The 239,494-nt window shown below is 44.7% G+C and overlaps 2 protein-coding genes and 1 long non-coding RNA gene across 9 annotated transcripts in view; 1 reads left to right on the top strand and 2 right to left on the bottom strand.

Moving 5' to 3' along the window:
* Positions 1-5,696: 5,696 nt before the first annotated feature.
* Positions 5,697-135,128, bottom strand: PDIA5 (protein disulfide isomerase family A member 5). The gene is given in 19 exon segments (XM_084642897.1): positions 5,697-5,961; positions 10,716-10,850; positions 19,077-19,147; positions 38,862-38,992; positions 41,045-41,208; positions 43,221-43,291; positions 65,781-65,917; positions 76,429-76,500; positions 76,608-76,699; positions 83,850-83,917; positions 90,507-90,567; positions 91,930-92,022; positions 96,384-96,429; positions 97,211-97,294; positions 115,129-115,216; positions 120,220-120,346; positions 134,993-135,027; positions 135,030-135,065; positions 135,068-135,128. Coding segments are annotated over 19 exon segments (1,647 nt in total). The 5' UTR covers positions 135,123-135,128; the 3' UTR covers positions 5,697-5,880.
* A 48,490-nt stretch (positions 135,129-183,618) lies between these two features.
* LOC311528580 lies at positions 183,619-195,800 on the bottom strand. The gene is made up of 4 exons (XR_014713639.1): positions 195,710-195,800; positions 185,633-185,779; positions 184,643-184,881; positions 183,619-184,544 (listed from the first exon to the last, which is right to left on the bottom strand). It is a non-coding gene; the product is annotated as an uncharacterized lncRNA (long non-coding RNA).
* Positions 195,801-196,771: 971 nt separating this feature from the next.
* The window catches only part of SEMA5B (semaphorin 5B), a 362,976-nt gene continuing 320,253 nt past the window's right edge, over positions 196,772-239,494 (top strand). For 4 of the 7 annotated variants that reach the window (XM_084642529.1, XM_084642523.1, XM_084642528.1 and 1 more), the window contains exon 1: positions 196,773-196,987. The gene's annotated coding sequence lies outside the window, so the exon portion shown is untranslated. Of the gene's footprint in view, positions 196,988-197,377; positions 197,397-198,863; positions 198,883-239,494 lie in introns of those variants that run through there. The other 3 variants (XM_084642530.1, XM_084642527.1, XM_084642526.1) reach the window with 3 other exon arrangements.

Below are 239,494 nucleotides of genomic sequence, written 5' to 3'. Positions count from 1 at the left end.
TCACAGATAAAAGGGAAAATTTATTTTGGACCCACTGGTTTGCAACTCTACTGCTGGAAAAACTAAGGGAAGGTAACATTAATGTAGGGAATCAAATGGCAAAGAAAACAGATATTTGACTTAAAGATCACCTGGTGATAAAGACTAAATTTCTTTCTTGCTGCTTTCAGGATTTCATCCTGAAACCCTTCCTCAGGGGGTGTAGTCCTTAATTACAGATTTATGGGACTATTCACCATTAAATTAAATGGAGTGTATGCATAAATAAGTAATCTCTGCTTCTTGGATTATTTTGAATGTAAGATTACTCTGTCAAATGTTTCTCAGCTGTAAAATGCATGTTGGCAGGGATCTTGAATTACTCTAGTAAATCTGTATACATGGTGTTTTCTCTTTTACATTGCTTTTCTATTGATTCACTGCTACCAAGAATATTAAGATTGCTGCAGATAGTCTGTTTAAAAAATAAAATAAAATCAACTTGTAAATTCCTGAATTGCTGAGTGGTGTTTCTTTCGAAAAGCTATAAACCTCAAAACTCATTAAATCATCCATGAAATGATTTCATAGACTACCTCAGAAATGTACTTCAGTTTTATCTTAAATTTTACCATCCATGCAGGATTTGCCTATTCAGAGATATGTCTATATAATCCTTGGATTAAAGATTTAAACATACAAACTTCCTTTCTCCCCCTAGTCACTTTTCATTCTTAATGATAGAGCAGTTAGCCCCTAGACAGAGATTAAGGCTTGGATTTTTAAAGTAACATAAGGGAATTATCCAAAATCCTACTGAAATTCACCAAATTAAGTGGAATCTGGGGGCATGAATCCCTTAAATTCCTCTGAAAAAAGCATCCCACTTTCCCAATACAGGTTCTTGGGCCAGTAAATGAGCTTCCCTTACTAACTTGTACATAAGCCCCTTCATTTTCAATTTAAACTAATTTTTACCAAAAAAATCCCAGGTTTTACCATAAGTATTTGGTTTTTTTCCAATTTTCACTCTACTGTTGAATCATTCAAATATGTAAAAAATGACTTTTTATTAGGAAAATACAATATATTGCATGAAATATGTATTATGATAATACATTAGTCTGTGTGTATATGCAAGTAGGCTATGTATTAGTCTAGAAGATACACACAATAAACAAACAGGCACGCACTCAAAATGTGAAGTGCGTGCATGTCTGAATGTACGGATTAATCTCACCCCCACCACGCACCCATTTCAAAATGTTAGCAGATAATGGTTTAAAGATGTGACGCACTAAAATGGGAAGAAAACAAAAACAGGAGAAAAGGATGAAGTTGAGTGTATGCGTCGCAAATGGTGTGCCCCAACTATTAACTGCAAATACTTATAGGCTAATAGTTCTAAGTCTACAACAGTAAACTGTTTATTCAAATGAAAAGTTTTATTTAGGGATTGGAGATATGTTTTTCTTAAATTCAAAGGTGGCATTGTGTTTTTAGTTCTGCAGCAAGCCACACTGAAGTCCATTCATCAAAGAATTAATCTACTGAATATGTTTTCCCTGTCCTTCCTTCCACCAAAATAAACCCAGATATTTACCCATAAAAAGGATTAATAGTTTTTTCCATTGATTTTCACCTGTTGTTGTAGTAACAAACACCAGTAAATTCCTGCAAAAAATTAAAGAAAATAAAAACCAAAAATGAAAGGCTCTACCTATACAGTTACATAGGGCTTTATCCTGTAGCAAAGAAATCTAAGGCTCTGCAGGGCCAGTACAAGGCCTATTTTGAGGAATTAAGTGGTACATAGTCTTTGGCTGGCCCTTTGCACAGTGGGACATGAATTTTGTGTATAGTTTACCAAACACATACACCTTTTCTTTTGATTGTTCTCGGGGGTTCCACATACCTCACAAAATGGAAAGATATCCCTGAATAGATACAGCTACCTCCACTAACTGGTTGCTCATATTGAACTATATTACCTCTAACACACTGAGCTTGGCTTCTCTATGCACAAAGTTTCGTTTTTTCCTAAAGAGACTTCGGCCTGGTCTACACTGGAGGGGGGAAATCAATCTAAATTACGCAACTTCAGCTACGTGAATAATGTAGCTGAAGTCGACGTACTTAGATCTACTCACCGCGGTGACTTCACTGTGGTGAGTCGATGTGTGATGCTCCCCTGTCAACTCTGCCTGTGCCTCTTGCTCCGGTGGAGTACCAGAGTCGACGGGAGAGCACTCGGTCAATTTATCACGTCTAGACTAGATGCAATAAATCGACCCCCGCTGGATCGATTGCTGCCCGTCGATGCAGCGGGTAGTATAGCAAGCCCTTCACCTATATTCAAGGAAAAGAAAAGTCTTAAAGGACTCTACTTCATAACAGCATCATGGCTGAAGGAGTCACTGGGAAGCTTGGTAGTCTGGCCAGGTGCACTACATGTCCAGTAGCCTTTTCTAATCAGGGAAAATAGACCAGCTGGGCTCTCCCCCAGCCCCCCTCAGCTATCAGAACACAGGAAGAACTTCAGCTAGTAGCTCTAAAATGAGCGGCTGAAATGGAAGAATTAAAAAGAAAATGCAAAGATAAAATGCAGAGCGAAACTTGTGAACCAAAAAAGAATGGCATGGCACGTTCTAGAAATTAGTCTGGGGAAGTTCTCTGGTCTCTGTTATACAGATAAGACTAGATGATCACAATGGTCCCTTCTGGCCTTAGAATCTATGAATTCTTTATTCACATCATTAATCTCAAAGGAACTGCTCCCGTGGATGACTTGAAGGGCCTTTGGATTATACCGACAAGGGCTGCAGGATCAGGATCATGGTTCACAAGAGCAGCAGCCTCTCTGACTCACTGCAAACCATTAATGACAAGTAATTAATTTATTGTTGATACTTGATTTGACAAGAGATTGTTACTCATCTTTAACAGTACATATTCATGCTTGACTATCCATACCTTCTGCAAATGGCTGGGTATGATAAATATGTGAAACTGGACTTCTATTTAAAGAACGTGACTCAAATCTTTTGTCTGTAAAGTAAGAGTTTGTTAAACAAACAAAAAAGATGAGATAATTTTAAGTGTGATTTTAGAAAAAGGAAGTTGAATAGTCAGTGTAACTTCAACAGGTCAGAATAGGATTTTATTTGCCCTGGTGTAAATTCAGATTAACTTCATTGACTTCAATAAATTTATTCTGGATTTACACCAGTGTAATGGAAATCAGAATCAGGCCCAAATGTTACCTAATTAAATAGGCTAGGAAGTAAGCTTGATATACTCTGGTTCATAGTAGGCAATGCTTTTGTTAGCCATTAGATTTAATTGTTCATCTTGTTCAAAATCATCTCTTTCAAAGACATCCTGACTATAAACCAGCTGAGTAATGACCTTATAACAGTAGGTAAATTATTTTCAAGTATTTTGTATTTGTACATTAACACACAATTAACTGAGGAAAAAAGCCTCTCCAAGTCCAAGAAGCAACATGACAAAACACCAAAAGAAAAACTAGGCGCCTTAATTTTATTATCGTGTAACCAGCTGTAAAGAATTACTGGTCTAAAGCACAGTGTGTAATTGTCCTATTCTAAACATTTACTAAAGCCGATAAATCACAGCAGTCCCAAGAAGTGATGTCACCATTGGCCAGCTGTGATCTTATTTTTAAAAAAGTCTAAAATTCTCTGCTATTAATGCAAATATAGACATATCCCACAGCTTAGGATTTCATGGATGTTGTATTTCCTTTCCTCAGTGACAACCACTTAGAGATCAGGAAAATTACAGTAACATGTCTACAGTTTTGGACTTATTGTATTAGTTGCTTCATACTCAGCCAGAACCGAAGATCTTCCCTCTTGGAATCTAAACACCGTATATAATTTTTTTTTCTCACACATAAGGCTGAATAGGCCCTTAAAGGATCTGATCCATAGCTACCAATGAGCATGGGACATAAAGCAAAACAATGGCTATGCCAAAAAAAAAAAAAAAAGACCAACTAGTGGGAGGGTAAATAGAAGGTTGTAATAAATTATTAGGTCATGCAGAATATCCATGTACTTGCTTGACAGCTAATTTTGGTGGTGGTGGGAAGATTCAGGAGGTGCCTAATAAGAGGAAATATTTGGCATGGCATCAACATTGCTTAGATTTATGGCATGGCTAACAAGCTGGCCACCACACAAGATAAATCAGCCTACCAGCTCTTACTTCTGATTACTCAGTGATGGCTTCAGCAGCTTAATGAGTGGCAAACGTACAGTCCCATTAATTGGGCAGGAGAGAGAGGAGGAGGAGGAGGAGACTTGCACCCAAAAACAGACAAGAGTGTGAGAAATCCCTTAACCTCTACACCAGTGTAGTGAGAAGTTGCTCCCTATACATCACTGGTGGGGTGAGACAGGCAAAAGAGATACATTTTATATATATATTTATAAGTTATGTATTCATATATCTGCAAACTTCTAATAGCAATAGAGAAAGTGTTCAGGTCCAAGTGATGGTTCTCCATTTAATTAGGATGCTATGTCAACTTGCAGCTCAATGTCACCAGAGGGTGTGAAATGTGAGACTTAGTGCCACAAAGGATACACTAAAAAACAATCTATAAGAGCTAAACGATGGGCTTGCCCCTTACTCATCAGACAGGAAATGACCCTTGTTCATGGAACCTGCAGTGGCTTTTGCTTTCTTGTCACCAGCTCTTACGGGTGCTAGTTACATAGCACATTGCCTGAAAGAGCTGCAAAACAAGGCTGATTCACGATTAAAACATTTTCAAATTTTTTTTATTGATTTATTTTTAGGTCAAAATGAATTTTAAAAAACTCGTCCTATGAAGACATAACCTCCGGATGAATGTAACTTTGTAGCATGAACAGCACAAGCACAAATTTTTAACATGCTCGCTGTAGTGATGCTATATTTGTTTACAGTGATTTACAGTCTTTAACATGACTGCTAAAGAAATAGTTTTAATGCTATAACTCCATTTTTAAATTGTTATTTAATAAACATATGGACAAGCATTTGGAATGTACACAAATCATGTTGTATGTAATTTTTGCATATCAAAAATATTACACATCTGTCAGACATACAATCAAATATACTGCTTTTCAATATGCATTTCATATGGCCTAAACATAAAAAGACAAACAGCCTACATTTGCTCCCGTATTTACAGGGGCATTTGATGACACAAATGCTGAAAAATGAGACTGATTCTGAACTTAATCTATGCTGTGCTGATTTTTGACAACTTTGTTTAAAATGACTCAATACATTCTATAAAGCTATGTAAACAGTTCCGGTACAGCGGATTAAAAATCAAATCAGTTAGATCTGGAATGGTCAATGCTAGTGTCTTCATTAACTCAATTTCCCTATTTATCCCTGAGCACCTTAAAATTGTTCCCCCAAACATCTCTGAAGAACATGCAAAACTGCATTTGAACTGATTTTTATGTTTCTCAAAAGTCCCATTTTCCTCCACCGATTTAAAAAAAAAAGTTATTACATGAATCGTAATACACTTCCAAAAAAAATGCAGAATCACCGTATCAAACATCTTCACCTACAGACACACTACAGATTACAAAAATATTTGTATTTTTTTGCATAGGAGTGTTGATGGGCATATTCTCACATCATGAGAAAATGCTAGTTTTTAAACAGAATATGGCAACAATCTGTTTTCCTTTAAAAAATCAAGTAGTTTCACTTTATTTCAAAATTGTACAAAATGGCCATGGCTGTTATTTTTTATTTTTTATTTTTTTTAAGTCTCTGTCTTCAGAATATGTGAAATCTCAGGCGCAGTAACAGTGGACCTGGGACCATTCACAGTGCAGTGGAAAACATCTTTTGAGGCAGAAATTACAGTTCATCCTTCTTCTTCCCTACCCTTTCATGGTCTCTTTCTCTAAGGGTTCGCATGAAACTGGCAAATCCAGACTCCTGTATTTAAAGAAAGAAAAATGTTGGTCAAATTTTTAAAATAAGACACCAAAACAACGTTTCAAGACTCCCAACACCAAGGAATGGGTATGTATGTGGAATGTGGACTAGAGAACAGAGTCGTTGCTTCTGTACTGTCTGATCACAACGATGTGCTGGGGCAGGGCTCCGCCAATGAAGTGGAAAAGGAAATATCCACAGAGGCTTTCCAGGGGCGGCCAACCTGCGGCCCCGGAGCCCCGTGCGGCTCTTCAGAAGTTAACACGCGGCTCCTTGTCTAGGCACCGACTCCGGGGCTGGAGCTACAGGCACCAACTTTCCAGTGTGCCGGGGGGGGCCCACTGCTCAACCCCTGGCTCTGCCACAGGCCCCGCCCCCTCCCTGAGCCTGCCACATGCCCTCATTCCTCCCCTCCCCAGAGCCTCCTACATGCCATGAAACAGCTGATCGGGCGGGGGAGGCGCTGATCAGTGGGGCTGCCGGTGGGTGGGAGGCACTGGGAGAGGCGGGAGCTGATGCAGGGCTGCTGACATATTACTGTGGCTTTTTGGCAATGTCCATTGGTAAATTCTGGCTCCTTCTCAGGCCCAGGTTGGCCACCCCTGCTTTAGACTCATCAAGTCTCTCATGAAAAACTGGCAGTGGGAAGGGGAGAAAGAATACAGAAGGCAACAATGTAATGGAAGAGACAGGGCAGGGAGCTTCTCACAAATTTTGTCAATGCTTTTACATTAATAAACTCTGAAACATACATTAGTGCCATATTAATATGCTGTATGCACCACTTCAAAACTAGCTAGTAGACATGTGATTGCCACCCAGGAGCACAGAGATTTGTCACAATTCTTTATTCCATGATATTGCTCAGCATTGGTTGTCTCAAGGGCTCTCTCTTAGACCTTAGATCACAACTGACTCCACATGGGCATGAAGTGCCATACATGAATGTAAGGGACTTGCTCACACAGAATCAGTTACTAGACTGGGCCCTGGTTAACAAAAGGTGGTTCTTTGTGCAACCCAGGGAATTAATTTACAAGTAAAGGTTTCTTTGGCAGAGTCAGGAACAGAATACAGGCTTCCTGACTCCCAGTGCCTTCCTCTAACTGCTAGAACTCCTTTGCACGATAGGAGGCTATCGGCCAAGATTCTTCAACCTTTGACACAGAAAAGGAATCCAGGATCGCGGTAATTTTTGAAGTGTTTTACTGCTTTAGTAACAACATCCTTTGCTATCATATTGCAACAAACCCGTAACTCTATGCACTTCATGGTTGTCACTTTGCTGCATGCTATGTCTATTCAGGACTTCATAATGGCAGCAGGGACAGAAATCACATTCGCCAGCTCCAAAAGCAGATGGCCATGCCATCAAACTAAAGGAGAATCTCCAGTACTTGTTCAAAATAGAGAGACACTGTAGAGTAATTCTAATTCTATCCAATAGTCAGTTGTACACAAACACACTAGCTAGAACATTTTCCAACAATTGGACAATGTCTCCCTTAAGTCAGGTGATTCTAGAGCTGGAATCCTTTCCTTTATAAATCTCATAAGAACAGCCACACAGGGTCAGAGCAATGGTCCATCTAGCCTAGTATCCTGTCTTCCAGCAGTGACCAATGCCAGGTGCTTCATCAAGTGATCCATCCCTTGTCGTCCATTCCCAGCTTCTGACAAACAGAGGCTATGGACTCTTCAGACATGGTTGTGCATCCCTGTCCATCCTGGCTAATAGCCATTGATGGACCTATCCCCCTTGAATTTATTTTGTTCTTTTTTGAGCCCTGTTATAGTCTTGGCCTTCACAACATCCTCTGGCAAAGAGTTCCATAGGTTGACTGTGCATTGTGGGAAGAAATACTTCCTGTTTGTTTGTTTTAAACCTGTTGCCTGGTAATTTCATTTCGTGACTCCCTAATTCTTGTATTGTGAGAAGGAGTAAATACCACTTGCTTATTTACTTTCTCCACACCAATTTTATAGACCTCTATCATATCTCTCCTTAGTTGTTTATTTTCCAAGCTGAAAAGTCCCATCTGCTATTTTCTTGCCCAGTCCCCCAGTTTTGTGAGATCCTTTTCTATCTCTTCGCAGTCTGTTTGGGACTTAACTATCTTGAGTAGTTTTGTATCATCTGCAAATTTTGCCACCTCACTGTTTACCCCTTTTTCCAAATCGTTTATGAATATGTTGAATAGGACTGGGCCCAGTTCAGACCCCTGGGGAACACCATTATTTACCTCTCTCCATTCTGAAAACAGACCATTTATTCCTATCCTTTATTTCCTATCTTTTAACCAGTTACTGATCCAGGAGAGGACCTTCCCTCTTATCCCATGACAGCTTATTTTGCTTAAGAGCCTTTGTTGAGGCACCCTGTCAAAGGCTTTCTGAAACTCTACGTACACTATATCCACTGGATCACCCTTGTCCACATCCTTCTTGACCCCCTCAAAGAATTCTAGTAGATTGGTGAGGCATGATTTCTCCTTACAAAAACCATGTTGACTCTTCCCCAACAAATCATGTTCATCTACGTGTCTAATAATACTGTTTTTTACTACAGTTTCAACCAATTTGCCTAATACTGAAGTTAGGCTTACTGGCCTCTAATTGCCAGAATCGTCTCTGGAGCCTTTTTTAAAAATCGATATCACATTAGCTATCCTTCAGTCATCCGGTACCAAAGCTGATTTAAATGATAGGTTACATACCACCATTAATAGTTCTGCAATTTTACATTTGAGTTCCTTCAGAACTCTTGGGGGAATACCATTTGGTCCTGGTGACTTATTACTGTTTATCAATTTGTTCCAAACTCACCTCTAATGACACCTCAGTCTGGGACAGTTCCTCAGATTTGTCACCAAAAAAGAATAGCTTATGTTTGGGAATCTCCTTCACATTCTCAGCCATGAAGACTGATGTAAAGAATTAATTTGGTTTCTCCACAATGATCTTATCTTCCTTGAATGCTCCTTTAGCATCTTGATCGTCCAGTGGCCCACTGGCTGTTTAGCAAGCTTCCTGCTTCTGATGTACTTTTTAAAAAATTGCTAGTACTTTGAGTCTTTGGCTAGCTGTTTTTCAAAAAAAAAAAAAAAATTAGGCCTTTCTAATTATATTTTTACACTTCACTTGCCAGAGTTTATGCTCCTTTCTAATTTCCTCAATACCATTTAAGTTCCAATTCTTAAAGGATGCCTTTTTGCATCTAACGGCTTTTTACACTTTGTTGTTTAGCCACGGTGGCACTTTTCTGGTTCTCTTACTATGTTTTTTTAATTTGGGGTATACATTTAAATTGAGCCTCTATTATGGTTTCTTTAAAAAATTTCCATGCAGCTTGCAGGGAGTTCACTTTTGGCACTGTACCTTTTAATTTCTGTTTAACTAAATTCCTCATTTTTGTGTCGTTCCCTTTTCGGAAATTAAATGCTGCCACGGAGATCCTGGACTTCAGTCTCTTACCTAGCTGCCTAAATTTGGCCTCCGAGATCTCTCACCTATCTTTCCCTATGTTCTTGGTACCCACGTGTACCATGACCACCAGCTCGTCCCCAGCACTACACGTAAGTCTGTATAGATTTCTCGAGAGATCTGCAACCTTCACACCCAGCAGGCAAGTCACCATATGGATCTCCTGGTCATCGCAAACCCAGCTATCTGTGTTTCTAATGATCGTCCCCCATGACTATTACCTGTCTCTTCCTAATAACTGGAGTTCCCTCCCCCGGAGAGGTATCCTCCGTGCGAGAGGATACCATGACATCATCTGAAAGGAGGGTCCCAACTATGGGATTGTTTCCCTCTGCTCCAGTTTGATGTTTTCCTTCCCGGAGACTTTCATCCTCCTTAAGAATACAGAGGCTCTATTACTCTATATTTTCAAGGTTTATAACAGCAACACTTCCAGGGCCAGGCATTTCCCTGCCAATAATCATTGGCTGGGTTGAGGACACCTACGTTTTCTCCTTAGTCCTTTATTTCCTCTACGCAGTCATTAATTTTCAAGAAATGATCTCTCCCTAGGCTATTATGACTGAAAAGATACAAACCAAACAGCCAGTAGATTGCTCTGTCACTTCTACTCATTTTATAAACCCAGAAAAGTGTTGCACCATATCTGCACCTAGCTGTCAGGGTGTATGATCAACTGTATGTAACACCATGGGAAAGTGGAACCAGCCATGAGCTAGGAACCAACTGTTCACTCCTGAAACTCGGGTTAGAATCCGATTTAATGAAAACAAGTGATTTGGTCCCCTTCTACTCTAAGGACGGTTTTGTCCACATCACAAAACCAACGATCAGTCATGATTTGGCAGACTCATAGACTTAAAACATTTGGGGTATGGCAAGTCCAGATTCAGATGCACTAGTAGAGCTGAGTGGAGCAATTTTCACATCACCTGCCAACTCTGGGACTGATTCTACTTAATACAATTCATTCCCCATTTTCATTAGTACTACATCTACCCACAGACTTTTTATTAAACAGAAAGACATTAAATTCACTCCAGATTTCCCCAAATAGACCAAACAAGTTCCAGTTCACAAGTGCGTATGGGTGTGGTACACAGTGATTCAGCCCAGTGAATTACTGATGGGAGCAGAAAAGTTAAAGCCTTTTGCAATACACTGAAAGTTTACCCTGTCCTGTTCATTTACAACAAAAATGGAAAGACACAAGTCATTCCTCTCCCCATTGCGGTTATTTTTTTTAAATTGCAACCTGTTCTTATACTTACCCCTCTCTCTCCGTTATATTTTTCTACAAACTTCCCATAGTTGTAATAGTTAAAGGTCGGGTAACCATCCACACCTTCCTGTTTACACAGATCATGGTTCTGTTCTTTGGCACAGTCCACTGCAGCATAGGCTATCTGAAATACAAAAGGAACAGCACATAAGAGATGAAAAACCATAACTGTCTGCTGTTTCAAATAGCGGCACCTTTAGTGGGTGAGAAATTGAAGAGGTGTACACCCTCTGCTGTTGCAGCCTATATGTGTCTGGAATAGGAACCACCACTTGTACCAAAATATGCAATGCTTTTATAATCTCCAGAGATGGGGAGAACGTTGGCTTGCACAACCCTTAGGTAAGACGTGAACTCTGTTCTCTAGGGGTGCAGCAATTCATTGTGCTGGCTAGAACTGTAGCTCTTAAACTTCATTAATTAGGACTACTTGGCTGCAAGTGCTAATAGGGTAAGAAAACCATCTTTGTTATCCCTAAATATACTACTGTATCTGGCTGGCTGCAACGTCTTCTTCCCTCTTTAGTTTAGTCAGAGAAAAGTTTATATAGAAAGATGGTGCAATGTTTATTAATTAATTCATACAAGTGTAAAGGGCATTAATGATGTATGCGCAAAGCAGCTGTAACAATCCTCACCCCGTTCCCAGGTTAAGTGAGATGTGAGTAGTGGGTAGGGCACCAGAGTCAGATGACCTAGGATTTAATCCTGGCTCCGTTACTCATCTTCTGTGTGCCTTTAGGTAAATTGCCTTACTCCTCTGCCACCCTTTGTCTGTCTTGTAGTTTGGACTGCAAGCTGTTTGGAGTAAGGAGTGTTATGAGTACATACAGTGCCTAGCACCATGGAGTTCTGATCTCGGGTAAGGTCCCTAGACGCTACAAACAACAGTAATAGCCAGAAAGAGTGACCAGCATGGCAACTCTCTGCTGATCTACTATAGACTGGCTTCGTCCCTCTTTACGAGCTCTCTCTGTAAGCAGGCAACTTAGGAGCCAGAGTATGTCGTCCCAGACTAAACAGGGTTCACGGCTACTTTACCACCCTGCGTCCTATCACTGGGAACCTGACTCTGAGAGGTACTAAGAACCAGCACTTCCCACTGGCTGCAGTGGGAGTTATGGATGCATCTCAGGATCAGGCCTTTTTTTAAAATGTTCAGCTGCAGCTCTTTTGGAAAATGGACTTTACTTACACTGGCCCAATCCCACTGTTACTACATATACATAGCACCACCTGCAGAAGTTATTCTGAAGTTCTATTGCAATTTACACACACTTACCTTTACAATTCCATTATGCATTTGCTGGAGACTGGGAGGGTTACACAGTGTTAAATCTATGCTACACAAAAGCCAACCAATTAGAGATGAGATTATTGTGACTACTGGCTACAGTGTTTCAAAGCTAATTTAATACCAGGTGCCTTTTAACTTTAACTTTCCATTCCACTGGCCTACTCCAAGCAATCTGAGCAAAATACCTTTTATTTGCCTGATGTCTGTGCTTCTGATGCCCTGTACACCCATAATTAAAGATCACTTACTATGCACTATGTCTTTTATTTGTTTGGTGAGGCAGTCAAAACTACATCAACTGATCTCAACATCTGGGCAGCAATTAAAGAAACTGGAAAATCTATCTTGGGTTTTATTGTTGTTCTGGATTTGAGATCCTCATAAAACAATGGTTTAGAAAGATCAAACTCGACTGTATTCTCAGATGAAAACTGCTACCTCAATGCAGAATATCACTTCTTTATTTGTGTGTTAAAACAAGAAAACCATTAAAGTGGCCTTAAAGATCAAGGATTCCTGAAGACTATTTAAATAAAAGAATAAAAATCACTAATACATTCTGGTTGTTTTTGAACAACAGACAGAACTCACAATGAATTAGGGCCACTAAAGACAAATGTTAAGAATAATCTGCAGCAAGAACTCTTCATCTATTTTTCTGTCAGGTATTTATACATTAAAAGGCATATTAAAAGAGCATTATTTAGGTTGCATGTCAAATAGTTGAAGAGAAAAGCCAGATTTATGGTTGTGCAAGCTTATTACTGCCTCTTTGTGCAACCATTCTGTGCAATAAAATGAGGCAGGAGTCCTGTGGAAAAATGTTGTATCTGACCATGTAATTAAAGACTATATCATAATGTACATGCAAGAGGGCAGAATTAAAGTTGCATGGGCAACCGTAGACCTGGTATTTCCTATCTCTGGAGTTCTTGAGTTTGCAGCCTTAATGTTCTTTTACTGAAGTTTCATATGTAATTTCCTAATTGTTTTTTTTTAAGAAAAAAGGCAAAAACAAGTTCTATTAGGTGCAACTGTAACAATCTCTCTATTGTGCATCAAACTGAGTTTGAATCCTAAACCCTCAGCATTGTAGCACAGACTGCCTCTACTTGCTACATTAGCTGGCAGCAGGAGAAAGCTGTGATTCAGAGGCAAGGGGGTGCAGTGGAGGGAAATGTGCTGGTGAGGCCATATGTTGCGTCAAAGGGTGGTGGTGGTGCTCCATCTCTCTCCCCCTCCCCCTTTCCATGGAGAGCTGGGAGCTATTACTCCTTGTGATGTCCCCGGATGTGGCCGGGGGGAAGGCGGGGGCAGGGACTCGGGCACAGGGGCATCTGCTGTGCAACACGTTATGCACTTTAGAAATCACAAGCTGACAGAGCGCGTTACTCCGCTGCGTAGACAAGCCCTAGTACATTACTATACTTAGCGTCATTGTTTTCTTCAGGGGAACCACTTCCCAACAGAACTGTGAAACAATTTTCTATTCTAGAGTGATGTTACAATTTAAAAAAAAACGTGCATGTGTTAAATGGGTGTGTGGGAAAGAGACAATGGAATCTCCTTTCCTTTCAGGAAATTGTTCCCCTTCTGTTTTTCATTTCAACAGTCATTGTAAGATGATGTAAAATATCTTCCTTTGGTAGCAGTTGCTCTCCTGTTAAAATATGTACCGCCACGCACAGGTTTATTGATTCAAGCAAATAAATCTCTGCGGGAGCTAATATCGACTTTTTGTTATGAAAATGGAAGTGAATAACTGAATATTGATTGGAGGAAGGAATGATATGGGACAGACTTATTTCAAAAAAATAAATTAGGGATAAAATTTCAGTGTGCAAAAGAATGGTACTAAGCATCTGGCTTTACAGAATAGTCAACGACAGGTGACAAATATGATTATAAAAAAAAAAGTCTGTTGTTGCCAAGTGACTTAAAGGTTTTGATAATACATCTGAATTAGACAGGGACCCATTCTTCCCTATGTTTACTGTACAAAGTTTTATTTATGTAACTCCAAAATACAATACACCCCATTGAGGTTAGCCACAATTCACTCGCTGTTCTCCACGAGAATCAGTTTGCAAGAGAAGAAAAATCTTTAGTTACCATGATGTACAGCACCAACATTACCATGAGTCTTTTTTTCTTTTTTTTTTTTAAATTCAAGACATGCTTGAATCTCCAAAGTATTAGTTTCTTGTTTCCTTAGTGCATTTGTATCCCAATTTCATCACACAGAATTTTCTTGGATTAGGACCTGAAAGTGTCATTCAGCCTAAAAACTGTGACTGCCAAAAATAGCATGGTGGAGTTCCATATTGAGATTCATTAAGTCTCACTGATTTCTAAAGGTTCTGCAGACCACAGCAGATCTTCCTTCAGTGACAGCTGTGCAATCCCAATTTCTTCAGATTTTGCCCTCAATGACAACCCACTGTTACCTGACTTGTGTTCTGCTTTATATAGATGCATAAGAGTACAAGTGTGTTCAAATATATAAGTAATTCCAAAGAGGCTTGCCCAAATAGCAGCACCTTTTGCAGAATTCTGGATATTTCTTACTTTGGGGGCATGGAAAAAAATCAAGAGATTTCCTCCACGAATTTCAGAACAGAGCACCATAACTCAATTCATTCCTGCTGAACTTTGGACTCAGCTTTTTGGGGCTCAGCTGAAAATGAGCCTGCGGACTTCTAAAGGTTTCACTGGAGTCCCTAAGAGTCTCTAGAGTACTGACTGAACAAATCTTCATGCTCCTCCATCTGTTCAGCAAAGGGACAACTGTCACACTTGCAGCTCTTCAGCATCTGTTGGTGAGCCGGAAGGTATGAACGGTCTCTGCTGAAAGCATCCATGAAGAGAGCTGCAGATACAAGTTTAGGCCTAGGGTTCTCTCCTGGCAAGTCAAGGTCATAGCTCCCCAGGCAGCTGAAAACAAGAAGGTCCCAGGACCCAGGTTTAATATTTTTAAAGTACCTGACAGTAATATTTTGTCAGCTGGTGAAAAGCAAAAAGTGACTTGCAACTGGCAGAGAATGAAGGAGTGAGGGCTTTGCAATGGGGGATGTCTCATTGGGCCTAGCAGAGTTGGTTGCATAAGAACCCTTCCACAAGTTACCCTGAATGCTGTACAGTCAAGATGTGCTCAGCATCTCTAGACTTCTCTCCTCAGTGGCCTGCTCTTACCAGTACTCCAAAGACACTAAAGCAAGTGAAGGCGCAGGGGCCGTGGGTGGTATGCCAGGGCCAGAGCCAGATATTTCCAGATCTATCCTCTGTAATGCATAGACACACTGGACCAGCACATCAGCTGGATATTTCTGCTGAAGTAATCAGCAATGAGACAACCAATGAAAAGTTAATATTTGAGGCCAAATTTTGAAATGGTGACCTTCATTTCTGTGCATGTGACTTTGCATGCACAGATGATGGGCTTTGCATGTGCAAATTCTGTTGTTAGTGCACAAGTATTATGCAATTGAAAAGTGCACACCAACAGATTGAGTTCTCTTTGGAAAAAATCTGGCCTGTTATGGATCTTCAAAATTATTGATACCAGTCACACCTCCGAGCAGTCTGTTTTCTGTCTCTCTACAAACTTGGGAGAGCTCTGTCAGTTGACCCTTTTGGATATTTTTTGCGACCATAAGGCCTGGAATCTTTTGTTCCTTTAATTTAAAAAGTTAAAATTTTCCAGAAGCCAAGGGGCCACCCTTATTGAAAAGTCCATGAGAATTTAACAGAAAATGATAACATTTGAACCATCTGTTAGCATCGAACCTCTTCCTGCTACAGAATCCTATAGGACAACAGTTTAAAAAATAGAGACAGCTTAATTATTTTCTATTACATTCTGTACATTTTTAAGATTAATACCTTTGCTCCTTATTTTTGGAGTAACGTCTACTGAACACTTTTGGTTTAATCCCTATTTAATTCCATAGGGTCACAGTTCAACAAAACATTTGAGGATGTGTGTAACTTTAAACACAGGAGTTGTCTCATTGAAGTTAGTGGGGACAGTCACATGCTTAAGTCCTTTGCTGGATCAAGGCCCTATGTCTTTTCTATAAGGGCACCAACAGGCAGCAAGAAACATCTTGGTAGCATATGGGTTGCGCATGACTGAAGAGGGTTCCCCAACATGATCAATCCTTAGCACTTTCATGAATTAACAAGGGGAACGAAGCTGTTTTTGCTGCGTGCCTACCTTTTGGAAACTGTACAAACCTCAATATTCTCTATTGGATCTTCTGTTCCACCTCATTACATTTTATACCTCTGCAGTTCAGCCTTAAATGCCCTCAGCTGAAATAAAGAGTTGCAGCCATCAATCATTGTCTCCGGGGCTTTGAGTCCTTTCACAGCCGCCTGCAGTTGTGAATCAAAACCTTCAGATGTTTGCATTCAGCACAACCATGATACATGCTAAATTGTGATCAGATGTTTTATTAATACATCCGGATAAGCAACTCTCACATTGTTTTGTACATTCACTTAATAATTCCTAGATGGAATAAAATTGCAGGGAGCTTAGGAAAGAAAGGCCTGTCTCAGAGCTAGCAGAAGGTGGTGAGAAAAATGACACATTTTTAGAATTCTTGAAAACAAACCAGTAACCACAAGGCAACACGTTGCAAAAGTTCCAGCAGCAGGGGAATTGAGAGCGGTGTGCCACTAAATGCTGCTACATGCCACCTGAACCCAAGGGCATAACACCACCATTCTAATTCCATCCGTAAGCAAGACAAGAGAGCAATTTGCCTCTCTACAGTTCATCACATGTAGTTCATAGATTGACTAAATGCCCTCCATAGAAACTCCTCCCCTTTCCCAGCATGTGCGCACACAGATGCACCCACAGTTGATTGAGGTGTCTCCAATATCTGTAAAGTCTAAATGGCAAGAGGTTTCAAAGCTAGCCCTTAATTTCCTGGTAAATCCCCCAAGCCATTTCCACATTAATGGAAAAAAGGTGCTGGGTTGCAAAGACCGGAAAGAAATAAAGGGAACTAAAAACAAACCAAAAAGGGTTTTTTTAAATAGCATCTTTCATATAAACCATATCCTGAAACACGTTACAGATCACAGAGACAAGAGAGAGACTGACGTTGTGCTAACAAAGGAGAAATGATAGGGACCAACAGTACAAGCCTTTGCTTATATGAGCCAATAAGGCGACTGTATTTGTGTGAGCAAGGACTGCCCACGTTGCTAAAGGTTTGATAGATCTGACACAAATTGCAATTTCCCAGTTTATGGATTAAGGATGGAGTTTTCAACAGCCTGGGACTTGTGCTCCCAAGAGACATCAATTGGGTTGTCTTGTAAATCACTTAGGCTCTTTTGATAATCCCCTGTGCGTTTCTGCCCAGAGTCAGGATATGTCTACACTACAGCCACTACGGTGCACAGCTCCAGCGCTCCACCTGTGCCGCTGACGGGCCACAGCATAAATGCTCCTGACGCTGATGGAAAGAGTGTTTCTGTCGGTATAATTAATCCACCTCTTTGAAAGGTGGTATTTGGGTTGATGGAAGAATTCTTCTGTTGACCCAACTGCGTCTACACCAGGGGTTAGATTGACATGTCAAACAGGGAGCAAAATTTTTCAATGCTCTGAACTATGTAGTCGGGTCAAACTAATATTTAGGTTAGCCCAGACCTCAAACACACACACTTCTTCCTATAAAAAGAAAAGGAGTACTTGTGGCACCTTAGAGACTAACCAATTTATTTGAGCATAAGCTTTCGTGAGCTACAGCTCACTTCATCGGATGCATACTGTGGAAACTGCAGAAGACATTATATACACAGAGACCATGAAACAATACCTCCTCCCACCCCACTCTCCTGCTGGTAATAGCTTATCTAAAGTGATCACTCTCCTTACAATGTGTATGATAATCAAGTTGGGCCATTTCCAGCACAAATCCAGGTTTTCTCACCCTCCGCCCCACCCCACACAAACTCACTCTCCTGCTGGTAATAGGCCATCCAAAGTGACCACTCTCCTTACAATGTGTATGAAAATCAAGGTGGCGTAAGGAGAGTGGTCAGTTTGGATGAGCTATTACCAGCAGGAGAGTGAGTTTGTGTGGGGTGGGGCGGAGGGTGAGAAAACCTGGATTTGTGCTGGAAATGGCCCAACTTGATTATCATACACATTGTAGGGAGAGTGGTCACTTTGGATAAGCTATTACCAGCAGGAGAGTGAGTTTATGTGTGTGTGTTTTTCGGGAGGGGGTGTGTGTGAGAAAACCTGGATTTGTGCTGGAAATGGCCCACCTTGATTTTCATACACATTGTAAGGAGAGTGGTCACTTTGGATAAGCTATTACCAGCAGGAGAGTGAGTTTGGGGGGGGGGGGGGAAGAGGGTGAGAAAACCTGGATTTGTGCTGGAAAAGGCCCAACTTGATTATCATACATATTGTAAGGAGAGTGATCACTTTAGATAAGCTATTACCAGCAGGAGAGTGGGGTGGGAGGAGGTATTGTTTCATGGTCTCTGTGTATATAATGTCTTCTGCAGTTTCCACAGTATGCATCCGATGAAGTGAGCTGTAGCTCACGAAAGCTTATGCTCAAATAAATTGGTTAGTCTCTAAGGTGCCACAAGTACTCCTTTTCTTTTTGCGAATACAGACTAACACGGCTGTTACTCTGAAACTTCTTCCTATGTCCACCCCACTAATTATAACAAGACTGTAAGGAAGGGTGAACAAGAAAATGTTTAAAATAATCTATTTCTCATTTGTAAAAATTCAGAGTTACAACATGACTTAATAGGGAAGATTTCACCAAAGAAGAATTAAAAGGGAAAAAATAAAGAAAAATCAGAAAGAAGGTTAAAAGTTCAATTCAGTTTGGCCAAAAAAAAAAAAAAAAGACCTCCAAGATGCACACACATTTTATAACTGATTAACTTGTTCAACAGCATTCTTCTGCACAAGCCTTATCATTAAATGAACTGGATCAAGCTTGTTAAGTGAAAAGGTGGCAGAGGCACTTTAAACACCTCAGAAACTATTAAAAAATGGGTTACCTTTCGATCTTCTTTAAAGAGTTCTGCAGCCGTTGTGAAATGTGGGATGGAATTTTTACAGTGTGGACACCCTGTGCGGCATGGGAAGAAAAGGAAAAAAAATGTGTCAAATTCATTGCAGAACAGGACATTAAGGCAACTGAAAGACAAGCCTGTAGGTAAATTAAGAATCAGCATTTAAAAGAAAAAACATTATAGACGAGAGGTTCTCAAACTCTGAGCCCAGGAACTTGGTGGTATGGGGAGTGATTGCTGGGCAGATGGCCTCCAGTTCAGGAAAGTATCCAAGTTTAGGAGAGAACTTAAATATCTGCATAAGTCCCAATAAGCATGTGCTTAAATGTTGTTCAGGGATGGACTGAAGCTTAAGCGCCTTCCTGAATTGGAACCATAGCGCAAGGGTCTCCTCCTTATCTCCAGTTGCTTTAAATAGCATTAAAAGACATCTATAAACAAATTAAAGATTTTCATATTATTCTGTTTTCAAATATGTAATTAGCGTAGTTGCCACAGGGATGTTATGTGATTGACAATGGGAGGACTAGAGGTGGAGGCAGTTGTGAATAGGAGGAGAGGTGGTCTGTATGCTTGAAAATTGGAAGGGAGGTGTCAATGAGACAATCTAGGTATTAAACATCAAGCCCACACTTTGAAAGTTCTAGAGCCACACCCTGGGGGTGGCAGTGAAGTACGTCAGTACACAAGCTCTTCACTTCTGGAGGACAGACCTCCAATTTGCATTAAGATTACAAATTCTTGCTTTTCCATAGTTTCCTCCCATTTGCTCACACAGCAAACACCAGGCAATTTGAAAGGATGGGCAGCCTCTGCTCAAGAGTGGGATAGGACTGAAGGAAAAAAAACCTACACACAGGAAGGCTATGCAGTGTATTGGCAAAACTTTGTGGGGAAGATTGGCCTATTCATGCCGGTATCATAGCAGTGTCAAACTAGAGGCTAGTTAGTTCCTCACTTACGTGGACAAAAATTTCATTCATATTTTACAAAAAAGCAAACCGGGGAAGGAAGATCTGCCCTTTTCATTAGAGAGCTGCTTCAGATTTTAACTGTCTCAATTCAGCAGCTCCATATATAGTCTGTGATGAACCTGAGGTACTCTCAAATACTTGGCCTAAATTAGATAAATCTGTGTGACCAAAAGTAACTAAATATCTGCAGTGAACTATTCTTCCTAACTTGTGGAGATTGTGCACAAGGGAGTTGTCAGAGCCCTTCTCTTTTGATTAGACACAAAGGAAACTGGTTAACTTCAACCAGCCATGCACTGATCTAATATAAAAGTAAAAAGCTATCGACAGATAATCAAAGTATTCCTGCCTTTGCCTTCAAATAATAAAGAACAGCATGCAGGCAACTGCATGTTCACAGTACAGCTCACATTATTCTTACTGTCATTTATCACTAAAATATTTGTAAATAGGTGGCACTCTTCCCGTCTTAGTCAGTATTGAACAGATGCCCTAGCATGATGTTAAAAGGTACTTTGTTACTAGGGCTGCTGTCTTTTAGATGAGATATAAAACCAAGGTTCTGGTATCAAAGATTTCATGGTCTTTTTCACAAGTGAAGATGCTTAACCCTGACATCTTGGCAAATTGCAACAGTGATTACACCGTTGGCCATCCTGCCAACTTCAGTTTGAATCGTACACAGTCTTCTTCCTGCAGGGAGGGATTTTCAAGAGCACAAAGTGACTCAGGAGCACAAGTCCCACTGAAAGCCAGTGAAGTGGTAGGAAATAAATTTCAAAGAAAGTCAATGGGACTCGTACTCATAACTCATCCAGGCATTTCTGAAAATCCCGCCCTTACTGTCCTCAGCTACTTTGTAATGTTGCTACATTCCATCCCAAAGGCAGCTGCACTTCGGCGCTCAGTGAGGAGATCCCTGTGCATACACAGTATAGTCTGAAGATTATTTTGTTAAGTGCTTTGGTGTTGGTCAGTGTCATAAATATAAAGGGAAGGGTAAACCCCTTTGAAATCCCTCCTGGCCAGGGGAAAGCTCCTCTCACCTGTAAAGGGTTAAGAAGCTAAAGGTAACCTCGCTGGCACCTGACCAAAATGACCAATGAGGAGACAAGATACTTTCAAAAGCTGGGAGGAGGGAGAGAAACAAAGGGTCTGTGTCTGTCTGTATGCTGGTTTTCTGCCAGGGATAGACCAGGAATGGAGCCTTAGAACTTTTAGTAAGTAATCTAGCTAGGTATGTGTTAGATTATGATTTCTTTAAATGGCTGAGAAAAGAATTGTGCTGAATAGAATAACTATTTCTGTCTGTGTATCTTTTTTGTAACTTAAGGTTTTGCCTAGAGGGGTTCTCTATGTTTTTGAATCTAATTACCCTGTAAGATATCTACCATCCTGATTTTACAGGGGGGATTTCTTTATTTCTATTTACTTCTATTTTTTATTAAAAGTCTTCTTGTAAAAAACTGAATGCTTTTTCATTGTTCTCAGATCCAAGGGTTTGGGTCTGTGGTCACCTATGCAAATTGGTGAGGCTTTTTAGCCAACATTTCCCAGGAAAGGGGGGGGTGCAAGTGTTGGGAGGATTGTTCATTGTTCTTAAGATCCAAGGGTCTGGGTCTGTAGTCACCTAGGCAAACTGGTGAGGCTTTTTACCAAACCTTGTCCAGGAAGTGGGGTGCAGGGTTTTGGGAAGTATTTTGGGGGGAAAAACGCGTCCAAACAGCTCTTCCCCAGTAACCAGTATTAGTTTGGTGGTGGTAGCGGCTAGTCCAAGGACAACGGGTGGAATATTTTGTACCTTGGGGAAGTTTTGACCTAAGCTGGTAAAGATAAGCTTAGGAGGTTTTTCATGCAGGTCCCCACATCTGTACCCTAGAGTTCAGAGTGGGGGAGGAACCTTGACAGTCAGGCTGAACCAGCTAGTGCCCTGTCCCCCGGGCCAAACAGACTGGGACTCCAGACTGCTCGGTTCTGTTCCCAGGCCTGTAACCCATCTGATGGGTGACACTGGATAAGTCACATCACCTCTCTGTGCCCTTATTTCCACTCCCACCATTTGTCTGTCCTGTCTATCGAGGTTGTAAGCTCTTCAGGGCAGGGACGGTCTCCCAGTATGTTTTTGTACTGGCACCTAGCACTAGGTTGCTAATGCACCTAGCTCTAGTTAAGATAAGCACATAAGATAATAATCAGTGGTGGGGAAACGCTTAAAGACATTTCAGAAGTAAAAAGGCAAGAAATCACACTCACAATCAAAGAGCCCCCTCCCCGAAAATTATTTAAATACTAGCTTACACTTTGACAGCATTACTCCACTCAGTCACTCTAGAAGATAAGGGTCCCCCCAATAACTTACCCTAAGAAGTGCTTTGGAAGGTTCTGGGGTTATTTTGAAGGACTTGAGTTTGATTCTTCAACACAGTTTTTATTAAGTGACCCTTCAGATTGAAAATAAGACACCCCAAAACCAAAAATGCAACTTGATTTTAACTTTTCTCCCCCAACAAGCAAATGTCTTCCAGACAGCATCCCTCAGGTGGCTTGTACCACTCTCTCTGCCTGGGGAGGGAATCTTTAAAGCTCCCTGCTACAAGCCCCCACTTACGTGCTGACACATAGCTTTGATAGTTAGGATTTAGAACAAGTCATTCTTTTCAAGTAAATCCAACTGAAAGCCAATAAACCATGAGTGTCCCTTTAGACACAGAAAAGTCCACTTCACATTAAAAATGCAACCTGGTATTTTACAGTGGTCAACAGATGGCAGCTCGGAATACCAAAGAGCAGTTTAGCTGATAACAGGGGATTAAGAAAACTGTCAGGCATGTCAACAGTTGCTCAATTGCCCTACTGTCCTAGCACGTCATCATGACATATACTGCAGACTAATATCCAACAGAGGGCATCAAGACAGCTGTGAGCAAAGATTCATAGATTCTAAGGGCACAAGGGACCATTAGATCATTTGGATCATTGCCTGTATTTTCCAAATGCTATGACTAATGTGTTTGGAGTTTTTAGGCAACATAGAGGAGATAGCTAAGCCACAAAAAATCCAAAATCATTGGTAAAGGAGTGTAAGCCTCCCAGTTTTATCCTACCACATCTTACACACTCTTGGTAGTTGCTTTCACGTCTACACTCCTCCCTTCCTATGTCTAAACAGAACCCCTCCCCCATCATGGCTTACTGGTGTGTATCTTACATTTCACTTCTGAATTTGACCCAGTGTGTTTTATTTAACTTATTCTGGTCACAAACCTAAAAACACCAACGTATGGCTTTTGGCATCACTGTTCAATGGGCATTCTGTTAACTTTGGCCATCTACCCATGGAACAGATGTGAATTCCGTGCCAAATTCTGTGCTGAATGCTCAAGGGAGTTTCAAGAAGTCATTGAAAAAGATGTGGGAAGGAGCGCCTCAGACGGAACAGCAGAGCTTCATCTGTTACAACTTAAAAGGATTGCCAACTGCAGAAAACTGAAAATCACCCAATTCAGTCATTCTATTTAAGGCGCGCACCCACAAAAAAGCAGAGGATGACATCTTTCTTTTGACAGAAGGAAAACTCATTCCCACCACTCCTTTTTCACACTTCCCATCACACTTTTATTTTAAGCGTTCATGCTGTCGTGGAGATTTGAATGTAAAAAGAACAAGTGTACAATTACTGTGGATTAAGATATGAAAGTACACAGGCTGCTCAGAAGAGATCTTCCAGATGGGCTGGAATGGAAAGAGATTAAACTTGAGGCAACTTAAGGTGTCGATGAGATGTCAAGAGTGGAAAGGTTCTATACATCTTCCTTAAGTATTTATAGGGCAGCAATCTTGAAAAGATGAGATTTTAATTGCAATGGGAAATGGGATTCAAAACCCCTCCAGTATCTTTGAAAATCTCAGTTGTAGTATCAATCTGGATGGGGGTGGCAGCATGGCAGGAACATTTTTGAAACGGAAAACCTATACCAGGGGAGATGGGTTCCACCTTATTCAGTTTGCTTGAAAGTAACAGGCTTTATAAGGACAGAGAAGGGTTATTTACACTAAAGAGTCTGGGGAAAATCAGCAGAGGCTGAGATGCCCTGTAAGGCTGCACGACAACCGCTGTAGGCAGCTTTGGTTGCAATGAAGTGCTAAGACGAAGGTGTTTGTTAAGAAGAGTTCAGTTTCCCATGGCAAGGTCAACATGGTCAAAACACCAATGTTTCATTTTGAAATAGGAATACCCCACACTGGCAGAAGTAAATAAGGCTAAAACCCAAAAATGGGCAAGCTGGAATGATTCCCTTAGATGACCTACAGCTTACGGCATTTAAAACCAGAATGGACAAATCACTCGAAAATGTATTGCAGGGAATAAACTGCAGAGGTCACCAGGGAAGAAACTAGATCAAGGATTCTCAACCAGGGGGTGGTGACCCCCAGGAGCATCACAAACAGATGTCGGGGGTTGTGACCACCCTGCACTTATTGTTAAATAGGGTTCCTGGCTAGATGGGACAGGTGTCCTGGGATGATGATGGACTAGATAACCTAACAAAGAAGTAAGAGATAGAAAAGACCTCACAATCTATGAAGAGGAGGTTTAGATAATTTAAGATGTAAATGAATCATTTTAAAAAAATGAAAGGGGTATTACCAGTTCATTGGCACAGATCGAATAAGTCACCAAAAGTGCTTGGGTAGCATTACACATAAAAGAATGAAATAGTGGCTCTTGTTGGTTCTGTTCCTAGCATGTAACATTTCTCAAAATAGATTCTGTCACTGCTCATCTCTCCCAGCTGCTTAACCCAATCCTACACCTTCACTGCAGCAAAGTTTTGGTTACACCCTTGGAAAGTATGAGGGTCACAACATGAAAATAAACTCACTTAAACAGCACAGATGCATTAATTAATACAACTGCATTAATTTCCCCCACAAGGAAATTTTACTGAATCTCCCCTAGTTTCCTACTACTGTTCTAATCTTTCAAGATTACTGCTGTTTGATTTTGGTTTCCCAAAGCTTACCTCTCCACTTTTAGTGTCGCTGGCAAATTTGATCCTGGCTGAATTTACATGGTGGTTGAGTTTAGCAAAGGACAGGTTTAAACACAGTTCAGACAAGATTTTCAGAAGAGATTTGTGATTTTGGGTGCCCAGCTTGAGAAACCTTAAAGGTTTTCAGAACATGCCAAGCATCTGACCTGTGGAAATCAAGCCCTTTGTAAAGGGTTTCCAAAGTTGGCATCCTAAAATGGAGGCAAACAAAATCCTTGAATTGCTTTTAAAAATCTTGACCAAAATTCATTCCCTATGCAGAAACCCCAAAAAAGCTTTGAATTCTCTGGCAGGAACACAAGAGAGCCCTGCTTAAAGTACAATGACATCTGATACAAATCCCCATCTACATCTGATCTGCGGAGGATTCAAGTGTGTTACAGCCCCAGCCAAGAAGCTTACGCTCTTTAGCTCGAGCTACAGCAGCTCATGCTTTTAGTTCTGAAGGTCCCCAGTTTAATCCCTGGTGTGCTGGCCAAAATGGTGGCTGCTGGATGCCATGTTAGAACCATTGAAACCTCCTAGCATAGCAGCATTGCCCATTTGAATCATATGTTTTTTAAACTCTCTGATGGAAGCAGATCTGTAAACCACTTGGAAGGGCCCCACTAGTCACTAGAGGTCCACAGATTGACAACTACTGCCACAGAGCATTCCAGAGTGGGCACGGCCAAAAGAAGCTGCCAGATCTGCCCATATAACAAGTAACACGGTGAACTGCAACTACCCAGAGAAGGTTCTTGAAGAGGGTCCATCAATTTTGGAATTGACTCCACCACCCACATGCTGAAATAGCTTGAATTTGTTGACTTTTGGGGCACATGGCAAAGCTCATCTATTTGGACAGGCATTTGGGGAGAGATTGGGGTTTTGTGGGAGCAGAGGTGAGGAAATTTTGCTTTTCTGGCCCGGTTTCTTTAATGCGGACTGAATTTATCCACAGTATAAATGACTGCATTTTAGAGTATCTTGTCTTGGCATCTCTAAGGGGTGATGTAACGAACGGATTTAGGTCTGTGCAATACACAGCTCTTTATATAGGTTGTGAGAGCTCTACTGGGGGACAGTGAAAAACTGGGTTTGGTATAAAAGCAAGCTATGCCCTCATTAAAAGACAGATTTTAAAATTACAAGGAAAATGGTTAACAGCAGGCTGAAGGACAAACTTAGGAACTACTGAGTTGGTCTGGGGGCTGTTTAAGAGCATCATGTTAAAGGCACAGATGGTTTATATACTTAAGAGCAAAAAAAATAAAAAATAGGCAAAGCTAAATGTTACGTGGGGATGTGGGACCGAATGCACCCCTGTATTCAAACCCTACACACTGTTGTAATAATCTCTGTACAACATATGTCTGGTGAGGTATCATTTGAAAACTAATGACTTGCAGGTCAGTAATATGGTGAGGTTTATGTACCAGCATAATAAGTAAAGTTATGATCATAAGCTGAAATCATGGCTGAGGTGTGTTTGCCAGACAAGTCTGAGGAGTGTGAAAAGCAGTTTTTCAGAGGCAAAGGACAAGCTGATGCCTCTAGCCAGGTGTCATCAAAGCTGATGGGCCATCATCTATCAAGTAGTTATTCTTTGGCAAGGAAGGGGGGCAAGAACAAACAGACCTAATATTTCTGGACTGTCCAGGAGAGGGCTGGAACACACATTTTTGGGGAAAATCCAGGACTGGGCATGTGTCACCCTGCAAGTGGTAACCAAGGCCGGTGAAAGACAGAGTGGCTGATGTTTGCTGACAGGCTGCTCGGGTCAGAGTTGCTGGATCAAGACTAAAGAAAAAGAGTACTTGTGGCACCTTAGAGACTAACCAATTTATTTGACCATAAGCTTTCGTGAGCTACAGCTCACTTCATCGGATGCATACTGTGTAAACTGCAGAAGACATTATATACACAGAGACCATGAAACAATACCTCCTCCCACCCCACTCTCCTGCTGGTAATAGCTTATCTAAAGTGATCACTCTCCTTACAATGTGTATGATAATCAAGTTGGGCCATTTCCAGCACAAATCCAGGTTTTCTCACCCTCCGCCCCCACACACACAAATTCACTCTCCTGCTGCTAATAACCCATCCAAAGTGACCACTCTCTTTACAATGGATCAAGACTGTGGCTATACAGAGACACCCAGGGTACAACCTGCATGCTGTTTGTGAGTGGCTCAGGTCGGAGCTACAGCACCAAAGCATTGTGAGGCATCCAAAGTTACAGGACAGGGGTGACACAACCCCTCACTGGTCTGGATTGCACCCTGGATGTATGTGAGTTTACTAAGGCTAACAAATGCCCTTTTGCAAGTGAAAATTTTGCCATAACAGTGAAAAGATTGAAGAAAATAAGAACAAAATAAAAACCTGTGCCAGGTAAACTGTGACTTGGAGAAAAATACAAAGCACATATTAAGAACAAATTGACCAAAAAAAAAAATCAACCAAATGATTGTAAGTAATCATTCTGCTACATCACAAATAGAAGACAGCATGTGCAACTGTAGGCCTTCCGCACTACCAAAGGGAGATGGGATAGGATGTTCAAGCAGTGAAGAAGTGAAATGAATTTCTTGCTTCCATCTTTACTTTAGGATAAGGAAAATCTCATTTTAAGGATTTTTTTTAAAAACAAGAAAATGTACTATCTTTCTTAACAGACATCAAAGCCTTGAAGGAGAGAGTCTAGAAACTCAAATGTAGTAAATTATCAGGACCAGATAGTTATTATCCATTTGTCCAAACAACAGTGTGTGCAATAGACAATGACCAACAAAGAGCATTCACAATATTGAACTTATAATATATATGGGTTACATTTTCAAAAATGCCTGAGGCTCAGATTTTAACAAGTATTTAGATACTGCTGTGCTCAGCCTTGCAATACCTCACTGATTTAGTAGCCTAGATCTCGTTTTCAAAAGGGTTTAAGGCACTTAGGCACCTTAGTCACTTAGGCCCACATTTTTAAAGATATTTAGGTGTTGCTGTGCTCAGCGTCAAAGCTCCTAACTGATTAAGGAGCCTAAAACTCATTTTCAGAAGGGATTTAGGCACTTAAGAGCCAAAATATAGACCCAGAAGTCCTGACTCCCTGTCTGCTGGTCTAAATAATCACCCTCTAAATAAGACAAAGACGTTGCCTTCCATTATTGGTTTTAAAACAACCACACTTCCAAGCAAGTAAAAGACACATATTAGAATCCATCAAAGCCGACAGAGGAGCTGGCAGAATGCAGAAGGTAAAAAAGGCTGTTTCCATTTTGAGAACTGAAGCGATTCACTAGAAGTAAAAGAAGGCTATTCCTTGGCCAATCAAAAAGTTAGACCATGTACTATAATTGCAGAGATAAGAGCTGAAAAAACAGCCAGTGCTTATACTAATATAATTCATACAGCCACACAAGTTATTGAAACCACAGACAAATTCAAGAAAGCCATTTGGAGATATTATTGAAAGGTTAATTTGTTTTTGTTCCACTGGTAAAGAACTGGAGTGCCTTTTAATACAATATCTGGGACCAAACCTTTTTTCATAATACGATCTGACACAGCATAACTTGTGGCTTGGAGGAATGATCATTAATATCTGAAAGGAAGGGATTTGTCCTTTGATTTGAGAAGTTTGTGGGGTTTCATTTAAGTGTCAGGTCAATTAGGCCTTGCCTCATGGCTCTCAGCACTGACAAGCAACCTATTAATAATTTCACAATGCACTGGTGTTTGCTAAGATATTTGAAGTCTATTTTATCAACACTTTAAAAAGAGCAAAAAAGAAATTTTCCTTCCACTTGCTGGAGAATTCTCTGCACCTTGAAGTCTTTAAACGATGATTTTAGGACTTCAATAGCTCAGACATAGGTGAGAGGTTTATCGCAGGGCTGGGTAGGTGAGATTCTGTGGCCTGAATTGTGCAGGAGGTCAGACTAGATGATCATAATGGTCCCTTCTGACCTTAATATCTGTTAGGATATAGATATTCAGGCCTGTCTGTAAAGGCCTGTACTCGAAGAATTTAGGTGTATTCTTATCACTTAGCTAGTTACAGAGGTATAAAAGAAAGAATCAAAATCACTGTCTGCTGGTGTAAGGGCCTTCTCTTACTGTGACAGTCTGAGGCCCTGTTCTTAGACTAAGATCTTTGGCTAAGCAGCAGAGGCAGCCTTAAGCTGGGAAGCGAATGGTCAGATCTTCACATTCCAAACTAGTCAAATTGAAATAAGGTGCTATTGGGCTGTTAGGAATACAATCCTGTCCTGATAATGCCTATCGCCTCCAGAGAAAGGGAAGTGCCTAGAAGATGTAAAAGGAAACTTAGTTTGATAGCATCCTGTCTGGCAAGAACTCACTTATCAATACTTAGAATGTGAAATCCTCATTTCTTTGTCGTTCTATCACCGTAGTCCCCATTTCCCTATTGTTTGTCTGTATAATCTCTGTCTGGTTCTGTGATTGTTTCTGTCTGCTGTATAATTAATTTTGCTGGGTGTAAACTAATTAAGGTGGTGGGATATAATTGGTTAAATAATCATGTTACAATATGTTAGGTTTGGTTAGTTAAATTTCAGTAAAATGATTGGTTAAGGTATAGCTAAGCAGAACTCAAGTTTTACTATATAGTCTGCAGTCAATCAGGAAGTGTGTGTGTGTGGGGGGGGGGAAATGGGAACAGGGAATGGGGGTGGGGAAATTGGAATCACGTTTAGCTAAGGGCAGGAATGGGAACAGGGACACAGGTGTAAGGCTCTGTGGTGTCAGAGCTGGGAAGGGGGACACTAAGGAAGGAAACTGGAATTATGATTGCTGGAAGTTCACCCCAATAAACATCAAATTGTTTACACCTTTGGACTTCAGGTATTGTTGCTCTCTGTTCATGCGAGAAGGACCAGGGAAGTAAGTGGGTGAAGGAATAAGCCCCCAAACAATATCTATGAATCAATAAATAGGTAGTGGGCTAAAAAAAATTTGAGATTCCTGTGCTATAATCCCAGCTCCGCCATCAACTCATTGTGTGCCTTCAGACAAGTCTCTACTTCTCTGCCTCAACTACCCGATCTGTATAATGGAGAAACTTACACCCTACTCTCCAGGGATGCAGGCAGGATTAATTAGTCTCTTGCATAGTCTAGGAAGAGCTATGTGAGTGTTAAGTATTAATTCTTATTCTTACTAGTACTTCAAGAGAGCCCTCTTTCACCAGTCGAATGGGGGGGGATTTTCAAGAACATCTAAGGCATACCACAGACAGTCAATGGCAGCTGTGTACCTAACTTCCAGAGGTGCCTTTGGATACCCCACCCTAGATCATCAGTATTCATCGTAGAAGCGCTCCTAGCTTCCTGCTCCTAGAATAGAATTCATAGATTCATAGAATATCAGGGCTGGAAGGGACCTCAGGAGGTCATCTAGTCCAACCCCCTGCTCAAAGCAGGACCAATCCCCAATTTTTGCCCCAGATCCCTAAATGGCCCCCTCAAGGATTGAACTCACAACCCTGGGTTTAGCAGGCCAATGCTCAAACCACTGAGCTATCCCACCCCCCCAAGCTTCCTAGCTTGCTGTCATTTGGCAGAGCAACAACATGCACTGCAATGGTCATTGCGCACTCTCGGAATCCTTGCCTGTCGGTTTCTGAAGTCCTAGCTAGTTAGAATTCTGTCAGGTATGAAACTGGCACAGAATCTACTACTGGCTATGGAATATCATTAACCCTTGAAGTGCACTTGTTCAAAAAGCATGCATATCGCGTGTTGAAAGGGCACCTAGGTAACTATGGCTACAGCTCTGCCTACGCATTTACTGTCTGCGTCCTGTATTTATCTCATTAGTTTGTCAAATGCTTGAGATACCTGGAGTGCAAAGGTGCTGCATAAAACCAAATCCTTTGAAATTGCTGCCTTTAACAGAAACGTGAGGAGCTTTGAAAAAAATATCACAGGCCAGACGTGGGTTCCCTGGAATTTGGGGATGGGGAAGGCAAGGAAAGAGGAAGGGGTTAGCAGCAGAGGACTTCTCGGTTGGATCTCCCCCTACAGCAGGGGACAAGGATGTGATTTTATTAAGAGTGGACTATCACCACCACCAGAGTAGTTCTGACCCTTGGCACATGTAATCCTGCAAAATGGAGAGATGTACCGTGAGCACGTCTGAACTAGTTTAGAACAGAAAAGGATTGAAATAAAAGACACTCCAACCAAAGCTGGTGCTTAACTCACAGAACACCTGGATTTTCCCTGCATTTTTTGTCAGTTCCAAGTGGCATTTGACAAAGCCTTTGTGGTCCACAGCTTCATGAAGCTGTATTTTAAACACAGGCCTCAACCTGGCCTCTGATTTGGGAGGCACAATTAACTCCAACCACACTTCTGTGGCTGCATTTAACTGCATGAGCAAACAGGATCTTGCCATGCAATCACTTGACTTGTAGGCACAGTTGGGCAGTCAAAAGGTAAAGTCCTATACCTGTGCCTGCAGCTAGTTGCAGATGAAAAAATAAAGGGGCAGTTAACTGCAGCATCAAAGTTATACCTCCTAAATTACGGTCTGGCTCAAAATCAGGCCCATTGTAATATTATGGTATCATCCGAAAACAGAAGTTACAGCGTTACCTAGTATGAGCTTGACCCCACAAAGTCAAGAGACTTTAGAAGAATGGTAGTATATTAGCCATCTGAAACCTTCCCTATTCACATCTTTATATTGCAGGATAATGGTGGTACTTTTGGGGGCGGGAGAAGGAATATTCTGCAGCAAATGGCAGACGTGGTACGACTGCTAAATCGTCTGGCGTAGCTGCCGCATAATAAATAAATAAATAAATAAATAAATCACATTAACATTTTAAGGTTATTAAAGATTTAAAGCAGGAATCCTGTTTCAGAGAACAAGAGAGCTTTATGAGTGTGAACCTGACTAATTTATCTTTCGGTTTAGTGCCATAGCTGTATTCCCAGCTTCTTCCTCACATTCCTTCTTCAGCTGTGTTCAGTCCATTAAACTAACTCATAACTTCTGAAGTAAGAGTAATGGATAAACGATTTTCAGAGCAGTTCTCTCCACACTAATTATTATCCTCAGACACCAAGAATTTAACAGTGTCTGTGCCAGCTTGATCACGGAAGCCTCTGTACAGATTCACCCATTAACAAAACAGACCATTAATGGATTCTCCGGACAGCACTGTCATCCACACTACTTACACCAATTAGCAGATACTTGACTGACATGAGAGTAAATAGCAAGTTCCCCACTGATATACAGAGAGAAATTAGGTACAGGCAGAGATCACATAAATCATCAAAACTCTGAAATGCATAAACCCACTAGATTTAATGCATCATTATCTGAGGGCTCAGATCTAGGTCCTGGGTATTTTCCTCTCCTTTCAGTCAACAGCCAGTAAAACCGTCCTGCAGATGCTTTTGCCTTTAAAGGGATTCTTTGCTGTGTGCAGCAGTAATTTGTAAGTGGGGTGTGTGTGTGTGTATATATATGTGTGAGTATATATATATAATTGATACCTATGTCATGAAGACTCCTGAAGGATTTTGGCTTATGTATACACACCCACTTATGTAGTTACTCTGCAGGGACAGTCTGTAAGGAACTAAATACCAGTCCTTTGCACAAAAGATAAGCAGTCTCAGTTACAGCATAAACCAACCTCTAACTATTGGGAAGTTAGGAAATGTCTCCCGCAGAGATTTATGATGTCATAAATGCCTACTCTGAAAGAGTTGGTGCTGGTCACTGTCAGAGAAAGGATACTGGAGTAGATGATCTGATCCAGTGCAACATTTCCTACGTGCTTATGGGATACAGAACTGATCACACAACTGTTGCCTTCTTATGCATGTTTGGTTCTAGCTCACCCAACAGTTGAATATTTCAGACAATTTTTCACTGTGGTTCCCTCACACAGGGATCAACTCTCTCCACATCTACAGTGATGAGCTAGCTGACGGGGGGATGCCACAAAAGAAACAATTCTATGACTCCCCAATTCTGGGGCTAGTTCTCCATTGGTCCTTGCTCTAAGCTACGCTGGTTGACTGTTACACCAGACAGGGATCACCAGAGCATGGTAGACTCGACTACACCCCTACATGAGAGGGACAAAGAAGGGATAGCAGAGATCTGGTGTAGCCAGCTCCATTCCAGCTAAGGATTACTCTGCAATGAGACTGGGAAAGGGAGATCCTCAGTTATCTTATTAGGGCAACTTTCTGGCCTGTTTGTGCCCCTGGAGAAGCCCAAATGTGTTCCACTCCTGTGCACCAACTTCCTGCTCACCTGTGTCATTCTGTGTATTCATGAGTGTACAGATGAGACGAAACTGGGACGTTTCCATTTTCGGGGTTGGGGACTTGGGGGGGGGGAGAAGGGGTATAATTGGTGCAGGTAATAAGGCAGGAGGCTGATCTTTGTTTCTAGCAAAGTCTGTGGGGGGAAATTAACGTGTGCCTGTTGCAGACTTCAGTGTCCCACACAATATCAATGAGATGGATACAGAAATACAGGAAATAACTGATCTAATCTATACAAAGCCATGTCCCCATCTGATTTCCTACCACTATGCATAAGCAGACTGAGGTGTTCCTGGCCTAGCTGGTGACAATGCCTCTCAGTCAGGGTACATCTTAATAAGGACCCTGCGGCCTGAAAAGAGTGTTTGCACCACTGCCAGGAGAAGGACCTGCTGCCATGCCTCCCAACCACCAACCTACAACAATATTAAGACCCATTTTGTTTTAACCAAGATTCAAACCCCTCCCAAAAATCTCTTCAGAGATAGATTTCACATTCTAACTCACCCACACCACAAAAAAGAACAATGCAAGTTTGGGGAAACTTTAGGAGTTGAGAAAAAGCCAAAGAAGAGATTAAGGTCCTAACTATACATATAGAGGCTGCCCAGTTCCGACTAGTTCTCTATAAATCCCTTTCATAGAAGTGTGTGGTCCCTAATAATGTTTTTATTCTGGGTCATCTTTGCACAACCTCTGTGGGTTACACTGCAATAATACTAAGGAATAAACCTCACCAGCAGACAATCATTTCAGGTTAAATTGAAGTTTCTCTGCTGATTAGTAAAGCCAACTGAAAATCAGCTCTCAGCAGTGAAATATCTATTAAAAATGTCCATTCTGTGAACCCTGTTGAGCCCTACAAATTGAAGTCCCTTGGAAAGTTAATAGTGTTGGCAATGACCATCCTTATGTTGGGGACACTGGGCATGGCCATTAGGTAACTCAAGGGGATGGAAGACCACGAGTGTCAATGAAGCCCCCTCGCACTAGGCCCAAGTGTCCTTGCCCCCCCTCCCCCGCCCCGCCTGGAGGCACTCGCAGCAGTTATGCATACTAGGCCCAAGTGTCCTTGGCCCCCCTGCCTGGAGGCACTCGCAGCAGTTATGCTGAGCATCTGCAACAATATGTTGCAGAGTCAGACTGCCTGAAACTAAACAAGGCCAAACAGGGCAGATATGGAAGAACAATGCTGAATAAAGCAGCTTTATGTATGGTTTAACAGATGGTACAGAGAACAAGGGAACTAGCTGGTAACTGGATTGGCTGGCTATATGGATACTTAGGGCAGCTTGCTATTGGATAAGTATGCTGAAGAAAGGATGTATAAAAGCCTGTGTAACTTCCTGCTCTGGGTGCAGGATTTGAGATTCTATTCTCCCTGTACCTTGTTTGCAGCTGCAAATAAACTTTTCTGCTTCTCCACCCCGTTGTGATTATTGGGTGACGCACACCGGGCAACGAACCCCTGCTGTTGTTCGCCTCTGGCACTGGGTGCCGGCAACACTTACAAGCCACTAAAGGGAACAGTGAATCTTTTTTCTTATTATTACTTCTTGTTTCAGCTGATAGGACATATTTGTTAAAGTGTTTGTCCTGGTACTTTTTAAGAAGAGAAATCAAATTGGTCCGGGAAACACCAAACCCTTGCACTAAAGCTGACCAATAAAGAAAAATCCCAAAGAACTAAGACACTTCCATCACCATCCAACCCCATTCCCAATCTGGTTGATTCCTTCATATAAAAGTCTTTTTGGAGGTAGTTTTTGACCTCCATGATAATCCACAAAGAAATGTGTTTCCATGCTAGTTTTTGTTTTTTAAACAACAATATTTCTGTTGGAAAGAAAATAAATGTGGGTTGGGTTTATCTTTCCTTTTGGAAACTCTTTCGTATTTGCAGAAAACCCTTAATAGAAATCCTAACTAGAAGAAAAAACTGGAACACTACTCTCAGTAATAAACCTTATAATGCATTCTTGTCTGATTCACTGGGAGTTACCCAGTGAAACATTCCAAACTGAGATGATACTCTATTGCAACTTGTCTGTCCTTTGTGGCTCTGACAGCTAATCAACAGCTGGTTTTTATTGTGCAGAGTTTACAGAGAAGGGGCATGTTAATACTAACAAATTGTGGTATTACTAACAAACTGGCTGCTGAAAATGCCTGCAGCCATAATGCCATTTGTCACCATTCAGAACCACACTGCTCTGGGTTGGATCTGCTTAGTACCAAGATGAAAGACCAGTGAAAACCTAGCTACTACAAGTAGCGTTGTTTATATTGTGGGTGCTGCTCTTCCACTGAGTCAGCACTGACTAATAGCCCAATATAAATTAGGACTCATTACGCTGCTAGGCATGCCATCTTTTGGATGAAACGTAAAACCAAGGCCTTTACCACTCAAAGCAGCGTGATTCAAAGTCCACTGAGGTCAGTGGGAGTCTTTCTATTGACTTCAAGAGGCTTTGGCACATGTTCAAAGTCACTAAAGATCCTACGGTACTTTTTGCAAGCACAGAGGTGTTAGCCTCTATGTCCTGGCCAAATTCTTGATGGGGGAAGTTATGCGCTGCCCACCTAAATTCCCCCCGTAGATTCAGTTTGGTTCACTGTGCCTTACTTCCTGTTTTAAACTACTGTGAGGGGCTGCACTGTGCTCTTCAAACACTGCCACATTCCGACCCCACAAGTGGCTGTATTTCAGTGGGGTGAAGGGATTCTTAGATACATTAAGTGCTTTGGGTTATAAGGTGCTATATAAATGCAAGCAATTATTTTGAAAAGGATAGATGGTAGGAAATGACTGTGGCCTTTGCCTAAAGGTTTATTCGTCATACTGAAGGCTTTAGAAAGGTCAGAACATTCAACCTATTGTTTTAGATCTAAAACCTAAATCATGTAAGAGGTTCACAATTCTTATAAAAAAAATAAAAAAAAAATAAGACAAGCTCCTTCATAGGGCACTCACTGAATACAGTAACACACTGCAGGACTGCACTGACCTAGGATGTAGCGCTGAATGGAGAAAGAAAATTATTTGCTCTAACGAGGCCTGGCAATTTTAGCAGTGCTCTTTCTGCACTAAAATAAAGAAGTTAACATTAATTAGCAAGCATGAGCACAGAGAAGTCCCATGACTGAGGAAATGGTAAACAAAAGATAATCTATCAAATTTAGCAGAAGGCACATTGTCAGTGCAGAAAAGCAGCCAACTCTGTATAGGATGATTTGTACTGTTCTGTTTCCTTAATAATTATCTTGCTGCAACCAGAGATTTAAAATATTCATCAGTTCTTTCCTACCAGGCCTGACTAAAAGCAGACTTGCTGCATGTGTGTGTGTACCCTCCCCCCACCACATGCACACAGACACACATTAAGCAAAAACAAATCTGCTGAAATACTGTACGCCCTGAACATGGGAAATTGTAATGGCAATTCAGTCCCTCTTGACTGTAAGTCATAAAAAGCCCCATAAGGATATTTAACAAACACCAATCTATCCTCTACGCAGATAGACTCACGTACAGATAGACACCCAAAGTGTGTTGTAAAACTACATCTAAAGAGTAATCCAGCTGCACCAAACAGCACTGAGTTATGCCAACCCATTAATGCACTTAGGGCCGGATTGCCATACCCTTACTCACAATGAGATTAGTACCTTATTTCATACTTAGCCCTGTTGACTTCAGTGAGACTACATATAGTGTAAGGTACTATCCAACACGAGTAAGAGTATCAGTAAATAGCCACACGCTTTTGACCTCTGGAGTTGCATATTAATGAGTCTGTAAACCATCCCCTTAGTGACTTATAAAGACTAAAATATTTTAAATGCATGCTTTTAAATAATTTTATTTAAATTTAAATTTTGTTAAAATGACCTAAAGATAAGCAAATCTCACACACACACACAGTGTGGGGTGGGGGAAGAAAAAGATCTCTTCCCTCCATGGATTATGTTCACACTGGGAAACTAGGGTAAAATCAACTAGCTGGAGAGAACAATGGCATATGCCTTACTTTTACTATTAAATGTATTTGCTTTTAAAATAAAATTTCATTCTTAATCAATAGGGATCCATGTAGCAGTAATTCCTGGCACAATTTTTAGTCAATGGGCGGTGGGAACTAGAGTTGAAAAAGGATTCAATCTCTTTTCCCTTTCTTTTACAATCTCCCAGGAATTCCCTTCTCTCTGCGTCCCACATCCAGCAGGGCTGCATGGGAGCCCAGAATGCATTCATGTTTAATTTTCTTACAGAAAAGCAAAATAAGGAGCTGTTTCTCCTGCCTGATTAAACATTAAGGGCCTGATTTCTCAAAAACAGTCTCCAGTTGTGTGGGAACAAATCTGATTGAGATAATTACATATCTAAATGCTATCAATTAATTGCAGAGACAGTCATCTTATGGCACAGAATTTTGCACACAAAATTGGGTGGGCGCATGGTCAGGGCCCTTTTAAAACAAATCAGACCATAGATATTAAACAACAGACTCCCCCCAACACAAACCAAAACACCTGCCCAAGACTAAAAGCTGAATGGCGTCCAGCCACCTCTGGACTAATACTGACAATGGAAGGGATCACTGCTGGTTTAAATAACACAATGCAAATCAGAAAGAAGGCCAAGCACCAGTGTTGGTTGGAAACATTTCTAGCACTGAACGTATTTGAAAAAGAGTTATTTCAAATAGTCGGAAAAATTGGCTTCTCTCCCCACCCTGCACATCTGATTTACAAAGGGCCTGATGCAAATCTCCGTTGACCTCAATGGAAAGACTCCCTTTGACTTCTAAAGGGAGCTGGTTGGAGCTGCTCATTTATATGTAAATGAGATAATCTGGTCATGAAGTTGTTAAAGTTGGACTCTCGTTCCAGGCAGGGATTAAAATGTGAGTTTAGATTATTCCTGAAATGGTTCCATCAGAATTTAGATTTGGACTACCAAGGGATTGATTCACCCCTGCATTACTCCATTGATTTCCCTGGAGGTACCATGGCAAATAAACTGGAGTAACATACTAAGAAACATACTAACATATCCATCACTATAATATAAGGAATCACATTTTGTTATGCAGGCCATAAAACGAAGCAGAGGAAAATAAATGCACTTTGTTTATTCATCTGCCTCCTTTGCGATCCCTTGTAGTAGTCAGTCAGTCTCTGGATTAAAGCTGTAGGCTGTTTCCTCCATCCTGCCCCCCCTACAGATTCATAGACTATATTAGGGAGGGTCTCAAGCAGCTAAGTCAGAATGAGATATGAACTACAAATTTAGGGTGTTCAGATCCGGAGGTTTGTTTCAGGTCTATATCTAAATTAACGACTGTTTACAAAAGTATATACAAAGCACAGGATTTCAGAAGCTACAAGGGACACAAAAGCTATATGATAAACAGAAACACAAATACTCACATGGGGCATAGAACATGACAAGGGCATGCTTCTTCTTCTTTAAAGACTCCCTGAAGTCTTCTCCGGCTAGGTGGATAACGCTCGTTAGCTTTTCTTCCCAAGCCGGTTCAGGTGGAGGTGGTGCTTGTGGGCTAGAGGAGAAGAAAAAACAATGGATCTCTTAGATCTTTTTAGAAGCATGCCAAGAGGCCTTATGGCTCTGTCATCTCTTGCTTTGAGGAAATGGTAGTAGAGGATCCTTATGGCTATTTGTACCATAGAAAAATGCACTTAGCATTTCCATTGCCAGGAAAGACAAGAGTTAATTTTCAGAAATGAGTAAAAATGTGATTCTGAACATGACTGGTTCAATATAGGAAAACCTTTATTTCAGCAAAGATGTTACAGAGTGGACTTTTGTTCCAGAACCATTCAAAATGACTGTGGGAATTTATAGTTCTGAAACAAAGGTCAGGCTGAAATAAAGGTTTCCTGATTTGCTCTAGTCACACCAGTACGGCTGTGTTTATAGGCATGCATATTGAACATTAGGGTACAGCAGGTGGAATCAAAAGGCAATTGACATACATCAATCACACCCACTAAAGCAAACAATGTACTGTATATCACCATAATGTAAACTTGTTGTCAAGTCTTTCAAGACAGCTGGGAAGTACAAAATTCTAAAAATGAAACCAGGATACAATAATCAACACAAACCCATTTTGGAGGGTAGGGAGTAAATGAACTGCAATATTTGAATAAAGAGAATTTCATTTATCAACTGTGATTGCATACAGTGTCCAGCTAACAGCAATCCTGTACCTGGAGAGTACCCCTAGAAAGCTCTTGCTATTCACCACCTCATGGACATGTCTCAAGACTCATTCCTGCTGTATCTTAAATAAGTGATTACTTATATAAAATCATCAGCGTGAAGGCATATTATCAAGACCTTCATTTGTCACTGCAGTATTAAATTACAGTTTCCATACTTTCAAAATGACAGGAATGGCACTGTTTTAAATACAGTCAGCTATGGATAAAACAAATGAAAACTCAACATTTTAATTCCATTCAAGGTCATTCGCTATATACCAACCATATTTCCATCACTACTGAGTCACCCAGTTGCTAACAAAGGAATCAGGATACCTGAGGGCCAGATCCTCAGCTGATGTAAACGGTCATAGTTCTACAGACTTCAATGGAGCTATGACAATATATCCCAGCTCAACCTCTGGATACTGGTTTGGAGAGCGTCCAGTGATTACAGCAGGAAGAGGGAGTCTGTATTCCCTCACGGTCACTGACTTTGTGTGTGAACTTGGTCAAATCACAATCTCGCTACCCCCCAGTGCACCCCGGTGTAAAACTTACTTTCCACACAACAGTCTTGTGAGACCAAATTAATCATTTGATGTAAGACATTTAGAGAGACTTGCATGCCCAACAAAATAAAAATGCCAAGTATTATTAACCAAACTCTTCCGTTCAAAAGTCAAGGTTGGATGCCTCATTTCACAATTAGATGGTGAAAGCACAACTTCAGCAAATAATCGCAAAATATAGATGAAACCTCTTTCTGTGGCACAATACAGCAAACAGAGTAAACACGAAGTTTCTGAGAAAAGAAACTCTGTACGTCAAAAAAAAAAATTCTTTATATTTTTCTTCCAAAACAATGAAGAGACAATTCTTCCTTCTTGGAGCTACATTCTTCTCAACATGCATTCAACCTACATCTGTATGTTTTACTGCAACTCGTAAGAAAGATGCCAGTTTTGATGGTCAGAAATTACTTCAGAAAGAAAAAAGTACAGCTACAACAATTTGGCTGCTAAACAAGGAAAACTACTGGCTAACAGAAAGAGGGTTCAGCAAATTTGATCTTATTTGTTTGAGCCACTGTTAGGCCCCCCCTGAGAGAGACTTAGGAGATATTTTAAAAATATTTATTTTGGGAAAGAATTACTGAGACACGTATTAAAAAAAAAATCCCATAGCAAACTAAGGATTTTGTGTATTAAAAAAATATAATGAACACCTCTTTGTGTGGCTTTCAGTACTTTCGATTTGGTTTTTGTTTGTAAGGGATTTAAGTAGGAGATGAATCTCAGTTTAAGATTTACTTTTTCACAGAAGCAATCTTCAGCGGCTAATAGCCAGAAATCTGGATGAAAATTCCAACTCATACAACTTACTTTTGCAGCCAGTCAATGATCTTCTTCTTAGTTCTGAGTTGCGGCAGAGTGTACCTCTCCTCTCCATCCTGAAAGTACTTCAGTGTAGGAAACCCTGAGATGTGAAATCTTTCTGCCACAGCCTTGTTGACAGTAGCATCAACAGCTGCAAGGACACCAGGACTCTGAAACAGAGAAAGCTAACTGCAAACCATGGCATCGCACTCACTCTTAGCCAGGAGACGGTACAGATTCAGAGGCACCCATATGGGTTTAGACTCCAAATGCAAACTACATGTATACTGAAAAACACAGCTGGCTCCACATAACACTATGAAGGGATGGATATATTTTACCAGGTCATACAGTCAAAGTAACGTAAGACCTTGCAGCTCAGCCTAATGCACACACCCAGCTTCAGGTGCCTACCTGAACACTGACCAGGTGTATTGTGGTCAGGGGTGGGGAGACAAATGGGAGGAATTCTCCCTTCCAGGCTGAGTGGCTGTGAAGCCGTTCAGACAAAGCTACTTCAGTCCAATGGCTTCAGAGGCCATCCACAGCCTTCATATGCCCTGGCCACAAGAGAGCTGAGGACAACGACTGGAGGACACATGCATCAGCAGATCCTCTGGTCCTGCCTCATCCCTCCCTGTGCCAGGGTGGCCCACCTGCGCAACTCTCATCCCCACATCCAGCACAGTGGGACTGTCTTGGTTCTATTGTTATGCATGGCCACATGGGGGAGCAGGATTTTCCCTTTGCCACATAAATTATTAAATATGGGTGACCTTGATACAGTCTCTACCCTTCAATTACCCATCCTCAGAGCCCTCTCTCCACCCCACCTGCCTTTTGCCCAGTCCCACATCTCATCTTGGATGCCCTCCCACCAACTGAGAAGCAGCATGGAGCAAACTGAGCTCCTGATCCAAACCCCTCCCACTGAAATCTCCTGTCCGCCGTTGTTGAAAACTCCACTTTCCTGCTCCCCTCCCCAACCTGTCATTATGGTGCCAAGATGCTCCCCTGCCTTTTCCTCCTAACCCGCAGGCAGTTGTTTTTTCCCTTACGACATCGCTACAAACCTACCCTGTTGTCTCCAGTCCTCCCACTAACTCACTGTCCATTCCTTGGTCAGTGCTTGCTTCCAGTACTGCAATCCTGCCTCTTCTATATGGCCTCCCATACTTCCTCCTGCACCCTTCCAATCAATACCAAATGCTGCTGATAAATTAACCACTCTAACCATGTCACTACACTCTCTGAAGCCCTCCTCTGGCTTCTTCTCATATTCTGCATCAACTTCAAGCCCCCATTTCACTTTTAAGTGTCTGCATCATCCTCTCCTACATCTATTCCCCCACTTCCTCCTACCTCCTCCCCCCTCCGCATAAAACCTCCCAAATGCCCCTTTTACGTCTTCCTCCCATTCTCATCTTCATGCTCTCTCCCCTCAGGTCTTCCCCTGCAATTCCAATACACTCTTGTGCCAAATAACCACTCTTCATTCAAATTCCCCCTTAACTGACTCTCCTTTCTTTGGAAGGGCTTGGTGGGCTTCAATGGAAGGGAGCATTATTGAAGAAGGACCAACTGTGCTTTGAGACAAAACCACTGTCTCCGAGGCATTGAGTGTCTAAACTGCAATGACCATCTCTTTCATTCCTGTACGGCCTGTCCCATGATGGTGCTGAATCAACAACCATGATTATCATCATCACTGGGCCTGAGATTCTCCTCTTATTTACATTGATGTACAGTGGAATGACACCAGTGTAAAATCAATGTATGCAAGAGGAGAAACAAGTCTGTTAAATTTTTACATCCACACCATAAACGAAACCTCACGTCTTCTTAATTTGCATTTAGCATGAGGCCTTTAATTAATGGGAAAATAAACATTTCCACATTATATTTGGGTTTGATCATATTGTGTATAAATAAGGCCCTACAGCAGAATATATAATCACTTGGCAATTTTGTTTTCACTCAAGACAGAATGTTCTTGCTAACACTTTGGCAAGGCTCATACATTACCGATGAGACTGTACTTTGGAAGCACATCATGGAGGGCCCTGTGGGAGGATGAGAACAGCTAAAATTGTGGCAGGGAGGGATGGAAAAGTCATTTATATTACTTCTGGTATTTATAATGGATTATTTGAAAAGGGGAAAATAAAGGAAATTAGTTTACATCACTGGCTCCGTGCAGCATCTCTGCGGCCGTCTCATACTCTGGCTTCATTTTCTTACAGTGCCCGCACCCTGCCAGAGAAAACCCAAATTAAACTCTACATTACGCAATATTCGCAGTTGGATTTAGAGCTTCACTAAAAACAAAGAATCACTCCATGGTTAGTCATTGCCCCATCCAGCCACTGTCAATGTCCAAAACCATGTAGTGGAGATTTACTCGAATTCAGAACGTGTTTCATTTTTAAAGCTTCAGCAATATTTAGGATCATTTCCAAAATGGTCACTAGAATTTAGACTGTTTAAACAAATGCAATGGACACATTCTGCAGGATTCTGGAAATGAATCAGAAGTACAGAACACACAGTATCGGTCAAGCCACTGACATGCAGTGTAGCCTTGGTCAAGTCACTCAACCTCTCTTGCCTCAATTTTCAAATTCTTATCTAATCTACTTAGAGAAATGATGTACTGGGGTAACTTCATCAATTTAAAATCTGGCTTATGCTGGTGCATTTTAAATTAGCAATTTAATCTGGATTACACTGCAGTGATACAAGTCCCACTTTATACTGGTGCAGCCAGCCTACATTAGGAGTTTGCACCAGGTTAATCACTTCCATGTAATTACACCAACACATATATTCTTAATGAAGGCAAGGCCTGTAAAATGGAGATAAAAGGTACTTTCTGTGCTAAGTTATTTATTTATTATTTTATTACTGTAGCTCCTAGGAGCCCTGCTCATGGACCCAGGACCCAGTTCTGCCAAGTGCTGTACAAACACAGAGCCATTCAGATCAATAGATGAAAAGCCTCACCTAAAGAATCATTATCATAACATAGTACAAAGGCGTATTATGTTCGGGTGATCAGACAAACTCATTTACACCTAAGCAATTTGTTTAAAGCTGCTTTTTAACAGTACAAGCCCTTCCAAGGCCTCCATGCAGGTTGAGCACCCAGCCAGGACATGAAAGCTCTGCCCTGGGCATTTGTAGTTGGAGTCCTGTATACAACCCTTCAGAATGGCCCACTTCATTGCACTCCCATAACTCTTTCCATTCCCCCCAGAACAGGCAAACACAGAGTAGGTTCCCTCTGGCCGGGGGAAAAGCAGAATAGGGTTGGCCCACCATTTGTTAAGGGGCGAGAGCTTGAAAGCACTAGAACTGGTTATCAACAGCTTTAAACGGGCAGAAACCCTGAAGGCGGTTAATGTACTGTGCTGCAAAAGGGATGTATTGCATTTAGATACCTGGTGGGAATCAAATCCCTACAGGTGCTTTATTTTCCCCCTAGGTTGCTGTCAGTCATGTTGTTCTCCTCCTTTGCTTCTTGCTGTAATAGGCACTCAAAGGCCCTGTCTTTACTGTGCTTTGAATACCATATTTGAAAACAGGGCTTGGTGTCCATTTCAGTAAGACTCCAGCAAAAGTGGTTTTCTAGGCAGCACCGGGGCTATTTTTAAACCATTGTCAAAGAGTGCACTGAGACGAAGCTGGGCCAGCTGAAGCCCAGTGGAGGGATTCTGGAGGAAAGAGTCAAAACCAGAGCAGTCATGGACCTAAGCTTGAACATGTTGTTAAAACCTGGCCAGACACCCGTGTTTGCACCCATTACAGATGGAACTGTGGTTACATTAGGTTCAAAGCCCATCACAGACAGGACCTAAATCACAACATTATGGCGTAACATCTATGAAACAATTAGGTACAGCCCCAACTGCTAAAGTTGATACCAAGAGACACTTTGAATGTGAGTAAAACAAATGAAGTTTTAAAGCCATTAAAATGGCAGAATCAGATTGGTCTTGCAACTGAAACTCCTTGCCTTGGGGAGCTACAAAAGCTTTTGCAGTTAGAAGAGCAGAAGCCCTGAGCTTGGAACCAGATGTGATCCAATAAGAGGTGAAATTCTATTCAGAAAGAAGTTGGAATAGCCTAAAGAGTTACTATCTTAGCACCACTGTCACCGCTCATCCCGTTTCTAAGAGTATGCAAAAAGCTTGTATGATGATTTATTTGCCACTGCAGAAATTCTGCAGTCACACAGCTTTCTGGGAGGGATTGACAGTTCTCACTGACTTAGACTTGGATTGATTGATTTAACTTTTTCTGAGTAGGGATCTTTATTCATTTTGTGTTATTTCCCCCCCCCCTGTAAATAAAGAGAACTTTGAATCACAGCTCAGATGCACTTTTGTGTTACGTGTATATTGACATGAGGTGCCATTAAAAGCACAAGACAACACAAGGAAAGTGACCTATCCAGTCCCAGAAGAGGAAGAGAGGTCACAATCAAGTGCAAGGATGTCTTGATACCTGCTGCAAAAACTCCTTCGTCGTCTCCCCTGGCTGGGGCTATTGGGAACATCTGAGACACGGGAGAGAGTAGGACTGTAGATAAGTGAGAATAAGGATAACTGGGAGCCTTAGGGTATGTGTACACTGCAAAACACACACACACACACACACACACCTGTGGCAGACAGTCTCAGTGCCTGGGTCAACTGACTTGGGCTCACACTATGGCACTAAAAATAGCCATCAACATTCCTGCTTGGGCTGGACCCTGGCTCTCACACTCAGTAACGGGGGAGGTGCTCAGAACCCCGTCTCCAGCCTGAGCAGGAATGTCTACACTGCTGTTTTTAGCCCCATCACACAAGCCCTGTGAGTCAGTTGACCCAGGCACTGAGAGACACTGCCAGAGTTTATTTTTTGCAGTGTAGACGTATCCTTAGACTCATATCACAGGATAAGAGGAACTCCTGAGGAAGTGAAAATTAGTGACTCTCACCCCACAGCTGGAAAACCAGACCTGGGCTCTGTATATTTGCAGAATCATCTTCGGCAAATGACTTGACATTTCTGTGCCTCTGTGCCAGGTGATCATCATTAATGATTTCAAGTGGTCAGAAACTCTCCATAATAGCTCACCTGAAACACAGCACCTCCAATATTGACACCGTGCTGAGCAATGATTCAGGACTGACTCAGACAGAAGGACACCTTCTGTTGAATCATCACCTGCATTTCCTGCAGCCCACTGGGGTTTTCCCTGGAAGTCTGAGCAGACCTGACCCTGTTTGACAAGTATGATCTGGAAAGATCAAAGCCTGCCTGAGGTGGTAGGGCTGAATACTGCAGATGAGACACAGAGCTCTGTCTCATTACTGTATTAACCCCAAGCCCCCAATATCTGAGTCTTGTCTCTGTGCCCCATTACTAGTTCCCTGAATCATGTCCTGTCCAGAGGGAGCAATCTGTTACAAGAAAGAAAAGGAGTACTTGTGGCACCTTAGAGACTTTTCTTTTTGCGAATACAGACTAACACGGCTGCTACTCTGAAACCAGTTACAAGAAACAATTCAGGGTCTCTCTCAGATTGTTTCCTACACCAGTGGTTCTCAACCAGGGGTACGTGTACCCCTTGGAGGTATGCAGAGGCCTTCCAGGGGGTACATCAACTCATCTAGTTGAGTTGCCTAGTTTTACAACAGGGTACATAAAAAGCACTAGCGAAGTCAGTAAAACTAAAATTTCATTCAGACATCTTACCTAGTCCGCAGGGCTTAAGAGAGGTGAAATGCTTTGAGCCACTGCAATGAAATGTGATACATAAAACAAATGTAAATTATTAATATTCCATACTGAAAAGAGAGAGGGATTTAAACTTTAAAAAAAAAGCTACAAAAAATCAAGTACTATACACACTGCGTAAAACAAGCCCTTGCTAATTGTTTTAAAATACCTGCATGAACAGAGTTCCAGTTTCCTTATTTATAATTTATGTTCTCAACCGACTTAAGTAACCACAGGAATAAACAACTTCTTCCTCCAATGCAGTTGCTGTTAATCAGGAGTCAGAAGGCTCAGTGACAACAGCCAGAATCATGATGTTCAACGTCCTCTGTATCATTCCAGGGCAGAGAAAGCATAGGGATTGGGCATGAAAACTGCAACAATCAGGAACCCAAAACCCCACTGTCGGGCAGATAAGACTAACTTGGCACATTCCAATTGCTAGCAGTTGAAAGCACTTTCAGATTCAAACCGATGGGATGATACTAATTTGGAAGAGGTAGAAGTATATCGACAAAGGGATGGGTTACTAAGAGACTTACATCATCGGTGACCAACTGAACATTTCCATACTACCTAGGTTCTGCTCCAGTCCAGGAAACCACAGTTACAAACAGAACTAACAAGCAGGCTTGTAGGTATAGGAGGGAGCTTTTATCACAGACAGCACGCTGAAGAATTTTGCGGACATATGCCTAAATCGGCGGCAGCTGAGAGGTCCACCTTTGAAGATGCCATTACCAACGTTTCAGTCTTCTTGTGATAATGCAGCAACAGGACAGTGCTCTGTGAGCTCTCTTCAAAATAGAATAAAAGCACCTTAGAGCAGCAGTTCTCAAATGGTGGGTCAGGACCCCAATGTGGGTTGCGACCCCATTTTAATCATTAGACTTGCTGGGACCCACGACTGAAACTGAACCCCGAGTTCCACCACCACCCAGGGCAGCAGGGTTTGTGCTGCGAATCCCTTTCACCCCACCTAGGGGGGCAGGGCTCGGGATCCGACACCCCCCACCCCAGGGGTCATATAGTAACTTTATTGTCAGAAGGGAGAGTCACGGTGCAATGAAATTCGAGAACCCCTGCCTTAGAGCCTCAGGGGCCAGATCTTCCTCCGGTGTAAATCCATGTGCCTCTAGTGAAACCAAACGAGCCATGCCAATTGCTCTTGGGGGAATTCTGTGCCACCGCACAAGTGCAGAATTCATGTGTACCACAGATATTTTTTCCCCCCCACAGAAAATACATTTTGACAGAAAGGTTCTGCAGTTATGCCTTTTTCCCACCAGGGGCTGCTGTGGTGCCAGAACAGAGGCAGCTGGCTCACCACTCGTAGCAGTCAGCAACCCATAGGGAGAGCAGAGGCTGAGTTTATCACAGTGCCTAGCCTGTGGAGCCAGGTGAGGAGGCCTGGGATATGGAGGGGGAGACAGAGAGGGTTATAAGGGCTGCCTGGCAGGGTCACACAGGCTAGGGTTCAGAAGGGCTATTGTGGGGTACAGAATGGAGCGGGGGTGCAGAGCTACATGGAGACAGGGGTGGCTGAGTGGGGGCGCAGAGATGCATGGGGATGGGGGATAATGGGTGGATGAATGGGGATCTAGAGACACTGGGGGGAAAGAGGAGGACAAGGACACATGGGAACAAGGGGAGGCTGAGTGGAGGTGCTGGAACACATGGGGATGGGGGGGTTGAGGGTGGCAGGACACCAGGGGGATGGGGGAGGGTACAGGGACACATGGCGCAGCTGAGTGGGAATAAAAAGAGAGATACCTGGGGACAGGGGGTGCCTCAGTGGGGGTGCAGGGACACTTGGGGACAGGGCAGATGTGCCTAACTGAGTGGGAGAGACTAGGGGTCAGCCAGGGTTTGCATGGGGGAGGCTCCCCAATTCTCCCTCCACCCTCCCCAAAAAAAGGTTCCATATTTACTTACACACACACACACACACACACACACCCACCACCACCAACCCCAACCCTCCAGGTTCACCCCCCAGGCTCCTTCCCAGCAATTACTTCCCACTCCCTCATCTCTTCCATTACCCTGGACTCCCCCTTTGCATTGCTTCTGAGGGGTGCAGGAAATATGTTTCTGTACTGTGGTTTAAATGAATTATTACTCCAAGTTCTGTATTAATTTGCCTAGTAAGGAATCTATTTGTCAAAAAACATTTCCTGTATTTTTTTGTTGTCTGTATTGTTACAGAAATACTTGCTGACAAATATTTTGACATAAATTACCAAAAAATTGAAACTGGTGTGACTACATTGTGTTATTTTGACAAATAAAAATATGCAGCATTTTGCAGAATTTTAAAATATTGTCCACAGAATTTGTAATTTTTTGGTGCAGAATTCCCCCAGGAATAGCCAATTCATGCCACCTGAGGATTTGGCCCCATAGGGCTAAGGGACAGACTGGCCCTGATTCACCACTGTGTTACTGCATCTTTATACCAGTGTAGCTCACCACCGTAAAACTGGAGTCATGCGGCATGGACTGAGGCCCATTGTTTGCTATGATGAAAATTGGAAGTATCTGAGGGCTAGGGAGGAGATTTTCAAAAATACCTAAGTGACTTGGGAGCATAAATCCTACTAGCTCTCAGTGGGACTGGTACTTTAGATCCACTTTGATACATTTGAAAATGCCACCCTACACTCTTATCTGGATCTCTAACATGCTACTTCCCACAATAGAATAGTAGCATTTAGCAAGTGAAAATAAGGGACAGCAGAATGGTTCAGACATCACACTGCAAAGGAGAATTACTGAATGAAGACATGAACATACAATTTTTATGCAATGAAACGATCTATTCTGCCACCTGGCTGAACTGACCTGTAATGAAAAATCTAAGTCACCGTTATTAGCTGTGGGTTATCTGATGGAACAATCTCGCCTTTAAAATAAAAATTAATCATGGATGCACTACAGAGATGGCAACGTTCATATTCCACAACAACTGCTGCAATTATCAAACTCATCTCCAAGTGGAGTAAAATGCTTTCTACCTGTAAAGATTGGAAGTACCTGAATTTTAGCCTTCAGCTAATAATAGATTAAAATAAAAGACCAAAAGCCCAGCAGGGAACATGCTAAGCTTTACAGGATAATGAATCAGATGGATAACTAGTCTGTTCCAGTGCTGCAGGTCTTAACTCAAATTCACCAATGCCCAGTACTGCACTCTGCTCCCTCTTCCATACATACACGCCCTCCTACACAGTAAACCCAACCCTGTGGTCTAGAGAGCAAGAGATCAGGAATGGAAACTGAATCTAGACCTTTTACATGGCAGTGTAGATCTTTAACTAAAAAGAATTCCTTCCCTCCCCCAAATAAACAGCACTGTTATTTATTATACATGACACTTGGTACCATTAAAAAGACACAAAACTACAGTCTATTGCAGCAAATTGTTTTCAAAACCACTGCTAAAAATGTATATATTTCTACCCCTGAAAACTCACAGTTCTGCCTATAGAAGACATGCAGCAAACCAATTATCCAACAACCAAGCTACTGCATAGACAGTCTTACTGCTGCCCCCAGAATACAAATATCACTGCTTCTCCATGGCATTTATTTACGGTTAGTTTCTCTCAAGTTAAGGCTATATAAATATCACTATTTTGGTCACAGCCTCTCATTTCCACACAGCATTGTCTGAGGCTGTCAAGAGAAGGCAGGTACACGACAAGCAAGAGATAAAGATCATCACCAACCTCCAACTGATTGAGAACAAGCAATTTCCGATTTGCAGAACCCTAGAGACCAATTAAATTGTGAATAAAGATTCTAAAGAATCATTATTAAATTCCTTCTATTGACAAGCTATTCAGTCAACATTAGCATTTATCAATATTCATTAGAACGTGCCATTTCTGCATTCCCCTATGGCTGCATACTATAAATATTTCTGTTAACCTAATGGGAAAAAGAGAGGTTACTCGCCCTGTGCAGTGAGTGTAGTTCTTAGAGATGTGTGTCCCTATGGGTGCTCCACTTCATGTGCACATATGCCCCATATCCTGTCTATCAGATCAAGGCTTTATCAGGCCATGTGGCCAAACCGTCCCCAGTTCCTTCTCCATCGCCAAGTCTCAGAAGGAAACTCTGAAGCAGAGGGGAAAGAGGGTGAATAGTGGAGCACCCATCACGACACAGCTCTGAGAACTACAGTTACTGCACAGGGTGAGTAACCCCTCCTTCTTCAAGTAGTGTTCCTCTGAATGCTCCACTTCAAGTGACTCCTGAGCAGTATCCACGTAAGGAGGAAGGAGCTGTGGAATCAAGTCCAAAAGAGAAGAAAGAATTGCATTGCCATCTGCCGCATCAGATCTAGAGGGTCGATTAAGGCGTAGCACTCTATTAAGTTCTCAGCAACTGAAAACATGGGATTGGAATGGTATGCAACTCTGACTGTGGCAACCACTGCTGCTTTGACTGTAATACCCTAAACTTTAAAATACCCTAAATTATCATCGCCGCAGAAGGAGGGGAAATATAGTTGAACTGAAGGTCAAGAATTGGATTTCCTTTCCTCTTACGAGCACTACGGTGCGCCTGAAGGCACAAAAATCTTGCAGATAGCAGAAAGATTCATGATTGTTTTTAGAAAGGTAATCTAAAAGTTTTGCTAAACGGACTTACGTTTAAAAAATGGGCTCGGGTGATCACTGTCTTCTGTGGAAGAAATCAGATAAAACTAGAGAGTTTTATTCAATGTTTCTGTCAGAAATCCTTTGTGCATTCACCCATTTTCACAGTTACAACATCAGGGCTAAATTCACCCAGGGTAGATCCTGGCAAACGAAAACTCCCAAGTGGGAGGGGCAAGTGCAGAAGGAGGTAACAAATTCCACCCCATTGATCAGGATAGCTCAACACAGAGGTGGTACTAGGGGAAGAGAAGGCTTAGTCAGAGCTCCTTCTGCAGATCACATTAATAGAGTTTAAGCCAGAAGGGCGCATGATCATCATCTAGCCTAACCTCCCGCAGAACTCAGGTCATGTACTTTCACCAAGTGACTCCTGCAACAAACTCAAAGCTTCTGGTTGACCTACAGCCTATCTTATCAAACTAATCTCGATTTAAAGACGTCAAGCAATGGAAATCTACCACATCCCTCAGCAAGTTGTTCCAATGGTCGATAACCCTCACTGTTAAAAAAAATTTGACAGGTTTTAGAGTAGCAGCCATGTTAGTCTGTATTCGCAAAAAGAAAAGGAGTACTTGTGGCACCTTAGAGACTAACCAATTTATTTGAGCATAAGCTTTCGTGAGCTACAGCTCACTTCATGAATACATCTGATGAAGTGAGCTGTAGCTCACGAAAGCTTTTGCGCAAATAAATTGGTTAGTCTCTAAGGTGCCACAAGTCCTTTTCTTTTTGTTAAAAAAATTGTGTCTTATTTCTATTCTGAGTTTGTCTTGCTGCAGCTTCCAGACATTGATCTTGCTATGCCAGAGCCTTTACATCCCTAGTCTCAATTTTTTGAGGCCACATGGTGCACCCCATGGAAATTAAACAGATTCCCAATCTGTGGGAAGTGTTGATAGAGGTTGGTACCACAAACTTCTCTCCCTCTGAGATGCACTTTGTTCATAAGTCATAAAATGATTCCCCCCGCAACTGCCAGCCCTGCAAACACAAACTTGTCTTCGGGGGGAGGTTAAGTTGTATTCTTCCTGACCTGTTATACCACCAGCACCAGGACAGATTCTTCATTTAGGATTTAGCTACAACACAACACTACAGAAACAGAGTTCAGGCCAGATAGCAAAAAGTAATGTAACTCGCTGAAATTGCCAGGGGAGTTTAAGGGAGCAGAACATCATAATCCAAGATGCAGTTTGCTCAGGACATCAGGGTTAACATCCTGTAGCAGGACAACAGGTTCTGGACCCTGTATGAAAATGTGGCATTCCTCAGAGTTATCCTGATGTCAGCAGTTTGACCCCTGTAAGTGGGACTGGATCCTCTCTCAGAGGCTGAGGGAACTAGGGTGTGGGACACAGAGGTCCTAAAGGGAAAACTCTAAGAGAAGCCAAGCTTGGAGAGAAATTAGAGTGATGTTGGATTTGTGTTGTTACCAACAAAGGCAAACTCCTGGAAGGGGGTAAGTTTGAATTTTATGCGGACTGTGTATTTTCTGTTTAGATTCAGAGCAGGGTGGGAACTCCACCTGTGTGCGCACACACACACACACACACACACAATTAGAAAAAGTGCTGTGGGATACTTAGTAACCACAAGTGAACAGTCAAATATCTCTTCCAGAAACCATCACCTTCCCCCACACACTGTCCCCAACATCATATTGAGGTACTGGTTCATTACTAAGTCAGAAGAAAGAACAACACCAACACCAAGTCATCCCTTGGAGGTGGCCCCATCCAACCACTGACCTGGTCCATTCCCCGTTTGATTGGAACCTCTGAGAGGATTACAGCAGAAAGATGGTAGGCAGGATGGCAGGTCAAAGAGAATCCAGATCATTCCTCTACAGCTGTAGATCCTCTCCAGTGCTAACAGGGTTTTTGTCAGCAAAACTAGTAAATACATGTCTCAAACACCCAGGGAGCAGATACATGGAGGAAGAAGGTACCATTTTGATGGTCAGTTCCCTATTACTTTACAGGGTTGGCAGGCCAAGTTCCCTATTTGCAGAGGACAACAGAAAATTGAGCAAAACCACACAGTATTTAGGAAAATGAACTTAAACAAAAAAGTCAACCTCTTCCCTGCCCCCCCGCCTACACTGATTTGTCTAATCTAACCAGAGATTGTTCTTAAATTCAGTCTAGAGGAAATGATGCAAGGCCCAGAAAAAACAGAGAGTGGCTCTAGCATCAAAGCAATGAGAGACTCTTAGTTATCATGTGGCACAGATACTATAGGGGACCTTATGACTGGAAATTTTGCACCGTATATCAAGCTAATTGGTTCTATATTCTGGGCAAGGGAGGGAATTCATTCAAAATGAAATAAACAAATGGCTGCTTTAACGGTAAGAAATGGTTTAATAGGTTAATCAGTCATTAGAAGCAAGCAAAATAAGGCTACAAACCATGATTCTTTTCCAGAAGAAGTCTCCCAGGCCTGCAATGACCAAAGGCTGCTAGAGATAAGTTTCAACATCACCAAAAAATACCACCACAACTACCACCACCAAACCCATCACCATAAACACACCCTCATTGTCTATCCCAGCAGCAAGACCAAGAAAAATGAAATACCTCTGAACCCTTTAAGGTGGTTGTGACACTCTGTACCTCAAATTAGCACTCTGGAACCCCCTTATTCACCAATGTTAGATGATTATGATAGGTTTTGTAAAACACATGCCTTGTGAGGTATCGTTTTAAAAGTCTTGATCTGTTCAACCTTAATAGCCTGTTGGAATGTATGCACTATAATTGTATGTGAAGTTATGAGGTATTGCTATATGTATTACTGAAATATGTTAGGAGACTGGGAGACACCCCCAGCTGGCCTTTCAGTAGCAACAAAGGAGCAAAAAGACAAGGAGTACTTGTGGCACCTTAGAGACTAACAAACTTATTTGAGCATAAGCTTTTGTGAGCTCACGAAACCTTATGCTCAAATAAGTTTGTTAGTCTCTAAGGTGCCACAAGTACTCCTTTGCTTTTTGCGAACACAGACTAACACGGCTGCTACTCTGAAACAAAGGAGCAGTTATTGCTGGCCAGACAGGTGTTAATAGCCCATCAAGAAGAATCCACGATCACAGAGGCTTCTCAGAGAAAGCACGTATGCAATCCACGTCACAGCAAGCTTTCTAGCAGCTGGAAGAGTACAGAAAAGAGAGACAATGACATCATCACTTGACCTGTCGCCTCCTCCTCTCCCCCAATCTCAACACCTGAAAGACAGACTTTGAAATAGGGAGATTGGTCCCTGGCTGGAAGGGACCTTCCAGCTGAACTGTGAGCTGCCTGTAACGTCTGTTAGGGTGACAGACTCCTTAATTCAAATCTTACTTAGTTTGTTAAAGTCAGAATTTAGACTGAGTTTCTATTTTTATTTCTTAGGTAACCAATTTTGATCTCTGTCTGCTACTTATAATCGCTTAAAATCTATCTCTGTAGTTAACAAATCTGTTTTATATTTTATCTAAAACAGCGTGGTTTTGGTTGAAGCAGTTGGGGAATCTCAGTTCAGATTACAAAGGCTCATTCATGTCCACTTTCCTTTGTAGAAGTGGCAGACTTATTAATGAGCTTGTACTATCCAAGTGGATCTCGACCTATAAGATAGTATATTTCTTGGGTGCAAGGCTGGGAGCCGGGGTGATTTTCTGGTGCCTTTGTAGTATCTAAGCACCTTGCAATCTTTTGGACTGTATTTATCCTTGTGACCCCCGGGAAGTAGGGAAAGTACTCTTATCCTCATTTTACAGAAGGGAAACCAAGGCACAGATAGGTTGAGGGACTTGTCCAAGGACACAGAGAAAGTTTGTGGCAGAGCAGAAAATTAAACCTGGGTCTAAGGCCCAGACTATCCCTAACAGTGGACAAACCTTCCTCTAGTCACATCAGTGTGCCCTGGGAACACTCAACAGATAAATCCCTTACTATTATACAACTGATAAAGATTACATACAGAAGAGAGACCATGGACTGTCTTTGATGCCCTGGTCCTTTTGATTAGCCACCCAAGTTTTACTGCACAACTTGGTGGCTAGGATTTTTACAATGTTCTGACTCTTATTTACATGATCTATCGCTATAAACTCGCATTGATTTTTTTTTTATCACTACAATCCCACCTACATTTTTCAAGAGCTCAAAAAAATCAATCGCAGGATTTTCATTTTACAGGTTAATGGTATTACTGCATTTTCAGGGATGCCTGTTCTAATGCATGTGACTAACTGCTGTACTAAAAGTTGGTGCTGTAATTAGTTTGATGGATATGATAGTGAATTGTCTACTGTGTAGTCTGCTCCCTTGGATTTCTTTTGTTGTTGGTTTTTAAAAACTCTGCAATATCAAGCACTTTATATTTCTAAATAAACACCCTTTGAAACATTTTGTTCATGTACTGTTTGGATTTTCTAAGGGGGCCTATCCTGATCCTACTGAAATCAGTGGCAAAACCTCAGCTGGCTTCACTGAGAGTAGGATAAGGGCCCAAGATTGTAGCTGAACCATTTACACTGTAGTAGAAGAGAGTCTACGAACTTCTGCTATACAGTAGCACCTTTCTCAGGGGTTTAGAATTCAGATGAAAAAAATTGATGAAAGCTGACATACTGAATTATTTGCCAGAGGGAACGTTTTAGTATACATTCCATAAAAAGCAATGCTCGAAAAGGACATTAATATTATTATGTAGTTAGGCACTCAAAAGTCAAGAAATGGTAAAATTAAGATGTTTGCTTCCCTTTCATCTAGCAATAAGTTTCTTATATCAGCACTCCCCACCGTAGTTTCTGAGTGTCCTTGTGCGTTTGCATTATGATTCAAACTTTAAGTAATTTTGTCATTTCCAGACTTAGGAGTGTTTCACTTTGCAATTTAGAGGAGTCAACATGACTTTTGTAAAGGGAAAATTATGCCTCACTAATCTATTGGAGTTCTTCGAAGGGGTCAACAGACACGTGGATAAGGGTGATCCAGTCAATATAGTGCATTTGGACTTTCAGACAGCCTTTGACGAGGTTCCACACCAAAGGTTCTTAAGCAAGCTAGGCAATCATGGAATAAAAGGGAAGGTCCTCTCAGGGATCAGCAAATGATTAAAAGATAGGAAACAAAGAATAGGAATAAATGGTCAGTTTTCACATGGATAGAGATAAAGAGAAGGGTCTCCCAAGGATCTGTACTGGAACCAGTGCTGTTCAACATATTCATAAATGAGCTGGAAAACAGAGTAAACAGTGAGGTCACAAAGTTTGCAGATGATTGAGAATCACTCAAGATAGTTAAGTCCAAAGCTGAAGAGTTACAAGAAGCTCTCGCAGAACTGGGCAAGAAAATAGCAGATGAAATTCAATGTTGATAAATGCAAAGTAATGCACACTGGAAAACATAATCCCAACTATACAGACAAAATGATGGGGTCTAAATTAGCTATTACCACTCAAGAAAGAGATCTTGGAGTCACTGTGGATAGTTCTCTGACAACATCTGCTCAATGTGCAGCGGTAGTCAAAAAAGCTAACAGTGTTAGGAACCATTAGACAAAGGATAGATAAGACGACAGAAAATATCATAATGTCACTATATAAATCCATAGTATGCCCACACCTTCAGTATTACATGCAGTTCCAGTCGCCCCATCTCCAAAAAAAAAAAAAAAAGATACATTAGAACTGGAAAAAGTACAGAGAAGGGCAACACAAATGATGAGGGGGATGGAACAGCTGCCATATGAGGAGAGATTAAAAAGACTGGGACTGTTCATCTTGGAAAAGAGACGATTAAGGGGGGATATAATAGAGGTCTATAAAATCATGACTGGTGTGGAGAAAGTGAATAGGGAAGTGTTATTTACCCTTTCAGATGACACAAGAACCAGGGGTGACCCAATGAAATTAACAGGCTGCAGGTTTAAAACAAACAGAAGGAGGTACTTCTTCACACAACACAGTCAACCTGTGGAACTTGTTGCCAGATGGTATTGTGGAGGCAAAAAGTATAACTGAGTTAAAAAAATAATTGAATAAGCTCAGGGAGAAAAGGTCCCTCAATGGCTATTAGCCAAGATGCTTAGGGATGCAACCCCATGGTCTGGGCATCCTAAACCTCTGACTGCAAGAAGCTGGGACTGGATGACAGGGGATGGATCACTAGATAAATTGCCCTGTTCTATTCATTTCCTCTGAAGCATATGGCATCGGCCGCTCATGAAAGCCTGAAACCTGGGCTAGATGGACCATTGGTCTTACCCACTATGGCCATTCTTATGTTCTTATGATGTTATTTAAACAAGTTTTATGGATGGAAGTTCTCTTTTTCTTCTTCCTTTTTTCCCTTTTGAAATACATAGAAAGTCCCATCCCCTTTCCAGAGCCTTGTGAGATCTGCCCTGTTTCTACCCCCCCCTCAGCCCCCCAGGATTGACACAGTACAAGGCAGAAGATGCAGAGTAAATAAGGTGATGGTCCAGAGAAACCTTACCTCGTTCAAGGCTTTATCCAATTCTCAGTGACGCCAATGGGAGCCTTTCCATTGACTTCAATGGGAGGTGGCTCAATCCCTCAGAGAATACTTTCTGAAGTGTGCATCATGCCACACACCTTTTCAGTCAGTGGGCTCATATGTACCCTTATCTAGTGTACATGGAGTGATGCCCTCTTACAGGATATGCAGACGAGACAAGGCTCTTGTGAATGCCTGCCTCATTCACTACGAACAATTATTTTACTCCAGTAATTTATTTTACTCTACGGCAAATGTACCAGGCACAATACATCTTCGTTTCTCTCTCTCATGTGATTGAAGTTAAATAATGTTATACTTGGTAAAATGTATTACTCGTGTGTAAAATCCAATTTTCAAAGACTGAATTTCACCAGGAAACTCAAAAGGGACTTTCCCTGACTGAGGGAAACCAAGCCTGGAAAACATCAGCCTCAGATTTTACATTTTCTGAAAGCTATGAATGACTGAAAACAGGAAATGCAAATAAAACTCCAGGTAAAAAACTCCCCATCCTACACTGCAGAAAGTATGCCTCTGTAATTGACCCCCTGATGGCCAAAGTATCTGAGGTCTCTCTGTGTTTGAACGCCACCATCAGGCACCACTTTATTTAACTGATCCTATTTGGATCAACAGTGAGATGTGAACTCAAGACCTTCACAACTAAAAAGAATGAATCTTTACTATCGGAGCTAACAGACTAGTCCTCCTAGCTGGAAGTAGCAATGGACTCCAACTGCTTATGCAGGCCAGCCACTAGAGGGGAACAAAAGATCACACTTTCCCACCATGGGTTATGTATACAGTTTGGAAAGGTCTCCCCATTGCTCTCTATTTTGCCCTTATTAGTGAATTTAATGCTGGTGACAACTGCCACATGGAAGTTCTGTACTTAGCCACCGCATGAGACCAACATGGGAATGCTCCTTGAAGGATTTTCAAAGTAAGTTCTCAAGTGCACAGACATGTCATCCCTCAAGAAGAAGTGAAGGATCCTTTTCACCTGCTCTTCATACAGAACTTAACAAAATATCTAACAAACAAAAATCTGTTTGCTCCCTCACCTGTGCACCAAACTGCACTAATTTAGAACAAAACCGCTGCCCTAGTACTGCTCGTCCTGATCAAATCACAGAGTACCATAAAAAAAAAATTAATGGGATGAGTTTGTATTTTATAAAGCCTGCTCACACTGCACTGCTAATGAGCTTCAACCTGTCCTGTAAGGACTGCTTTTAAGGCTACACAGTAAATCCAGTCTCCAGCCTCTTCAACCCTTGGCCCCTCTGCTGGAACTGCCAGAGAGGTACCAATTAGAGCTAACTACCATGGCAGCTGTTTTGTAAGGAGTCTCCAGAGCATGTGCCCCTGGGAACCGGAAGGAAGATTTATTAATTCATTTAAAGTTCTAAAATCTGTTTGGGGGGTTGAGTTTTTGTTTTTGAAAGTAAGAAGTGAAATCTATTGTCCCAGTTCTTCACTCGCAGTAAGAATCAGAAGTAACTCCACTGAAGTCAGCAGGAGAGCACTAGACTCCTCTGTGTTTAGGATTCTGAGCCCTTTGCTCACACTGGGTTAATTGCTCAGCATTCGGAGTGCACGTGCACAGCCCGTCTCAAAACATTTTGGGCTTCACTGATTAAAAAGAAAAATATGGGCTGAGATTTTTCAGAGCCAACTGGGGGGATTTTGCCACACAGCTCCCACTACAAGTGAAAAGAACTGTGTGGCTAAATCACCTACTTGAAAAAACCTCTCTCATGTAATTTATAGAGCTGGTTGGGGGAGGAATAAAGGGAACAGCACACCAGGAAAGTGTTTCTAAAGAGGGGGAAAGGGAATTTCAATAAAACCTCAATGAAGTTCCAAAACTGGAAACATTTCTACCAGCTCTAGATTTGTTCTCACCAGACCTTCTGTTTATGATTAAACTGAGATGATGTGCATCACCAGCTGCATCTTTGTGGATATTGACATCCAGGAGATATGAAGAGTACTCCATATCTGCCCTGCTCACCAGAATGGGAAGAAGAATACGGCTCCTAAGGCAGAGAAACAGCAGCAACAGTAACTTTGCAATCACCAGGTCCTCTGCAACAGGTTAATCATATGCCTGAGTCAGCCCTGGAGAGAGGAGTGATCTGCTTGGAAGTGGGTTTAACGTGAGTTAGGCTTTGAGACTTAGAAGAGGTGGTTGTAATAATATTTTTTTCATTGTTTAATCCTAAAAACAGCTGGTCCAATTCTCCTCTCACGTCCACCAGTTCTGACTTCATCAGAGCTGACAGGGTGTGGGAAGGGAATCAGCCTTAAGTCCCTGCCCAGGCCACCAAACCACCATCAGGGAGTAACAACTTTCACTGCCCTAGCAACTGGGACTTGCTGCTGAATCTGTACTGCTTAATACACCCCAGGAGACGAGCGCTCAAGAGGTCATTTCTACATGATGTAAAGGGAATGGTGACGTTATTTTAAATGTTACCAATGTCACCTGGGTTAAGAAAACGTAATGAACAGTATCTCCTACGCATGAGATACAGGCGATTTTAAAATCCATTCCTGAATGCATTTTAATTTCAATTCAAGACGTTAAATGCCCTTTAGCAGCATTTCCATTGACTTATCAGAGGCTCAGACTTATATTGTATGAGACTTAATAGAGCTCGTGCTTCGGAGGGAAATACAGTGGGGGGGGGGGAATAATTAAGTGTAGGAAAAAATGTGGGGAGCTTATATTATCCTTCGAGAAATACTGTCCAAGAGATTCCCCAGTTCCATTAGTTTGGTGATTATTTCTCCCCCACCCCTCCACCCCTTTTTTTTTTTTTTTTTTTTAGGAATTGTTTCACATGTGCCTCACCAAATTATTTGCCACAAGAGAGATGCAGGGTAAAATGTTCAAAAGTGCCTAAAGGATTTAGAAGCCCATTGGGTCTTGACTTAAGTGCCCAACGACTTAGGAGTGTAACATATTACCAGCAGTCTAGACCTAATGGGCTAGATTTTCATGTTAGGAACCGAAATGAACCGGACAGATTTTTCAGAAGCGCTCAGCACACAGCTCTGCAGTCAACAGGAACAGCTGGATGCTTCAGAAAGTCCGGCCCCTTTCGTAGGTTCCTAAATATGGATTCAGGAGCCTAAATTTAGGCTCCTATTCTTGAAAGTCTTAACTCTGGGGCTTTTCAGACCTTCTCTATTATAAATTGCACAGCTGCCTTTACATTATGGTGTGGAGGTGAGAGTAATAGCTCTGGCTGAAACCATTCAGCTCCAAAGCAAAGCTGTGCGGGCCCATGCTAACGAACTGTGAATGAAACACCCCCTGCTGTGAGGAGGAAGGCTTCTGGGACAGCATATTTCTGTATGATCAGCACTGGAACATGGAACAGCCAGAACAACAAAGAGAAATAATACAAGAGAAGATGTAAGTCTGTTTAAATGAAGCACGTTTTCACCCTTTCAGTGCAACACTGAGATGGAAGAATCAAAGTGCAGCCAGATTTAGACCACAAGGAACTCACCACTCACATAAATAAATATCTCTTTCTTTCGAGATAACAGATTCCAACTGTGCCACTCTATAGCTCAAAGCAGCACCCTGGAACCTGCATATTCCCCACTGTCATATAATTATGAGATGTTTTGTACAAAGTACGACTTATGAGGTATCATTTTAAAAGTCTGACTCTGTTGAACATTAATATTCTGTTGGATTGTATGTGCTATCGTTGTATGTGAGGCTATAAAGCATTGGTGTACATGTTACTGAAATATGTTGTGAGGTTGGGAACACCCACAACCAGCCTTTCAGGTAAAACAATGGAGTAGCCAGACGTGTGCTGACGGCCCATTAAAGGGAATCTACTCTCCCAACAGCAAACCTAGAAGACTTTTCAGAGAGAGCACACAGACAATGGAGACTGCTTGACCAATGGGGGCAGACCCTCACATCACAGCAAAAGATGGTTCCAGCAAGCTGGAAGAAACTATAAAAGAAGGGAAGTGACATCATCATTCAGTCTCTCTCCCCCCACAACTCAACACCTGGAAACACATCTGGAGGACAAAAGACTGAACTGGGGGAGGGTGGTCCCAGGCTGAAAAATAGTCTCAGCCTGTGTATTGAAGATCTGTGACCTGTTTGTACCATCTATCAAGGTGAGACATTCCTTGATTCAAATCCTGTTTAGTTTGTAGAACTCAGACTGTGAATTTATTTTTTATTTCTTAAGTAACCAACTTTGATCTCTATGCTTCCTACTTATAGTCATTTAAAATCTATCTTTCGGTAGTTAATAAATCTGTTTTGTATTTTACCTAGAGCAGTGTGTTTTGGTTGGGGTGCTTGGGAAATCTCAGCTTAGTTTACAAAGGCGAGTGTGTGTCCTCTCCACATTGAGGCAGGGGCGGACTGGGTAATGAACTTACAGTGGTCAGCCTCCTGACCAGTGCAAGACGGTACAGTACTGGGGTGCAAGGCTGGGAGCTGGGGGGAATTAGCAGAAGCCTCTCTTTTGTTGGTTCATGAATGGCGGAAAGATCATTCATGTCCCCCTGCTTGTGAATGTCTGTGTAAGTGCAGCACCTGTCAGAGGTTTGTAGCTTGGCAACAGCATCACAGTGAGAGAAGGATACTCCAGCCTGGTTGGACAGAGGGCTCAGTGATCCCACAGTCCAGGTTGCACCCCGGGACCCCGTCACACCAATACCAAGATTTATATAGGGATTAAGGTAGAAGTATATCACAGTAATCCAGGATCATGGCAAAGCTGAAGGCATGTTAGCTAATAGTTACAGAAATGAATCAAAACATTTGAATGCAATGATACATGCCCTGCCTGGATGGTTAAGAGGTGGCCTTCAGATTCACACACCATGAAAGTGCACCTGACTGTTATTTACGGTTCCCCCATCCAAATTTTCAGATTAGCTGAACATCCTCTTGAGAGCTTTACAATGCAGTTTGTTTTAGAAGGTTAAAAACCCTCCACTGTGCCTAAACTAACTCGAAAAATGAAAACCTAACCTTAGTCCTGGCTTACACTACAAACTTATGTTGGTATAATTAGATTGTTCAGGGGTGTAGAAAATCCACATCCCTGAGTGACATAGTTACCGACCTAACCCTCGCTGCAGACAGTGTTATGTGAAAAGGAGGGCTTCTCCCGCCAACACAGCTCTCAGGGAGGTGGAGTACCTATGCCAATGCATAGCAGCTTCACTAAGTGCTACTGCTGTGCAGCTGCAAGTGTAGACAAGCCCTTAGTGACTTGAAGCAGTGCACCTCCCTGCCCACTTATGCACCAAGTTTCAAAGCAAATCTAAGTTTTTTATCCCCAGACTAGGCAAAGGTTCATTAACTGGGTGCGTTAGCTGTATTGCCAGTGGTGGTCAATATATGCACCTGCTCCCACTGGACTGCACTAGTAGTATGGGTCTGCACTTGCCACAGAAGACTCTGTTCTGATACCATTACTCTAGCTGAGTAGCGCTTTACTCCACCATGGTCCAAATTACTTCAGTGGGGTTACTTGTGAAATAAGGTGCAAATCATCATGATTAAAGATATTAGTCCCTGGGGACCAGATTCTATCATTAGTAGCTAAGGAGATACAATTGGCCAAATATATCCCTGGCAAAATGCCATGGAACTACAGAATTACATCATGGTGGAGTTTGGCTCAATAGAACGTTAAAAAAATACTTCTGTTTTCCTGTGGTCTCTTAATACTACGTCTATTAATACTTTAGCTAGCTATGAAACTATAGTTAAAGCATCACTGCCATAATTCTGCCTCTACCAAAAGAACTTGCACAGAGTATATCCAGAATTCCTGTCCTTTCGATTTTTTATCTTCTCTCTTCTGATGCCATTGTGTATGTATTTTAAATGAAGACACATTCACTTCTTCTAAGTTTCCCAAGGTTAAAACAAATAATGATGAGATGTCCTTTGCCTTTACTGCATGTTCTGCTAGAGTAATTTATCTCCTAATATTCGTAAGGTGACTCCATTAGCAAATTTAAGAAGTGCCTGGAGAAGACCTTTTAATCATGGAGATAATGTTTAGGATAGCTGTCTGTTGTTAATTAGTTTGCATGCCCACCCTCTGCTGCTGATGCCTGGAGAGGATTTTTGTGACTGAGAATCTTTTACATCTTTGTAGGCTGGATTCTGCATATATACACACCTATCTTTGGTAGGAATTTTCTGGATGTAAACAAGACACACCACGTCTTCTATGCCCCAAATAAAAAAAAGCTCTGTTTAAAAGGACTTATTCTAAGAGTAAACATGCTTTTTACTCCACGTTAGGCCAGGTGGGACAAATACTGATAGGGACCAATGGGAATAGAGTGATTGCACAACTGGGCCCCAGGTTCTTTTGACAATGTTACCCACGTGGCCTCCTTAAAGAGACAGGCCTTGCAACTTGGATTTTGCTGGAAAAGAACGTTCTAGGGTGAAATCCCGGCTCCACTGAAGTCAACAGCAAAACTCCCATTGATTTGAATGGAGCCAGAATTTAAGTGCTAGTACCAGGATTTCAACCCTTGAGCCAAGAACCCCCCAAGAGGGCTAAGATTTCGACCTTACAGCCAAAGACTGCTAACTGAGAACACGTTGCCTCCAGAACCTCTGTGGTGTTCAAATCTAGGTACATCACAGCGAACATCCCAGCTGACTGCAATTGCCAGGAAGGTGCATACGAAGAGACAGGAGCTACGCCATACTGGGCTATACAGATTAAAATCATGATCCTGAATTGCACCCATAAACAAATTGGCAGCCAGGGCAATCTGCATAACAGTAGTGTTATATGCACTGGACGCAGAATGCCACTAAGTAAGCAGGCTACCACATTCTCCACTAGCAGAAGTATCTGGGTGGTCTTCAACTGTGCACCAAGTGATCTACTAAAATAGAGTGCCTCTCAGTAGTTCAACGTGCAGATAACACACAGCATGGAACATCATGGCAAGGCCTGCTCACAGCCTCCGAGACAACCCAAGATGTGCCAATCAAGCACCACCAACCTCAGGAGTCAACTTAAAATGTGCTCCAAATACTCTCTCATGGTCACTTTAGAGCATTCTGCTTGGACGAGTCCATAAAAGGAGCACAAAGGCAATGATCTGAGGCAAGATCCTCCATTTGCCCTACTCAAGATGAAAATTCAAGTAATCCAACCCACCTCAATTTATTTTAAGAAAAATAATTAACATTAAAATACCAACAATGCTACAGCACTTTAGGTTTTCAAAGCCCTTTATCAACACAAACTAACCAGCTGTCACTGGGAAGTACACAACTTCTGTTGTCTCTATTCTGGCAGACTGGGGAAACTGAGGCAGATAGGCACCAGTGACTTGCTCAAGGCTGCAAAGTGAAAAGTTAGAGGCAATGGGATTAGGACTCAGGAATACCTGGCTCTCAGTTACATGCTCAATCCACTAGATCCCCTGCAGTGGAAGTGGGACAAGGCACGGGATGAGCTGAATATGAGGCGACCGCTTTGTAAAATAATGAGTGTCCATAATATTCAACACATTAAGTTTTTCAACTGCAGTAAAAAAAAATAAAATAAAAGTCACCTCCAGCTCCTCACCTGTGTTCTGAACTTATGAACATTTCAAGCCAATTTTCTTTTAGGAGGGTCATTTTAAAAAAATCTGCATCTTGACATTCAGATTGTGTGTGAGAGAGAGACTGAGATGGAACTAACCCTCTTCTTATTTATAAACAGGAATTTGGATCAGACTACAGAATGGAAAATGCAAACTCACATGGTGCGTGGAACATCACTAGTACAGACGAATGCTCCTTTATAAACTTGTCAAAGTCTTCATCCGTCAGATGATAAACAGCATTCTCCTCATCTGCCCAGGGAGTCTCTGGGGCCTGTGGCTGAGGTGGCTGGGGACTATAAAACAAAACATACACAGCTGAGAGGAAGCTCTTCTGTGTTAAATAGCAATCATTTCAGCCAACCAGATTGCAGGAAATCAATCTGATTGTGCAAACACCAACGCATGACACACTAACCCCCCAAATTGAGTTCTGTAATTGGTTCCACTCTGAGCTGATAAGCACTGAAAACTAGATAAGGGGGGGGGAATCCATCATGAGCAGAAGCTCATAAAGACGGTGAAAATAGAAGGGGTAGAGCAGGGAGATAAACAGAAATGCTTTGTTATTTCATTAGAATATAAAATGCACTTTTTTAAACTACTTTTTTAGCCAGCTCAGCAGAATGCTACCTGTTCTCCCAGCATTAGCCCCATTGCAGATGAAAGGAAAGCGGCGAATGTAAAACAGCCAGTCTAACAAAGAGCCTCAGAACACAGGTTGCTGGATTTAGCACTCCTATACAGAGGTAAAGTGATGGGGGTGGTCTCAGGACTTTGTGCCAAGACTCTGTCTCTAGTGATCTATGGGCCCCATCTGAGTAGCTCCCAAATACTTACGGATTTATCCTCAACACCTCTGTGAGATAATACCAGCGCACCTTACAACTGGGCATTTATGCTCTGATTCAGCAAGGGACTCTGACACATATTAACCTCAAATACGTGACAAGTCCCACAGACTTCACTGGGATGCTCATTTGCTTCGAGTTAGGCACATGCCTACGAACTCTGCTTAACCAGAGTCACAGAGACTATGTGACTGCTCAGGGACACACACAAAGCCTATGGTGGAGCTGGGAACTGAATCCACATTTCATGAGTTCCAGTCCAATGCCTCACCCTGGAGATTATCCTTCTTCCCCTCCATAAACGTACACAAGAGATAGAAGGTGGCAGATGGCAGTTTATCATACTGGTGACTACGTCAGCAGGAAGATCCCAATGGAAAAAGGTTAGAAGCTGCTATATGCAAATGAGACAACAATATGGGCATACTCAAAAGAAGACCTGGAGGAAATAGTAAACCAGCAGTGTGACCAGCTAAGCAGTCATGAGATGAAAACCAGCATCATTAAGAGAGAGGGCATGTGGGTCAGTAAATATGCCACTGGAAAACTGGATAAAGAGATTAAAGGAGTACAACTTAATCAGACTCATCAGGTCGAGTGCTTTGGTGGCTGGATTACGGAAGACAGAGAGTTTGAGAGTCTGGTAAGTATCCGAGTCTGTGTTTGTTTGCTTGCTGAGGAAGTATCCGAGCGTGTGTTTGCTGCGGGGGGCAGTGTGAGAGCCTGAGTGAGTGTCTGATTGGCTGCTAGCCTGCAGGGGGCAGGCAGTAGGGTGTCTGTTTGTTTGTGACAGGGAAGCCTGGCTGTTTAAATATAGCCAGAGCTTCGCGAACCAGCTGAGCGGTGGCGAACCAGCTGAGCAGCGGGGACAGCAGAGCAGCTCACAGCAGGAGTTTGCCTGGGAGTTCGCCTGGAGTGAGCCCAGTGAGGCTTACATCTTGCAAACTGCTCTGAGGAAGCTCGTAGTAGGAAGGTGATATGGAAGGGGGGGGTTCAGCTGTTGTGACCTGCACTGGATGTGCCATGTTTGTCTTTCTTCCACAGGACAGAAGCGACTTTGTCTGTACAAAGTGCAAGCTGGTCTCCATATTGGAAGAGAAGATTGAAGGTCTGGAGCAACAGATAACGACCCTGCGTTGCATACGGGAAACTGAGGATTTCCTGGACAAAACTCAGGATAGGCTTCTAGGGGCACAAAGCTCTACAGATATAGAGCAGGTTGCACAGAGGCGCCAAGAGGCCAGTGAAGAAGCTTGGCAACATGTGACCTCCAGAAGAGGTAAGCGGAATGTCCGGGTTCCAGCAACGCAGATACAGGTAACTAACCGCTTTCATGTTCTCTCCACAGGTATCGTTGTGGAGAGTGGACCAGATGATATGTCTGGGGCGAGAAAGCATAAGGAGACTCCGCTGGTTGGAAGGCATGAGATGCGCTGTCCTGAGGTTGGGGGTTCCACGACCACCACTCCCAAGAGGAGAAGGCGGGTGGTGGTGGTCGGGGACTCTCTCCTCCGGGGGACTGAGTCATCTATCTGCCGCCCTGACCGGGAAAACCGAGAAGTCTGCTGCTTGCCAGGGGCTAAGATTCGCGATGTGACGGAGAGACTGCCGAGACTCATCAAGCCCTCGGATCGCTACCCCTTCCTGCTTCTCCACGTGGGCACCAATGATACTGCCAAGAATGACCTTGAGTGGATCACTGCGGACTATGTGGCTCTAGGAAGAAGGATAAAGGAGTTGGAGGCGCAAGTGGTGTTCTCGTCCATCCTCCCTGTGGAAGGAAAAGGCCTAGGTAGGGAGCGTCAAATCGTGGAAGTCAACGAATGGCTACGCAGGTGGTGTCGGAGAGAAGGCTTTGGTTTCTTTGACCATGGGATGGTGTTCCATGAAGGAGGAGTGCTGGGCAGAGACGGGCTCCATCTTACGAAGAGAGGGAAGAGCATCTTTGCCAGCAGGCTGGCTAACCTAGTGAGGAGGGCTTTAAACTAGGTTCACCGGGGGAAGGAGACCAAAGCCCTGAGGTAAGTGGGAAAGCGGGATACCGGGAGGAAGCACAGGCAGGAATGTCTGTGAGGGGAGGGCTCCTGCCTCATACTGGCAATGAGGGGCGATCAACAGGTTATCTCAAGTGCTTATATACAAATGCACAAAGCCTTGGAAACAAGCAGGGAGAACTGGAGGTCCTGGTGATGTCAAAGAACTATGACGTGATCGGAATAACAGAGACTTGGTGGGATAACTCACATGACTGGAGTACTGTCATGGATGGTTATAAACTGTTCAGGAAGGACAGGCAGGGCAGAAAAGGTGGGGGAGTAGCACTGTATGTAAGGGAGCAGTATGACTGCTCAGAGCTCCGGTACGAAACTGCAGAAAAACCTGAGTGTCTCTGGATTAAGTTTAGAAGTGTGTGCAACAAGAGTGATGTAGTGGTGGGAGTCTGCTATAGACCACCGGACCAGGGGGATGAGGTGGATGAGGCTTTCTTCCGGCAGCTCACGGAAGCTACTAGATCGCATGCCCTGATTCTCATGGGTGACTTTAATTTTCCTGATATCTGCTGGGAGAGCAATACAGCGGTGCATAGACAATCCAGGAAGCTTTTGGAAAGCGTAGGGGACAATTTCCTGGCGCAAGTGCTAGAGGAGCCAACTAGGGGGGGCGCTTTTCTTGACCTGCTGCTCACAAACCGGGTAGAATTAGTGGGGGAAGCAAAAGTGGATGGGAATCTGGGAGGCAGTGACCATGAGTTGGTTGAGTTCAGGATCCTGACGCAGGGAAGAAAGGTAAGCAGCAGGATAAGGACCCTGGACTTCAGGAAAGCAGACTTCGACTCCCTCAGGGAACGGATGGCCAGGATCCCCTGGGGGACTAACTTGAAGGGGAAAGGAGTCCAGGAGAGCTGGCTGTATTTCAAGGAATCCCTGTTGAGGTTACAGCGACAAACCATCCCAATGAGTCGAAAGAATAGTAAATATGGCAGGCGACCAGCTTGGCTTAATGGTGAAATCCTAGCGGATCTTAAACATAAAAAAGAAGCTTACAAGAAGTGGAAGGTTGGACATATGACCAGGGAAGAGTATAAAAATATTGCTCGGGCATGTAGGAATGAAATCAGGAGGGCCAAATCGCACCTGGAGCTACAGATAGCGAGAGATGTCAAGAGTAACAAGAAGGGTTTCTTCAGGTATGTTGCCAACAAGAAGAAAGCCAAGGAAAGTGTGGGCCCCTTACTGAATGAAGGAGGCAACCTAGTGACAGAGGATGTGGAAAAAGCTAATGTACTCAATGCTTTTTTTGCCTCTGTTTTCACTAACAAGGTCAGCTCCCAGACTGCTGCGCTGGGCATCACAAAATGCAGAAGAGATGGCCAGCCCTCTGTGGAGATAGAGGCGGTTAGGGACTATTTGAAAAGCTGGACGTGCACAAGTCCATGGGGCCGGACGAGTTGCATCCGAGAGTGCTGAAGGAATTGGCGGCTGTGATTGCAGAGCCACTGGCCATTATCTTTGAAAACTCGTGGCGAACCGGGGAAGTCCCGGATGACTGGAAAAAGGCTAATGTAGTGCCAATCTTTAAAAAAGGGAAGAAGGAAGATCCTGGGAACTACAGGCCAGTCAGCCTCACCTCAGTCCCTGGAAAAATCATGGAGCAGGTCCTCAAAGAATCAATCCTGAAGCACTTGCATGAGAGGAAAGTGATCAGGAACAGCCAGCATGGATTCACCAAGGGAAGGTCATGCCTGACTAATCTAATCGCCTTTTATGATGAGATTACTGGTTCTGTGGATGAAGGGAAAGCAGTGGATGTATTGTTTCTTGACTTTAGCAAAGCTTTTGACACGGTCTCCCATAGTATTCTTGTCAGCAAGTTAAGGAAGTATGGGCTGGATGAATGCACTAGAAGGTGGGTAGAAAGCTGGCTAGATTGTCGGGCTCAACGGGTAGTGATCAATGGCTCCATGTCTAGTTGGCAGCCGGTATCAAGTGGAGTGCCCCAAGGGTCGGTCCTGGGGCCGGTTTTATTCAATATCTTCATAAATGATCTGGAGGATGGTGTGGATTGCACTCTCAGCAAATTTGCGGATGATACTAAACTGGGAGGAGTGGTAGATACGCTGGAGGGGAGGGATAGGATACAGAAGGACCTAGACCAATTGGAAGATTGGGCCAAAAGGAATCTGATGAGGTTCAATAAGGATAAGTGCAGGGTCCTGCACTTAGGACGGAAGAACCCAATGCACAGCTACAGACTAGGGACCGAATGGCTAGGCAGCAGTTCTGCGGAAAAGGACCTAGGGGTGACAGTGGACGAGAAGCTGGATATGAGTCACCAGTGTGCCCTTGTTGCCAAGAAGGCCAATGGCATTTTGGGATGTATAAGTAGGGGCATAGCGAGCAGATCGAGGGACGTGATTGTTCCCCTCTATTCCACATTGGTGAGGCCTCATCTGGAGTACTGTGTCCAGTTTTGGGCCCCACACTTCAAGAAGGATGTGGATAAATTGGAGAGAGTCCAGCGAAGGGCAACAAAAATGATTAGGGGACTGGAACACATGAGTTATGAGGAGAGGCTGAGGGAGCTGGGATTGTTTAGCCTGCAGAAGAGAAGAATGAGGGGGGATTTGATAGCTGCTTTCAACTACCTGAAAGGGGGTTCCAAAGAGGATGGCTCTAGACTGTTCTCAATGGTAGCAGATGACAGAACGAGGAGTAATGGTCTCAAGTTGCAGTGGGGGAGGTTTAGATTGGATATTAGGAAAAACTTTTTCACTAAGAGGGTGGTGAAACACTGGAATGCGTTACCTAGGGAGGTGGTAGAATCTCCTTCCTTAGAGGTTTTTAAGGTCAGGCTTGACAAAGCCCTGGCTGGGATGATTTAACTGGGAATTGGTCCTGCTTTGAGCAGGGGGTTGGACTAGATGACCTTCTGGGGTCCCTTCCAACCCTGATATTCTATGATTCTATGAACGTGAGATACAGTCCAGCCTGGGGAATGCTAGAAGAGCGTGAAATAACATCTCAGGTGTTATGTCTGACTAGCGTATGCCACTGAGACTGAAAGCCCAGCTGCATAGAACGGTGGTGCACTTCACAATGCTGCTGTGGAAGTATAACATTGTATAAGTATAACGTTGTATAAGGGGACATGCTGGATACATTGTATAAGAGAGGGCATGCCAAAATGTGTTACAAAGTATCTGAGGGAGCACACGTAGGGACAGTTAGCTTTTGAATGGAGAAGCAATTAAGATAGAGCCAGCATGTCTAAGAAGCAGGCATCAGAATGGAAGGTGTGAAGGGCAATTAGTTAAGTTAACTGGAAGCTGTTAAAGGAGATTGTTAAGGGTGGCAGGTAATGGAAGATACGTGACTGGTCTCAGGGATCTCGTAGGGTGGTGACTAAAATCTTTTTCTTCTTTTGTCTGTAACTTCTCTGTAACTTGTTCTCCAAAAAACTGTATAAATTAAAAGACACAAGCCCCACTCAGGGGGCTCACTTCTAAATGTATTAGCAGAGCAGCTTTGCTAATAAAACAGAGTGGTCTGATAAATTGTGAGTCTGAGTCAAACTTTGACACTGCGGAAGCATGGGCAGTAAAGAGACAGCAGATGATGGAGTAATGGGAAGAAGGAAAAGTGACAGAAGTTGGAAGATGCAAAGAGCGGTACTAATTTGACATTTATTAAAACGCTGTTGATAATACGGTAGACACAAACACAGGAACATTTGGATCCAGACTTTATTGATGTTATAACCAGCTGAATTAAAAACATGGAACCAAACATCCTTAAAAACTTGAGCAAAGTTCAGATCTGGCTCATCTCTGATGGAAGCAGATTGCTATTTTTGATTAAAATGCATTACTGTTTCAGTTGCCTGGCACATGCAATGGGAAGTGAAGGATATAACTCATTTATCTTGTCTTGCTGTCATTTCTAGACAAAAAGATGGTTTAGTAACAGTAAAAAAGAGACAGACAGAGGTAGTGGATTTTGCCTACATATACGGAGAGGTATGACCCAAGAATACCAAATATTACATAGTAAATTGGGATGCACCATGTCCTTTTTTTGATCCTAGTAGTATCTAAGAACCTCAAATCAAGAATCAGGGCCCAATTGTGTGCAGCACTGTGCAGACAAATGAAGATGACAATGCCTGCCCAGAGAGTTCACAACGTAATTTGTAGAGAGAGCCCAACAGGAGGACAAAACAGACAAAAGGAGAGGCGGTGGGCGAGGAGCTTCAGGTAACCGTAAAACAAAGGGTTTATCAGAAAAACCACTTGCCTAAACAGTGCTAGATGGGAGAGATTTGTGAGGTCCTGGCAGAAGTAGGGTTTAAAGAGGGATTTTTTTTTTTTAAGAGAATCACATGGTGGTTTTAAGAATTTTGATGGGGAGTTTTTGTTCCCCATTAGCGGGCAGAATTTTACCTGCTCTGCGAGAGGATCTGGCAGTTTAATTAATGAAGGCACTAGCTTAGCTTGTCAGCTCTCTGGGACAAAGACTGTCTTGGTGTTCTGTGTTTGTACAGTGCCTAGCAAAATAGGGTCCAAGTTCATGATTGGGGGTCTTAGATGCTGCAATAATAAAAATCATTAGCAATAGCAACGTAAGGAAATAACGAACATAAGGAAAGCAGTGTTGGAGGCCCATATAATCTATTTTAGGACCTAATTAGTAAATTAGGGAGAAGGAGTTCCACATGGCTGGCTCACTTAAAATTCTGTGTGCAAGTTAGTAAGGCTAGATAGCAGCAGAGAAGACACCTCAGTGCTTGGCTGAAATCTCATCTAAGCATCTGGGGCATGTTAAGGGGCAAGGCAAACCTAGTGGCTAAAAACAGTGGATGACAGAAGTCTGGAAGGGTTATCAAGGGCTATTTAAATGAAGAACTAGGGACGAGGGGAGTACTGTAATTCGGCAGTGGAGTGTCTGAGTGGGGCCCAACAGGAGGTAAAAAGAAGCCAGTGAGAGGAGCTAAGAACCTACTAAGACAGTTTGCATCTGGACCAATGCAGCTGAAAAAAGCGGAGCTTAGGAACCGAGTGTTAGAGAGAGAGAAAGAAAGAGGAAGAGATGGATTCAGTAATCAGTTGCGAGGAGTTGGGCCTGATGGTAGTTACTAGGGAGGGGAGCATGAGTGGGCACATCACTGAAGATCATTTATATAATGCCATTAATAAGACAGATGCATTGTATCATCAGAATAGGAAAGGCTGCAGAAGTGCTACAGCACTAGATGTACAGGATAGCATCAAATGTATTAACCATGCAGCGTGCAGGGGGAGACTGTATGACTGCGGTTCCTCTACATCCTCATAAAAATGTCTTAAGGCTCAATGAGACAGCAGTCCACTCTCTCTGGGTGTCTATTAGAAAGATAAGAGAGGTCAAATATCTGCAGATTGATGAGGTAGAAGCCTCCAGAGTAAGAAACTGAAGTCTGGAGTAGGAAAGATGCTGGAATCCTTCAAACTATTAAATCCTATCCTGAAGGAAAACAACTACCCTGGCTGACTCAATCCTTTCCCCCCATGCTTCGTGACCCCAAAAATCAAATTATTGTTTCCCCCCACCAGCATTTAGGACAGGCGACTGAATGGCCAAAAACTGAAAGCAAGTTTTTTGAGAAAAGGGGCGGGGGCAAGGCAACCCCTTGGAGGATATATTTATATTTCACAATTTTATTGATATTTTCTACGGCTCACAAGTCTTTACCGGATTCTCAGTATACTTGATGGCTTGACCTACCACCAGCCACAACTGACATTCTGGTAAGGACACATCCCGGCTGTTCTGCACTGTCAGAATACAGAATGGCCTGTACCAAAGTAGCTCCCTAATGTGAGAGATTCTGTTGCAGTGGCTTTCTTTAACCTCAAACCATCTTATTTCAGAAGTTATACACACAAACACACACACACACCCTCACTCATGCTTGAGGCAACTAAAGCAGGGAAGTTTGGACTCAGGTCTGAGCATTCCCGACATCTGGAGCTAGGATATTAGAACCAAGAGCTGGTGTGGGCACATGTATAGGGTACGCATGTTCACCGATTGCTTCACCCCATTTCTGTTTCATAAAGGAAGCCACTGTCCTCTCTCTCTCCACTTACAGACATAGCCTAAGAAACAGATATTGCAAAGAGCAGGATCAACCTGAGGTGAGTTATTTGCTGAGAGTTTTCAATTACATATGTGCTGTATATTTAAAATACGTATGTCTTGAAGCTGTTTAATTACACTTTTAAGCCCTGGCCATAGCATTTGGCTACTTGTACTGCAGATCGCTCTGTGTAATATGTTGAGCATGTGATAGGCTCAGACTATACACAATTTTAATTGCAACATCAATTACTGGCAAAATCCAAGTGTTTTTAATCTCTACATGTGATTTTTTAAAAATTATATTGATTACAAAAGAGGGGCAAGAAAGCTTCTGCACAGATTGTCTTTTGAGAAACTATTAAGCATGTAGGGAAAATTAAGTGAGGACAAACAGCTGTCTTTAGCCAAAGCCCACAGTGGCTTGTTAACAGACATCATCACTGGAAAGAGCTTGCAGCTGTTCTGCTTTGCTTCCAGTAGCAGTGTTCACGAGTTGTCATGGCACTCATATAAAAGCACTACACATTACAGGGATTATCTGGATGTAATGTGGGCAGACTGAAAAAGCACCAAACGTCTAAGGTTTCACATGTGGTAGCCAGGTGATAACTCACATCCTTCCAGGCCTGAAAGGCATAAAAGGTACAGGTGATGAAGTCATATATCCTTGCTCTAAGGGAGCTGCTGTCTTACTCATTCAATGTTGATGACTTCATGGACTGAAAGAGGCTTACAGACCAAAGCCAAACTTCTCTTTGATTCACACGGTAGGGCTCAAGCCAACCTCAGCGTCCTACGCTCCCTAATGCAGATTTCCCATTGATGTGAATCGGCATGCTGCCAAGGCTCCGTTCTGCGGTACCAGTGTAGCGAAGTATCAGCAAGTCCAGGCCAAATGGCCTACTGCTGTGAATGCCCCAAGGTCCCCACACCTCAAGTGTAGCGAACAGATGAAGGGGAGCGAACGAAGAGGGAGGCGAAGATTTTCTATTCAGGAATCGACCAAGATTTGGAAAATATGGTGCTGGAGAACATACTGGATGAGGGAAGGCAAAGGGAAAAGTGCTGACTGTCTCAAATTTTGATAAAATCCATGGGCTAGGTCCTCAGCTGCTGTAAACTGGCGTTCTAGTCTGTTCTATGTAGGTTCTTGTGTCTTCCTCATCACCACAGTATCTGTGCGATGTCCAGTAGCTCCACAATCACTGAAGCTACGCCAACATACACTAGCTGAAGATCTAGCCAAAACGTGTGTTTAAAAAATTTATAGTGACTCAACTATGCTTCCCACAAAGCTCCAACAAGCCAAAAAATATTTAGCATGATATAAGCACTGCCACTAGCAAGGCAGAAAACCCAATATCCATCATAGGGATCATGGCCTCATTTTTCAAAAGTGACTAGTGATTTGGGGTGCCTTGACTTTTGGTGACCAACAGGAGACACCTTAAAGGGGCCCGTCGTTTTCAAAAGTGCTGAGGCACCCAGCTTCTGAAAATCAGGCCCCTTAAAAAGGTGTCTCAAGTTGGTCACTAAAAATGGAAACATCCAAAATACTTGAAAATTTAGGCTCACATTTTCAACTGGAATTGAAACCCAAAGATCAGCACACCTTTTTGTCTGCAGCAGATAGGCCACAGACAACCTCATACTAGCAACACACTGCAACTGTAAAATACAAGGCATGCATGCTGAAAACAAACATGAATCAGAGTTAACCTGTAACAGTTCAGTCAACATCAGTGGTGTGGTTTTATTCGGTCTTTGGAGAGGAGGAAGTGTGGGAGGGAGGAAGGGGACTGGATTGTTTTGTACCGTACATAAAGTTCAATGCCTTACTTTTGCAGCCACTCTGCTATATCCTTTGCAGTAGCCCCATAGTTCTCATAGTGGAACAGGAACTTTCCTTTCCTATTAATGCAACAAAATGTGATTTAGTCCCTGTGCTGGAAAATAAGGAGGAACATGAAATTATGATTTAACATATGATTTCTAAAGAAGAAGTAAAAAGGACTGACTCAAAGTAGCAGATGGTAGGGTATCCTCGGACATTGTATTCTTCCTTTATCTTTTCAAATTCAGCTGAGTGGACGTTCATCCCTGCAAGTACCTGCAAGATCAGATCAGAACAGAACCATCTCCTTCCTTAGAGGTTTTTAAGGTCAGGCTTGACAAAGCCCTGGCTGGGATGATTTAACTGGGAATTGGTCCTGCTTCGAGCAGGGGGTTGGACTAGATGACCTTCTGGGGTCCCTTCCAACCCTGATATTCTATGATTCTATTTGTTTCTTTGCCCTCCTGCTATTCCCAATAATACAGGACATCACTGCAAATTCAAAACAAGAAACAAACTGCCCAGACTAACAGTCCTGGACAGATTTTGATTGTGCTCATTTTACTGCAAAGCCACAGAGACATCACTGAAGTCAGTGGAATTACTCTGGTTTTGCTTTGATGGACGAGAGATCAGAGCCTGCCTACTATATACAGCTTGTAAAGAAACATTCCAGTTAGCTTATTGCTTTTCCTTGTTTTCTGCTACAATTACTCATATTTATATGCACCATCTAATAGAAGTACCCAAAGGGGACTTGTTCTATAGAATTACTGATGCCATCTCCGTATATTTACATTTCAAGTGGCAGGATGAACAGGTTTATTCTGTTTCTTAAGTACTAAAGCTCAGGAAGCATGCAGACATTAGCTAGGATACAAGCAGTTCTAGCCCCACGTCTTTGGCTTCCACTTGGGCAGCCAGTTTAAAGTCTCACCTAAAGGCCAGAAAACCCAATTGCTTGAGCAGTGGCTTTGTCATTTAAAAAGGCACTCGGGGAAGGGGGCGGGGGGTGTATAAATCAACATTGCTGCAATTTAAAAATAGAGCTCACTTTCATTTTATGCAACAGGAAAGGAGTCCTTCCTCAGAGGCTTCCAGAAATGGGTTTCGGCTCTGAGCTGCATGAATCTCTTTAAACAAACAAAGCCACCCTCATCCATCCTCACTTTGAATCACAGAAACATAGGGCTGGGAGGGACCACAAGAGGTCATCTAGTCCAGCCCCCTGTGCTGAGGCTGGAGTAAGTATACATCCATTATAACCAATGCCTGGCAAGGGGATGGCCTGCCTTTTGATACCAAGTATCCATGATGTATAGAAACAACTCACAGTGCTTACATGCTTCATAAATGTGAACTCAGCCTCACAATCCCCCTGTGAGGCAGGTGAGCATGATACCCATTCTACAGATGGGGAAACTTAGGCACAGAGACACCAGTGAGTCAGTGACAAAAAATGGACACTAGGACTCAGGAGTTCCTGGCTCACAATTCTGTGCCCTAACCAACAGGCCATACTACCCCTCATGTACTTTCAAAACACGGGAGAGTAGTGGATGGGACTGACTATGCATTTCTGTGGGTATGGGACTTACACAGAGGTCACCTCACAACTTGGAGGTACAATTCCAAGATTTACTCCATTTTAATGGCATTGACGGTTTAAATCATTTTAGCACCAGGGGCTTAATCCAAACCCCTCTGAAAACAGGATTTTCTCTTTCCAGCTGAAATACCACATCAGAATTTAATACCAGTTTCCTGACTGCAGCAAACTGCATGGACTAAATGTGCTCAGAGCCAGCTGGAAATAAATCTTCAGTACAAAATCCTCACATGAAGGTCAGTCAGCATTTACTCAGAATGTACTGGAGAGTTACAAAAGGAGACATTTTTGTCTCTTTTCCTCCACACCTATTCCAGCAAACTCAAAGAGGCAGATTAAAGGAGCAGGCCTTACATCAGCCTTCTGTTCATTTTACTTTTATACATTTTCTTTGAACCACCAATGACCGATTTTACTTGAACCCTACAGGTTCTGGACCTGATTCTCCATGTATCTCATGTTGTCATTTACACACATGCAGAGTAAGTGTAACAAGCTACCAAATCATAATGGTAACTCTGCATGGTATAAATGACTATACAGGCCAAAGGAGTGGAGAATTAGGCTGATTAATTACATTTCTTCTGAGGGTCAAGCTGCCAAAGCTCTCACTTAAATAGTAAGCGACACGAGCTCAGAAAACTCCATGACTCCACAAGGACGTTCCTGGGGCCAGCTAGTGTTAACTGTTGTCGTTCCACTGACTTCAATTAAGATACAATCATTTACACAAGCTGGGGATCTGGCCCTTGGTTTTCAGGGACACATGATCGCTCTAAGCGAACGGTTTATGTCCCATGGACATTAATGGGAGCATGAAGTGACGCCAAATTTGCCATAATATATGCTTTAAGAATTCCAAGAGAAAGATGAGATCAAAACTTCCACGCAATGTGTCATCTTTGGTATTTTAAAACATTCCTGGATTTTGCTGATCCCATGCAATAAAGTAAAACACGACATGCGCAACACAATAACCTCCAAGAAAGGTTTCAGAGTAGCAGCTGGGTTAGAGACTAACAAATTTATTAGGGGCCTTCTTAAGCAAGTACCTGATAGCAATGGGAACTTAAACATGTGCTTAAGTGCTTTGCCAACCAGGGATGCTTTGCCGAATTGGGGCCAGAGGGTGACAGTTACAAGGAATTCACAGTTATTAACTGGAATTCACCCCGATTGCAGGACAAAGATACCCCATTCAAACTGTGAGCTGGTCTTTTCCCTTTTGCACTGTTGTGCAATTTAATGTGAATTATGAACCTACTTTAACAGTGAAAATGTCATCTAGCTTTCCTCTTGGCCACAGCACTGACAGCAAAAACACCAGACTCACAAGCAGAATACAGTAACCAATGTCACGTACAGTTCACCTTTTCATTTTTACAACTTATTAAATAGGCAATTATTTTATTTTATATTTTCATGCTTTCTCCTAGCAATAATGGCCTCAGAGCCTGGCATTTCCTGGCAGTTAATGACTGGTTGGGTTAAAAGGCCAAACACTCACCTTACCCAAGCCAGTCACAAACAGCCAGGAAAAACCTCACCCAGAGGCCATTATTGCTTTAAAGTACACAATGGAAAAACTGGGACGTGTGCAGTATAATTAAAAGTCCACTTAATTTTAGAAATGGTGAAATATATATGGAAAAAGTTAGATAATAGAGGAACGTTAATCCATGGAAAATTGGGTTTGAATTTAGACCAAAGGACTGAGCTTGTGTGTGGAAACAGCACCTTCTACAGCAGTGGACTCCAACCTCTTTACAACCAAGATCACTTTTTGAATCAACAGCAACGCAGGATCTACCCCGCCCCTTCCCCGAGGCCCCGCCCCACTCACTCCATCCCACCCTCTGTTGCTCGCTCTCCCCCACCCTCACTCACTTTCCCCAGGCTGGGACAGGGTGCTGGGCTGTGGGAGGGGTGGGGGCTCTGGGCTGGTGTCGAGGGGTTCGCAGTGTTGGAGGGGGCTCTGGGCTGAGCCTGGGGCAGGGGGCTGGGGTGTAGGAGGGGGTGCAGGGTGCAGGCTCTGGGAGGGAGTTTGGGTACAGGAGGGGGCTATGGGCTGGGGCAGAATGTTGGGGTGCAGGAGGGGTACAGGGTGATGGCTCTGGGAGGGGGCTCTGGGAGGGGCTTGGGTGCAGGAGTGGGTTCGGAGTGTAGGAGGGGCGAGGGGGTGCTGGCTCTGGGAGATGGCTCAGGGATGGGGGTTGGGGTGCGGCCTCCCACCAGGCAGCACTTACCTCCGGCGACTCCCGGTAGGCAGTGGGCACAGCAAGGCTAAGGCAGGCTCCCTGCCTACCCCAGCCCGGGAGGCAGGCCGGGGGGCGCAGGGCCCACATGGCTCCGCATGCTGCCCCTCTCTGTAAGCGCTGTCCCCACAGCTCTCCCGGCCAATGAGAACTGCAGGGGCGGTGCTTGCAGGCAGGAGCAGGGAGTGGAGGGAGACCCCTGTCCCCCCTCGGGGGCTGCGGTGGCCACTTCCGGTAGTGGCATGGGGCCATGGTAGGCAGGGAGTCTGCCTTAGCGGCAACCATGCTACACCACCAGAGATCACAGTCGACTGGGAGATCCTCTAGGATCAACCAGTCGATCGTGATCGACCGGTTGGTGACCACCGATCTACAGAGAGTTGCCAGATCAAGACTTATTTCTTAGCTGAATCTGTGCAGAGAGGCCCCCTGTGCCAACATGAAGTCCCACTGACTTCAGCACCTTTCCACCCAGCCCAGGTGTCTGCTTGCATGGAGCTTGTTGCGGTGTTGGGACCCCAGCATTCAGTCTCACAGGGTTATTCAGATGGTACTCCTGAAAGATTGTTCTACAGAGCAGAAGGAAATGATCAAATGTCAGGGAGCCCTCCAGCACTGGTTACACATGTGGATCCTTATGTATCTCATTCCTGTATACCTGAAGTCCCAAAGCAATACAATTCACCTGTCCTGCCAGACAAGGGTGTCTTGTACAGAGGAACCTAGTGTTAATTCAGTGGAACTCACACCGTAGGACAGGTGGAATTTTAATGCTCTTCAGCCATACCAGAATTCTTATAAAAATACCTTCAAGGGTAGTACTCTCCCCCTAAGAAATGCAAGCAAACCTCAGTGAAAGTAGCCCTAAGCAACAAGCATTTAACACATGCGTCTACAGAGTTTCAGAACAGCTACTTGGGGGAGCATGCAAGTGTGAGGATTTTTAATGCTCACAAGATAATACTGACTGGAACGGCCCTGCCAATGAAACTCAAGGCTTCAACCTCTCTGCTCTACCACATGCAGCCTCTCTGGGGCATAGCCTGCCATCTGTGACAACCTGAATGATGACACACTGTTAGGAGGAACCCAAACGCTGCTTAAACTCTGCTCTAATCCAAATTTCCGTCAGTCATTTTCCTTTGCCTCCCACGAACGCAGATCCTCTCTGAATTTCTTTGCTATATGTACATAAAATCTTGACCCAAGCATTCCCTGTGACTTATTTGAGGATGTCAAGTAGGGGGAAAGCAGTCAGTGTGATATATCTTGATTTTAGTGAGGCTTTTGACACAGTCTCACATGACATTCTCATAAACAAACTAGAGAAATGTGATCTCAACAAAATTACTACAAGGTGTGTGCACAACTGGTTGAGAGACTGTACTCAGGGAGTACTTATCAGTGGTTCGTTATCAGACTGGGAGGGTGTATCTATCGGGCTCCTGTGGGGGCCAGTACTCAGCTCAATACTATTTGATATTTTTATTAATGACTTGAATAATGGAGGGGTGAGTATGCTTATAAAATCTGTAGATGACACCAAGCTGGGAGGGGTTGCAAGCACTTGGAGACAAAATCATAATTCAAAATGACCTTGACAAATTAGAGACTTGGTCTGAAATCAACAAGATGAAATTCAATATAGACATGTGCAAAGTACTACTTTCAGGAAGGCAAAAAATCAAATGCACAACTACAAAATGGAGAATAACGGGCTAGGTGGTAGTACTGCTGAAAAGGATCTGGGGGTTAGAGTGGATCACAAATTGAATCTGCTGCAGTTGTGAAAAAGGCTAATACACCCCAAAATGATATTAACAGGAGTGTCATATGTAAGACATGGAGGAATTGTCCTGCTCCTCTCAGCACCGGTAAGGCCTCAGCTAGAGAACTCTGTCCAGTTCTGGGCACCACACTTTAGGAAAGATGTGGATAAATTGAAGAAAGTCCAGAAGACAGCAACAAAAAATAATAAAAGGTTTAGAAAACCTGACCTATGAGGAAAAGCTAAAAAAACTGGGCATGTTTTGTCTTGAGAAAAGACGACTTAGGAAGGACTGATAACAGTCTTCAAATGTGTTACAGGTTGTTACAGACAGGATGAAAATCCATTGTTCTCTATGTTCACTGAAGGAAGGACAAGACATAATGGGCTAATTTGCAGCAAGGGAGATTTAGGTTAGATTAAAGCTTTCTACGTATAAAAGTAGTTAAGTTCTGGAACTGGCTTCCAAGGGAGGTTGTTGAATTCCCATCATTGGAAGTTTTTAAGAACAGGTTGGACAAACACGTGTCAGAGAAGTTCTATGTTTATTTGGTCCTCCCTCAGGTGCACAGGGCTGGACTTAATAACCTCTCAACATCCGTTCCGGCCCTACATTTCTATGATTTTATGATCAATGCTAAATTTTATTGATGTAACAATTTTATTGATGTAACATATAACCCACCTATGGAACTCACTGTTGCAGGATATTACCAATGTCAGTACTTTAATGACATTCTAAATATGATTGCTATGAATACGAACATTATCTGCAGTTATAAAAGTTAAGGTAAAATTACAAGATCAATCCATCCTCATCCTTCATGACATAGAGCTTCATCATCAGCTGCAGTCAGGAGGAATTCGCCCTCCCACCAGAGTATGATTCCCTGCTATAAAACTAGGTGTATTATAAGAATTTAAATGTCTCTCTGAAGCATCCAGTTTTGGTCATTCTCAGATTATGTCCACACTGCAACAAGAGATGTGACTGCAGCTCAGATGGACATACCCACGCTAGCTTTAATCTAGCTACCTCATTAAAAATAGCACAGGCTAGCTGCCCAAATGCAATCCCACCCAGGACCTTGGGTACGTACTTGGTCACCACCCACGTTGCCATTGCTTCACTGCTACTTTAATGAGCTAGCTCGATCAAAGCTTGCTCAGGTACGTCCACACGTGGTGCAATTCCACCTTCCATTCCAATGCAGATGTACCCTCATAGACAGGACACCACACTAAAAGGACTATTAGACTCTAATCCCACAAACTCTTCCTTAAACTTTACTCACATGACCAGCCCCATTGAAATCAACAGGATTACGCACATACACTTACTTAAAGCTAAGTGTGTGGGTATGTGGGATCAACACAATAGCCTGTTCTGGCAAGAAGAAAAGGAGTACTTGTGGCACCTTAGCGATGCTCAAATAAATTTGTTAATCTCTAAGGTGCCACAAGTACTCCTTTTCTTTTTGCGGATACAGACTAACATGGCTGCTACTCTGAAACCTGTTCTGGCAAGAGTCACATTTTGTATAGGAGGTAAATGAGTAAAATCTTGTGATCCACAGGACAAAAATCAAGGCCAAACATTGTGAAAGGATTTGGAGTTGGGTTTGGGTTTTTGTTTTGTTTTTTTTTTTGAGTTGCTTAAAATATTTCTCCTCCAATCTGAAATCAGTTAAAATTTCCTGCTTCAGTTAATATGTATATAGTCAAATACTCAGATGATAAACTTAAGGTTTTTTTGTTTTTGACATTTGTACATCTTGTCATCCTCTCACTTACATATGTGCCCTTCAGTTCTGTGGCTGCCTGCTGGTAAAATGGCATCATTCTCTTACAAACACCACACCCTGGTGAAAAAGGGGGGGGGAGACAAGGCAAATCATATATCAGTAATGACACTACTTCATACATTAAATCTAGCACATCAAAACAGTGAAAGATTAAATGTTTTCTGAAAAACAGCTTCAGATCTCAAAACATTCTAAAGAACACTGAGATAAAAAAATAAAATAACTTTTTATTCCTTACCTACTTTACTAAACCCCTGAGATTATTTAACATCTCTAAGAGAATTACCTTTTTTGCCATTTGGGTTTGGCTTTGCATTTCACTCATCCAAGTCAGTCAATTTCATACTCAAAAAGAAAAGGAGTACTTGTGGCACCTTAGAGACTAACCAATTTATTTGAGCATGAACTTTCGTGAGCTACAGCTCACTTCATCGGATGCATACCGTGGAAACTGCAGCAGACTTTATATACATACAGAGATCATAAAACAATACCTCCTCCCACCCCACTGTCCTGCTGGTAATAGCTTATCTAAAGTGATCATCAAGTTGGGCCATTTCCAGCACAAATCCAGGTTTTCTCACCCCCCCCCCCCCACATACAAACTCACTCTCCTGCTGGTAATAGCCCATCCAAAGTGACAACTCTCTTCACAATGTGCATGATAATCAAGGTGGGCCATTTCCTGCACAAATCCAGGTTCTCTCACCCCCTCACCCCCTCCAAAAAACACACACAAACTCACTCTCCTGCTGGTAATAGCTCATCCAAACTGACCACTCTCCAAGTTTAAATCCAAGTTTAACCAGAATGTCTGGGGGCGGGGGGGGGGGGGTAGGAAAAAACAAGGGGAAATAGGCTACCTTGCATAATGACTTAGCCACTCCCAGTCTCTATTTAAGCCTAAATTAATAGTATCCAATTTGCAAATGAATTCCAATTCAGCAGTTTCTCGCTGGAGTCTGGATTTGAAGTTTTTTTGTTTTAAGATAGCGACCTTCATGTCTGTGATTGCGTGACCAGAGAGATTGAAGTGTTCTCCGACTGGTTTATGAATGTTATAATTCTTGACATCTGATTTGTGTCCATTTATTCTTTTACGTAGAGACTGTCCAGTTTGACCAATGTAAATGGCAGAGGGGCATTGCTGGCACATGATGGAATATATCACATTGGTGAATGTGCAGGTGAACGAGCCTCTGATAGTGTGGCTGATGTTATTAGGCCCTGTGATGGTGTCCCCTGAATAGATATGTGGCCACAGCTGGCAACGGGCTTTGTTGCAAGGATAAGTTCCTGGGTTAGTGGTTCTGTTGTGTGGTATGTGGTTGTTGGTATTTGCTTCAGGTTGGGGGGCTGTCTGTAGGCAAGGACTGGCCTGTCTCCCAAGATTTGTGAGAGTGTTGGGTCATCCTTTAGGATAGGTTGTAGATCCTTAATAATGCGTTGGAGGGGTTTTAGTTGGGGGCTGAAGGTGAGGGCTAGTGGCGTTCTGTTATTTTCTTTGTTAGGCCTGTCCTGTAGTAGGTAACTTCTGGGAACTCTTCTGGCTCTATCAATCTGTTTCTTCACTTCCGCAGGTGGGTACTGTAGTTGTAAGAAAGCTTGACAGAGATCTTGTAGGTGTTTGTCTCTGTCTGAGGGGTTGGAGCAAATGCGGTTGTATCGCAAAGCTTGGCTGTAGACGATGGATCGTGTGGTGTGGTCAGGGTGAAAGCTGGAGGCATGTAGGTAGGAATAGCAGTCAGTAGGTTTCCGGTATAGGGTGGTGTTTATGTGACCATTGTTTATTAGCACTGTAGTGTCCAGGAAGTGGATCTCTTGTGTGGACTGGACCAGGCTGAGGTTGATGGTGGGACGGAAGTTGTTGAAATCATGGTGGAATTCCTCAAGGGCTTCTTTTCCATGGGTCCAGATGATGAAGATGTCATCAATATAGCACAAGTAGAGTAGGGGCTTTAGGGGACGAGAGCTGAGGAAGCGTTGTTCTAAATCAGCCATAAAAATGTTGGCATACTGTGGGGCCATGCGGGTACCCATAGCAGTGCCGCTGATCTGAAGGTATATATTGTCCCCAAATGTAAAATAGTTATGGGTAAGGACAAAGTCACAAAGTTCAGCCACCAGGTTAGCCGTGACGTTATCGGGGATAGTTTCACATTCTGATTCCACCAGCAGTAGCACAGTGGTGTTGTGTTTGGGGTCAGGATAATTCATAAAAATTCTTAAAATTGGAAACAGTTATTGATATCTCCCCCCAAAATTTCACCAGAACATCTCTCTTCATTTATTAAAATATTTTTTTCCTTCCCTCTTCCCCTCACTTAAAGAACCAATTAATTCTAAATTCTGGACCTAAACCAAGTTCTCAGTGTCCCTTTAACTGAAACCACACACACAGGTCTACAATTAAAAGACCTGATCCTGTATTCCCTAGACACTCAATATTCCCACTGAGCTGGTTCCAATATGTATCTGGGCCTTACCCTACATTTTAAAAGTCACTTGTCAAGATCCAAGTTCAAGGCCATGTATGTCTTCCCACACTTGCACTCCAGTGCAAGAGCAATCAGAATCTGGCCCTTAATATGGAAAAATGAGGGCACCTCTGATTCAATCCAGTGTAACAAGTCTTAAAAATTTAATGGAGGCACCCTTCCCTTAACATACTAAGTGGACATTAAAAAAACACTAGTGTTCATTTGATTACTTAGGAAAGGTAATAGTTCAAAGAAGATCCTCCAGATGTCAGACAAGGCAGATTAGCTAGCAAAAAAGGGAGAGAGAAGACATGGGACTGGCATGTGCTAAAAAGCTGCGTGTAGATGATGCCTTAGGAGGTTTAAATAGATTAGCAATAAATCACCTTGTAACCAGCAGTTTTTTCCATTGCCAAGTAAACTGAGATGAGGGAGAAGACGTGACTAAGTTCTTCTGAGTCAGATGAAAGGGACTTTTATCTGAATGACTCCTGGGACTGCAATGCGACAGTAGTCAGCATTTGTGTTCCAGCCAGCAGCGAAGAGGAGAAAAAGAATAGGCAGTTGCCCTGTACACTGCATGAGATCACCCCAAAAAAATCTGCTAATGTTTCTGGGGAGATTTTGGCAACAGCAATTCAGCATTCCCCACATCAGTGTGCCTCAACCCCAACCAGGGGGAACATCCTCTAGGAGAGAAGGAAAAAGGATTCAAGTTTCCATGGCTATTCCACCCATGGCATGAGACTGACCTTGGCTGAGATTGGTACAAGGGGGCTAATCAGTGCCAGTTAAGAATATTTCATAATGCGCATGGCACACCTTCCATTTCACTGAGGTATGAATGGCATCAACCACTGTCATGCAGTCTGCTGAACAGCCAGCAAATGGCATCCTCTGTCAGTCACTTCCTCCCACAAGCCGTTTTCATTGTCCTATCACCAACGTTGACGTCTCTTGCTCTATACTTCAAACCCCTTCCAGCAGCCCTCTGGGCCTCAGACTGTCCTGGCTAGTAACCTCCGTCGTCCCCACCTTAACTTTTCACTCTCTTCTAGATTCTTTCCTAAAATCCAACCATGCACTGGTCTCCTACCACCTTCAGAAATCCCACCTGCCTAACTCCCCTCAGCTCCAAACTTCACAGAACACACCATATACGAATGCTGCTTTGAGATCCTCACCTTCAACTCTATGCTGTATTGCATCTACCATCTCTCAGCTGTGGACTCCCTGTTACCCTATTTCAAATTCCATCAACTAGTATCTGTCCTTATACAGACTTCTCAGTGCAGCTTTGTCACAAGGGCTCATATTGTGTCAGGTATTTGAAACAGGATAGGGTTTATTTTAACATTGAACAGTCACTGATCTTTTTCTAACAAACACTGAATGTGATTGCATCACTTTGTAAATATAGTCAAGAGACCCAATCAAGAAATTATTTTTGTTGTCATCATCATGAGATATATCCTCCAGCTGTATGGACACGTTTTTGCTTCTGTACTTCTTTCACATCTTGTGCTGAGAACACCACGCTTTTGATCCCGCACCTCTAATATGTGTTGTTCCTCCCCTGACCAAATTTGGTCTCTGCCATTTGCTTATTCCTGCATTTTGTCTTTATGCCTTCGAATGAATTTTTAAATCAGATGCACTTCAATTTTTGCAGTGCTCACTAACCCTTCTATTTTGGAAGCCCAGTACTATAAATATCCTTCATTTGTTGCAAAGTCAGGTCCACTTCCTGCAATAATCTCGCAGTGAACTGGATTTATACCACAAATAATTTGGTCTCCAATTAGTCCACCTGCTATTTGTTTAGATTTGGCTTAGTTGCACAGGCCTGTAACAACCATCAATGCTCGCATGTGGCAGCTGATTTCTTCTAAGGTAAATGAGCCTTTCCTCACGCCCCCACCCCCCTCAAATAGCTCTGAGTGTGCATCACTGTATTCTTAGATTTTTAAATTACTTTATTTAGCAGTTTGCAGATACCTTCATCTTCCCACTCACTAGAACATACTGAAGCTGTCTAATTGCCTGTGAGTCTGCCACAATGTAGCAAAAATGGATGATTTCACAGTCTTTGATATCTCCACAGTACAACTTGCTTCCAAGGAAGTTTAGAAGCACTGCAGATCTCAGTCAGGTACCATCCCAGATGGAGGGATCTGGGACCCCATTCTTATCAAAGGTAAAGTTTTCTTCCAGCACTGGGTAACACCACTATGAAACACAGGGATGCTTGTAAGAGACTGATCCAGATTCCCCTTTTCCAGTAACAAGACTTCAGTCAGGGCTACAAAAGGTTCCATCCACACCACATGGCAGCAATCAGTATCTGCACATTCTGATAACCAGTATTATAATGTGACTGCTGGATGAGTTTGGTCTTTCTTGAGTAGGTGGCACAGTGGAAGGGAGGTAGAAGAGTGGGAAGAGAACCAAGTCAAAAGGTTAATGTTAAATAAAAGACAAGGGAATGAAGGATTGTGAAATCAAGGGCAGGTAAAAAAAAAATAAGTAGGGTTCTTCGTAGAAGTTTAGAGAGCAGCAAAAGCATTACAATAGCGAAAACTAGCAGGTGGTCCAAAGCAGCAAGACTGGAATCAGCAGCGTGTCTAGGGAAACAGTTCAAGGAGAATTAAGGGTCAGATAATGCACATTTCAAGAAAGGACTTGGTAGTGGAAAACAATTATTAATGAAGGAGATAAACTGTGAAAGTGTTCTGGGACTCAGGAATCTCCCTAAAGGAACGAGTTACAGACTTAGGGAAGGCATATCATCTCACACGGATGCAAGGCAGGAGGCAGTTGCTGGGAGTTACAGTACATGCTGCTACTCGGAACATGGCAAGGCCATGCAGAGATGAACCAGAGAATCTCTCCACACACAAAGTATAAAAGAAAGGACCGAGGGTAAGCTGCAGTGGTAAGGGAAATGCACTCTTTTACTGAACTATCAGACCAAGTCCTAGGCAGTTCCTAGCAAAGCTCAGATGGGGCTAAATGTAGAATTACACACCTGGGATGAGGAAACCACTTTGGGCCACTCATTAGGAAATCACAGACAATGCTGCCTTGGGATGCTCAGTTTTACACAGCAAAGCAATGACCACCCAATTGCAAGTGACACCTAACTCATCACCAGTTCCACTACCAAGGCTAATGCAGCAGTGCTTTTCTATCTTGGATCACGTGAGCGCTCCCTTTTCCTTAGCTCGCCTGCCTTGCAAGTGGGTAATTGCTCTAATTGCTGAGCGTTAAAGAGCTGAAAGCCTCTAGGTTGCTGAATGGAATTGCAAGGAGCCACCAAATAGCAGCAGTGCAACATTCACACACAGCGATGTTCACAGCGTGACTCAGTCACTGGGCGTTGATACAACGCAAACATAACCTCACTGCAACACAATGTCAAGGTATCACACCGCTGTCAGTCGTGATTTGTTACAACTCCACCCAACACACTCTTCCCCAAACACTTTGAGGGACCCTGGCAACTTGGGTTCAATTACCCAGCAGCCCATGTTATATCATGTATGCAGCTCTCCTGAGCAGTACTCCGTCCCCTCTGCCTGACACGAGGAAGGACATATGAAGCTGCAGCCAGAGCCCCAGTCTCCTCTGGGGATTCACTGTTCTCCTGAGACCAGCTTTTCATGGGCTACAGAGAAGAACACTGCAGAAAGTAAATAAAAACATGAACAGTATTCACATGCATCCATAGTACTGTACAGGGCAGAGTGCTGGGCACACACAAAAGTATATGTGTTATTAAGTCATATGCACTCAGCATACCAAACAGGAATAGAGCATGAGAAAACCAGACAGGACAAGTAGTAAGAAAGTGTAGTGACTGAGACCAATACCAGCAGGCAGTGGAAAGAGGCATGACTTGTGGAAAGAAAAGGGAAACAAATTAAAAAAAAGACTGATTGGCCAGAGGAGTGATAGAGTGGATGCCAGGAGGAAAGAGACCAGAAAGAAACCAGAAGACAAATACTAAGGGCTGTACAGTGCAATACAGATGAATATTAGCCACTAAAGTGGAATAAATGAAGAAAGTGGTGGGAAAACCACCACTCAGAGAACACTTCTGGCTAGGGATGATGGCTGATCAGCCACAGCAGTGACAGGTTGACAGGAAATACCAGATCACGTACATGGGGCATAGAACATCATCAGAAGAGGTCTTTCTTCTTTCTTTAGAAGCCTTCTGAATTCCTAAAGTATAAACCAAACAAAAACCGTTATCAATGAAATAGACACATGCATCAGGCCACAGTCACTTTTATCTGTGTTCAACTTTAAAAGGCAAATAATGTATTAAAGACTTCTCCTGGTTTGCTTCGTTATCTAAGGGGGGAAAAATCTTGTAAAAAGCCAAAACTTGAATCACTTCTCTGCACTCAATTCGGGCTTAGAACGAGTTAATACAAATTACCACAGGACTCATTCACTAAATACCTTACAAGAAATTTTCAGTGATAGGATGTAGAAATTACACTCCTATCGACTCTCACTAGAGGCTTTTGGAAGCTATAGGATAATAGACCCGTTTTCCAGCCAGATCCTCTCAAAGAAAACTACTCTGATTTCTCATTAAGGAGCTGGACTCAATAAAAAAAAATTACTTTAGCTTCCACACCATGAAAGCCTAGGCAGGGCCATGAGAGGCCATGAGAATAGATTTTTTTAGTGCCGGTATGGTGGTAAAACCAGATGAAGTTTTTAAATTGAATGTGACCCCTGGGAGAGCTTGTAATGGAGAACAAAAAGGTGAACATTAAAAATTAATCTTCTTACAAAAACTGAATGTCAAAATAACTGTTCCTTATATCAAAAATGAAAGCTACAAATGGAAAAGGCTCTTTATGAAGCACCATCTAAAGTCCAATCAATTAAAATTTTAAAATCAGTAGACTGGAAAAGCATACAAAACACCAAGCTGATCATCACTGGAGACGGCACAGTTACCACTGCAATGTCCCTGGCTTTTCAAAACGAGAAATAAAATTTTACATATTCACAGCCTTCCCACTTAAACTGAGAGGAAGGCTGGTCTTGTGGTCACAGCACTGGGCAAGCACTGTGAAGATGTGGTTTCATTTCCTGCTTCTGCCATAGACTCCCTGCATGATCTCAGGAAAATCACTGAACCTCATTGTGCTTTATTGTCAGCCTACAAAATGAAAATAGCATTACTTTCTCCCAGCCTGTCTCTCTCATCTTTATTTAGACATAAACTCCTCATGGCAGGGACTGGTCACTTACTGGGTGTACAGCTCCTACCACAATGAGGCCCTGATCTCAGTTGTACTATTGCAATACCCCCAACAGTTTTACAATTCACTAAAAGTAAGGCAGCATGCTGCAGCAGAGAAAGGAGTCAGGAGATTGAGCTCTGTAGTTAATGTGAGATGTGAACTTGGAAGAGTCACTTAAACAATCTGTGCCTCAGTTTCTTCTTCTGAAAAGGGGGATAATGGTGCTTGCTCACTTTTGTAAACAGTTCACACACACACATTTCTTACTGACATTACATTAAAAATACAGACACACACTTCATGTATCTGGTTGAAGTACCTTTTCACTGTCAACATGCACAACATCTTTGGCTTCGGGATCCTCTTCCCACAATGGAGCTCCTTCTGGATCCTTTAGAAAGGCCACCACTGACTGCGATGAATGGAAAGACAACAAGGGGCTTTTAAACATAATTGCTAGCAGAACAGAAGGGATACCATCCCAAATGCCACTTTTCCGCTAAGCTGACTTTTCGTCTTCCCTTTCAGCAACAGCTTTTGCCATTCTGCCCTAAAGCCATACCCTTTAATGCAGCGGAGGGACCCTGGGTAGTGGAACTGATGCAGTTTATCTGAACAAGGGTGGAAGATGCTGGAGTTGAGGGGCTGTTCAAAGGCATGGACTCCCTGCATGACATGAATATCCCAGGTCAGCAGGGCTTGTTCTCTCCATACAGCTGATGGAGCCAGGGCAGAAAGAGGTCAAGAGATGGGCATGATCAGGTTAGAGGACACACTGCTGCAAGGATCCTCCAGACCGCAGTAGACTACTTCAGCGGAACTAGAGTCTGTAAAGCAGCTCCTCAGCTGGTCCGTGGCCTGGTGGGCTAAGATTCCTCCCTGCCTTCGAGACAGATTCTTATTCCATTCAAGCAGCTCACACTTGAGAAGTCTAGTGTACTCACAGCCACACATAGTTAGTACATGCTCAGCTCGTCAAATTAAAGTTTAGGTTTGAGCTCAACCAGCTTAGGTGGTGTTGAAGATTTGTCTACTTTAGACTTTTCAGACATGTTAGCCGACATATGCTAACACCCCACCTTTTATTCCAGTCTAGACAAGGCCTTAGTGACATTCTTACAACCCCTTTGCCTTCAGTGGGGCTGCAACAGTGTAACCGACTGGAACTCGGTACAACAATCTATTCGTGATGGGCAAGAAGAAAGATTGCGACTACTTCCAAGTTAGCTCTGAAAGGCTCAGAGGAGGGAAAAGCAGTATCTGTGTATTTTAGTTACTCAAGTCAGCAGACAGACCTCCTAATACACCTAGGGAGCAGATCTGCCGAGTAAGGAGACTTTACTTACTCAGGCACTTTTGGGAGAAGCAACACACATTACCACGGTGGTAACAGAGATGGGTCCCATCTAGACAGGCCAAACCATCTTATAATGTCATTGTAACTGTAGCATAGATAATACTCAGAAGCTGCGGGCAATAACCTCCCTGACCAGTGCTGAAAGAGGGCTCTATAACATGCGGGGGAGGTAGGGCAAGTGAAAGAGTGGGAGAAAGGGAGAGAGAGATCTTCTGCAGTTAAGAACAATACATTAGATTCTGCTCTCTCTTGGAGCTGCCAGAACTGTGTCTAGATCTCAATTATACATCAGGGGAAGAGGTAGGGGGTTCAACCTTTTAACGGCTATCAAGCATGATTTCAGGAATTCCCATGTGCCAAGTTCAGCTATGTAGAAACAGATTCCATGAGAGGATGAAGGATTAAAGGGATTTAATTCATCCAGCCTCTCTCTCGCAGCCAAAAAAAAGACGCTGTGTCATATTTTCTGGCAGGGGCACGCAGCATATTGCCTTCCACTCATTCCTCTGCTCGGTGGAGCTTCCGTAGTTCCTGTGCATTTTAAAAAAAACCTTTTAATCCCAAGAACATAAAAAGCAACTACAAGGGTTCCTGCACTCCCAGGTTAGGGTTGGAGATCTGGACAAGGTCCACCCACCGTGTCAGAGAGTCCATCACAAACACTGTGATTAAAAATACACTTTGATCTCGTAGCATAGACAGGACCAAGTTGTGCTTTAACTGTTTTCTCAAACCACACCAAAGCTTTGAACTTAGCACAGATGTAGCACAGTTCAGGAACCTAGTTTCCACTCTATATTGCAAGATCAAACCATGTTCCAACATGATTGGAATGCGTTACCTAGGGAGGTGATAGAATCTCCTTCCTTAGAAGTTTTTAAGGTCAGGCTTGACAAAGCCCTGGCTGGGATGATTTAATTGGGGATTGGTCCTGCTTTGAGCAGGGGGTTGGACTAGATGACCTCCTGAGGTCCCTTCCAACCCTGTTATTCTATGATTCTATGATGTACCCAGGCTCCCCAGCACAGTGGTGAGCCCCATATGAGCTGGTTGTTAACTGGCCATATTATGGAAAGTAAACTATAATGAATCAGGATTCTAATAAGAGGCTTATTATCCTTTAGATTTGACACATAAATCTTTCAGTTTTAAACACGGACTTGCAAGAGCAAACTTGATTCACAGATAATACCGGGACTAATTTACTGGACTAGCACTTCTGTGTATTCTCTTTGCTATTATTGAAGAGATTTGTGTTTTAACAAGTTTTATCCTTTACAGAACAGGAGAAAATTCCCTTTCAGGTAGATCCTGCAGTGGAGGTTTAAATTCCAACCCTGCATTTATGGCATCCTGGCCTTACGCTACAGAAGACTACAAGTTAGACAGCATGGTCAATCAATTAAAGCAGATGACTTGGAATGAAAAAAAATCCTGGTTTCTGTTGCCACTGAGTTGCTGTGTGATGTGGAATAAATCCCTTACCCTCTTTGTGTTTTAGTGTGCCCATCTGTAAAATGGGTACAATAACCTACCTAGCTGGGGTATTGCACAACTTAGTAGTTTGTGTTTGTAAAGTACTTGGAGATGCACGGCCGAAATGCAACTGAGGGAGATATATCACAGCCTATGCAAGATGAAATAGGAAGAGAAGATGAGCTTTAAGGAAGAAAGCCCTTGCTCTGAGTAGCAAAGCTAGTGAGAAAGTTTATGAAAATCATGTTGAATAATGGACTGATGCTGAACTGATGCATTTGGCAAGCTAACTTTAAAGACACTAAACTGGTAATAAGGAGTATGGTCTTTGAACATGGGGGCAGGATGGTTCCTGGATAACCTCTTTTCATCTGCACCAGGGCCAGATACCCCGTTCCTTGGGTCATCAATGAGTTGCTTACTCATCTTCAGTAGGCAGTGGACAGGGTGGATTGTAGGGCCATGTAATCCAGTCAATAAGGTCAGGGGAGGCCCAAGAAAGATATGCCAAATAGGGCAGTGGGAATGGGGAAAACTCCCAGCAGAAGCTGAGAGAATAAGTAACAGCCCATAATGTTTCAGAATGTACCTGCTCCTCTCCCTAGTAACAGCACACTAATCCCTTTGGGGGTATGCGTATGCCTTGCGGTTTACCATAGCCCATCAGCCAGCAAGGCAGAACCATTTCTCCCTTGCTGCGGCACCATTTGTAGGGGATATGGGGTGCTTCCTGGCCTCCGCCAAGACCTTTATTGAACAGGGTGGGAAGACAAGTGCCCTTACCCAACAAGGACTGAAGACAGGATAGTAGACACAGAGTGCTCCCGGAGGACCATAGATTCAGCCCTCTGCCCATCTCAAAGATAGAAAACATACGTCCCCTGGGAAATACTGGCTTTAAAGGGAACATGCAGGAGTGGGCTGAAAGTCAGCCAGTAAGCACAGATCTCACAGTGAAAGTTCATGTAACCCACATGCATCGAGCTCTGCAGGTTTGTTCATCTCCAGTTCAAAACCTGGCCCGAGGCAAAAGGGAAAAGTGAATGCCGTGGTGTTAGTCTGGGCATTAGTCTATGAAGTGCTCAGGAGAATCCCCGTTCAGAAGACTAAACCTGCTGGGAAAGCAGGAGATGCTGCAGGGCTGGATGGAGGAGCTGCAGCAAAGCTGCATAGGTAATGTTACTGCAGGTCTGGATCTGGTGCAGTGGCAGGGCTGTGGAGGGCCCAGCACCAGGATCAGAAGACATGTTGCCGGTTAGGATGTAGGTTCCCTGCCAAGGCTTCTTCGGGGCAAGCTCTGCAATGTCTGCCTGACCTACAGAGCTTTTAATCTGCTGCACCAAAATTCACACATTTATTTGAATTTTTGACAGTCTTTTTCCTTCTTTCATTGTCCCTATAGAATTTTGCTTCCTGTTGGTCTGTGTGAAATCTCCAGGAGGAAAAAGGAGGTCATTTTGTTCCCGCTGTGCTCAGGGCAGATCCATATGAATATAGGCTGCCAGAATCAGATCAGAGAAAAGGCCATTTCATCTCCCTTTAAAGCTCATATCTCGGCACTTAGAACAACAGAGAAAGTATTTTCCAAAATGCTAACACTATTAGTTACACACTGCCATTGACAGGATCTCATGGCAAAACAACATATTTGTTACCAGCCTGCAAGTAAACTACATTACAATTTAACATTGGTTCTATCTTGGTAATCATATCCAACTTTTGTGGTTATGTAGCTGACAGACGCATAGAGACGGAATGACCTAAAGGGTTTTTTTTTTTTTGGTTTTTTTTTTGGTAAACAGCTGTTTGTGAAATTTACCCTCTCCCTGCCGCCTCCTACACAAACTGCAAAAGCCAACATTTGTTTTTAATCCACATATGTCTCCCCATCCCCCCCCACTTTCCAGTGCCAAAAAAAAAAATCAAATATTTAAATTTACCTTCAGTGTGACAGCTCGGTTATATTCAGTGTGAAATGCACCATCCCTGTTGAATGAGGAGTGGGAAACAGTGTTAACTTTCAGGAATGTTGCTAGAAATCATACAGCTGTTTATCCTGGCATCTCGTTATCCAGAATAAAATTATTCTACTCAAATCACAGAACTGTGTGAAATGCACAGCAAAGCAATTTAAAAAAGGAAGGGGGGAAGCTCTCAAGTGAATAATTTCTTCTGCGAAGCCTTAATGAGAACGTTTAATAAAGGTATGATCTTCGGAGACGCAGCTGCTCAGCACCTCTTACATTTGCAATATTGCCACTCTTATTACGCGTAATAATACGCAGCACTTTTCATCAAAAGATCTCGAAGTGCTGAGCAAAGGATGTATGCATTATTTGAGATGGGGCAACTGAGGCGGGAAGTGTCTTGCCCAAGGCCACCCAGCAGGCCAATGGCAGAGCCAGAAATAGGTCTTCCTGGTCCCAGTCCAGTGCTCTATTCACTAGGCCACACAGCCTCCCTCAGATTCATACCTCTATTCATATAGGGCCTGATTCAGCAAAGCATGTAAGCATGTGATTACATTCCATTAAATTCAATACCTTAGTAAATTCACCTTTAATGAGACGTAGGCACATGCTGGGATGCTTAGTTGAATAGGGGCCTGGGCTGCTTTAAATGTCCAAGTGCACAGTGGCAAGCTAATAAGCTCCTGTATTAAAGTGCAGTATTATAGAATACAGAACTAATAACGAACGTCATGTGGATGTTGCACAGTAGCTTGAACAATTAGTAACAGCAAATCTCATCCCAAGCCTATACTCACTTATAATGCAATAATTCCACCCCTTTCTCCTTTGAATTAGGATCGGCTTTCATCTTCTTGCATACTTTTCGGCTTTCTGCATCACTGCAAAATACAGAGAGACAGGAAAATATATGGTTAAAAAACAATCAAAATGCATCCAACATTTAAAATAAAATGCATAGCTCTGGTTGCTCGTCAGCTTTGTTGTGATTACTGGTAGTTTAGGAACGTCACTCACTTAAATCTCGAGCAACAGTGTTTTCTATCAAAGTTTACAAGCATACGGGAACCTTGCTGCAGCCAACTCTGATTCTGACAGTTTGTACATGGGTGATAAAATGGGGACCAATAATTGCAGTTCCTGCCCAGATTCCTCTCTCTTAAAACTGAGTTTAGCTGCTACATGTTTTACTGTGTAGGCAGGGGTTCAGTGCAGGTGACTAAGAGAGATTCCACAAAGAACGTGTCCACAGCTTTATTGACAGGATTCGCGAGCAAACAGTGTTGCAGGAAGGGATTTGAACTAAAATCAATTTTTTGTATCTGGGTAGAAGGGAATTCCAGGCAAAAGGGGCAGGCAGTGAAGACAAGAGTGGGAAAGGGATAGAGGCTGAGTCAAAGGGGCAAGAGGGGAAGAAATTTTACAGATGTAGATGCTAATTCAGGAAAAAGAAAAGGAGTACTTGTGGCACCTTAGAGACTAACCGATTTATTTGAGCATAAGCTTTCGTGAGCTACAGCATCCGATGAAGTGAGCTGTAGCTCACGAAAGCTTATGCTCAAATAAATCGGTTAGTCTTTAAGGTGCCACCAGTACTCCTTTTCTTTTTGTGAATACAGACTAACACGGCTGCTACTCTGAAACCTGTAATTCAGAAAAGCATCCCTGTTCAGGACAGTAGTTCAGCATGTGCTCAAGTCCCATTGAAGCACATACTTAAGTGCTGTCCTGAATTCCGCACAAAGGTCAGAGTGGAGTTGCAAGGAGCCTTAAAGGTTGACGTGAATGTGAAAGGCAAGAGAAAGCCAATGAAGGAATTTTGCAGAGAGGCCAAAAATGGTCAGGTGGCATGGGAAAAGGAGGATTTGCATCGGCAATGCTATTCTTTGCATAGACAAAGACCGAGATTAAAAGGCTTTGAAACCTGTTCCTCAGCAGCCGGCAGCTGGTACTTTTTGCACTGATAAATCAATTTAGAAAATGAAAACGCTGAGCACCCGTCAATGTTGCTGAAATTTACACTAATTAGAGCCACTTATGAAAGCCTAGACGCATTGGGTATGTCTATACTGCAATAAAACACCCGCTGCTAGCCCATGTCAGCTGACTCGGGCTCAGGGGGCTCCGCGGTGTTGAAGTCTGGGCTTGGACTGAAACCCAGGCTCTGGGACCCTGCAAGTGGGAGGGTCCCGGAGCCTGGGCTTGGGCTCATCTCCGCTGCAATTTTATAGCCCTGCAGCCCAAGTCCTGCAAGCCCAAGTCAGCTGACAAGGGCCAGGTGTGGGTGTTTTGTTCCAGCGTACACATCCCCCATGGCTGCCAGGAGCCCCAATAAACGCAGTGTTTGTGACCGAGACTGTCAGGATAATGGTCTGTCTGCAACAACGGACAATAAATTAACTCTGTGTTGCAGATAAGAGCAAAAACTCTGTGTGCAGACAATTTCTGAACACGCTTTACAGATGGCATCACGTTAAAGAAAATAGTACTGACACATAGAAAAACTACATCAGAGTGTTATTCTGTGGATCCAAATTAGCATGTCTGTAACTATTCCCCCAATTTTTCAGTATCAAAATAGCTTGTAGTCTTGGGGGCTTACTAAATTCACATCCGCTCCTGGATTCACAGATCATGGCCAGTAACAGATTTCCCTATTCTTCACCTTCAGACACCAAGAGATCGCATGCTTGCTTCTCCAATACAGATCTCATTATGGTCAGCAACATCTTTGTTACCTCCAGGCTGGACTACTGTGATTCACTCTCCGTAGAACTACAACCGGACAGCACTCTAAGGCTGCAGCCAGTACCAAACAGGGCTGCCCATCTCATGAGCAAAGTGAGCTAGTGACAGCATGGGACCCTGTGCTCCACTCTCTGCACATAGAGTCTCGGGATGAATCATAGAATATCAAGGTTGGAAGGGACCTCAGGAGATCATCTAGTCCAACCCCCTGCTCAAAGCAGGACCAGTCCCCAATGTTTGCCCCAGATCCCTAAATGGCTCCCTTGAGGACTGAACTCACAACCCTGGGTTTAGCAGGCCAATGCTCAAACCACTGAGCTATCCCTCCCCTGAATGCAATTCAACATATTGTTTACCATCCACAAAGCCTTAAATAACCATAAGCCGAGCTATGGGAGATCTCCCCACCCTCTCTGGCCTATCATGCCACCTCCACTCATCCAAGATGCTCCGGTGAACTGACCCACAGGCCAGGCTCAGGGGAGCCGATGACAGGGCATTCTCAGAGTCCTAGCATCCAAAACTCACTCTCACCAGGACACTATAGCTGAGACATAGAGGGTACATCTGGACTAGAGCTTGTGCTGCTGTTGTAATTGGAGTAACTGGTTGCCAGTTAACACGAGCTAGCTAATGCCTTTGTACATGCTACTCTCGACACCCCGCAAACGTTAGTTCCAGGACACATACAACTGTGGTTTACCCTACATCTCAGCTTCATCTTAGAACAAATTTTGTGGAGTGTCTAGTTTAGCATGTACAAAGGTGCTGGCAACTCTACACAGCACAAGTTACAGTAAGGCCACAAGCTCTCGTCTAGACAGACCTTTGGATCTGCAGATAGTGTTGCTGTATATTTGCTTTCTGCTGCTGGGAATGTTTATCTTGGTCTGTTGAACAGAACACTGGAATGGGAGTCAAGAGATAGATTCCATTCCCACCTCTGCCACTGATTCACTGTGGGGAAGTCACTTAGGAAAAATGAGACTTTGGGAGCTGTTTGTAAAATAGGGATAGGTTTCAGAGTAGCAGCCGTGTTAGTCTGTATTCGCAAAAAAGAAAAGGAGTACTTGTGGCACCTTAGAGACTATGCTCAAATAAATTGGTTAGTCTCTAAGGTGCCACAAGTACTCCTTTTCTTTTTGAAAATAGGGATAGTGAGACTTACCTTTGAAAAGTTCTTTAGATTTACAGAGAAGAAGTGCTACACAGTATTGTTCTCCGATGGACGGGATGGCTAGGTATTAAAATGGGTGCCCTACGAATACCTGTAATGAAGATAACCCAATGCAATTCCAACTAACTCCACACTTACTTGGGCATCTATTAAACAATGGGAATACAAACAACAGGTGGTACCTGGTCAAAAACCAGCATCTAAAGCCTTGCCCACATATGTGTATAGATGCACAGGTGCAAACCCACTAGTATAGACAAGGAAAGCTATGATTTGCACTGGTGTTTCTATCCCTGGTTTCCAGCACAGGTACACCAGGCCACGAAAGTTTCACCTATCTACACTGGGGGTTTACATTGAACAAGCTACACCCATGGCTGGATCACAGCAAATCCCCAGCACAGATGAGGCTTAGATCTCCATCAGTAATTTTTTCATGCATCACTGCAGAGTCATAGCTTCACAGGTTCCAAGGCCAAGCTTTCAGCATGTCAAATGCACCATGCAGAGGCTTCATTAATATTTCTTTGGAAGAGGCAAAAAAACAAACAAGTCACTGAGAAGGGAATGCTGAATCTAGTTATTTTTATCTTTGCTCCTTCTGCTTATCTCCATGCAAGCCATAAAATAAAATAATCCGCAAGGTGTCGGTTGATAGTAACCTTCTCCAATACATTTGGTAACTGCCGTTATTCTTAACAGTAAATACCAACAGAGCTTCAGCCTCTGCACTGAGGAGATTTAACTCCTTTGGATTTCAGCCAGCAGCCTCTCTCTAATGACAAGCGCTTCACCTCTCACATGGGAAAGGATAATTAGGTCTCCAGCTCTTCCGATTTAATTATACTGTTTGAAGTGGAAAGGAAGTTCGGTACAGGGCTTGTTTAAAAAAAAAAAAAAAAAAATCACACACACACACAACTCCCAAACTGACTGCCAAACTTATAAGACATTAGAGATAAGGATCCAGGCTCAGGAGAAGTGGTTACTAGAGACATCTCAGAAATGTTAGCTTAAGTAATGAGGTCTTGAACTCTGCCCACATTAATACTGCTCTACTTCCTCATGCCGCCCACTTCTGCACAAATGTTAACCTCAGTAGCTCAGTGTCACACCACCGCTGACAAGGAGGAGGCCACAGCTTTATTTACAGTGTGTTCCACAAATGATCCAGCTTTATCTCCTGTGTTTAGCCCAAACCAGAGGCCAGAATATCCCCCTCCCAAAGGAGTGGGCACAACAGGAAACTTGCTGAAAATACCAACAGAGAAAAGGAAGCTGAACCAAAGTAGTACCATCTCACCACCTCCCACTACTCTGGCTCCACAGAAGCCATTAAGTGATCTATAGTTTGGGGGAGGGATAGGGCACATGGAAAGCCACCTTGGGAATATCCACCGAGCTTCCTGGCATCTGACAATGCTGCCCCTGCCAACATTAGCTTGCATGGAAACCTGCTTTGTATTGCTCACCTCCCCCCCACCCCCCACAAAGGCAATGGAGTTGGCCCAGGTGCAGGTGAGGAATCAGTGGAAACCCCTGAGGGAGATATGCTGCTGTGGAACTCTAGGGGCAGCGTGAGGGCATTTTGCCTGGGTGAGGTGGTGTGAAGATCCGTGAGCTAAGAGCAGGAAAGGGATATGTTTTCAACTCAACTTCCAGAGGGATGGCAAGTCAATGAGGTAGAGAAATACAGAAGGGTGTTCCCAATGCCAGGAGTTGCAAGGAAAAGGCTCTTGCACCAATTGTGGCCAGGCTGCATGGAGGAAGAGAGGAGAGGCCACTGCTAGATAACGGGGAGCAGAAAGACAAGGTCCAGGAGTTTGGCTGCAGCGAGCCCATGCAGGGTTTTTAGACACCTAGGAAATCAAGGCTGAATTGGATACTGACTTGAATATAGTGACTGGTGGTGGCGGCGCTATTGATCACCATCCCATCAGGTGCAAGTCTAAGATCCCCCTGGCAAATTCTGAAATCCGCAGGACAAGACGCGATGTGCTGGCTAATGTCCCCTCTCGCTCAATTCAGGGACCGCAACTTCCAGAATCCTCTAGAGATTTGTCTCCTCAGACAATGCTGACCCTTGACTTCTCACCAAGGAAGTCAAAGGAGCCCTATGCCTGCATCAGCTTCTGGCCAGAAAGTGACACTTTCTGGCTAGCAAAGGTCTGGGAAGTTTTTCAAACCCTCTTCTAGAATATGACAAAACTCTATGTGAAGAACAAGTTCATTTCTATAGCCCACAGTAAAACAATGCTACTGTGTGGCCAGGCTGAGCCATATCATCTTCACATAGCACCAGCACCTGGTTGTAGCTTGCTCTGGGGTCAACACTGGGCTCTGTGGTCAAGACAAGTCTGTAGCTGCACCTGATGTGGTCCCAGGCATAAGAGAAGTGGCTAACAAAGACGTCTGGGAAGCACTGTTTTAAATAAGGTCAATAACTCTGCCTATATTAACATTGGCTTGCTCCCACATATGCATATCCATGTACGCCCAGCTGAACCATGCACCCATATCTCACAATCTGAAATCTGGCTCAGTGACTCCTTCCTGTTACATTTTGTTTGCCAGTTCTGGTTATTGATACGACAGCAGCACCTACAGGCCCCAGCCAACACTGGGGCCCCAGTGTGCTAGGCCTTGTAGACAGACAGACAAACAGCCCCGCCCCTGAAGAGTTTACAATCTCAACAGACAAGACAGAGACTGAGTGGCCGGGAGAATCAGAGAGAAACAGTGATGGAGTGACTTGTCCAGGCTCACACAGCAGGTCAATGCCAGAGCTGGACACAGAACCAGTGTCTCTAACACCCAGTCCAGCATCTGATTCACTGGTTCACAATGCCTCTCAGATACACTTCAGATGCTCAAAGAAAATCATCATTCGGGACTGTCCTTCTGCCATCAGTGTTCCTGATCACTTTTTGCCTCTTCTCTTTAAGTGCTTCTACTTCCCCACAACGAGCCAGGAAAAACATGCATGCTACAGACCCAGTTATAACTCCAGGTTAAGTGGAGTTTTGGAACATCCCTTGGATTTGTCCTGCCAAATAGCTTCGAAGGCAGCCAGCATTCTCTGAGGTTGGGGTGCCCAAGCTGTGCTCTGTGTAATCTCCCAAAGCCTGCTGGTGTCGCTTTTCTGGGTTCCCAACCTCAGTGTACAGCCTTTGCAAAGCTCTCAGAGATACATGCTCTGTCCTGCTTTTCTTCTTTTATGTGCATTGGCTTGTTGCCATCCAGCGATGCATGGAGTTCAGATCCTGCTAGCACCTCCAGCCAGACATCCACTCGCACTTGTGATCCAACAAAGCAGCAACTGAAAGCGTTACCCAGATGCCAGAGACATTCACAATCCATTTCAACAAAAACATACATACTTGCAAGAGCAACTCTTAGATGCATCCTCTGAAACGAAAAGCCATTGCCAGTCAGCATCATATTTGTGACTATGACGTTTAGAAACTTTGAACACAACTGATTAGCAATGTGTTTTAGGCAGCATGTGATTTCTGACCTACGCCTTACAATCACCTTCCCTACACTAGAGCAAGAACCACACAATGCATTTATAATACAGCAGCTTGTGTACCGTGCCAATCAAAGAAAAGACATACCAACCCCCTCCCGCCAATCTCACCCCAGATGTAGGGAGGGGTTTGTGTGTGTATCATTATTAATACTTCCTAGTCTGAGGTAGCAGCTGCCACAACTAGTGCTGCTTACAGTATGTCACATTTATATGGATCCTGATATTCTGTAATGATCCCAGGCCCTTCTGTATCACTCTCCTGAGACAGATCTGAAATGGGGCAGCGGTTGTGGGGGGGTAGAATCACTTCTCAGAAGCTGTCAACCTGGCTGCAAGAGCTCTTCTTCCCCAAAGAGCTGTGCTAAGCAGCCACTAGATGATAATGGCTTACAGCCACTCAGACAGAAAGCGCGTGCATCGCTCTCAACTCGGACAGGAACTCAGACACTGTGACAACAAGAGCAGTATAAGAACCTATGTGGAACAGAACAGGCACAGACCCAGACAGCAGGACAGAGAGAAAATTTTAAACACGGGAAGCTTAAAATAAAAGGACTCGTTCCTTTATTATAAATAACATTTGCCATAGTGTGATGCTGCATTTTTCATGGAAATTAATTTACAAGAGAAGAGAGAACAACAGGTTTGCTTGTAACAGACAGAAATCAAGCAAGGGGCTGCGCAATGGTTAAAGGGTTTGATTTGATTTGATTTTGGGGACAGGGAGGTTTGAACTGCAAAGGAAAAATTGCTTCACAGAAAGTAAAAATCGGAAATGGGATTAGCAGATCAACAAGAATCCAGGGTCTCCTGTGGATTTTGGGGCTCGCCCAAAAGACAGCAAAACTCCTCCATCAGAGACCCACAATGCATCATAGTTCTCTATTCTGAACATTCCCCTGAAACGTGATGCGAATGAGAGAGGCAGCAATTTATATGCTGTAGAAAACCAGCACCACCAGCCTTCCAGTAAAAATGATTCTGTCGACCCTCTAGTCAATTAGAAAGCCAAAGAACCTATACAAACAAAATGGGGAGGAGGGGGATAGAACGTTTTCCAAAACTGAAGCTCGGGAGATTGTAACAGCAAAGTATCTTTAACCAAAAAAACAAGCACCCCAAGATAAAGCTAATGCAGGTGTCTTCACACACCAACAAACAAGAGGAGGAAAAGAACCATTTATACACCATGATCTTCCAGCTCTGCAGAAAGCCACAATGTTATAATGAATGGTATTTTCCTTGGAGTTCCGAATTAATAAGGTGGGATAGCAACACACAAACCCGCATCGAAATAAAACGGAGATATTAAAAAAAGCAATCAAAGGCTGTGCAGAAAGCAAGCAAGCGTCATTTCTTCTTTAAAAAAAGCGCCCCTCTCATTGTAAATTCTACTAGACTCCATCTAAACTGTTGGATCTTGGCCTAGGAGATTCCAAATTATGGTAACAATGTTGCGATCAACAGAAGGCGATAAGTATATGTTTGAATTCACATTAGAATTAAGTATATATTAAAATACTTCTAGGTAATATCATCCACATATACACAGAAGCTGTTATATAATGTATTATTCTTTGGTTGCGGCTTTGCACATGTATTCGATGAACTGGGAGAGTTATGGGAATAAAGTGTTAAAGTGGATGGGAATCTGGGAGGCAGTGACCATGAGTTGGTTGAGTTCAGGATCCTGACGCAGGGAAGAAAGGTAAGCAGCAGGATACGGACCCTGGACTTCAGGAAAGCAGACTTCGACTCCCTCAGGGAACGGATGGCCAGGATCCCCTGGGGGACTAACTTGAAGGGGAAAGGAGTCCAGGAGAGCTGGCTGTATTTCAAGGAATCCCTGTTGCGGTTACAGCGACAAACCATCCCAATGAGTCGAAAGAATAGTAAATATGGCAGGCGACCAGCTTGGCTTAATGGTGAAATCCTAGCGGATCTTAAACATAAAAAAGAAGCTTACAAGAAGTGGAAGGTTGGACATATGACCAGGGAAGAGTATAAAAATATTGCTCGGGCATGTAGGAATGATATCAGGAGGGCCAAATCGCACCTGGAGCTACAGATAGCCAGAGATGTCAAAAGTAACAAGAAGGGTTTCTTCAGGTATGTTGGCAACAAGAAGAAAGCCAAGGAAAGTGTGGGCCCCTTAATGAATGAGGGAGGCAACCTAGTGACAGAGGATGTGGAAAAAGCTAATGTACTCAATGCTTTTTTTGCCTCTGTTTTCACTAACAAGGTCAGCTCCCAGACTGCTGCGCTGGGCATCACAAAATGGGGAAGAGATGGCCAGCCCTCTGTGGAGATAGAGGTGGTTAGGGACTATTTAGAAAAGCTGGACGTGCACAAGTCCATGGGGCCGGACGAGTTGCATCCGAGAGTGCTGAAGGAATTGGCGGCTGTGATTGCAGAGCCATTGGCCATTATCTTTGAAAATTCGTGGCGAACGGGGGAAGTCCCGGATGACTGGAAAAAGGCTAATGTAGTGCCAATCTTTAAAAAAGGGAAGAAGGAGGATCCTGGGAACTACAGGCCAGTCAGCCTCACCTCAGTCCCTGGAAAAATCATGGAGCAGGTCCTCAAAGAATCAATCCTGAAGCACTTGCATGAGAGGAAAGTGATCAGGAACAGCCAGCATGGATTCACCAAGGGAAGGTCATGCCTGACTAATCTAATGGCCTTTTATGATGAGATTACTGGTTCTGTGGATGAAGGGAAAGCAGTGGATGTATTGTTTCTTGACTTTAGCAAAGCTTTTGACACGGTCTCCCACAGTATTCTTGTCAGCAAGTTAAGGAAGTATGGGCTGGATGAATGCACTATAAGGTGGGTAGAAAGCTGGCTAGATTGTCGGGCTCAACGGGTAGTGATCAATGGCTCCATGTCTAGTTGGCAGCCGGTATCAAGTGGAGTGCCCCAAGGGTCGGTCCAGGGGCCAGTTTTGTTCAATATCTTCATAAATGATCTGGAGGATGGTGTGGATTGCACTCTCAGCAAATTTGCGGATGATACTAAACTGGGAGGAGTGGTAGATACGCTGGAGGGGAGGGATAGGATACAGAAGGACCTAGACAAATTGGAGGATTGGGCCAAAAGAAATCTGATGAGGTTCAATAAGGATAAGTGCAGGGTCCTGCACTTAGGACGGAAGAACCCAATGCACAGCTACAGACTAGGCACCGAATGGCTAGGCAGCAGTTCTGCGGAAAAGGACCTAGGGGTGACAGTGGACGAGAAGCTGGAGATGAGTCAGCAGTGTGCCCTTGTTGCCAAGAAGGCCAATGGCATTTTGGGATGTATAAGTAGGGGCATAGCGAGCAGATCGAGGGACGTGATCGTTCCCCTCTATTCGACATTGGTGAGGCCTCATCTGGAGTACTGTGTCCAGTTTTGGGCCCCACACTTCAAGAAGGATGTGGATAAATTGGAAAGAGTCCAGCAAAGGGCAACAAAAATGATTAGGGGTCTGGAACACATGAGTTATGAGGAGAGGCTGAGGGAGCTGGGATTGTTTAGCCTGCAGAAGAGAAGAATGAGGGGGGATTTGATAGCTGCTTTCAACTACCTGAAAGGGGGTTCCAAAGAGGATGGCTCTAGACTCTTCTCAATGGTAGCAGATGACAGAATGAGGAGTAATGGTCTCAAGTTGCAGTGGGGGAGGTTTAGATTGGATATTAGGAAAAACTTTTTCACTAAGAGGGTGGTGAAACACTGGAATGCGTTACCTAGGGAGGTGGTAGAATCTCCTTCCTTAGCGGTTTTTAAGGTCAGGCTTGACAAAGCCCTGGCTGGGATGATTTAACTGGGAATTGGTCTTGCTTCGAGCGGGGGTTGGACTAGATGACCTTCTGGGGTCCCTTCCAACCCTGATATTCTATGATTCTATCTAGAGAATGTTTAAAGTGGATTATTAAGCACTAAATGCAAGAAAACGGAGGTTATGTTTATTCAATTTTAGCAAATAACATGAATGTTAACATTCCGCAGTTAATCGGCAATTCAGATAATCAGAAAACAAATGGGAAGGTTGAACGCACGATCTGAGCGCTGCCCCTTATGCGCATGCATTCCAGTAGTTGTTAGTTAGATGCTCTCATAATTCTTCTGAACTAATAGAATACACCAGGGCTTGAAGAGTTTTACATCTAGTAGCCCAAAGGCTGAGCCGACTCACCATGCTGAAATCCACTGATGACAAGCCTGCTCCTTTGCCCAATCTAAAGGAATAGTATAATTATAAAATAGCTTATATTCTTACAGTGGAGCTATTCCCAATGAGTGAGAAATGTTTACAATGGGTGCTGTAGGTAGCAGAAAAACAGCGATGAGTCCGGTGGCACCTTAAAGACTAAAAGATTTAAGGAGCAGAGGCAATACAGGGTAAGTCTACACTGTAAATAAAATAAATAAATGGGGGGGGGGGGCGAAATGCAATAAATAGATAAAATAAATTTGCATCCCATTTTTGACCAGCTCTTATTTCCACTTTCAGTCACAAAAACTGAGATGGATTTTAGACTCTTAAAAGTCCCTCTCTTCCAACCCCAGTAATTAAACTAATTAATTTACTACAGACCCTACAAAAACATTCTGTATTCAAAACATTAGGAAATGGGAAAGTCAGACAGAACTATTTCACCCAACAGCTAACAAATACAATATGATATCGGAAGGGAAGGAGAGCAACATCTTACAAAGGCATTCATCAGCCACCTACACCCATTTCTGGAGGAGGTAGGCAGGACTGAGGTATATGACATGGAAGCAGGAAGGTGGGATTAAGACCAACCCAAGAGCAAGGCATCTTAGGCCAGATGGCATTTCCCTCACGAACAAACAGTCTGGATGTGCTAAATCTGAGTACATGTACTGTGACAGCAGATGGGACCCACACAAACAGCTTTGTTTCTGTTTGGGACCTACGTTAAAAAGCACCGTGTGTGTTTGATGAAGGATGTTACTCAAAGCCAAAGCAATATGCACTTGTTTGGGTTTGGTTTTTAAAACCAATTTCCATAATTGGGAAAATGATACTAAACCAAAAATGTTATCACAGAGCAGCAGACAAATTCCTGGGATTCCAGAAGAAGCTAAAACAGATGGGGATACCAAATTCAAATACCCAGTTATACAAATAGGGCAGGAGAGCCACAAGTCCAAAATACCCCAGGCTACTCGTAAGTGTCCTCCAAAGACTGTTCGGCAGAATGCCAGCATTTAGCCACTGTACTAGTGTACTAAAAGAAGACCTGCAAACATTCTTACACAATTCCCACTTCTATCTCTCCATCTATCTTAGTCTCATATTGCCACCCAACATGGTAGCATCAGAGCACCTTTTATGTACAATCAACAGGGATAGCAAAGTTCATGGTGGACTTTATGGAGTTCTTGGCACCTGTCCGTTTTCAAAGTCACAGCACTGGTTGGGGAAGGGAGCTTGGCTCTTTCATTTTTCCTTTTTAGAAGATTTTATTTGTTTCCTCTTTTCTTGTGGGTAGGAATTTGGGGCAGAAAGAGGCATCAGTGTTGTGAATATCATTTTAGAGTGTAAAGGTTCTCTAGAGACCCTTTGCCACGTCTTCCTGACCACATCTCCCAAATAACCTATTTCCCTTCCTTAATCCCCCGCCCCCACTCAATTCCAACTGATTTGCTCTCCTGCCCATTTGCCACATTCCACCCATCCCTTCCCTCTCCACCCAGATGCACTCTAGATCTGCCCCATCTATTGCAAACTAATCTGAGAATGATTGGTTACCTTCCAAACCAGATCTCAGTGCTTTCCAGCGCTTTGCAAGCTGGGGTTGGGTTTTCCTTTGTTTAGGCCAAAGCTATCTGAGGAACAAGTGATGGAACTTCAATCCAAGCAGTATAACAACAGTGGGATTCTGCCATCACACTCCAACACAGAAATAAGTTTACATCATTTCACAGTTTATACTTGTCACTGCAAGGCCAGGCTAACATTTGCTACAAAGGGCCCAAAGAACTGTCCTATTACACGTGACACAGTTCTTTTGATTTACCCATTATACATATCACCAATTCATAGCCCCAGTCCTGCATCCTCTCAGTACATGGAACTCCAGGGAGCACAATGGGAGCTGTGCACATGGAAGATCTGCAGTGGCAGGGCCACTAGGTAGAGTAAGCCAATCAGATGCACACAGTGGGGAGCCTCACGCTGCACCACAAACAGCTCTTAAATCACCCTATTTTAACCACATATCCTATTTTACAGTCACAATAAGGGTCGAAAATAATTCGCTCTTTTCAAACAAGTTAAGCTTTCTATTCCCCATTTCAGTTCCCCTGCAAACTTACAGCCAGATCCACGCCTGCATTTGTGAAAGCTGAACTAGACTCTTACCGAAGTATCAAGCCCTTTTTGATGATTTGTATGCCTACCACATTAGCATCTGGACACATTAAATGTACAATAAGAAGTAATACTTATTTTAACTTTGTACTTTTGCCATTCAAAAATCTCCAAACACTTGATAAAAATTAACTATTTAAGCCTTACAACATCCATGGCAGTTAGGTGTTGATCTATCCATTTGTCTGATAAACTGAGGCTTGGAGACTTAAGTTAATTGCCCAAAATTATAAACAGTCAGTGGCAGAGCTGGGAATAGAACTCAGAAGTCCTGACTCCCAGTTCCTTGCTCTAGCTATTAGACTACACTTCCTGAGTCTTAGTTTGTATTTAGGGTGCCTCACTGAGCGCTAGAGCCCAAACCAGAGCAGTTCATAAGAAACCTTATCTTGCCAGCAGCTCTCCCCGTCCACATACAATATGAAGGTTTACTGAACCCTCATATAGTTAGCTTTTAGTTTCTAATCCAGAACTGATGCACTAGATCTTGAAACATAATGGGAGCTTTCTGTTTAAAGAGACAGCAGCAAAAAGTAGATGTCACGCGTAAGACTGCATCTCACCAGACATCATTAATTCAACATTCCGACATCTCACACGCTGCAATTCATTCAACATCAAACGCCTCAGTGTGGGCTTCCTAATTAAAACATGGAAAGGCTGAAATAAAATGTAAGTATTTTTGTCACATCGTTTGCAGGTGTTTTATTCATAATTGAACGCTTCCCGTTTCATTATGTACAGAGCCACCTACAGTACCTCAGATAGGAACCAAGAGTCCTCACTTTGACATTTTGACAAATTCCACCAGCACCCCCTTATTAGGGGTCAGCTCCTTTCTGCCAGGGCTTAAGCCAATATGAATCGCTTCAAATCTAGCTGCTGAGTAAAGGCCTTATGCTGCGAAGCGCTAAGAGGCCCCAGAGCCCATCTACAATAGGGCCCTGCTCTAGCAAGGGACTGATGCACGTGAATAAATCCCAGAGGCCTGGGAGAGGAAGGTGCTCAGCACATTGCAGAACTGTGTCCAAAGCATCACATGGAAGCCAGTCACATCTATTCTGAAGGAACTCGGCTATCCTTGTAATAACTTTTCTCCATGCTAACTGGGCAAGCGACCAACTCTTCCCCTAGAGTCTATGCACAGCCAAGTCTTCCTGGCCCTCCAGAGGCTGCTCTATTTCCGTCAGCACTGGAGAGCTCAAACCTTATTTCTTGCTTGACCCATGGAAAACCACGAGTGGGGAAGCTGGTTTACATGTAAAGTAGGTTATTTAGACAGAAAACTTCCGGTGGCAAGGCCTGCATCTTCCTCCGTATTTCACACAGCAGAGAGAGCTCAGCTAGTGCTCAACAACAGATCAACAACAACAAGCTTTGTTGGGGGCGCAATATACTCTTGCTTTCTCCTGCAAAAAGGAGCAAAAACCACTGTGCCTTGAGATAGCAGCGAGCACGGCCAGTAGAAGAGGCAGCGCTGTCGTCCCCACAGGGAGCCGAGCCGAAGACAGCAACTACAACTCTGCAGGAATGACAGCCTTGCCAACGCACATATCCGAAAGCAAAGGGAGCTCACTACAGCAGGGCATGGAGACTAAAGCCAGAATTCTCTGCTTAAGGGAGCGGAGAATACTGCTGCCAAACAAACCGTTTGTCATCAATATTTGTAAAACAAATTGAGCCTGCACTGTAAATATCCCTACATCTGTGCATTTGTTGTTTCAGTGCCGAGACCACAAATAAGCATCACAGAAAATCTGCAATGGGAGAGTATCTTGAGCAGCTCTGGTAGGGCTCAGCTGTTCAGCGCTCCTGAAAACAGGCCTTTGTGGTCAGCGACAGAAGGCACTACAGACACCTTTCACGCTTTCTGGCTGGAATGAGGGAAGCCAGCGGTAGTTTGCAGCCTCTTGCAGAAAGGAAGAGACAATAGGTTGGAAAAATCTTTTGAGAGCAAAAAAAAATAATACACCATCCTCTACAAATATATTGATTTCAGAGGGCTCTCCATGGCTTTAAAACAATCAGCCACCAGGCAAAACTTGACTCAAAACCAAACCAATTTGGCTCTGCAAAAGAACTCCTCTGGCTACCATCCTGGCCTTCCCTCACTCTGTCTCCAGCACTCAGCTGGTTCATCTATCTCTGTTAAGGTATCTCATTGTGAGTAAGGGGACAGGGAAAGAGACCTCTGAAAATTCTGATTATGTCTGGGGAAAGCATCCAAGGTTTTTAGGTCTCTTCCCAAACCGAACCCTTTGAACACTAATGTAGCTTGGCCCTCTGAGAGATTACAACCAGCGCCATGTTTGCAACATGGTCTCCATTGTTAGCGAACTCAATTACGTTCTAATAGCATTCTCTTGGGTTAAAGGAGCAATCTTGAAGCCAGGAGATCTATTCCCAGCTCTGCCAGTGATTTACGGTACAACTTTCAGCAAGTCATTTCACTTCTCTGGGGACAATACTTGCCCCCCTCACATTGGTGATGTGGTTTAACTCATTATATTTTTACAGAACTGTGCTCTGACCTGATGAAAGGCACTGTAAGTGCCACACATTATAAAGTAAAGTATTAACTGGAGGAGACTTTAAAGTATATTCCTTGTGAGTAACTCATAAAGAAAGCTTGTTTTAAGTGACACCCTTTTAGAAGGAAAGTAGAGGGAGGAAGATATTGGAATTAAGGTCAATAGAACCTGTTGTAATACAAAGATCAAAACTTTGAGTTCCCCCATCCCAACACAGGGAAATTAAGGGCCAGATTCTGATCCCACTGAGCTCAATAGCAATACTCCCATTAAGGTACCCACACACACAGTAAGCAACAGTTCCTGACCCACAGTGACAATCTAAATCAGAAAAGGAAGAGAAAGGGTGAGAGGGGAAACAAAGTCACAAAGAGGTGAAGAGACTTGCCCAAAGTCTCACAGCAGGTCAGCAGCAGATCTGAGAAAAGAACCCAGGCCTCCCGACTTCTAGTCCAGTGTCCTATTCACTAGACCGCAGTGCCCGTGAAGTTTTAGTTGTCATCAACACTTTTTGGCAGAAGAGGGGACCTCAGAGATATGCCACATTTCCCCACTACATTTTCTTCTTCACAATCCATTTGCTGAGTTAGAGTCTCAGAGGTTGGAAACTGATACAGTTCCACTGATGTCAATGGAGCTACCTCGATTTATGCCCGCTAACGATCTCAACCACCGTCTCCATCTCCTGGAAGGAGGACAGAACATTCACTTGAACCAGCCCAACAGAACGAGAACGTAGAAGAAAGACATAACATGTCCCTTGTTAGTTAAGATTTGTTTAGAGGTGGCAGGATAGCAAAATAATGATGAATTAACTTTTGTGAGAAAACAATGACCCACAATGAACGTTACTGGTTAACCAAAGAGGAAGGTCCCGGATTTAAAAATGCAATTTTAGAAAAATCCCTTTGAGTGTATAGATGAGCTAAATCTAGTGCATCTACTTGTACAACAGCATATCAGTCCCTAGAAAGGGAGCCAGCAATCTGTTCCCTTATAAGTACAGGAAGTGGACACTGTCAACAGCAGGCAGAAAAGCATAGCTTTCAAGATGCAGAAACAGAGAGACACACCAGGATATGAAAACTAAAACCACCTGTACTGTGCTATTGTCAGCATCATGAACAGAACCACAGTAGAGGCTTTCAGATCTTAGAACCAAAGCAAACCACACACCTGTTCCTTCCCCCTCAAATAAGTGACTACTTACAAAAAAACAAGTTTCCCCAATGTTGCATTGAGAACTGCCATGAAACGACAAGCGAGAGAGCAAGTTTCTAAAATAAGTCTTCTTGTGAAATGCTGTAACAGCAGGTCCCTTCCAAACCAAGCAGTTATACAAATCATGCAAGGTTTGCATGTTCTACCACAGCTATAAAAAGAAAAGGAGTACTTGTGGCACCTTAGAGACTAACCAATTTATTAGAGCATAAGCTTTCGTGAGCTACAAGTGAGCTGTAGCTCACAAAAGCTTATGCTCTAATAAATTGGTTAGTCTCTAAGGTGCCACAAGTACTCCTTTTCTTTTTGCGAATACAGACTAACACGGCTGTTACTCTGAAACCTACCACAGCTATGTTACCCTCAATATACGATGCAAGTGTTGCATAGGTTTGGGGCTGTCCCTCTGCACAGGGGTGTGCTGCACCCACTGTGAAGTTCTGTTTCAACCATAGGCAGGTCCCCCTGTTCACTGCTGCACATTTAACATCCCCTGAGCCTGCTGCTCTCCTCCAGCAGAGAACAGCCTAAGCTTTAGGTTCCCAGCCCTGGAGCACAGTGGATGAGGGTGCGCTGTCTAAGAGTACACCCCAATTTCTCTTCCATCTCATGGAGTCTTCTGTGTTACAATCTCTTCCATGAGGAGCCAAGGAGTAGGGTGACCAGATGGCCTGATTTTATAGGGACAGGCCCGATATTTGGGGCTTTTTCTCAGTAGGCACCTATTACTCCCAACCCCAGTCCCAATTTTTCATACTTGCTATCTGGTCACCCTACCAAAGAGGGAGGAGAGGAGAGCCTTCATGCTGCATTCCCCTCTGAAGGGGGTGCAGGAGACACAGCAAGAGACCATGCTCCAGAGTCCCCAGCTCATGACAAAAGAACATGCTGGCAGAGAGAAACTGACAAGACCTGTGGGGAAGAGACTATCCCAAGACATCCCAAAGGAAGACTAGGGAGGTGTGTAAAAGGTACGCCCACTCCAATTACAGGGTTACCCTTCATGACAAAGTGCTTTCCATTATAGGATGTGATCGATTTACAGCCATTGAAAAGGTAAATCAGCAGTACCAAAATAAGGCTGGAGAGGAAGGGGGAAAAGAAAACAGTGCATCACATACCCACAATCTATCCAGGCTATAGTACCTCGTCCTTTCACCGCCTGGGCCACGTCGGACAGTAACCTGAGTGGACTTTCAGCAGTGGCAGCTGAAAACAACAGTAATAACAGTGTTAATCCAATCAACAGATACAGCAATTGCAATCTTTTGCCCAAAGCACAGAGAGAACATTTTTCCTAGAGTCTCATTTGTAAGAGGAATCAGTAAAGCTTGTGCAATTTGAAAGGAACGTTGATACCCTGAACATTTATACCTACAGCATGCATCGCTGCCTACATTTCTGGGGGTATGTCATGCATTCTACCACAGACTTCAGTATCTTGGCCCACTTTCTTTCTCCCACCTCCTTCTCCCTACAGCTGTGCACTCAGTGGTTTGCCTTGGAAAGACAGTCTAGTGGTTAGAGCATTAGCGAAAGATCTGGGAGACAGAGGTTCGATTCCTTGCTCCACTAGACACTTCCTATGTGACCTTTGGCAAGCCACTTAGCCGCTCTGCTCCCCTTCTGTAAAATGGGAATAATAGCACTTTGCTAACTCACAGGGATGTTGGCAGGATTAATACATTAAAGAGATGCTCAAATTCTATGGTAAAGGGGGACTTATCATTTTAACCCTAGAAGTGGCTGCATTTGAAGTTCCAAAGATAGATATGGCACAGCATTGCAAAAAATATGTTTAGATTTTATAAAGCACTTTCATTCCAAAATACCCCCAAAGCACTATTATAAGTGTAAAATGTTATTAACTATAATCAGAAAAAAATTTAAGGAGGGAAGCCTAAGAAGCATTTTTATTTTCAACCCAATATCTGACTTCTTAAACCCACTACAATAAAAACTGTTCTAGACTCAAAAAACTTCTTTGGTATTAAAAGAAATCAGCTACTCCACTGTAAAACATAATGTTAATGGAACCATCAAAACCACATGAGCACCCATTACTGGCTCCTCAGCAAACAAAAAAACTACCAACAAGCCTACCACATCCCACCAGTTTAGGGCCTGACCCCACAAGCTAATCCCCATGAAGAGACTCACTCGCCTACACCAATCAATTAGCAAGACTGGAAGCTCTGCTGATGGTGGTAAGGTTCCACCTTTGACTCTTCACTAGGGCCATCTGTTACCAGCTAACTCAATTACTAAGGCCTTGAACTTTGCCTACACTAAGAGTTGAAGGTCACTTCAAAGGGGGTTATCTACTTTGATCTAAAAAAAAGAAGCCAACATGTTTCCTACACAAACCAAGGCCTGAGAGTTCCCAGAGGGTAGTTTTAAACAGCAGCACTTCTGCCCCAAGGGTTCTCATAAGAGGGTTCTTTCTCCCTTCTTCAGTGTACATATGGGGATGCTGGCTGGGTTAACAAGGAGGCATGGGCTGCAAAGAACATTCCTCTTCTGCTTACCAGCTGAATTTTTAAAAAGCATTCTTGTTCTATGTAGGACATTTACAAAGTACCTGTTATCTTGGAATCTAAGTAACAGGGACCACCTTCTCTGTATACCAGCTCCACGGTCCCCAGCATTGCTCCATGTCTCTGCAGCATGGGCTCAATGAAGCTATGCTGTCAGGGACTCCTCCCACTGGAACTAGTACTAAGGAAACTATCCTAGTCCCCGAACACTGATCCCCATGTGACTGACATTTGCTCCAAACAGTACAGAATGCAATATACCTAGGCTTGGCCAAATTAGATTTTTTTTAATATAATTTCAAGGGATAATACCAATGTTTATTTTAAAGCATTTTTTCAACTTTTTATGGCTTTACTTGCTATCTGGTCACCCTACCAATGAGGAAGGAGAGGAGAGCTTTCATACTGCATTCCCCTCTGAAGGGGGTGGGGGAGACACAGCAAAAGACAGGCCATGAAATTATGGGAGAGGGGTCAACATTACATGTCAAAATACACAAAGAAAATATCCTTTAATCAAATTTTAATAAGTTCTCAAGCAGCATTTTTCTTCCTCTGCCTACCTGTAAATTTCAACGATAATTGATGGAAATATTTTTTCATTTGTTTATAAGGTGAAATCAATCTTAACAAAACATTTACGTATAAAAACCTAATCCTTTCAAGCCTAAATATACTCAAATCACCAAATCCAGTGCCAGGAAAGCATTTCAAACTGGGAAATACTAGAAGAGAACGTGGAGGAGGTTCCCTCCACGGACTGCAACAACGGTTGGGGAAAGCATCTGTTAGCATGGAATAAGCATATACCGCAGGTGGGTGCATCCCTCATGATCAATTAGTTTTCTGCACGTACCAGGAATATTAGGTAGCGCTTGCTTGAACACCATATGATATTTTAACCCTTCTCACCAGCAATATGACCGGCAGTTGGCCAGAATCTCAACACAGATACGTGGTGCGTATCTGGAATTAGAATCGTGCCCAACGACTTTTTACAGGACAGCAGCTAAGCGAGAGATTTTTTAATTGCGTATAAGGATCACCACTCTAGGAAATGTTAATCCCCCAGACAGCTCTCAGTGCAATGCTTTACATTGTTAAATCCAGCCAATTAAATTTAAAAAAAAGAGAGCAAGAACATGACTTTTGAAGTGTGCCCATAGGGCGACATCTATTTGACAAATGTCTGTGCTGAAGTGCTGCGATTGTACTAAAAATGAAAGCGACCACCACTAACAATGTTAAGCCGGGAGGGTGGGGAAGCCTTTTAAAAAGCTGAACAATACAGTTGGCTCACTTTTTAACAAATTTCTTTTCAAATGGAAAAATGTTAGAAACCAGATTTATGATTTTCACTTTGAATCTGTTCCAAAGAAATTTTTGGCCAAGTCCGAGCACTTTCCCATTATACCAAACATATAAATATTTTAATAGTATTTAAGTCACATGTTGCATATGTGCCAATTTCAGCATAACCCCACCCCCACCCCACCGACCCTCAGAAATAAAGTTAATTCCCCCAAGCATCTGCACTTTAGCAAACAGGAGAATTCTATCAACAATAGTTCTTTTGGAGAAAGAACACTGGAACACCATATGAAGAGTCCAAATTCTGCTTTCAGTTGCAGGAGTGTAAATTTGGAGTAACTCCACTGAAGTCAATGGGGTTAGGTGATTTACACCAATGTAACAGAGAACAGAATTTGGGTCCATTTCACTAAGCACAGTTCAAAAGATATTAATATTAAAAAATAACATTTCCTGGCTGCTTCCTTTTCCTTACTGTACTTGCAGGGACTGGAGCGGGAGAAGCAGCAGCATTAAAGAGACTGTTTTGATCTCACTTCACAGTTAATCAGCAGTTCCCATGTGTGCTGGCTAAATGAATATCAAATCCATGACAGTAAGAGCATTTTGCATTTCCCTAAGGATCTCAAAGCACTGTTTCTTTCACCTGGCACCATAAATATACCCAGTACTTTATGACACATGGAGCCACACAGTACTGCTGTCCAAAAGAACTTGCAATCAATGTCTGATGACAGAAAGACACAGGACAAGATTTCAGTTATGGATTCAGAGGGGACATCTCTGGTGAGAAGATCAGCAGGGGAGAATTAATGGAAGACGCTGGTTTTAACTAAGAGGCACGGGAGAGACAGAGCAGGTATATACCAAGAAGTGGAAGACTGTTCCAAGGTTGGGGAGCAGCACAAAAGAAGATGCAAAGGCACAAACAGGAAAAGGAAGTAAAGCAGAAGGGTAAGGAGCAAGAGGAAATAAGATTAAAGAGGTACATAAGATTGAACAGCCTTAAAGGGGAGGATGGAGAGTTTGAATAAGATTGGTAGAAGACAGTGAAAAGATCTTATAGGGAGGACCCACAAGTGACATGGTATGAGATGAAGGAGATGGGGGAGCAACACAAGAGGCAACCATAGAAAATCCAAAGGTGTTAGTGGTACAAATGGCTGTATTTTGGTATTCTAAACATTCATTCATTCTGCCTTACAATGCATCACCCTGAGGTTGGTACTTACATATTATGACGACAGGCACATTAGAAATACGTGTGTCTGACAGATAAGGCTGTGAGTCTGTCACAAGAGCCACGGACTCTGTAACTTTCTGGAACCTCTGTGACTTCTGCTGCGGCCTGGGGGCCACCTGAGCAGCTCAGGCAGCCCCCAGGCCAGCCACACCAACCACTGCTGGGCCAGTCTCGGGACACCGCACCCCTCCCACACCAGCAGGAGTTTGGGAACGGAAGGGGGCTCAGGGCTGAGGCAGGGGGTTGGGTGTGGGGTGCGGGAGAGGGCGAGGGCACTGGGCGGTGCTTACCTTCCCCGACTCCTAGGCGTGGCCAGGCAGCTCTCTGAGCTGCCTCCACTTACAGGCACCTCCTCCACAGCTCCTACTGGCTGCAGTTCCCGGCCAATGGGTGCTGCGGAGCAGGCGCTCGGGGCGGGGGCAGCATGCGGAGTCCCCCTGGCTGCGCCTCCGAGTCCGCCTAGGTAGGGGCCGCAGGAACACGCCGGCCACTTCCAGGAGCTGTGTGGAGCCAGGTAGGGAGCCTGCCAGCCTCCCCGCCCCTTCCCCCAGCAGCAGCAGCGGGGGTCCTAGGCCGCACGCCGCCACCCACCCCCAGAGCACCCGTACCGCCTCTGGGCCGCCCCCTGCCCCAGAGCACCCAAGTTTCAGTCAGGTGTGCAGTACAAGTAATGGACAGGTCACAGGCCGTGAATTTTTGTTTACTGCCCGTGACCCTTCCATGACTTTTACTAAAAATACCCGTGACTAAAACATAGCCTTACTGATAGATATTATAGTGACCATTTTTGCCAGTTGGTAAACAAAGCCATAGAGAAATGAAGTGTCCTATCCAAGGTCACAGAGGGAGTAAGCAACAGCGCTGGGAACAGAACCTAGGAGTCCTGATTCCCAGGCCCTTGCTCTAACTACTAAATTACAACTGTGCATTACTGCTATTACATATCGAGCACCAAGAGCTTGCTCATCACTGTACAGGAAAATAAGACGACACTGGCCAACATTTTAAAAAATGGGGGCCAAACATGGGAGTCTGCATTTAGGCACTTAAATAAGCACCATGGGGCTCACAAATTAGTTCATCAGGTACAAAGAACAGTCAAAAGCAAAAGGAGAACTCACCAGATTTGGAATAGAGCACTAATACATTATTCCGTGTCCTGAGGAGCTTCTTGAAATCCTTGTGGTCACTAATTTTTTCTATGAGTGGAGACACCTTCACCGAAAACAGACAGGCTGGCAGGACTGCCTAAGGATGTAATAATTTAGAAATATAAGTGACAACTTCCCTGCTTGCATGAAAAACAAATGCAGAAGGGCACTTCCAAAAACCAACCACTTTTTTGGCATTTCAAACTGTTCCAACCTCAGATAACTTAGTGCTTGATGCAAAGTTGCACAACAATTTGATAAACAAAAAAAACCAACCCATTCCATCAAAACTGGAACTATGCAATGTTAAGCATTTCCACAAAGAAATCCCTAACTGGCAAGTATTGGATAAATATTTCCCACCACCACCAGGACACTTATTTAGGAGGTGTGCAAGCATGCCCATTAAAATCTGCTCAAGTAAGTTCATTCTTATTTTATTTATCCAATGTTATAATAAATAATAATAGAGCACTTATAAAGCATTCTTGCAGGTAGATCCCAAAATGCTTTGCAAAGGGGACAAATATTGTCTCTGGTTTTTACAAGTAGGGGAAGTGAGGTTAAGGGACTTGCCCAAGGTGACAGTCAGTGATAAAGCCAAGAGTAGAATCCAAGAGTGAAATCATGCCCCTAAAATAATCAATGGCAAAAGTCTCACTGACTTCATGGGGGCCAAGATTTCACCCCACATCTACCAACTCCCAGGCCCAGATCTTAGAGAGCCTCTTGAACTGAGACTCTGGAGATTTGCTCACACACAGCCTCTGTGACCCTGGGCCAGCCACTTCATCTCACTGCTCCGGGTAGGTCTACAGTGCAATTAAAAACCCGCAGCTGGCCCAGGCTCATGGGGCTTGACTAAGGGGCTGCTCAATAATGGCGTAGCTGTTCAGGCTGAGGATGGAACCTGCGAGGTGGAAGGGTCCCAGAGCTTGGGCTGCAGCCAGAGCCTGAAAGTCTACACTGCAATTAAGCAGACCCTTAGCTCAAGCCCTTCAAGCCTGAGTCACTTGGCATGAGCCAGCCGCAGGTATTTAATTGCAGTGTAGACATATCCTCAGTTCCCCCATCAATACAGTGGGGATAATATTTTTGTCACACCATTTGTCTTATTAGCCTCTTAGCCTATGTATGTAAACAGCTTAGCACAACAGGGCCATAGCCTCAGTTGGGGTCTCTACTACTAGTTTGCATTACCATAGCCTCCGGTAATATAATCATCCGATCTATTGGACCATTTTGCCTCATTTCCGCACTCTAATGCATTCATACTAATCAAAAGATTATAGGAAGCCTCGCTGGAAAAAATCTCTAGTTTACTTTCACCCTACAGGAAAACCTTAATACTCATATGCTTAGCTAAAAGCTTTAGTTTATTTGCCTAAGAAAAATGAGAGGTTCAGCATTTTCCTAATTACAGTACTAATAGTTAAGTGTCTCGTTCCAAGAGAGCTGTAAAACCTGCGGCCAGAGAGCATATGAAAAAGGAAGAGCCAGTTCTTTTTGCATCCTGACTGCTACAGACCTGTGTTCAAAAGCAAGGCACTACGCCAACCAAGTCAGAGCTCTCTGCTCCAGGCACTAAATTTGCAACGAGATGCAAAATTATTTACAAGCAAGCAGCTTGTCATCATGGCCAAAAAACAAAACCCAAAATCCATAAAAGCAATGTTATTTGGCAACAGACATTTCCGAAGAAAAGATATTTAAAATTCCTGAGTGCACAGAATATTTTCAGGAACCTCTGCAATTGACAGGTTAGATAGAAATTGCTGTAGTCCTGGGAATGAAATCCTGTAATATATTGTTTGGGACCCTAAAGTTACAGAAACCTATATTGACACTTACTCTATAGTTGTAAAAGGTCATGTACACCTATAAAAGAACAAGTTATCCCACTCCACATGTAACCTCCAAACACAGTATGATTTTTCGTCTCGCTCTAGTGGTTAGATGACATATAGAAATTTAAAAGTCCACTACCACCTCCAAAATAAAACAGGCTTGCTCCTTTAGCTCAAGCAATAGAGGCTCTTGCTTTTAGATCTAGCGGTCCACAATTCAATCCCTGCAGTCAATGGTGTTGATACAAGTATACTGCTTGAGCTAAACAAATACATGTTCTAGCTACTAGAGGGGGACAGAGCGGCACGGTGTTAATGGGGTTACACATACTGAAATTCAGCTTCATGCAATTCCACAAAAGTCAATGAATGGGATGAATTTAACACATGGACTGAAAAGGGTCTGTTTACACAATCTGTATAATTATTTTTCTTTAAAAAGGGGGGGGGAGAAGAGGGATGACTGAAGTTCTCACAACTTTATACCAGAACTAGTAAGAGGTTTTTCAAAAATCTGCTCAGGTTAGGGATTGCCAAATGTGTCTAGCATGCAAGAAAGAGGCTGAAACGATGCACTTTTTATTTGTCTAGAAAACCAAAAATCAATAAGACTACACTACGGAATCATTGCCTGAGAAAATCTGAGTTTAAAACTCAAAGTCATTTCCAAAATGTCACTAACACCAGGCTGCATCATAAACTGGTAAACTTTATTTAAAAGCACTTGTATAGATTTACTGATAGTTTGGAAGCAAACTTATCATGTCTTTTCCAGACAGAAAAGCTGTGCAACCAACTTCAGTGAATTTTTATGGCAGAGTTATACACCCATTGAAAAAACTGATTCAGGAAACAATGACTAACGACAGCCGTGTACGTGTTGTCACCAACACAGAATTTGTTGTGCTGGTGTAACTGTAGCGTCCTTAAAGGGGAAGCCCCTTGCATTGCACATATCCATTGCTACTTAGCATGATTTGCTCTGCAGCTATCAATGTGTGTTATTCATTTGTCGTTCTACCACACCAATCACTGAGATACTCAAGTGCCCGTCCATCTGAGATTATAAATCCACTGGGGCAGGTGCCAGGTACTGCAGCATGCCAAGTACACTGATCGCCCCCACCAAATAAATCATGGTCATCTTCTCAGAATTAAGATACACGTTGCAGCCTGTTGCAGCCACAAGAAACCAAGGTTCAGTCTGAAAGTACTGAGTTATACATGAATTTAGCAATTGCCTATCAGTCTAAGGCTGTGCCTCAATATTGGTAGGTTACAGCTGGTGTCTACAAGCTCATCACCCTGTGGTAAGAGTTTTAGGGACATGGCATTTGCAAATTGATAAGAATTCATCAGGTTTGTGTTCTCTGAATCTCTCCAGTTTAAATTAATGAATTAAGACCATCCTCAGACATAAGAAAAACGTCTAGTGTAGACAAGGCCCTCAAGACCCTTCACCTCACCGTCAACCGAGCAGCAACAACAGTGGTACTAATGCAGACACAGTGCTGCTGGCACTGGCCTGGGTTTCAACTATCAGCTCAACTAGCTCTGCTCCAGGCATGGTTCAGTCCACATGAGAGTTAAAACATTAGCAGCTGGTCTGGAGATGTACCAGCAGGCAATTAAGAAACAAGGCTGATGGTTGTCAAGAGAGCTTTAGGGAGTTAAGTGCCCAACTCCCACTGAAACTGGTGCAATAAGAACTGGTCACCTATCTCCCTGAAGTTCATTTGAAAATCCACAGCGAAGAAGTCGAGTGCAGAGAAGGCTGACTTGCAAATCCACTGCTACCTTATCTGGATGGGAGATGGGATTCAGGGATAGACTCACACCAGACTTTTTGTCCAAGTCTTTGTAGAAGGGGTTAAAAGCCAGCCAGCACTGTGTTAAATACCTTAGTCATTGTTCAAATCCAGGGCACAGAAGCGGATGAGCTCATACTAAAAAGAAGGGGCCAGGAAAGATGACAGACTCCCGCAAGCAGGAAGTCTGACTTTACTTGTCTCAGGAAGCACTATGCACGTGCATGGAGTGCTATAAATAAGAACTCAAATGAAGCCAACCTGCCATTTGATCAAGGAAACCTAAAAATTCAAAACTATTCATGAAAAGCCCAGCAAGACTGACAGCTTCATGTGGGAATGGACTTCTGGAATCCTTGAGAGTAGAGGGAATATTAAAGCAGCATGCTCACTGTTTAAGAAATGCCTTCTCTCTAAAGATATCAGGAAAAAGTGGGGTCAAGCCAACAATTTTCTAAGATCACAAGCTCTCTGGCCAGGGATTGTCTTTTTGTTCTGTGCTGTACAGAGCTTAGCAAAAAAGAGTTGGGCTCTTAGGCTCTATGATAATGCAGACAACAGCTGTGGCTCTGTGCACATCAGCAGCAGGAAAATTTGGTGGAGGCCTTCAAGGAAAGGCACTATGACATGAAGATGTCTCAGGACCCCACCTGCCTTTAGGATTTTGAGTGGGGAAGCGCCCTGAGGTGGCAGATCTTAGTTCCACTCTGTTTAACCCACGCCCTGTCTCCAGGATCTGGATTTATTTCTATAAATACTGGCATTCTACCTAGATTTTTACACTGCCCTCATCAGAATAGTATCTGAGCTAGATCGTGTAAAAAGTCCTGTAATTGCTTACAGTACTCTGAACAATTTGAGAGTGTTAAGATACGTGTTGTTCCTATTTGAATACCGGAAGTTACAAGATTATGAGATTCAGCTGCAGTGTTTTACTCTCTACCTGACCATCACACCAAGATATATATTTAAGTCTTTCCACTCAGCTTACAGGGCTTATTAGAAGAATCAGCTGTTAAACAGTAAGTTTGTCTCAACCTACTGCCCCACTATAATAAGAGTTGCTCCTCAAGTGACAATTGGGTTTTCAGGAACTCCTAAAAATCCACTGTCACTGGCCCCAGGGGCGGGTATGTAAGAAATTGTCTGTAAGTCACCTTCAGGACAAGTGAACTTTTGAAGAACATTGTTATTCCTTAAATCATGTTATCTCCAAAGCATCGGCAATTCAAAGAGAGGTAAGAGTGTATTCAAGCTCGTATAAGGCTACTAAGCTGGTTTTGCAACAACAAAAGATAATGCTATTTAAACAACTCTCAGAATGCTTTTTTTCTTATTTAAACCCGGTTATCCATATTGAGTATGACTCAAAAAAATGTAGCACTATGACTGGGTACGTGGTTTAACTTATACAACTAACCCCACAACAGCTCACAAAAGCATCAGGGCATTTCACACAATTACACTGAACACACAGTGATCTTCAAACTTGGAAGTCAACTTTTGTGTTAAACAATGCAAATGAACGAGGCACATTTACTACCCAACAGTGGAACACAGCTTTGCTTCATATGATGCATCAAAGTTAAACAAAAAACGAACACTGTCAAAGAGTTACCATTGTTAGGAGAAAACTCTCCTAAATTTGTAATAACGTAGGCCCTGACTTCCAGTATTAGGAGCATGAAAGTCTATGCATGCATTTGCACACGTTTAACTTATGTATTTATAACTAAGACCTTGTTTTAGTCACAGGTACTTTTAGTAAAAGTCATGGACAGGGGAAGTAAACAAAAATTCACGGCCCACAACCAGTCCCTGACTTATTCTATATATCCCTGACTAAATCTTGCGGGGGGGGGGGGCACGCACACTGCCTGGGACCCCCACTTGTGCTGGGGGGATCCGGGGGGCGGCGGGCAGCCCAGGACTCCTGCTGGTGCTAGGGTGGGGGGGGCAGTTGGTGGGGCTGGCAGACTCCCTACCTGGCTCTGCACCTCCAGGGAAGTGGTGACATCACCCACCCGCAGCTCCTAGGCGGAGGCATGGCCAGGCAGCTCTGTGCACTGCCTCTACCCCAAACACCAGCTCTGCAGCTCCCATTGGCCAATGGGAGCCAATGGGAGCTGCGGGGGCGGTGCCTCTATAGAGCCCTCACCCTGTCCCGTGCCCCAACCCCCAGCCCTGACCCCCCTCCACCACCCAAACTCTTGCTGCTGCTGCTGGCGGAGGGGGGGGGGGGGTTTGCGCCCAGTGGCCTAAGACTGTCCCAGCAGTGGCCGGTGCAGCTGGCCCTCAGGCAGTCCCTGGGCCAGCCACCAGCCACTGCAGAAATCACAGAGGTCCCGGAAAGTCATGCAATCTGTGACTTCCGTGACCTCTGTGACAAACTCGCAGCCTTATTCATAACCAAACGTATCTGTGTGACTTAGATATTTGCACAGACACATAGCCAAAATGGCACCTAACTGGCCAAGTGTGTGTACAAATATCTGATTTCTACTTGCACAATGGGTATTTGCATGCATAAAACAGATGTGTGCTATTGCATACACCTACCTTTGAAAGTATGTATTTTTGTATTTTTATGTATTTTATGTATTTTTTGGGACCATGAAAGCAATTTTGGTTCTAATACAAGTACCAGGAGGTCCTAGTGTCCTGCCATGAAATCATGGTCTTCCTGTATGTAATGACTTCTCCAGACTCCCCTAACTCAACTGATGACAACACCAACTCTCCTGCAACTCATCTTTGACAGGGACTCCCCATCTTAGCACAGGTTTCAGAGTAACAGCTGTGTTAGTCTGTATTCAAAAAAAGAAAAGGAGTACTTGTGGCACCTTAGAGACTAACCAATTTATTTGAGCATGAGCTTTCGTGAGCTACAGCTCACTTCATCGGATGCATACCGTGGAAACTGCAGAAGACATTATATACACGGAAGGTAAGAAAACCTGGATTTGTGCTGGAAATGGCCCAACTTGATGATCACTTTAGATAAGCTATTACCAGCAGGACAGTGGGGTGGGAGGAGGTATTATTTCATGGTCTCTGTGTGTATGTAAAGTCTGCTGCAGTTTCCACGGTATGCATCCGATGAAGTGAGCTGTAGCTCACGAAAGCTCATGCTCAAATAAATTGGTTAGTCTCTAAGGTGCCACAAGTACTCCTTTTCATCTTAGCACAGTCACCCTCTCAAGTGTCCTCATTTTGGCACACCAGCAGTTAGTCACTGTAAATAAGAATATTAAATCATCCTGTGTATGAAATAGGCTTTGCCTGACAAGAAATCCATTTTACATAATTCTCCTAATCAGTGTTTAGAAGGACATCAAGTCTCCCTTGAAATTCCACCACAGTTATGGAGATTATAGACTTTAAATAAGTTATCTGATTTCTTTACAAGAGAAGCAACACAAATTAAAGGCAGGACAACCCAAAAGAGGTCTTTCACTTGCCAGGGTGACATGGGAAAGAGCAGGTAATCCTTCTAGCCAGACTGGCTTTGTCCAGCCTTTTCATACCAATTCCTATAGCAAATCCCATGGCAGTGCTTTATGCTGTATTTGCAACTTTGTTTAAAAATTAGTTCTCTTGGATCTTCCACAACTTTTAAATAGTCACATACTGCCAACACTGAAAAGGATTTCCCCCCTCCGTCTAGACAAATTGAAATATTCGCCCATGACTATTGTTTTCCCTCCTCTCATACATGTTTTTAATTTTATTTTTCTTAAATGCAATTGCTGGCAGACTTGGAATAAGCTGTGCCAGGTGCATGTATGAAGGTATTATAATCATGAATCAGAGACATCTTTTACAACAGGATTTAACAGAAACCACAGCATGGAGTAAGCTACTGTAACGTACACTATACTATTATACATTTTTTTATAATAATCAGCAAAAGCTATCTATTAAAAATTCACAAAAACATCTAAAATTAATTTTCATGGTCTTTTTTTTATATCTGTGTGATGTCCCAACAACTTACGTAGACCTACGTTTTCAAGCGTCACTAGTGATTTTAGGTGTCCAATGAGAAACACCTCAAAGAGAGCTGATTTTCAGATAGCAGGCAGGCAGCACTATCCGAACACTAGGTCCCTTTAGATTGTCTCATGTTGGGCACATCAAAACTTGCATCATCCATATTAAGTAGTCACTCTGGAAAATGTATACCCCTTTGTTTAAGAGAAAAAACAATTGTTAATAGGCTTTTTATCTTTGTAGCTCATCATGTAAACTGCTTTTGACCTTGTGCAATAATTGCTTTCTTTCCACCCACACACACCCCTTTTCGTTACCACTATCTACATTCAGGATGGCGCTACCTTGATCACTGAGCCATTTGTAACAAATGTCTTGTGAGACAGAAGGTGATAAGTCGGACAGTCCCCCATTTTTGTTTATTATTAATATCTAAAATAGTTGAAGAAACATTTTAATCAAATCAGATCATAAAGAATGGGGTTCCCCTCTGTTACATGAAGGTATTTAGAACTCTGAATTCTGAATGCTTCAAGAAAACTGCTGAGTTCTTCATATTCGCAACAAAGAAAGGAAAACATTTTGGCCTCAGATTTTAGTGGTCATAAGTAAATCTCCAGTTTATTAATGTGCAAAATAAAAATATAAACAGCATCTATGGTACCCATCGGGCCAGTAACATGACCTTTTCTTAACCACTGTGGTACTGACAATGTACATAAAAAAAGGAAGAAGTCTCAACTAATGTGGAATTAGGATTGCAAATCCCATCTGACTTTTCTACTTGTTTCTGTTCATTTTTCTTGAGAAGTACAAGCCATGGCACTTTACTGATCCAAATTATAAAGAGAATAATTAATCCTTACCTCTAGCCTTTTAAGGAACAACGCACAGATAAAAAGCACTGATGCATTTTCAGTTATGATGCATAGTAACAAAAAGGACAAACGTAATTTCTTCCTTCATCGAACAGAAGAGGTGACACAGGGATAACATCATGGTATTTATGTTTTACTCTAAAGTTAGGGTACATCTACACTGCAATCAGAGGTGTGACTGCAGCACGGGTTACCATTCCCATGTTACCTCTGCTAAAAATAGCAGTGAAGATACAGCAGCGCAGGTTTTAGGGTAGACTGTACAAGGCTGTCAGGGACCCCGGGTACCTATTGCAGTGCTAGCCCAGGCCGCGGTATTTTCACTGCTAGATTAGGTATGCCTACCTATGCTGCAGTCACACCTCAAATGGCAGTGTAGACATACCCTTAAAATAAGGAACACTATAAACTGCATTAAAGGTAACATGGGATTTGCAGAATTCACCATTCTAAGTCAAGAGGATATTGAAAAATACCATGGTGATGTGAAAATTTGACTAGCGCCTACTGTTCTGCACAGTACTTAAACTACAGGCATAATATATAGTTTGTCCTAACAGTTGTTTCAAGCTCTGTGTAACCCATTAATTATACTGCATATCACTGGTTTTAAAATGCTTAGTGAAGGAAAACCTGCACAACTATTTACTAATTAACAAATGACTGTAATACTGACAATTACCGATGCTGACAAAGAATTTTCTCCTTGTTATGAGTGTAAAGTTCAATTTCTCATCAAGTCCAGCATTGGTGCAACATTTTATTAACATTCTGTTTAATATTTGTCCCAGATATCAATTTATGAATGAACACATTTGTGTAATTTCAAAAATTAAGGGCATGAGAAAAAGAGTGTGTGACATATTATCCCTTGCTAGACAGTAGTTTTGAGGAAGTGTAAAGAGATACACTATCATTTATTCGATATGTGAGACCACCAAAGAAAGAAATCGCACCCCACTTCGGGGGATGAACTCTAATAATACTTGGCACTTACAAAATGCTTTACATTGTCAAAGCATTAGACAAAACATTACCTGCTCAATCCTCATAACACTCCTGCCATGTTGATAAGGAGTATTATCTTAATTTAACAGCGGGAGTAACATTCACAGAGAGGTTAAGTGATTTGACTATGGCCAGAGGGAGGCAGTGTCACAGCCACGATGAGAACTCAGAAATACATAGATCATGAGGGCACAATCACACTATGCTGCATCTTTAAATAAAAGAAATCTCTTACCTATCCAGAGCAGGTATTAAAGTCATATCAACGTAATCAAAGATAGCACATTGCATTAAAACTGCCAAAATTGAGATGAGCTCTGTCATCTTTGTTCTGCAGGTGCACATATCACACTGTCCCTCCGTTCACATTACCAGTTCTGCTCCCATTAGCTACCAGGATATTGAAATTTACAGCTCCATACTAGTTTCAGTGGCCTGTTGTGTCATAATATTGTAGCTGACTGCCAGAGTCCTTACAAGCCTAGCCCTATCCCAAAAAAGCATAAGCAAAAAAGAAACAAAAAATCTTGCAACTGAGAATAACTCATATACTGAGTTTTTCATCCGTAGCCCTCAAACCACTCGATAAAAGGAACTCAATATCATTACGCCCCATTTTACAGATGGAGAAACTGAGTCACAGAGAAAAAAAAAGGACTGGCCAGCAGCAGTGCCAGGAACAGAAAGGGTCTCCCGAGTCCCAGTCTAATCCTCCAATCACAAGACATTTGCTAATTACCCCAATTCAATCACTTGCTTTTACTTCTTCCCATCCATCATCTATAGGTCATATATGTAAACCATAAGCTCCTCCGGACAGGACTTTGTAAAGTTGAGTGCTCACATTTGACGCTACAGGTGAAAACCTGGCCTCACTGAAGTCAGTGGGAGTTTTCCCATTGACTTCAATGGAAACAGGATCTCACCCTATATCAGTATTATCAAGTGTACGCCTGTGAACCAAAACCAATTCAGGAGTCGAGGTTTGGTTCTGGAGCGATAGATATCTGAGATTTTACCCAGGGGATAGCTTTTTTAAATAAACATTTTGAGGTGAGGCAAGGACAAAATGGACACATACATATATCTGTATTTATAAGGGGGTCTGAAATGGAGGACTTGGCAGTCTGCAGTGTCCCTCTGACACACACGAGTACTTGCCACACCAACTCAGACACTGTAGTCTACTCTGATAAACTCAGAAATGGTCTGGGAACCAGGAGCCCCTGAATTCTAATCCTGACCCCCTCACCTATGTGTAGAATGTCTTCAGGAAAGTGAAACTGACTGAGCTCAGTTTCCCTATCAGTAAAATGGTGTCAACAGTATTCAGTCACCTACCTCCAAAGGAAGTTGTGAGGGTTAGCCAATGTTTGCAAAGCACTCCAGAGATGTGGAATGCTACAGAAGCAGTAATTATCCTGCCTCTGGCAATGGTATACCTTATGTACCACAAGAAGGTGCACTTTCCACCTTATTAGTTGTGCAATATTGTGCACTGAAGGAAGATGCCTTCCTGACTCCTACAATCACCAGTTTTTGCCCTGAAGTACAAGGTTTAATCAGGTTTCAGAGTAACAGCCGTGTTAGTCTGTATTCGCAAAAAGAAAAGGAGTACTTGTGGCACCTTAGAGACTAACCAATTTATCTGAGCATGAGAACCACTTGATATACTGAAAAGGGAAGCATCTTATAAAGGTATATATACCACAGCACTATGTGGTTGCACACAACTTGATCATTATATTACTTGGATATCCGTAAGGAAGACTTTACTGCAATCTGTGTTATTTGTAACTTTCCTGATAGAATTCATTGTATTAAGAATAATCGTTTGCCTTTTAGTGCTTTTCTTTAGAGGACCATAAAGTGCTTTACAAAGGTACGTAAACCATCTCCATTTTACAGATGAGGAACCTGAGCCAGAAAGAGGTTAAAATCTAGATTTTCAAAAGTAGCCTCTAATTTGAGGCACCCAGCTCAGAATTTTAGAAATGCCGAGCACCCCACAATGCCAGCTGACATCAAAGAGAGCTGCAGGTGCTCAGCAATTCTGGAAAAATCTCAGTAGTCCACACCCAAAAATTGAGGTTACTTACAAAAATCAGGACCTTCATTACCAGTTCAAGGTAACAGAGCAAGTCAGGGCTGGAAATGGTCTCCTGATTCCTTATCTTCTGCTCTAACTACTAGTTAACACTACCTTCACTAAAATCAAGACTAAGACCCTGACCCTACAAAGTCTCATGCATATGTTTAACTTTATGATAAATCAGTGAGTGCATAAAGTTAATCACAGACTTAGCCTGTGGTCTTGATACAGCAAAATTTATTTTTGTTTAATCTTGAAGTAAAATTTCAAGAGAACACCTTCAAATTCAAGATAAAGAAAATTAGAAGAAAATTTAAAAATTGTACACACTGATGGGTAAAGCATCAGTATAATCAACAGCTCAATTAAGACATCTACTCAAAGTGCTGGGGTAAATTAAGAAGGAGAGTGAGAATAATGTGGAAAAATTATAATGGCACCATGTAATTTCACTTACAATACCACATTCACTTTTGCTCATCTGATCTCAAAAAGGACATGACTGTAATAAAAAAGATCCAGAGAAAGGCAACAAGAATTTTAGAGTCAGAGAGTTCTATACAAAGAGAGATTTAAAAGATTTAAGATTATTTTGTCTGGAAAAGAGAAGAGGAATTATGGCAGAGGTCTACATATAGAAAGGGAATGGTATAATGATCTCCAGTCCGATAAGATGAGAAAAAAGGGGAAATAAATAAAAATTCTTGCATCTATTTTTAAAGACCTAGGATCAAACTCATCACTGGTGTAACTCCACTGGCATAATCTCGGTCCAAATTGTATAATCAACCTGGGACTTTCACTACCACAGTTACTATTGAGACAAACTTCACACACTAAAGAGGAGTCTGGTACAAAACCTTGAATCAAGACATCTTCAAATTTTAGGAAGATTTTGGCTCCACGGTTCAGCTTCACTTCAATTAAACGCTTACATAGCTATAAATGCTAGTGACCTCTGTGCTTCAGGTACATGCAATCAGCTGTGCAGAACGTGTAGTTCTTTTCCATCATCCTTTGAACCAACGGCTATCCAGGCCACCGTCAGAGGCAAGAGATTAGTCTAGATGGGCCAATAGTTCTGTCCTAGAACGGCAATTCCAATATTATGTTTTAATTTCCAATGCAATGGGGGCAATCCCCATGTCGTAAAAATTCTAGCAATTCTGCCACTTGCTTCATATAGTTGTATTTCTGCCATGTATTTTGGATTGTGTGTGAATGAGAAAATAAACACAGTTTATCATTAATTATTAACTTTTTTGTAAAGAGAAGGGAAAGAAATATATTTCCACCAAAACAGTTAAACAAAGGAGTGAATGAAAGTATTCATGTTAACCAATCTTTTTACATGTTAATACTAAACTTTCAAAGAATCAGTTTTAAAACCATCTTTTTGCAGGCCTACGAGTCTAAGGTATGAAACAGCATTATTTTGCTATTCTTTCGTATAATTTAAATGTAATGTGCCTAGATATTCCCGGATGTGCTGTCATACAATTCTTCTCCCAGTGCCCAGTTAAAGTTTAAGATTTCCACATTGTTTTAGATATCTGTAATCTGAGCACGCACATACAAACATCACGGAAAAAGCTATAGAAAGTAACTATATAGACACATCTTTAATAAATCCATTTTCAGTTCATTTTTGGTTGCCTCCTTTAAATCATAACATTTCTATGCCACCAAATCAGATCTCCTCAAAAGGAATTTCAACAGAAGACACACTTCATCATGCAGGAACTTTTGTTTCTAATTAGTTACTATGTGAACTGATCAACTGAAAAAAAGAAAGGAATCTAATATGTAATATTGATCACAGAAATATTCCCCTCACCATTATAAAATGAGAGCCGCTATTATTAAAGAAATATGTATCGATTATTTCATTGGCAGAATGCAAATGTACTCACCCCACCTTCTAAAAACATTAGGTGATGAAAAAAACAGGTGAAAGGAAACAAAACAAAGAAAGAAAATCATCCTGTTCTGAAAATAAAGCCCCAAAAGGAAAAACAGAGAAACAATTCAAACTTCGTATCAGCAACTGGCAAAGTCAAAAGGAGCCAAGTACCCTGGAGTAAAGCCATGTGTGACACAAAATGTCAAAGCTAATTGCCTCAGGGTCAGCAGTCTCCTCAAGGAGAATTTTTTCTACATGGAATACCCTACAGTGTTGCAATATTTACACATTCTCTAGTTATTTTATATTTATATGACATATACAAACATACCTACAGAATCTAAAGGATATTTCTTTAAAAATGCATTTACTTAGCACTAAGTTAAACCCATTTTGCAGCAGGTTTGAAATGCCAATGCCGCCTCCTCCATCTAATAGCACGTTTGCCCTGAGAGTTGGATGTCCCTGCAGCATTACAGCCTTATTTTATAAAACATTTCAAAGGATCCCCTTAAGACTACACACCTTTAAAACCTGAAAGGATCATTAAATATAAATATATTTGCAGAGTCTGTTCTATAATGATTATATAATATTCCAGGGTGCCAGCCTCAGATGCACCCAATGTGACATTGCAATGTTTCAGCGTATCCTCCCCGAGTGCAGAAAGCGTTGCTGAGGGGGGAAAACGCTGGGGTATGGCAAACCTGCTGCGAGACATACACATGTACATGCCGCCCAAAGCGTAACCCAACTCTGCCCCTTTTGCAGCAGGTCTGACATACCCCCGCCTCTTCCCCCGTCAGCAACACTTTCCGCACTCGCAGCGGGACGCCCTCACGCATTGCACCACCACACAGGATGCATGTCCGAGTGCCACCCTGGCGTGTCCTGTAACCCTCACACAGCCCGCACGTAGGGACCCCGAAAGGGGTGCTCTGGGGGAAAGGCTCCAGGCAGGTGTGCGCTTTCCGCAGTCGGCTCGAAGCGCCCGCACCCTAGCAGCGGGCGGCTGCAAGCCCAGCCCCGCCCCAGCGGCTGCCCCAGAAGGAGCAGCTCGGGACTCGCCTGCAGGCTCCCGGAGAACTTCAACTTCAGCAGCGGCTGCCAGAACTGCCCAGGCAACCTGACAGCGAGCGCGGCACACGCCCCGGCTCCCCGCTGCGCCCCCGCCCCATGCCGGCTCCCCCCGGGCGCCCCCCCCCGGGACTCACCAGGAGTCCGAGCAGCAGCATTGTCCCTGCCAAGCGCGCGGTGCCCAGCCAGCGCCGCCGCCCCCCCCCGGTCCCCTCCTCCTGCGGCTGCCGCTGTCGGGGCCGGCGGCTGCCACGTCTGGCGACGCATGCGCAATCCGTGGGGAACCCCGCTGCCGGGGAGCGGAGGCGCGGGGAAGAGGGGCGAGAGGCATGCTGGGGGTTGTAGTTTTGCCCTGGCCCTGGCTGCGAGGCGAAAGGGGAGAGAGCAGCAGCAGCGGCGGCACCGCCCCCCACCCCCACCGCAATTACTTGACCCTGGGTGCTCGGTCTCCAGAAAGCCCGTGCACAGTCAGAGGGGTGCTGTGCTGTGCTGTCCCCCAGACCCACTGCAGCAGGGGTGCCCCCCCCCAGGACGGGTCAGGTCCCCCACACCCCACCCAGCCACAAACGCAGGCAGCTCATGTCGGAGATCAGGCTCCTTGCAAGTCCTGGGATATCCCCAGGGGGCCTGAGCCCATCAGCTGAGGGGCTCTGCCCAGAGGTGGGCCCGCGCAGTTGTACGGCCAAACCCCAAATGATCAAAAATCATGAATCCGACGCCCCCGGCCCCGCCTGCCCTGCTGCAAGAGGTTAGCCCAGACGATAGATCATATTGTGGTTTCTGGTCTGGTTTGATTTTTGAATCCCCCCTGCCCACATGTGTGTGAGACAAAGAGGGAGACAGAATCAGTGCTGCCAAGGCCCCCAAATGGATGGAGTTCAGTGATTTAGGCCTCCACTGCAGGAGCTCTCGGGGGCTGGCTGCCTGATGGCACAGGGCTTCCAGCTTCTCCCCAACGCGCTGATTAATTAATTCCCTGTTGCCCCCCCCACCAGCTCCACACCTGCCCAGCCACAAATCAATTCTGCCCCCCCCCAGCCTCCCCTCCCCCATCCTGCAGCTCCACAGGTTCTTCGCAGCCCCCCTTCCCAAGCCAGGTGGCGAGAGGGGAGCAGGCAGCAGACTGACCCATTGCTCATAGCAGGGGTTGGGGGAGCAGCTCAGCATGGGGGGCTCTTTCTGCTCCCTCCTCCTCTCCTGTGACAACGGTGTTCATTCCTGACAGGGCAAGGGAAGGGTGGTGAGGGTGGCGGAGCTCTATCTGCTTCCTGTAGCAGCTCTGATGGGCAGCTCTTCGCCAGGAGATGCAGCCGGGAGGAAAGCAGTTATCAGAGAGTTTTGCCCCAAGCAGAGCGGAACCGCTGGAGCTGCTTGGACATCACCAGACTGGCTCTGGCCTTGGCCTGCAGTTCTATGAAACCGTGAGGACTGGCAGCACTGGAATCGGCCAGATCATCTCCCCCCCCCCCCCCACTCCACTCCACTAGGCTGATGCACAGAGGGTTCCCCTTCCTGTTTGGCCACCGGTGATGACGTGGTGCTTTGTCCCCCTCAGCAGTGCCACAGACAAAGGATGATGAGTCTGCTACAGCCTTAGCCTGCAGGACAAGATCTCTTAGCAAAGACAGTAGATGCTCATGGTTTTAGATCTAGAGGTCCTGGGTTCAACCCCTGCAACTGCCTGCCCATCCTGGGGTGTTGCGTTACCGTGGAGTCATCCTACCCCACCTCTGCCCTGTGCAGTTGTCCCCCTGCCTTGGTAGGGAGATCAGGGAACAGGGTTAGACATGGGATAAGGAGGAGAATAGGGAGGTGCTGCCAATGTGTGCGACCTGTTCACAGTGGTGGAACTTCGGAGGGTTCTGGAGCTCGTCTGGCGATGACACAAGAGGCTCCAGCTCCCTCACAAAGTTCAGCCTTGCTGGAAGCTGGCAGAGTCTCTCCCTTCCGCTCACCGTTCTAGGGATCAAAGAACCCAGCAACCCGGTGCAGCTTCACTCTCTCTCCTCCTGTGAGAAACACAGACAGGATGGTGCTTCTGCTTCTCCCCAGAACCCAACCTGGAAGGGGCAGAGAGAGCCAAAAAGCCCCTCAAGCTGCACCCCCCAGCCTGGAGAGGGGACCCCGCTGCAGCCATCCTAGGCCTGGAACGAAGGAGATGAACATAAGAATGGCCATACTGGGTCAAACCAATTGTCCATCTAGCCCAGTATCCTGTCTTCCGACAGTGGCCAATGCAAGATGTTTCAGAGGGAATTAACAGGAAAGGCAATCATTGAGTGATCCATCCATTCCCAGCTTCTGGCAATCAGAGGCTAGGGACACCCACAGCATGGAGTTGCATCTCTGATCACCTTGGCTAATAGCTGCCACTGATGGACTCATGGCATAGCCTGAACTTATCTAATTCTAACCGAGGAGGAGCAGAGGTGGTGCTGAACTGATTTGGAGGCTGTGGCAGTAGGGTCTGAACTGAAGGGGCTGGGCTGATGGGGGGCTGAACTAATGGGAGGGATGGCTGGGGACAGAACTGATGAGAGGAGTGGGGGACAGGATTAATTGCTGGTCAGAGAACAGGCAGATGCAGGGATGAGAGACCAAAATCACCTTACCCAATACCTTTGAGAGAGTGAGCTCTCTAATTGCTACACACATTGGAGATGGGTAGAAGGAGTTCAAAAGACAGCCAAAAAACCCACAAGATAATCTTTTTATAAAAATCTCGTCCTTTTGGGGCCAATGTAATTATTTCTGATCTCTTTCTGGGGCGGGGGCTCCAACGCATGATTTTTGATCTTGAGGTTGGCATTACTGCCCACCAAAGACTGTGTGGAGCCTCCTCAGACTACACTGCCCAGGGAAAGGACTTGAGACATGCACATCTCCAAATGTCTGCTCCTCTCCAGCCTTCTCTCAGGTAGGAGGGTACTGGGGAGCTGCAGAAATTTGGAGCTGTGCCACATCTCAATTCCTTCCCCTGGGCAGTGCAGTGTGAGGGGGATCCACTCAGCAATGCATATCCAGAACTCTTATGTGACCCCTTCCCATGCTAACTGGCCCTCTTTTAGGAGGGACAGGCCCCAGTTTTCAGTAACTATGTTGATCCTTTTTCCATTTGGCACCTATACAAAAAGAAGGATGTTTTGTTATTAAGTCTCTACACCTGTGACTTAGAAGCCTGTGACTTAGCAGATCTGGGTTCAGTTCCTGGCTCTACCCAGAGTCATGTGTGAGTTTAGGCAAAATATTTAACTTCTCTGTGCCTCAGGTCCCCATCTGTAAAATGGGAATAATAATACTTTCTCTATAATAATAATAAAGGGCTACTCTTGTCCAGTGTATTTCAATGGCGTTAAATGGTGTATCTTTGTTTTTCAAATGTCCCTATTTACAGCTCTCAGATGTTATCTGGAACGTTGCCTCTTGTACCTCAACCCCCTCCCCACAATGTTTATCTTAATCCATGCAATCTGCCCCACTCCCACCACCACCATATTCTTGGTGGCTCTACCCTGGTCCTCAGCTCTCACCCTTACCCTATTCTCCACTGTGGGAAGTCTTTGCTAGCGCTGCCTAGTTTTACAACAAAGAGCAGGGGAGAATAAGTAAAGGCAAGAGGAGATAGAAAAGGTGGGTTGAGGATTGAGGGGGTAGTGAGTTAGGAAATGGGACCCTCAACCCCAAAGAATAATGTCACTAGGTGCCCCCAAAATCCTACAGCCATCTCTGAATGTCCTCATGTGCTGGTGACAATCTAAAACTGGTAATAAATAAATGCTAGTATCAGTTTGTGAAACCCTCATTTTGATCTTTAAGGCTGAATGACCACTTCATCCAGATTAGAAAAATCTCCTGGGCATTTTCCAGCTCAGGCATAAACAGAGAGCTAGCTCTCTATCTAGCAAACAAGGACAGGGAGCCCTGCTAGGAATCTTAATGTCCAAAGAGGTCACACAGGTTATAATTGACTCTCATTAGCCCTCCACAAACAGCGCAGTTCTTTACCTACAGCCAAGTGGGAAGGCGTGACATTTTTACTTCCTTTGGAAATATCAAAGGAAATCAAAGACATCACTGACAGTCTGATGCTTACAACCGACGTGAGAGGAAAACCCATCACCACTAATCGGAGACAAATTCTGGGAAGTAATTTGTAGATCCATACAGCTGACTGATCACTTCAAGTGGTGATCAAAGCCACTGAAATCAACTCTTCTCACTGCTAGGGAGCTAATAATGTAAAGTAGAAACCTATGTAGGGAAAGTTATTATTACTATAATTATTTATATTGCTGTAACATTCAGATACAGTCACATGTACACAGACATAGCTCAAAGACAGTCCTTGCCCTAATGACCCAGTCCCTGCTGGGTGACCTTAGGCAAGTCACTTCACTTTTCCGTGCTCAGTTTCTCTATCTGTAAAAGGGGGGATAATGACACTTTCCTTTGTACAGTGCTTTAAGAGCATTATTAATTATTATTATTATTGCTATTATTATTTTAATAATAATGAATTTACAATCTAGTGTTCTCCTTTTGCAAAGCTAGCAAATTCCACTTCTTGCAAAAGAGGTTAAGATATTAGCATAGTTAGGATTTACATTTATGTTATGGCTTTATCATAAAAGCTTGCAAAGGTGTAATAAGTTGATACATGCAAACTATAACAAGAGTTCATTTACTTCTTTTCTGTGGCGCCTCTATTACTAGAGGTTTGCAACCATGGTAGCCCTTTCTTTACGATCCTCTGATAATCTCTTTGTGGTTGAATAGTCCTTTTGATCCACCCAGGATATCACATAGTCCATCCAAGATCTTTTTCTGTCTTGTGTTCTTTTTCCATCTATGTTCCCTTCCAGTGCCCATAACTATGCATCACCCGTTGAACCTAATGTGCTCTGCAAATCGAATCTCTCTTTTCCTAAGATTTCTAACAAGTGTTTGTTAAGTTTCAATAATCTGCAATATTTTTCATTGGTTACACGGTCCATCCATGATATTTTCAGAATTCTTCTTTAACAGCATCATATGAAGAATTGTAGTTTCTTTATTATTTATTGTTTGAATGTTCATGTTTCACAGCCATAATTTAACACAGACAAAATGTAAGTTTTTAAGAATTAGAATTTAGTTTTCAGATGTATGTCCCTTCCCATCAGATGTTTATTCTTTCAGAACATCTCTTTCACTTTTGCTATTCTAGGGCTGACTTCAGGATCTGAACTTCCATCCTCTGTAACGCTTCCTAAGCAACAATAATTTGTTACTTGCTGTATGGCTGAGTCATTCACTGAAATCTTGCACCTTTACCCAGGCTCCCTGCCAACCACCATACTTTTTGTCTCGTCCACATTCAACTGTAGCCCATATTCTTTGCCTGTTCATCTAGAATCTCCACTAACTTCATCAGACCTTCTTCTGAATCAGCCAACAGCACTGTGTCACCTGCATAGTGAACATTATTCACCCATTTTTTCATACATTTTAATACCTTTTCTCTGTTTCTTCAACTGATCAAACACTCACTATAAATGTTGAATAGAGTTGGTGACATTATGCAATCTCGTATCACTCTTCTCTTGATTTTTACTAGCTTGTCATTTTCATCTCCCATTATAGTCATCCTCTGATTCCAGTATAATTGTTTTAATACTCAGAGTTCATATCCATCAGTCCCTACAGATCTTAATATATTGAGTAATCTGTAGTAGTAGATTCTGTCAAATGCTTTTTGAAAACCAATGAAATGCAAATATACTGATTTCCCCATTTCAGTGGATCTTTCTAATATGAGCTTCAAGTTCATAATGGCATTTATCATGCCCTTTCCACGTCTGAAGCTGTAAAGTTGTTCACTTATTTCCTTATCAGTCTTGAACAACTCACAAAAGTATCTTAAAGGCATGCAATTCTATGCTGGTTGTTCCGTAGTATTTACAGTCCATCACATTGTTCTTTCAGGGGATTTGAATACACAGTGAGGTTGTAAAATCTTCTGGTAATTCTGTCTCAAACATATTCTTCATTATCTCTGACAGGGCTTTCAAGTCTTCATCTCGTATGCTTCTTAACAATTCAGCCGGTATTCCATCACAACCTAGTGCTTTTCCATTCAAAAGTCTTCTTATTACGGCCATGATTTCCTCATCCATTATTGGTGGATGCGATAGTCCCAATGGTCCTGCAGGAGAAATAGGATCTACCTGGCCCGTGATGGCCTGGGGCGGGGGCTGTACCTGGGAGCAATCAGATGATCCAGGTGGTGATCCTTTAGCTAATTAGAATTGGAACCACTGAGTTAGGAGGCTGCTAGAATAGTAAAAGAATAGTAAAATAGTAAAAGTTGCCCTAGGGAAAGGGAGCTCTCTTCAGCTAAGGCTGGCAGATGCTGCAGGAGGGGGAACAAGCCCTGAAGGAGGGGTAGGGTCAACAGTAAGATCCCCAAGAGACCTCTCAGAGCCCCTGGCTGAGGAAGACATTGGGAGACTCCTGTCAGTAAGTCCAGGAAGAAGGCTGGTGTCTGCCCCTAGAGGGGAGAGGCCTACAGTTTGAGCCTGGTTCCCTGGTTCCTGTGAATCTGAAAGCCTGGGTGAGTTTGAGACAAGAGTGGCTGCTGGCATCTTACTGAAGACAAGAGGCAAGTAGCTGACAACTTGAGTACCTGAAACTGAAGCTTTGGACTATCTCTTCATGTTAGCTTATTGGTTACTGATAAATAAAGTCTGTCTTCGGTAAGGGAATCTTGGAGGCAAAACCTGATATGGGAGTTACTTATATAGCTAGAAAGAGAAACTGAGGCACAGCACATGGGTTTGTGACACTGGAGTTACCTGACTGATCTCTACTTTAGATTTTTCAGGCTTATCATCACCATATAGTTCCTGGGTATAATCTCACCATCTCTCATTCTTGTTTTTAGGGTCTGTCAAATATTGTCCATTTTTGTTCTTAAGGGTCATATTGATCAACTTTCTTCTGTAATTAAAGTCTCGTATCTTGTGACACATCTCACTTTGTTCTCTTTATCCAACTGTTTAACTTTTTTGCATTTCTCATTCAGACTTTGTAAATCTGCATTTATGCTTTATCATTTTATTTAGTCTTTGGTATTCCTCTTTTTCTGTTGTTGATCTTTGTGCTTTTATTTTTCTTCTTTCATCCACACTTTCATCTGTTATCCATGGGTTTTTCTTAACTAACAACTTCTTCCACACGTGATTATCTGTAGTTCATTGACCCACCACTGAAATGCTGCCACCTTCCATAACAGAATGTGGAAGACATTTAGCAGTGCACAGCAATATTCCCAACCGTGTAAGGCAGAAAGCGAAGAAGAATATTGTTATGGGAGGAGCCAACAGGCAGCACAGTTATATATAGTCTTACAAATTCTTTTTCTTAGCATGCGAGCAAACTTTAAGCCTTTGAAGAAAAGCTGTAGTGGTCTTATGTGAGAAGTGTGGCAGACAGCAGTTTGCTCTCAATCTTATTTTTTATATTTGGAGAAGTTCTTGGGTCAGGGCAGCTTCCTAGGGAACTGGACGTTGGTGTGTGGATTGAAACTTGTGGAATAGGAGATTGCATGCATTCTGTCAGTGATGGTCTCTGTTCCAAGACTGGTGTATGTGTGTAAATAAAGCAGCTGGGTCACTGACATGCAGGGTTCCAGTATTCCCCTGTTGCATTATTAGAACTGGAACACTGGTGTCAGGAGAAAGGGAAGAAATGTATTATCTGGTTGAAATAGCAAAGGAAATTTGGCACCAACTCTTATGAGAAGTGTGTGCAATCTTTTATGTTATAAATGCTCAGGACCTGTTTTGCACATCATTCAAAAAGTTGTTTGATTCAGGCAGCCTATTGCACAGTACATCAGTTTAACAGACCCATTACACCTAACTCAAAGGTCACAAAGAAATTCTAATGATTTCTTTGTACCAGAGTCAACTGAACTGGCACCACTTTCCCTAACCATTGGTCCCTCTTGGATTCCTTTCGGCTGGTGATTGGTACAGCCCACATTTGCCTTTTTGCCCACCATCTTTCTGCTTATCTAGGTACAGTAACTCCTTGCTTAACGTTGTAGTTATGTTCTGAAAAAATGATACTTTAAGCGAAACTATGCTAAGTGAAGCCAGTTTCCCCCTAAGAATTAATGTACTGGGGGGTAGGTTCCAGGGAAATTTTTTTTGCCAGACAAAAGACTAGATAGATACACACACACACACACACACACACACACATACACAATATATGTTTTAAACAAACAGTTTAATACTGTACACTGCAATGACGACTGTGAAGCTTGGTTGAGGTGGTGGAGTCAGAGCATGGAAGAGGGTGGGATATTTCCCAGGGAATGCCTTAACTGCTAAATGATGAACTAGCACTGGTTGAGCCCTCAAGGGTTAACACATTGTTGTTAATGTAGCCTCACACTCTACAAGGCAGCACGAATGGAGGGAGGGGAGACTGCATGGCAGAGAGAGACAGACACACACACCGTATGTGTGTGAGAGAGAGAGAGACGTGCATTGCCCCTTTAAGTATGCTGACCCCACTGTAAGTATACTGCCTTTTTAAGTAGATCATCAAGTTGAGACAGCAGCTGCTGCAAGAAAGCTCCCTCCATCCTGAGCCCAGTCGATTCCCCACCCTGCTCTGTGGAGATGGGGTAAAGGAGTGGGGGGCAAGAGCAGAGGGTGAGGGGGACACCCTGACATTAGCCCCCTCCCCCTCTGCGCACAGCAAGCAGGAGGCTTCCGGAAGCAGTTCCAAGGCAGAGGGCAGGAGCAGCACATGGCAGAGTGGGGAGGGACAGCTGAACTGCCCAGCAATTGATAGCCTGCTGAGTGGTTGCCACACAGGAAACTTAGGGGAGCTGATTGGGGGCTGCCGCCGGTCCACCCTGGTTCCAAGCCCCCACCAGCTAGCTCCAATGGACTGCTTTTTTTTGCAAGCAGTGGACAAAGCAGGTGGCTGCCAAACAACGTTATAAGGGAGCATTGCGCAACATTAAACGAGCATGTTCTCTAATTGATCAGCAATGTAACAATGAAACAACGTTAACCGGGACGGCTTTAAGTGAGGAGTTATGGTATTTAGTTTAGTAGGTCCATAGCTCCCATTGCTGTGCTACGTGGTTGCAAATGGAGACTGAAGCCTTGTATTTATCCACATGTAACCCTTCTGCCAGGTGGAGCCAGCAGCACCCAGGACCGGAATCAATATCTAGGGGTTCCTTTTCAACAATACAACACAGAACTGGCTTGAGCCCCCACACAATAACCTGGGAAAATTACACATCACCCTGAGAGCCTCTGACAGGCAATACTTCCCCACTCGCAAGCACAGAGTCTGAGTGTAGAAAAGAAACTTTTAATGAAAGGAGGGAAGTCACCCAACATTAATTAGGGAAAATGCCACAAGCAGAATTTATAATCATAAAACTGTGAGCAGGACACCCACCCCAGAGTGCGTGGGGCAGTGTCTTCTGCCTAATGTTCTTTAGGTCTACAACCAAAAGTTCTTTTTCTGTGCCCTTCTCTGCTCCCTCACCGTACCCCACTCACAGTGGTTGTCCTTGGTCAGTGAGGACCCAGATTCAGAGGTACATCTGTGTGAATTCACCTCCCACCCAGGAAAGAAGGCAGCTAGCTTGCTCCGCCATCTGAGCACTTGTGCTGGCTGGCCGCCTCGCCAGCCACTTGTCACTCCCGCTGGCCGTCCTTCTGCTTCCACCTTCTGCTGCCACCTGCCTCTCTGCTGTGATCTCTACAGATCAGTTTCTCAGTGTTTGTCACCTCTTAGTGATTTTTAGCTCTTAGCAGGCTGGGCAGAAACATGATCCCACCACAAGTGATTTCAGCTCTGATTGAGCATTTAAAATAACAAAAAGGCTCCTAATGAAGCCTATTAAGCTCTATCTTTGAACTTTGGGGAAGAATAGGTTAAACCAGACAAGGGACCCTCAGGGAGAGTCCCCACCTTTTGGTTGAGACATCTATCCCCACCCCTCTTACTTTCACAGGGGTCTGGCATTTGAGCCCCTGGCTTCATGAGGTCCTTTCAGCTGAGGGACAGGTTAAGCACAGTTCTGCCCCCCTTTATTCATACAATTAAGATAACAACACTGATAACAACATTTCACTACCCCTGCATTCAAAAGTGATCTGTAACCCAACACCAACCAAAGCTGATCACTTGGAGCTCCACAGCTCCTGTCTGCTAGATACCTATGCAAAATAGGTGTGTTCATGTAAATACAGTTTGTTCCTGAAGTCTCTCCCCATCCCCAACTAGCTGTCAGGGGAGAGTTCATTCAGACCCTGCTTACACACAGGACAATGTAACAGCAGTATGAACTACCCCATGCTATTCCACTAATGTCCCCATGACTCCTTATTTGGGGGGATCCAGGGATCACCAGAAGTGACTTTCGGCACAAGGTAGATAGGCAACCTTTGAAAGAGCCATATGTGTTGGGATTGCCAAGAGGATTTCCATTGCATGAACAAGCAACCTGGCTGGAAATCCCCTGAATTCTGGGAACCCATCCCTAGAACAAGAGCTGCAGGAGGAAGCTAGTTGGCCAGTAGAAAATTTTTTCAGGCAGGAAAGGTTGGGTTGGGGACGAAAACATGGCTGGTCAGAGACCTACAAAAGTCAAAGAGAAGGAAGGCAAATTTTCACTTCAGAGTGAAAGGGGCTAGTACAAACATTCCTGTACCCCAAGCACACTCATGGCAGATGCTGTTCATTTCCATGTTCACTTGCATCCTTGCCCATACAATTCTTGGCCACTCTTCTGAGACTGCCAACAAGGAGGAAGGCAATGGTTCCAGTGGTGGTGTATATGGTGAACTGGCAACTGCCCTTTAGGAAATGGAGTCAGCCTGCCCCCGCCCCCAACCAAGTAAGTCACTGAACAGCCGTCTGCTAGTAGCAACTTCCACTCACTGACAAACTAGTTCACTTTCAGACTGATAACCGAGAGCTGAAAGAGGTAGGTACACAATTGACCTGACCCATCCAGTCCTCCATTCTCACTTGGGTTCCCAAGCTCTTTATGACAGTGCGACTTTCTCCTTTGACTCTTTAATGTCGAAAATTGTTACATCTCCTAATGCTTTATATCATTGTCACCAGTAATATTTTAGGCAATGCAAAAGTAACCTTAATATGACAGTTTGCTGAGGTAGGTCAGCACCGTGCAGGATATGCTGCCATTGCTGCAGAAAGGGGTACAATCCTGCTGTGCCATTGCTTTTGTGACAGTGGTGCTTTTTAAAAAAATCACAGTGAAAAGAAAAGAAGAAATACTCACCGGAATAGTGGGGAAAAAAGAATGAAAAAGAAAAGCTTTGTACAAGATGTGTTATTCCAAACAGCAATGCAGAAAGATTACACAAAAAATCCAGTTTGGCAATGTCTTGATGACTGTAATTCTCACACCCGCACAGTGAAATATCACAGAGAACATTCGTGTGGTTCCTGCAGCTTTTCTTTCTCAGTTGGATAATCTGTACTGTGTTTTTCTTTTTAACCTGCGTGAGAAGAAATGGTCTGTCAGTGACTGGGACATGGGCAGTCAGGTTTTGTGGTTGGAGCAGGCATCTGTAGCTAGGAGTCAGAGCCCAGGGTTAGCACCAGGATCAGATATCCAGAGCGAAGATGTAACCCTAAGAGCACCCCACTGCCAGATGGCAAGAGACTCCCTGGTATGTAGTGGTGAGTTTCAACTGACTTGACCAGCCCAGTATACCCCAATTTACTGTCATAATCTGCATCTAAAATGGGTATCATATGCGAATTGGTGACACACTGGGGATTAATATCTTTGGGAAATGTATGTATTAACTCTAAGGAATTATGGATACTCACTAATATTGTACTTTAAAGTCTGTGACCCACCAAAGGGAGAGAAACAGATTCTCTCCCTGACAGGAAGGAAGTCAGCTATCTACCTGGCATCCTGACCCAGCATGACTCTGGTTCCCAACTCATGGTTCTGATCTCAAGTTTGTCTCCTGCTTCTGATTCCCTGTTATCCTGACCCAGATGACACTCTACTCCTGTCTCATGAATGTGGACTCTGGCTGTGACCACTAGATCTGGCTGCCCACGACGCAAGCCATGACAGATAGTATAGTTTCGTGGATGGGTGGCTTGATCGAAGGTTCTGGGCAGAAAGACACACCTTGTCCCCTACAGCCAGATCAGGAGCAGCCTGATGGTCTTGGTCTGCATGGTGCTTTATACATTTTTTCGGTGGACTAAAAGAGTTCCTTGAGCTTTTTTTCATGGACTACAAGAGTGCACCTCGTGTATGTGGGAGTCTAAATCCATGCTGGCTGGTCCTGAGGAGCTCATGGGCAAGTCTGGGTGGAAGTGGGGGTGAAAGCCATAGTTTGCAAAGAATGGGCTCTGTTGGGTCAAGACATGGATTGAATTACTAAATGCGAATTTGGCATAGCACAGCACGGCAAGCTGGTCATCCTGGTGGTAGCTCAAAAAAACATGAAGATACTGCTCCCAGATTTGATTGACCCTCTCTGTGTGCTCATGTCTATGGGTGACAGGCAAATCAGGTGAGGGACTCGATGCCAAGGAGTCTGAGAAATTCCCACCAGAATCAGGAGATGAACTAGGGACCCCGGTCCAATACAATGCCTGTCGGTAACCTGTGTTAGCAGAAGGCATTTTCCAGGAAGTGTTCAGTCAGGCAGTCATCAATCTTGATGCATAGGTCAACTAAGGTATCCAGGCCGGATGGGGATTTCACCCTTGCCAGTTCATCTTTAATGTCATCGTTTAGGCCAAACTGGAACTGTTAATACTGGGTGGCCTTGTTCCACTCAGTGTCTACTACCAAGGATCAGAACTTCCCTGCATATTCAGCAACGGGCTAGCGTCCCTGCCACAACACCTGAAGTGTGGCTTTGGCCATATGCTCATGACTTGGGTCATTGAAGATCACTGCCATAGCTCAAATGAAGTCTTCAAATTGTCCCAGAATTGGGTTTGATTTTCCCCGGAGCAGAGACGCCCAAGCCAGGACCTCCCTGGGAAGTAGGCTGATAATCAGTCTTACTCAAGCTTGGTCAGTGGGGTACGACTGTAGGCATAGCAGAAATAGGAGCCAAAACTGATTTAGGAACCCTTCGCATTTGTCAGGCAGTGGAAGCTTTGGCTTGTGGGGACCGGGAGCTGGAGATGAAGATGGTGCAGCTGGAGTTTGCAGGGCTGCATTCTGTGCCTGAAGGGGGAAACCTGGGCCTGCAAGATCTATAGGGTGCCCATTATCTCTATCAGAGAGAGACTGGGTTTTGTAGGATTCATGCTTGCTGTGTCAGCTCTAATGTCCTTATTGTTTGTGTTCTGGGCTGCTCAAGCTGTTGGTGACCAGGACATGGGCGGTTGTACCTAGTGGTTGCAGCAGGCATTAGGCTGGAACATGCATAGGTAGCCAGGAGTCAGAGCCCAGGGTCAGAACCGGAGTCAGAGGCCAGAGCCAAGGGTCACAGCCAGAGTCAGGAGTTGGGGCCGAGGCTCAGAACTGGGTTACCTGGAGTCAGGCAAGGCAGGGGGAGGGCAGGGTCCAGTGCTGGAACAAAGCAGGAGAAAGGCTGGGAACAAGCATGCACCAGAGCTACTGCAGCCATGGGCAAAGACTGTGAGCAGCCACTGAACTGCTGCTGCTGCTGGGCTTACGAGCTAGTCTGTTGACTCTTCCAACCAAACAGGCAATGTAGCCAACTGGGCAGCCTACTACAGGCCAGCTGTGCTTCTTAGGTCGCCTGGAGACTGGGTCTGCTGCAGGCCCTGCTCCCAGACTGGCTAGCTGCAGGTCTTGACTACTGACATTGTCATTACTTACAGGACAATAACACTGGGTATCTGTCTGAAGTCAAAATCACACATCGTCTCTCTCCAGGACAGAACTTCATAGTGGTATCTATCTAATCAGTCTAGCTATGGGTTTCTAATGAGCTCATCACTGTTGGATCTTGGTGCACTGCTATCTAGTATTACAGGCTCCATGCTATGTCTGTTTGGCATTATTGTCCATTTCTGATTTGGTGGCAAACTGCTATGTTGTTTGCCTGTCCAGAATATCAAGACAGAGCACTTGTAAAAGGCTTGTCAAAACACTTTATATGCATTAACTAATTCACCTCTCTGAGGAAGAAAGTATTATTGTTTCCAGATCACAGGTCAGAATATGGAGGCAAAAAGATTAAATGATTTGCCCTAGGCCATAAAGTGAGAGGATCAGAGTGGGAATTAGATCTTGTCTCCAAGTTCTCTGCTCAGACCACTCGCCACCACCAATCTATCTATCTATCTATCTATCTCAAGCATTTGTAATGGACCTATCACCACAAATACAACTGCTAAATACACAATTAGCGTGACATTGCATATGAGTGTAAAGGACTGTGCACTCCACCATTCCTAGGTTTAATCACTTTACTTGAGCACTTTAGTTTTTGTTTTTTTAACCTGCACAAGTTTATTGTGGCCTTCACTTTCAGCCCAGGTAAAAGGAGTCCCCCCTCTAGTAGTCTAGAGATGACATCAGTGTGGCTAGGAATAGGTGCCACCTGTTAGGAAGCCAAGGGTGGAAGAAAGTGGGTTTTTCTGCCACTCGTTATCAGTGAATCCAGGAGCAGTGATGACTGTGCTTGTACCCCGAGGCTTTGCACTGCCTGGATAAAATGAGGGCAGATGTCCTTACTGAAGAGTTAGGTCACTGTCTTACCTAAATTCTCAAAATTTTCCATCTTACTACCAACATCACATTTCTTTCGTACTTGGATTCAGCTTGACCAGGTGCTTTTTGTCCATGGGCTTCTGTTTCGCAGGCACTGTGGCATCTGTGTGGCAGCACTGATTGCATCTGCTGGAAGGAGATACATACAAGAGCTGGTTGTTGTCCACATATTGACAGTATTGTGTAGCCCTCAGCTCCTCCTGACCTTTCCAAGAGGTCTCCTATACATGATGGAAAAGAAGAGGAGACAGGAATGACCCCTGCAGGACTCAATGTGCAAGCGTCATTGGAGGAAGAGGAACAGCTATACAGAGCTAGTCTCCGAGATCTGTTTGAAGGGAGTGACTGAAGTCAGTTTTTTGCTCCTGCTAGGTCTCGAGCACCCAACATTGAGAGCTGCAGACAGATCTATTATTATGAGCATCCTGCTAACAAATTCTGCAGAAGATTGTAATCACACTAATAGAAGTTGTTTAAGGGTGCAGGCTGGATCTAAAGGATTGCAAACATTCCTATTTTATCCGTTTCCACATTTTTTAAAACTATTTTTAAACCTGGAAAATAGATCAGGTCATAGGCCTGATACACCTGATTTACTCACTGAAGTCAATGGGAGTGGAACAAAGGCAAAGCAAGGGAGAGTTTGATCTATTTGAAGGCTTGCTACATGCACCGATGGACCTCTAATGCTTTTTTTTCTGTGTACTACACCTTTAAATTTCTAAGGACTTTAAGGACAGCAGACCTTTTGTGCAGCACAAGGGAGACCCACACAGTGTTTTTTTTTCACAGAAGCTTTACTTCAGTACTTTGTTGTTACTGTTTCCCTCAGTCTAAAATCAAAGTAATTTTAGACTATAGGTAGAGCGGTCTTTGTATGTGTGTGGGGGGATATAACAGTAGGAATCTCAGGGGTCAGTTTAAACGTTTAGTACAGATTTTTTCCAAATATTTATTCTCAAAAATTTTCAATTCGTTTTTATTGTTTTCTTTTAAGTCTTGGGTCTGAGCTCCCCTTAACATTAAAGTGGCCCTACTGTTGGTAATATTATAGTCTCTTTCCTTAAGTCTCCAAAGGCAGGTATAATATGTTCATATGTAATATAAACACCATCTATAGTTTGAACTAGTATGGCACGTCAAGTATGCTGTCAAGTTGTAGATAATTTATGTCTTTCAGTCACCTGTTGAGAAAATTGCTTAAACAAGATTAAAATGCCCACTGAAGTAAGTACAGAGACGGAGGCACTTACTATTGGATGTTTCATAAGCATTTATATTTATTAACAGTCAAGTCTGTTTTCTAGTGATTTGCAGAAGCATTAAAAATGTTTTAAGGTAGTTTTCCTTTTAATGCATCACCAAGGATGGGTGGAAAGCTGATCTAAGAGCTCTGTGTAAGCCCGAAAGCTTGTCTCTTTTACCATCAGAAGTTGGTCCAATAAAAGATATTATCTCATTTCCCCTTTGTCTGTTGATCTAATGGGTAGGCACCGGAATGGGACTCAGGAGCCCTGCATTCAATTTCTGTCTCAGCCACAGAGCTCCTGCAACAATGACCTTAGGCAAGACTTAATCTATGTAGTGTCTCAGTTCCCCATCTGTAAAATGGGGACAGCAGTTTGCTTCTTCACAGGGTTGGAGGGAGGATAAAATCCTTTAATGACTGTGAAGGAACTCAGTTATAATGGTGATGGGGGCCATATAGGACATGTCTGTACTGCAGCTGGGTGCAACCTTCCCAGGCTGGGTCCACAGCCTTGTGCTAGCGGGGCTTACATGAGCACTCTAAAAATGGCTGTGTGGACATTGCAGCTCGGGGTGGAGCTCGAGCTCTGAATCCAGTGGGGCGGTGAGCTTGAGAACCCCAGCCCAAGCCGCCATATTGAAGCACAGTCTACACACAGCTATTTTTAGAGTGCTAGCATGAGTCTGTGGACCTGGGCTGGGAGGCTCACTCATAGATGTAGTGTGGATATATCCATAGATAGTTAAAATAACACTGCCCTCTATTCTGCTGGCAGAGCGTTTTGTTTAAACACGGGTTCATGCATAAAGACCAATCCTGAAATGAGGCATTACGACGAGGTGTCCACCACAGACAAGGCCTAAGCAAGGGCCAATGAACCTTGCAGGCATAGGCACTGACTTCATGGGTGCTCAGGGGCTCAGGCACACACAGAAAAAAAAATAAGGGGTGCTCAGCACCCACCAGGAACAGCTGTTCAGCTCGTCCACCAACCAGCTGTTCGGCGGCTACCGGGAAGCACTCAGGGAGGCAGGAGAGTGTTGGGCAGGCAGGGGGGCCTTGGGGGAGGCGCAGAGGCGGGAAGAGGCAAAGTTGGGGTGGGGCTTTGAGGCAGAGCGGGGGTGGAGCACCCACCAGGAAATATAAGTCAGAGCCTGTGTTTTCAGGCTGCACTGGGAGGAGAAGCAGGGCTGGATAAAGCCTAACTGAAGATGAAGCCCAGCTACGCAGGAGCAGGTTGGGCTTGTATAAAGGCAGGAAGTTGAGAGCAGGAGGTGGGTGCAGTCACTCCCCCGAGAGGAAGGGAGTTGGCAAAGGACAAGGAGGAGTTCTACAGGGGAGACTAAACCTTAAGATCCTGTCCCGGTCTACCTTGTCTGGCAAGAAGTTGGGAGGGGGCAGTAGTCACTGAAAGCGGAGGAAGCTTGGGCTGGTAAACCCAGAGGTGGGCCAGGAGATAGAGAAGTGGAGTAGGAAGGAAATCGGGGAAACAGCAATCAGGCTAGGGATTCAGTAGATCATGGTTGCTAGGCATAGAGTTCCTGGGCTGGAACCCAGAGGAGTGGACAGGCCCAGGTTCCCCTACCAGCCACTGGGAAAGAGGTACTAGAGCTGGACTTGGACTGGAAGACTGCCTGGTACTATAGATGGATAGATTCTCCAGTGGGACTTTGGCACCCTGGAGGGGGAGGACTGAATAGTGACCTGGCCAGAGGGCTGAGTCAAGAAGAGGGAGCGCCCTGAGTCCCAGAGAGAGGGGCAGGGGCACGGTGCAAGCAACTGACAGAAAGGGGCACCAGACCCAATGAAAGCTCTCCAGGCCCAGCCACAAGGAGGTGCCCCCAATAGTGAGTGTACCCCATTATACCCACATAAGTTAGCTGTATGCACATGAATGGTGGCATTAGAGTCAATGGGGCTATTCATGTGAGTAAAGTTATTCACACCTGTAGTGTATAACACACAGAGCTGGTGTAAATTGACATATTTGTACTGACTTCAGTCCTCAGTGGAGCTGTGAGGATTTAAACTGGCTGAGGATTGGTTCCCCTGTGTACAAAATGATCACAAATGGAAATGTTATCTGAGCCTCTAAAAATGCAAACTAATTTAATCTTTTGGCATATTGAGCTCAATATAGTTCCACTCAGATAATTTTTTCATGTATATCTACTCTAAGCAATACATATTATAGATGCATACACAGTACTTCTCCCTCTCTTTCTCCGCATGTGTGCACAGATAGAATGTATCTCTCTACATAAATATACAATATATATTAGATCGTTTGTTTTTCCCTATGACTCAGTCAAGAATTATTCTTGTATGTTTAATTTTTTCCCTATTTTTCAGTTTTCTTTACATTCATTTGTATGATTAAAATACAGACTTTCCAGACTTACTATCAGAAGCCACAATTAAACACATGACTGCAATCATTGGTTATAGAATGCAATAAGAACACTTTAATGGAAGAGGGATTTTCCTTTTAAAGGACCTTTTCTTGCAGGGATCATTACTCACAGCCATATAAAAAGCATGGCACAGCTGCCTTTAAAAAATTATGATCAGGTCTGCTGGCTTTCTGCAGTTCCACTGCCAGCATAGCAATTTAGTATCTCAGTAAGGAATGTACAGGGTCCTGAGAATTCACACACACATTGCAAAAAAACATCTTTTACCACCGCTGGGACTGCTGTGAAGGAGCATGTACAGGGACAGGAAATTGCAAAAAGAGCAAGGGAATAAGGGCAAGCTCCAAAGCTCACTGAAGTTCAAAGACTCCTATTGATTTCAGTGAGCTTTGGATCAGGCCCTAAATGTGTGGGAGAGAAGTCAGTAGAGGGTAGAGGAAGAAGGGAGAGGAATGGGAAGCCAACAGGGAATCCATGCAGGAGAAAGAAGGAAGAAATCGGAGTGGGATGGGAGATAGCAATAAGTGGAAGGGAGGCAGGAGGGAGTGGATGTGGAAGCCCTTGATGCATTTATGAAGAGAAAGAACAAGAGGACGTGAGCAATCCAGCTAGAGCCTGTGCAGGCAGGCAGCACTGGGGATTGGGCACAAGCTGACTCAGGAGAAGCTTATTTCTGACTGTTTTAAAGCTGGAGATTCCTCTGGCTCAAACTGGCCTTGATGGGTACATCTATACTTTGATAAAAGAACTGCGGCACAGTGGTGGCTGGACCAGGTCAGCTGACTTGGGTTTGCAGGGCTTGGGTTGCAGGGCTCTAAAATTGCAATGCAGACGCCCTAGCTGAACAATGGTAGATATGTGAGTCACTGTGGCTTTGGGGTTTTTATAAACACGGGATGATCTTAAGGGTTCAAGAATGGAATGTGGAGTCAGGAGACCAAAGTTCTGCTGCAGATTCACCATGACCTTTGACAAGTCACTTAGCTGATCTTGCCTCGGTTTCCTCTTCTGTAATATGAGATAACTTCCTCATTGTATTGAGGCTTCATTAGCTAGTCTTTACAAAGCACTCTGAGATCTTGAGAGAGCCTTCCATTGTGGACCCCGCTGCCATTGGAGAGTTTGAATCATTGCAGGTCGGTGCAAGACGGGCTAGTTTTGTAGACCTTCCTTTAATACTTATTTTATTTATTTGAATTTAAATAATTGAAAAAATGACAATCCCAGGCTTTAGTCGCCCTAACACATCATTAATAACACAATGAAATCCCAGCCCGGGGTTAAGACAATCATTTCAGCAGGAACTCCTTTCCACCCCCTTCATCACTGTGGGAATTCTACCCGTAGCCCTTTCCAAAAGCCCTAACAGATGTTTGCAGAGGTTGCAACATGGGTCTTTCCCCCTGGAAATCAACCTCCAAGATTCATCTCTTAGAATCACAGTATAGCTTACAGCGGGTCAAAGAACATGATTCTTTATTCACTCAGCAATGAAGTTTCTCATCCCCTTTGTATTTGTCTCCTACATAGTATGGGGATGAGCTCATCGGATATATGTCGATGGAAGTTGCTAGAGAAGGGGAGATCTTTGCCTTTGCAACCTTAATTTGGCCACTTCGTGTGTATGCATGAGAATAAAGTTTTTAATTCTCATTTAATGATCACATGCTATTTTTTCCACGGGACCCCTGCCTCATTCAGCACACAAGATCGACCTGCTCTTGGGAATTCAACAAAGTTGCATAGTGAAAAAGATTGTTGTCAGTAGGATCCCTGCCAATTTTATTGCAGAAGTTGGAGGGTGTATACTATTTGAAATACTGGACAGGTGGGTCTAGGCCTGCCCAAAATGAAGGCCCTCCCACTCAAGTAAGGGGAGGAACCACCAAGTCCAGACTCCAATTGATTATGGGGAACAACAAAGGAGAAAACAGGAACAGAAGTGAGGTCAAAGGTTGAAAATCAAGTAACCGAAAGGGGACACCAAACAGAAAATCCCAGACAGAGCCCACTGCACCTCAAAGGCATTCAAGGAGTCAGTGGACACTTCCCAGCAGAACTCTGTCTGGAGACATGACTGAACAAGGGATTGGAAATTGGTGGCTGCCCATCTTGGCCAGTGCCAGGAGGAGGTTGATGAGGAGGTCCCGTGACTTTGTGGGGCCACAGATGGGGTGTGCATAAATTAGGAGATGTAGGGGACAGTGCAGGATGTTCAGTAGGATGTTCTGGGGGAGCTGGAAGAGGGGCTACAACCTGATGCACCCTAAGTAGATGTGAGCCAGGGTCTCCTTCTTGCCACAAAAGGCCTAGGTATCAGGGGAGTTCATGAACCGTTCCAGGAGCACACCTGTGCTCACAGCTCTATGGAGGAGCAGACAACTAATATCTCCGGTGGGCTGTGGAACCAGAGGGGAGAACAGGCTTGCCCACTGGGGTTCCTGGTCCTCCTCAGGACCTGGTCCTCCACTTGGTGTCAAGGCAGCACATGAGAATGAGGAAGTGGATGATTTGAAGCACAAGCACATACAGATGTTCTCTGGGCACGGTTTGAAGGTGGATGTTGTGCAGCCATCTCAGCTGGTATCTTGGGGGCAGACAGAGAGGCTTGCGGGGCAGGGGCCTGATGACTAGTTTTGAGGAGCCAGGGTTGAGGGGTGGGTGCATGCTCCTGCAGGACCTGCTCAAGGAAAACAAGAGAAGCAGGAGACAAGGCTGCCCTCCACTCCTGGAGCATACAAGAGGGGACACACAGAGTGGGCAGCCCCATGTGCTAGCTCAAATTAGGCACCCAAATTAGTGGAAACGTTTTAACTTAATCTCGCTGGGTCTCAGCTCCCCATCTGCAAAACAGGGATAATATCATCCACTCACCAAACAGGGCTGTAGTGAGAATAAATTAATTAACGTTTGTGACTCACTCAGATACTACGGTGATGAGCACCACTGAAAAGCCTTTGAGGAAACGAATAATTCTGTATTCAGAGCAGGATTTGAATAGCGTGCAGTAAAAATGGCCTGGGGGGGCCACGCATTGAATAACGAGGACAAAACAAAATATTAAATGAGCACCATTCATCCTGTGTGTTGAATGAGGCAGGGCTCCTGTGAGGAAAAATAGTATGTGATTATGTAATTAAAGATTGAATCCTAATGCTTGTGCACAAGGGGGCAACCTTAACTCTGTTGTTTTAATGTAGCCTTTTGTGTGTCGTATGTGTATATATAAGACATCTGTACAACAGTGTTGGAAATAGGCAGATACAGAACTAGAATGTGAGGTGATCTGATGCATCTGGGCAAGTCTTATGTAAAAATTTCCTTCATTTAAGGACTAGAAAATTCCAGATGATGAATTAATCTTTATTGGCCATAGACTAGCTTGTCTATTCAGAAACAATAAACAACGATGGAAAGCTAGCTGAAAAATGGGAACACATTTTTTAATAAAAAAAATTCACACATATTCCACCAGCTCTACATCTATACACGACACATGAAGTTCCCTTCTCCAGGCACTCTTGGCCCAATCCTGCCCTCCTTGAGTGCCAACAAGAGTCTTGCCTACAGAGGGACTCCAGGATTGTGCTATCCCTGTGTAGCTGTGATCTCAGAAAGCTATGGGTGCAAGGGCCTAGCAGTGACTTTTCATTACATCTACAAACCGCATAACAGAGGCTTTAATAAATGTGTGATGTAGAAAATAGAGCATTGGACTAGGATTCAGGAGACCTGGATTCTCCGCCACTGGCCTGCTGAGTGACTTTGGGCAAGTCTCTGTGCCTCAGTTTCCCCAGTAGGATGGGGATAATGATACTGGATGCCTTTATAAAGAGCGTTGAGATCTACTGATGAAAAGCACTATGTAATAGCTAGGTATTATTATCCCAAAATCTTACGTAGTGGCTCCAGAATAGCTCAGAAAGAGTTACAGTCACTGTGGGACTGATCTCAAGTCAGTGGAAAGACCCCTGTTGATTTCAGTGGGCTTTGGATCAGGCCTCATGGGCCCTACCAAATTCATGTCCGTGAAAAATGCATCTCGGACCGTGAAATCTGGTCTTTGTGTGCTTTTACCCTATGCTGTACAGATTTCACAGGGGAGACCAGCATTTCTTAAATTGGGAGTCCTGACCCAAAAGGGAGTTGCGGAGAGTGGCGGGGGGGGTGTCACAAGATTATTTTACAGGGATCATGATCTTGCCCCCTTACTTCTGCGCTGCTGCCTGCAGAGCTGGGGTGCCGGAGAGCGACGGCTGCTAACTGAGGGCCCAGCTCTGCAGGCAGCAGCGCAGAAGTAAGGGGGGCAATACCATACCAGGCCATCCTTACTTCCGCGCTGCCGCTGGCGGTGGCTCTGCCTTAGAGCTGGGCTCCCGGCCAGCAGCAGCTGCTGCTCTCCAGCTGCCCAGCTCTGAAGGCAGCGCCGCTATCAGAAGCAGTGCAGAAGTAAGGGTAGCAGTACCGCAACCCACCCCCACAATAACCTCGTGACCCCCCCCCCACACACACACACACAACTCCTTTTTGGGTCAGGACTCCGACAATTACAACACCGTGAAATTTCAGATTTAAATAGCTGAAATCATGACATTTACTATTTTTAAAATTCTCTGTCTGTGAAATTGACCAAAACGGACCATGAATTTGTTAGGGCCCTACTCATGAGACATCATTTCCCACAAAGCCAGTTTCATTTTATTAGATGATTTTATCTCACAAGTTGACGTTATTAAGGAGAAAACCATAGAGTTGAAGTTATCCTGGTGACATAAATCAGGATCTAGGTTTGCTTAATGTTTGAAACTAGTTGCTCCTTGGCAGCAACACAGAACCAAGGCTATATATATAGGAAGAGGGATAGTCTGATAAAACATCCCCTGAAACTAGCTATGTGCAGACAGTGCAGTCTATGAAATATAAGATGGGAACAACACTGAAACACTAATAAGGTATAGGCCCGCTGAACTAGTAAAGAGCAATAGAATGAGTTTTAGCTGTTGCTGACAGGGTCATTTCAATGAGTTCATTTCCCCACATGCAGCAGAGAAGAAACACAGCTGAACCGAACAACTATAGGGTTTTTTGTTGTTATTTTTTCCCTTCATTCTGTCAGGTAGAAAAACAGAAAAACTGAGCATCTGCTGAAGGCACTTGGGTATGAAAGGCAGCAAATGGTTGTGCTAAAAATGTAAGCATGTGCAGCAAATGTGACCTACGAAATAGAAGCTGACAGTGAAAAATGCTGTGGATGTGAAGCACAACACTGCTCACGAGCTATACCATAGTACTATGTCCAGCCGCTGAAAGGGAAAACAATCTCATGCAAAAAATATGAGATTCTGTGATGGGGAACATTCACAACCCTGGATTAATTTAATGAGTTCAAATATAGAATTACCAAATATTCATTTAGGTTACACTAGTAAATGTCCAGAGAGAAACCATTTCTTCTCAGTAACAGAAAGTTTGTAAGCTCTTACTTATATTGTAAGCTCTTTGGGGGAGGGACCATCTTTTTGTTCTCTGCTTGTACAGCACCTAGCACAATGGGGTCCTGCTCCATAACTAGGACTCCTAGGTGCTAACGTGATACAAGTAAATAATATTTGGTATTTCCACTTCATTGTGTATTGAACTGATTCATGTATATATGCACCACTGCCCTCTACTGGACAGAATAAAAAATGTGCAACTGTGTGTCATATGCTCTGTAATGCTTTTTGCAAACCAGATTCTCCTTTAGCTCAAATCATTGGGACCTGTTCTTTCTGAAGCAAAGGATGAGAGTGCTGTCTCCACTGGACTGAATTTTTGAATGGCTGTGGGATGCAACTTAATGGAGATGAATACTGTTAATTAGTTGTACTGCAGTAGCACCTAGGAGTCACAGCTGGACCAGACTCCCATTGTGCTAGGTGCTGTACAAACACAGAACAAAGAGATGGCCTCTGCCTCTAAGAGCTTACAGTCTAGAAACATTTCTATTGGTTTTAGATTTTATAAAAAGCTTGTTTTTACACTATCACTAGCTGGCTGGCCCTTTAAGGAGAGTCAGGTTCTGCTTTGTCTGTGACCTAGCGGTTAACCTCCAGCTAGCTGATCCTGATCTGAACACAATTTCAATTAGTGACTCCAGCTGTGGAAGGGTCAGGCAGAACTACAGAGACAGGGAAGAGAAGGCAGTCAGTGGAAGGAGTGGATATCTCTATGAGGGGCCTGGAAAAGGGGTGATACTCAGGGACAGGCGTGTGGGTTGCTGTACCAGGGGAGGAACAAAGAGGGCCTAGGAAGGGGTGGACAAACTTTTTGGCCTGAGGGCCACATCGGAGTTGCGAAACTGTATGGAGGGCTGGGTAAAGAAAGCTGTGCCTCCCCAAACAGCCTGCCTCCTATCTGTCCCCTCCCACTTCCCGCCCCCTGATTGCCCCGCCCCCGAACCCTCGACCAATTCAACTCCCCCTGCTCCTTGTCCCTGACTGCCCCCTCCCGGGACCTGCTGCCCAACCCCCCGTCCCCTGACTGCCCAGACCCCTATTCCACACCCCCGCCCCCTGAAAGGCCCCCTGGGACTCCCATGCCTATCCAAGCCCCCCTGCTCCCTGACTGCACCCCGGGACCCTCTGCCCCTTGATTGAGGGACAGAGCCAGGTCCTAGCGGCAATAGAGCCGTGCCAGCAGGAATGGTAGAAAGTAGCCTGGGGAAACAAGACTTTGGTCCAGTTGTGCCCCTGAGATGCATGGCAACAACCTCACATTTCCCTGCTGACCCTGTGGTGGGATTACCCATCACTGCCAGGGCTGGGTGTGCACTAACCTTTAGGCCAGAGGGCTGGAGCCCTAGAACAGCATTATTCACTCCAGCAAGGAGGCTGAGGGCCATAGACTGTTGAAGTGTTTAGCCAACACCCAGAGGGCCGGGGCCATAGACTATTGTTGTCCACCCTGGCTAGGAGGCTGGGCCTAAAACAGACTGGGGGTGTGCTGAGCCCTCCCATTGGAGACCTGAACTGCTATTTGGCTGACTTGCACAGTCACAGGTCAGACCGCCCAACGAACTTTCCACAGCTTCCCAGTGCTGCTGGAAAGGGGCTCCCTGACCCCAAGAGGGAGGAATGTTAGTGGCTCCTTCATATCTGTGTAATATTTTGAAGAAAGAGTGTGATAAAGAAGAACTAGATGTGATTATGCCCAGCAAAACTGGAAGTTTGTACAAGAGATGGTTTTAAGCATTTGACCAAAAAATGAAAATGTCAGCAAGAGAAGTATTTGCCTAGCTCTAGAGCTGCATAAATAAGATGCAGTCAATAATATTTGTCGTCTGATTTTAAGTGCCAAATTTCACATTTAGGAATTTCCCCCACTATTTAAGTAGACATCCCTGTTTCTAATGTGTGTCACTAGATCCACATTTGGAGTGGAATTTTCAAAAGCACTCCATATTCGCCTAATTCTGATCCCATTGAAATCAATGGCATTGCATAATCTATTGTACATATATGCCCCCATTACTAAACTAAGTACCTCACAATCGGTTATATGGTGGGCAGTGCTATGATCCCCATATTACAAATAGGGAACTGAGGCACAGAGAGGCTAAGTGATGTGCCCACAGGTAAGATCACACAGGAAGTCTGTGGCAGAGCAGGGACTTGAATCTAGCCAATCTCCCAAGTCCAAAGCTAATGCCCTAACAACTGGCCCACCCCCACTCTTGTCAGTCCTACATTTCTATTTCCAAACACTTTGTGACAGGTTGGACGCTGGGGGAAGCCACCTGATGTGCTGAGATACCACTGAGTTTACCTGTTCTGCCAGCATGCACCCCTTTAACCTGTCTTGCTGAGCCAAGCTCTTAAAATCTCCTCTAACACACAGAGGCAGGGTCACATCCAGCTGCAGATAAGCTCTGGGAAGACTCAGCTTAAGGGACTTGCTCCAGCACTCAGATGTCCACCTCCCTTGGAGTGCAGACCCAAAGATATATTAGGAAATTTGTCACCCCTTCCTTAATGTGGAAAGAGGTGTGCCCACTTCTTACCCACCCTCCTGCCCCATTAGAAATTACAGAAACTGAGTTTGATAATAAACAAAACAAATTTTAACAACTATAAAAGACAGATTTTAAGTGACATAAGGGGTAACAACCAGAACAAAGCAGAATACTAAGCAAATGAGATCAAACACACAAACTAAGCTAATTTCACTAAAGAAGTTGGTTACAAACAGTATTTCTCACCCTAGGTATTGTTGCAGGCAGTTTGGAAAGCTTCTGTGGTTCAGAGCTCCAGTTATATTCCTTTTCAGACTAGACCCCTATCTCAGTCTGGACTTCCCCCCTTGCCTTCCCTTTTGCAGTCTGTCTTCTTGGGCAGACAAGCCATGGAGAGGAGGAGTCCTGCTTGCCTTCCTCCCCACCCTTAAATAGGATTTACATAAGGCGGGAATCCTTTGTTTTCCAAACTTGACCCCTCCCCCCCCTTCCCTTCCCATGGAAAGATACTAAAACATTACCAACTTCTTGTACCAGGTGATAAGACCATCTGACGCTGTAGGATCACAGCGTCCATAAGTCAGGGGCAGTATGGAGCGTCCACAGGAAGGCCAAGCTTTCCACAGTCTATTGTCCTTGCTGATGGGCCATCCGCCCTGTCTGACTTTTCTATTGTTGTATCTGAAGTGTTAGCAGTGGGCATCACCCAAAGTAGCATAGTTGAAATACAGATACAGAAATGATACAGGCATACAAATTGGATAATCGCATTCAGTAAATTATAACCTTTCCAATGATATTTGTTATATCATTCATATAAGCATATTTTCATGAGGAATATGGAATGCAATGTGACACACTTGATTCACCATAATTACTTTATTCTCCATGTTTGAGTTTTCTGTTCGGCAGATAGGATACTGTTGTTCCTTAGCATTCAGCAAAATCAACAGCCCCTCAAAAAGTCCACCTTTATTCAGGTTTTGACAGAGTGCCTGCTTGAACAGAGACTAGTATGGATGTAACAGGCAGATGTGCAAGGCTATTTTCCATGCCACATGATACTTGTCTGGGCTTCCAGAATGGATTTTTCTTCTTCTCAGGACTTGTCTGAAGAAAGTATGTTTCACTTTCTCTTTCTATGAAGGAGACTTTTCCAATGAATCACTAAAGGAGCTTTGCCTGCCAGACTGTATCATCCTCCATTACATTTGCAGGTACATCTCAAGGTTGCAATCCAGGTGTTAGAATTAGAGGAAGCATGTACGCCAGATCGTGCCTGCTCTATTTATCACTTATAAAAGTTTTGCAATAGAAAGTTTTCAACTAAACAAACTCTTCCACGAAAGTTTGTCTTTCTGCAGAAAACTATTTTTTTTGTTCAAAAACTGAATGTCTGGAAAGATTTTGGGTTTTTTTTGCCTGAAAACTGAAATGTTCCAATTCTGAAATGCTGCTGTAATGCCTCAAGGGAGGTATAGTTCAAGGGCCTTATATCCCCCTTTCTTCTGGATGGCTGGGGCTAACCAGGCATTTCCCATGATGCATCCTCTCTGCTCACTGAAGGGGAAACCATGGTGTATTGTAGGTAATGTCGTCCAACCACAGATCCTGGCCTATCAAGAAAAATAGGAGCCTGGGACACATGAACTACAATTGCATTTAGACACCACTGCAGCAGCATTTCAGAAACATTTTGAATTTTGGCCGTCTGCACAATCCATAGTGACACAAAGGAAAGCAACCTGAGAAAAGGGACCCGGCCTCTCTGCTTGGAGATGTCTCCAGCTTCCACTGGGCTTATTTTCCATCATAAGAGATTCTTGAGCTGTTTCTTAACCATTTTTTTTTATGATCTACATACATCTATTCTACACATTACCAGAAAGATTCTGATGTACAGCATAATTGTAGTATATTGACTATTTGAGTATATCTCCCTCTAGCAGCTGGCTCCTGAGACTGTAACAATCTGTTACTCATTGCCAGGCATTAGTCACTCCTTCAGTTCACTTGGTAGGGACTTCAGCTTTTGCTACTAAATTTTCTGAATTTAATTCTGGCTGATGAATACAGCCACATTTCATTACTTTGTTTTGTCATTCTTCTCAGAATAACCCCAACAAACCTAATAACAATACTGTATGAATTAAAGCAAACCAAGGGCATAATGAAAGGGAGAGAGACTGCATAATTTTGAAATGCTCTTCATTCCAAGGTAGTTTATTATATTCTTTCCCCATTAGTATTTCTTTGTTTTACTACTTTCTCTGAGGCACAAAGAACTGGAGAGAGCCAGAGCTTAGTATAATACCAAGCACCTCATTTGTCAACTAATTCTTCAGTAATTTTCAGGAGGGAAAAAAATAATACACAACCAAAACAAAAAATTTCCCATGAGCAAGTGGAAAGGAGCAAGAAACAAATATTTTTTTAAACACACACCTAGGACAACACTAAACTGAATGAATATATCCAAACATACTGGCCCAAATTCATGCCTAATGTAAACCCATTACACTGGGCTGCATTTGGCTCACTTTTTTAATATCTTAACAATACTATCTGATTCAAAAATAGTTACAATAAAATGAGGAAAATACAAGAGATAAGATGGGTGAAGCTACATCTTGGTGGACTCTAGGCACCACAGAGAGAGGGTAATCTTGTAGTTAAAATGCTGGAGGGGGATGCAGAAAATCTGGGCTCAATTCCTGGTTCTGCTGCAGACTTCCTTGTGCAAATCACTTCCCCCTCTCTCTCTGCCTCAGTTCCCCCAAGTAAAATAACACTTTATTTCTCCCCCACTTGTCTGCTTAGATTGTAACTCTTTAGGGTAGGTATTGCATCAGCAGTTGGGACTGAACCTGGGCTGTTGGGATCGAAAAGTGTAAGCCTCCACTGCTTGAGCTAAGACACATTTACTGGTTTAGAGAAAGTAGTAAGCTTATATATGATCAGCCACTAGAGGGTAGATCAGGGTTAATGTGGGTTACACACCCAGTACAACAGACCTTCAGTTAAGGCCTGCAGGCCCTACTGTAATACAAATAGTGATTGTGTCACCCCTCTGCCGAGTGGCGGTAGGTATTTGGACTGTGTGGCTCAGTTTCCCATTAGGGGAGAAATCAGTGACATGGAGTCTGGGTATTTTCTCAGTGTAATTTGTTTTACTTACTCTATCTACACCAGTCCTTGAACAAAGGTGGCCAAATGGCATACAGGCAAACCCCCTCTTTCAGAATTCTCAGCCCAAGTACAGGTGCCCGGTTCCCAGGAAGTGACTTTGCCTGAAGAATGATCTCTAGCTACAGGTATTAAGGCTGAAAGCAAATTCAGTTGCTTTTTCTCAGCAGCTCTCCCAAAGAGAAGCTATATCGCAAACCTAACAGTGATACAATATTTCTCTGGACCCTGTACACCATTTGCGTGCTAAGAAAAATAACTTGTAGGCCTGTGTGTGTCAGCACCACCTGGTGACTTCTGCAGTAACAAATACCTGGTCCCTCTATTAGCACAGGTTTTTTTCCAAAACAATAGAGATTTAGGACCTGATTCTGCAAATCCTCACTTATATAAGTAGCCTTACTGAAGGACTGCTCGCATGAGTGATAGTGCAAAGATGGGGTTCTTATGTTAGTGTCTTTTGTACAAGCCAGCAATACAATGTCAATAAGCGGGTTATGGAATTAATGATACATGAGGGAAAAAGAAATTGAGGCATGGGTGGGGAAATGAGGTCTGCTGAGGTTTAATGGACAAGAGGAAATAAATGCAGTTCCAGATGGCTTTTGCTGCAGAGCCAGCAACGGAGCTGAATGAGGGCTCCCTAGCCTGCAACAGTAAAGCTGAAATCACCACAGCTGGGTTAGGTAGGTGGCCCCTCAGCTCTGGATCAAGCAGCACTTCCCTTAGGGGCTGGATTCAAGGCAGACCAACCTGAACTCTGGGATTTAACTAACCACCCACAACCAACTGTGGGTAACACATAGCGGAGAAGAAAGTGACTGTTAGAGACATTGCCTTATAGGATGTTCACACTGTTGGGTGGGAAACTGAGCTAAACGACTTCTGACAAAGACAATATGAGGGTAGGTTCATATATAGGTTTATTATTGTGTTTTCCCCAAGTCAGTTCAGTCCCCTTTTACCTTAGTGAGGTCTCCTTGTTTCATACACAGGCAGTGCTTGTGAGTGGAGAAGGATTGCCTATGAAGGGCACCCAGGAAGGTGTTGAGTGCATCTGTGTGGAGGCTGGAGCCTGTGGTATTTGTTAGACATTTAATAGGAACCCCTAGACATCTGAGCCTAGCCTTTCCTGCTACTGGCAGATGACACCTGGAAGAGAGAGAAAGAGCTCTGGCCATTGCTGGATGAACAAAGGGCTCAAAGCAGGAATGAGCACACATCTGGGGACCAGAAGGTCCTGAGTTTTAAACTTAGCTCTGCCACTGACTTACGGTGTGATCTTTGGGAAGTTGCCTCAGTTTCCCCACCTGTAAATTAAGGAGAATAGTGATCTACCTTGCTGGGGTGGTGTGAGGGTTAGTTTAATATTGATAAAATGCTATACATAATTAGTGGTAAAAATTGTGGAAGGGATATTATCCTTGTGCTTCAGGGTTTAAACCAATCTAAGGGGGAGTGGGGAGGCAGCACACAGACTAGTCCACCTCTGCTCTGCAAGTTCTTACACTTTCCTCTTAAGCATTCAGTGCTGACCATTGCTGGAGACAGAATACTGGAGTAGATGGACTGCTGACTTTATCAGATCTGACCTTTCCTATGTCGTAGGCTGAACCCTGCCATGCAAAGGAAAGCTACATACTAATATCAGGTGACTTAAGCCTGTATAAAAAGCTAAGCAAGCTTAATTAGTGACCAATGAAAGCAAATCTAACCTTAATGATTTCCAGTTACTGAGACTACATGGAAATAGGGATGACTGGAAAAAAAGTTGTTTCCATGCAGGTTTCCTCTCTCTCGTCTGGTTCTTACCCTTTGGGCTTCTTGTGCATGCACTACACGACATGATGGATGGAAATGCCATTGTTTAGGCTGTAACGTGCACTTAGGAGCCAGTCCTTGGGGAGTCTGACAACATTTCCGATAGCATAGAATCATAGGGCTGGAAAGACCCTCACAAGATCATCTAGTCCATTCCCTTGTGCTGAGCCAGAACCAAGGATACCTAGACCATACCTGGAAGGTGTTTGTCTAAAACGGTTCTTAAAACCTCTAATAACCTATTCCAATTCTTAACTATTCTTATAGTTAGATACTAGGAAAAAGCTTTCTAACCTCTATTTCCCTGGCTGTAAACTAACCTTACTATTTGTCCTTCCATTGGTGGACATGGAGAACAATTGATCACCATCCTCTTCATGACAACCTTTTATATATTTGAAGACTGTTATCAAGTCCCACCTCAGCCTTCTCTTTTTCTAACCTAAACATATCCAGTTCTTTCAACCTTTCCTTGTGGGTCATGTTTACTAAATCTGTTGTTTTTGTTGTCCTTCTATGGCCTCTCTCTAGTTTGTTCACATCTTTCATAAAGTGTAGCACCCAAAACGGATCCCGAAATGATATTTGCCTTTTTCACAACAGCATCACACTGACTTGTAATCAATTTGTGATCCACTATAACCTCCAGATCCTTTTCTGCAGAATTGCTGGTGAGCCAGTTATTCCCCATTTTGTATTTGTACATGTGAAATATCACCTCTGGAATGTGCTGGTATTTCAGCAAAGCTAGCAGAAGCCCCATGTCAACTCAGATGATTAAGGTAGACTCCACACAAGAACGGTACTGCATGAATTTGGAAGGTAAACAACTCAAGTTGGTCTTACACCATGGATATAGTTTGCAAGTGCAAAACCTTTAGTGTATCAATAGGTATCCAAATATCAGCTAATGACCCACTACTGGACTATGGGGGGTTTCCATTATTCAGGATGATTCAGGAGAGACAAGCTTATGCACTAAATGTAATGTGCCTTTGCCATAAAGGCAGCAATTGCATATATTTTAATGAAATAAAAATGACTTACACTTATTTAATTCCTAAATATTTTTACATATTGGGATCTTTTAGCCTACCACTGAAATGCAGCCGCTGCTTAATGATGTGCACTACAGAATAGTTTGGGCCAGGATGTGCCGAACACTGCCTCCAGCTGAAACTACAGGGGGAATTTACATAAATAGAACAGCATTGCTTCCACAGGAAGCATAGCTAACAATGGATTGACTCAGTGGTTTTTAAACCTTCTCCTACTGTCAGTTCATCTTCAGCTCTCCTTTCGTGTACCATATTTGTCCTCCCAACCCTGAGCTCCTATTTTTCCAATGGCAACTGTAGTTACCAGAAGGAAAAAAAAAAGGAGAAAATTAGGCTAGTGCTAAATAGTGATATGAAATTAAACTCACTTTAATGGGATGCATGCACCTGGTTGGTTACATCCCACGCTTTTGCATCTGTGCTGTGTGACAAAGTTCCTGCTCTACCTTGGTGGGTCTTGCGCTTATTGGCGGATTTGCTCGCCTTGGAGCTTCACGGCAGCCCTCAGCTTGGCCATTTTTCTGAACCCACAGTCCAGGTCGACTCCTCCTGTGTCTGACCAGGAGTTGGGAGGATTTGGGGGGAACCCAGGCCCACCCTCTACTCCGGGTTCCAGCCCAGGGCCCTGTGGAATGCAGCTGTCTAGAGTGCCTCCTGGAACAGCTGTGCGACAGCTACAACTCCCGGGGCTACTTCCCCATGGCCTCCTCCCAACACCTTCTCTATCCTCACCATAGGACCTTCCTCCAGGTGTCTGATAATGCTTGTACTCCTCAGTCCTCCAACAGTCCGCGTTCTCACTCTCAGCTCCTAGCGCCTCTTCTTCCCAGCTCCTCACGTGCACACCACAAACTGAAGTGAGCTCCTCTTAAAAACTCAGGTGCCTTGATTAGCCTGCCTTAATTGATTCTAGCAGCTTCTTGATAAGCTGATTAGAACACCTGCAGCCAGTCTTCATGGTCTCCAGAAGGTTCCTGATTGTTTTGGAACCTTCCCTGTTATGATGGAGAAATGCGGCGATCGAGCGGTTGGAATGGGAGGTCTTAGAGCTGGAGAGGCGCCTGGCCGCCGATCCCGAGGACCCGTCCCTCTGCGGAGCGTGCCGGGAGAAGCGGGAGGAGCTCCGGGCCCTTGAGGACCACTGGGCCCGAGGTGCCTTCGTTTGATCCCGCATCCGCCTCCTTCGGGAGATGGACCGCGGCTCCCGCTTCTTCTACGCCCTGGAGAAAACGAGGGGGGCCAAAAAACACGTCACCTGCCTTCTTGCGGAAGACGGCACCCCCCTCACGGATCCGGAGGAGATGTGTGGGAGGGCCCGTGACTTCTACGCAAACCTTTTCTCCCCGGATCCAACCGATCCTGGCGCTTGCGGGGTGCTCTGGGAGGAACTCCCCACGGTCAGCGTGGGCGACCGAGACCGGCTAGAGCTGCCTCTCACCCTGGCCGAGTTCTCGGAAGCCCTCCGTCGCATGCCCACCAATAAATCTCCGGGCATGGACGGGCTGACCGTGGAGTTTTACCGCGCGTTCTGGGACATCCTTGGCCCAGACCTAGTCACTGTCTGGGCTGAGTCCTTGCAGGGCGGGGTCCTCCCTCTCTCGTGCAGACGAGCGGTGCTCGCCTTGCTGCCGAAGAAGGGGGACCTCCGCGACTTACGAAACTGGCGTCCCCTCTCACTCCTTAGCACAGATTATAAAATCGTAGCGAAAGCAATCTCGCTGCGGCTAGGGTCCGTGATGGCGGACGTGATTCACCCAGACCAGACCTATACTGTCCCGGGTCGCAGCATTTTTGACAACCTCTTTTTAGTCCGAGACCTTTTGGAACTCGGGCGGAGAGACGGTCTGTCGTTCGCCCTCCTGTCTCTCGATCAAGAGAAGGCGTTCGATAGGGTAGATCATGGGTACCTCCTGAGCACCCTGCGAGCGTTTGGATTCGGACCTCAGTTTGTGAGTTTTCTCCGGGTGCTGTACGCCTCCGCAGAGTGTCTGGTTAGGCTCAACTGGACCCTGACCGAACCGGTCAGCTTCGGGCGAGGGGTGCGGCAGGGGTGTCCCCTCTCAGGCCAGCTGTACGCTCTGGCGATCGAGCCTTTCCTCTGTCTCCTCCGCAGGAGGTTGACGGGGTTGGTGCTGCGGGAGCCGGAACTGCGGCTGGTCCTGTCGGCGTACGCCGATGACGTCCTCCTCGTGGTCCAGGACCCGGGCGACTTGGCGCGAGTGGAGGCATGCCAAGCCATCTTTTCGGCAGCCTCCTCCGCCCGAGTCAACTGGGTCAAGAGCTCTGGCTTGGCGGTGGGGGGCTGGCGGCAGGTAAGCCCCCTCCCACCCGCGCTTCAGACCATCCGGTGGAGTGCCGGCCCTTTGCTCTATCTCGGCGTTTACCTTTCTGCCACGCACCCTTCTCCGCCGGAGAACTGGCAAAATTTGGAAGGCGGCGTGATTGAGCGGATCAGGAAATGGACGAGGCTACTCCGATGTCTCTCCCTTCGGGGGAGAGCACTGGTGCTTAACCAACTAGTCCTGTCCACGCTCTGGTACCGGCTCAACACCCTAGCCCCGGCCCCGGGTTTCCTGTCCCACCTCCGGAGATTGATTCTGGAGTTCTTTTGGTCAGGATTGCACTGGGCCCCTGTTGGAGTTCTCCACTTGCCCCTGAAGGAAGGAGGGCAGGGCCTGAAGTGTCTGTACACTCAGGTCCGCGTTTTCCGCCTCCAGGCCCTGCAGAGGCTCCTTTATAGTGTAGGTAGTTCGCCGTGGAGCATATTGGCGCATGCCTTTTTACGCCGCTTCCATGGGCTCCGCTATGACCGACAGCTCTTTTATCTTTGTCCGAGAGGTTTTCCGCGAGACCTCTCCGGGCTGCCGGATTTCTACCAGGACCTCCTCCGGTCCTGGAAACTGTTTTCAACGACCAGGTCCGTGGCGGCCATCGTGGGGGCAGATCTCCTCACGGAGCCCCTGCTACACAACCCCCAACTTTGTGTGCAGGCGGCGGAGTCCCGCACGGTGCGCCAGAGGTTGGTCCTGGCGGGAGTTACGAGGGTCGGGGACCTCCTGGACTACGACCGGGGGGACTGGCTGGATCCCCTGACGCTCGCTCGACGCATGGGGCTCTCCAGCCTTCGCACCCCCCGGCGCGTGCTTCAGGAGGTGGAGGCCGCTTTGACCCCCGCCGCTCGGGCTTATGTTAGCCGAGCCTTGTGCGAGGGCGCGCCCCGCCCATCCCTTACCCCAGGCCCGCCGGACCTTTCCATCGGGCCCCTACTCTGTCGATCCCAACACACCCCTCATCCTTTCACTGCGAGCCGGCTGCATGAACTGCAACCGGTCGGTTTTCAAGTTGCATCACGGAAATATCTATATACACTCACGCTCCATACCCTTCATGCCCGCACCCTGGTGTCCCGCCCCGATACAAAGTGGCGAGATCTCTTACCACCTTTGGAGGGTGAGCAACCTCGGTGGGCCAGCCTGTACTCCACCTTGGTCCCGAGGCCCGTCGGGGACATCAGTTGGCGGCTCCTTCACGGGGCTGTGAGCACGGGCGTGTTTTTGACACGTTTTACCTCCCTTCCGGAGACTTGCCCTTTTTGCAACGTGAGGGAAACCCTGGCGCACGTCTATTTAGAGTGTGCCAGATTGCAGCCTCTTTTTCGGCTCCTCACAAATATTCTTTTGCGCTTTTGGCTTCATTTTTCTCCCCACCTCTTTATCTATACACTCCCCATCCGTGGCCCCACCAAGTCGCGGGATCTCCTGGTTAGCCTCCTCCTAGCCTTGGCTAAAACAGCCATTTATAAGACCAGAGAGCGGAGGTTGGCTCATGAGGCGTCCTGCGATTGTGAGGCCGTTTTCCGACTCTCAGTACATTCACGTATCCGGGCGGAGTTCCTCTGGGCAGCGTCCACCGACTCCCTTGACACCTTCGAGGAGCGGTGGGCGCTGTCCGGGGTTCTCTGCTCGGTGACCCCGTCCGGTTCCCTCCGTCTGACCCTCTGATTGAGGGAAAGAGCGAGAGCCGCCAGTCACAGCCGTTAGTTGCTGTGAATACCATCATTACTGTCTTCTAGGAGGGGTCCTATAATACATGGGTGTACCCCCCTCCCTCCCAACCACCCACCCCGCAGCCGTGCCCATCTTGTCGGGCACTCTCAGGAGAGGGAGGGTCGGTGACCCTGGGCGCGGCACTAGGTAACTCGAGAGGGTGGAAGACCACGAGTGTCGAGGAAGCCCCCCCGCTCTAGGCCACCAGGTAACTCAGGAGGGTGGAAGACCACGAGTGTCGAGGAAGCCCCCCCGCTCTGGGCCTGGGCTAACCTGAACACCTCTCCCTCCTGAAAGCTGTTGTGTTATACCTTTTGATTGCGTTGTTTTGTTGCTAAGTTTTTTTTTTATCCTTTTGTATTCTTTGTAACTGTTACAAATAAATTTCCTTTCTGTTTCAAAAAAAACCTTCCCTGTTATGATGGAGAAATGCGGCGATCGAGCGGTTGGAATGGGAGGTCTTAGAGCTGGAGAGGCGCCTGGCCGCCGATCCCGAGGACCCGTCCCTCTGCGGAGCGTGCCGGGAGAAGCGGGAGGAGCTCCGGGCCCTTGAGGACCACCGGGCCCGAGGTGCCTTCGTTTGATCCCGCATCCGCCTCCTTCGGGAGATGGACCGCGGCTCCCGCTTCTTCTACGCCCTGGAGAAAACGAGGGGGGCCAAAAAACACGTCACCTGCCTTCTTGCGGAAGACGGCACCCCCCTCACGGATCCGGAGGAGATGTGTGGGAGGGCCCGTGACTTCTATGCAAACCTTTTCTCCCCGGATCCAACCGATCCTGGCGCTTGCGGGGTGCTCTGGGAGGAACTCCCCACGGTCAGCGTGGGCGACCGAGACCGGCTAGAGCTGCCTCTCACCCTGGCCGAGTTCTCGGAAGCCCTCCGTCGCATGCCCACCAATAAATCTCCGGGCATGGATGGGCTGACCGTGGAGTTTTACCGCGCGTTCTGGGACATCCTTGGCCCAGACCTAGTCACTGTCTGGGCTGAGTCCTTGCAGGGCGGGGTCCTCCCTCTCTCGTGCAGACGAGCGGTGCTCGCCTTGCTGCCGAAGAAGGGGGACCTCCGCGACTTACGAAACTGGCGTCCCCTCTCACTCCTTAGCACAGATTATAAAATCGTAGCGAAAGCAATCTCGCTGCGGCTAGGGTCCGTGATGGCGGACGTGATTCACCCAGACCAGACCTATACTGTCCCGGGTCGCAGCATTTTTGACAACCTCTTTTTAGTCCGAGACCTTTTGGAACTCGGGCGGAGAGACGGTCTGTCGTTCGCCCTCCTGTCTCTCGATCAAGAGAAGGCGTTCGATAGGGTAGATCATGGGTACCTCCTGAGCACCCTGCGAGCGTTTGGATTCGGACCTCAGTTTGTGAGTTTTCTCCGGGTGCTGTACGCCTCCGCAGAGTGTCTGGTTAGGCTCAACTGGACCCTGACCGAACCGGTCAGCTTCGGGCGAGGGGTGCGGCAGGGGTGTCCCCTCTCAGGCCAGCTGTACGCTCTGGCGATCGAGCCTTTCCTCTGTCTCCTCCGCAGGAGGTTGACGGGGTTGGTGCTGCGGGAGCCGGAACTGCGGCTGGTCCTGTCGGCGTACGCCGATGACGTCCTCCTCGTGGTCCAGGACCCGGGCGACTTGGCGCGAGTGGAGGCATGCCAAGCCATCTTTTCGGCAGCCTCCTCTGCCCGAGTCAACTGGGTCAAGAGCTCTGGCTTGGCGGTGGGGGGCTGGCGGCAGGTAAGCCCCCTCCCACCCGCGCTTCAGACCATCCGGTGGAGTGCCGGCCCTTTGCTCTATCTCGGCGTTTACCTTTCTGCCACGCACCCTTCTCCGCCGGAGAACTGGCAAAATTTGGAAGGCGGCGTGATTGAGCGGATCAGGAAATGGACGAGGCTACTCCGATGTCTCTCCCTTCGGGGGAGAGCACTGGTGCTTAACCAACTAGTCCTGTCCACGCTCTGGTACCGGCTCAACACCCTAGCCCCGGCCCCGGGTTTCCTGTCCCACCTCCGGAGATTGATTCTGGAGTTCTTTTGGTCAGGATTGCACTGGGCCCCTGTTGGAGTTCTCCACTTGCCCCTGAAGGAAGGAGGGCAGGGCCTGAAGTGTCTGTACACTCAGGTCCGCGTTTTCCGCCTCCAGGCCCTGCAGAGGCTCCTTTATAGTGTAGGTAGTTCGCCGTGGAGCATATTGGCGCATGCCTTTTTACGCCGCTTCCATGGGCTCCGCTATGACCGACAGCTCTTTTATCTTTGTCCGAGAGGTTTTCCGCGAGACCTCTCCGGGCTGCCGGATTTCTACCAGGACCTCCTCCGGGCCTGGAAACTGTTTTCAACGACCAGGTCCGTGGCGGCCATCGTGGGGGCAGATCTCCTCACGGAGCCCCTGCTACACAACCCCCAACTTTGTGTGCAGGCGGCGGAGTCCCGCACGGTGCGCCAGAGGTTGGTCCTGGCGGGAGTTACGAGGGTCGGGGACCTCCTGGACTACGACCGGGGGGACTGGCTGGATCCCCTGACGCTCGCTCGACGCATGGGGCTCTCCAGCCTTCGCACCCCCCGGCGCGTGCTTCAGGAGGTGGAGGCCGCTTTGACCCCCGCCGCTCGGGCTTATGTTAGCCGAGCCTTGTGCGAGGGCGCGCCCCGCCCATCCCTTACCCCAGGCCCGCCGGACCTTTCCATCGGGCCCCTACTCTGTCGATCCCAACACACCCCTCATCCTTTCACTGCGAGCCGGCTGCATGAACTGCAACCGGTCGGTTTTCAAGTTGCATCACGGAAATATCTATATACACTCACGCTCCATACCCTTCATGCCCGCACCCTGGTGTCCCGCCCCGATACAAAGTGGCGAGATCTCTTACCACCTTTGGAGGGTGAGCAACCTCGGTGGGCCAGCCTGTACTCCACCTTGGTCCCGAGGCCCGTCGGGGACATCAGTTGGCGGCTCCTTCACGGGGCTGTGAGCACGGGCGTGTTTTTGACACGTTTTACCTCCCTTCCGGAGACTTGCCCTTTTTGCAACGTGAGGGAAACCCTGGCGCACGTCTATTTAGAGTGTGCCAGATTGCAGCCTCTTTTTCGGCTCCTCACAAATATTCTTTTGCGCTTTTGGCTTCATTTTTCTCCCCACCTCTTTATCTATACACTCCCCATCCGTGGCCCCACCAAGTCGCGGGATCTCCTGGTTAGCCTCCTCCTAGCCTTGGCTAAAACAGCCATTTATAAGACCAGAGAGCGGAGGTTGGCTCATGAGGCGTCCTGCGATTGTGAGGCCGTTTTCCGACTCTCAGTACATTCACGTATCCGGGCGGAGTTCCTCTGGGCAGCGTCCACCGACTCCCTTGACACCTTCGAGGAGCGGTGGGCGCTGTCCGGGGTTCTCTGCTCGGTGACCCCGTCCGGTTCCCTCCGTCTGACCCTCTGATTGAGGGAAAGAGCGAGAGCCGCCAGTCACAGCCGTTAGTTGCTGTGAATACCATCATTACTGTCTTCTAGGAGGGGTCCTATAATACATGGGTGTACCCCCCTCCCTCCCAACCACCCACCCCGCAGCCGTGCCCATCTTGTCGGGCACTCTCAGGAGAGGGAGGGTCGGTGACCCTGGGCGCGGCACTAGGTAACTCGAGAGGGTGGAAGACCACGAGTGTCGAGGAAGCCCCCCCGCTCTAGGCCACCAGGTAACTCAGGAGGGTGGAAGACCACGAGTGTCGAGGAAGCCCCCCCGCTCTGGGCCTGGGCTAACCTGAACACCTCTCCCTCCTGAAAGCTGTTGTGTTATACCTTTTGATTGCGTTGTTTTGTTGCTAAGTTTTTTTTTTATCCTTTTGTATTCTTTGTAATTGTTACAAATAAATTTCCTTTCTGTTTCAAAAAAAAAAAAAAAACCTTCCCTGTTATGATGGAGAAATGCGGCGATCGAGCGGTTGGAATGGGAGGTCTTAGAGCTGGAGAGGCGCCTGGCCGCCGATCCCGAGGACCCGTCCCTCTGCGGAGCGTGCCGGGAGAAGCGGGAGGAGCTCCGGGCCCTTGAGGACCACCGGGCCCGAGGTGCCTTCGTTTGATCCCGCATCCGCCTCCTTCGGGAGATGGACCGCGGCTCCCGCTTCTTCTATGCCCTGGAGAAAACGAGGGGGGCCAAGAAACACGTCACCTGCCTTCTTGCGGAAGACGGCACCCCCCTCACGGATCCAGAGGAGATGTGTGGGAGGGCCCGTGACTTCTACACAAGCCTTTTCTCCCCGGACCCAACCGATCCTGACGCTTGTGAGGTGCTCTGGGAGGAACTCCCCACGGTCAGCGTGGGCGACCGAGACCGACTAGAGCTGCCTCTCACCCTGGCCGAGTTCTCGGAAGCCCTCCGTCGCATGCCCACCAATAAATCTCCGGGCATGGACGGGCTGACCGTGGAGTTTTACCGCGCATTCTGGGACATTCTCGGCCCAGACCTAGTCACCGTCTGGGCTGAGTCCTTGCAGAGCGGGGTCCTCCCTCTGTCATGCAGGCGAGCGGTGCTCGCTTTGCTGCCGAAGAAGGGGGACCTCCGCGATCTACGAAACTGGCGTCCCGTCTCACTCCTTAGCACGGATTACAAAATCGTAGCGAAAGCAATCTCGCTGCGGCTAGGGTCCGTGATGGCGGACGTGGTCCACCCAGACCAGACCTATACTGTCCCGGGTCGCAGCATTTTCGACAACCTCTTTCTCATCCGAGACCTTTTGGAACTCGGGCGGAGAGATGGTCTATCGTTCGCCCTCCTGTCTCTTGATCAGGAGAAGGCGTTCGATAGAGTAGACCATGGGTACCTCCTGAGCACTCTGCAGGCGTTTGGATTTGGACCTCAGTTTGTGAGTTTTCTCCGGGTGCTGTATGCCTCCGCCGAGTGTTTGGTTAGGCTCAACTGGACCCTGACTGAACCGGTCAGCTTCGGGCGAGGAGTGCGGCAGGGGTGCCCCCTCTCGGGCCAGTTGTATGCTCTGGCGATCGAGCCTTTCCTCTGTCTCCTCCGCAGGAGGATGACAGGGTTGGTGCTGCGGGAGCCGGAGCTGCGGCTGGTCCTGTCGGCGTACGCCGATGACGTACTCCTCGTGGTCCAGGACCCGGGTGACTTGGCGCGAGTGGAGGCATGCCAAGCCATTTATTCGGCAGCCTCCTCCGCCCGAGTCAACTGGGTCAAGAGCTCTGGCTTGGCGGTGGGGGACTGGCGACAGGTGAGCTTCCTCCCACCCGCACTTCAGACCATCCGGTGGAGTGCAGGTCCACTGCTCTATCTCGGCGTTTACCTTTCCGCCACGCATCCTTCCCCGCCGGAGAACTGGCAAAATTTAGAGGGCGGGGTGATAGAGCGGATCCGGAGATGGACGAGGCTTCTTCGATGTCTCTCCCTCCGAGGGAGAGCACTGGTGCTTAACCAACTAGTCCTGTCCACGCTCTGGTACCGGCTCAACACCCTGGCCCCGGCCCCGGGTTTCCTGACCCATCTCCGGAGATTGATTCTAGAGTTCTTCTGGTCAGGAATGCACTGGGCCCCTGTTGGAGTTCTTCATCTACCCCTGAAGGAAGGAGGGCAGGGCCTGAAGTGTCTGTACACTCAGGTCCGCGTCTTCCGCCTCCAGGCCCTGCAGAGGCTCTTTTATAGTGCAAGTAGTTCGGCGTGGAGCATACTGGCGCACGCCTTCCTGCGCCGTTTCCAAGGGTTTCGATATGACCGGCAGCTCTTTTATCTTTCTCCGAGGGGTTTTCCGCGAGACCTCTCCGGGCTGCCGGTCTTCTACCAGGACCTCCTCCGGACCTGGAAATTGTTTCTAACAACCAGGTCCGTGGCGGCCACCGTGGGGGCAGATCTCCTCACGGAGCCCCTGCTACACAACCCCCAGCTCCGTGTGCAGGTGGCGGAGTCCCGCTCGGTGCGCCAGAGGTTGGTCCTGGCGGAAGTCACGAGGGTCGGAGACCTCCTGGACTACGACCGGAGAGACTGGCTGGATCCCCTGATGCTCGCTCGGCGCATGGGGCTCTCCAGCCTTCGTACCCCCCGGCGCGTACTTCAGGAGGTGAAGGCCGCCTTGACCCCCGCTGCTCGGGCTTATGTTAGCCGAGCCTTGTGCGAGGGCGCACCCCGCCCATCCCTTACCCCGGGCCCGCCGGACCTTTCCATCGGGCCCCCACCCCGTAGATCCCAACAAACCCCTCACCCTTTCACTGCAAGCCGGCTGCACGAACTGCAGCCGGTTAGCTTTCAAATTGCTCCACGGAAATACTTATATACACTTACGCTTCACACCCTTCACGCCCACACCCTGGTGTCCCGCCCCGATACAAAGTGGCGGGATCTCCTGCCACCTTTGGAGGGTGAGCAACCTCGGTGGGCCAGCCTGTATTCCACCCTGGTCCCAGGGCCCGTCGGGGACATCAGTTGGCGGCTCCTTCACGGAGCTGTGAGCACGGGCGTGTTTTTGACACGGTTTACCCCCATTCCGGACACTTGTCCTTTCTGTAATGTGAGGGAAACCCTGGCGCACGTGTATTTAGAGTGTGCCAGATTGCAGCCCCTTTTCCGGCTCCTCACAAATATTTTATTACGCTTCTGGCTTCATTTTTCCCCCCACCTCTTTATCTATACACTTCCCATCCGTGGCCCCACAAAGTCGCGGGATCTTCTGGTCAACCTCCTCCTAGCTTTGGCTAAAACAGCCATTTATAAAACCAGAGAGAGGAGGTTGGCCCATGAAACGTCCTGCGATTGTGGGGCCGTTTTCCGATCCTCAGTACACTCACGTATCCGGGCGGAGTTCCTCTGGGCGGCGTCCACCGACTCCCTTGAAGCCTTCGAGGAGCGGTGGGCGCTGTCTGGGGTTCTCTGCTCGGTGACCCCGTCCGGTTTCCTCCGTCTGACCCTTTGATTGAGGGGAAGAGCGAGAGACGCCAGCCCCAGCCATTGCCGCTGTGGATACCATCATTCCTGTCATCTAGGAGGGGTCCTATACTACATGGGTGTCTACCCCCCCCCAAACTGCCCACCCCGCAGCCGTGCCCATCTTACCGGGCACTCTCAGGAGAGGGAGGATCGGTGACACTGGGCGCGGCACTGGGTAACTCGAGGGGGTGGAAGACCACGAGTGTCGAGGAAGCCCCCCCGCTCTAGGCCACCAGGTAACTCAGGAGGGTGGAAGACCACGAGTGTTGAGGAAGCCCCCCCGCTCTGGGCCCAGGCTAGCCTGAACACTTCTCCCTCCTGAAAGCTGCTGTGTTATACCTTCTGATTGCGTTGTTTTCTCGCATAGTTGTTTTGTTTCCTTTGGTAATTCTGTAAGCGTTACCAATAAACTTTCTTTCTGTTTCAAAAAAAAACCTTCCCTGTTACGATGGAGAAATGCGGCGATCGAGCGGTTGGAACGGGAGGTCTTAGAGCTGGAGAGGCGCCTGGCCGCCAGTCCCGAGGACCCGTCCCTCTGCGGAGCGTGCCGGGAGAAGCGGGAGGAGCTCCGGGCCCTTGAGGACCACCGGGCCCGAGGTGCCTTCGTTCGGTCCCGCATCCGCCTCCTTCGGGAGATGGACCGCGGCTCCCGCTTCTTCTATGCCCTGGAGAAAACGAGGGGGGCCAAGAAACACGTCACCTGCCTTCTTGCGGAAGACGGCACCCCCCTCACGGATCCAGAGGAGATGTGTGGGAGGGCCCGTGACTTCTACTCAAGCCTTTTCTCCCCGGATCCGACCGATCCTGGCGCTTGCGGGGTGCTCTGGGAGGAACTCCCCACGGTCAGCGTGGGCGACCGAGACCGGCTAGAGCTGCCTCTCACCCTGGCCGAGTTCTCGGAAGCCCTCCATCGTGTGCCCACCAATAAATCTCCGGGCATGGACGGGCTGACCGTGGAGTTTTACCGCGCATTCTGGGACATTCTCGGCCCAGACCTAGTCACCGTCTGGGCTGAGTCCTTGCAGAGCGGGGTCCTCCCTCTGTCATGCAGGCGAGCGGTGCTCGCTTTGCTGCCAAAGAAGGGGGACCTCCGCGATTTATGAAACTGGCGTCCCATCTCACTCCTTAGCACGGATTACAAAATCGTAGCGAAAGCAATCTCGCTGCGGCTAGGGTCCGTGATGGCGAACGTGGTCCACCCAGACCAGACCTATACTGTCCCGGGTCGCAGCATTTTTGACAACCTCTTTCTAGTCCGAGACCTTTTGGAACTCGGGCGGAGAGATGGTCTATCGTTCGCCCTCCTGTCTCTTGATCAGGAGAAGGCGTTCGATAGAGTAGACCATGGGTACCTCCTGAGCACTCTGCAGGCGTTTGGATTTGGACCTCAGTTTGTGAGTTTTCTCCGGGTGCTGTATGCCTCCGCCGAGTGTTTGGTTAGGCTCAACTGGACCCTGACTGAACCGGTCAGCTTCGGGCGAGGAGTGCGGCAGGGGTGCCCCCTCTCGGGCCAGTTGAGGGGAAGAGGGGAAGACCACGAATGCACTGGGCCCCTGTTGGAGTTCTTCATCTACCCCTGAAGGAAGGAGGGCAGGGCCTGAAGTGTCTGTACACTCAGGTCCGTGTTTTCCGCCTCCAGGCCCTGCAGAGGCTCTTTTATAGTGCACGTAGTTCGGCGTGGAGCATACTGGCGCACGCCTTCCTGCGCCACTTCCAAGGGCTCCGATACGACCGGCAGCTCTTTTATCTTTGTCCGAGGGATTTTCCGCGAGACCTCTCCGGGCTGCCGGTCTTCTACCAGGACCTCCTCCGGACCTGGAAACTGTTTCTAACAACCAGGTCCGTGGCGACCACCGTGGGAGCAGATCTCCTCACGGAGCCCCTGCTACACAACCCCCAGCTCCGTGTGCAGGTGGCGGAGTCCCGCTCAGTGCACCAGAGGTTGGTCCTGGCGGAAGTCACGAGGGTCGGAGACCTCCTGGACTACGACCAGAGAGACTGGCTGGATCCCCTGACGCTCGCTCGGCGCATGGGGCTCTCCAGCCCTCGTACCCCCCGGCGCGTACTTCAGGAGGTGAAGGCCACCTTGACCCGCGCTGCTTGGGCTTATGTCAACCGAGCCTTGCGCGAGGGCATACCCTGCCCATCCTCTACCCCAGGCCCGCCGCACCTTTCCATTGGGCCCCTACCCTGCCGATTCCAACAAACCCCTCACCCTTTCACTGCAAGCCGGCTGCATGAACTGCAGCCGGTACGCTTCCAAACCGCGCCAAGGAAACATCTATACACGCTCATGCTCCACATCCTTCACGCCCTCACCCTAGTGTCCCGCCCCAACACAAAGTGGTGAGACCTTCTGCCACCTTTGGAGGGTGAGCAGCCCCAGTGGGCCAGCCTATATTCCACCTTGGTTCTGAGGCCCGTCGGGGACATCAGTTGACATCATGGAGCTGTGAGTACGGGCACGTACTTGGCACGGTTCACCCCCGTCCCAGATACTTGTCCCTTTTGTGGTGTGAGGGAAACCCTGGCGCACGTATATTTGGAGTGCACCAGGCTGCAGCCCCTGTTCCAGCTCCTCTCAAATCTCCCATTACGTTTTTGGTTGCATTTTTCCCCTCACCTTTTTATTTATGCACTCCCCATCCGTGGCCTCACAAAGTCGTGGGATCTCCTAGTTAACCTCCTCCTGGCCTTGGCTAAAATGGCCATCTATAAAACCAGAGAGAGGAGGTTGGCCGATGGAGTTTCCTGTGACTGTGTGGCCGTTTTCTGATCCTCGGTCCGTTCACGTATCCGGGCGGAGTTCCTCTGGGTGGCGTCCGACTCCCTTGATGCTTTTGAGGAGCAGTGGGTGCTGTCTGAGGTTCTCTGCTCAGTGTCTCTGTCCGCGTCCCTTTGTCTGACCCTTTGATTGGGGGGAGAGAGTAAGGGACCCCAGCCCCAGCCATTGCCACTGTGGACACCACCACCTTAGAGGGGTCCTTTCACAGGTGGGTGCATGTGCCCCCCCCCGGATTGTCCACCCCACAGCCTGCCCCTTTTGTTGGGTGCTTTCAGAGGAGGGAATTGTTGGTGACACTCAGGCGTGGTGCCAGGTAACTCGAGGGGGTGGAAGACCACGAGAGTCGCTGAAGCCCCCTCGCTCTGGGCCACCAGGTAACTTGGCAGGGTGGAAGACCACGAGAGTCGAGGAAGCCCCCCCGCTCTGGGCCCAGGCAAGCTTGAACACTTCCCTCCCCTGAAGCTAATGAGAAAACAATTGTGATTGGTTGCTGTGTTACAAAGTAAAAACAGCAGCATATGCAATGTGTAAGTGTGTTATGCAAATAAAAAAAACAAAACCATCTTTTGCTTAAAAAAAATTACTCAAACCAAACTGCAGTCTTGAAAGATAACTTTAATAGACTCTTTGGAATATTATAACTGAAAAATGAAGACACTGTTCAATTAGTGTTCTTTATTTCTGTGCTCAAATATATTGACTTAATGTGTATTCCCCGTTTGCAGGTTCGTTAATAAATATGAGTATTACTGGTCCTTTTTGAAAAAAAGGAAACACACAAAACTACTCTCCTATAGCCAGCTGGCCTGACCCTGTCACAACTGTAAAGAGAAGAAATGGGGCTTCAAGTTTTCATTAGGATTGAATCTCATTTTGTCGTCTTCGGGTTTCCACTAATCTCTCCAGGGCACTCTGCATTTTGGTTCTGTCTTCCTGTGTATTTGCTATCCTGTCACTGTCTGAAAGTTTGATCAACAGTTGAATTTACATCAAAGACACCCCACACAGAAAAACAGCTTCACAGGCTATGAAGCAGGGATGGCTTGAGTTTAGCTGGTCAAGCAAACCAAAACAGCAGCTGGAAACCTGAAGAGAAACTTTAACTGAGCTCCAACTAGCAGCAAGAGTCACAGCTTGAAGACTGACAGATGCTTCATTGTTGTGACAGAAGCAGCGTAGGCGATTACAGCTTGAGACCCACTGTGGTAGTGGATTCAGCAAAATTGTCCACCTGGGATATCTGTGCTAACCACCTGCATGCCTGTGCAAGATGTAGCTTGTGTCTGGCTGTATACTTCTGTAGCACTAAGGATTAGAGGTGGACTCAAAGCAAACACCTGGATCAAAACATGCCTGAAGGTGAGCTGTGGAGTTCAGGTCTGGGTCTATCTTATAACCGGATGATCTAAACACCCTCAAACTTCAGGGGACTTGTATGCCAGTCTGAACATTGTGGCTCAGGTCATTTATTTATTTATTAAATAAATAAAAGGCATGGCCCTAGGTGTGCACATGGCAATGCTACAAAGAGGTCGAAAAGTGTGCTACCGTGTTGATCACTGCCACACCCTGCTGCTAATTTATAGCAATGGGACACCCGCTCCTGAAACCAAGGCAGACCTGTGTGTTAGTTTTTCACTGTGGGGCTCAAACAATCTGTATTTAACAAGAAGAAAGGGGTACAGCCTGTGTCAAGGCAAATTACACTCTGAAGTGTTGGCTGCTGTTACAGCTCAGTTGCTGAGGTTTGCTTACCTGAGATAGATAAAATGTGCTTAGGGACCAATCCTGCTCTCCTTGAAGACAGTGGCTAAACTCAGGTGGTCTTAAGACGCTCTCAGGTTGGGCCTATTTAAGGGAATTCTCAATTCCTTCAGTGGATGAAACCCAAAATTGTTTTGCCTCATGATGCCTGGTGGAGAGGGAGGGAGGAGCAGCAAAACTTGAGCAATACATAAAGTATTAATAAACCTGATGACAGCTCCTAGATTGTGGAATGGGGATCCTTTACTGTAAATAAGGCCCAGCACTGAACCTTAAGCATGTTTGTTTAAGTTTCATTGGCTTCACTCGAACTTTGAGTCTGTGCTCAAAGTTTGAGTATGTACTTTTATGCTTTGAAGAACAGAGCTTGGACTGCTCACATGCTTGAGAGCTGTCCTGAATCAGGGCTTAAGTTCCTACACTTTCTCCCCCCGCCCCAGTCCTTGTACATTCAAAAAATTGAGCACACATTCAAAAATAATCCTACCGTTCTGCCACTACATCTACATGGTTAATACCTCAAGGCCATTGTGTTTGTTCCCCGCCCCAAGACCTGACTTTCAACTCTAGTTTTAGGAGGGGTGTTCATAGTCAATCACTTCTACTTTCCGAAAACCTACATTGTTGCATCTATGCTATATGTGAATAGCTCTAGAAAAAGAAACTAAGCTTGTACAATAAAACCTATTTAATATTTGCTTTATAAGAATAAGCATTTTAATACAAATTAGTGAGCATACTTGAAAAACCTTACTCACCTGACTAGCTCCTGCTTATCAGTTGCCCTGTTCATGTTAACAGGGGAATAAGATTTGTCCTACTGACTGCAGTCCAAAGAAATGATTGAAACATAAATAGGTGATATTTGCATAACATTCAGTAGTTAAATTCACTATTTGATGAAAAACACTATTTGCCTTCAACATTCTTCTGTAGTTAAATTCACTGTTTGATGAAAAACACTATTTGCCTTCAACATTCTTCTGTTCCTGTTTGAATCAGACATTTGGTGGAAAATGGAGAACAGGATTGACAGAAAAAAACCCCCCAAACATTGTAAATTTCACTCTCCCATCACAACATGAATATAAATGGAAAACTAGCCTACTAAAAGTATTTTTTGATGGACAGCTTCCATATGAGAAAAATAGGAAGAAGGATTCAACCGTGGAGGCACTTATGAGAAATCAAATAATTGGTCAGGCTGGATACCTGGTGACTTGCAACACACAAACAGAGCTGAAATCGCTGCTGTAATGAACAGTCTGATTCTGTAATGCAGCAAGAGCTCCTGTGAAGTGTTAAGCACCTTTGACCCACTTCTATGGAAGGCTGAGAGTGTTCGGTACATTACAGGACTGGGCCCTACTTGGACTGTGTGGTTAATGTCAGAGTACTGGGATGAGATACTTGCTTACTCAGCTGGAGCTTACATTCCCAAGAGATAAACCGGGTGTATTGGATTGTTGCCTGAAAGGATGCTGAATGCTTTGGGCTATGAGATTTAAATGAAATATACAGTATATTTAGACTCCACTGAGTAAAATCTGAGTGGGCAGCTTACAAGAGTCTAATATTACTGTTTAATAATACCTAACCTGGGATGAAACAACGCCCAATCTGTGTATGCATTTAATGCCACAGCAATCTTGATTATACTTTGTTCAAAATGTTCCCTGTTCATGATTCCTGAAATACAAGCAGAGAATTTGATTTTAGACATTCAGAGGCAGTGTATGAACAGAACAGTCTTTCATCTTATGCAGCAGCACCATGCTATACTATACCTTCAAAAACCACTAGAAAACGGTTGGTTCTCTTTGATGCTGTGCTTCACGGGTGGCACTTTAGTGGCCATTCAGCCTGCACATCACAATATGCAGCAATGGACAAATAAAGGACGCGATGCTAGGCAGAAGAGGTTTGCAAGTTTATCACTGAAACTTAGAGTAGGACACCTCTCTCCTTCTGCACCAACACACTCTTTGCTGCAATCATCTTTCTTCCTTGGCATCTCTGGCTGTGCCTGTGAAGGGAAGCAGACACACTCCATTAGGATGCTGAACAGTGAATTTCTATATATGTGTTCTCAGCTTTAAGTTAATATAATGGGCTGTGGTGTCAAAACTTTTGCTGAGGTATTGTGAGCAGCCACCTCTTCCAACTTGCTCTACAAACACAGCGCACATAGTGTAGAGAGTCCAAACTCTTCCTCTTTCTGGGGTATAGTTTTATTAACAAAAAAGAAACATGAACAAAGTTCAGCTCAGTCTTAGCGCCTCTTAGGACAACTCAGCCCACACTCTAGATCCTCTCTCCTCAGAGCACATAGCATGGTCATACTGGATCAGACTTATGATCCATCTAGCTCAGTATCCTGTCTTCTGAGAGACGCCAGTGCCAAATGCTTCAGAGGGAAGGAACAGAACAGGGCAATTTTGAGTAATCCATCCCATTGTCGAGTTCCAGCTTGTGGCAGTTGAAGGTTTAGGGACACCTGGAGCATGGGATAGTATCCTTGACTATCTTGGCTAAGAGCCATTCATGGACCTATCCTCCTTGAACTTACCTAAATTCTTTTTTGAACCCAGTCATATTTTTGGCCTTCAGCATTTCCCTTGGGGCAAGTTTCACAGGTTGACTGTGTGTTAGGTGAAGTATTTCCTTTTGTTTCACTTAAGGCCTCTGCCTATTAATGTCATTGGGTGATCCCTGGTTCTTGTGTTAAGCTACTCCCACCTCCCTTTCACCCCCATGGGGGTGTATGAGCCACCTACCTCCATGAGTCAGTAGAGCCCAGGAAACCCACTTTCAGCAGGATCAACATCTTCTAACCGTTTCAAGTGACCACTGCTTGTTACACGTCTCTCTCCATGCTCCCATCCATGCGTTCAGGGCACTGATTTCAGAGTGGGCTGAGAGACCTGGATTAAAACAGAGCTGCATCACATAGGCCTTATTGCTTACCATTCTTCTCCACGGTAGCACTAATTCCCTCTTACCTAGTTAGAGGCAAAGGCAGGAATTGTGAATGAGTGATATTGCTGCCAAGCCGACTTACCACACAGCATCGTACAAATGGAAACAGTCTCAAGTTTGTTCTGTACCCACCAGTAAACTCCTAAGTGGACGTCTTACTAGCTCATTGCTTAACAGATGGACAAAGTGGGACACAATCCTGAAGATGGCCAACTGCAGCCCAGTTGCCACAGGATTGTAAGTCCAAGAGGGGCTTTCCCCTCTTCCACTGTTGGAGACCTAAGGGCTTGATCCAGCTCCCAGGATTAAAGTCAATGGCAAGACTCCCATGGGCTTTAATGAAAGCAGGATCCCTACACTCCTGGCCTCTCTTTTCATTTTTCTTCCTTCTCTGAAAACTCTTGTTGGAACTGTTCCTTTTTATGTGCTGCCCCCAGGACAACATAGCTTTCCGGGGAATGGGAGTGTGGAGGGGCAGGGCACAGACCACTAAAAAGTGTGCCCCCCCCAAAAAAATAAAAACAAAAAGGAGAGTGCAGAAGGGTGCCAGCGGAGAGCCCCAGAGGTATCTCCCTGCCAACCCACTGCAACAGGGGTTCTAGCCCAACATGGCTGGGGTCCTTCAGGTATATTGATATGTTGCAGAATAGAGTATCTTACCCTTTGAGAAGGGATTGAGCCAAAAGGTTTGGGTCTGGATTCTAACTTTCCCACAGTTGGGGTGGGGGAGTAGGGTTATGGGGTTCAGGATTCCATTTCAAGCCTATCATTTTGACAGGTCTGAGCGGTGAAGTTCTGATTTGGACAGGAGTTTGGGTCTGAACTTCCCGAAGGTCAGGGATAAGTTTGGATTTCAATCCCTGCCTCAGGTCCATTTCTCAGGATCGGGGGCATTTGGTCACAGCCACTGTAATCTAGATTTATTCTAAACCCCTGTTTTCAATCACTCGTAACTTTCTGAGGTGTATAAATTTGGTGGAATACATTTTCTGTGCGTGATCTCAGCCCAGATGTGACTTTTTTTCAAACTTTGAATAAATAGTTATGATTTCTTTTAAGCAAGAAGCGAGTGGGGCAGAAAAAAACAATTTTTCCCCTTTAAAAAAAATTCTTATGACCTTTTAATTTGAACAACGCTGCAGCCAAACTGGGTGAAATTTGAAAGTTAATTGCCTTTGATTTGACTGACTTGTAAGTATTTGAATATTACATACTGAGCATGCCCAGAAGGTATTTTACTCAAGCTCATGAAAAGTGTGCAGCTATGGAAGGAAACCCTCTATATGGCTGGGTTAGCCAAGTGCTCTTGACTCCTCAAAATAGCTGCAAACAGGCCATGATGTTCAAATATTGTGGAAGAACTAGAATCTGGTAAGAAGATCCTCTTCCTTCCACTGCATTCACCACCAGAATATCCCAAGGGAACGTGCACAGAGCTGGGAAGCCCTACATTCCATTTCCACCTCTTCCCTAGAAGGACTTTGGTAGTTCTTTGCATTTCATTAACCAGGCTACTCTGTGTCAGTATATTACAGGTAGTGTAAAGGAGGCGGAGGTGAACAGCTAAGGGTCAGCGTAGCGAGGCAATGACTCACCAGTACGGCACTCCTGCTGGTCATCCTGGGAATTAGCTCTTCCAGCCCATAGCTCCCTCTGCAGGCTGGTGTCTCGCCTGCTGCTGGCCCCCATGTCCCTCCTGGACCCTGGTGCCCCTTACCTCAGGGTTCTGCTCTCTGCAGTACCCCCACAGTTTCTGGGTCTCCCCTCCACAGGGAACCCCCAACCCTCTATCCCCACCTTGCCTCAGTGGGGACTGCCAGTCATCATTAGCCCCCCCCCCCCCTCACTGGGGCAGACTACAGTCTGCAATGGCCACTCATCACAGGCAAGGGCGGGGGGGTAGGACCAGCTGCCTCTGTCTATTCCCAGGCTGCCCCCTTTACCTTTCTGGGCCTTTACCAAGGCCTGCAGCCTGGGGGTTTACCAGGCTGGAGCTGCCTGTGGTACCTCATTCTCAGGCAGCTAGCCCTTCCCACTCCAGGGCTAGAATGAGACTCCTCTAGCTCCTGGCCCCCAACCCTCTTATAAGGGCCAGCTGGGCCCTAATTAAGCTGGCCACACCCTAGCTCGGCTGCTTTTAACCCCTTTTTCCCAGCTGCAGACCACCCCACGACAGTCAGCCTTTCAAAGAGCACCGCATCCACATTTGGGGGGCAGATTTTCCAAAGAGCACAGCCCACTGGGTGCTGCAAGTGTTGCAGTGTGTAGGAATAGGGTAGTATTCCTTTAAATAGTTTGTGAGCCAACTGTTTTAAAGAGCTCCTACCTTGTTCCTGCATGCTACAAGTGTCACCAGGGGAGCTCCTGCATGCTGTGCTCTTTGAAAATCTGGTCCTAGTGGATGTATCGAAAGCCAGTTCAATGAGAGGCTGAGCGGGGAGCAGACCCTTGAGCTCTGGTGAGGTAGAACCCTCTATTCCAGGGGTTCTCTCAGTCTTTTACCGCCGAGTCCCCCTCCAACATGCTATAAAAACTCCGTGGCACCGCTGTGCCCCAACAGCTGCTTTTCCGCATGTAAAAGCCAGGGTCGGTGTTAGGGACTAGCAAGGCGAGCAATTGCCTGCAGCCATATGCCATAGGGCAGAGGTTCTCAGACTGATAGTTCCCTCTAAGGTGCGCGCCCGAGCAGCCGCACACGAGAGAATAAAGGGCCACTCACCTCATCAGTGGAAACGTGCAGGGGGTGGCTTCACTAATTAGGTGCCTGGACCCTGGAGAAATCACACGAGTAAGGTGAGGTGGTGGCCTTGGGGGGAAAGAGGGGGTAGTGGGGTGAGAAGAGGGGTTGGGGGGAATTTGGGATATGCAGGGCTGCAGTGGCCAGAGAAATAGGTGACTTTCCCCAGCTCCAGGGCTGCGGCTGCTGGGGAGAGACACCCCCCCCCACACACACTCCTTCCCAGCCCCAGCTTGGGGGCTGCTGCGACAGAGGACAGAGGGAGACTCCCCCGCTCCTTCCCAGCTCCAGCTTGGGGGGGCTACCATGACGAGGGAGACATGCCCCTCCTTCCCAGCCCTAGTTTGGGAGTTGCCACTACAGGGAAGAGAGGGAGAGACTCCCAGTTCGGGGGCTGCTGCAACAGGGGAAAAAGGGAGAGATCCCCCTCCTTCCCAGCCCCAGCTCACGGGCTGCTGCAGTGGGGGAGAGAGGGCACATCCATCGCATTAGAATGGTAAGACTACTGATATTAAATATGAATTGTATGCTTCTATTTGTAGAACAAAAAAAGTTAATTATTAAGGGTTTTTCTACATAGCGCTTTTATCCAAAGCGCTTTACAATAGTTAGCTAACGGTGCAAACAACATTTGGAAAGATCATTTAGGGGTCTGCCAAGACCCTGAGCAATTATCAAGTGGTCTGCGAAAAAAAAAAAGTTTGAGAACCACTGCCATAGAGAGTACCACAAAGCTACATTGCTCAGGCTTCGACTTTAACCTCAGAGGTGGGGCTTGGGTGCCCGGGCTGCAGTCTCATGCAACAGGGCTTTGGCTTTCTGGGCAGGCAGGGAGGGATAGCTCAGTGGTTTGAGCATTGGCCTGCTAAACCCAGGGTTGTGAGTTTAATCCTTGAGGGGGCTACTTAGGGATCTGGGGCAAAAATTGGGGATTGGTCCTGCTTTGAGTAGGGGGTTGGACTAGATGACCTCCTGAGGTCCCTTCCAACCCTGATATTCTAGGATTTCTGCCCTGGGCCCTAGCAAGTCTAATGCCAGTCATGCTTGACAGACCCCCTGAAACCTGCTCACGGCCCCTCCAGGGATGTCCCAGACCTCTGGTTGAGAACCACTGCTCTATTCTATTCTGACTCTTTTGTATCAAGTTTATCGCTATGATCTTATCCACCCAACCGCAGTGCCTTTCATTGAAAGCTTAAATTCTGTAGCAAATGAGACATAGGGCCCCCAGACTAACCCTGGAGAGGGTCCCACAATGAATTTTTCAGTCCCTGTGATAAAGTTATCCTTGGTAAAATAAATGAGTTCAGAGTCTGGTTTTATTTTTCCAGTCTCAAAGCAGAAACTGTTTCCAATTTATCTGATCTCTTGGGCTCAGAGCTAGAGCTGAAAAACCGGTTCCTAATGCGGGATTGAACCATTTAGTTTACTGTGGTGTTGCTATAACTTAATTTTTCACTGTTCCTTTTTACCTGGCAGCAAATGATTGTCTACTCTGTGTTGTGAGAGCTGTAGTAATGCAGATACTCACCACACAATGGCATATGTCTCAGGTCACACATGAGACACATGGTCAAATCAATTTCTAGTCCATAAATCCTTTAGGCTTCTCTGTTTATGGAGACAGACCCATGATCCTTTCCCCCCATCTCTCAGACAGAGACACTCAGCAGTCCCAAGGTCTTGCCTGTATTAGCAACATTGACACCTGCCTGCCTTATCACACCAATAGACACATGAACATTGATAATTAACTGTACCTCGCTTCAGGATGGAAAAATGGCAGATTACTTGTTCATGGGCATCTAAACTTAATTTGGCTGTATGACAAGAAAACAGGTTTTTCCAGTTTTCAAGCTTTCACTTCATCTTCCGAGTAATTGAAATACAGGTGCTGCTGTAATTGTCTAAAGGCCTCTCTGCATTCTGCTGGTGCCGTTTGTACTACTGTCCCCTGGGCTTTTAATTTTTATTCTCTTACTTTCAACGTGCCTGCCTGACTCTCAGTTGGGATCATATCTTTAGCTTTGTCTTCCGTTTAGTATAAGTTATGTTGCCACCAGTCTGAGACTGTAAGCTGCAACAGAGAGTATATGATAACTTATTTCAAATTTAAGCAAAAATCCCTATACCTAAATATTATGGATAATGGCTATGTGACATGAAATCTAGACCTGATCATTCAGGCAAGTGCTCATCCTCCACTAGCATGGAGTGCTGCTGAGTGCTCGCTGTGAATGCATTCAGAAATACATTTTGGTCCCAGTTCACCTTTTAAAAGAGCAGAGATGTAGACAGCAGGCCAACTGGGCCATTCAGTCTTACTGCTTTGCTACACAGGTGTGGGTTTGTTTTGATTACGTTCACTGTGGCAAACCCGCATTCTCCCACTGCCGCACTAGAGGACCATGAGAAGGGTAAGAGAAGTTGATCCTGAAAGGCAGGTGGCCTGCCGGTGAAACATGTGCATGCTGATGTGGATTTGATGGTATTAAGAGTAATTTTAAATGCAACCACACTCCTTTTCCTCTTCTCTCAATATGTATGAAGTGGTCCAGCCCATTATGGCAGAGGGACAATTTTTTTTTAAAAAATCACTAGGCCAATACACATAGTCAAAGCATTGAAACCACCAAGAGCAGCCACCCGCATGTGAATCTGGTATCCAGATGCTAGGGCCAATGGCAAGACTTTTCTGTGGATTTGCCTTTGCCTCTGAAGTCCCAGTTAGCGTGACTAAGCTGAACGTACTGAAGTGCTGGAGCAGCTCTGGCCAGCCAGTTCACTTACAAACAGACCAATTCCCTATGTTCCAACAGACATTACACAGCCTACTCTGGCTTGGCTGGAAAGTGACACAGAAGCTGCATTTCTTGCAATGGTTACTGCCTTTGAACTACCTGGCAGTCACTGAAAAACCTAAATGCAACTTCTCCCCTCCCCACTCAGCGCAGATCTCTGATCAGAGCATGAACAGGCCACGTGCTCTAAGGAGGCTCAGGCTAGCTCTGCACTGCATTTCTGATTCCACTCCCCTTTTCTCCCAAGACTCTGTTTGTGTGCCTGATATCTGCTAGCTCGCCCTCCTTCTCTTGCCTGAGGAAGCTCAGTTCCCTTTGGCCCACTTTGTGGCACTGTCCCCACTGAAAGACAGTTCAGCTGGGCTATGGCTGATGGCAATGACCCTGCCTCCCCAGCCCTGTGTGCCAGGCAGCAACACTTAGACTTGCCCTTTCCCTTGTCCTAAGCAATAAGATTTTTTTGCCCTAGTCTCCCTGGCTTGCACCTCTATCCCAACCCTTGGCCACCCTCAAAGGGACATAAAGGTGTAGGGATACCTGAGGCCAGGCTGCTGGCTTGCCGTGTGGGCCCTCAGACAGAATATGCAACTCATCTACTGTATACAGGGCTCAGATTTTATATACTACACCCTGTGACTAAACATGTGCTCCTCTAGCCTCACTGTTGCTCCTGTGATGATGGACTCATCCCCATGAGCATGAATTCTCCAGGGCAATCTGTCCCTCCTCTGTGCCATACTCAAGAGAGCATTAGGATGCATCAGCACCACCTAGTGGTGAAAATCACATTGAATGCTTTTCTGGGGGGAGATGCAGGGTAGGAATATGCAACTGCCAGATTGAATCCTTTTTGCAATATCTGTCCTTAGTTTAGCTGTCAACCATCTGCATGCAGTACAGGATATTTCAGATAGCGTGCAGTGGAAGGTGAAGTCCAGAAGAAGAAATCCAGAGAAGGGAGGAATAAGGAGAAAAGGAACGTGGTGGTGGAAGATGAAGAGAAAACACAGAAGAAAGGTCTTCATCCCAGACACCAGTCCCCATGACAAAGGAGTCCTGAAGGGAGATTCTTTGGGAGGAGAGGCCTGTGGTCAGTATAAATAGTAACAGTTCAAAGTCTGGCCAGTGAGAGCTCTTTCTTGTAAAGTCACAGAAAAGCAGCCCTGATACAGTCTGTATAATGGCCTGGAATAGGGGCTAGGATTCTGAGGTCAGAAAACTGATTGTACATCATGTCAAGTGAAAAATAATATTGTAATAGCCTGACTATTCACTTACATTGCTCTGAATTGAACAACCATGTGTCATTGGCCCTACAATGCTAACAGCTAATGGAGATTCTCTTTTAACCCAAGAGATAGGGTCCTCTGCATTAGGGATGGAAGATTTAAGTTTCATCCCTGCTGCCATCACCATGAACTTTCACGAGTCCACGATCTGCAGCAAAGTGACAACCATGAAATTCTAGGTAGCCATGGAAATGTTACAATGCTTTATTTTATATAATACTTTTAGTCCCAAAGCTCACTACAACTTACATATGCACAGTTCCACTGCATTGCCACCACCTTTTGGGTGAAAGGTAGCACAACAGTAGCAGAGGATAAATTTTGCTCAAGGACATCAGGGGAGAATTCCACCCTTAAAAATGTGCCATGGGATCTTTAATGTTCAAAGAGACCAGAGAGGACCCTGGTTTACAAGGGCTTATGATAAACATCCACACACAGGACACTGCTCAGTACTTAAATTTCATACCTCACAAGAAAGAAAGTTTTAGTTGACTCTTCTGGGATTTAGATTTTCAGTTGCAGGGAGTGTCAGCATTTGAGCCCTGAGGCTTAAACAGCTAACCCATCCCTTCCAAATTAAATCAGACCCTAAGAGTGGACCAGGCTGGATGGACAGGGAAGGAAGGAGAGGTTTATGGGGCAGTTGGAACAATATATTCTACACGAGGATTAGATCAAGACTACTCCCTTTGTATAACTTTGGGTGGAGCTTATTGTGGCATTGCAATAGATTTGCAATCAGAAAACAATCCAAATGGTTTTAAAAGCACCAGTCCCCTCAGAAACCAATCTCAGTTTTTGAAAGGAAGTCAGATTGAAAATACTATACCTATAGCTTTATATAAAGATTTTTTGTACACAAACTGTACTGAAAAATGCTTTTCAGAGTTAAAGAATGCAATGACAGTTAAATAATAACAGGATTACAGAAGGACAGAGAATTAGAGCAGCCAAAGAATAAGGAGATTATTATTTATTGTGTGATGACTACATCAGTGGATCTATACGGCTGTTTTCCTGAGATATGATGTCTGAAAACACCCACCTCCAACATGCTGTATAGTCATATTAGCATTGACAAGACATCCTACAATCACACTGTTTATATAGCTATAACATACTGACAATATCAGTATGACTGATTAGTCTATTGAATAGAAACAGTTTCATATATATATATTGAAACACTGCCACAAAAGAAAATTCCATTTTGGGATTCTGGAAATAAGTGACTGAGGGTCTCATCTTGTAATTTGTAATGTCACTAAAACCCCTTGATGTATTTCTTTTTACTATAGTTACTTATTTATCATACTGTCTTTATACAGCTTCAGCTAAACATCTTAAGAAATACATATTACTAATGTAAATATCAATCTGTTAATAATTTTACATTTTTATTTAGGGCCATAGGTACCGATTTTCAGGGCAACAGATCCTGGAGTGGCAATATACATATAGCACTAAGGAGATTCAACCACTTCTAGGATGGAGGGTGTTAACTAGGTGGGTAACCATAAGGGCATGGAATTTTGGACAAGGACACTGGGGCAAACCTCAGCTCTAACAAAATGTGCCATACTGTATTAATAATGCCTGTCTGTGCTAACACCTAAGTTACACTGAAATGAGGAATGGTAAATCCCCTTCCCCTTACTTCCCCAGTGAATGCAATTGCAGTGTAAGCTTATTGTAAACTCTGCAGATAAGGAGTGAGGGGAAAACCGCCACTGTATTGTCTTGAAGTAAACTCTCCTAACACTGAGCATGCTGGGAAAATATGCACCATGATATTGTTTAGGGTGTGATCACAAGCAATAGCACTTTCAGATCAACTTCTGTTCAGTATGGGTTGGGCTGCACTGCAGCCTGGGTAGTTTTCCAATGCCTTCTATGGAAGCTGGAGTCTACCCTTATTAAGGGCTAGATTACCTGTGCCCTGTAGGGGGGAGAAGCAGGGTTCAAGGAGCCTGTCCCAACCCTCACTTCCTTGCAGCTGTGTGCAGGGCTCTGACACAATCCCAATTATTGGCCTCAGTGAGAGGGAATGGAGGGGAACACAGCCCTAACCACTCCGCTGCACTGGCTAGCCTTGCAGGGTGTTTACTATGCCTGCTGCCCACAGAATTTTGGTGGTACTGTGTTTGTGTTGTTTGGCACAATGTTGTGTGTGTATCTCCACTGATGATGTGCACACCCTGCCACTACCAGCTGCTTCTAGATAGCCCAATGTTGCCCTAAAACAGTACTTGAGAGATCACTATTAAATCTGTGTAAGATGCAGCAGCTATTAAATGAATACCATCAGATTAAATCATATATTTAAAAAATAAAACAAATATCCTCACCTGTATTACTAACAACACCTCAGAGAATTAAAAGTGAAAGAATTATAAAAATCTAATTTGCCTTTCACCAGTGGTTTTTTTAACTTTGTATTTCTATCAATTTAGAATAATGAAAACAAAGCAAACCTAAAAAAGAGATGTATGTAAGCTTGAAAGCTTGTCTCTCTCTCACCAACAGAGGTTGGTCCAATAAAATATATTATCTACCCTATCTTGTTTCTAGAAAACAAACCAGTCAATTTCATTTCACTTGCCAGCCACGATTCTCTTTGCATTCAAACCATTCTAAAGATTCTCTTGGACCATGGCACCTTACAAGGAAACCAACTGGCTGATTAGGGCTACGTTGGAGGCACTTGGAGATAAATCCCTCTGGTTCACACTCACCGCATTGTGATATTAAAACATTATCACCTAGCAAGGGCAATTAACATAAGTGGCCATACTGGGCCAGACTAATGGTCTATCTCGCCCAGCATCCTGTGTCTCCGACAGTAATCAGGGCCAGATATTTCGGAGGGAATGAACAGAACAGGGCAATTATCAAGTGATCCATCTCATGTCCAGTCCCAACTTCTGACAGTTGGAGGTTTAGAGACATCTGGAGCATGGGGTTGCGCCCTGGCAACACCACCATAACCACTTTCCCTTCCCCTCTATCTGCCAGTCTGTACGCTGACTGGGGTAGAAATCCTACCTTCTTGTTGCTTTACAGAGCAGATAAATCCATGGTGCGGTGGGCGTTGCCAAAAAGCAAATAACTTCCTAATGCTTCACCAAGCTGCAGCGTGGGGGTTGCAATCCCTGCAAGGAAATATTTGTTTATTAAGCAATTTCAATGGGACGTTCTCGGGAGACATTTCTACTGGTCTTAGATTTTGTAGGAACTTTAAAAGGCTGATCTATGGCTCTAGAGCCCAAAATGTTTGTCCAAAGCTGACTGACAGATTAGTCCCTTACTGCCCGGGAGGAGTGGGGTGTTTTCAGGGTTCCCTCCAAACTGAACTCGTTTGCTAGCTTCAGTCGTGGAAACGACACTCAGAAGAGAGAGGGAGTGAGTTGTCTGTGTGCATTTCCTTTGCTTCTTAAGGCGCTTTGCTCTGAAGATTTCCTAGGGCCGAAGTTTAAACTTCTCTCTTTCGCTTGCTTCCAGAAAACCTCTGCAACCAAACAGCACCCCCCTGCGCCGCCACCCCCTCCCCAGGCAGCAAACGATGCTGCGCGCCTAAAGGTTAAATGCAAACATTCCTAGCCGGGGGCTTGTATTATGCCCTCGGCTATTCATTCACTCCTGCACCGCGCAGGCTTGCAAACTGCTTGCACGCGAAAATACCCAGCTATGCAGTTGGTAAGCCCGTGAGAAACAGTTCCTCAGCAAACGCACACAAGGCAGGCATTGTGCCTGCCAGACAAGGCGAGGACAAATATTGCAACGGCTTTATTAAAGAGGCGAGCGAGCCCCAGTGCAAACGGCTAACGTGGGTCTCGCTTGCAAGCTTTTTTAAAATGCACGGGAGCCCGGGTTCCTGGAGGGTGGCTACGGAGGAAGGCGCTGGCTGCACCGCGAGCCGCTAGCGAGAGGCGGGAGCGGATCCTCTAGCCGGGCTCTGTGCGTGCTGGAAGGAAGAGAGGGAGCTGCGAGTAAATAAATGCCCTGTTGAACTTTGAATATATTAGTTGACATCAGTGTGCGTGGGGCTGCCAGCCCCTGGCTCCCCCCTCCTCCTCCTCCTCCTTCTCCCCCCTGATGGGAAGAGTGGGAGCGCTCCTGATAGGAGCTGCCGGGCTGCTCCGGGGTGGAAGGCAGCGAAAGGAGGGACGGGGGCGACTTCACTCCCGGGAACCCGCTGCCGACCACCGGGATCTTGCTGGGAGCCTCTCGCCTGGGAGATCAGGGTGGCTGAGAAGCGGTGGACTTGCCTGAGCTGCCTCCCCCCCCCCACCGCACCCTGCAGATCCAGAGCAAGATGTGCAAGTGAGTGACTGCCCCCCCCCCCCGCAATAGTCCGTACGAGCCATCCAATGGGTGTGGGGGTGTGTGTGTGTGGGGGGGATTATCCCCCTTTCCTTGCCCCGGCGCTGTCTCTTTCAGGTGAGAAAGGAGATGTGTGTGTGTGTGTGTGTGTGTGGAGGGGGCATAGTTGCAAACTTTAGCAACTTCAGTGCGTGCGGGGGTGGAGGTGGGGTGAATGGGAGAAGGGGGGGGGGGCTGTGCCTAGGAGAAAGGATGGCGAAGCCGGCGCAAACCCGGACTGGGCGGCGGGGAGGGGGGGGGTCTTTGGAGAACAGCTATTGTGCAGCTTCACCTCCTTCTGGCTCCGGCTGCCGCAGCAACGGGGATCGGTGCGAGGCGATTCGCGGCGCCCCGGGGAAGGGGAGGCGAGGTGATGGGGGGGTGCATTGTACGGGGGGCGGTGTCTCGGGGCTCTGCGGTCCCTGTTCACTTCTCCTTCTCCGCCGGCGGCTGTAGGGCTGGGGGGGTTGCAGTTGGGGATCCGGAGCGCTGGAGAGGAAATTAGCTAGGAGAGGCGGCTGTGGAAGTGATTTCTTTTTTCTCCCCACTCTCCCCCTAAATCCGCTCACCAGGGCTGCAGAGAGCGGGGTGTGTGTGTGTGTGTGTGTGTGTGTCGGGGGGAGGGAGGGGAGTGCGGTACCGTGGAGGAAAAGGGGATGAATGATTTCTCTCCCCCCCCCCCGATGGTAATTTGTCTTTGTGGTAGGGGTGGCCCATTAACGTTCAGCTCACGTCCTGATGAAGATCAAAAGCGGAGGGGGAGAGGGAACCGTACAGCCTTGTACGGCTCCTTGGTTTCGTGTATTGTTGGAAATTTAGGTGGTGGGGGGAACCTAAAACAAATCTTTGCCGAGCCAACGCACACCCATCCACCCACCAAAAGTTGCTGATCTGTATTTTCCGGCATTTCCCACCTGCCACAGGGTGCTGACGGGGAGCATACGCGCCCAGACAGTGTTAGTTTCCTTAAAGAAAACAAACAAAGGAAGGGGGGGGGGAGTCTGAGGATATTTTAAAGGGGTTGTCAAGTCCACATTATTCTGTTATTAAACCTGTCCCTTTATTTATGGGCTTAGATCGCTGCTGGGAAGTAACTGGGGAGAAGTACACTTATATGGTTCCTTGTACACTGTTCGCTCTGTTTGGGGTTTTAAATTATTTCCTGCACTTAAAAAAAAAAAAAAACAACCTGCAAGCATGTGAGATTCCCTTTAATTGTTTTATGGGGGTGGGGGGGCTTCTGGTGAAGTTTAAACTTGTACTAAAGCAAGAATGCTCACGCTCTTGTTTATCTTTGTTTGCCCAAACTCTTGTTTAGGCTGCAGTAGGTTTGATCTCCGCGCCTTTGGGTGGCTTCAGATACAAGCTGATACCCTGGGCCCATTGCTCTGCAAACAGGAGAGAAACCAACTAAAGCAAAAAGTTATAACTGGGCTGTGATTCTTCCACCTACCCCCTTCTCAGGATTTGTTTACTGAACGGATGGCAAATGTTGTTGTTGCTGTTTTCATTAGAAAAGATTGGCGAATAAAGGCAAGAAGGAGGGGGGACCGCATAGATGGAACAAACTACTGTTCCTCCAGAGAAGCTCTGACTTGGCCATATGCCTGATTTATAAGGTACCCAAGGGAGAAAACTCTAGTCTAAAACTGCAGAGAGAAAGGCGGGTGGCAAGAAGGAAAATCCTGCTGATATTTAACCAGATTACTCAGGGTTTTAAAATAGCTGTTTTTTTTTTCTTAACAGCTGCTTGAATCATGCATGTTTTCCTTCTTCTAAACTCTCCGGCTAAAACTTGTCCTTCCAGAACTGGATTGAGTGATGAATAAAGCAGAATACAGTAGGGAACCTTTGCGGTGCGTGTTATGCCTTATGCTGTTTTAGAGGGGGGCGATTTCCCCCTTTTCTGTCCTTAAAGAGATTAAGTTTTTTGTCCTCAGCCTGTCAGGGACGTGTTAATCCTGAAGTAGTCCGGGGGCTCCTGCCATACAGAATGTGGGTCTTGGCTTTGTTTGTTGTCCCACCCTCCTGTTGTTCGGTTAGGGCAATTGACAACGTTTGCCCTCGTATGACCCCCAGAAAGCGCTGGGGCGACCAGAGAGGAGAAACGGGGCAAGCTAGAGAGAGGTCAGATCGGAAGACAAAAGCTTGAAGCGGGGGGGGCCCTGGGCAAAGGGGAATGGGCAGGGGGAATGACTTGCAGCGAGGTGGCCCCACCAGTTTATATATACAGCCTCAAAAAGATAGCCCAGGGATGGCTGAATTGGAAGTGCCCACAGATTGATGGACACTGCGGGTGTCCTGGGACGTAGCTGCTTCGTAATAAAATAAAACCTGCTCTTAATTTCGAAAGGTCTGCTGGTCTTGCCTGACCTCCCTTTCTGCTCCACGTGGTGAGCTGGGGTTCAGTTCCCGCAGTCTTTACTCAGGTATTACTCCCATTTAAATCACTTTAAATTGAAGCAGGATGGGACCCCAGGCCCTTTGTCCGAGGGAGGAAATTTTCTTGAAGAATATCGCTGAAGGGTTTTCTATTTTAAAAGGATCTTGCCTGGCAGATTGCGGCCAGGTTTTAAATGAGGTTTGAACAGCAGTGCTATGTAGCGCGGATTAATAATCTCTCTTTAGAGCGCCGAGCTGCAGCAATGTCAGGGTTAAATGAGATCATTTGCATGATCATGTTTTACTGAAAACAATAGCATGTCATGCAAAGTTTTGTCTGGAGTCTAGGCTGTTGATTTGTTGTTGGGCAAAAGGGGGCAGTATCAAACAATACTACAAAGAAATCCACTCGTTGGAACTGTGCGTTTGAATTTCTGCCTAAGGCATTAACTTTTGCCGTTCCTACCAGTACCTGGTAACTTAGGGTTTGATCCTGCAGCCCCTACTTAGGTGAATAGTTCCACTGACAGTCATTAGGACTACTTACCTGAGTAAAAATTGCATGATCAAAGCCCTCACTTTTAGATGTCCCCAAAGTAAAAATATTTGAAGCATGAAGTAGCAAGCTTATGGCTAGGTTGGTTTGTAACTTGCCTAAATTTCTCTAGTGAAATGTTTTGGGTTAAAAATAATATCATATGGTTGCAAAGCCACTTTTTTTCCTATTAAGAAGGCTGACAGCTATGAAAACACCAGCTACAGGGGCCCTGTCCTGGCCTATTGAAGTCCATGGCAAGGCAAAACTCCCATTGATCTCCATGAGCAGGATCAAGCCCTAGGTTTGGACTACAGTTAATTAAAATTACTTTGAGGGCATTTATATCACTGCTTTTCATACTAGAAAGAGAAATGGACATTTTGTTTTGTCCTTTGCTTCCTAGAAGAACTCATTTATTTTCAGCCTAGGGAAATATATTGATCAGGCATACAGAATGTTTTTTAAAAGTTCATTAAATACTTTTTACCTTTTCTTTACTTACATAGTTGGAGTCTTTATACGATTTTACATACCTTTTTGCTCTAAAACTGAATGTGACATATTTCAGTGTTAAAGGAACACTACCAGTATAAAAGCATCAATCGGCAAATACACATTTATCTGTTACTAGGACTTTTAGATAATTAAAAGTGACAAACAAATCCAAATGTACGTCACTGTTTTTCTTTTTGTTTAATTTTTGCATTTTCCTCAATTTGGACAAAGAAAAAAATCAATCAAGCTAGTTTTTACATATGTTTTATAGCTGGTTCCAAGGTTCATAAGGCTGTACTGTTTGGGTTTCCAATAATGAAGAGGAATGTTTATTTATTAAAAAACATCTTAGAAATGATTCCATGATTTATATCAGTCTTGGGTTTGAGAAAGAGTTGGTTTTCCCCCCAAAAATTGGGCCAAGTTTAAGTCGACAATCTGCCTTTAATATTTCTCTTATGTTTCTTAAGACTTTATTTACAAATGAAGCACAAAATGCAGCAGTTTGATACGTTATAATAAAAGGTGGAGCTTGTTATTTAAAATTAAGCACAGATAAGGTTGGAGATAATTGGAAAGCTTCTCTCAAGGTAAAGTTTGCCCCTGTGCCCCATTCAGCACTTAAGTTCCACGAAGATCTCAAAATATTGCTTAAGAGATACATAGACCTTTCGCTGACCCTCTGTGCAGTGATGAATTTGCAGTTTTCCAACTCGCATTATTCTGATTTACTGCAAGAGACTATCTCAAAGTGTTACAGCACTGTTCAGCTGGCCACTGTAACATTTAACATAACTGTGAAGATTGCATTCTAGAATATCTAGCCAGTAGTGGGAACAAAATACCAGTTTTTTTTTTAATAATCTGTTTCCCTTCTAAGAAAAAACAAACACGCTTATACAACAAGGTATGATAACATAATGGCATATGGATATATTGTAGTTCTGTGCTCCCCTCTCTTTCTTTCTTTCTGGGCAGCTACATGTTGCATGTGATAAATGCATTCAGTCTCTCTGTCTTTAGTCAAAATTCTCATTAGCCTTCATGGGAGTATTACCTGAGTAAGGAAAGATTTCTGCAGCTTTCTGGGGCTGGGACAATGTCTTCCTATTTCTGTGGACAGCGCCTTGCACATTATGGATACTGGTGGAAGATTGGGGGGTTTACCTTGGTTATAATTTCACTGTCATGTAGAGTAGTCTATCCTTGTTGTTTACCTCTATCCCAGGTTCAAGTCCTATAACCAAGTCCAGCAAAGTTCTTACGCACCCATGTAACTTTAAGCATGTAAGAAGTCCCATTGACTTCAGTGGGATTGCCCACAGGCTCAGAGAGCTACCTATGTTCTTCAGTGCTTTGCTGGACTGGGTCTATGTCCGACACCGGGAGAAAGAAATTTGCAAATTTCAATGACCATATAAATTATTCTGTGCTTTTAATAAACGTCACCTGACCAGTGTATAAACATTGATGGGTTGGAGCTGTTACATTGTTCTGGAATGTGTGTCTATGATCTAAATTATTTTTTTCATAGTTGTATAAATCTGTTGGGTAATTATGCATGAAATATGTTACCAAGTTATAGAATATGGACCCCATCCAGCAATGGGACTGCTCAATTGCTTAAAATTAAGCAGGTGCGTAAGTGTTTTGTTGGATAAGGGCCTATGTATTTTTCATTATTTATTTTAGCGAGCTTTAAATGAGATCTCGAACAATCATGCCGATTGCTAAGCTTAATTCCCAAATTGACTGTGACCACACTGAGCATTTATAAGATGACTGTGTAATTTCTGATTGTTTTTTCATTAAGTAGCGGTTTGCAGAATGAGCAAGGGTTCCCCCCCTTCCCTGTGTCATACAGCTGACTAAATGCCTATATACTTGCTAGTTTCAAAATATAATGTACTTTTGACTGTAAGGTTATTTGAAGGAGGCAGAAAAAATTGATTCCCAATGCAATGCGCCAGTTACAAAGGTTCAGGTTTATCCATTGTGCAGCAACATTCCTGTTCATGTGACTAACTGGAATGCAACAGCTTACAATTCAGAATCGTTGTAATTAATATATTTGGTCTCTGCCAGATATTTTGTTGAGTTTCAAGGGCTTGATCTTGCTTTTAGATCCCTGAGACAGTTTCCAAAATTTGAAATAGTGTGCTATGATTGGATCTTTCAAGGTGCCAATGGGCCCTCCTTTACTGGTGGTCTAGGTGTCTCTGCATTTTGTAGGAGGTGCTTAGCATCTAGTATGATCGGGCTCTTGGCATAGATGCTGCTTACGGGTCTTGCTCAGTGGAGCAGTTCCACTGAAGCTTATATCTCATGTGAGTAAAGACTCCAGGACTGGGCCCTAAGTGGGTGATCCACAAGTAGTTTGCTATTCTCAAAAATTACAAACCTTTAAACTCTCATATCTTCCAGATTGCTGATGCCACAATTCTCAAAAAAACCTCAGTTAGAACAAAAGCGTACAGCTTTAGCAAAATGCATTTGCTACGTGCTGAAACAGGTGGATCCGAAATCAGTTTATTCAGTGTAATTTATTCCAGACCACTTTCTGTAATAATTTATGCTTCCTAAGATGTGTATTGGGTAGCCAAGAGGGAACTGTGTCTGGCTACATGAGATTTTACACATTTTATATCTAACACAGATTCAGATGCAAAATCCGGCTCTGTGACAGATCATGTGAATTTGTGAAACTCCCTGGAGGAGTTGTGGTGCATGTATCAATGAATGAATTACATCCATTCATAGACTTAAGGTTCTTTTTTTAGCTGTGATAGATGTAATATGTTCCATGTGCTTCATTTTAATGGTAATATTTTCATTTAATAATTAATCCAAAGATAATGCAAGGTACTTAAAAATAGCTTTAATTTTACTTAATGTTTTCAAAACATAACAGAAGGAAGTTGCTTATATGGTACCAAAAGTGTTCTAACATGTTGGTCAAATAGTGGATTCTATGAAATTACCATAATAGTTATTAATGGCACAGGGGTAGATACTTGTCTTAGAGAACCACTCAGAGGACAGAAAACAAACTGGTTGAATAACAGGTTTCCTAATAAAGGAGGATCAGAACTTTACAAAGTCCTCATTTCTACAGCTGGATTTGTACAATCACAGAATCATAGAATATCAGGGTTGGAAGGGACCTCAGGAGGTCATCTAGTCCAATCCCCTGCTCAAAGCAGGACCAATCCCCAGTTAAATCATCCCAGCCAGGGCTTTGTCAAGCCTGACCTTAAAAACCTGTCCACCACCTCTCTAGGTAACCCATTTCAGTGCTTCACCGCCCTCCTAGTGGAAAAGTTTTTCCTAATATCCAACCTAAACCTCCCCCATTGCAACTTGAGACCATTACTCCCTGTTCTGTCATCTGCTACCACTGAAAACAGCCTAGATCCATTCTCTTTGGACCCCCCCCCTTCAGGTAGTTGAAAATAGCTATAAAATCCCTCCTCATTCATCTCTTCTGCAGACTAAATAATCCCAGTTCCCTCAACCTCTCCTCATAAATCATGTGCTCCACCACTCTAATAATTTTTGTTGCCCTTCGCTGGACTCTTTCCAATTTTACCACATCCTTCTTGTAGTGTGGGGCCCAAAACTGGACACAGTAGTCCAGATGAGGCCTTACCAATGCCAAATCGAGGGGAATGATCACCTCCGTCGATCTGCTGGCAATGCTCCTGCTTATACAGCCCCAAATGCTTTTAGCCTTCTTGGCAACAAGAGCACACTGTTGACTCATATCCAGCTTCTCGTCCACTGTAACCCCAGGTCCTTTTCTGCAGAACTGCTGCCTAGCCACTCTGTCCCTAGTCTGTAGCAGTGCATGGGATCCTTCCGTCCTAAGTGCAGGACTCTGCACTTGTCCTTGTTGAACCTCATCAGATTTCTTTTGGCCCAATCCTCTAATTTGTCTAGGTCCCTCTGTATCCTATCCCTACCCTCCAGCGTATCTACCACTCCTCCCAGTTTAGTGTCATCTGCAAACTTGCTGAGGGTGCAATCCACGCCATGATGGATCTCGGTGCTTGTGTAGAGTAACTTCAAGGGGTTCTGAGTGAGCACAGGGGGCTGCCCATACTGGGATCAGTGTACAGGATTGGGATTTAAGTCTGGGACTACTTTGGGATGCTTGAAGACCGAGAGAGGCAGAGACAATATGAACTTGAAACCAAGACCGTGTGCCAGAAGCACCCTGATTTGGTAGGTGGGAATTGTCTCTCAGATACCATGTATACTAAAGTGCACAGAGTGAATAACTTGATTCCTCAGTTTGGGGACTGACCCCCAAAATTTCCCCTCCACCCTCAAATTCTTTTCTGGTCAACCTGAAACTGGATTTTTGTTTTGTTTTGTTTTCTTGCCTATATGAAAGACAGGAGGTTGCTGAATAAGGATGGCCTCTTGTCCAGGTTTAATTGCTGTGCTGTGTCCAGGTGAGGCATAAATGGTTTAGATTGCCTATTTGCCTCATAAAATGAAACGTTGGTCTACGATAGATCGGGACATGGCTAGGGGCTCGTTCTGGACTGATCAGCTAGAAGGAACGATGCAATAGACACAGACGCATGCAGAGACTCTAATTGATCCTGTATGTATGAGGGGAGAAGAGAATTGGCCAGGTCTCAAAAGTTTGTTAATGTGATCGCAGGTTCTCCCTCCTACCTCACCTCCCTTTCTACCGTTATTGTAAATGATAATGAGAGACAGTTTTTTAATCAGATGGATTATACTGGACAATCAATTAATGTTCTGTCAGTCCATATAACGTTCCACAATGTGACCTTTCCAGGGTTCACTGTATATCTCAAGGGCATATGCTTTTTTTTTTTTTTTAAGTACGAGACTTGGCATTTGTCTTGAGTCTGATATGCTTATCCGTAGTAAGACATCTTAATTATTATATAATTCCTTAGTAACTAAATATCTAAAATAAAAAATAATGAATTTAGTATTCTACATGTAGCCAGGAATACCAGTGATGATGAATGGGGAAGAAATACTTTGGTAGCATGAAGTGGTCAAGGGGTATATATGTGTACAGCACCTAGACAGTTACATGCTGACTCATGGCAGGGGCTCCTAGATGTTACCACAATACCAATAATTAATTATGATGTCTGACCTCCCATTGATGGTTCAAAAATATAAGTGGCTTGCCAAAGGACACAGTGAGTGACTGGCAGAGATGAGTTTAGACTCCAGAATGCATGATTCCTAGGCCCCAGTTCAGGAAAGTACTTAAATACGTACATATGTAAGTATATACTTGAGTTCCATTGAGTCAGTGCTTCAGTTCAGTGCTTTCCTGGATCAGAACCCTAGTCCTGTGCCTTTAAACAATGAACATGATCCTGCAAATACTTACTCACCCACATAATTCAATTGAAATCAATAGGATTTCTACTTGAGAGAGAGAGAGCGAGCTGCTCACTTAGGTAAAGGTGTGCAGACTTGGGCCCAGTATTTTGAAGCGGGACTGGATCATTCTTGATATATAAAGATTTAATTAAAATAAAACCAAGTAAATAACATCTTATTAAACTTAACATGTCCTCTCTTAACCAACAGAAACTGTTTCCAGGAGAGTAATTTACCAGCTATCTGCTGTATTTGTCTAGGACCATACATCATGGTATTGCTAATGTGATCCCTCTAATGTGTCTTTGAAATATTAAAACAACTTAGATTTGGAATGAAATCTGTACACTTACTTGTCTTTGGTTGCTTCATGCAGCCGGGTTTCACTGTGTTGCCTTTGAGAATTATGAGTTCATTATACTCTTGCAATGTTAATGGCACTTTGTTTTCCCTAAATTTCTTCTTCATATTTATTTATTGATTCTTCATTTGAACACAGTTACACAGATGATGATGGTGCTTCAGAGAATGGCTGGCATGAGTTAATTTTAAGAAGGCCAAAGCTACAATGCCTTCCTTCCCCGCCAAATATTACTGTGTAAAGTTCAAAAAAAGAAAAGGAGTACTTGTGGCACCTTAGACTAACAAATTTATTTGAGCATAAGCTTTCGTGAGCTACAGCTCACTTCATCGGAGGCTGCTACTCTGAAACCTGTGTAAAGTTGAAATGCTAAGGCATCCAAAATGCTAAATCACTTAAAAAGACAACTGGACAAAGTGATTGTTCTATTCTAGTTCCGTGACTACAGTGTGCATAGGGGTGACAAATCTAAAATTGTTCATTGCAAACCCAGTGCCTGAACCTGTGAATGGCACACATAACTAATACCCGTGAGCAATCGTGTTGACTTTATTGGGGCTACTTCTATGAGTAAGGAATCCACATGTGAATTGGGATTTGCAAGATTTTACCATTAATAATAAACCTAGATAGCTGTTTTCATCAGTAGATCTTGCTGGGCACACCTACACTGCAAATATACCCCCTGTGGCAGCGAGTCTCAGCACCCCAAGGCCACTGACTTGTGCTTGTGCTATGAGCTAATAATAGCAGTGTAGACATTCCCACTTGGGCTCTGAAACCCAGAAAGGGGGGTGGGTCTCTGAGACCGAGCTCCAGCCCAAGTGGGAATGTCTGCACTGCTATTTTTAGCTCTGTAGTGCGAACCTGAGTCAGTTGACCTGGGCTCTGAGAGTTGCTGCTGTGTCTTTTTGTTGTTGCAGTGGAGACGGACCCACTTTTACACCACACGTCTGATTCACTGTTACACCACACGTCTGATTCCTGAAATAATGTGCTTTTTCTCACCACTCTGATAAATAACCTACAGCAGTGGTTCTCAAACTGTGGGTTGGGACCCAAAAGTGGCTCATGAACCCATTTTAATGGGGTCACTGGGGCTGGTGTTAGATTTGCTCTGAGCCAGGCCTGAAGCAGATGCCTGAGCCCCACTGCCCCAGGGCTTGGGCTGGTTCAGGCTTCGGTCCCCTCTCCTGGGGACGTGTAGTAACTTTTTTTTTGTCAGCAGGGGGTCACAGTGCAATAAAGTTTGAAAACTGCTGACCTACAGTAAATCGCAGTGAGGCTGCCGGAAAGTCAGGACTGAGGTGTAGTGGCAGATCTGTAGGAGGTGGGGAGGACTGGAATACCAAAGAGCTGCAGGTCAAGACGGTGGTGCTTTAGCAGAGCTGGGGGGCAAGGTAAGGACTAGTACAACGATGAAGTTGTAAGTCAAGATTGGGGCTTATTGGCATTGGAGGTCTAAGAATGGAACAGCAGGTCTGGACTAAGATGCAGAGGCATTTGCCTGGGGAAGAGTTGGAGTATCTCTGGGAAACCACCTTCTATTGTTATAGGAGGGGATGGACTGGGCTAGTGGCAAGTGTTTGTAAATCAGGACTGGATTGTATCAGCAGAGCTTGACATGGGGAAGTTTGAGAGCATCTGTTTCCAGCCGTGGAAACATACCCTCTTACTGAAGAGTACTCAAATGCACACTCAGGAGAAGACATTTTAAACAAAAGTGTAAAATGAGGATTGAGTCTCAATGTCTAGGCAGCATGAGTCATGCTGCCATTGGAAACAAGGCATGTTTGTGCAAAAACTGACTCCTGTGAGTGGTCTGTCCTTATGCATGAAGTCTTATTCATTTCAATGAGACTACCAGTGAAGGAGATTTTACAGGATCAAGCAAAGTTATGAATCTAATACCAGGTTAGGTTGGTTGGGTTGGCATAAACTGTGATAACTCTGTGCCTAAGGACTACGACCTTCCTTTAAGTAACACAGTCTCAGTGTTAAGTTCAGGAAGATGCTATTACTTAATGAAAACTTCTTGTTTTCTGGCAGCATGGTACTCTGACCTTTTGCAGAGCTCTCAAAGGACTTGGAGATCCATGAACGCTTTAGAGACCAAATTATTTTCTCATTTACTCTGGCATGACCCCTTGGTGTCTTGAGGTTGGACCAGAGTAACAGAGAACAGTTTGGCCTATAGTGTCACACAAATATGTCCTTAAAAAGTATTTGGCTTATCTGTTACAGGGTTATATAGGGATGTTGTCAGGTCAAATTTGCCCTCCAAAATTAGGTTGTGTAAGAACAAGTCAATGGAAACAGGCTTTTTAAAAAGAGAGGTACAAGCACCACAAACATTTAAGCTTGAGACCCAGTTATGAAATGGGCTAGAAGCAGAAGTGAAATGGATGAGTCTTGTTTGTTTCGCTGGCCAGACTGATGGAACTGAAAGGGGCCGGGGGGGAGATCAAGATCCACATTCTGCCTTTCTTCTTTGTGTTGAGTTGTACTTCATACACAAAGTAGACCAAATTAACTATTAAGTGACTTAATGGAGCTACCCCAACTTATATCCTCTGAGGATCTGGCCCATTGATTCCAATGGGACTACTAGAGTAGTAAAGCTCTTTTCAGCCTGAGTTAGGATAGCAGAAACCAAACCTATATGAGCAGTGCAAGGAGTTGAAAGTAAGGTTTGTCTTAAATTATTACAGATATAATTGTGTTATTTGTAACATAAGTGAGGGAACTGATTTTGCATCTGTGGAAATCCATAGTAAAGTGTCCATTGACTTAAATGAGAACAGGATTGAGCTCTTTTAAATGTGTGCAGATCTTGCAGTTCTTACTTAGGCACACCTTGCTTTTGAAATCGCAGTATTGTCTGAGTCAGGATGGCAGGACTTGATCCTGAATTTTTAACCTGACAGGGTCTCTCTTAAAATGCAATGGCATAATTTAGGTGTCTCCAATTAGTTTTAAATAGCAAAGCTAACATGTTTCTCAGTTACAACTGAGTTGATAGATATTATTAAAAGGCAATAGATCAGGGGGGAATGCATGTTTATCACAGCCAGCCTTCCCAGATGAAAAAGTAAGCACATTTGCTGTTGAGGGGTAACTGAAAGCATTTTTGGAAATGTATTTCATGTGCTGCTTTAAAATGGTGCTTTCTGTTCTGACCAGTTTCTGGAACAGATTATCACGATTGTAGGAAGTACTTCAAAGCAGATTGGTGTAGCGAGATCTTTTCTGGAAACCTTGGCTTCTTTTATAAGACCAAAAGTTGCAGATCTGTCCACAATCTGTGTTGGCTCAGCTACGACAACGTGTATTTGATAAAAAGGAGCTGCTATTAATTTCCAATATGCAACAAAGCATTTATATTAGCTATATTTTTTTCTTTCATGGATGGTTCCAGAAAACTGGGGTCCTCCTCCTCCTTTTTTTCTTTTTTCTTTTCAGAATGGGATTTCAATGTATCAACGTAAAGATGGACTACACGGTGTAAAAAGTCAGGCTACAATCTAAAGTGGTGGTGGCCAAATCTTGCCCAACTGAATGTTACTTTAGCAACTTGCTAAAAGGCAGAGGACTGCACCAAATGGACCTAAAAGGGAGCAGCTGTAGCCATCCCTAGATCTGCATTGTTTTTTTGCCTACAGATGTAGCTGCATTTTACCCCTTATCAAGGCTTTTTAAAATGTTTTTCTAGAATCTGTCACTTCCAGGCTAAATCCTGGGCATCGCTGGAAAAATGGAATCTTCTACATTCCCGCAAACATCGCAGCTAGCTGGAAAGCAAACTGGGACACTAGATGGGGAGGGCTCTGAGTTACTACAGAGAATTCTTGTCCGGGTGTCTGGCTGGTGGGTCTTGGCTACATGCTCAGGGTCTAACTGATCACCATATTTGCGGCCAGGAAGAACTTTTCCAAACTCCTTGACTCGTATGAAACCAAGCAGTACAATGATACTGAAATGTGTTAGCATTCCAGTTAATAGTTTATGTTCATAAAGGACTTTAGAATCAGATACAACTTCTGTTGGGTGGAGAGGGGAAAGGGAGTGCAGAGACGAGAGAGAGAGAGAGCAACTTCAAGGAAAAAACTCTCACCCTGCTATGTTTAGCAGTAGATTTAAAAGAGCAAGAAGAAGATACAGAAAGAATTGGTCAATACCTGCAATATGATTTCAGCCTAGTGCCCTTATCACACTAAAACATCATAGCCATTATGTAGCACTTTATAGACTCCAGCAAAGGAAATCTCATTTTACAGATGGGGAAGCTGAGGCACAGAGAAAGTAAGTGACTTGCCCAGGGTTATAGAAGGAGGCAGTGTCAAGGTCAGGATTAGACCACAAGTGTTTATGATTCCAGTAATCATCTTTGGAGAGAGTTTCTGACATGCGCCTCAGAAATCTGGCTAATTCTGCTTGTTGGTGTGCTGAGACCTTGAGATATTTGCTCCAGATGATAGGGAAATATTTTTTGCTCTGTAAAGTGAGCTCAAATATTATGCTGATGGGTGCCTTAGGGATGCTTACAATAACAAAATAAATTTCAAACTTGTTCTTTAGGTTTTGTCCCACTATTCACAGTGCTATCAAGTTGCTATCTCTAAAAAATTACCTTCCAAATATCTGCTCTTCCCACCCCTCTCCGGTTGGAGAAGTTTGGAAGCCATGGCTGGTGATGCCCCACAAGTCTGAAAACTGAGGTGTAAACTGCCCTGAGTTAAGTGCTGTTAGGACGTGTTTTAGAATAACTGTACTTGAGTGCCACCGTCCAAGGATCCAATTCAAAATTGCCCTTGGTTTTTGGTTGTCTTCTCTACTTTCCTACTCATTTTAATACTTGTCGTGTTCTATGGAAACATACAGTCTGTCTCAAATAGGAGGATTTTATTACGGAAAACAGATACAACTACTGACCCAGTGAAACAGGCTTCCACAAAGCTTGAGTTTCAGCTTTGTCTCCTTGTTCACCAATAATCCCACCCTGTCTGGAACTCTCTACACAGCACACAGTCATGTAGTGACTGAATAATATGATACAAGTAAACATATAATCAGAGCACTTGTCTAGGAATGGCCAGCTCTGTATGCCTTCCTCTCTTGGTGCAAGAGCCCTTTCTGGATTGTGCTATGTTGAAATGTTCTCTACCTCCTCACTTCATCTGCTCTCTGTCACATGTCAAATCTGTGATTAAAAGCAGACCTTGTCGTTACTTAAAACTCATGATTTCTCTCTTGTTTAATTCTGTAACTTTATTCTTTAACTCTGTAAAGCCTCTTGGGGTACAGTTTATATGAAAGATGCTGTAAAAATAAAGTTTAATTATTTAAAAAAAGAATTGCAAATCACCTTTAAATAAATTTTCTATGAACAGATCTAGCTTCTCTAAGCTTTTCCTTGCCTTCTCTTTCCCTCACAGAAAATTATTAGCCAAGTACCAATCTTAAATTTGCCTATGTTTTCAGAGAACATAAATTAATCTACTTAATGTGTAGAATGTTCCTTGCATCTGTCCATAATTAAATCACATTTGTTCTTAGGCACTCTTCATCTTCTGTAAACCTGCTTCCTGAGCAAATATTCCTTTCATTTGTAAAACAAATAGATCGGAGAGGCTGGAATTGATTATTGCAGCATCCGTTTCCCCCTGTGTCTGCTTCAGGTCTGCAAAACAGAGAAGTGTACGTTATGCACTCACAAGGGCGGCAGCATTTTTGCAGTTTCATAATAAACCCTATTAGTACTGTACCTTTCACTGAAAGAAAAGGAGTACTGGTGGCACTGGAGGATCGTAAATGCTTTGCCAATCTGGATGGATATTGCTGTTCCCATTATACAGGCGAGATCCTCAGCTCCACTGATTCCCTATTCCGCTGAAATCAATGGAGCTGTGCTCATTGACACCAGCAGAGGACCTGGCTCAGTATTTGCAAAAGGGATTTTGGGTGCCACCTCCCTATTGGATGCCCAGTTTGGACAACAAGGGCCCAGTTGTCAGAGGTGCTGATAACGCATGACTCCAGTTGAAATTGCTGAGAGCTGTGGGTACTTGGCATCTGTGAGAATCAGGCCCAGTAGCTGAAGTTGGACACCCCAAATCAATGGCCAGTTCTGAAAATCTGTCTGCCTAGGACTGGTGCAGAGTGACCCAGTGAGTCAGCGGCAGAGCTGAGAGTGGAACCTAGGTTTCCAGCCTCCCATTCTCTAGCTCTCGGCCCTAACTGCTCATGCTGCATGAAGGCATGCACCTTGCTTCAGGCTAGGGAAGCAGGGTAATGAAGGAGAAACAACTCAATTCCTGAGCTCGGTAGCTGGTCTAAGTGGCAATGGTATTTGTAGTAGCCATAGTTCAATATAGTTGAATGCATGCCTGTCTGTCTAAGGGGTAAAAACTTTAAACTGTGGTGTGGTCCACTCTGTGTGCAGAGTAAAGATCCTGTGGTACTTCTAATGGGAAGGAGGAACTTACTCTGGAGTTATTCTCCTTTGCCACTGTGGTGCAGCGTGTCCTATGTCTGTCACCCTCCACTGCAGCCACAGCTGCCTTTTGGTGGTGCAATATGTATATACAGCACTTGGGCTAAAAGATGCCACAGACAAGAGTCTGTCAGATACCACGATTTAGATACAACAGCTCCTTGAATCCTCTTTGTCGTAGGTCAGGTTTGATTCCCAAACATCCATTTGTGCTCAAGATCCAAGAGACCATCCACTCTCAGACATCATGACTTACCCTGCTCTTACAGTCCTTGTTTCTTTTCCTCTTGGAGCTGTTCGCTCTGGCTGAGCCTAGCCAGATGATGGACTGTAAAGGAGCAAAGAATTTTGTTTAAACAAAAATATCTTCATTAGCTATCAGTTGTGGCTGCACTTTATGGAGCTGGACTACTTCTCTGACGTGCTTACTCCAGTGGCATAAATTAGAGCTGCTCCTCGATGGCTCTGACTTACCCTGGAGTCAGGATGGCGCAGGATCAGGGCGTTGTAACCAGCTCCAAGGGGAGGACAGACGGAATGGGGAATCTAGACTTCTCTCTCTCTCTCTCTCTCTGCCTCAGTGCCCTCCCTCGGTAAAGTAGGGATATGAATACTTCCTTTGTCTTGTCTATTGAAATCGCAAAGTATTTTAGGGAAAGAAGTTTCTCTTACTATATGTATATAGAGCACAAAATAGGCCTGTTCTCAGTCAGGGCCTCTCTAGATGCTATTGTAATAAGTTCAAAAATCCATTTATAATGTTTTTTAAATGCTTTCTGTTTGCCTCCAGATAAAATCTTTTAGCTGTTTGAGGCATTTAATGGAAATTGTTTTAGCAGGACTACAGTACCACAGCGGGCATGGTGTGTGTTTATGAACAGAGAGCACTAGGAGCCATGCAGTATGTCTACAGCTCAAGTTTTTACTGACTTCAATGGGTGGAATTGATTTTAGAGTTAGGGGCGACTCATTCAAATTTTGCTTTATTGAGCTTGTTGGCAACTTTTACTAACAATGTTAAAAAGGCTAAATGCTGTACGTGTTAAACTGGACATGGCCAAGAGATGGTTTAGAAAAACAAAATAATATATCCCCATGTGAACAGTCATTTAATTCCTCCAGATTTGTATGTGCATGTAGCTTTGAAGACGTTGATTAAGATCATCTTTTTTGCTGTAATATTATATCGTCATCCCACATGTGGAAAATATATCTGGCTGGAGAGTGCAACATCTGGCAATTACACTACAAGGTAACTTCATATAGATCTGTTAGCATACTGGAGGAGGAAGGATATGCTCGTCTGTCAAGCACAGGACTAGGAATCGGGAGACTTAGACCTGGATTCTTTATCTGGCCCTGGTTCTTCTACAGGCTTGCTGTGTGATCATGAGCATGTGACTTAACCCTTCAGTGCCTCAGTTTCCCCCACAGTACAATAAACAATACCTGCCTGACAGAAGTGTTGTGATGCTTACATCACTAGGATTTGTGAAGCACTATGAGAACTTGGCCTCAGACATACTGTAGAAATGTAAAATAAAAGTATTGTATTATTATGAGTTCTGCTTGGAGTCTGGAGGTGTCAGTCAAGTATCCTTTATAACTATTGCAAGATTTGCAGCATGTTAACAACAGATAGAAAAGAGAAAGAATGGTGCTATGATGGTTTAAGTACAAGCCCAGGAAATCTGACTTTTAAATCCATGTCTACCAGCTACTCTGTCAGTTGCCTTTGACAAACCACTTAAACTCTGTCTCAGCTTCCCCATCTGCCCAGTTGGAATAATAACGTTGTGAGGATTAATCAGAGGTTGTTTGTGAAGTGCTTTGAACCAGAAAAGTGTGAGTGTATTTAAAAATGCTTCCTGCCTCTGCCCGAGTTGTATGCAGTTAAAAAACTTAAAAATCAGAAAAGGAGTACTTGTGTCACCTTAGAGACTAATAAATTGGTTAGTCTCTAAGGTGCCACAAGTACTCCTTTTCTTTTTGCAGATTCAGACTGACACGGCTGCTACTCTGAAACCTTAAAAATCAGAGTGTGTAGTGCAGCTCCTGTTGGGTGATTTCCTCTTGGAATGACCCTTTTTTATTAAAAATCTAAACAACAGAAAGGACAGATGCATGCCATTAAAAAAGATAAAAAGATGATCTAGTTAATTTTGACTGTGCCATATCTGAAATCCACATCACTGTAGATATACTTACAGCGCCCCCAGATTCTCACCAAGCCCTGCTGTTTGTAACTCCGTTTGCGTCATTGCCCCAAATTACTTGCAGAACACCTGGCATTAGCCATCCTTATTTTCTTTGATGGGAGAAGCTTGCGTTCCCCGTTCTTAGACTCTTCCACACCTGTGGTCCTGGTAACAAGCGCTGATAAGCAGAGAGTCACTGGACACATTCTATGCTTCTAATATCGGCTTTGGATCTAGTGACCTGTGCCAATTTAGAAAAACAAAACAAAGCCCCCGGGGCCATGATAACTTGAATTATTTCCCTTCAGCTCTTCCTTTCTGAAAGTGGAAATCCAGCTTGCATATATAGTTTGTGAACTGGAAACAAGCTGCTGACTCTCTTGGCCGTGATCCTCAACTCTTTGGTGATCAGAATGAAAGTGAGAGCTCTCTAGTGCATTAAGTCTCATACGCTAACCTTCTTGCTTGTTGAGCCTCTTTTCAGGCCGAAAAGATTATAAAAGTGTTGCCAAGCCTCTCTTTTCAGTGGCTCAATGTTCCCATGATATCGCATCTCACTTGATTTTGAAGTGGGCTGCCATGAGGATGTTTCCCATTCACGGCTCTGCAAGTGCTCACTGCAAAGGTCCAACTGGTTTTAAAGTTTCCATGAACTTTGTTAGTCAGCCCTAGCTTTGATGTGGACTTTAAAATACCAGAGGCAAGTAGTCCTCTTCCCCAGGAACAGAACTATGCCTGTGTTATACCAGACTAGATGGTCATAATGACCTTAACATCTCTGTATTACCTAAGGGTTCCTTGCTATCGGCCTGATCCTGAGCCCGTTGCAGTCAGTGGGAGGAGGCATCTTTCCAGGAGTCCAATGGGCTCTGGATCAATTTTGTTTTCATTTAATATGGTCTGTTGTATGTGAATTTACATTGGTTTTCATAGCTAACTGCAGCTGATATAGTAATAGAGTGGGGTTTTTTTGATAGAAGGTGGCTATATAGATGTTGTACAACTAAATCTGGGGCCAGTAGCATGTTGTAGCTTTAAGCGAGCAATTCCACGCAAACCATTATTTATGTATGCGTGTATGTATTTATTTATTTATGTAACCAAGTGAGAACTGCACATCTGCTGCAATACAGCTGGAGCACACATTGCTAAGGGCCGGGTGCCTTTCTCCTAGGGATGGATGTATTGCTTTATATGCTGTCCACCTGTATTTGAGTGTTTCACTTGGCTGTGCTAAAGTTTGGTTAAGTTTGAAAATGTGCAAATTTGTTTATGTAATGCCTTGGACAGATTTATGGGGTCTCGTTGGCGTGAAAAAATCTATAATGTGCTAGGATTTTATGCCACACCCATCACGTGGCCTCTGATTGTAGTAGAGTTGTGTGCTTGTCTGCTGCAGAATGGAATATTTCACATGCTCAAGAAATAAAAATCGATGGTGTTTTGCCCTCTACTGGTAGCAGCTTTGGGGGATAATCATAATGTTACTGCCTCTGATGGGGAGCTTTCCTTTTGCTCAAATGGCTGGGCCTCGCTTTTCCAGAGGAGAGAAGGGACAGGAGAGTCAACAGGTAGCTCATTGTTCACAGTATCTAGAAACTGTGGAGGTGGTGGCGTGCTGGGTTTCCTGTGTGGGTGATAGGTCTGAATTCTGCTGGGTGGGGAAGAGAGGAGCTCCCTTGTTTCTCTTTCTCTCTCACAGAGACACACAGCAAAAACCGAACAAACCCTATCAAGCTATTTCTTCTATGGGCTGCTGAATTATTTGGACGTGCTTTCTCCTGTGAGCTGGAAATGGGCGGTGTTCCTCACTGCCTCACGCTCTTTCCCTTCCATCCGCACTGCTGGAAGCAGGAAAGCTCCAGTCTCCCATCCTGGCTGCTGATAGGGGAAGCACCTGGTGGGCAGGGCCAAGCAGGATTCTCTCTCCTTCCCTGCAGCAATGCTGGCTGCTGCTTGCCCCTGTCTGTCCCATTCAGGAGCTGATGTTCTGCAGCACTGAGGCATTCTCCTTCCTGCTCTGCCTGATGCATGTGTCTGATTCAGGACCTGAGGTGCTACCTCCAGGGTGGACATGATTTAAATCACTAGTCAGGAAGACTTCATTTAATCATGGTTTTCTACATAAAAGTGCGTTCTTGTTGGTAGTTATAACTTAATACATATTCGTCACAACTCAGAGATAGATGTAGGTTTCATTTTTAGAAGGTACACGCTATACATTTTTAAAGTGATTTATTTTGAAAAATTTTCAGATTAGTTTTACAGCTATATCAGAAAATGAATGATTGTTTGGTTATTTCATTTACCAAAGGTAACTGAAGCAGATATTTATGAAGTCATTGGGAGGTGAACTATTTCCAGTTCACAGATTAATCATTAATATTTTGGAGGATTTTCTTGCTATGCTGTATTAGGAGGAGAACATTACCAGAGAGACATTTAAATTGTTTTATTTAACTAAAACAACAACGTTAAGTATTCTGGATTTTTTTCTTCAACAGCAAACATGCTTGTTTTGTTAAAATATTGTATATGTCCCTCGCTTCTCACATTTATGTCCAGACTTCTTCTCATTGTCCAGAACTATTCCACCCCAACAATCTTCTATTCATTTAACTTTTTGAAACTTTGCACTTTTAGAGAGAGATAAGGGATTGACTCTGTGTACACAAATTTGCAGAGGGACAATAAAGTTGAGGTCTGTTATTTCTCATCTCTCTCTATTTTTATTTATTTATTTATTAAAAACCATTTTTGCTGTTAACAAGCATGTTCTCTCTGGAGACACAAATCCACAGTTTGAGAACTGCAAAACTAAGCATCTCTGATGGTATCTTCTAGACTGAGCACTGAGTCCCATTGGATAGATTGAAAGATTAACCTAAATAATCTATACAGAAGGCTGTGGAACCCCATAATATTGGGTCCCTAATCCATGAATTATTGGAACTCATTTACAAAACTTTCTTTAAACATTACATTAATATATTGTCTCATACTGTAGGATTAGAATTTATAATCCCTATTCCATGATGAGATATCTTTGAGCTATAATGTGTCTTAATTAAAACTATCTTTAGATAGGTTCTTTTTCCTCAAAAAGCATTTTATCAAAAAACAAACCAAACCAGATTTAAATTAAAAAAAAATCCATTTTTTAAAAAAATAATTGATTTTTATGCACCCTGGCTACCTCCCACCTCACTGGCAGGATGTACTTTAGGGAGAGTAACAAATAGGGTGTCAGGCCCCTAGGCAGCGCTGTGCTTGCCTGCTTCTTCACTTCATTCGCTGCTGCAGTGTGTTTTTGAGCTCTGGCACCCTTGTTGGCTGGCTGAAGAGAGAGAGGCTGAGAGGGCTTGCGGACTGAACTAGCCACTGAACGCTACCGGTGGTCCTGGCTTGGGTCCCATTGCCAAGGCAGTGTCAGGAAGCTCACACTGCCACCGCCCATGTCACATTGGTTCTGTGCCTAACCAGAAGTCTCCTCGTCTGCCTAACGGTTCAGGCATTGTGAACTGTCAGCTGCTAGCCTAGTGTGCTGAACTCCTCAGGCTTTCAATGACCTGTTTTCAGCTTAATGCTAATGGAGGCCAGAGGTACAAGAAGGGGGGGGGGGCGCGCAGCCCTGTCCCCCCCGCACCTCTTTGGCCCCTGACCAGCCCAAATTTGAGTGGCACTGTGACCCCGTGTGCCAAGTTGCAATGCCACTTTTGCAGCCCTTCTAGTGGCCATGGGCATTGGGAACCCTTGGCCCGCAGATGGGTGGGAGGAGTAGAGCCAGGCGTTTGGTGCTTCCTGGAGAGGGAGAGATAGGATGGAGTCTGAGGAACCCAGCACTGCCTGGCCCCTGGGGTGGGGAAGGGGCTCTTTAGCCTGACCACCTCTCTGGTTAAGAGCTCCAAGCTGGGTGGGGAGAGCTCAGAGCTGAGTGTGGGGCAACAGGAGGGGAGTGTGTGTGGAGCTAGGCAGTTCTGGGTTTACAATGGTGCCAGTGGCGCCATGCTCAGAAGGGGTCCCGGCCTGCTCTGCTTGCATTGTGCCCTGAGACCCCGCCAGCCCACCACTTGCTCCTCTCGGCCTGCCCACTGGCCGGCCAAGGGCTCCTCTCCACCCCCTGGCTTCACCCTCCAGCTTCTCTCTGCCTCCTGGTCGGACCCCAGTGCACCTTTGGCTCTGGGCAGTCTCTGCTTCCTACCACCTGTGGGGCCCACCTGCCTCCCTGGAGCTGAGCCGCCTGGGACTAGTGCAGAAGCCTGGCCAGTCTCGGCCAGTTAAGGAGGGCAGTGTGGAGGGCTTGGCTGGGCCCCTCCAGGCAAGTGGGTCCTGACGGAGCCCAGGCGGGGCAGGCCCTGGCCTGGCCGATCACGCTGCTCCTGAGGGGATGGAGCGATTTCCCCACCCTTGGACTGGCCCTGGCAGCACTGGCGGCTCAGCCCGGCAGACACAGTCGTCTCCCAGCAGGGCCGGTGAGTGGGGCTGGGAGGCAGGGCCTGGGGAAGTGGGTCTGTGGAGGGCCTGGGGTGGGTGCTGTGCTGTGAGGGGGCGGGGAAGATCTCTGTGTGTTGAGGCAGTAGGGAGTGGGGGTTCCGCGGAGGGTGCTGTGCGTTTGTGGCAGGGTCGGCGGGGGGCGCTGGGCATAGCGGGTCCGTGGGGGCTTTGGCCATAGGGAATTGGGGGTGGGGAAGGGGGGTTCCAGTGTTGGGCAGGGGGGCTGTGTGGCACGGAATGGGCCCACTTCCAAGGGGAAGGGGCATGCTGGCAGCACAGGGCCAGGCGGTTCCATTGTGCGTCTGGCAACTACTAGTTTGTAAATAGTTCCCTCGCACTGGGCTGGGCGGAGCAGGGCTGCCCCTGCCATGCCATATTGCCCCTGGCTGGCCCCTCACTCTGGGGACCAACCCCCCTGTGCCATGCTCCATTGCCCCCATGGAGGGCCCACAAATAAGTTTGGCGCCAGGCCCACAAAAGGTTAATCCGGCCCTGGAGGTAGGTACAGGGGGGAAGATCTTGGGTCTAGGTGCGGAGGCCGTGTGAGAGAGCTCAGGACTGGGTATGGCGGAGCAGTAAGGGACGAGCTTGTTGCTGGGTGTGGGGCAGCAGGGAGAGGGAAGTGTGTGGGGCTGGGTGCTGGTCAGCGGAGGGAGAGCGCTGGGCCCCCTCCTTAGGAAAATTCTGGTTGTCTACCCCGATGGGAGCTAAAGCCCTGCCTGCCAAATTGAGGATATATCCCTTCATGTTGCTTGAACATAGTCTTTGTCATTTAGCGCTCTGTAGATCTGCCTGTTTTACTGAGATGGGAAGAGGATTATTATACTCGGCAAACATCTGGGTGTTGTTTTTTGTGTGTATGCCTTGCAAATTTACATATATAGTGGGACTCACTTAGGTCATGTTTAGACTAGGAAAATAGGTCTTGTTTAAAAATATGGTAGAGAACACATTTTTTTAAATATCAATGTAAACAGGGTTTAGCCCATGGGCTTGACCACAACCAGCTAACATGTTTTCACAGGCTTTAAACCATGTCTACACTACTGATTTAAAAAACATGTTAACTAATGTGTTTTTCATCACAACCTGTTTTCCTCTTCTTGACACAGCTTTGCAGCGAACTCAAATGTGGGGGAAAATGTTTATGGTGAAGTCGAAAGAAAGCTCCCAAATTGCTCCATGTAAATTGCAATTCTGGCTAAAACGACACCCCCATTTGGAGAGCAGGCTTTCTGTGATGTAACTACTTCGCTGGGAAAGGGTTTCAGTCTGAAACCCTGAGGAACGTAGATGTAACATACAGCACAGGGAGAATTTCTGCTTTCCTCTGTTGGTGTGCAGACTGAGCTGTGTGGAGTATGTTTGACATTTTAGTCCCAAAAAGGATTATCAGAGAATCATAAAATAATTGGTAAGACTCTGAGCTAGAAAAGAGCTGTTCAGACATGCAATTCATCCCCCTGCTAAGGCAGGATTGTTCCCTACAGTGCATTTTCTAGTGTTAGTTTTAAATGATTGAGCTTCTGTCAGGTCCCTTGGGAGATTATTCAGCAGTCTAGCAGATCTCGCTGTTAGTGAGCTTCGTTGGCCATTCAGCCTAAACTTTCCTTTTCTTAATTTGTTCCCATCACTTCTTGTTACAGCCCTTTGGCCACCCTTTATAATTCTTTCCCCTTTTTGTATTTTTATACCCTTCAAATATTTGTAGATGGTTCTCTCATTACCCCGTCAGGCGTTTTATTTTTATAAATTGGTCCCTCTAGCTCACTAATAGTTTGTGCAGCTCTGAATTCTGTCCTGTAGACCTACATCTTTCTGACTGAATCCTGATTCTGTGAGGGCACTCAAGCTCCCAGCCCCTTCCAGGATCAGGCCAGCAATGTGCTTTTTCCATAGCATACAAAATAAGAATGGAAATTGGGGCCCTGAGCCAAACCCCTGTATCTGGGTACCTGTGATCTTTAGAAGTATTCAAAATCTAAACCCAGAGATAGTTCTGCATATTGAAGGACATGTTGTAGTGGACCTAACCATCCCAGAATGGGACGCAAATGATCCAGGGTTTTTATAGCCAGCTCTGCCACTTGCTCATTTAATGACCGTGGGAAAATTACTTGGCCTCTCTGACTCAGTTTCTCCATTTGCAAACTGGGGTTAATGATACTTACCCAGCTTTATAAAAGCTTTGAGATTTATGGATGGTTAGTGCTAAGTATTGTTATTGCAACTGGCCCTTTATCTTTATGATGGGTCAAACCAAAACACCAGGTCCGAAAGACTGTGTATTTTGGAGAGAGAGAGATCTGGATCCAAATTTTGAGCCCATTTCTAGATCACACGAGGACTGTGAGGAATGCTGACACTGTTCTACTTGACAATCAGCTGGCCATTTTAGATATTAGTCTAGCAAAGAGGCATCAGCTTAACACTGTGCGGTGACCCCAGTGTTGTGTTTTTTATGAATTGTTGTAAAGAAAGAAAAGATTCCTTTTTTGGAAAGGTAACATTTTTACAGGTGGCGAGAAAATACATTTAGCACTAAACTTGTACTAAAAGTAAGAGAGGATAAAAAGCATCACTGACTGTGTCTCTGTTTTGGTGTAACTCACATTCATTTCATAAAAGTCCTGAACACATCCCTTAAATTTTAATACCTGAATTTCAAGCCCAGCAGTCAGTGGAGTTTTTAGCACCAGCCTGAGAGCACTCTTAGTTGGCAGGCAGGTGCTCCTTTCCCCTCCTTTACATTCTTTTAACGCAGTAACACTGCCAGTTGGGTGTTTGAAAGCCTCATTAATTTTCCTCACTGTTTGGCAATAAGACCTTACTTGTTCTTTGCTCTATTCTGTTTCTGAAACCTGTGCAGTTTTCCAATTGCTGTTACTTGTTGCTTTGATGTAGTGCTGGATTATTTGCCTTGCTGCAAAACCAAATGGTTAAGTTGTTGAGTGATTTTTTTTTCTTTTAGAAGCAAATGGGGATGTATTGCCAAAAGTACAAGTGTTTGCGTTTAAGAAGGGTGGGGATTTGGGGAGCGGTGCATGGTGTGGGTCAGGTGCAAAGAAAAGGATGAAAAATGAGAGTGACTTATATTAGACCAGCAAGTTCAAGAGGAGATTGTAGCATTCTGTGATTAAATCACCTGCCTTTTAGTCCAGTTAGGCCACCAATGGTGTTTCTTTCATCCCAGGTCTCTGGAGATGCATCATCTTAAAAAAAAAAAAAAAAAAAAAAAAGTGCTTTTAGTGTGCATAACCTCTGGTTATTTCAGATGAAAACTGCTTTTAAAGTGAGGTTCTGTAGTAATGGAAATGCAGAGCTGCATGTTGATTCGGTTCCCAATGGCTTGGTATTTCATACACTTGTTTTGCAAAAAGATAGGGTTTTTTATGCTGACTAACAGCCCTGCAACCCCAGCCTGAGACAGGTATGTTTAAAAATCAAGCTTTTTGCTTTCATAAGGAAAGCAGAGAGTCTTTGTGGCATTGAATTAAATTAATAAGACCTGTAGTATGCATAGAGACAAATTCATTTTACTGAATCTAAAAAGAAGCATCCACCATGTTGTTGGGAAATAATTTACCTGTCTTTCATTTTCTTGAGGGCAGTGAGTAGAAGCCCTGGCTAAAACAGGGAGCATAGATTCTTTTTCAATGGGAGCAATGAAGTGAAATTGCCAACAGAATCACTTCTGATCAAATGAATTCCCGACGCAAAAATTGACTGTGCTACCCAGGTAATTAAATGTTACAGTGTTCATCTGCTCCTGAGTCAGTTAGCATTGCTTCACTCTCTCTCTTCCTTTTCGGCATGCCTCACAAATCGGGAAAGATGGATGTGTGAAAGGTTTTGCCTTCCTAGCATGGACTTCTGTAAGCAGAAGAGCTCGCTGATAGATCAGCAATAGCTACATCTGTCAGAATGTACGACAGTGAGACAATCAGTGTTAAGATTTTCTAGTAATGACATCTCCTCTGATTTGCGTAGGAAAATATTGCTCATTATCTCATGGCTTAAAAAAAGTGTAACTAGCAGCCTGTAGCTCTCTCACCCCTGGCTAAGATCTCCTTGCTTCTCACAAGCTGAGGAGAGTCAGGTCTGATCAGTTCTGGAATGGGAGACCCTTGAGGCAGAACTGGGGGTGATGTCGTCTGTGATTCTCTAAGTGGAACTCTTTCTTTTGAACCTCTGCTAGTTCTCCCAGCGAGGGGCTAGGATGGCAGTGTACTGCTTGAGCTACTCTCCTTCAAATGAGCTGCAAGATGGGGGTCCTGGTCCCCTTATCACGGTCTTTAAATACCCATGTCACACTTCGTACTGATAGGGTTCTGAGCTTCGTGTCATGGCCAGATAGCAAACTAGGGAAGTCGCACTCTGTGGGCCATATGCTGTTCCCTGTGAGGCTCAGAGGAGAGCAAGTCTACTGAGGAAGGTGTGGTGGACCTATGCATGGGGAGTGGCTAAGCAGCATGGTCCCCCAACCTGTATATAGACACCCTCCCCACCCCCGTGAGCGTCACAGAAGAATTGGGCAGGGTCAGTGATGGTGGCCTAAAAACTTGCTCTTTCCATGTCTGCAGATGAGAGCTGAGCCACAGGGTCAGCCAGCAGCTTTAACTGTTTTTGTATGCTCTGGGGCTCCCCTTTGCAGCATGGCAGATTACAGTTGGGGGGTGACAGCCAATGGCAATGTGGCTCCATGTGCCTAGGTGTGATCTGTGGGGTTGGAGGACCTGGATCCCTAAGGATCTGTGGCCTTGACAATCCCATCTACACAACCTCCTCCAGAAAGCATTAATCCACCTGCTAAACCCTGTAACAAATAAGGTAGCCAGCTAGCCAAATAACCTCCCACACCCAAAATAAGGAGATTCCATGAAATCCAATAGGGCCATTGCTATTGATTGTATATGGAAGGTTCTCAGCCTGGTGATGGGTGTCGGGATAAAACCCTAAGCCAGGTAGGTAGAATATTTGATGATCTCTTCTCCAGTGAATCCATAGCTGTTTTACATTGAATTGTTCTCCTCCCTGTGTTATTTCATACAGCTCATGAGTCTTTGCACTCAAGTCTCCCTTGCAGTTTCAACTGCCTAGAGTATTCTTCCCCTCTTTTTCTAACATACTTTGGTGTGGTGCTGTGTATCGTTCAAGAGTTACTGTTTTCCGTATCCAGCAGTGGCTGCATTTCAGTGATGGGCTAAGTATTTCTAATATGGATATGTAGCTCGTAAAATGCTTTGATGGTATTCTGAATGACAGGCACTTATAAATACAAGTGATAATAATTTTGCCTTTTTAATAGATCTGTAACTTATTTTCTTTAAACGATGATTTGCCAGCAATCTCTCTCCCTAATTTGTAAGCTGTATTCATTTCCACCCAAATTCCTGCAAGAGCATTTTGCCTGGCTATCTTTCCCTCTTCATTCCGTGATACAACTTAATTGAACTGAATGAAATATACATCAACATGAAGTGGTGATTACTCAGCCATGCTTGTTTTAATTCACAAATGTAATTTAACATTTTTTCCCTACTAACTTCAATTGGTAGTTTCAAAGCATAGATCATTAAACTAATTAGAGCTTTCGAAATATGTCAAGCAGATTATGTAGCACACCCGAAATTACACATGCACTATATAGTATTTATAAGCACATTATTGCAAGCCCGCAGCAGCAGCAGTTTCATAGTTCAGGTTGCACTTATGGTAGTTTTCTAATACAGTAACTCCTCGCTTAACGTTGTAGTTATGTTTCTGAGAAATGCGACTTTAAGCGAAACAATGTTAAGCGAATCCAATTTCCCCATGAGAATTAATGTAAATGGGGGGGTTATATTCCAGGGAAATTTTTTTCACCAGATAAAAAACAACATACACACACACACACTCTGTAAGTTTTAAGCAATTTAATACTGTACACAGCAATGATGATTATGAAGCTTGGTTGAGGTGGTGAAGTCAGAGGGTGGGATATTTCCCAGGGAATGCCTTACTGCTAAATGATGAACTAGCATTCGGCTGAGCCCTCAAGAGTTAACACGTTGTTATTAATGTAGCCTCACACTCTACAAGGCAGCAGGAATGGAGGGAGGGGAGACAGCATGGCAGACAGAGACACATACCCTGTGTGTGGGAGAGAGAGAGAGAGATATTCATTGCCCCTTTAAGTATGCTGACCCCTTTCTAAGTACATTGCCTTTAAAAAAATCGGGAAGTTGAGACAGCAGCTGCAGCCAGCAAGCTCTCTCCATCCTGAGCCCTGTCCTGTCCCCACCCTGCTCTATATGGAGAAGGGGTAAGCTGGGTGGCGGGGGGGGGACACCTTGACATTAGCCCCCCTCTTCCTCCCTCCCCTGCACAGCAAGCAGGAGGCTCCCGGGAGCAGTTCCAAGGCAGAGGGCAGGAGCAGCACATGGCAGTGGGGGGAGGAACAACTGAACTGCCGGCAATTGGTAGCCTGTTGGGCAGCTGCTGCATAGGGAACTTAGGGGAGTGGGGAGCTGATGGGGGGTTGTCTGGTTCCAAGCCCCCACCAACTAGCTGCAACGGGCTGCTCTTCCTGCAAGCAGTGGACAAAGCAGGCGGCTGCCTAAAAACGTTATAAGGGAGCATTGCGCAACTTTAAACGAGCATGTTCCCTAATTGATCAGCAGCGTAACAACGAAACAATGTTCACCGGGCGACTTTAAGTGAGGAGTTACTGTATAAGAACTGTCCAATAATGACACTTCTGTTCTTGATGTCCCCCCTCATCCCTCTGAAAAAAGTCCCATGTTTTTGAAATCTTGCATATTTGATCTTTGACGAGAGAGGTTTTTTTAGGCAACATGTCTATTGAATCTGTCAACTGTGATAAGTAGGGTGACCAGATGTCCCTATTTTATAGGGACAGTCCCGATATTTGGGGCTTTTTCCTGTTCTCCTCTACCGCATGGATTTTTCACCAATGCTGTCTGGTCACCCTGGCGATAAGAGACTTTGGAAAGTTAGGTGTGATAGACTTCTTTTGCAAATTCTTCAGAACGTTTTTGTTTTTTTTTAAATAAAAGCCTAGCTCAAAAAGGACTTTCCCTAGAAAATCACTGTGTGCTCTATGGGATCTAGGACTCTGTTCTACAAAGTTGCTTCTGTAACTCACTAGTGAGTGGGTTTTAGGTCCCTCCTTCATGCCTGATTTTCGGAGGAAACAAGTCTGTTATAGCCCCAGTTAGAAGGCCTTGGCTCTTTAGCTCAAGCTGTAGCAGCTCTGAAGGTCCCTGGCTCCATCACCAGTGTGTCGGCCATGATGACATCCATCATATTAAAAGCTCTTGTAGTGCTTTGCTCCTTCGGTGCTACTGACTTCAGGGGCAATTGAGGGGTGATCAGCACTTGGCAGGATAAAGCCTTTAAGCTCCAGTTCAGGAAAGTATCCCCTGTATTCAGGATAGAACTTGAGCATGTATGTTGAGCGAGACCCAATTCTGTTAAGGTCAGGTACTTATGCTGGGGTCTGCCCATGCAGAGCTCCTTTAAGAACAATATCCAAGATCATTTTCAGTCTGCCTGGGAGTTAGATGCAGTGTATGTGTTGGTCTGTGTATATCAGCATGTAATGTATATGCCCAAGATCTTTAGTTGGTGTAACTTTTTGGGGCTCCATGTGGATACAGAGTTATACTCATGCAGAAGTTCCTTGCAGGACTGGAGCCTTATACTTGAATGTACTTAAATGTACTGATCCAGACACAGACTGTAATCCAGTTTTGTTGCTGAAATCAAAAGCAGTTTAAACTCTGTGTTATATCACATCCTAGTGCAGTCAAGGTCCAGACTCCAGAGGAAATTATAGTAATATAAGACCCCCAATAATGATAAGTAAATAAGATTTTGGGGTCTGTGCAAAAGCATCTCGTGGTCTGGATTGGCCCGTGGACCTCCTGTTGACTACTCCTGCTCTAGTGTATGTGTGTCAGATTCATCCTCTGAAGCCAATGGAGTTACACCATGGATGGTTTTGGCCCAGAGTGTTTGGTCTTCCTACATCCATGATGACCGCAATTGTGCCACTGCACTGTAGATCCAGACTGTATTTCAGGGTTGGAGGGACTGCAAGAAACCTCGCCCAATCCGCTCTGTGAAATTAATTTGATGATACAGCATATTGTTTTCCTTGATTTCCCCCTTATTTATTCCTTACTCAAACAAAACACCTGCTGAAGCCAAGGATCAGCCTCCTCATGGTTAGTAACCAGCCACAATTTCCCATTTACAGGATGTCAAAATCCCTGTGTGGTCTCTCTTTTTAAAAAACAAAGCACATTACTGTGTGCAAAATGAGGCCTGCCCGTGAGGTTTCTGTCAGTGAGGGCCCCATTATTGTCTCTTGGGCTTCATAAGTTTTTAGCAGAGGTGTAATACATAATCACTGTCCCGGGGAAAAGTGGCACCGTTTTCCTTTAGAGCTGGTCATGGGTGAATCTGCAGGTGCTAATTCATGAGGTGTGTGATGCAATCCATTCTGCTGAAGCAGGAATCCCAACAGATGCGAGAATCAAGAATCATGTCCCCCAGAGACCTTCCTCTTTCATTTCCTCAGCATTATGGCTGCATATTTTAGCCATGCCAGCTAGAGGCACGGGGCCAAATCTAACCCTGATGTAAGTCCATTATCATCAGTGGAGTTGCCTGCCCTTACACAAGGCTAACTTTGGCCCGTGGTAGTTAAACTTCTGTCATTATTTCCACTAACCCCTTCTCTTTATTCAGGGGTTTAGAAGCTGGCTGTAAAAATGTGCTCCATGCTGACAGTTGGCATACGGCACCTCATCCTGGGAGTAAGGGTTTTTGTTGGTGATTTTTTTTTTTAAACAGATTGAAAAAAAAATCCATTGAGGTTTTTTTACTCTGATTTCCTGGATTAAACAGAAATAGAAGTTTACAGGTGAATAAGTAATATCTGACAGCACTCTGAAGTAGCTTGGCCTTTAACATATAAGTGTGAATCCACAATGCGCTTTTAGATCCATGTAAGTAAGTGTAAGTTAGATCCATGAAAAAGACTGAACTGCCCTCAGAGTTTGTGTAAGTTAGATCCATGAAAAAGACTGAACTGCCCTCAGAGTTTGTTCTCATGTCACGCCATATATCGAATTCAGAGCAGAAGGTGACCATCTAGGAAAAGAATAGAATGTCATGATCTGGCCCATGTATCCATGTACCACTGCCTCCTACTGGATAGAACTGGGGTGTTGGCGGGGGGCTCAGCAGGTTCCTTACCCGGCTCCTGGGAAGCAGCGACCTCCAGCTCCTAACTCCACATGCTGCCTCCGTTCCTCCCCAAGCCCCGCTTCTGCAACTCCCATTGGCTGGGAACCGTGGCCAATGGGAGCTGTGGGGGCGGTGCCTGCGGGAGGAGGCAGCACCTGGAGCTAGGGGCTGAGGGAGGGGAGTTCCTGTTGCCCTTCCAGGAGGCCACTGTCCCCCCTATCCCCGCAGGTAAGCACCGCCCCACACCCCAGTCCCCAACCCTGAGCCCCCACTAACCCCAAATTCCTGCTGCTGAGGGACAGGAGGGCCTGAGACTGTGCAAGCTGCAGATAGTGTGACTGGCCCAGGGGCTGCCCAAGCTGCTCAGGGGGCTCCTGGGCCAGCTGCACAGGCTGCTTCAGAAGTCATGGAGGTCACAGAAGTCATAGAATCATAGAATATCAGGGTTGGAAGGGACCTCAGGAGGTCATCTAGTCCAACCCCCTGCTCAAAGCAGGACCAATCCCCAATTAAATCATCCCAGCCAGGGCTTTGTCAAGCCTGACCTTAAAAACTTCTAAGGAAGGAGATTCTACCACCTCCCTAGGTAACGCATTCCAGTGTTTCACCACCCTCCTAGTGAAAAAGTTTTTCCTAATATCCAATCTAAACCTCCCCCACTGCAACTTGAGACCATTACTCCTTGTCCTGTCCTCTTCTACCACTGAGAATAGTCTAGAACCATCCTCTCTGGAACCACCTCCCAGGTAGTTGAAAGCAGCTATCAAATCCCCGCTCATTCTTCTCTTCTGCAGACTAAACAATCCCAGTTCCCTCAGCCTCTCCTCATAAATCATGTGTTCCAGACCCCTAATCATTTTTGTTGCCCTTCGCTGGACTCTCTCCATTTTCTCCACATCCTTCTTGTAGTGTGTGGGGCCCAAAACTGGACACAGTACTCCAGATGAGGCCTCACCAATGTCGAATAGAGGTCATGGAATTATAAGTCACGGAATCCTTAGTTATAGGAACTAGCCCTAAATTGTGAGAGGCACAAGACTGGGACTTAAGAGATCTGACCCATCATGGGGTGCTGTAAATCTTAATTTCTTAAAGGGACATTGCCAATTTAAAAATCATGGGCCAGATACTCCTCTGGAACAATAAATTTCAGCTGTGCTATCCTGATCTGCACCAGCTGAAGTTCTGGCCCTATAGGTTATAAACACATCTCTTTACATAAATTACTAATGACACTAGATTACTCAGTGTGTGTGTGTGGGGGGGGGGGGATCAGCACTCCAAAATTGTCATTTTTTCATATTCATCTCAGCCTGCACCACGGAAATCAATGAAGTTTTGCTTTTGTTTAAAAAATCAGTTTCACTTTCCAATTCTTAGTGCTTCAACATCTGGTTTTCAATCCCTACCAGAGGAATGTTTCTTTGTTTAAAACAACTGTGTTTTTGCTAAAATAAGAAAAAGTGGAATAATTTCTGCTGGGTCAGCTCCCTGCCTCCACCAGCCGCAGCCAGCACAAGTGCTCCCCTCTGAGTCCATGAGGGCTCTGCTGTCCTTCTGCAGGTTAGCAATAGGCACACACCAACCCCTGATCCCCACAAGCATCCCTTGGAGTGTCCATCCCCTGTTCCACTGGACATGCAGAATTCACAGATTTGCTGCTCCCGAAGGTATATTGCACACCACATGACCAGGGTCACCACACCGCTCAGCTCACAGCTCTGAGATTGGTTTATTGCGATTGACTGGTCAATCCTGGAGCCCCCCGCCAGTTGATTGTGATCTCTGGCCACTATAAGTCCGGCGGCGCAGCGGGGCTAAGGCAGGCTCCCTGCCTGCCCTGGCCATGTGCCACTCCTGGAAGCAGCGAGAACGCCCCTGGGGAGAGGGGGACGCAGAGGTCTCTGCGTGCTGCTCCTGCCTGTAAGCACCGCGCCCGCAGCTCCTATTGGCCAGGAATGGGGAACTGCGGCCAATGGGAGCTGTGGGGGCAGTGTCTGCAGAGAGGGGCAGTGCGTGGAGCCACGTGCCTCCGCCGCAGGGGCATGATGGATGCTTTTGGAGCAGCGTGGGGGCAGGGAGCCTGGCTTAGCCCCTGCTGTGCAGCTGACTGGGAGCCACCCAAGATAAGTGCCGCCCGGCAGGAGCCCGCACCACTCCCACACTCCAACCCCCAGCCCTGAGCCAGAACCTCAAACTCCCTGCCCCAGCCCTGTACCCCCTCCCAGAGCCAGCACCCATACCCCCTCTTGCACCCTGAACCCCCTACCCCAGCCCTGAGCCCCCTCCTGGAGCCTGAACCCCCTCCCGAACCCCCTGCCCCAACCCTGAGCCCCCTCCTGGAGCCAGCACTCCATACCTCCTCCTGCACTCCAACACCCTGCCCCAGCCTGGAGCCCCCTCCTACACTCAAACTCCCTCCCAGAGCACACACCTCCCACCCACTCCAGTCCTCTGCCCCAGACTCAGTCTGGAGCCCCCCCACACTCTGAACCCCTCAGCCCCAGCCCAGAGTCCTCAGCCCCCTCAGACCCCCCCCCAACTCCCTGCCTCAGCCCGGTGAAAGTGAGTGTGGGTGGGGGAGAGCGAGCGACAGGGGCAGGGGGGATGGAGTGAGCAGGGCGGGGTCTCGGGAAAGCAGCAGCATAGATCCTGGGTTGCACTTAAAATTAAAAAGTGATCTTGTGCAGAAATGTGTACTGGTCTATAGCGAAAACTAGTACACATTTATTTTATGAAGAACACAGATTAGAGAAGCACAGAGTAGAATTATTGGAAACTAATAGTTACGTAAAAAGTAAAATAACAGGCGTTCTTGAGCCTCAACTTAACTAACAAGATGTTCTCCTGTTTCATAAAGTCTGTCTTCCAGTGTTATACAGCCAGACGAGCTGTGATCCGTTGTTTATAAAACAAGCCAGCTGGCAGCTTGTCCCCTAGCTAAAGGATATCTGGGTGTACCTCCGGATTCCCAGGTATAGTTCCAGCCATCCATTTTCTTCCCTTGTAAACTGTGTACCGCTGCTTCTTATTTCCTGTATACAATCTCCCCTGGACACTTTGCAATCACTTGATTAGCATTTTGCTCAGACAGTAAATAAGCATCCATTGTGAAGTTTACAATACTCAATCTACATATAGCCAGATAGGTAGATAAGTGTCCTACTGCTTGAAAGAAACTGATTTATCACTTTCTGATGACCAGTCCCAACTCACAGACCTTAAGAGTGTAATTTTCAGTATAAATACAGAACTCCTTACACAGTATCTGTATATACATTTCAGAGTGGTTATGATGATTGGTGTGACACAGGCTTTCAGTAGAGACCTTACATGACACCCTTTGACAAATGATTATGTAGGCACCAGGAGGTCACTGGGTCATAGTACATAACCCGAAAGACTGCATTCTTCAGCTGTGGAAGACATCCATACTGTCAGAAGCATTTGGCACACAGAAGAAAATAGAATTTGAAAAGAGATCATCATCATTATGTTCATAGAGTTTAAGGCCAGAAGGGATATATAGATCATCTAATATGATCTCTCATGTATCACAGACTTTTACATTATACCCAGTTAGTCCTGTACTGAGTCCAGTAACTTGTCTCACTATATCATACGTTCTTGGAAGGCCTCAGTATTGATCTGAAGATATGAACAGATGGCAAATGCACCACTTCCCTTGATAGTTTGTTCCAGTGGTTAATCATCCTGACAGTTAAACATGTGCACCCTTTTTCATAAGAATGGCCATACTGGGTCGGACCGATGGTCCATCTACCCTAGTATCCTGTCTTCTGACAGTGGCTGGTTCCAGAAGCTTCAGAGGGTATGAACAGAACACGACAATTTATCAAGTGGTCCACCCAGTTTAGGGCAGTCAGAGGTTTAAGGACACCCAGAACATGGGGTTGCATCCCTGACCATCTTGGCAAATAGCCAGTGATAGATCTATCCTTCATTACTTATTCTTTTTTTAACCCAGTTATACTTTTGGCTTTCACAACATCCCCTGGCAACCAGTTCCACACGGTGGGTGTGCATTGTGTGAAGAAGTGCTTCCTATGGTGTGTTTGAAACCTGCTGCCTATTAATTTCACTGTGTGGCCCCTTGTTCTTGTGTTTTGTGAAGGGGTAAATAAGACGTCCTTATTCACCTTCTCCCCACACCGTTCATAATTTTATAGACTTCTATCATATCCCCCCCCTTAGTCCTCTCTTTTCCAAGCTGAACAGTCCCAGTCTTTTTAATCTCTCCTCAGATGGAAGCTGTTCCACCCCCCTCATCATTTGTGTTGCCCTTCTGTGTACTTTTTCCAATTCTAATGTATCTCTTTTGAGATGGGGTGACCAGAACTGCATGCAACGCTCAAGGTATGGGTGTACCGTGGATTTATAAAGTGACATTATGATATTTTCTGTCTTCTTATCTATCCCTTTCCTAGCAGTTCCTAACATTCTGTTCGTTTTTTTGACAGCCGCTGCACATTGAGCGGATGTTTTCAGAGAACTATCCACAGTGACTCCAAGATCTCTTTCTTGAGCAGTAACAGCTAATTTAGACCCCATCATTTTGTCTGTGTAGTTGGGATTATGTTTTCCAATGTGCATTACTTTGTACTTACCAACATTTCTAATTTTGAATTTGTCTGGCTGCAGCTTCCAGCCATTGTTCTCTAGAATAAAGAGCCCTTTAGTACCCAGTATTTTCTTCCCATGAAGGGACTTGTACACTGTAATTGAGTCACCTCTCCATTTTCATTTTCATAAAATACACGGCGTGAGCATTTTAAGTACTGCTCTGTAAGGCCTTTCTCCAGTCCTCAAAACACTTTTATTTTTTTGGCTCTTTGCACCCTCCAGTTTTTCAACATATTTTTTAAAATACCAGTATTGGGTACAGTATTTTGTATTAGGCTCACCAAAGCCACATACAGAGGTAAAATCACCTCCTATTCATGTTCACTATTCCCCTGTGTAGACATCCGAGGATCGCATTGGCACTTTGTATGGCACTCTGAGAGGTGATGTTAAGTTGCTTGTCCACTGTGAACCCTAAATCAGAGGCACCTCTTTCCAGTATACAGTCCTCCATTCTGTAGCTATGGCCTACATTCTTTATTTCTAGAGGTATGATCTTACATTTGGCTGTATTAAAACACATTGGTATCCGAATGGCCCCAGCTTACCAAGCAATCCAGATGGTTCTGTATGACTGTCCTGTCCTTGTCATTGTTTACCACTCTGCCAGTCTTTGTGTCACCCACAAATTTTATCAGCAGTAATTTTATATTTACATCAGATCATTGATTAAAAATATTGAATGGTGTGGCATAAAATGTCTGCCATCTCTGAGAAGTGTGGCTCCTGCACAGGTCTGCTCTATTTTGGTGAGAATTGTGAGAACAGCGCGCTTGATCCTGCAGTATTTGCAGAGCTGCATGGGGAGCTGCAAGGAACAAGATGATTCCTTGGAGGCTAGCTTGCTGTGGGACACAGAAAGAAACAATTCATGGTTGTCGTTTGCATTCGTGGAGCAACTGCAGACGGTGGAGCACCGGTTCTGAGCCTGAGAAACTATCACTGCTTGGTGGGATTATGGGATGACAAGCAGTGGCTGCAGAACTTTTGGATGTGCAAGGCCATGTTCCTGGAAGTATGTGTGGAGGTCGCCCCAGCCCTCCAGCACAGCAACACCAAAATGAGAGCTGCACTGACAGTGGAGAAGCGAGTGGCGATTCACTGTGTGGAAACTTGCAATGCCAGATTGCTACCAATCAGTTGGGAATCAGTTTGGGGTTGGGAACTCCATTGTGGGGGTTGCTGTGATGCAAGGGTACAGAGCCATTAATCACCTCCTGCTACCAAGGACTGAGATGGTGGATGGTTTTGCAGCAATGGAGCTCCCCAGCTGTGGCGGGGTGATAGATGGTACACATCCTCCTGTTTTGGCAGCAGACCACCTTGTCACAGAGTACAGCAAGAGAAAGGGCTACTTTTCTATGGTATTGCAGGTTATGGTGGAGTCTCCAGCATGTCTGTTTGCCACTTGCGAAGTGCTTACATCTCCTGTGGTATGTCTCTCTCCTTTTCCTGTGCTTTTCTCCTCTCCATTCTATCCCTGTCCATTCTGTCTGTGAGAGTGATCCTTCAAGCCTTGTGCTCGATATCCGATGCCCATGAGGCTTGCAGGATCTCTTGGAACATGTCATCCTGTGTCCTCTTCTTTCTCCTCCTCCTTCTGGCTGAGCCGCTGTGCTGGTGTGGATGGAGACATCCTCAAGGCCACATTTCCAGCTGTAAAAGATACAATGCACAGAGGTACTATTGTAAGTGTATTCAAAAGATAAAAGGAAACTTGGTATACTGAACTCACTCCCCTTGATCCACACAAGTTACAAGCACTACATTCTCCCGGGGGTGGGGAGGGAGCAAGTTGGGATAACAAGAGGGCGGAGGACTAGTTTATGGGCATTAGTATATGCAGATAGGGCAGTTGCACTGAATACTGGCACTGTTTTCCACGGGCAGTGGTGATTTTAGCTGATACCCTTAGGAGTGAGATAACAGAGGCTGAAAGGGAACAGCTTCTGCACTCATCCATCTGCAGACCAGGTCCATATACTGCTAGCTTGTGTGCTGCAATGGTGCCTTCTGAAGTAATTGCTGAGTGGCATGGGAATGTCCTACTGTGGTGGAAGAAATAAGGCAGCACTTCCCAGAAACCTTCGGCAGAGGATTGCAGACTGCCTGCAGGAAAGCTTCCTTGAGATCACTATGGAGGATTCACAGGAGATCCCAGTGCACATAAACAAACTGTTCTGCAGGGCCCCTTCTGCCTACCTGTACAGAGAAGCAGATAGCGACACTACTTCTGTTGGTTTCACTACCTCTTCTAGCATGATTAAAAAAGAGTAAATGAACAGATATGTCCCTGCAATATCGAAGCTAAGTGCATACTTACCAGAGGTTCCGTCCACTGCATCAGGCTCACCCGTGCTGGATGTAGGGAATGGTTTGACTGCTTTGGAGTCACAAACAGGTCCTGTGTCACTGAATCCTCCAGTCACTTGTGCCCCATATTGCTCCTCCTTTTCTTACAACTCCTCATTGTTCACTTCAGGGGCTGTGACTCCAGCTCCCCTGAAGTATACACAGGGCTCTTGGGGCTGGTGGTGAGAGTCTCCGCCGAGGATGGCATGCAGTTCTTTGTAGAAGTGGCATGTCTGCCACTCTGCACCAGACCAACTGTTAGCCTCCCTTGCCTTCCGGTACATGTGTCGCAGCTCCTTGATTTTCATGCAGCACTGCTGTGTCCCCCTCTTGTTGGTCTTTTTCTCCCATACCCCGAGCGACCTGCTCAGAGATATCAACGTTTCTACGGCTGGATCAGAGCTGTGCCTGCATAGCCTATTCTCCTCACAGACCCAGGAGATCCACCACCTCCTGTGTACTCCAGGCAGGAGTGTGTCCGCAGCATGGAGTTGATGTGGTCAGCTGGACAGTTGCTAGGAGAGCTCTCCATGCCGAGCAAACAGGAAATGGAATCACAAAAATTTGTGGGCCCTTTAAAAAGGGAGGGGTGTGTCCCTATGAATCTGGCTGCTGGGCAGTGGAGTTCAAAATGGTGACAAGAGCTGTCATGATGGGGCATTGTGGGACACATCCTGGAGACCTCTAAAGTCGACATAAGTAACACAGTGTCTACACTGACACTGCATCAACCTACTTACATTGTCCTAAGCGCTATACCTCTCGCGGAGGTGAAATTATTAAGTCGGCGTAGCAGGCAAGTTACATTGGCGGGGGCAACATTTTAGTGTAGACGCTTGTGGAGTTAGGTTGATGTAAGCTCCTTGCATCAACCTAACTTTTTAGTGTAGACCAGGCCATAGTAGGAGACAGTTACAGCCCAGATCCTGCAAACTAATCCATCTAGTTGAACCTAGTGCACCACTGGAGTCTATGGGGCTCTGACTGCATGGAATAGCTTGCAGGATAATTTAAAGACAAAAGGCAACAAGCATGTAACAAATGATAAGAAGAAAATAGAGTGGTAATTGTGATCAGATGGAGCAATAGAACAGGTTAAATAGTACACAACTTCGTTTTAACCTTGCCTTAGAACAAATTTTTAATATACTCCTTTCTCTCTCCAACTCTGTGTGCATCAGCTTCTGCCTGCATCTAAACAAAGCTTTTTAAAAACCTGTTTCTATCTTTTAAACACCTGCTTCTGCCTGTTTTCATTTATTTCTATTTTTTAAAGTAATAGTTTGATTTTACAGTACTTACCATGGATTTGCTTTGGGAAAAAATGGTTTCTGTACTTTCAAGCCAATAATTATCTGTCTGTGTGAGATGTGACAAGAAACAGACCTCTATTCCAAAAGTAGTTGTGGAGAGGTTTTTGTGGTGCTCCCCACGAACCTGCTGTAGCTCATTACTGTTCAGCAATCACATGCCACTTGATTGGACATAAGTAGTATTTTGTAACAAGATGGAGAGCCCCATGATAGTTCTTGCCTAGATAATGTTAGGGAGTCTGTGGAATTTACTTTGTAAGTTGCACACAATTGTTTGAGCAATTGTTATTAAGATTTCCCCTCCCCTTCTTCCTTGTAAGGTGTTTTTTGTATTTAAAGGAATGTAACAATATCAAAACCAGTGCTTCACAAATGATTTGTCTTTTGTGATCTTAAACACTATTCCCATAGATCAGTGGTTTTCAAACTGCGAGTCGTGACCCAGTACTGGATCGCGGAATGTAAGGTGCTGGGTCATTGTGGGTCTGGTCAGCACTGCCAACTGGGCCGTTAGAAGTCCCGTCGGCGGTGGTGCCCAGCTAAGGCAGGCTAGTTCCTACCTGTTCCGACATCACGCTGTGCCCTGGAAGCGGCCAGCAGCAGGTCCGGCTCCTAGGTGGGGGGGTCATGGGGCTCCGCTTGCTGCCCAAGCACTGGCTCCGCATTCCCATTGGCTGGTTCCTGGCCAATGGGAGTGCGGGGGGGGGAGGGGCGTGGGAGGGTGACGCCTGCGGGCGGGAGGGCGATGCCTGCGGGTGAGAGCCATGCAGAACCGCTTGCGCGCCTCCACCTAGGAGCCGGACCTGCTGCTGGCTGCTTCCGGAGCGCAGCACGATCTGTGGTTCCAGGACAGGCAGGAAGCCTGCCTCTGCACCCCGGCTGTGCCACTGACCGGGAGCTGCCAGAGGTAAGCCCGCTCCCCAGTCCCAGCCCTGAGACCCCCTCCCCCAAACCGAGCCCCTTCCTGCACCCCAAACCCCTCATCCCTGGCCCCAGCCCAGAGTCTACACCCCCAGCCCAGAGCCCTTACCCCCTCCTGCACCCAATCCCCTATCACAGCCCAGAGCCCCCCCGCACCCCAAACCCCTCATCCCCAGCTCCGTTGTGTCACGGGCATCAACAATTTTCTTCAACTGCGTCGCCAGAAAAAAAGTTTGAGCACCACTGCCATAGATGGCCTAGAAAAAATAGTCTGACAAAAGGCATAGGGGTTGGGGAAGGGAATATAGTGTATAGAATAGCTGTGGAATGGAGGATGTACAAACCACTGTTAATTGTCTGGGAACATTTGGCTGTTTCACATTATTAAAATAAATGCTGCATGGGGTTTTAGATATCTTCTTCAGTTCCGGCTTTTTGGTAGGGCTTTCGGTACAGCTAACTTCAGGCCAAGAAGTGATTACAGTGGATGTTCCTTTAAATACCTTCTGTCTGTCCATATTCGGTAATAATAATTTAGGGACTGATCTAGTGCCCACTGAAGTTAATGGGAGTCTTTCCATTGACTTTAATAGGTGTTTTGTTAGATCAAGCCTGCAAAGAGAAGACAAGCATTTTTAGGAGTATGATAATGCATGGCACACATACTAATTTGATTGGAATTCTCAAATCTTCTGTGAATGGGATAGTTCTAGAAAGAGAGAATTTCCCTCCCTGGAAGCTGAGAAGTTGCAAAGAGAGAAAAAAAGGTTAGTTTCACTCCCAAGTTAAAGCATGCAGATCTGCATTAGTACAACAAAGACCACGTATGGGTCTTTTGAAAACTCCTGGGTGTAAATGAAATTGGAGGCAAAGAAAATCCGCATCTCACATGTAACATTTCTTAGAATAAATTGTATAGGTTTAAAGGGAATAATATTGTAAAGGAAAACTAATGAACATCTTCTTAAATATATAACAGAATAAAGCTTACTCGACCCTTCCTGTAAAATAGGGACTGATTTTTTCTTAAAATACATATTTTGTGTTCTATCCTCTGTACTATCACTAATGCAGTGTTCCAGTTTTATGCAAGTGTAACTCCATTTATTTAATTCATAGACTTTTAAGGCCAGAGGGGACCATTATGATCATCTAGTTTGACCTTCTGCATAACACAGATCGTATAATTTCGCCCAGTAATTCCTCCATCAGATTCAATAATGTGTGGTTGAACTAGACTCAGCATACCCTAGAAAGACATCTAATCTCGAATTTTAAGATTTCAAATGGCTGAGACTCCACCACACCCCTGGGAAACTGTTACAATGGCTAATTATCCTCTTTCAAAAATTTGCATCTTATTTCCAGTTTGAGTTTGTCTAATTTCAGTTTCTAGCCATTTAATCTGGCAGACAAAGGTATGACAAGATCCAAGAGCCTTTTAGTATCAGATATCTGCTCTCCATGTAGGTACGTGTAGACTGTGTGATCAAGTCACCTCTTAACCGTCCCTTCAATCCGCTAAATAGACTGAACTCCTTAAGTCTCTCATTGTAAGGCGTGTTTTACAGACCCTGAATTGTTCTTTTCCATTCACTAATTTTGAGTTACACTGGTGTAAAACTGAAGTAATCAAG

The sequence above is a fragment of the Lepidochelys olivacea genome (assembly GCF_965140295.1).
Source record: "Lepidochelys olivacea isolate rLepOli2 genome assembly, chromosome: 11".
In the NCBI taxonomy this organism is placed as follows: Eukaryota; Metazoa; Chordata; order Testudines; family Cheloniidae; genus Lepidochelys; species Lepidochelys olivacea.
Note: the sequence above shows the minus strand (reverse complement) of the source record. Positions and strands in the feature narration are given on the sequence as shown.